This window comes from Leptodactylus fuscus, chromosome 8 (assembly GCF_031893055.1).
Source record: "Leptodactylus fuscus isolate aLepFus1 chromosome 8, aLepFus1.hap2, whole genome shotgun sequence".
In the NCBI taxonomy this organism is placed as follows: Eukaryota; Metazoa; Chordata; class Amphibia; order Anura; family Leptodactylidae; genus Leptodactylus; species Leptodactylus fuscus.
This window is the reverse complement of record NC_134272.1, coordinates 4,966,200-5,253,033: the sequence shown is the minus strand read 5'-3', so window position 1 is coordinate 5,253,033 and position 286,834 is coordinate 4,966,200. Positions and strand designations below refer to the sequence as shown.

Here is a 286,834-nt window from a genome sequence, read left to right as displayed (position 1 = left end):
AGAGAGAAACAAATGTGAATCGCTACAAAATCCGAATACGTAACTATTAATGATGTGCAATAAAAAATAGAAGGTGCAGTCTAAGAACATCATCCCCAAGTAACTTAGTGAGAGTATATATAGTCTCATCTCTGACAGGGAGGAAAAGCTTAAGGGGTGTGTAAATATACTAAAATAAGAGTTTCAGTCACGTCCTAACGTAACCTCCCTGACAGACATGCAGTGGCTTGTAAAAGTCTTCACACCCCTTGAACCTTGTCACAACCACAAACTTAAATGTATTTTCTTGTGATTGTAAGTGATTCCCAACACAATGTATCAGATAATTGTGAAGTGGAAGGAAAATGATACAAGGTTTCCAAAATTCTAATGAAATATAAATCTGAAAAGCGTGATGTGAAACCGACTAGGCCTCACCGACACTACTAGTCGCCGGACGCTGCAGGAAGTTTGTCCCTCCGGGTCGCCGTACCTCCCCACCGTTACTATGGTCGACGCACCCCTGAATCTCCGCCGCCACTTTCAGGAACCTTTATTGAGCTCTGGTGTGTGTTTTGTTCCTTCCAGTCTCGGTACCAGCCATGGCTTCCAGTGTGAGCATCTTTCTTTCCTCCTGAACGCGAACGGCCAGATTGAGAGCGCCGAGGTGAGGCCTAGTTGTGTGGCGGGGAGGGTACGGGGCAGATGTAAAGAGAGCTGGGAAGCAGCACTGGGAGGATGGATGGGAGCATCGATGTACTGCCAACCAGAGACAGGGCGCCAGCATCGGGCCAGCAGTCAGTCCTTGGGGCGGGGAGAGGGGTACGGGGCAGATGGAAGGAGAGCTGGGCACAAGTATCGGGCCAGACAGGGGTACGGGGCAGATGGAAGGAGAGCTGGGCACAAGCATCGGGCCAGACAGGGGTACGGGGCAGATGGAAGGAGAGCTGGGCACAAGCATCGGGCCAGACAGGGGTACGGCGCAGATGGAAGAGCTGGGCACAAGCATCGGGCCAATGCTGGCCCGATAACGGAATAGTACCAATACACCTGTCGGGTGAAGGCCTCAGTGGTTTGTTAGAGAACACTAGTGAACAAACAGCATCATGAAGTCCAAGGAACTCAACAGACAGTTGTGGAGAAGTGTAAAGCAGGGTTAGGTTATAAAGACATATCCCATGCTTTGAGTATCCCAAGGAGCCCTGTTCAATCCATCATCCAAAAATGGAGAAAGTAGTCTAGAACTGCAAACCTACCGAGACATGTCTGCTAAACTGATGAAGCAAGGAGAGCGCTGGTCAGAGAAGCCGCCAAGAGACTCATGGCCAATGTGGAGGAGCCGCAGAAATCCTCAAGTACAGGAGAATCTGTCCACAGGACAACTAGAAGTCACTGTGCACCCCACAAATCTGACAATCTATATGGAAGAGTGGCAAGAAGAAAACCATTGTTGTAGGAAAGACATAAGAAGTGCCGTCCAGTTTATGGCCACGAGCCATTTAGAGGACACCGCAAACATGTGGAGGAGGGTGAGAGGAGACCAAAGGGGAACTTTATGGTCTAAATGCAAAGCCCTATGTGTGGAAGTGAAACTACTCATCCCCCTGAACACCATCCACATGGCGGGGGTAGCATCAGATATTTATTGTATCATTTTCCTACCACGTCACAATTATCGGCCACTTTGTGTTGGTCTATCTTGTAAAATCTCAATAAAATACATTTAAGTTTGTGGTTGTAAGGTGACAAAATGTGACAAAGTGCAAGGAGTGTGAAGACTTTTGCAAGGCCCCGTACATGCAATCTGTAGAAGACAAATGAAGCAAAAATTTAAAATAAACCCAATTACAAATATACTTGCTACCACAAAATATTTGCATTTCAACTATAAAAAAAATTGTCTCCGGGTTTACTTAGCCTTTAAGTCATCAAAGCTGAAATTGTTACCTCCATGAAAGTGACGTCCTGTCTGTCTATGTCCAGGATATGCATGTTACCGATGATGGGCAGCGGGGCTGGTCCCGGGGGGAAATGATAGATCTTTCTTTTTGAAAAGACCATTAGAAACTTCACAAGCATCAAGATGACTGTGCCTAAAAGGAAAAGGGTCACTGATTCTGAAGCCATGGTGGAGGTCCTGGTGTGCGGAGCTGTAGCAGAATTATCTACTGTATATATTGTATTTCCACAGCTGAACTCCACCCAGTGCAAACAACTTGATTTTCATGAATTGTATAAATCCAATAGAGCTAATGCAAGACTTGCTTAGTTGGCAAGAAATACAATGACCTGGTAAATGAACACTGTAAGATTAATACTTAGTGGTCCAAAATCATTTTAACCATCTCTGTGCTGAATCCTCGCTGTCATCCTTGCAAGTTTAATACTCATCTTAGATATGACTGTGACTATCCTTGTAATTCTACCCTGACTATCCTTGTAATTGTATCCTGACTATCCTTGTAATTGTATCCTGACTATCCTTGTAATTGTATCCTATCCTTGTAATTGTATCCTGACTATCCTTGTAATTGTATCCTGACTATCCTTGGAACATGGGAAGAATATGCAAATCTGTCTCCCAAGATGTAAACAGGGAGACAGTGCCTCTGTTATGCTGCCCTCTACAGCAAGCACCCTGAACAACATGCCCGACTTCCCAGAAGCCTTTACTGCATGATGCAAGGTTATAACCTTGTCACTCATCTGACCTGTTGTCTCTGTAGCTTTTGTGCAAATGTTTGATCCTTAGTGATTTGGATGGCGGAGACCCGGCACAATGCAGCAGCACCATAACCTTGCCATGTCTGAAGCTTTATCCACCCACAGTGTCCCACATGGTCGCGGGCATTCCCGGTGTGTAGGATGTTAGCTTGTGTATCTCCTTTTTGGATTCTTTGTGATATCATGCCTGTAGCCATGTTACGTTCCACTATCCCCCACCTGGAAGCTATAATGGGATACGGCTCCTCTATTGTGCCCGATCCAATAGCCATGTGCCAGAACTATTTTACAGCTTTGCCTTAATCATGTTCTGCTAATTACATTCACCCAGCCTGTTCTTTGTCCATACACTTTACTTAAATTACCTTGTTCCTGTCATTAAAGCAGAAGCCAGTATACACAACACCTGCGTGTTTCTCTAAGCTAGCTTATACACCAACGTTATAGAATTTGGACTTCAATATGGTGATTATGTAACACCCCACTCCTACGTCCTGCTGCTATCCCAATGTTATCTTATGTGCTTTCTATCCTGGTCCTCCACCAATGTGCATTCACTATAATGTTATGTAACTGTATCACATGTGTGTCCGGTGGTAACAAACTGGCAGCGTTATCTTATATAGACTGGAACCTTCCATTCCATTAAAAAACAGATACTAAAGCCTAAATCTTTTTGGCAAACCATGTATTCAAGTAAAGCTGCTGTTCAACTTCTTCTCAAGGTCTAGACAAGTTATTCCTCAACCACTTAATTATTCCTCTTAGGGGTCTAAATGTATCCAGGTAGGAGCACCGTGACACACAAGAAGACTTGTATCTGGCTGCAACGTACCACCTGCCACTCCTGCACTAGGGCCGAGTGCCATAGAAGGCCCTGGGGGAGGCATCACTGTTGCAATTGGCCAAACAGCCCACGTCCAAACCGCAACATATCTTGTAGCGGAAGGAACTAAAGTGTTCAGTAGGAGTTTCCAAAAGGACAGAAAAATCTACCAGACCCCCTTACAAATGTCAAGAATCAAATTATGCAACACTAAATATTAGTGTGTTCAAAGACAAGGCTTCTGTGCATTGATGTAGCTATAGGGGTTGCAGCAGTCACCGTTTCAGTTGCAATCAGGCCCAGAAGCCAAGGGAACCCACAGGACATCCAATACGTACTCGGGCTTCTCTGATCTCCTTTTATGGCAGAATCATAAATGTAATATCCAGAAAGGAATACATTAAAAGTCTCATAGCAAAAATATCAGTTGGTCAGTGTTACAGTTCTGTGTATATATAAATAATATTTTTTGAACAACAGAACCTCTGGGCTGCAAGACACTGCAGCGAGGTCCACAGGCCCATATGGGTGGCTGTATGTCTGAACTAAATGTGAACAGGGTGCAACACACACTGGCCGAGGTGCGGCGCAGTACTCAATGTGAAAAACTGCAGTGACAGTGGTGTGGTGTGATACTCAGTGTGAACACGGTGCAACTAAATCCTGCCAGTGAAGCTCACTGGCCAGGTACACCAATACTGCTGAAACAAACAAGGCTGCCAAGGGTTAAACACTCACCCCAGGTCAGCAAACACACTTACCCCTGCACAGCTAGGAGTGCTCCTGCACACAGCTAGGAATTACCAAGGGGGTTTGCATGCTCCTGCACACAGCTAAGAGTCATCAAACACACATGCCCCTGCAACAGCTAGAAGCCACCACGGAGGTCTGAACATGCTCCTGCACACAGCTAGGAGTTACCAATGAAGTTTGACAGTGTAAATAAGGCTATCTCAGAGACCAAACCTGCTGCAACTCCTCAGTCTGGAACAGTCTCTACTGCTCCTAGCCCTGGTGCAGAGCTGACAGTTCAGGGTTTACAGTTCCTAACTAACAGCACCCAGATAGAAGCAGAGGAACCCCGCACAGAGGCCTAGTCTGACAACCTGCCTGCAATGCTGGAGCCTATCCCTGACTACTGTCATTAAACAAGCTTCCATGGACTTTCAGGAAAATTCAATCATTAGTCAAAGTGAGAGCCCCGGGTGGGCGTCGGCTCACACTATTTAAAGGGAAGTCCCCGCCCAATAGCGGCGGTGGTCATGACCTCACCGCTCATGCTCAGTAGGGAAGAAATGACACTTAGCTTGTGAGCGGCTCCAAAAGTCTGAGCATGCTCAGTAGGGTGAAAGCTGGACTTAGACTGACCCACAGGTGGCTGCACCAGGGCCCAGCTCTTGATACAGAACACCTGGAAATATCTTTAAAATAAAAAAAGACTCAAACCCAATGTTTGACTGGGAGCATTGGGGTGAAGACTGGCAGAATCGGGACCTTAAAGTGTAACTAAATTGTAATGAAATCGTGGCCTTAATATTGTGCGGCAGCTCCCAGACCACCGTGGAGCCGTACAAGACCTGCAGCCTGAGAAAAGTCAGGGGTGAGAGGGCTGAAAGAAAACCCAAAACATCAGGGGCTCACCGGGCCCCCAAAGAACCCCCGCTATCATTGCTACCCCAGTAGTTACACCACTGCTCCTCCTCCAAAGGACAAAGGTCGCACCAGATACTGATGGGATTTACATTTCTCTCTTCTTCATTCACAAAATTGTTTCATTGACATAATAATCTGTTAACCCTTCTATTTCTGAAAGCGTTCTTACTATGCAGCATTACCTGAACCTGCCTAAAACTTTTGCCTAGCGCTGTGTTATGTAAGATGTTATGTACAAGTGTTATATAACATGGATTTATAATATGAGTGTTGCAGGGTGACTGTGTACAGGGCTGTCCGCTATCTGCTGTTCTCTCTGCTATGTGATGCTTGTGGGTTTATGAGTTTACTTCTCGCTATCGCTTTTCATCTCCTATTATTTGGGTCGGGGAATTATCACCAAGGAGCGGGGGCTGATGGGATTGTTTACTTTGCAACATGTGAGGGCAAGTCAGCAACAATTTGTATTTGCGAAGATCACTTGACTTTGCTTAATGGGTTTTTAGGGTTCCTCGATGAGCAAGTTTTTACTCCCCTAAGTCTGGGATCGAGTAAGTTAGTGATAAAACAATTGAGTAGTTGGGATATCGGGATGTTGCATTTCGTCAGGTTTCACTATCTGGATCACCAATCACATCTATTGTGTGCAATGAGGATTTTAAGGAGGAATCCACCAACCCCATTCATCAATATGGGCCACAGATTTTGCTGCAGTTGGACGGTTTCTCTAGCCCCCACCCTTCCTGAGCAATCATTACTGTTATGTTCAGTGCCCAATATACTCATGTGGCGTTCTACTGTCAGGTGGGCAGTCTTGGGCTGGAACAAACAACTTAGAAAAGGTGGGGGCTATCGAAAATATTCTAACTGTGGAGTTGATGGAAGTGGTGAAAAGTCCTCTGTAAAGGTTGTTCTCCTGTTTGAGAGCAAGAGTAGTACTCGGGGATCGGAAGCTCCGCCTCCTGTGCACCAACTGCATCATCTAGACCTACAAAAGTGACCTACATAACACGTCGAATGTTGTTTATCAGTGTGATGTGGAGGGGGCAGCTGAATATTCTTGGGGGAGGTGATCGACTGCCTTTATTAGATGTGTTCTGAGTGCCTGATAAAGGAATGTTTGATACATTTACTGCGTTACATTTGTTGTAGATTCTGAGCCATTTATTCCCGGCCTTTGTTATCTGTGGCTTGTGTGTGTTATATTGGGTGTGTTGATTATAATTACAGAGTATTAGTATTGACGGCCGATCCATGAACCCTGATTTTTGTATTTTTCTTCCCGCCCTCCAAAAAGCCATAACTTTTATTTTATTCCGTTCACGGAGCCAAATGAGGGCTTCACTTGCAGGACAAAGTGTTCATTGAATGGTACCAATTAATATTCCATATGATTTAGGATCAGTGCACACAAAATCAGCCTTCAAAAAAAGCCTCCCAATAGAACTGTAGCTTCTTCTACTTCTTCTCTTTGCTGAATCCACTCCCGGCTCAAAAAACAGCATCAAAATCTGCAACAAAAAAATCTGAGTCTCTGTGCAATGGGTAGCCATGGATGGGATCTGCAGATGGGAGAGGGCGGCAGAGGGGCAGAGAGAAGGAGGTGTCGGGAGATAAGGAGGGCATGGGCTAATATTAGTGGTGACTCACAATGGAGCAGATCTGAGAAATGTTCGTGACTTGGAGGATGAAGGAGGTGTTGGGGCTTCATAGATAGAGAGGAATGAAAGGTTTGAGAAATCATCACCCGTAGAATAGTGATCAGTAAGACAAAGCAGAAAACCACATTACTATACAGAATAGTCTGCCGTATTATCACCGCCACTATGGGGACAGCAGGAACGTACACTCAACACACCCGAAATAATGGCACCAACTGCACATGTTCTGCTCCAGCCGATCTCATACAATGGCGGTTTGGCTTTGAGAGAACAATAGCTTTATCCCAGATAAGACAAGGCTTTATGGGCCATGTAGATAAGTAAATAACTATCAGTAACCGTGCCAAAACTCCAGCGTTATACATACAATCCTGTATAGGGAACGTACTGCACGAGTATGGCTAGTGAAATGACAGGATCACGTTCAGAAACCGGTCTGACCCCATTATAGCCAATGGGATCTAAGGGTGGAGACGGTATCGGACATTGCTGATCAGATGAATGACGTCATTGGGATTATCACGCCTGGTGACAGTGCCGATCAGATGATGGATGTCCTGTCTATGGCCGGCTTTGGTCTATAAATATAGGTATAAAATAGGTAGTGGGGCCGCCCGTTGGAGTTTGTATGTATAGCACTGGTGGGGGGTGTTGTTACGTGCCACAGACGGGTCTGGCTGCTGTGCATGGATGGGAGTAGCGCCCTTGGTTGCGGCATGGCGGGGAAACGCATGCAGGAGGAAGGAGGATGGGTGCGCGGGGGAGGCTGGGGCCGCGTAGGAGGTGATTCGCGCAGGGAGTGAGGGCGGCGCGGACGAAGTCGCGGGTAATGCTAGTTATACTGTATATATTATCACATATTGCGACAAATCCTCTTTTGCTTTTAGGGTTGCGCTCCATCTCCTCCGATCCCAGCAGAACCTATCAGGTGACCATCAGATTTAATCTCCAGTTCATTCGACCTTATTTTTGTTTCCTTTTGCATTCTGTTCCTGCCAATACAAACTCCAATCCAGAAAACAAATCCACTGGTCTCAGATCCCCGGCGGCTTCTCTTACATCCTATGCCATCCTGCACATTGCACAATGCTGTGAACTTGTGTAGAAAGCTCCAGGTGACGGCTGAGGGGGAAGGAAAAAGTCATCGATTATTAGAAAAATAATTCACTCATATTACAGTCAGATATGGTCCTTACAAAAGACACACAAGATAATCGGCTTCTCTCTAGACTTTTGCTTGACGCAGTTGACTTTTGTAAGTGACGTGATTTTTATTTTCATCGCTGTCTGGTAACAGGACGGAAGTTACAGAAAGACAAATCTGTAAATGTAAAAAGTAACAATGTAATAAGTAGTAACAAAGAAAGGCGTAATACTTCTGGGACTAAAATGTTAACAGATTACTATTACTATAGCAAACAAAGTAACTCTGTTACCATATTCCATATTACATAGTAGATAGAGGATGGATGAAGACCCCGGTCCATCAAGTCCAACCTATAACCCTACAGTGTGATCCAAAGGAAAGCAAAAAAACTCCCCATGAGGCTGATACAAAAAAAATTCCTTCTCAATTCCAAATCCATATAAAACCCTGGATCAACTTGTCTGACTATAGTCTGATCTATAAGACTCAGCACACCTCAATAGTGGCTATGTGTACATAACAGTAGTATGGAATACCTTTTGGGTGCACATCTGTGTATGGCAGGGGCCCCCTCTTACTGCTGGGCGGGGGCTGAAGGGTTCTTGTTTTCTTTTCCTCCCCCGGCCTTTTACCATGGTGCTGTCCTGATGTAACATCCACATGAATTTTCACTGGTATTGTCATCTGTTAACCCAATAGCAAATAAGGGCACCTTTGCCCAACCCTCTTTGCTCTTAAAATACAGGATCCGTACCTCCTCTCTTCCACTTGGTGGTTCCTGGAGTCAGTGTTATCCTCCGTCTCTAGTTATGGAACCATCTCCTGCTTAGTTTTAGTATTTGTTAATCTGTTCTATTTTGCAGTTGAGCTCTATGGGACAGTCCGTGCAGTACCGTGATGTCCGTGATTTTGCGGACCAGTCATTGCGGACCTTGGTCATGGCACGGCACACCACGGATAAAATATCTGGTGATGTAACAGACCGCACTGAATACAATGTGTTTGCAATTGCGGACCATTTGCAGATTAAACTTACTATTGTGTAAGACCAGGCTTATTCCCAATACTTGTGGTTTGGCGCTAAATGAACACACCCAAGAGGAGACAAACACTGCTAAGAGTTATTGCAGTTCATTTATTTTTGGCAGTAATTCAGGTAAACAGCACCAGAGAAGACATCAAGACATCATCTGCATCTTCATCATCTTCTTCTTCTTGTTACTACTGGGGCCTTACAAATTAGGTGAATTTCAATATCAATCTCGGAAATCCCAGACAAAATGTTTCTCAAGTCCAACTTTTTCATTTGGTGACATCTGTTAAAAATGAAAGGACCCCTGACAGACCCCATTATAGTCAGAGGGGTCCCCCAGGGTTCATTGCTGTCCGTCATTAGATCCTTCTGTCTGTCAGAAGAGCAGCAGATATGGAGAAGGATCTTCAGGGTCTTTAGAACAAGACTAATATGTATCTTGGGTAGAACGTCCGTTATGTCTATATGGAAAGTCTGTAGCAGCTTAAAGGAATTCTCCTGTACCCTTACGCATCAGAGAGTCCAGACTGACGGGGGTTCCTCGGTGGAGAAGGTGATTCCCATCTCCTATTCTAGGCATTTAGGTGTCACTATTTTACTATTGGACAATATCAGATACCTTTACAAACCCCATAATTTACCTATCTAGGTAGTAAACGCTTGGTTATGTTTTTTACGTCACAATTTAATAGTGAAATTCACCTAGAACATCTCCTGCACAACCCCGGTTCTCCTTATAGAAATCTACCACTGGTTTTCTAAATCTTGTCTGGGTGTTAGGTGGTGTTATCATCTATTGTAATCCTGTCTGTGATCTCAATGAGGTGACTGCTGCAAAGAAGATGGCTGCAGACTTGTCATGTGTCAGTGCAGGGGTTAGCCCTATAGCCTTACCCCACTGGAGCCCTAGGTATATGAAAAATATAGAAAAAAATGGTTTACCACAAAAATATACAGAGTATCACAATCCTAATGATCTACAGAATAAGGAGAAAGCATAAGTTATACTAAGTAGTGCATGGTGTAGAAGAAACTAGGGGGGAATTACTGTTTATCCCCTCCCCCCTAATATTATAAAAGGTTAGTTAATAAATTAGATGCACCTCAAAATGGCGCCAAGAACAACTTTAAAAAAAAATGAAAAAAATTATAAAAATAAACGCTGGAATTGCTGATTTTTTTTTTTCCATTTCCACCCAGAAAAAAAATAATAAAAGCAAAAGTAACAAAGTATGGCTCATAGAGTTATAATAAAGAGGTGACTCAGACTGATACAACGAAACGTAAAAAAAATAACACACTGTTACAATGTAACGTAAAATAAAGTGACTTCTTGGGCTGAGGATGCTTATGAGGCTTAGTAATGCACCGTCTGTGTTGCAGAATGTGGCGATTGTTCCTTTTTCAAGCACCAAATGTAATATTTTGAGAGTTTACTGTCTGGGAGTTGCACAAACTTTGTAACTTTTGGGTCTCATGGTGAAGACGACTTCTGGGGTGAGGTCCAAGTCCTCGGGGCGGACTCCCGGAGGGGGTGTGAAGGAGAATTTCTGCAGGATTCCCGTGATGAAGAGAAATACTTCCATTCTGGCCAGGCTCTCTCCAGCGCACGCTCGGCGCCCTGTGTATATACATACAGATAGTATATAGGGGTTGTCAGTGCCAAGTTGCTGCTATATAAACACAATGAAACTGAAGAGAGATATTTTATAATTGTCATGGACTTTACAGTAAATGTCTAATATACTGTATTGTTTCTATATTGTTCTGAGCTTCTTTTTCCCTATGCCGAGCTCCAAATGTTCTTCAGACCTGTCGCCACCACTAGGAGGCGCTTTTTATGTCAATCACTAAGGGCCTTTGTATGTCAGTTTAATGAGACTCTTGTGGGCTTCCTGCTCATTGTGTCCTCAGGACTCCGACTAGGGACCTGCTCCTAACACCAGGGATCAGTAGTTTAATCCTTCAAACACCACCACGGTCAATGCATGTAACTAAGGCACAAGATTCCCTCCTCAAGACGCTCAAGATGTGATCCCTGGGTGCTGAAGCCTGTACACCGCAGCTGCCTCCAGGTCTACCTTCTATATTTCTATTAGAAGTGCCAAGGGTGTAGCGTAATACAGTGCCTATCAGATCTCGAGGGGGAAGTATAATACAATGCACCATCTAGGTAGTACAAGGTATTACATAAGTGATAAGAAAATCGCAAGTCCCATTGAGGAACTGAAAATAAATAAAGATATATCATAAAACATCAATCCCCATGCCAAAATGTTTAGCAATAATGAAAAAAATTAAAACACAACACACAAATGTAATGACCGGAGCAATACAAATGGAATGATATCGTGCCTGCACTTTGCTCAGCATAAAAAAAAACTAAAAAAAACTAAATAAATAAATAAAAATACCAAGGTAGTTCTCAATAGTATCTGCAGGAAGCAGAGAGACCTGATTTTTGCACAGCAACCCATGCTAGAAAAAATCAGTCGTCTTGTTATCAAGTAACTTATTGAAGAAGGTGAAAGCAAGATAAGGAAAGCGAGAGGGCAGCTATCACTATTCTGCAATATAATACATATACTGTATATACTACATATATGATCACATGATGTCTTTGCAATGCTTTGGAGTTCTGTATCAGAAAAATTCCAATAGTTAAACATCAAAAGTTAGATAATATAAGGAGATAATGGAATATTTCATTGGATTGTAGTAGATAAGAAATACTTTAGACTTGTTGTAGCCCTTGAGTCAACACTAGACAAGTCTAGCAATACAGTCATAGGAACCTTGTGTGAATCCAAGGCTCACGGTGAAAACAATGGATGGTGTGGTCTATGTCTTAGGAGAGTGTACTCATAGGGGCCACTATATCAGTATCATCATGGAAAACAACAAATATCTTGTAGGAGTCATTGTCAGGGGGGTTTTATTCTACCTAAACATAACATTCTCACCAGTTCCAATGGGGACCATAGTAAGTTATTGCAATGGGTCTACTCACCTTTGGAGAATGCATAGAAGGCGTCTTTCTTCAAAAAGTTTCCGTCAGCATCCAAGAAGTGATTGGGGTTAAACTGGTTGGGAGTCTCCCATTGGGTTTCATCGCGAAGAACAGATGGGAAGAGCGGAATCACTGTGGTCCCCTAATAAATAATGACAGATATAATATATGATATATATGAAGTAAACTCTGCTGCGAGCAAACCCTGTTCAATGGACACTGTGTCTTGTGTATGTCAATCATTTTCAACGTAAAGGGCATGTGAGTACCAACACATGATAGACTCACAGCCGGCAGTGGCTTCATCATCCACTTAAGTGCGATATCCCCATCACTATGCCATCTCAAAGCCAACGGTGCCAAAGCTACCATCTTGGGTTCCCCCAATGGCGCCATCCCCACACTGCTAGCCTGGGGATGTCCGACATGGAAACACAGTTGGAGGGAAAGAGACAAAGCGAACGGTGTGATATTCTAGTGTCCAGCCGGGAAACTAGCCTAGCGGGGCAGCAATTGCCTTTACAATTGGTATTAGTATCTTTATAGGGTTGTCCATGATATACAAAGAAGTTGGGGGAAGGTGAATAAAACTAAAAAAGTAAAACATACTCACCTACCCTTGGTGCTCCGGGGTCTCTCACCCACAGTTTGATCCTGTTGCTCTCGATAGCTCGTGTCCGCTGAGGCAAATCAGCAAACTAAGGAAAGGAACCAGGATTCCCTTCAAATAGGGACAGCATCGGGGGACACCAGTGTGGCGGGGACAGGTGAGTATGTTTTGGAGTTTTTCAACTTATCTGGCCTCATTGTAGAAAATTGGACAATCCTTTTAAGCACGTGGCAGGGCGCCCCCCACAAAGCAGGCTAGTCCATTTCTAGGCTGTAAGTCGTATCCACCAGAGAACCATCATTGCAAAAAACATTCAGGGAATCACTCAGCTGTTTTTGATAAACCGCCACTCCATAAAAAATATGTTGCCAAGCCCTGAGCTATTAGTATACAGATCACAGTATATAATAGCACAGCCATTGATGTCGCCTCGAGGCCAAGTACTGGATGGCATTTGGTTACGGAAATATTGTAACAATTTGGAAAACGTTTTTCTGCTGTTTCTCGATATTCACCGGCAAATACACAATTACCTTTGGTATAAAATAATCTCTGAACTGGATATCGGTGGGCGTGACATGTGGCAAATACTGTAAGATACTGGCATAACGCTGGATCTCATGGACCATGGCCAAGCAGTAAGGAAGGACTTTCTGGTCATCCATTCTGGGGGGACACTCGAGGCCGATCACATTCTCTATTTCATCTTGGGCTTTTTCTGAAAAATACAAATTAAAAGGCGATTTACCCCAAAATAGCCATGCAATGCAGAAAATATCCTGCGGGAAATTTTGGGATGTGAGACCTGTCCTGTTAATGTGGCACATAAGACTTTTTGATCACTTTTATTCCATTTGCACATAGCGATCAGGAAGTAATAAACCGTCCCTGTCTAACCTATGTAGTAACAGCCAATATCCCGTTCCTAAAGCTGCAGTTGCAGGCTAAGCCTTGCAAGGACGTATACGAGGATCAGAGATGGGTCACCTATAGTCTATGGGCTGGCCGCCACTGGTTATCTTACTCTGTATATGAGGATACTTCATCATGAGCAGAACAGCCCATTGTAATGTTGTGGCCGTGGTCTCTGTCCCACCAAGCATAAGATCAAAAGCAGAAGCCAACAAATTTTTTTCTGTAAAGATTTTCTCTTTTTCATCTGTTACTTTTTCCTAGAAGACAAAGACATATAATAGTGACCTAGACTGATAAACAGGGCGGGGGGGGGGGGGGGGGGATAAAGTGCCAAACTGAGCAATAATAGCAAGAACGAGTAGAGTGATGGCCACATCTATGGGAGCGTGCTGTGAGAGGGCTGTTCAGAACGGCTGTTCCGAACAGTGTTCGCTCAGCTCTAATAGTAACAGATTCGATAAGTTTGGATAAAGACACAAGTCTATCAAGTCCAACCTAAAATCCGACCCTGCAGATCCAGACGAAGGCAAATAAAACCATAATCCGGATGACAATTGCTCCATATTATGGGAAAAAAATCCTCTGCCGCTCTAAATATGGTAAAAGGATTCATTCCAACAGACTATCCAAGAATTCTAGCTCTCAGAACCTCTAATAGTTTTGCTTTCAGGAAGGGTTCCCCGTCCCTTCTAAGTTATCAGCCATCGCAACATCTGGTACCAATGACTTTCCATAGACTCACCGTCCTTACTATAAAGAAGCGGATTACAAGGTTTATTGTATCTTCAGTTACACAATTTGTAAAGACAGTTTCTCATCAAGAAGATCCCCAAAGTATTAAACACCCCAAACACCCCTGTTGTCCATGGCCAGCACCCTGAGCTTCTGCTCCACCAATATACTCATTGTGTATGGAGTATACAGGTGCATTGCCTGATAATAAATGACAAAATCTGGTAATCCAACCCCCGGGGTATTTAGGTTACCTTAATACTGATCTAGCTAAGCGGTTTAGCTTCTCTTTCCACATAAACTGAGTATGTTGCTCGGCTGTCAAAGATTGAAATAAAGAGCTGGATATTGTCAGACACAAATATTATATCCTGCAATAAGACACAACATCCAACCCAGGAAAAATCACTGCGACCCCTTGTCTCAGAAAACAAGTAGTTGTGGCCACAATGGAGTAATAAACTCTACCGCCATCTACTGTTGTAAACCAATGGCTACAATTGTTTCCTATGACGGAGCTTATATTGTATCACTGCCAGGTAATAACGCTCCTTACCCTGTCATCTCTCTGCATGAAGGCCTCCGCGTATGTCCTGAAGGAATCTTCACATTTAACTTCTTTCGCTTCCTTGAACTGAACCTTCAGAATTTCATTGAGTTCATCGATCCGGCTCATGACAAGTGCGGGTTCTTTCATGAAATATTTGAGTATTGGGAAGACACTGTAGTACTGAAGGAGGAAAACAGAGAAGAAATCAGATAGAGGATGAGCAGAAATCGAATCCATATCACAACACTTCTGATACTTTGTATCCTAGTGAGATGAGCGAATCAGTTTGTAGCAAGCCAGGATTGTTAGGAATGTTCCAAGAAACTTTTGGGTTCACTATCCACAAGTTATTATTATATTCGAGGGTCTCTGTAGTATAATGTATAATAATTGGAGATCATTGTCACATCCCTCACCAGTCAGTGCTAACATTCAGTGACTTGAAGATTCAACTAAACATACAAAAGCCACATGGAATGAATAAAGCCCATGACAGCTACAGGAGATATATATATATATATATACAGTATATATATATATATATATATATATATATATATATATATATATTTGCAGTTGAGCATCCATATCTTTTACCTGCAGTCATGTAGATGCCAACCCCAGGGTGCATGATGGGTTTCTCAATCACTATTTTCATTGATACTTTACCTTTGCCCCATGTGTAGCAGTATAGATAATAATGTCATCCATGATGGTTATCAGCCTCTGGAACGTTGGGTTATCATAGTCAAACCGTCTTCCAAATAACATCCCATAAGTTATGTTAGGAGGAGCAAGATAGAAGACTTTATTACCAAAAGGTTTACCTACAAGTTACAAAGTAAAATAATGTTATATTGTCTGGACCATTCACTACAAGCAAATGGAGCAGAGCTATGGGCATGTGTGGTCGGCATCTACCCACGCTGGTGCTTTTGCTAATAACTCCTGCAGAGCATTGCACCTACTAGTTGCGTATGAGATATGTCTCAAAGCCTTGACAGAACACAAGTAACCAATGTGTACAGTTGTATCTGGTTGTATCAGACCCCACTCACCATTATAAGACTGAATTTTTGCACTCAGGAATTGCAGCTCCTCGATAATTCTGCCTTCAATGGGTTTCTTCCCCATCCCAAGATCTCTTAATATGGAAAGCATAAATCTTCTGCTCACCTTCCACATCTCTCCATTAGAGAAGAAAACTCCTGAAAGAGAAGGTAAAAGTACAGAAGATTTTACTCTGGAGCCTGTATTTTACAAAAGAGGCAACGTGAGTAATAGATAAGGACCAGTAAGGTGGTAATATACAGTGTGGGGTCAGTAAAGGGGGTAATATACAGTGTGGGGTCAGTAAAGGGGGTAATATACAGTGTGGGGTCAGTAAAGGGGTTACTATACTGTGTGGGGTCAATATAGGGGTTACTATACTGTGTGAGGTCAATATAGGGGTTACTATACTGTGTGAGGTCAATATAGGGGGTAATATACAGTGTGGGGTCAATATAGGGGTTACTATACTGTGTGGGGTCAATATAGGGGGTAATATACAGTGTGGGGTCAATATAGGGGTTACTATACTGTGTGAGGTCAATATAGGGGGTAATATACAGTGTGGGGTCAATATAGGGGTTACTATACTGTGTGCTAAACCAGGATCAAGGGTAACTATTATTTTGATACAAAAACAAAAGGATGTCCCCTACAAAACTAAAATGTAGCTTTTATTAAATAAAATTAAAATATTATGAAAAACTCTTGTACTCCTTATGGAAGTGAGCACCTATATATATATATACAGTCCACTATAGGACTAGAACTGTCATTGAATGATGTCTCATGCTCCTAAATAAGGATCTACCTAAACATTGTGTCAGTGTCTCTAGTTTTATTTAATTTAAGACAAGGTACAGATTTGCGTGCACAAACGGAGCTATTACATCCAGCTGACAGCCAGAGCTAAAGTGGATAACGGTGAGCTGCTATTTGTTGCAAAGCAGCAACACCAAGTGAGTTGGAATAAGCTGACACTCATAGAGAACAATGCTGCCTAGTTCGTGATAGCTGTATGCAGCACTGGTCCATTCAATACCTATTCCAACTACAGTCAGGGTAATATACAGGAGTGGCTGTACTAGTATAAAACAGCCGTCTACTCCTTAGAAAAACATTACTAGTCTCGATGGGTTTCGTATATTGCTCATCAGGAGACTATCTCAACCCTGCCTATCGGCGAACTGCGGTTTTGACCGTACACCATCATCTAGGTGTTAGAGCCCGATAGGCATTTTGAGGCTTGAGAAAGCGCACATAGTTGCGCGAAACGGCTGTTGCCTACATGCCTATATATGCTCTATTCCCTCCCTGCACTACCTGTTTTTAAGGAATATGTTACCTCAATAAAAGAAGTATTTTATGAAGATAAGCGTGAACGTGGGTGAGTGCCCTTCCTCATTCTTCTGCATTTGCTCCAATATAGGGGTTACTATACAGTGTGGGATCAATATAGGGGTTACTATACTGTGTGAGGTCAATATAGGGGTAATATACAGTGTGGGGTCAATATAGGGGTTACTATACTGTGTGGGATCAATATAGGGGTTACTATACTGTGTGGGGTCAATATAGGGGTTACTATACTGTGTGGGGTCAATATAGGGGTTACTATACTGTGTGTGGTCAATATAGGGGTTACTATACAGTGTGGGCTCAATATAGGGGTTACTATACTGTGTGGTGTCAATATAGGGGTTACTATACTGTGTGAGGTCAATATAGGGGGTAATATACAGTGTGGGGTCAATATAGGGGTTACTATACTGTGTGGTGTCAATATAGGGGTTACTATACTGTGTGGTGTCATTATAGGGGTTACTATACTGTGTGGGGTCAATATAGGGGTTACTATACTGTGTGGTGTCAATATAGGGGTTACTATACTGTGTGAGGTCAATATAGGGGTTACTATACTGTGTGGGGTCAATATAGGGGTTACTATACTGTGTGAGGTCAATATAGGGGTTACTATACTGTGTGGGATCAATATAGGGGTTACTATACAGTGTGGGGTCAATATAGGGGTTACTATACTGTGTGGTGTCAATATAGGGGTTACTATACTGTGTGGGGTCAATATAGGGGTTACTATACTGTGTGAGGTCAATATAGGGGTTACTATACTGTGTGGGATCAATATAGGGGTTACTATACTGTGTGAGGTCAATATAGGGGTTACTATACTGTGTGGGGTCAATATAGGGGTTACTATACTGTGTGGGGTCAATATAGGGGGTAATATACAGTGTGGGGTCAATATAGGGGTTACTATACTGTGTGGTGTCAATATAGGGGTTACTATACTGTGTGGGGTCAATATAGGGGGTAATATACAGTGTGGGATCAATATAGGGGTTACTATACTGTGTGGGGTCAATATAGGGGTTACTATACTGTGTGGGGTCAATATAGGGGTTACTATACTGTGTGGGGTCAATATAGGGGTTACTATACTGTGTGGGGTCAATATAGGGGTTACTATACTGTGTGAGGTCAATATAGGGGTTACTATACTGTGTGGGGTCAATATAGGGGTTACTATACTGTGTGGGGTCAATATAGGGGTTACTATACTGTGTGGGGTCAATATAGGGGTTACTATACTGTGTGAGGTCAATATAGGGGGTAATATACAGTGTGGGGTCAATATAGGGGTTACTATACTGTGTGGGGTCAATATAGGGGTTCCTATACTGTGTGGGGTCAATATAGGGGTTACTATACTGTGTGGGGTCATTATAGGGGTTACTATACTGTGTGGGATCAATATAGGGGTTACTATACAGTGTGGGATCAATATAGGGGTTCCTATACTGTGTGGGGTCAATATAGGGGTTACTATACTGTGTGGGGTCATTATAGGGGTTACTATACTGTGTGGGGTCAGTAAACATGGCGTGGTTCTACTCCACCGCCCTATTCACTATTGGTGGACTTTCACCCATTGACTCTTCCCATTCCACCCCCTAAATTGAGAGGGTCCAGGTTGGAGGGACACGATGGGGTTAATTACCATGGTTCATCTGAAAGTCATCGGCCATCCGGACTGCACCGCGACTTCCAAAATCATAGCTGGCCGAGACCAGGGCGTCCTTATTGGCTTCATACCCAACCAGAACCACTGCTTTTGTAGGGCCAAAATGGAAGGTGAAGACCGGACCGTATTTCTTTGCAAGCTGGAAAACAAGATTCAGAACATTTTATTACGTCCTCGGCTTTTATATTAGTCGATGAAAAGTATTGGAGCGCGTTGCGAGCTGCAGACCTTCCCCAATATCTTACCTTACATACCTTAGACAACCTACCATGTCTGATAAGTGCGTGGGGGAGACGGCTTGGGGTGAAATTCACTTAGTGTATGAGGGTGTAAATCCAATAGAGACCGTCAGCATTGCCCTCTATCGTCTAACATGTCATTTCTATGTTGCCAAATATTACCATTGAACTTGTTCCCTTACAACGTCCCCCAAATTATGTTATCACTGCATATAATATAAGGAACAGATATAACACCAGAAACTCTAAGAGACCTGGGTTATAGTCACAAGCCCAGTCTGCAGCAGCCCCAGGGGGATTTGGGTGCAGAAGGACCCCATGTGACAGTAGCTAGATAACAGTCAGGGTATGAGCAGCCCTCATCCATTGGCACAAGACCACACAGAAGACTAATGCAGGAATTTTGCATTGCATTTGCAGTGAGAGATGATGCTAGATACGGTATATGGAGGATTAACCCTTAATCCTCAGGAGGATAATGCACCTAAGACAAGATGCCAGCCTCCCCCTGCAGGGCCTCTTTGGGACAATCATTCAAAATTGCAGTGAAGAATGGAGAAGAGATTCCAGTATACATATCGTATCCATACATTTATACTGCAGAAGAACCATATTCCTCCTAGTCAGGCATCCTCCAAGGAAACACTGATGATCTTTCCTATAGGTGAGTTCTCAGTGTCAAAGTCCCGGGGTACCCCTATTCCCTGTGCAGCACCTCATATGTATAAATTATATAGTGTTATATGGCAAGCTATGCTACCTAGTCATTATGTGCACAGATTTATTTTAGTCATTGGGTTTCCACAGCATCCAAGGGGTTAACTACCTTGCACTTGCCGGCTATGATGTGCACTCAGCTCCTGAGTCAATGCCTTACTACGAGCAACAACTCTAACTTGTAACATCATTTAATAGCTGCCCCTCCGCTGATTCCAGCACAGTTGGATTTTTTTCTCTAGCCCCCACCATTACTGAGCAATCAGTGCTGTTAGTTTCAGCAATATGCTAATTAGACGCTCTACTGTCAGGTGGGCGGTCCTGGGCTGTCTACTACATTGCTCAGGAATGGCGGGGGCTACAGAATAAAAACCACCTATGTCAGAACCAGAAGAGCAGCGACTATTGCACCAAGTAATGATGTGAAGTTGCTTCAGGTTGTTTTTACACATCTAACATCTGCCATAAATGTACAGCATGATGTTGATAAGGGGTTAATACCAAAATGTGTACACAAAAGAAGTCCATGCCATTGTGGGATCCTACAACCATTGAAGCCGTGTATTAAAACTGCAAAAATTTTCAACAAAGAAAACAACATTTACATATAAAGCAGATTTGCAAGATGTTTATTCCATTAAATCTCATCTGTATGGAACTAAAAGCAAGAATATTACATAATATCCATCAGCTAGAATCCCGCACAACAAACATTTCCAACATCAGAGACTGAAGACAGCTTGTGACATTGGTCTAAGGATTACTTACCTCCATGAAAGATACGTCCTGTCTGTCTACGTCCAGCAGGTGCAGGTTCCCGATAATGGGCAGCGGGGTCGGTCCTGGCGGGAATTTAGCATTTGTTCTCTTTGATAAGTCCATTAGGATCTTCACAACCATCATGACAAGGGAGCATAGAAGGAAGAGGGTCACTGATTCTACAGCCATGGCGGGTCCCCTGGATTATCAGTCCCTCTTAGGTCTTCAGCAGAGTTACCCTTTAGATATCGTATCCTGAGCTTCACCCAGCACATACAGCGTTCTGCATCTGTGTCGTCCTTTTATGGGTTAAGAGTTATAGTCGTTTGATTGGTTGGCGATTACACAGACATTTGGAAAATGAACACAATTTCTCAAGGTTTCACAATTTCACATAGAAATTGCTCAATAGTAACAAAGAGTTTGTTTGGCACGGTGACTCAATGGTTAGCCCTGGAGCCTTGCTGCGCTGGAGTCCCTGGTCTGAGTCCAACCAAGGGCAACATCTGCAAGGAGTTTGTATCTTCTCCCCGTGTTTGTACGGGTTTCTTCCCACACTCCAAATACATACTGATAGGGAGCAACGTATGGACAACATCTGTAAGCGCTCTGCAGAATGTGATGGTGCTATATAAGTAAGAGGAATAAATAAGACATTGAATAAAAGCACTCAGTCATCCAAGTGCATCCTATATTATTTATTATGCTTACTTATATAGCACCATCATAGTCTTTGGTGTGTGGGAGGAAACCGGAGGAAACCCATGCAAACACAGGGAGAACATACAAACTCATGCAGATGTTGTCCTTGGCAGGATTTGAACCTAGGACTCCAGCACTGCAAGGCTGCAGTGCTAACCACTGAGCCACTGTGACCTATAATCCTCTGTTGCTCCAGAAGGTCAAAAATATCCAATATAACTTGCAATATTTTTGGTTTCAAGAAAGTCCTCCAGTCTCCAAGGAATCAACCATCACAACATCCAGTGGACAAGAGTTTGATAATTGCCTTGGTCGCCTCCTCTGATTGGGCGCTACATCAGCTACATCATTCGTATACAATGGTGTCCAATATTATACAAAAAAAAAAAACACCAAGAAGAAGTTGTTGGAATGGAATAAGTTCCTTAGTGTGAATGTAATGATGATGTATGGAAGGGGTAACAATAATAGAAGGAAAGAACAAGGTTATTGGGAGAAACTGTACAAGGGAACGGAGGCTCTAGGACCCTGATGGACTCCTCTAGTCTGGATACAAGATGAGATACAATAGGGTATGGAGGTATACAGGTTCTATATCTTGCAACATATTTGCCTACAGAGGGCTGTACATAAGTATCGCAGAGGCAGCGGAGGCGGCTGCCACAGGGCCCGGGCCATTAGGCTGTATTACCGGCGCCCGACCATTACACAATAACCAGTATATAGAGTGTACACATATGGCGGTAAGCCAAGAGAAGGTGTGAGCTGACATTACCACATCAGTGTGATCGCACCGTATTCTGTTCCTATCTGAGCGCGCCCTTCCCCATTTTTGATGTGGCTTGGTCTCGCTGACCTTGTATTAGCCTGTGCGGACTTGTACTTGAGTCTATCAGGTGTTTGCTGATCTGGGCGCAGGTTTCATCAGTCAGTCTAGGTCAGGACAGACACAGGACACTTCTCATACCTCACAGACTCCTAACAAGCCTTAAAGGGATGGATCACCAATTATTTATTTATTAAAATGGGAGAATTTTGTCCCCCTTTTTGAATGGCGCAGGGGTCAGACTCCATTCATTTCAACTGGAGTGACGAAGATATCCATGTGCTGTACTGCTTTACTTTGTGGGGCACATGGAAAAATGATTGAGGATGGGCGGAGTCAGCGGAGAAGTGGGTGGAGCTAAATTTGCAGCGACACGCATGGCCCTCTAGAACCGTTACAATTTCTCATGTGGCCCCATGGGAAAATTAATTGCCCACCCCTGGTCTATGGGGTCCATAGGTAACCGCTTTTTAAGCAGTTTAGTCTTCCATTTTTAGAGTCCCCAAGTAGACTTGAAGAACGGAAAGCCAAATGTGTGAGAATCTAGCGTAAGTTTTAGGCACCCTGAAAAGCTGCCGTTACAAAATTCAATTCACTGGGTAAAAACAAACCCCCCTTGTGCCTACAGACAAAAAAAAAAAGATAAAAGTTACAAATGTTGCAATGCAACAATGAAAAAAAAGATAAATACATGCGGCTGATACAGTAACCAGCCCGTGTAACCGGGGTAACCTCACCTTCCAGGTCTACAGATCACATAACCTTCATGATCCCCCTAAATGATCGAATTCACATTCACATTACATTATGGATCTTAGTATTAATAAACTGGAAAAACAAGCTCAGACATCTGGAACGACATTCATGAGTGTTACCTTTATTATGTGGTTACAGATAGAACAATTTTATACATATGTTACCTCCAGTATAAGACCACTTATCATACATGAATAGTACATGTCAATAGAAGAAACCTTGTAATAGATCTTATTATAGAAATCTGTTTCCTTCCCCACTTATCAGACTGAGCTTCTTTTTTTTTTTTTTTTTTTTTACATAGAAACCTATGGAGAGGGGAGGGGGAGGAGGAGGATGAGTGATCTCTTTTAACACTACTATGTCCTAATACATGACTCTACCACTGCACAGAATGGGGCAATAAATCAGTGAATGGCCTCTTCTTCCCCTTTCCATAGACTTCTGTATTTCAGTTGAGTATGGAGTTGGACTAGCTGAAGATAAGGAGAAGGATAGAAGTCTGATAACAGATTTCTTGAATAAGACATATTACAAGGTTTCTTCTATTCTCCTTTGCTAATCACTGATGAAATGTTGTTTCGTTTTTGGAGGTTACTTTAAGGCTTCTTAAATTTTGTGATTCTATTCCCCAAAATCACATCCTCTCTGAGCCGTAGCTTTTGATTTTCCCTTTAACATTGCCGTATAAGGCTTCTTTTTTGCAGGATGATCTGTAGTTTTTACACTCAATATTTTAATCATTTTTTATTCCATTTTTTAGGCAAAGTTATAAAAATAACAAATTTTCCAGTATTTTTTATCATATTTACAATATGGGATAAATAATATGTGAGTCTTATGTTGTCGCACGGGTCGTTGCAAACATTGTCATTCTGAGTATTTTATTGCTTTTTACATTTTTACATAAAATTGTATCTAAGGAGATGTTCTGATTTTGTTTATTTCATATTTATTTTTCGTTTAGTCCCTGTAGGGTGGTGGCTCATCCTATTATTCAATGATATAACAAACTACAATGCTTCCGCACCGCTGTGTATTATGATATGATAGGTCACCATTTGAAGATCAGCAGGGGTCCAACACCCGGTACCGCCACAAATCAGCTGTTTGCAGCCGTGCTCCCTTCACAGGCCATTGGACATCATGTTCATTGGTCGTATGGCCTGAGCGCAGCTTCTGAGCTGTAATACCGTTGTATGTGCTGTGCTTGGTAAGTTACAAGGAGGCTGCAGCGCTCACCCGAATGCTGCAGCCTCTACAAACAGCTGATCTGTCGGGGTCAGCAATTATTTAGCCTGGGTACCCTTTATGTATAAGTGGAATAAGTGTCCGGACAGAGAAGGAAGGGGTTAAAATTGAAGGTACACGATGCCCATATAGGTTGGAGAAGGATAGAAGGGTAGCAATATAGCTAAGGGAGGGAGACATTGTACAGGCAATATTGGACTGTATAGGGATCTAGATATCGGTTCACTTGGAGCTATGACATGGAGCTATACAATATTACTGTGAGCTCCTCCTTAACCTGCCCTCAGTTTCTCTCCTCTCCTGCAGCAGCTCTCGGAGAGATACCCCGCACCAGTTCCATTACACTGGTTGGGCTTTACAAAACTGGTTGACGGCATGTGACCACTGCAGCCAATTACCGGGATCAGTGGCCACAATACTGACAACCCCATTAACAAATGCCTGGAATCCCATGAGACAGCATGGCCATTATATACCTGACCCCCCGGGTCTACGAGAAGTATTTCATATTGAATGCATGTTATGTACAGTATAATGGAGACAGATCCTTATTGAAGATGCAATACAGATGAATACATTGTGATTGTTATACATTGTCTACACTCTGGGAGTTGCACAAACTTTGTAATTTTTGGTTCTCATGGTGAAGACGGGGACTGGAGAAATGTCTATGTCATCTGTGGTCATTCCTGGAGGGGGGGTGAAGGTGAACTTCTGCAGCATCCCTGTGATGAATAGAAATAGCTCCATCCTGGCCAGGCTCTCACCCGCGCACACCCTGCGCCCTGTGTATATAGAAGTGTAGTTAGTATCTGGGGATTGTAAATCATTACTACAGAAACACAACAGAAGCGGTTCCACCACGAGAGGCGCTACCTGTAAACCCATTGAGTTAGGTGTAAAGAGTAAGCTGCAATAACCTAGGCCAGAGGAGGGAACCCTGGCTCTCCAGCTGTTGCAAAACTACAACTCCCAGCATGCATACTGGCTCTGCTGTTCTTGGAACTCCCATGGAAGTGAATGGAGCATGATGGGAGTTGCAGTTTCACAGCAGCTGGAGAGCTGAAGGTTTCCTACCCCTGTCCTAGGCCTACTATTGTGGTTGCTGCTCTAATGATATCTGCCTTCATGGTGTGGATCTGGACAAGGCTTACCCTAGGGGACTAAGACCTGTACAAATATTTAGGGTATATTCCTCTCCACCAGCTAAAGACCCACACGTAAGAAGTTGATGGTGGATTCCTGAATTTCATCTGGATGGCAGTGAAGAAGTGATGGACACTTCTTGCTTTACAGCTTGCTGAAAAATGAAGCGTCTTGCTTGATCTGCTGATTCGGCACAATTCTTGACAAGGCTCTTATCAGCTCTACAGTGTCTGAGCGAGCAAACCCACAGCGCCTTCTATAGGGCCAGAATTTGGAGAAGATGACCCACTCAAATTCTTCTCCAAACTCTAAAGTCCAATGGAAAAGGCAGCAACATCTAGGGGGACACTATCTGAAAAAGGGGAGGATTAGGATGCGTGGCTTGTGCCACGTTAGGAGCCATTCAGTCAGAGCAGCGTCTTGTGGGTTCACCTGTCCATTGCAACAGGTTGGAACATCATAGAAGATCGGAAGAGACTGAGTTTACCCAACTGGTTATGTGCACGAAGCCTTATGGTAGATACATGTGTAGTAACAGGATCCTTGACGTAAATAATGGGTGGGATGATGTATGTTCCAATGTCCGTACTTAGAGGGACCTTATATCTATATTTCTATAGGATACAAATAGCTTTGAGGTGTGATAAGTGTTCTACCTAACCTAATCATAAAACCCTCATCCAGTGCCAGCGGTGACCTAGTAAGGTCCCACCATGGATCTACTCACCCTTAGAGAATGGATAGAAGGCGTCTTTCTTCAAAAATTTTCCATCAGCATCCAAGAAGTGATTGGGGTTAAATTGGTTGGGGGTCTCCCATTGGGTTTCGTCATAGAGAACAGATGTGAAGAGCGGGATCACTGTGGTGCCCTAATATGTAAGGACAGATATGGTAGAACCTGAGCCAGAGCTTTAGAGAAATTCTAGCTACAAGGGTGAGTCAAAAAATAAGCCTAAAATTGAGACCTATGAGAGGACTGCTACCAAGGGTGTTATCGTGGTGCATTACCATGCAGATCTGCACAACACTGCCCAAACATTGACATGGATATCCTCTCTACAGTCCTGAACTTGCCCCATCAGGCTACGGTCATATCTGCTTTTAGTGACTATTTGGGGATTCCGTCCCCCAGTCTGCTCGAAAAATGCAGAGAGAAAAGTCCAAGCGGATCCGAAGAACGGAAAACCCAATGCAAGTGTCAGTCCTACAAGGGCGAAGATTCACATCTGATGAAGAGTTGGAGACGTCGGTGCAATTGTGACTCACAGGTCAACCGAAGTTATTGTTTTAATGTGAGAATACAAAAACTTGTGGACAAAAACGTATTGAAAAGCAAGAAATGATGTAAAAAATGTATTTGCCTTTTCTAAAATTTTATTAAAATAAATTCTATAGGCAGAGTGTGGATAATATTTAACTCACCCTCATATAATAATAGATCTAGCATACAGTGCCCCTACGAAGCATACAGTGCCCCCAGCAGTATACAGAACTCAGAGTAGCATACAGTGCCCCCTAGAAGGATACCATGCCCCTACAAAGCATACAGTGCCTCCAGCAGTATACCCTGCCCCTTCGTAGCATACAGTGCCCCCTAGAAGGATACCATGCCCCTACAAAGCATACAGTGCCCCCAGCAGTATACCCTGCCCCTTCATAGCATACAGCACCCCCTAGAAGGATACCATGCCCCTTTGTAGCATACAGTGTCCCCAGCAGTATACAGAACTCAGAGTAGCATACAGTGCCCCCTAGAAGGATACCATGCCCCTACAAAGCATACAGTGCCTCCAGCAGTATACCCTGCCCCTTCGTAGCATACAGTGCCCCCAGCAGTATACAGAACTCAGAGTAGCATACAGTGCCCCCTAGAAGGATACCATGCCCCTACAAAGCATACAGTGCCCCCAGCAGTATACCCTGCCCCTTCGTAGCATACAGTGCCCCTAGAAGGATACCCTGCCCCTCATAGCTTACAGCGCCCCCAGCAGTATACAGAACTCAGAGTAGCATACAGCGCCCCTTGTCTGTGGCACTACTTCAGGAATCCAGGGCACCACGCCAATAGTCTGTCTTCTGAATCCCTGGGCCCCCTTTGGTACGAGGGTCCTGGGCAACTATCCACCTCCCCATCCCCTAATCCTTCCCCTGCTGCCAGCCCTTTACTCCCAAGAGCACGAAGGCACATAAAGATGGGGATCCCGGGGTATTCTCTGTATCAGAAGGATATGGTTGTCTTTCGATAGCCATGTCTTTCTGAGCCATTTCGGTGTCCTGTCTGATTCCCACAACCAACCCTGATCTGGCCGAATTACCTTTGGCAAAAAGTAGTCTCTGAAATGGATATCTGTGGGTGTCAAATGCGGTAAGTACTGGAAGATGCTGGCATAGCGCTGAGCTTCATGGGCGATGGCCAAGCAGTAGGGAAGGACTTTCTGGTCATCCCATCTTGGAGGACGCTCGAGGCCGATCACACTTTCAATTTCATCGTGGGCTTTTTCTGAAAAATGCAGAAATACATGTGATATGTAAGACCCGTCCTGGTCATGTGATGGTCACCCTGGTGCAGGACTCATTACAATTATCAAATCTTTACATCCATCCATTGTAATTTCATGGTGGGTAATACAATGTACAGTGACATGTTTTGGTGTTTCTGTATTAGAGGGAGCAAAAACTTTAGCGCTTGATCCTGGTCTAAGAAGTTGTAACCAAGAGCTCTGGTTCTTAGTGCAGCCTCCTCCTCTACAGTCAGGATTATAAGAAGTTCCTTGTCTATGACCGTGCACAATTGGAAGGGAACTGCCCTGTTCGATCAGGTCCTTGCCGTTCCCGGAGAATCCCTCTGCAGTCAGCCATAGGGACATACAAAGGAGTCCAACCCTGTCTGTCCAGTAGAGAAATGTCATAATGTTTGGACTGGTTATTAAGGGGTTAAAAGCAGAATTATTCGGAACCTACTCTGTAAATGAGGATATTTAGTCAAGAGCAGAATACACCACTGTATGGTCGTGGCCGTGGTCTCCGTCCCCCCAAGCATAACATCGAATGCAGAAGCCAAGAAGTTCCTTTCTGTAAAGATTTTCTCAGTTTCTTCAGTTACTTTTTCCTAAAACACGAAGACGTATAATAAAGATATTAACCAACGTGATACAAATGTGACATTTACAGACTACTAAATGGGGGTGGCGAACAAAACGCCCAATATTACTGAACAGGGGGTAGTTAGAATGGGAGCAGCGCCCATATAGTGTCCGTGTGACCTTTGCCCCCTAACGTCTTAAAGCGATAATTCCATTATATCTATCCCTCCTTGCTTTAAGCTCTTTACCCTTTCATCTTTCTGCACGAAGGCTTCCGCGTACGTCCTGAAGGAATCTTCACTTTTAACTTCCTGCGATTCCTTGAACAGAACCTTCAGAATTTCATTTAGCTTATTAATCCGGTCCACCACAAGTGCGGGTTCTTTCAAGAACGGTTTGAGTATTGGGAAGACATTGTAGTACTGAAAGAGGAAAAGATGCAATAAGTCAGACATAGGATGAGCAGGAATCGAATCCATATCACAAGGATCACATGCCAGATCCTGAATTACTATATCTTTGTGTGTGGTTGTGTGAAGAAGGTAACACCATTGGAGTCCATCTACGTGGCTGCATTGGTGGTCCGTATTGTATAGTCCTATAATACAGGACCCTAAAGACCCCGTGTGCCATTGTAGTGAGTCAGAACACTTGGCTTACTTTTGGGCATTGCCCCTTGATCATGTGACATCATCAAATTGAGCCCCCTATAACATAGGTGACCCAAAAACAACACAGCAGTAGGTCTACGACTTAAGTTTAATTGATGTGCCCTCTTCTCTGCAAACCCTATAGCCTTACCCTCACTACTCTTCCCCATCTCTAAAACTACACAACCCACCTTCCAAGAGTATTGGTCGTCCAGATCTCCCATGCTATGATCACTTTCAGATGTGGATAACTTACGTTGTAATCCTGTTGATCCATTGTAATCCAGGATTAGATTAGCATCTGAATCAATTCAATAATATTCAGCTACAATCTTTGGAGACGTAACAATGTTACAGAGAGATTCTGGCCCTGCCATCTCCAGCGGTCCCCATCCAGATCAATGGAGCGGCTCTGACCAGGTGCTCCATTCAAAACTGTTCTGCAAAACTCCCCAATTGTTGAAATTGATGAGGGTCCCAGTAGTGAGACCCCCCTGACCAGCAAGTTACCACTCATAATATAGATAGGGAGTAACTTGCTGTGGCTGGACATCCCCTTTAATGGTATACGTTACCTTTGCACCTGGAGTTCCGGTATTAATAACAATGTCATCCATGAGGGTTATCATTCTCTGAAATGTTGGGTTATCATAGTCAAAGCGTCTCCCAAATAACATCCCAAAAGTTATGTTAGGGGGAGCAAGATAGAAGACTTTCTTATCAAAAGGTTTACCTGGAAATACAAGGTGATATAATGTTACTTATTGTCCGGGTCGTACGTTACTAGCAGATAGACCATAGCTATGGCTCTGTATAGTCACTGTAGAACCATTGCAGAACATTGCACCTACCACCCTTGTGTTGGGGAAGTGTCTCAAAGATTTCACATAACATGTGTAACATTGGCACCAACGTATCTGGTTGTATCAGACACCACTCACCATTATGAGACTGAATTGCTGCATTCAGGAACTGCAGCTCCTCAATAATTCTTTCTTCAATAGGTCCCTTCCCCATCCCAAGATCTCTTAATATGGAAAGTGTAAATCTTCGGGTCACCTTCCATAATTCTCCATTGGAAAAGATCACTCCTGAAAAAGAAGAACAAATGAGTCCAGGATTGATATCTTTTGCTAGTTTCCTCCAGTCTTCCTTGGCGGTTTGGCCGACCTCAGCTTCAGCCCCTTCAAGTCACATAAAGCTTCTGCTCCAATCCAAAGTTCAATTTACGAGCTCTTAATTCAATCTATTTGTCAGGCTCTACAGAGGTCCTACAAAAACATCAAAAAGTTCATCAAATCCAGACTTCAAATAAGGAACCTTTAAACTCTTGTAGTACCCATAGCAAGGAGAGAGGTAGCGTGCCGCTCGCAGCTCAGACATTGTGGTGAGTTACTTTACAGTTACACCATGACGGGTAAGTCTCCTACTAAAAGAGGGTTTGCACTCTGGAGATGCAATGCGACCACCTGTCTGTTTGGAGTCTTTATGCCTGGTTAATGGTTGGAGTCTGGGCTTTACCCAAAAGCTGCCACCAGGAGCCTTAGTGTGAGCCTGGAGAAGCAGAACCCACTGGGATAGAAGTTTAGTGAAAGTTACGAGAGGCAACAATGTAACTGCTGTAGACTTTGCTGTACCTGAGGAGATCCTGCTAACCTCTTCTGTACTTAAAGATGATCTCGGTAAAGTACTGGTAACATTGTGACCTCATAGTGTATGCGCCATGTTCAGCCTAACTCAAGTAATCATGGATGGAGTGGGGAATGGCTGTCCTGTTCATTCCTTTGGGTATGCCAGCATTAGAGGTGGTGCAAACCATTACAAGGACACTGTATCTGGTTCTTACCAACACACCCCATCATCCTGGGACAGGAGCGACTAGTACTTCTTGCCCTGCCTGACCACTTAAAGGAACACTAAACCTAGAAATGAACGCTATACATTAACACAAAATGTAGTACAAGGCTTCCCAGTCCTGGTCCCTAATCTCAGTACTGAGATATTACAGGATAGAATGACTTGTTGGGGTTACTTACCATGATTCACCTGAAAGTCATCAGAAATAGGGATCGGACCCCGAAGTCCAAAGTCATAGTTGGCCGAGACCAGGGCGTCTTTATTGGCTTCATACCCAACCAGAACCACTGCTTTTGTAGGGCCAAAATGGAAGGTGAAGACCGGACCGTATTTCTTTGAAAGCTGGAAAACAAGATTCAGAACGTTTTATCCAAGAAATAGATTTACTCCCAACTGGATAAAATATGTGGCCACATTCATGAAACTGGAAGCCCCCACATCATTGGGAGCCGGTGACACAAGTACATATGTGTATCCCTAGTCTACAATAGTAAAACCCTTGTGTAACCCAGAGAGCCCAAATAATGCAAAGCACCCTCAGACGTTGTATCCAGTGGTCCGAGGGTACTCACCATTCTGTACATGGACCTGATTTTGATTTTCTTAAATTTTCTGAGACATTGTCTTTAATATTGTCTTTCTTATTGAATGATCAGTCCCATCCCTGGCCATGGTGGAACAGCTGACTCATTTACGTGGCCGTGCACGCGTCTCTTCATGTATCTGTGCACCTATGCTGGAATCATGAACACAGCATAGGAGGTGCAAAGCAACAGTTGTGACAATTATGCTCCAAGGTTTGCTAATTTTTTACTCCATATCTGACGTAAAACCAATAAGTGTTTTGTCCCCACTTAGAACACTTATCCCCATCCAGAGGCTCTCAGTGGCATTGGTAGACTCCCGTTTTTTGGGATTGCTGGTGATCCCAGCTGTCGGCTACCCAGTTATGTGTTTTTTTTTTGTTGAACTTTTTTTGCACCCAAAATGAATTCAAAATTAAATTCCCTTCTGCAAAATTTACTCTGGGATCGGGATCAACAACGTGCGGCCTCAGCCTTAAATCTCTTCCATATGAAGTTAACAAGACCCTCTAATACCAGCTGAAGAACATTACCCCATAACTATGGCCAAAAAGATAGTTCCAAGATAAACAAAGTGTGACATTTATTGTGTAACTGCAATGATTTTTTACCTCCGTTAGAGTCTTGTCTTGTCTTTCTATGTCCAGCATATGCATGTTACCAATGTAGGGCAGCGGGGTCGGTCCGGGTGGGAATTTATAATTGTTTCTTTTTGAGAAGCCTAATAGGATCTTCACCACCATCATGACGACGGTGCAGAGAAGGAAGAGGGTCACTGATTCTGACGCCATGGTGGGTGTCCTGATATAGCAGTATTCCACAGTCACCCTCTATATATATTGTATTTCCACAGCTGAACTCCACCCCGGCCACACAACGTTTCATTTGTTATAGGCTTCTAATGGTTAAAAGTTACAGCAAAGAAACCTCATTGGTTGGCAAAAAGCAGAGACACTTGGTAAATGAACTATTTAAGTCCATGCCTACCTGAGTCTGCCAATGCTGAGGATCAAATAATACAAAACTATTAATATTCACTGGATTTTTGGCATATGGTGAGATATTAAATGCATTGAGAAATAACTTACAGCGTTTGCAATGGGGTTGTATTGGGGGTCTATTATTGGGCCATTTAGTGCCGTAGTGGAGCGGGTGACCCTGCTTATCCTTCCTATAGCCGGTCGATGATGATGCATTATAGACTTCTCTATGTGAAGCCGTAACTCTTTGCAATGTATCATGGTCCTGACCTGATACACATTCTAAAAGGATTTATTGTCTTGTTTAACGTCGCAATGGATTTAGCTGCCGTCCTATAAGCAGACTTGGATGGGCCGTTATTGGAGCAGGTTATGATGATTATAGAGAAAATCCGTTTATTGGTAAAACATTAAAACTTCCAAGCTATTGTGGCAGAAACAACAAGCACACGATGACATGGGATCGCCAAAATTAGGGCAAGCCAATAGGAGAAATCTAACACTCTTAGGGCCCCTTCACACGACGTATACGCTCACTGCTTTGGAGCGTGTAAACGTTCCGTAGCAGCGGCGTCTAAAAGCAGATCGCATTGATTTCTATGGGAGCCGGCATACGCGCGCTTGCCATAGAAATGAATGGGCTGCTTTTTCCATTCATTTCTATGGGGAGCGCGCGTCTGCCGGCTCCCATAGAAAACAATGGGAAGTGCTTTAGACGCCGCTGCTACGGAACGTTTACACGCTCCAAAGCAGTGAGCGTATACGCCGTGTGAAGGGGCCCTTAAATGACATCAGATCACATCTTAAGTCTAACCTCTTCCGAGTCTCCAGAGGGGAAGGTTTCTCTAGTAAATAATGTTCTTTGCCAAGTCTATGACTAAGACATGGAGTATTCAGGTCAAAGCGCGTCAGCGAGGAGCGAGATCAACATGTTTATTATACCACACTAGTTTGGAAGTTTTAATGTTGCACCAATAAAGAGATATTTTTTATTCTTTACCTCCATGCTGGACTGACCTTTTCTACTTCATTGTCTGGAGCCGAACCAGCGTCTCCTTCTTCCGTGCAGGGAGGAAACACATTCATGTGGGTGACCCGGCCATTTTTGTTCTTCCCTTACCTATGATTATTTTGGTCTTCACCACTTTCATTGCTCGGTGCCTTCCCCTTGTCTGGTTGCAATATTACAGTGACCATCACCTCTGTTCCACTTCTGAGGCTCAGCATGGTAGTTTATGACTCTGTTTCCCACAATCCACCATTAGGACACACATTGTGTAGACGTCACATCTGTCTTGGTGACTCCTCCACATTAGTGTGACATTGAGCAGTAGAAGTAGCGGAAAGACTAAGGGGACTAAGCCAAGATTACCAAGATCAGGTAGGTTATGAAGAACATATCACAGTGACACTAGACCAGACCATGCCAGACCACCACAAGTGGGTACGTAGTGAGGACATCTAACTCCAAGACACTATTGACCACCTAAAAAGTGACCCAGTTGAAAAAAGTTAAAGCATGTGATGCGACCCGCAGCTCGGAGATGCACTTACAATGGTTTTACCACCTTTCATATGGCTACTCATTATAAAGCCTGTGTAACCTCATCCTCAGCTGAGAACTTTGTAACCATCAAGCTCATAAAGTCCCATAATTCCTCTGCTAGGCCGTCCTCCACCGCAGTGATTCTCCAGAAAGGACGGACAATGATTGCGTTACAGCAGCTCCGAATCCATCAGCCATATAAAACCGATACATAGAAATATATCTAAACATATAGATACAAAACCACTAAAGATACAAAGTAACTAAAACTCTTTAATAATGTTCATAACCAGGTCTGACATTCTGTATATAATCTCGCCGGATATTCATGTGAGGATGAGGCTCCACGCATCAAAAAAACCTGCCAGAAACGCATTGCAGTTTTTTCTGGCGATTTTTCCTCTGCAGACTTTCTGCCCCTTGCTATACCTATATGGTAAACCCCAGCGCTGACACTAAGGTTTTTGCAAACGTAGCATTTCTGCTGCAGATTTTTTTTCTGCATTGTGTGAATGGGATTAGTCAGAAATCCGTCCACTTTACAGGGGATGTAAAACGCAACATTTTCGCAATAGGTAGTGTAGAACAATGTCTACCTCTGCATTAGGAATGAGGGCATGTTCGGGGATGGGCACATCTGGTGCACGATGTTCTACCTCTTATAGAACAAAATAAATCTCCTGTTCAGCAGACAAAAAACCAAATGTACAAATTCTGCAGCCAAAGAAAATATCATCAGACTTTGTTGGTCTTTGTTAGACACGTTGTAGGTGCACATGATCGGATTTGGACTTTGCTGTACTCTAACAATCTGACCTTGTAACCACATAATGTGTCCTCATGGAGGGGACTGGTGGTTATATAATGAACCCTTTCCATACTTGTATATAGTTACATGGATAGATATGGCCGATATTCTAGGCCGCCCAACCATTGTGCTGGATGAGGGTCCTGCACTGGATACTATAAGTCTACACTCCGTCACTGCAACCATAATAATCCCTTGAATTCTGTGGCGTGATCACTGGGTCTGACTCTGAGCTCTTGTATTACTGAGTATATACTGTATTTATATCATGGTGTTGTGATCTGAAGGCCTCATGTTGTATTCAGGAACCGGTAGGATCTGTAATATGGCAGCCACAAAACATTATATTGATCCTATATATCAAATTTTCCAGGAGGGGGCAGAGATCGTATCACAGGAGGAGTTTCCCCCATACAGTATAATGCCCCCTTACTACCCACCAGACAAGACACCGAGAGCCCAAACACAGTCTAATGTCAGATCCCATATTTTATAATGTCCCCGGATGTCCCAGATTCCACACAGTACAATATCCCAAAGTCTCACACTGTATAAAGTCCACAGTTTCCATACACTATAATGTCTCCAGATTTCATACCATATAATGTTTCCACGTTTCACACTAAATAATGTCACTAAATTCCGTACAGTACAATATCCCCAAGTCCCACACTATATAAGATTCCACATGGTATAATATCCCCCGATTCCATACAATATAATGTTTCCACCTCCCCTATTGTATAATGTCCCCGGGTCCCACACTGTATAATGTCCCCTGGTGCCACACTGTATAATGTCCCCGGGTCCCACACTGTATAATGTCCCCGGGTCCCACACTGTATAATGTCCCCGGGTCCCATACTGTATAATGTCCCCGGGTGCCACACTGTATAATGTCCCCAGGTGCCACACTGTATAATGTCCCCGGGTCCCATACTGTATAATGTCCCCGGGTGCCATACTGTATAATGTCCCCGGGTCCCATACTGTATAATGTCCCCGGGTCCCATACTGTATAATGTCCCCGGGTCCCATACTGTATAATGTCCCCCGGTCCCATACTGTATAATGTCCCCGGGTTCCATACTGTATAATGTCCCCGGGTTCCATACTGTATAATGTCCCTGGGAGCCACACTGTATAATGTCCCTGGCTCCCATACTGTATAATGTCCCCAGGAGACACACTGTATAATGTCCCCGGGTCCCACACTGTATAATGTCCCCGGGTCCCACACTGTATAATGTCCCCGGGTCCCATACTGTATAATGTCCCCGGGTCCCATACTGTATAATGTCCCCCGGTCCCATACTGTATAATGTCTCCGGGTTCCATACTGTATAATGTCCCCGGGTTCCATACTGTATAATGTCCCTGGGAGCCACACTGTATAATGTCCCTGGCTCCCATACTGTATAATGTCCCCAGGAGGCACACTGTATAATGTCCCCGGGTCCCACACTGTATAATGTCCCCGGGTCCCATACTGTATAATGTCCCCGGGTGCCACACTGTATAATGTCCCTTGGTGCCACACTGTATAATGTCCCCGGGTCCCATACTGTATAATGTCCCCGGGTGCCACACTGTATAATGTCCCCGGGTCCCATACTGTATAATGTCCCCGGGTGCCATACTGTATAATGTCCCCGGGTCCCATACTGTATAATGTCCCCGGGTCCCATACTGTATAATGTCCCCGGGTCCCATACTGTATAATGTCCCCGGGTCCCATACTGTATAATGTCCCCGGGTGCCATACTGTATAATGTCCCCGGGTCCCATACTATATAGTGACATTGCGCCGAGCCCACACAATATGGGGCACAGAGAGCGAATATCTTAATTCTCTTGATTAAGCAGAACAATCAGATTCAGTAAGGACATCAAACTATGTTAACCATGAAGCCGCTGCATTGTATAGGTGCCTGATATGGGCCTACACTATATTGCCTTACAGAGATTCACATGACAGATACTACATGGCGGTATGCCTTGCTTCAGACAATTGTCTTTTCTATTACGGACATTTCTTCATGTCATACAGACCTGTAGGGACTCTGGATGCTGCTTTATGCTTTATGGAGTGTCCCGGGCAATATCTTAGCAGGGTACGGACAATGGCCGCTCTACTGCATGAGATCAGTCTGCCACAAACTGGCGATGAAGTCAAGGAATCTGACGCTATCGTCAGCCCGGCCAATTTAAGGTTCTTCACCCTCTGTTTCCTCGCAGACCTTCTTGTCTAATGGGGTCCTTCATCTCTGATCTACTCTAATACTAGGCCACCAAACACTGCGATATGTAAGCAATGGAGGGAACGCACTGGTTCAGGTGACCCCCTAACTTATCTATCTGCGGCGCTGAGTTTATATCATGGGTTCTGTTGACACTCCCTTTAAGGACTTAATACACAGACTTTAAGAGTCCATTACAACTGACCAAACACTCATCGGTCGTATAATTGTGTCTTACATGTAGTAAAGGAAGATGTGGGATTTGTGGCAGATTATCGCCCTGTGAAAACAGGAACGGGTTGTCCAAAATCTATAAAACTACTGCAATCCCCCTCCCAATGTTTTTCACCAGCGCAAGGTCTTTTAGCCTATTAGTAAAGGGTTAATTATCACATACAGGGGTATACAGGGGTGTACATAAAGGGGTGTATACAAAGAGGCAGTGACATCGATAAATCCATACCTCCCAATCGTCCCGGATTCTGTGGGACAGTCCTGGATTGTGGGTCCAGTCCTTTGATCCTGGTCGGTGGCAGGTATGTCCCGGATTAAGCTCATCTATATCTGGAGGGGACGCAGATGAGTTGAATACAATGGTGAATCAGGCACCATCTACGGACATCCCTTGCTTCCCCAGTGCTCTGGACCCCAGGAGCTGTTGGCGCCATGTGATGACATCACTCGCTTCATGCAGCAGGGGAGCAAGGAGAGGGGAGTATCAGTTATATTATTATGTTAAACCTTGAGGGGGCGCATTAGACTGGGGAGAGATAAAGGGGGACATTAAGCTGGTGGCAGATGAAGGGTGACATGAAACTGGGGGCAACTGGAGGACATTAAACCGTAAAGGTAGCTGGAGGAGGGCCTGTCTGCTTCTAGTTGCCCCCAGTTCAATGTCCCCCTCCAGATGCCCCAGTTTAATGTCCCCCTCTATTTGCCCCCAGTATAAACTGAGGCACGAGGAGAAGGACTTCATACTGTGGTGCAATTGTGGGGCAATATAATGTTAGGGAGACTGTAGGAAGATTATACTGTGTGGGGGCACAAATAAAAATGGGTGATAATGGGCGGAGCCAATGCAGAAGTGGGCGGAGCTAAATTTGCCATGGCGCTCATAACACACCAGACATTTTATCCCTCTTTTTGTCCTTTGAATGTTGTGAGATAGGATATAACTTCCCCCTCGCAGTCCCTGGGGGGCCGCGGATCTCCGGCGCAGCAGAAGAGCGGAGTAATCCCCCCTAAGGAAAATCCTGTGTCTACCCCTGATCACATGCAATCACCGCATATCTTACAATAACAATCTGACAGATCTGGTCTATGGCTCAGTCTGATTTATATCTGATGATTCTCTCGGCATTTTGTCACTGCCAACACAAACATGAAAAATAAACTAATTCAGTCGCATCAGATGATTCTGGAGAACCCGCAGATTCTCTTAGAAGCTTCGCCCGGAGACTTATTGACAAAGTTGTGCAATCCGATGAACAGATTAGATTAGACCGCGACAGCGTTTCAGAATGTTCCAGGGCAAAAAGATCAGAAAACACAAGAAATCTAAAAAGTCTCAATTTTAAATTTCAATTTAAAATTTCCTTTTTTACCAATTACAAAGAATTTGTGAAGTCAATCACTTGTATTTTTAGGTTTTCTATTTTGTAGATCCTTACTATAGTTTCTGTATATGGTTATGGGGGCGGCCATCTTTTCTGTGCAACTCCCCTGCTCTGTTTGCAGCGTTTAGCGATCTCCTTTACAGCACAGTCGTGGCCATAGGCAGCAATAGTCCGGAGTCAACTCCCTTGAGGTCTATGGTAGAGTCTTCTAGACATACTCAGTGCAAGGAGGGGGAGGAGACAAGCTGTGACATCATCTATTGTCAGTGATGTCATGATGGGTCAGTAGTGTTATCTATGCAGGTGTTCTCTTCTATTATAATAGCAGGGGCGTAACTACCGGGGAAGCAGCGGAGGCGGCTGCCACAGGGCCCGGGACATTAGGGGGCCGGTGACAGCCGCTACCACTGCGTTTTCTTTTTTTTAATAGGCTTTGATTGGCTGGAGTTACTCCAGCCGGTAACGGGACCTATATACTTACCGATCCTGGCAGGGGTCGGGATCGGTAAGTGACGGCGCGGGCCCCATAAGCTCTATTATACTCGGGGGTCTTTTCGGACCCCGAGTATAATGATCGGAGGCCTGGGAGAGGTAAGATAACATAAAAAACTGTGTTACTTACCTCCCCAGGCTCTGGGCAGGCTTCGGCCTACTTGCGTGACGTCATATGACCCGCGACGCAGGGCCCGGTCACATGACATCCCGGGAGATGGCTGACAGCGACGGAGAATGCAGGGGAGTCGGGAGATAGGTAAGTAACAGTAGTTTGTTATGTTTGTATCGCTCTGGGTCTCCGATTATTATACTCTGGGCTCTGAAAAGATATATATATATATATATATATATATATATATATATATACACTAGAGCATACCTCCCAACTTTTGAAGAACCGAAAGAGGGACAAAATGTGCGGCGCGCTATGCGCGCTGCGGCAAATTTAACCCCGCCTACTTTTGTGTTGACTCCGCCCACTCGTTAATTTTTCATGTGCCCGCACACAGTATAATCCTCCTACAGTCACCCGTAAATTATATGTCCCCCCTCTATCTCTCCCCCAGTTTCATATACACCCTTCATCTGCCCCCAGTTTCATGTCCCTCTTCCATCTCTGCCCCAGATTCATGTCCCTCCATCTCTGCCCCCAGATTCATGTCCTCTCCATCTCTGCCCCCAGATTCATGTCCCCCCATCTCTGCCCCCCAGATTCATGTCCCACATCTCTGCCCTCAGATTCATGTCCCTCCATCTCTGCCCCCAGATTCATGTCCCCCATCTCTGCCCCCAGATTCATGTCCCTCCATCTCTGCCCCCAGATTCATGTCCTCTCCATCTCTGCCCCCAGATTCATGTCCCCACATCTCTGCCCCCCAGATTCATGTCCCACATCTCTGCCCTCAGATTCATGTCCCTCCATCTCTGCCCCCAGATTCATGTCCCCCATCTCTGCCCCCAGATTCATGTCCCCCATCTCTGTCCCCAGATTCATGTCCCCCATCTCTGCCCCCAGTTTCATGTCCACTCCATCTCTGCCCCCAGATTCATGTCCCCCATCTCTGCCCTCAGATTAATGTCCTCTCCATCTCTGCCCCCAGATTCATGTCCCCACATCTCTGCCCCCAGATTCATGTCCCTCCATCTCTGCCCCCAGATTCATGTCCTCTCCATCTCTGCCCCAGATTCATGTCCCTCCATCTCTGCCCCCAGATTCATGTCCTCTCCATCTCTGCCCCAGATTCATGTCCCACATCTCTGCCCCCAGATTCATGTCCCTCCATCTCTGCCCCCAAATTCATGTCCTCTCCATCTCTGCCCCCAGATTCATGTCCCCCATCTCTGCCCCCAGATTCATGTCCCCCATCTCTGCCCCCAGTTTCATGTCCCCCCATCTCTGCCCCCAGATTCATGTTCCTCCATATCTGCCCCCAGATTCATGTCCCCACATCTCTGCCCCCAGATTCATGTCCCACATCTCTGCCCCCAGATTCATGTCCTCTCCATCTCTGCCCCCAGTGTCATGCCGTCCTCTCCATCTCTGCCCCCAGATTCACGTTCCACCTCCACATTAAACTTACCTTCTCCTCCGCTCCCTCGCCGCTCTCTGCCCGCCTCTCTCACTGACACATGCGGCTGAAGGAAGGAGCTGACACAGGTCAGCTCCTCGCTTCGCCGCTGCCCGCCTCTCTCCCTGACATATACAGCTGAAGCTGCTCGCGTGCTCACTTCGCCGCTGCGTGTCTCTCTCCCTGACACATGCGGCTGAAGCTGCTTGCGCGCTCGCTTCGCCTCTGCGTCTCTCTCTCGCTGACACATGCGGCTGAAGCGAGGAGCTGACCTGTGTCAGCTCCTCGCTTCACTGTTGCCGCCGGCTCCTGGCTTGTAGACGCGATGTACAAGCCAGGAGCCGGCGGCAACAGCGAAGCTGACCTGTGTCAGCTCCTCGCTTCAGCCGCATGTGTCAGCGAGAGAGAGACGCAGCAGCGAAGCGAGCACGTGAGCTGCTTCAGCTGCATGTGTCAGGGAGAGAGGCGGGCAGCGGCGAAGCGAGGAGATGACCTGTGTCAGCTCCTTCCTTCAGCCGCATATGTGTTCAACTCAGATCTGCGTCCTCTGGACGCAGATCTGAGTTGAAATCGGGACATACCTCCCTCTAACTGGGACCGCGGGACATGTCACCCAAATCGGGACTGTCCCGCGGAAATCGGGACGGTTGGGAGGTATGCTAGAGGGAGAACCCGGCTTCGCACGGGTATATTACATTTTATGTTTGTGTAGTGGCCCCATAAGAATTGTCCAGTTTTGCACTTATGTATTTTGTATGTGGTTTGTGTGTATGTCCATAAGCGTCATGTGATTGTATCTCATTTTGGATGTCAGTGAAAATCCTGTGATCAGTTGTTATGGATACCTGGAGTAAAGCTGTATCTAATCCTTCCCCGTGTAGTACTGTGTGTAGACGCAAGTATCTAATCCTTGTTGGTGTGGTACTGTGTGCAGATGCACATATCTAATCCTCAGGCGTGTGGTATTATGTGAAGAGGCGCGTATCCAATCCTCTGGTAAGTGAAACTGTGTGCAGACGTGCGTATCTAATCCTCTGGTAAGTGAAACTGTGTGCAGACGTGCGTATCTAATCCTCCGGCGTGTGGTATTATGTGAAGAGGCGCGTAGCTAATCCTCTGGTAAGTGAAACTGTGTGCAGACGTGCGTATCTAATCCTCTGGTAAGTGAAACTGTGTGCAGACGTGCATATCTAATCCTCTGGTGTGTGGTATTGTGTGCCAATTATAGTATTGTGGAGAGGGAAGGCTTAGCCATTAAGTGGGCCCTTGAGTCCCTAAAGTACAACCTCCTGGGAAAACATGGATGTGCCGCGCCAAAGAGACTAATGCCAGGAGAGAGTAATGCCAGGAGAGACTAATGCCAGGAGACAGTAATGCCAGGAGACAGTAATGCCAGGAGAGAGTAATGTGAGGAGAGAGCAATGCCAGGAGAGACTAATGCCAGGAGAGAGTAATGCCAGGAGAGAGTAATGCCAGGAGAGAGTAATGCTAGGAGAGAGTAATGCCAGGAGAGACTAATGCCAGGAGAGAGTAATGCCAGGAGAGAGTAATGCCAGGAGAGAGTAATGCCAGGAGAGACTAATGCCAGGAGAGAGTAATGCCAGGAGAGAGTAATGCCAGGAGAGACTAATGCCAGGAGACAGTAATGCCAGGAGACAGTAATGCCAGGAGAGAGTAATGCCAGGAGAGAGTAATGCTAGGAGAGAGTAATGCCAGGAGAGAGTAATGCTAAGAGAGAGTAATGCCAGGAGAGACTAATGCCAGGAGACAGTAATGCCAGGAGACAGTAATGCCAGGAGAGAGTAATGTGAGGAGAGAGCAATGCCAGGAGAGAGTAATGCCAGGAGAGAGTAATGCCAGGAGAGAGTAACGCCAGGAGAGAGTAATGCCAGGAGAGACTAATGCCAGGAGAGAGTAATGCTAGGAGAGAGTAATGCCAGGAGAGAGTAATGCTAGGAGAGAGTAATGCCAGGAGAGACTAATGCCAGGAGACAGTAATGCCAGGAGACAGTAATGCCAGGAGAGAGTAATGTGAGGAGAGAGCAATGCCAGGAGAGAGTAATGCCAGGAGAGACTAATGCCAGGAGACAGTAATGCCAGGAGACAGTAATGCCAGGAGAGAGTAATGTGAGGAGAGAGCAATGCCAGGAGAGACTAATGCCAGGAGAGAGTAATGCCAGGAGAGACTAATGCCAGGAGAGAGTAATGCCAGGAGAGAGTAATGCTAGGAGAGAGTAATGCCAGGAGAGACTAATGCCAGGAGAGAGTAATGCCAGGAGAGAGTAATGCCAGGAGAGACTAATGCCAGGAGACAGTAATGCCAGGAGACAGTAATGCCAGGAGAGAGTAATGCGAGGAGAGAGCAATGCCAGGAGAGAGTAATGCCAGGAGAGAGTAATGCCAGGAGAGAGTAATGCCAGGAGAGACTAATGCCAGGAGACAGTAATGCCAGGAGAGAGTAATGCTAGGAGAGAGTAATGCCAGGAGAGACTAATGCCAGGAGAGAGTAATGCCAGGAGAGAGTAATGCTAGGAGACAGTAATGCCAGGAGAGAGTAATGCCAGGAGAGAGTAATGCTAGGAGAGAGTAATGCCAGGAGAGACTAATGCCAGGAGAGAGTAATGCCAGGAGAGAGTAATGCTAGGAGACAGTAATGCCAGGAGAGAGTAATGCCAGGAGAGAGTAATGCTAGGAGAGAGTAATGCCAGGAGAGACTAATGCCAGGAGACAGTAATGCCAGGAGACAGTAATGCCAGGAGAGAGTAATGTGAGGAGAGAGCAATGCCAGGAGAGAGTAATGCCCAGGAGAGAGTAATGCTAGGAGAGAGTAATGCCAGGAGAGAGTAATGCCAGGAGAGACTAATGCCAGGAGAGAGTAATGCCAGGAGAGAGTAATGCCAGGAGAGACTAATGCCAGGAGAGAGTAATGCCCAGGAGAGAGTAATGACAGGAAAGACTAATGCCAGGAGAGAGTAATGCCAGGAGAGAGTAATGCCAGGAGACAGTAATGCCAGGAGACAGTAATGCCAGGAGAGAGTAATGTGAGGAGAGAGCAATGCCAGGAGAGACTAATGCCAGGAGAGAGTAATGCCAGGAGAGACTAATGCCAGGAGAGAGTAATGCTAGGAGAGAGTAATGCCAGGAGAGACTAATGCCAGGAGAGAGTAATGCCAGGAGAGAGTAATGCTAGGAGAGAGTAATGCCAGGAGAGAGTAATGCCAGGAGAGAGTAATGCTAGGAGAGAGTAATGCCAGGAGAGACTAATGCCAGGAGACAGTAATGCCAGGAGACAGTAATGCCAGGAGAGAGTAATATGAGGAGAGAGCAATGCCAGGAGAGAGTAATGCCAGGAGAGAGTAATGCCAGGAGAGAGTAACGCCAGGAGAGAGTAATGCCAGGAGAGACTAATGCCAGGAGAGACTAATGCCAGGAGACAGTAATGCCAGGAGACAGTAATGCCAGGAGAGAGTAATGTGAGGAGAGAGCAATGCCAGGAGAGAGTAATGCCAGGAGAGAGTAATGCCAGGAGAGACTAATGCCAGGAGAGACTAATGCCAGGAGACAGTAATGCCAGGAGACAGTAATGTGAGGAGAGAGCAATGCCAGGAGAGAGTAATGCCAGGAGAGAGTAATGCCAAGAGAGACTAATGCCCAGGAGAGAGCAATGCGAGGAGAGACTAATGCCAGGAGAGAGTAATGCCAGGAGAGAGTAATGCCAGGAGAGAGTAATGCCCAGGAGAGAGTAATGACAGGAAAGACTAATGCCAGGAGAGACTAATGCCAGGAGAGAGTAATGCCAGGAGAGACTAATGCCAGGAGACAGTAATGCCAGGAGAGAGTAATGTGAGGAGAGAGCAATGTCAGGAGAGACTAATGCCAGGAGAGAGTAATGCCAGGAGAGACAAATGCCAGGAGAGAGTAATGCTAGGAGAGAGTAATGCCAGGAGAGACTAATGCCAGGAGAGAGTAATGCCAGGAGAGAGTAATGCTAGGAGAGAGTAATGCTAGGAGAGAGTAATGCCAGGAGAGACTAATGCCAGGAGACAGTAATGCCAGGAGAGACTAATGCCAGGAGAGAGTAATGCCAGGAGAGAGTAATGCCAGGAGAGAGTAACGCCAGGAGAGAGTAATGCCAGGAGAGACTAATGCCAGGAGACAGTAATGCCAGGAGAGAGTAATGCCAGGAGAGACTAATGCCAGGAGAGAGTAATGCCAGGAGAGACTAATGCCAGGAGAGAGTAATGCCAGGAGAGAGTAATGCCAGGAGAGAGTAATGCCAGGAGAGAGTAATGCCAGGAGAGAGTAATGCCAGGAGAGACTAATGCCAGGAGAGAGTAATGCCAGGAGAGTCACCAGGTGGTTTCTGACGTTACAACATTTTAAATTTACTGTGGCACACGGGCAGGCAAGCTGCGGGGGAATGTGGGCGCCCTATCCAGGACCCATTGTGTGTGGGCTAAAAGTGTCCGCCCCTACAGGTCCACACAAGGCAGGGGGGGTATGTGACTCGAACAAGCAGGGTTTGGTTTGCCGTTTTGCCTGAAGTTACAGCTGTATTTTATTTTGCTTATTCGGTGCCTGACGTGAAGGTTTATTGATTTTTTTTCTGTTTTTCCAAATAAACCTGTTTGCACCAGATATTGTGTCCCCGTCTCTGACTGGCTGCATCCACACCATCGCTGCTGCCAAGCTACCCTCCCCATGATATGGGCAGTGCACAGTACCACTTCTCTTGTCCTGTATATACAGACACTGCACAGTACCACTTCTCTTCTCCTGTGTATATGGACAGTGCACAGTGCCACTTCTCATGTGTATATATAGACACTGCACAGTACCACTTCTCTTCTCCTGTGTATATGGACAGTGTACCCTGTACGGTGGTCTCTGCCTATTGTTTGGATAGGTCATTAGTATTTCAGCATCTTAAATCCCCTTTACCTGTGAAGTCCCAGATTCTGTATTAGGGGAGTATACGGGGCGTGACTTGTGATCATCAAGACTTTTGTGTCACTGACATACCTCATATAAAGTAAGGTCTTTTTACCAAAACGGTCTGTTGATGTCTCTTTATAGGGCGAACCAGGACAACGAGCGTCATTGTGGAAAAAAAACGGACTTGCCTGAAGATGAAGTTTAATTATTAATAGGATTGTTCTGGGTCATTCTGTACCACCCCGAGGGTAGAGCGGCCGTAATAGGGCATGTCAGGAAAGAAACCAAAGGACTTACTGATCAGATATGAAGGGGTTAAATTCTGTTACTGACCAGTTGGTATAACCCGGCCCCACCCCCACCCCAATGGTATAAATCTATGGGACACTACATCCTATTATCTACAGGAAGAGGCGACCAGAAAAACAGGAAGTGTCAGGATATTATTTGGCTTGGTGGCCAGAGTTAGAACTGCAGGATTTTTAGATTTTTTAGATTCCAAAGAACCTGCAATGTTACCAGTCAAAAAGTTTGGGTAGCTTGGCCAGGGCCAATGGTTAGGACAACTGGAGCATTACGTCTTCTCCCACAGGGCATGAGAAATCTGAAGAATTCAGGTCTGAGCCTACAAGACATATTCTACACCTCAGGGTTCAGGAGCGCAGTGAGGTTTTTATTTTTTTGGTTGCAGATACAATTTATACAACAAAACTAAACTATCAATGCAATGAAGTTCCAATTATTTTTCATCCTAAGAGACGTGAAAATGAAATTCTAAAAAATAAAAAACAAATGAAACTTAAAACTAAAATACTATGCAATGATTGAGTCTCTGAGCGGTCGCAGGTGACTATTCATTCAGCTTGGCACATGTCATGTACGGTGTAGGGACTAATGTGAATCCAATGCCGGGCTGTAGACTTAAATCCTCTCTAGAGACTCCTGGAGGAGGATAGAAGGTAAATGCTTGAAGAAGTCCAGTAAAGAATAAGAAAAGTTCCATCTTGGCCAAACTTTCCCCAGCACAAGCTCTTCTGCCTGGAAGAATGGAAGGAACGAGCAAAGTACAGAAAGCTAAGTTATTATTATTTCCTATGTGAATATATTATTCTTATTATTATATAATATTTACATTTCCCGCAACTTCATCCGCGGCGCCCCCCCACCGGCGCACTCCCTCCTGTGAACAGCTGCCCCCCCACCACGATGCTGTGCAGTATTTGCAGGTGTGGTCCGGCAACCCCCAAGCACCCTCGTGCGTGCGTGTGACCACTGTCCAGTGGTCCTTCATAGTACCGTGGGTCCCTAGACCCATTCCTCACTCTTTGGCCCCTCCCACGTGCCCTCCATTTACCCACCCCGAACCGGGACCCCCTGCTCCATATCCCACTTTGGCCCCCCCCTCTTACCGCTGCCCCCCACTCATGCCACCCATCCCCCTCCTCTCCAAACTGGCCTGCCGTGCACACCCCCATCCCGAGGGCCTCTGTCAACGCCACCCCCCCCCCCCCCCTGCGGCCTAGGTAGCAGAGCAGGAACACCTGGCGCACGCACAACATGTTTGGCAAGCGAGAGTGTGTGTGACCGTACAAAGAGGCTGCATGGTCGCAAGATGCCGGACTGTCCGGCAAACTCGATAGGCAGACTTGTCGTTGGCGACAGTGGGGAAGGCAACTCCTCCACCGCAGTGGTTGAACCGTTGAGTCCCCCGGCGTGCGCGCACTGTCAGCACAGCAGAGGGACTTCTTGCGCCCCTACAGCACAGCCACTCGCTCTGGATGGTCCGGAGCTTGCAGCGGGAGGCATGTGCTACAGCGTGTACAGCGTCCTCAGCGCCGCCCGCACAAAGCCGCGGGCCTATCTGAAAGCGGCTGAAGCAGAGCAGATGACGTCATCTCGGCTCCATTAGCCTTGCAGAATGGCGAATTCGGGGCTTGCGGTGGCGTTGTGTGGGCATTTAGCGGCTTAATAGGTAACCTATGTATCTTTCCAGGTTCCAAGGTATGTATGTTCCAAATTTGAGCCGAATCCCTGCAGCCGTTTTTGCGTGATTGAGGAACAAACCTCCAAACCCACACACTTTCACATTGATAATATTAGTAGGATTTCCGATGTGACCGCAGCCATTCCTTCAGTGTCTCTACATCTGCCTGACAAGTACATTGATTTCTGGAAGTATTTTAGCGTTTCTCGTCACTAACCTGCTGAGAAAGGCATAAACGCATCTTTACGCACAAATTTCCCATCTTCATCCAAGAAGTGATTGGGATTGAATTCATAGGGCGTCTTCCATTGAGTCTTGTCATAGAGGACAGATGTCAGTAATGGAATAACTTCGGTTCCCTATGAACAATAAATCATCAATTATCTTTTTGCTAAAGAAGTTTCTATTTCAAAACATTAAATTATTGGGCGGGGGCCGAGGACCCCACAGAAGTCACTTTCTAATAAATATTGTGCAATAACTTTGTAAATCAGTAACTTTATTGAATTGCTGCCCGTTCTCCTCTGGGCAGGTCGTGCGTGCTCATCCAGCCCCAGTGACATCCTCTATACAGGTCACATGAAAGGTCTCTACTAGAGATGAGCGAATAGTATTCGAAACATAGTTTCAAATGACTCGCTCCCATAGGAATGAATGGGATCGGGTGAACAGAAAGGGGTTAAGCGCTTGCAGCCGGTGCCAGCCACGCGCTGGCCGCTCCTATTCATTCCTATGGAGCGAGGTGTTCGAATACTATTCGCTCATCTCCAGTGTCTCTCCTCTACCATTTGCTGCTCACTCCCTGTTACTAGGGAAGGTCTGTCTTTAGAAACTAACAGGCTTAGAGACAACATAGGAAGTGGAGGGGAAGGTTTAAATCTCTTCACAGCCTCTATATACTTACATATAGATCTGCTCTGCGCTCCTTGCCTGTACACTGCACAGAGAGGAGTCTGCAGCTTCTTGCACCTCACCATGAGTGTAAGGAGAGGGTGTCTACTTCTGAATAGCTGCTGTGTTATTGCTGATGGGATGTTATTCATACACAGCAAGCAGCTTTCCTTATTGTCTTAACTTTATGAACAGAAATACATAGAGCTGACATTGCACCACAATGGGTTTATGTTCCTGCACTGGAATTGTCACGGTTTATTTTGGGACCTCATAAAACCAATGGTGAGATTTTTATGAAACTCACTTTTGGGATGTAATAACCCCGCAAATACACATCGGTCGGAGGCGCATGTGAGAGGTTCAATGGAACAATATTGGCAAACCTCTGTACTTCATGTATCACTGCATCAGTATACGGCATTTTCTTACGGTCCTCCACTGTTGGCAGATGTCCGGGCTTAATATGTGCTTTGATTTCATCATGTACCTTTTCTGTAAAATTAAAAGTTTTGTTGCTTTACAGCATCGACTAGCACCATGGCACCTGCACAAATACAAGACCCTGGTTTGCATACTGACTACTCTTATAGGGGGAATCAGTAAGAGGGGACACGCTACGGGTTCAGCAGGGATTCATAGCAAGGTCAGGCAGGTTATCAGATCATGGCAAAACTCCTGAAAATTGGAAACTATTCGGTTCTGAACCCTGGTTCACATCTGCGCTCGGTAATCCGTTCGGGGAGTCCGCATGGAAACCCCCCGAACGGACGACCGAATGCATTGGCAAGCGGTGAGCAATGAAGGCACATGGACCCCATAGACTATAATCCCTGCACAAGTCATGCAGACAGGAAAGTAGATCATGAAGTAATTTTCTGTCCGCATATTCCATGCAGACAGCACACGGAAAGCACATGGACCCCATTATAGTCTATGGGGTCCGTGTGCTTTCACTGCACACTGCTTGCCAATGCGTTCAGTAGTCCATTTGGGGGGGGTCTCCATGTGGACTCTCCGAACAGATTACCGAATGCAGATGTGAACCGGGCCTTAGGACCACTTAGATGTTGCCTTATGAGAGCTATTAATAGAATAATCATTGATCAACGATTACTCTGAATCTCCGGATACTTCATCATTAGCAGAATTCCCCAGCGGATGGTCGTAGACGTCGTCTCAGTCCCAGCAGCAAAAAGATCCAGAACTGAAGTTATCAAATTTTCTTCATCAAAATAGGTTTTGGTTTTTGTTGACTCCTGAAAACACAGAAAAAGAATATTGCAGAGATTACTCACTACATACTGTATATATATATATATATATATATATATACACACCGGTAAATAGGCCGTCAATAGCTAAACCTTACAAAAGCCCTTTAGAGAAAAATATTACAGGTTATGGACTCCAGATTGTAAGGACACGCTGATCCAGGGTTTTATACTGACTGTCAGATTGGAGTCGGGAAGGAATTTTTTCCCCTGAAATGGGGCAATTGGCAGGAGCCTTGTTGGGTTTTTTTGCCTTCCCCTGGATCAACACTGTAGGGATTGTAGGGTTATAGGTTGGACTTGACGGACTGATGTCACAGAACACAGAAGCCGAACTGACCAGGCAGAGCTACAGAGAACAGAGGAAGAACAAAGGATATTTTCCAAAGGAGTACGTAGACATGGGTGGCACTACTCACACAGAGATATACATCTGCACGGGAGACAAAGAAACGCTAATTGTGGTGGTGCTCTAAGTCAAGAACAAAGTAGCATATGAAAAAATCAATAGAAAAAATTGCTTGGCACTCACCAACAGTAGCGTAAAAAGTTGAAACTTTATTGAAGAATGTCCATACAAAGTTTTAAAAGCGGGAGGAGGCACGCTCAGCAACCGGGCGACAGCTGTTTCGTATACAAAATATACTTTTTCAAGCTCGTGCTTGAAAAAGTATATTTTGTATACGAAACAGCTGTCGCCCGGTTGCTGAGCGTGCCTCCTCCCGCTTTTAAAACTTTGTATGGACATTCTTCAATAAAGTTTCAACTTTTTACGCTACTGTTGGTGAGTGCCAAGCAATTTTTTCTATTGATTAGAACAAAGGATGTAATGAGTCGCAGCCCGGACAGGCTATTGGGGATGTTCAGTTTCTGGAAACAGGGAAGTGGAAAGTCACTGGAAAATCTGAAAATGTTGCAATCTAGTTAATTATATATTTTTGGTACAGTAAGTAATTTCGAATATAGAAGACAGGGGGGGGGTAGATGGAATATATCAGTTTATCCCTTTAAACTAGACAACTAGTTTAACATTGTTTCCTAAATGTTCTTGTATTCACTTCTATGTTGACTTCTTGTTTGGAGTTGGGTAAATGATTAAAGTGAAGTGTAACATATTGAAATAAATCTATTTGATACTTTTTGAGAACAAACATTCACCAACAGATATAGAGTATGGAGTAATAAAGTACAGGTTGGGATGGCTGTAATAGTTGTAAGAAGGGTTTATTGATTGAGTCCACGACTTACCACGTTTGGAGAGAGGCCAAGACTGATGAAGGAGTGAATACCAAGAGAGCCCAGGAACAGGGGGTAAGGCAGAAAGGGTTTCCAGTGTTAGATGTGTAATTCGGCTTCTATCGAGCACCAAAGCTTGTGATCAGTAGACCACCAATGTTTGATCTTATCTAATATAAATGCCAAGGAAGGCCCATCCTCCGACAAGACGTGTTTGGTCAATATTGAGAAAGTGGTTTTAAGTGTTACCAATTGCAAAGTAAGTGGAGGAGGCATCAAACACCAAGATCTCTCTCCTGGATGGCAAATCCAGTTTCGTAATGGGGGGAACCATCTAGAACTTCTATCTACACCATTGGTCTAGTCATATGACTGGTGAGGAATCACTGACTGACAAATTGTGCCAATATGAGGGATGCGACACTCCCGTTAAACTTACAAGGGATAGAAACATATTCACCTGTTCTTGTTTCATAAGAAAGGCATCAATGTATCCGGTGATGTCATTGGCATTGAATTCCGTTCTTCGTTCCTTTATACGTTTTAGGATAAAACTATGGAGGTCCTTTATGTTCTGCTCTACTTTCCTTTGCAGGCCAAGGAGCGATCCGATAACTGGATAATAATTATACAGCTGTGGAGAGTAACAGAATTTCTTCAGATTTAAATGACAATCAATAAAATGGAGTCTTTCGGACGTCGCAGGCAGCAACGTCACTTTTCGATATGGAGGACAAAAGTAGTAAACATGATAATGTCACGGTATTTCAAGTTTCATACTAAAGTACATAGAAACTATGCGGATTGTACTAGTGCAGATAACACACAAGATTTCTGAAACAAATTGTTTTACTAAATAAGCCCCATTAACTTTTGTTTCTTCAACAGCGGCAAATCCATAACAAAATCTGCACAATTGATGGATTTCCTACAATTCTTTGCAGATTTATTGTGGAAATTTTATCACAAAATATTACAAAGCTCCTCAGAGTTCTAGAACTTAAGCGGAACTATAAGAGATGTTACCAAATATTCTTCTTTCCATATATCGATAATTCCGTACATGGCCACCATCAGTAATATCTGAGCCCGATACAACATAGGGCATCTGAACTCCCTATTATGTTTAGATTCAACCCAATGAATATATTCACTAAAACATCACCACTACAGACAAAACGTGGGCGGAGAGAAGACTAACTGGACGTTGCACATTCACATGAATTTAAGGGCACCCTATGGATAGCTATAATCATTGGCTTCTATGTTAGCCCCTTTCTATTAATAAGTGACACCAATAAGCAGACACCCTGACTCTATACTAATGCTGCTGGATACATTGTACAAATCTTAGGCTTTTCTTACCATCACTTTGGGTGTCCCGACCAGTTTAGCATTTTCATCTAACATTCTGATTAATTTTCCAAAGATTGGATCATCGTACTCAAACCTTTTCCCAAAGATAATAGAGCAGATGACATTGGATACCGCGCTGTTCGTTAACATGTGTATATTGAATGGTTTGCCTGGAAGAAAACAGAGAATTAATGGTCAAAAATGAAAGAAAATACATAAAGTGAAAGGTGATTGGTGACCACGGGTAAGACAACGTTACTCAAAAAGTAGCAACCTCCGAGTATGAAACCAATGGTTATTACATCAGGGGTTAGGGGTTTTTTTTATACTTCCCCATCCAGTCCAGTAGAGGGCGTATTGTGCTTGATATAGACACCTGTAAATCTCTATAGCAGATGGGACATGTCTGTGCCTACAAAAACTCAGTTCATGGCCATGATGATGATAAAGTTTAGACTCGGCGAAAGATAGACAGACATGAGTTAGAAGACACAAAGTCTATGAGATATAGGTTTGTTGGTAAATGAGATATCTTACCATTGTGGGATTTAAAACTTTCTATATATGGAATTAATTCATCTTGAATTTTGGATTCCACGCCTTTTTTACCCATTCCCAAATCTCGAAGTGTAGAAAGTACGAACCTCCTCATAGATTTCCATAATTCTCCATTGGAAAAGATTATACCTGAAATGTAGTAAAATGAGGGAAATAGAAGATTATAGCGGAACCTTGGACTGAACAAGACAGGGAGGAGTGGAAGATAAAATGTTTCCATTTCAAAAGATGTTCTTATTCAGTTGTGTGACTGAAAATGTTGATCTGGAAAATGATCTAAAAATAAGAAATCACATAATAATAATATTGGAAAAGATGAAGAAGATAAGGCAAAGAAGGAGGAGGAAGAAGAAGGAGTAAAAAGGAAGATGATGGAAGAAAAAGTGAAGACAAAGGAAAAGCAAACAGAAGATGAGATGAAATAATTGAGGAAAGAAGAGAAGGAAAATAGAATGATACAATGAAGAAGAAGAAGAAGAAGAATGTCAGCGATCAGGATCATGATGGGGAAGGAGGAAAACAAAGTAAAGGAAGACAAGAAGGAAGAAGAGTAAGAAAGAAAAAGGAAGGATAATTAAGATGATGATGGAGAAGAAAGAACTCAGCGCGTGGAGAAGGAAATGATGATGATGATAGAGAAGAAAAAGTACATAAAGGAATAAGAAAGAGAAGGAACATAAAGAAGAAAGGAAGGCAGAAGACTGTACAAGATGATGAAGGTTAAGAAGAAAAAAATAACAGGGAAGGATCTGTAGAAGAAGAAGAAGAAGAAGAAGAAGACAAGGAAAAGGAAGTGGTAGATATGAAAGAAAAGAATGGGAAAGATGAAGGAAAAAGAAAGTTCAGACAGTGACTACTTCTTATGTGAATTCATTGTACAACTTATTGATAAAAATCACTGCAGATATTTAATGTATTCTTCTGACATTACCAACTGGAGGTAAGTTATAGGTCGGGTTGAGTGATCGGGATCGGGAAAGATCGGATTCCGATTTGTGATTGAGCAAATTTCACGATCGGGATCGGCAGGAAAAAAAATCGGAAATCGGATTTTAAAATCGATCCTGAAATCTCAAGATTGGCTGAACCCTCGTTATAGAGACTCTAACACCTCCCCCGAACATACTCCACTGTTACCAGCCTGTTACAGAGCACGTTACAGTGATAAGCATACCCATGTGATGTATGTTACTGGACCAGTTGGTGCACTGGGGGCGGCCTTCTGCTCCCTGATCCACTGCTCTTGCAACTCAGATCGCCACCATCTCATTCATGAGTAAGAGATAATCCTCCCACTGCTGTGACATCACCCGCCATACCTGAGCAATAACAGCAGTGCACCCAGGGCTAATGCCCCGCCTCCTGTGCACTGCCTCATTTACATAAGACGTCAACAAATCTACAAAAGTGACATAAATAAGAAAGACATGATGTCTATCCCTGTCATGTAACTTCCTATTATGGTGGATGTTGTGTATTTAAATATGGCGGCCACTAAGGAGCTGAGTAGCCCCCATGGCTGAAGGGTATTTGCTGTATTATAGCGCCATAAATACCATGTTCATTGGATATCATATCAAAGATCGGAGAACTCTTCCTCTCTCCAAAATCATCTGCCCGGGTGACGAGCGCTTCCTTCACAGCCTTGTAGCCACAAAGTATCACCACTTTCTGGGGGCCAAAGTGTAGAGTAAAGATCTCACCGTATTTCTCTGAAAGCTGCAAAATATAATAAATGTTTATTTCATGTGTTTTTCTATAAAGGCTACATTGTATTGTCAAGACACTAACAAGGAGGAGTGAAGACGTAGAGAGGAAGCCCCAAAGCCAGGAAAGTAGGTAAATCCCTTGTCCGCCATGATGGGTGTGTTTGCTCTTGCACTAAACATTGTGTGATGATAGAACCTTCCTTTTAATAGGTAGGAGAGATATTATGCCTTATATTATTATAGTTATATCTATACATTACTGTATTTATATCTATACATTACTGTATTTATATCTATACATTGCTGTATTTATAGCTATACATTGCTGTATTTATATCTATACATTGCTATATCACCACACAGTGCCCAAGCTACACGTTATATGGTCCCAATTTACATTGACATCAATAGCAACAAACTAACTGGAATGAATAGATGTCGTTACAATATTGTTCATGACCTTGGTTCACACTGTAGATTTACAGTGGCTTTTGGGGATTTTACTATTGATGATCTATCCATAGCAATATCAATCGACTGAATAGAAAGGTTGAAGAGGGATTGGGGTGCCCCCCTCCATTTTTTAACACTGACACACTGCAGTAACTATAGTTGTAACTGTGCCGGGGAGAACTGGGAAGTTCTAGCTGTTAGTTTAGTTGATAATGCTGGATAGACACAAGTCCACCATCTTGATCTAAAACCACCTGAGGAAGACACCGGCTGTCCCATGTTAGGGGAAAAATTCATTCACAGCTCCAAATATGGCGGAATCATATCCTGATACAATATAATAGCGGAATAAATTGATACATCAGTTTCCGTCCAACATTCTAATTCCAGTAACTTCTGATACTTTTACTTTTATGAAATGTATCCAGTCTCCTCTTGAACATCTACAAGTTACTGGCCATCACCCCATCATGTGGCACCCCAAACATGACTCTGGTATAACCTTGTTTCCTCTAGACATAGAGGATGTCCCCTTGTCATGTTACAGCCTTGGTGTAACAAGATTACTACGGAGTTCTCTGTACTGTCCATTTATATATTTGTCCATTGTATTCTACCCCTCCCATCCACATGGAACAATCTTCGTACTCCTGCACTCCCTTTAATTGCCTTGGTCTCCTCCTCTGCATCGGCTGTAGATCAGCTGTCTTTCCGTGGACTGACCACTGATTTGCATAGTAATCATGAGTATATATTCCTATCTTAATCCACCCCTCTCCTCTCCTTCCAGGTTGCTAAAATAAAATTTGCTGTCCATCAATATCCCCATGTCTCCTTCAGCGGCCGTTTTAGCAAGTGCATTAAAATCTAATACATAATTGTAAAACAGTTTCTATGTTCTGTGTCCAGAACTTTACATTTATCCACATTAAAGTTAATTTAGCATTCCCTTGCTCATACATCCAGCCAAACCCTTCTGGAATATTCTACCATTCTCCTCTATGTTGACTACTTTACACCTAACTCTACTGACTGAGCCACAAGCTCTATTCACTTCTATCATTAACTTTGCACAACTTAGTATCCTCAGTACCTATTCATAAACATATTAAAATGACGAGGACCCAATTCTGACCCCTGGTGTTACGGTTACCCCTACTTTAGGGTGGTTTGGTGCTTCTCAGAGATCCTGTGACCCAGACATTAGTCTGTCTCCTCTAACACAACAAAGATTCATAGAAACAGAGATAGAGAGGCTGCAGCTGCATCTCCCTCCTGTCTATCTACTATTCTCTGTAATACTTCAAGGTGATGGGGCAGAGGAGATTTTTGAGCCAGAAGCTGGGAAAAGGGGAAAATTGCACCTTGACCATATAATACATGTACTATTGACCTCCACCATGAAATCTGTCTTAGCTACCTAATCATTAATCCTGTCCAAAACACTGATGTCCCCTCATAGTCACTGATGTCCCCTCAGGGTTAATGATGTCCCCTGATGTCTTCTGATGATCACTGATGGTCAATGATGATCAATGATGATCACTGATGTCCCCTCATGGTCAATGATGTCCCCTCATGGTCACTGATGTCCCCTGATGGTCACTGATGGTCACTGATGTCCCCTGATGATCACTGATGTCCCCTGATGATCAATGATGATCACTAATGTTCCCTGATGTCTCCTGATGATCACTGATGTCCCCTGATGATCACTGATGTCCCCTGATGATCACTGATGGTCAGTGATGATCCCTGATGTCCCCTCATGGTCACTGATGTCCCCTGATGATCACTGATGTCCCCTCATGGTTACTGATGTCCCATGATGATCACTGATGTCCCCTCATGATCCCTGATGTCCCCTGATGTCCCCTGATGATCACTGATGTCCCCTCATGGTTACTGATGTCCCCTCATGATCCCTGATGTCCCCTCATGATCACTGATGTCCCCTGATGATCACTGATGATCACTGATGTCCCCTCATGGCCGCAGTTTCTCCCTATCACATTTTGGCTGTGGCTCACTATGGGGGGGGGGGGGGGGTCCTTAGCCTTAAGAGCCATCACAAGAGAACATGGTTCTATGCATCCCCTGCACGATGGCGTGTCATCAGACTTACTACCATTCATTTACCCCCAACCCAACGCCTATACTCCCAGCTAAACTATGGCGCCCTCTGTGACTAGATGGTAATACAAGATCCTACCTCCATCAGTGTTTTGTAGGGCCTATTCAGGTCTATCTGGTTGAGGTTACCAATAAAAGGGAGTGGGGTAGGTCCTGGAGGCATCTTTGCGGAGCTCTTCTTAGATCCATTTAACCAATAGATGAACAATCCAATGAAAATGGAAAAATATAGTAAAACGTCAACTCTACTCAAAAAGTAGGCAATGAAAGCCATAGTGAAGTCGTGTGAAGAGTCCGCTCTGCTCGTGTGGATGTCGTGATATTTATACACATGGACTTAACACTCCTAAATGTGTTAATCTTTACTAGGGCAGAATTAACCCATAATAAACTGATTGGCCCCCCGCCAAGCAACACAGCCGGCCGCGCTGGCTTCTAATTGTGCAACATTGTTTTTACAGATATTATATTTTACCCCATTTCACCCAAAGCATGCTCTCATTCAATAGAAGTAGTATTTGTGGTTATCTTATCTCCCAGCAGTTGTGTCGATGCCACAGTATAAAGGTCACGCCGTCATGTTAGGAGATACAATAGAGTAATATCTGGATGGTGAAGGGTGAACTTATACAGACAAGATGGTGGAAGGGATTACCCATTGTCCATTGACTTATCTGATGGCACAAGATTACTTTTTTTGGTGACCGATGTACTGGCATCCCCACCGAGGTACTGGCATCTGCCATGTTTTCTCACCTACAACAGAAGGTTCATGGCCTTTGGGTCAACTCACTCCAGTCCTGATCACTAAAGGGGCGTTCACACTACCGTCTGTGTCCGACAGGTAGTCTCTGCTCCTAGTGTCCCCTCAAAATCTGGCACGGACATTAGGAGCGGACACTAGCTGTGTCTGTGACACCTGTGATTTATTTAAATGGGCATCGGGTGCGTTCTTTTGCACTCCGTGCCCTTCCTTCACAGTCCGCATGTAAAGATGTCCGACTTCTCAAGTGGACAGAAAAACCCGACATGTAGGTGCAAAAGAACGTACCCGATCGCCATTTAAATGAATGACAAGTTTCACGGACACAGCTAGTGTCCGCTCCTAATGTCCGTGCGAGATTTTGAACGGACACTAGGAGCGGACACTACCTGTCGGACACAGACGGTAGTGTGAACGCCCCCTCAGGAAGCGATTTTTGGACCTTTTTTGGAGCAGTTTTTCAGAAAACACAAGGTGTTTTTTTTCCTCCCGGACAGTGAATGGACCTTAAAAAACCACGGTTTTTGCAAAAAAAATGCGTTGCAGTTTGCGCCTCCCATTCACTTGTATTGACTTCCTGAGGCAGAATCCGCCTCAAGAAAGGTCATGTCGCTTCTTTTTTCCGCTAGCAGCAACAAAAACGTTAGCGGAAGAACGAACGCTAGCGGTCTCCATAGACCACCATTGTGAGGGGGCAGATTATGACTTGAATTCCGCGCCATATTACACCCCCTCTGTGCCCATGTGAACTAGCCCTTATTTTTACTGCATAGTGAAAACTAAACATGTAAGACAATGGCGCAGATACAGTTTTCCTTTAATTCCACCCCATTCTGATTTCCCAGTACATTGTACTAAATGGTCACCATTATACAGCACAATTGTTCCTCCCAAAAAGAATAATCCTTCATACGGCTCTGCAAATGGAAAGATAAAAAAGTGATGTCTTTTGAAAGGTGGGGAGTGAAAAACAAAAATAAACTAGAAATGGCTGCCAAGAGAAAGGGTTAAAGGGGACGTGTCACTATGGATCCTTATACACTATTCACAGGACAGGGGATAAACGAACAGGCAACCAAAAGTCCCCCTAAGTCCTCCTGGTGAAGTGACGGGCCCCTCCATTGAGGGCCATGGGGCCACTAGTGCACTGGTACTCTATTCACAAAGAGAATTTAGGGGGACTTTCGGTCCATTAAGACACAACTCCCTTTCTGTTTTTCTCTTTTTCTGTTTTCCAGTTCTGGAAGGGGCTGAGGCTGCCATTACTACAGAATAGAGAAATGTATATACAGTAAAACATATATACTCTCTAAAGCTCTCCCTAGCAATGATCTAGCTAAGTGTTGGCCGAGATAGTCAGCATCGATTCATTGCATATTGCCCCTATATATAGCTTCCATTATTATAGATGGTGTAAAACTGGGGATACAGCAATTACAAGTGACAAATTCTATATCTGTATATAGTGACAATACACAGTGACTATAGGACAGGTCTCACCCCCAGTTAGTTGGAGCTTTGTTAGGGAGAACTTTAGAGTCTGCAGCAAATTACAATAATATTCACCAAATCCCTTCCTACATAATACATAAAAAAAAACAAGTAAAACAACATTCACACATTAACAGAAATAATGTAATTTCTCCTTTTTCTTGTTGGTCGCTCTTTAGGGAACTTGTACACTTTCTGCAGGTTCTCTCCCAGATTATACCTGATTATAGGAAACTCAGCAGTCAGATACTTTGTATTCAGATTATCATAAGGAGAACCTCTAAAAAGGACAAACCAATATTGTTGTAGTCACATTGTTGGGACTGATGGGGTATAAGAGGTACGACCCCCCACTGATCAAAAAAGAAGGCATATCCTAGATCAGGGGTAGGGAACGTACGGCTCTCCAGCTGTTGCAAAACTACAACTCCCAGCATGCATACTGGCTCTGCTGTTCTTGGAACTCCCATGGAAGTGAATGGAGCATGATGGGAGTTGTAGTTTCACAGCAGCTGGAGAGCCCAAGGTTCCCTATCCCTGCCCTAGCAATAGCCATCATATTACATAGTGGGTATGCCGCTTTAGGTAATACTGAATCATTTATATTTCCTTTGCCTTTTTTTAGATACATATTGTATTTATTTTTCAACAAGGCTTTGAAAAGCAAAACATAAATAGAAGACGCGAAGGACACAAATGGAAACCCACAAAGAGAATAACATGGTGGAGTAGAAACCCACAGGCAACAAAGTATCGGGGTCCAAAGTGGTCATGGTAACCTTCTATATATGTGGTACGCACTTATTGCAGTATATTGTGCAGCTGTCTTATGTTCAAGTCCCAGGTGCAACAATAAAAAGAAAATATAAGAAATAGTAAAAAGTGTTTTTAACCATTTCTAAATTGTTTCTCATTCTAATTATAAATAAAATACAAAATAAATATTAAGCATCGCAATATGGCTAAAAGTCCACAGATATAACGTGCCTAATATAATGCATACCTTTGAAGAGTAGAAAGAGGGACAAAATGCAGTGCGCCGCGGCAAATTTAGCTCTGCCCACTTTTATGTTGACTCCGCCCATTCTCATTCATTTTTCATGTGCCTGCACAGTATAATCCTCCTACAGTCACCCGTAAATTATATGTCCCCCCTCCATCTCTCCCCAGCTTCATATACACCCTTCATCTGCCCCTAGTTTCATGTCCCCCCCTCCATCTCTGTCCCCAGTTTCATGTCCCCTCGTCTCTGCCAGTTTCATGCCGTTCTCCCCCCCCCCCCTTCACCTGCCCCAGTGTCAGGCTGTCCCCCCCCCCCCATTTATCTGCCCCAGTGTCAAGGGCCCCCTACATTATGTTCCACCTTAATGTTTAACACAAACAAACACACTCACTTTGTAACGCTCCCCCGACGCTCTCTTCACTCTCTCACTCATACACATAGTTGTAGGCGCGATGTGACGTCATCACATTGCGGCTACAAATGCCGGAGCGCAGCGTTAAAGCAGGACCTGAGCTGTGACAGTCCTGCTTTAAACGCCTATGTATTCAGCTCATCGGTGTCCTACGGATGCCGATGAGTTGAAATCGGGACATACCTCCCACCGACCGGGACCACGGGACGGGACACCGAAATCGTGAGTGTCCCGTGGAAATCGGGATGGTTGGGAGGTATGATAATGTTATTTATCTGTACAGTGAACTCTGTATATTATTGTGTTTTGTCACCTCACTTTCTAGGAAGATAATAAATCATCACAAAGTCGTACCGGTGGCTGTGATGACAAGTTTGTAACGGTGAGTTGGAAAAAACAAAAAAGTTTCCAAAACCTTAACACCCAAACTTGGCTGCACCATTAAAGGTCTAATAGACAATCTGGATACCTGATATATAACATTACAGTCTTCACTATTTAGATAAATGTTAGATCTTTTTACAACAACGTCCCTTTAAAGGTAACACTTGCCCTGAGAGTTTCCTGAGGTTGCGCTGGCAGCCTCTATAACCTCTATAACCTCTACTCTTACATTAGACATGGCGTTAGCAAAACACCTGGCAAGGGATCTGGAGCACAGGGGAAAAAATATTTAATCTCCCAATAGTAGAAGGTTCAAAGAATGTTAGTGAAGAGATCTGTGAACTCCGGCTTGTAATTTTCCATATCACATCTCATTCTTTCTCCCTTTTTATGATTAGTTGATATGAACCATAGATAAAAGGCAAAATAATTCCGTCCTCATGTCCCGGCCATTTACTTGATAACAGTTATTGTTAGAAACAAAAAAAAATCCTCTTTAGCAGATATTATAAAAAAAATTATATCTACAAATGTAATGTTTGCACAGAACCAAAACAAGGGACATCCATTTTCCAGTAACTGGTCATACTTGGTTACACTGTTGTACTGGTCATACTTGGTTACACTGTTGTACTGGTCATACTTGGTTACACTGTTGTACTGGTCATACTTGTTTACATTGTTCTACTGGTCATACTTGGGTACACTGTTGTACTGGTCATACTTGTTTACATTGTTCTACTGGTCATACTTGGGTACACTGTTGTACTGGTCATACTTGGGTACACTGTTGTACTGGTCATACTTGGTTACATTGTTCTACTGGTCATACTTGGTTACACTGTTGTATTGTTGTACTGGTTTTACTTGGTTGCACTATTGTGGTATTGTACTTGGTTACACTGTTGTAGTGTTGTATTTGGTTGCACTATTGTAGTATTGTACTTGGTTACACTGTTGTAGTAGTGTACTTGGTTGTACTTAGTTGCACTATTGTAGCGTTATACTTGGTTGCACTATTGTAGTGTTGTACTTGGTTACACTGTTGTAGTGTTGTACTTGGTTGCACTATTGTAGTATTGTACTTGGTTACACTGTTGTAGTAGTGTACTTGGTTGTACTTGGTTGCACTATTGTAGCGTTATACTTGGTTGCACTATTGTAGTGTTGTACTTGGTTGCACTATTGTAGCGTTATACTTGGTTGCACTATTGTAGTGTTGTACTTGGTTACACTGTTGTAGTGTTGTACTTGGTTGTACTATTGTAGTGTTATACTTGGTTACACTGTTGTAGCGTTATACTTCGTTACGCTGTTGTAGTGTTGTACTTGGTTGTACTGATTCGCAACCTTGTCCTTCAGTCTGACATCCAAACCCTTAACACTTCTGGCTGCTTCCAGCTCAAAAACATCCATCAAATTCACTCTCTCTTTATCCCTGAAACTACAAATACACCACTCCACACCCTCATCATATCTTGCTTAGACTGCAGCAATGACTTCTCTGTCACATTACAGCAAATGCTTTTTCTCCTCTCCCTAAACTCTGCTGTTCACTAAATCCTCCTCTCTCCTCACTTTTCATCACCCTTTCCCCTATGGGTGTCCCTTCGCTCTCAACCAATCACCCAGCGAATACAGCTTATAATGCTAAGACTGACATAGAAGGCTGTTGACAACCTGTCCCCTCCATATATCTCTGACCTGAGCTCCTGCTGTCTACCATGCATCCCCTATACTCGCTACCACGACACAAGACTGTCCCTCACAATCACGACTTTCTAGAGTACCCTGAAGTCCCATCTCTGCTGGAAAACCTTCAATAACCACCATCCGAATAGCTGTGACTCCCACCTACTGTCCCCTTTCCCTTATAGATTGATAGCAGGCAGGGCTCTCTGTCCCTCTGTACCAGGTTGTCATGTTGTTCGTTTGTTGCACTTGTTCTTTCTTTTATTATTTAATCTTTTATAAATTTTGAAAAACACCTTTGACTATTTTTTATACATTGTATTACTGCTGCTCCTGCACTTGTTCTTAGGATGGTTTGTTGCCCTGTACAATTCTAGACTGCAATCGCTGGAGCTGTGTGAGGGCTCTTTTTTTGTGGGGTGAGTTGTAATTTTTTGTTGGTACCAATTTGTGGTATTTACAATTACTTGATCACTTATTTACCTGTACAGGACAAGTACAATGATATTTAGTCCGATTACATTCAAGGACATTTATCCATGTTGCAATGCTTAATATTTTTATTTGATAATTTCTTTATTTTATTTATATTTAGAATGGAGATGTTTTTTTTTAATCTTTTATTAGTATATTTTTTCAGCAATGTTTAAAAACACTCATTATTTTTTATATTTTTTTGCTGTTGCATGTGGGGATTTGGACCTGGTATGGTAAATAATGATAATGTAAGAACCTTTGTATACAATGTTTTTGTGCGTATGCATAATATGCAATAGAAATTACAATAAAAAAAAACATACATAGTATATGTATACAAATAAATATACTAAAATACAATGTATCCATTTGGAATGTATTTTATAAAATATTCTATCACAATTCGCACTAAAATTTAATGACTGATTTTTTAATTTTTTATAAGCAGATATTATGTAAATCTCTTTGTATATAACTGCATTATGTGACTCTTATTTTTCTACTATCTGGTTCCTTGCAAGGGCACAAGTGTAATGCACAAGAGATCCCGCTGGTCAGGAGAATGTCTGGTCTGAATAGCGGGCGTCTAGACTTGCTGAATAACTACAAACCCGACATATGGAACGATAAAAGTTTATACTAAGTCACATCTAATGAGATAAAATGAGAACTATAATAAATGTCACTCCTGGGATTGAAGGAATAACTTGGGTGTACTCAGAGCTGGCCCAGGATTTGTGTGGCCCCTTAAATGACTAAAGCAAAGTATACCCAAAATCGGCCATGGCAACCTGGTGTAGGTCTTCTGTAACTCTCTACCTTTGCATTGTAACAATCAAAAAATTGGGCAAAAACTATAATTGATTTAATTGATTTGCCCCACACCTATAATAGCCCCTTAGGCTCCATAAAGTATAATGGCTTCCATATGGCCCATGCAGGATAATGTCCCTCTTACACCACCACAATATAATGACCTCCTCGTACCCTCATATAACTCATACAGTACAGTACAGTGTTCCTGTTATGTCCCCCATATAATGGGCCGTTATGCCCCCTTATATTGCCCATTTTTGTCAGCATGTTGTATATACATTAGTGAACGCCGCAGCTCATGGTCTCCTTTTTCTCCTATTTTGGTGTTCGTCTTTTATTCCAGGTCTCATTTTGTATTCTTCGTTAGCCATGCAATGATCCATATTTGACATATATTGTGTACATCGGGGGTCAGCAACCTCCGGCACTCTAGCTGCTGTGAAACTACAACTCCCAGCATGCTCCATTCACGTCTAAGAACAGCAGAGCCAGTATGCATGCTTGGAGTTGCAGTTATACCACAGCTGGAGCGAAGGTTGCCCAACCCTGGACATATAAGCCTTGTGTTTGCTCTTGCAGGTATTATATATTTGTAATCTACAGCACTCTGGTAACAAGGGAAGAAGGTTGTGCAAGCCAATGATATAACCTTATAGCACACAATACAATATTATGGCTCCGTGCTGATTGTATTGTAGTTCTTCTCTCTATTTCCTAAAGCCTTGTACGGATTAAGCCACCTAGTTCTTATTGTTTGCCCTTGCTTAGATCTCTGGGAGTCTGGCGTCCTGTACGTTGGATTCTTCCAGGCAGCGATCTTGTTCTGCACGGATTCTGCTATTACCACGGGTATTCCTGTTACTGGCGGCCATAATGGTGATGAAATATTCTTATATACTTTGTATTTGTTCTCACGGGTGTAGCTTGAAATTTTTAGGTCCAAGCGAATGCTACAAAGCTTTAACAGTCATCACACAGCGAGTACAAAACATGCAGAAATCCAGAGTCTGCACCCCAGGAAGGGGGGGGGGGGGGTATTTCTAACCCATTTTGGATCATCCAGCCAAAATACTATCAGGCTTTCACAACACATTTTTTTCAGCATATTTGTTGGGAAAGAATCTGATTCGTAGATCAAACGTGTCCACGAGGCCTCATGTCACCCCTCATGTACCTAATGGTTATCTTTTTGGCATCCGCTGTGTTGGTATCCTGCTAAAAAAACACACACAGAATTTTTTTTACAGTGGGATTGAATGGGTAACGTATTATACTCTATGTCCGTTCAGTGGTGCATATTACTACATCGCCGGACGTACAGTGGGAAAGAAATCCAACATGTACCCCAAAGAGAGTGAGTTTGGGTCCTGCAACCATTTAGGGTCTGACTCTGGAGGTTGATGGCTTTAAGGTTCTCTGCAGGGCAGGAAAGTTCACACCAAAACTTGGCAAACATTTTTATGGCCCATATCTCCTGTGTGTAGTGTCGCCAACAATCCATAAATTCCTGGCCAGTCCATAACGAAAATACTATTCTTATCCAGATCACTGGAGTCGTCAGCAGCTTTATAGATTAGGAAATGGTGCTGGTGTCTTCCAAAGAAGAGTCTCCAAGTATCGGAGACAACCATGATACATGTCCTGGGTCTTATATCCACTGCCCTAAATCTACCAGCAAGCATCACTATGAGCTGTATCCATGTCTTCAGAACACAGATACAGTTGAACATCGTAGGAGGGTGAGAGGGAGTCCATAACTCCAGCCTGGCAGTTCATTCACATAAGTACAGGACATTTTAGGATTCTAGCTTATTACAATGACATCCTTCTCACCCCCTGCACTGGGATGTGTTCTACGTCCCCTCACTAAACTCTCCCCTCTACAATCTATTCTGAATGCAGCGGCCAGGCTCATCTATCAGGCTAGACGCTACAGCGAGGCCTCCGGTCCGTGCCGGTCACTACAGCGAGGCCTCCGGTCTGTGCCGGTCACTACAGCGAGGCCTCCGGTCTGTGCCGGTCACTACAGCGAGGCCTCCGGTCTGTGCCGGTCACTACAGCGAGGCCTCCGGTCTGTGCCGGTCACTACAGCGAGGCCTCCGGTCTGTGCCGGTCACTACAGCGAGGCCTCCGGTCTGTGCCGGTCACTACAGCGAGGCCTCCGGTCTGTGCCGGTCACTACAGCGAGGCCTCCGGTCTGTGCCGGTCACTACAGCGAGGCCTCCGGTCTGTGCCGGTCACTACAGCGAGGCCTCCGGTCTGTGCCGGTCACTACAGCGAGGCCTCCGGTCTGTGCCGGTCACTACAGCGAGGCCTCCGGTCTGTGCCGGTCACTACAGCGATGCCTCCGGTCTGTGCCGGTCACTACAGCGAGGCCTCCGGTCTGTGCCGGTCACTACAGCGAGGCCTCCGGTCTGTGCCGGTCACTACATTGGCTGCCTATTCATTATAGAATAAAATATAAAGTTCTCCCCCTCCCCCACAAGGCTCTCCATAATGCCGCACCTCCCTACATCTCCTCCCTCATCTCTGTCTACCGCCTAACACATGTTCTCCGCTCACTCAATGACCTAACACTTCCATCCTCTATTATCAGAACCTCCCCCGCTCGTATACAAGACTTCTCCCGAGCTGCACCACTTCTCTGGAATGCTCTACCCCGGACAATCAGAGTAACTCCCAATTTCTACAGTTTCAAACGCAAACTAAAGACGCATCTTATCAGACCGGCCGATCACATGTCCTAATGTAAACCCTTCCATACTATAATTAGAATCCCCAAAATCTAACCCTCCTCTGTCCCCGCTCCCACATTCCCCACATGATATGATGTCATCTCAGGATAACTTTATAGGTCCAAGCTCCATCCACATGTTACAGAACACCACTAGTGATGACTCAGACAGTTTTATGTTTGTGTAATGACAGTCACCTCTATTACAGAAGTGTCTGACCCCTGTATAAGTAATGCCGCCCCTGCTACCTCTTGTGTCACCCCCTCTACCTCATAGATTGTAAGCTCTTGCGAGCAGGGCCCTCAGTCCCATTGTGTGAAATGACTTTCTTTGTTATGTATCTTTCTGTCTGTACTTGAACCCTACAAATTGTACAGCGCTGCGGAATATGTTGGCGCTATAGAAATAAAATTCATTCATATGGCTTGTGCAGCCCCGCTGAAGGGGACATGAAACAGGGGGTGGATGAGAATTAGGTTTTTCTTCCCTTTGTGATCCAATTAATTTTGGAGGTACTATAGGGGAGCACTGTTACCAATCGGGGGAACTCTGGTGAGCATTACTACTGTTGAAAGCACCATGGGGGTATAACTACAAAGAGGGGCACTCTGGAGAGCATTATTAAAATTAGGGGCACTATATGGGAGCACTATTACCATTAGGGGCACTATGGGGGAGCACTATTACCATTAGGGGCACTATGGGGGAGCACTATTACCATTAGGGGCACTATGGGGGAGCACTATTACCATTAGGGGCACAATGGGGGAGCACTATTACTAATTGTAGCAATAGGGGTACTATTGGTGCAGACACACTGGCATTATTACTGTGTGGTAGCACTAAGCACCAAATAATAAGTGTTAATTTACTGATTGGTGGAGGTCTGACTGCTGGTACCCTAACCTAGGAGCGCTTTGCACCCCGCTATTGAATGGAGTGACTGATCTCACAGCCGCAGATAGCCAAGTGCATTATTGTGTCTGTCTCTAGCCCTCCTATTGAAATGAATGGAGCGCTGCACACTGCCCGAACAGATGCTCCAGTCAAAACTGGGATTTACAGCACCCCACATGTCATGATTGGAGGGGTCTCTGCCATCTGACTCCACTGAGAATCACCTCTTATCTTTTGGATGGGGGTAACTGCCTGTAAACAGAAAACCACTTGTTACTGTCAGGGTCACTGTAGAGGAGCACTATTACTATATACAAGCAATGCTTGTGGCTGTCATATATATACTGTATACTGTATATATGTATATGGGCAGGTGTGACCTCATCATTAGGTCCAGCCTGAGACTACAAACTTCACCACCATAGACCTGCATGACTCAGGCGCCACCTAGTGGTCAGCTTCATACTATTTAATGAACTATTGATATATTTGTGGTGTCCTTGTGGGATTCTTCAGAGATATTTCTATTTCCTGCAAAACCGCTGCGAATGTTATAAAACAATCAGCGCCTCAGCCCGAGCCCTGCACACGACCCGGCTCTCACCCGAATGACCGGGCGCATGCGCAGTGTGCATAAACACTCGGGTCACGCGGCCTGTAGAGGTGACGCATGCGCAGGAGAGGTGACCGAGCTCCTCAGCGTCCATATTGGAAGACGTTACAGGAGGCGGCCGAGTTACCCCGCAAATATGTCCACGGCCATGAACTTCGGGACGAAAAGCTTTAAACCTCGGCCTCCAGAGAAGGGCTCCTTCCCTCTGGATCACTTCGGTGAGTCTCGTGAATTCCCTGAAGAGCTGAGTGATATTAAATGGAGGCCTGTCATGTCTGGGCTGGGAGGTGTAGTAGAGCGCCCTCTAGTGTGCAGATACGATACAGCCTCCTGCGGTGTGCTCAGGCCTGGCAGGGTGCTGATAAGATAAGATAAGAAGATAAGATAAGATAGGGGCCACAAGGGGAAGAAACTGCTCAGTATGGCAAATATAGGGGACTGTCCAGGGGTATAAATAAAGGGGCGCTGGATTAGGTCTTCTGCTTCTTCGCAGCAAAACCGTTTTTTTTTATAAACCGGACACAAAGTTGCACATGAAGGACTTTGTGTCCAGTTAAAGAAAACCGGTTTTGTCGTGGAGAGGCAGAAGACGCACCCGGGCGGTCACTTTGCAAACCCGTTAAAGTGAATGGGTCCATGTCCAGTTCCTCGGGCCAGATTGCCTAAAGTGGAGACCGGACGCAGGGGTGAACCCACCCTAATTTGCACCAGAAAGGATGGCCAAATGCGCTGCCCCCATCAGATGAGATTTTTGCGGTTCTGACTACAGGCCAAATGGACGATCAGATGGATTTGACTTTTTTCGTAGTAGCCAGTGTCAAAGTGGCGACAAAAATCCAAGACATTTGTAAAGTGCACCAGATTTTCTACACATTGGGGCAAATCTATTTAGACTGACTTATCGTCCACCAATATTTAATATACGGCCTGACTCGCGCAGAGAATTGGATATTCCCAGAGAGGCTGCGGGCCCTTCATAAATCTGTCAGACGTCCCTGCACCGGAATGGAGATCTAGGTCAGGTAAGAACTGGTGGGATCTCCATAATAAGTGACGGCAGGAATCTGGTATGAGTTCTTATAAATCAGTCAGACTGGGGGGGCCCTGCCCGGATCCTGGCTGCACTCACATCTGCAGAGTATGGAATGGGGTTTGTGGTGCACATTTGGGGCAATGATAACAGCCAAATATGGGCCTCAATATCCTCCCTCTACGCCAGAAAACAGGAACAAAGTTTGTGCTGTAATAGACAGACTGATGAACTTCTAGATTGTGGCGCCATAGATGACTCGCTGAAACTAACAGTCGTACGGTATAGCCCCCCTCTGTATTTTGCAGATGTGTCAGCGCACAACACCCCGACAGATACTCCATGGGGTGAATGAAGTTCTATAAATATGATCTATACACACCCCAGGAGCATTTCCCGCTATATATCCACCATTTATATGACGCAGTTCCTTTAGTTACACCGTGCACTAGTAATGTCCATGGTGTTGACTTCGCTTTGTACTTGCAGGGGAATGTAAATCATTTAAAGAAATCTTCATGAAGTGTCTGCGGGAGAAAAACTACCAGAGCAGCCTGTGCCGGGAAGAATCAAAGGAATATCTGGAGTGTCGAATGGAAAGGTCTGTAGCAGAGAATTCTCAGGTGTCAGGACATTACAGGGGTTTCCCGGGACTCTGATATTGATGTCCTATCCATCCATATGAGATTAGGGGGGGTCCGATGACTGGCGCCCCCACCACTTGGCAGTTTGATGAGTCCGCAGCATTCAGACCAGCACTGCAGCTTCTTCACCAAGCACAGCGCTGTATTGTGTATAGTGGCTGTATTTGGTATTGCAGCTCAATGTAGTCACTTGAATGGGACTGAACTGCAAACAAGTCATGTGACAGGTGAACGTGGTATCATCGTCCGGTGAGTGGCGAGCCGGCAAGAATGGGGCCATTTACACGTACACTAAATGGCGGTTTTATTAGAGACGCTTGCTCTGTCACAAGTCTATCTTCCCTGCATTGACATTAGACACGTGACCCCAGAGCGCAGCATAAAATGTTTTCCATAGATCAGTTTCAGTGAAAATCCAATGTAGAATAGAAAAGTCCAGCACTCTGAGCAACTTTGAACAAACTTGGCCATGAACTCTAGACTGGCGCGAGCCCATGCTTCATACTTGGGTTTTCTCGAGCAACAGTGTCTAAAGTATTCTGAGAATGGTGAGATAAAAAAATCCAGCGAAAGGGGATCCTGTGGACAAAAAGAGGAAATGGTCAGAGGAGGATTTCAAGAGTCATTCTGATGAACAGGAGGTACTCATCTTTCCTTAGTATAAATGGGCTGTCTCAGCAGAAGGCCGGAGCTAGTGTCATTGGTGTCTAAGGTCTCCTGCACACCACAGTGAAATGTAGTGTCCTCCTGATAACCAGCCATGATGTCCTTATTGTGGTCAGGTTATCTTCTCATACATGTAGTGTCCTCCTGATAACCAGCCATGATGTCCTTATTGTGGTCAGGTTATCTTCTCATACATGTAGTGTCCTCCTGATAACCAGCCATGATGTCCTTATTGTGGTCGGGTTATCTTCTCATACATGTAGTGTCCCCTCCTGATAACCAGCCATGATGTCCTTATTGTGGTCAGGTTATCTTCTCATACATGTAGTGTCCCCTCCTGATAACCAGCCATGATGTCCTTATTGTGGTCAGGTTATCTTCTCATACATGTAGTGTCCCCTCCTGATAACCAGCCATGATGTCCTTATTGTGGTCGGGTTATCTTCTCATACATGTAGTGTCCCCTCCTGATAACCAGCCATGATGTCCTTATTGTGGTCGGGTTATCTTCTCATACATGTAGTGTCCTCTCCTGATAACCAGCCATGATGTCCTTATTGTGGTCAGGTTATCTTCTCATACATGTAGTGTCCTCCTGATAACCAGCCATGATGTCCTTATTGTGGTCAGGTTATCTTCTCATACATGTAGTGTCCCCTCCTGATAACCAGCCATGATGTCCTTATTGTGGTCAGGTTATCTTCTCATACATGTAGTGTCCTCCTGATAACCAGCCATGATGTCCTTATTGTGGTCAGGTTATCTTCTCATACATGTAGTGTCCTCCTGATAACCAGCCATGATGTCCTTATTGTGGTCAGGTTATCTTCTCATACATGTAGTGTCCTCCTGATAACCAGCCATGATGTCCTTATTGTGGTCGGGTTATCTTCTCATACATGTAGTGTCCCCTCCTGATAACCAGCCATGATGTCCTTATTGTGGTCAGGTTATCTTCTCATACATGTAGTGTCCCCTCCTGATAACCAGCCATGATGTCCTTATTGTGGTCAGGTTATCTTCTCATACATGTAGTGTCCTCCTGATAACCAGCCATGATGTCCTTATTGTGGTCAGGTTATCTTCTCATACATGTAGTGTCCTCCTGATAACCAGCCATGATGTCCTTATTGTGGTCGGGTTATCTTCTCATACATGTAGTGTCCTCTCCTGATAACCAGCCATGATGTCCTTATTGTGGTCAGGTTATCTTCTCATACATGTAGTGTCCTCCTGATAACCAGCCATGATGTCCTTATTGTGGTCAGGTTATCTTCTCATACATGTAGTGTCCCCTCCTGATAACCAGCCATGATGTCCTTATTGTGGTCAGGTTATCTTCTCATACATGTAGTGTCCTCCTGATAACCAGCCATGATGTCCTTATTGTGGTCAGGTTATCTTCTCATACATGTAGTGTCCACCTGATAACCAGCCATGATGTCCTTATTGTGGTCAGGTTATCTTCTCATACATGTAGTGTCCTCCTGATAACCAGCCATGATGTCCTTATTGTGGTCAGGTTATCTTCTCATACATGTAGTGTCCCCTCTTGATAACCAGCCATGATGTCCTTATTGTGGTCAGGTTATCTTCTCATACATGTAGTGTCCTCTCCTGATAACCAGCCATGATGTCCTTATTGTGGTCGGGTTATCTTCTCATACATGTAGTGTCCTCCTGATAACCAGCCATGATGTCCTTATTGTGGTCGGGTTCAGTGGCGTAACTACCATGGTAGCAGCAGTAGCAGCTGCCACAGGGCCCGGGCCATTAGGGGGCCCGGTGACAGCCGCTACCACTGCGGTTTTTTTTCAATAGGCAGTTACGGGCCCTATTCACTTGCCGATCCTGGCTGGGCCGGGATCGGCAAGTGACACTTCGGGCCCCACAAAGGCTATCATTATACTCGGGGGTCTTTGCAGAACCCCGAGTATAATGACTGGTGGATCGGGAGAGGTAATAAACATAAAAAACTGTTACTTACCTCTCCGCGATCCTGCCAGGCCTCCGTCCTACTGTTGTCTGACGTCTCTGACGTCACATGAACCCGGCATGCTTCCCGGGTCATGTGACGTCCGACGTCATTAACGAAGGACGCGAGCACAGGAGGACAGCACAGGAGCTGGGGAACAGGTAAGAAGCAACAGTGTTTTTTTTGTTTTTTTTAATGTTTTTATTCCCCGGGTGTCCGATTATTATACTCTGGGGTCTGAAAGACCCCAGAGTATAATAATTGTTTATGGGTGTCCACAGAGGGACACTATTGGGGTTAATAGTGTGTGCAGGGGCCACTATTGGGGTTAATAGTGTGTGCAGGGGCCACTATTGGGGTTAATAGTGTGTGCAGGGGCCACTATTGGGGTTAATAGTGTGTGCAGGGGTCACTATTGGGGTTAATAGTGTGTGCAGGGGCCACTATTGGGGTTAATAGTGTGTGCAGGGGCCACTATTGGGGTTAATAGTGTGTGCAGGGGCCACTATTGGGGTTAATAGTGTGTGCAGGGGCCACTATTGGGGTTAATAGTGTGTGCAGGGGCCACTATTGGGGTTAATAGTGTGTGCAGGGGCCACTATGGGGGTTAATAGTGTGTGCAGGGGACACTAGGAGGGGGTCGGTCGAGGTCTTCGGCGTCAGTTGGGATGGGGGGGGGGGGGGGCCATGTCAAAAGTTCGCCACGGGGCCCCGCCATTCCTAGTTACGCCACTGGTCAGGTTATCTTCTCATACATGTAGTGTCCTCCTGATAAGCAGCCATGATGTCCTTATTGTGGTCAGGTTATCTTCTCATACATGTAGTGTCCTCCTGATAACCAGCCATGATGTCCTTATTGTGGTCGGGTTATCTTCTCATACATGTAGTGTCCCCTCCTGATAAGCAGCCATGATGTCCTTATTGTGGTCGGGTTATCTTCTCATACATGTAGTGTCCTCTCCTGAGAACCAGCCATGATGTCCTTATTGTGGTCAGGTTATCTTCTCATACATGTAGTGTCCTCCTGATAACCAGCCATGATGTCCTTATTGTGGTCAGGTTATCTTCTCATACATGTAGTGTCCTCTCCTGATAACCAGCCATGATGTCCTTATTGTGGTCATGTTATCTTCTCATACACGTAGTGTCCTCCTGATAACCAGCCATGATGTCCTTATTGTGGTCTGGTTATCTTCTCATACATGTAGTGTCCTCCTGATAACCAGCCATGATGTCCTTATTGTGGTCAGGTTATCTTCTCATACATGTAGTGTCTTCCTGATAACCAGCCATAATGTCCTTATTGTGGTCGGGTTATCTTCTCATACATGTAGTGTCCTCCTGATAACCAGCCATGGTGTCCTTATTGTGGTCGGGTTATCTTCTCATACATGTAGTGTCCTCCTGATAACCGGCCATGATGTCCTTATTGTGGTCAGGTTATCTTCTCATACATGTAGTGTCCTCCTGATAACCGGCCATGATGTCCTTATTGTGGTCGGGTTATCTTCTCATACATGTAGTGTCCTCCTGATAACCAGCCATGATGTCCTTATTGTGGTCGGGTTATCTTCTCATACATGTAGTGTTTGATAAATGAGGCCGAGTGACTGTCAATGGTTTTAGTAGAAGTTTTTGTGCTTTTTGTTTGGTATCTCTCACATTTGTATCACTTGTTTTTCTTGTAGACAACTGATGGCAAAGGAGCCCCTGGAAAAACTTGGCTTCAAGGACCTGGAAGAGAAGTCCACAGAAGAACCAAACAGAGTATAACGTGGACATCTTATATGGACGGCTTTCTTTATTTCCTTCTGTCAGAGAAGTTTGGACTTTTCTCTGTATGCCGAGGATATTCTGAGGAGCAGGCACCGTTTTCCAAGGCTCCGTTTTATACAGTATGTTGTATATATTCTTAAGATTTCTTGATTTATTCCTTCAGTGGAGGAGGAATCTGTGATGAAGACTACACCATAAGTAATAAATAGGTTATTCATATTGGTTTTATCATCTGCGTATTCATGTCGGACAAGTAATGCTGCAAGTGGATGTGACCAGGGCTGCAGTCGGGAGACCAAGCCATTGACTCTGACTTCTCCATATTCCCACAGCCCGACTCCGAATCCTTCATTAATGGCTGATGGCCATGGTCAAACAGCCATGGGAAAAATCCTCTAATTTATTATCATAGGAATGTAAATATACAACAAACTATACGTCTCAGTAATTATATAATATTCATATTTTATGTCATATTTTAAAAATTAATCCTTTTATTTTGAACCTGGACTCGGTAACTTCACTCAAAACTGACTCCAACTTCACAAATGCAACACTGACTGCGCAGCCTTCAATGTGATTGTGCAGGAAGTCGTCCGTGTAATGGAAATGGAGGTGGCTGCAAAATGACCGGAACCGAATGTCACCAGTGCTGCAAAAAATCCCATAATATGTAGCAGAGCTGTAACGTGAAGATCTACAACTGAGCCCCTTGGGCCAAAAATAAGAAATTAAACCATATCAGGGTGCAGACTTAGAGGGTAGAGAAGCAAAATGAAGTTAGAATACTTGATTTTTTTCCTTCCCTACCTGGCAGCAGACATAGGGGAAGTTGTGCTACCCCCCCCCCCCCCCCATAGCTATTTGTTTTTGGCTTGTCAGACTCCACATACCTTACAAAAACTGCATCAAAAAATGCATCATGCAAATAAACATGTCAAAAAACCCTTTCCTAAGGACTCTGTCTGAACATAGCCTTATTGCTGCTGGTCCATCTCATCCACACCTTGCAGAAAAATATGCACAGTGGAAATGCTGCAATATCTAAAACTTTAGCGCTTTTGGAAATCGCAGCATGTCAATTGTACCTATGGAAACGTTGGCGGTTTCCCTATAAGGCTAGGTTCACATTTGTTTTTTTTGGGCCGGATTTTGACGCGGAATTCGCATCAGAATCCGGTTCAAAAAACACCTCCCATTGACATCAGTTGGAGCCGTTCACTTGCTCTTTTCGTAAGCGGTTTCTTCTTTGAGGCCTCCGCCTCAAAATCTGGTCCAAAAAACCCCATGTGAACCCGGCCTAAATGTAATGGAAGCAGAAAGTCCACAGCAGAAAACTCCAGACATTCTGTGAAAAGCGTTCGGGGAAAAACTGTGACATGTTTCTGCTGCAATTGTTCCTGCATTGCTTTTTTTTTTTGCTCTGTGTGGCCTTAGCATAAATCAATAGCCATACCAAAAAAAATAGCAATACCATGCCCCCGTGATATAAATTACAGGTATAACAGTTTTTTACTACTAGCACTTTGTGCTATTAAAAAAGAGGGGTTGAGTATCAGGAACAAACCTCCATCCAAATCCTTACCTGTAAAATCACTGTATTAGGGTAGGTAACTGTAGGTGACGCTAGAGAGCAAGTTTCTTACTTGTGCAGGAGAGTTAATTTGCATATTGTTCCGCGGTATCACTGCAGCTCTGCAAGGAGTGACCCCTGCGAGGTGAACCTGATATAGATGCCAGGACCAGCCGACATTTACTTAGTGCTTATGTTCCAAAAATATTAGATGGCTACTGATGTTACGAGCACAAGTCTTTCTAACCCCTGAGGCAGTGGAGGTTGCATCTCGTATATCAGGACGTGCAACCTCTGCCAGATCCTCCGCCTGGGGAAAATGTACATTAGCTGATAATTGGGGCAAAAAAGTATTTAGTCAGTCACCAATAGTGCAAGTTCCACCACTTAAAAAGATGAGAGGCGTCTGTAATTTACATCATAGGTTCGACCTCAACTATGAGAGACAAAATGAGAAAACAAATCCAGAAAATCACATTGTCTGATTTTGTAAGAATTTATTTTCAAATTATGGTGGAAAATAAGTATTTGGTCAGTAACAAAATTTCATCTCAATCCTTTGTTCTCTCTCCTTTGTTGGCAATGACAGAGGTCAGACGTTTTCTGTAAGTCTCCACAAGGTTGGCACACACTGTTGTTGGTATGTTGGCCCATTCCTCCATGCAGATCTCCTCTAGAGCAGTGATGTTTTGGGGCTGTCGCTTGGCAACATGGACTTTCAACTCCCTCCAAAGGTTTTCTATAGGGTTGAGATCTGGAGACTGGCTAGGCCACTCCAGGACCTTGAAATGCTTCTTACAAAGCCACTCCTTCGTTGCCCTGGCGGTGTGCTTTGGATCATTGTCACGTTGAAAGACCCAGCCACGTTTCATCTTCAACGCCCTTGCTGATGGAAGGAGGTTTGCACTCAAAATCTCACGATACATGGCCCCATTCATTCTTTCATGTACCCGGATCAGTCGTCCTGGCCCCTTTGCAGAGAAACAGCCCCAAAGCATGATGTTTCCCCCCCCATGCTTTACAGTAGGTATGGTGTTTGATGGATGCAACTCAGTATTCTTTTTCCTCCAAACACGAAAAGTTGTGTTTCTACCAAACAGTTCCAGTTTGGTTTCATCAGACCATAGGACATTCTACCAATACTCTTCTGGATCATCCAAATGCTCTCTAGCAAACTTCAGACGGGCCCGGACATGTACTGGCTTAAGCAGTGGGACACGTCTGGCACTGCAGGATCTGAGTCCCTGGCGGCGTAGTGTGTTACTGATGGTAGGCTTTGTTACATTGGTCCCAGCTCTCTGCAGTTCATTCACTAGGTCCCCCCGCGTGGTTCTGGGATTTTTGCTCACCGTTCTTGTGATCATTTTGACCCCACGGGGTGAGATTTTGCGTGGAGCCCCAGATCATCAGATTATCAGTGGTCTTGTATGAAGGTATAATAGATCTGCACTGATGCACAAGCTATAATAGATCTCTACAAGCTATAATAGATCTCCACAAGGTATAATAGATCTGCACAAGGTATAATAGATCTGCACTGATGCACAAGGTATAATAGATCTACACAAGGTATAATAGATCTGCACAAGGTATAATAGATCTGCACTGATGCACAAGGTATAATAGATCTACACAAGGTATAATAGATCTGCACTGATGCACAAGGTATAATAGATCTGCACAAGGTATAATAGATCTGCACAAGGTATAATAGATCTGCACTGATGCACAAGGTATAATAGATCTGCACAAGGTATAATAGATCTGCACAAGGTATAATAGATCTGCACTGATGCACAAGGTATAATAGATCTGCACAAGGTATAATAGACCTGCACTGATGCACAAGGTATAATAGATCTGCACAAGGTATAATAGATCTGCACAAGGTATAATAGATCTGCACTGATGCACAAGGTATAATAGATCTGCACAAGGTATAATAGACCTGCACTGATGCACAAGGTATAATAGATCTGCACAAGGTATAATAGATCTGCACTGATGCACAAGGTATAATAGATCTGCACAAGGTATAATAGATCTGCACTGATGCACCTAAAAGTTCCATTTCTTAGTCCCTTTTAGTGACTTCTATAGAAGTTTCTAAAGACATCTAGAAAGTATGTGAGTTCCACAGGTGAGGCCGCAGTGCGTCTTTGTAGCTGATTTCCTCTCTGTTACTTACAGAGATCGGACAGAGCTGCACTTTGGGTTGGGAAGGATCACAAATAGAGGAAGGAAGTTGGAATTGCAAACCAGTGTGTTAGAAACAGACGCATGAAACCTGCCTCGCCGTACGTCTGCACATATGTAAGGCCTCGTGTACAGGATTGTATGGGACTGATCCAGATATGGAATCTGCACTACTGAAGAAAATACAACTTGAGAAAAACGTCCTCGATTTGACTTTGATATATCAAACCTTCACTCTGTTAAGTCCATATCACTCGTATAGTGAAATTTAGAAGAACAACAACAATCCACTAATGACACTTGTTCCAATGTGCAATATCACGAGACCAGGAGCGAACGACTGAGCCGAGAGATTAGTGATGAAGATTCTGAAAAAGTGGTTTTAGATTTTTTGATAAGGTGGTAAAATGTAACAAACACTCGATACATTGGTATCACTGTAAGTGCACCGAGCCACAGAATAAAGGTAACCTATCAATACTGAACACTGCAAAACCCACAAGATAATGGAGCAAATGCAGCGTATGTCTAATTCCATCCTTCCCAATACATCATTCAGAATATTCATTGGTACGAGTTGTCTTGCAAAAAATAAGTCCTCTGTGAATAGAAAAATAAAACTATTATGGCTTGTGAAAGGTTGGGAGTCAAATACAAAAATTCGAGTTAGTCTAAGAACGTCCTGCAGCAATAAAGCGCTGCGAGAAAAACTGCGGAGGGAACGTATCGCGATTCTTCACCAGGGCCCTGAGCAATGTTGGAGCAGGAACAATGGGGTCGGTGAAGGTGAGTATATGAGTAAGACGTTGGTAGATCTCATCTCCAACCTACATACTGCTTGATAGTCTATAACTGTTTAATGACAGAAGTGACACAAGATGGCGACCAGGCAAAATGGATTGCTCAGAACTACACATGGAGTTACACAAAGGCTCAGGCCTTGTCCACATCTGTGGTCGGTATTCCATTCAGGGAGTCCACTTGGGGACCCCCCAAACAGAATACCGAATGCATTAAAAACAGCAGAGAAACCACAAGGACCACATAGACTTTAATAGGGTCCGTGTGTTTTCCAAGCAGACTTGCCAAACGGAATAAGGACATCATGGCTGGTTATCAGGAGGACACTACATGTATGAGAAGATAACCTGACCACAATAAGGACATCATGGCTGGTTATCAGGAGGGGACACTACATGTATGAGAAGATAACCTGACCACAATAAGGACATCATGGCTGGTTATCAGGAGGGGACACTACATGTATGAGAAGATAACCTGACCACAATAAGGACATCATGGCTGGTTATCAGGAGGGGACACTACATGTATGAGAAGATAACCTGACCACAATAAGGACATCATGGCTGGTTATCAGGAGGACACTACATGTATGAGAAGATAACCCGACCACAATAAGGACATCATGGCTGGTTATCAGGAGAGGACACTACATGTATGAGAAGATAACCCGACCACAATAAGGACATCATGGCTGGTTATCAGGACACTACATGTATGAGAAGATAACCTGACCACAATAAGGACATCATGGCTGGTTATCAGGAGGACACTACATGTATGAGAAGATAACCCGACCACAATAAGGACATCATGGCTGGTTATCAGGAGGACACTACATGTATGAGAAGATAACCCGACCACAATAAGGACATCATGGCTGGTTATCAGGAGGACACTACATGTATGAGAAGATAACCCGACCACAATAAGGACATCATGGCTGGTTATCAGGAGGACACTACATGTATGAGAAGATAACCTGACCACAATAAGGACATCATGGCTGGTTATCAGGAGGACACTACATGTATGAGAAGAGAACCCGACCACAGTAAGGACATCATGGCTGGTTATCAGGAGGACACTACGTGTATGAGAAGATACCCTGACCACAATAAGGACATCATGGCTGGTTATCAGGAGGACACTACATGTATGAGAAGATAACCCGACCACAATAAGGACATCATGGCTGGTTATCAGGAGGGGACACTACATGTATGAGAAGATAACCTGACCACAATAAGGACATCATGGCTGGTTATCAGGAGGGGACACTACATGTATGAGAAGATAACCTGACCACAATAAGGACATCATGGCTGGTTATCAGGAGGGGACACTACATGTATGAGAAGATAACCTGACCACAATAAGGACATCATGGCTGGTTATCAGGAGGGGACACTACATGTATGAGAAGATAACCTGACCACAATAAGGACATCATGGCTGGTTATCAGGAGGACACTACATGTATGAGAAGATAACCCGACCACAATAAGGACATCATGGCTGGTTATCAGGAGGACACTACATGTATGAGAAGATAACCCGACCACAATAAGGACATCATGGCTGGTTATCAGGAGGACACTACATGTATGAGAAGATAACCCGACCACAATAAGGACATCATGGCTGGTTATCAGGAGGACACTACATGTATGAGAAGATAACCCGACCACAATAAGGACATCATGGCTGGTTATCAGGAGGACACTACATGTATGAGAAGATAACCTGACCACAATAAGGACATCATGGCTGGTTATCAGGAGGACACTACATGTATGAGAAGAGAACCCGACCACAGTAAGGACATCATGGCTGGTTATCAGGAGGACACTACGTGTATGAGAAGATACCCTGACCACAATAAGGACATCATGGCTGGTTATCAGGAGGACACTACGTGTATGAGAAGATACCCTGACCACAATAAGGACATCATGGCTGGTTATCAGGAGGACACTACGTGTATGAGAAGATAACCCGACCACAATAAGGACATGATGGCTGGTTATCAGGAGGACATTACATGTATGAGAAGATAACCCGACCACAGTAAGGACATCATGGCTGGTTATCAGGAGGACACTACGTGTATGAGAAGATACCCTGACCACAATAAGGACATCATGGCTGGTTATCAGGAGGACACTACATGTATGAGAAGATAACCCCACCACAATAAGGACATCATGGCTGGTTATCAGGAAGACACTACATGTATGAGAAGATAACCTGACCACAATAAGGACATCATGGCTGGTTATCAGGTGGACACTACATGTATGAGAAGATAACCCGACCACAATAAGGACATCATGGCTGGTTATCAAGAGGGGACACTACATGTATGAGAAGATAAACTGACCACAATAAGGACATCATGGCTGGTTATCAGGAGGGGACACTACATGTATGAGAAGATAACCTGACCACAATAAGGACATCATGGCTGGTTATCAGGAGGACACTACATGTATGAGAAGATAACCCAACCACAATAAGGACATCATGGCTGGTTATCAGGAGGACACTACATGTATGAGAAGATAACCCGACCACAATAAGGACATCATGGCTGGTTATCAGGAGGACACTACATGTATGAGAAGATAACCTGACCACAATAAGGACATCATAGCTGGTTATCAGGAGGACACTACATGTATGAGAAGATAACCTGACCACAATAAGGACATCATGGCTGGTTATCAGGAGGACACTACATGTATGAGAATATAACCTGACCACAATATGGACATCATGGTTAGATATCAGGAGGGGACACTACATGTATGAGAAGATAACCTGACCACAATAAGGACATCATGGCTGGTTATCAGGACACTACATGTATGAGAAGATAACACTGACCACAATGAGGACACATAATTGGCGCAGTAAAGCGTGTGATATATTTTCGGTGATGTATACGCAGATTTGCTCAGTACTGATGTGACTATTGAGGGTTAGTCTGTACTACTGATGCTGCTGCTCCCTGATGTTCCTATTCTCCTAGGACTATGGGTATATCAGGGGGGGTGCAGCCCAGATCCCCCTAAATCTCAGCCCCACCCCCTCCCCAGGCTCAGCTCTGACTAGGAAGTCCCAAGTCCTTATATGGTGAAGCCTATGACGTCAGCCTTTGTATTGTAGTACAGGAGGGAATGCCCGGCGCGCAGCGCCCCCGGAGGACGCCAGGTGGCGCCCGGGAGCGCCTCATCTCCTCATGACTTTCTTAATATTTGGAGGAATGCGGAACCAGAATAAGTCCGAGGTTGTAGAAAAGCAGAGTCCAGTTTGAATGAGGAGAAAGGAGGAGGTGGAGGGGAGACAGTGAGCGGCGTCCACCTGCAGCCATGAGGACTACGTGAAGCCCCCCCTGCCCGAGCAGTGTCTGTGTCACTGAGGAGGAGGCTGAGGAGAGCCCAGAGAGCAGCCACAGACAGGCACCATGGCGGAAGAAAGGAACAGGAGAGCCCTGCTAGAGCTGGCCTGCAAGCCGGAGAACACGAGCTGTGCGGACTGCGGGGCTCCAGGTGAGGGGGGCGCTGATGGACTCCATGCTGATAGCGGCCCCTCAGGGCTGGGGGGGGGCTGAGACCCGAACACAGGCATGGACAGTGGGGAGGACTGCTGCTGCTGCAGAACCTCTTTAGTGGGGGGAATCTGCCGAGTAAGTCAAGTGTCATAGGCGGACGTGTGGCCATAGTTGTCTGGAAGTCATAGCTTAGTATGGAGGGAAAACATGAGAAGGTGGAGGAGGAGAAGACATAGAGGAGAAGATATAGACTGACAGGAATCACTACCTGAGGAGAAGACATAGACTGACAGGAATCATTACCTGAGGAGAAGACATAGACTGACAGGAATCATTACCTGAGGAGAAGACATAGACTGACAGGAATCATTACCTGAGGAGAAGACATAGACTGACAGGAATCACTACCTGAGGAGAAGACATAGACTGACAGGAATCACTACCTGAGGAGAAGACATAGACTGACAGGAATCATTACCTGAGGAGAAGACATAGACTGACAGGAATCATTACCTGAGGAGAAGACATAGACTGACAGGAATCATTACCTGAGGAGAAGACATAGACTGACAGGAATCATTACCTGAGGAGAAGACATAGACTGACAGGAATCATTACCTGAGGAGAAGACATAGACTGACAGGAATCATTACCTGAGGAGAAGACATAGACTGACAGGAATCACTACCTGAGGAGAAGACATAGACTGACAGGAATCACTACCTGAGGAGAAGACATAGACTGACAGGAATCACTACCTGAGGAGAAGACATAGACTGACAGGAATCATTACCTGAGGAGAAGACATAGACTGACAGGAATCACTACCTGAGGAGAAGATATAGACTGACAGGAATCACTACCTGAGGAGAAGACATAGACTGACAGGAATCACTACCTGAGGAGAAGACATAGAGGAGACATAGACTGACAGTAATCATTACCTGAGGAGAAGACATAGAGGAGACATAGACTGACAGGAATCACTACCTGAGGAGAAGACATAGACTGACAGGAATCATTACCTGAAGAGAAGACATAGACTGACAGGAATCACTACCTGAGGAGAAGACATAGAGGAGACATAGACTGACAGTAATCATTACCTGAGGAGAAGACATAGACTGACAGGAATCATTACCTGAGGAGAAGACATAGACTGACAGGAATCACTACCTGAGGAGAAGACATAGACTGACAGGAATCACTACCTGAGGAGAAGACATAGACTGACAGGAATCACTACCTGAGGAGAAGACATAGACTGACAGGAATCATTACCTGAGGAGAAGACATAGACTGACAGGAATCATTACCTGAGGAGAAGACATAGACTGACAGGAATCATTACCTGAGGAGAAGACATAGAGAAGACATAGACTGACAGGAATCATTACCTGAGGAGAAGACATAGACTGACAGGAATCATTACCTGAGGAGAAGACATAGACTGACAGGAATCACTACCTGAGGAGAAGACATAGACTGACAGGAATCACTACCTGAGGAGAAGACATAGACTGACAGGAATCATTACCTGAGGAGAAGACATAGACTGACAGGAATCACTACCTGAGGAGAAGACATAGACTGACAGGAATCACTACCTGAGGAGAAGACATAGACTGACAGGAATCACTACCTGAGGAGAAGACATAGACTGACAGGAATCACTACCTGAGGAGAAGACATAGACTGACAGGAATCACTACCTGAGGAGAAGACATAGACTGACAGGAATCATTACCTGAGGAGAAGACATAGAGAAGACATAGACTGACAGGAATCACTACCTGAGGAGAAGACATAGACTGACAGGAATCACTACCTGAGGAGAAGACATAGACTGACAGGAATCACTACCTGAGGAGAAGACATAGACTGACAGGAATCACTACCTGAGGAGAAGACATAGACTGACAGGAATCACTTCCCGAGGAGAAGACATAGACTGACAGGAATCACTACCTGAGGAGAAGACATAGACTGACAGGAATCATTACCTGAGGAGAAGACATAGAGAAGACATAGACTGACAGGAATCACTACCTGAGGAGAAGACATAGACTGACAGGAATCATTACCTGAGGAGAAGACATAGACTGACAGGAATCATTACCTGAGGAGAAGACATAGACTGACAGTAATCATTACCTGAGGAGAAGACATAGAGGAGAAGACATAGACTGACAGGAATCATTACCTGAGGAGAAGACATAGAGGAGACATAGACTGACAGGAATCACTACCTGAGGAGAAGACATAGACTGACAGGAATCATTACCTGAGGAGAAGACATAGACTGACAGGAATCATTACCTGAGGAGAAGACATAGACTGACAGGAATCATTACCTGAGGAGAAGACATAGAGAAGACATAGACTGACAGGAATCACTACCTGAGGAGAAGACATAGACTGACAGGAATCATTACCTGAGGAGAAGACATAGACTGACAGGAATCATTACCTGAGGAGAAGACATAGACTGACAGGAATCACTACCTGAGGAGAAGACATAGACTGACAGGAATCATTACCTGAGGAGAAGACATAGAGGAGACATAGACTGACAGGAATCATTACCTGAGTAGAAGACATAGACTGACAGGAATCACTATCTGAGGAGAAGACATAGAGGAGAAGACATATACTGACAGGAATCATTACCTGAGGAGAAGACATAGACTGACAGGAATCATTACCTGAGGAGAAGACATAGACTGACAGGAATCACTACCTGAGGAGAAGACATAGACTGACAGGAATCACTACCTGAGGAGAAGACATAGACTGACAGGAATCACTACCTGAGGAGAAGACATAGACTGACAGGAATCACTACCTGAGGAGAAGTCATAGACTGACAGGAATCACTACCTGAGGAGAAGACATAGAGGAGACATAGACTGACAGGAATCATTACCTGAGGAGAAGACATAGACTGACAGGAATTATTACCTGAGGGATAGTCATAGACTGACAGGAATCACTACCTGAGGATTAGTCACACACTGACAGGAATCATTACCTGAGGACTAGTCATACACTGACAGGTATCACTACCTGAGGAGAAGACATAGACTGACAGGAATCACTACCTGAGGACTAGTCATAGACTGACAGGAATTATTACCTGAGGAGAAGACATAGACTGACAGGAATCACTACCTGAGGACTAGTCACACACTGACAGGAATCGTTACCTGAGGGATAGTCATAGACTGACAGGAATCACTACCTGAGGATTAGTCATAGACTGACAGGTATCATTACCTGAGGAGAAGACATAGACTGACAGGAATCATTACCTGAGGAGAAGACATAGACTGACAGGAATCACTACCTGAGGACTAGTCATAGACTGACAGGAATCACTACCTGAGGACTAGTCATAGACTGACAGGTATCATTACCTGAGGACTAGTCATAGACTGACAGGTATCATTACCTGAGGACTAGTCATAGACTGACAGGTATCACTATCTGAGGACTAGTTATACGCTGACAGGAATCACTACCTGAGGAGAAGACATAGACTGACAGGAATCACTACCTGAGGAGAAGACATAGACTGACAGGAATTATTACCTGAGGGATAGTCATAGACTGACAGGAATCACTACCTGAGGATTAGTCACACACTGACAGGAATCATTACCTGAGGACTAGTCATACACTGACAGGTATCACTACCTGAGGACTAGTCATACACTGACAGGTATCACTACCTGAGGAGAAGACATAGACTGACAGGAATCACTACCTGAGGACTAGTCATAGACTGACAGGAATTATTACCTGAGGAGAAGACATAGACTGACAGGAATCACTACCTGAGGACTAGTCACACACTGACAGGAATCGTTACCTGAGGGATAGTCATAGACTGACAGGAATCACTACCTGAGGATTAGTCATAGACTGACAGGTATCATTACCTGAGGAGAAGACATAGACTGACAGGAATCATTACCTGAGGACTAGTCATACACTGACAGGAATCACTACCTGAGGACTAGTCATAGACTGACAGGAATCACTACCTGAGGACTAGTCATAGACTGACAGGTATCATTACCTGAGGACTAGTCATAGACTGACAGGTATCATTACCTGAGGACTAGTCATAGACTGACAGGTATCACTATCTGAGGACTAGTTATACGCTGACAGGAATCACTACCTGAGGACTAGTCATACACTGACAGGAATTATTACCTGAGGACTAGTCATAGACTGACAGGTATCATTACCTGAGGACTAGCCATAGACTGACAGGTATCACTATCTGAGGACTAGTCATAGACTGACAGGAATCACTATCTGAGGACTAGTTATACGCTGACAGGAATCACTACCTGAGGACTAGTCATAGACTGACAGGTATCATTACCTGAGGACTAGTCATACACTGACAGGAATCACTACCTGAGGACCAGGTCAGCATGTAGAGGTCATAGGTCAGCATGTATTCAGTCCTATAGTGAAGTTACAGACTGTCATGTGACTAGGAGAGGTCATAGGTCGGCAGCCTTGTACTCCTCTATACCTGCGGTCATGTCGGGGCTCGGGCCCTATAGATGTTATTGGCTCTTATATCTCTGTATCCAGGGGTGAGGGATAATCACCGGCTGTATCACTTTATGTTGAATCTGATGTAGATGAGCTCGCAAATTGGGGTTTTCTAAAGGAAGCTGTAGTGTCCCCCATTAGGTAACGTTTCATGTCCCCCCGATGTGGCTGCGCTTGGGATAGGTGTCAGTATTCTGCCGGTACAGGTGGAGATGGCCGTGCTGTTTCCATAGCAGGAGTGTCAGACATCTTTGGCTGTTCCTGTAACGCCCCCCAGCCATCACACATGGGTGCGCCCCTATATCATTATTTTACAGTTTAAGTCTAGGACTACCTGGCAACAGTGGCCACAAGTCCCATCCTACAACCAGAGATGGTCGTGTCATCCCTATAGTAAGTGAATGGAGTCTCGTTGTGACCACTGGGGGCGCTGCCACTGTGACTTCTAGTTACAGTCCTATGAAAAAGTTTGGGCACCCCTATTAATGTTAATCATTTTTAGTTCTAAATATTTTGGTGTTTATAACAGCCATTTCAGTTTGATATATCTAATAACTGATGGACACAGTAATATTTCAGGATTGAAATGAGGTTTATTGTACTAACAGAAAATGTGCAATATGCATTAAACCAAAATTTGACCGGTGCAAAAGTATGGGCACCTCAACAGAAAAGTGACATTAATATTTAGTAGATCCTCCTTTTGCCTCTAGTCGCTTCCTGTAGCTTTTAATCAGTTCCTGGATCCTGGATAAAGGTATTTTGGACAAACAATTCAAGTTCAGTTAAGTTAGATGGTCGCCGAGCATGGACAGCCCGCTTCCAATCATCCCACAGATGTTCAATGATATTCAGGTCTGGGGACTGGGATGGCCATTCCAGAACATTGTAATTGTTCCTCTGCATGAATGCCTGAGGATTTGGAGCGGTGTTTTGGATCATTGTCTTGCTGAAATATCCATCCCCGGTGTAACTTCAACTTCGTCACTGATTCTTGAACATTATTCTCAAGAATCTGCTGATACTGAGTGGAATCCATGCGACCCTCAACTTTACCAAGATTCCCGGTGCCGGCATTGGCCACACAGCCCCAAAGCATGATGGAACCTCCACCAAATTTTACAGTGGGTAGCATGTGTTTTTCTTGGAATGCTGTTTCTTTTTGGACGCCATGCATAACGCCTTTTTTTTATAACCAAACAACTCAATTTTTGTTTCCAAAATGAAGCTGGCTTGTCCAAATGTGCTTTTACATACCTAAGGGGGCTCTGTTTGTGGCGTACGTGCAGAAACAGCTTCTTTCTCATCACTCTCCCATACAGCTTCTATTTGTGCAAAGTGCGCTGTATAGTTGACCGATGCACAGTGACACCATCTGCAGCAAGATGATGCTGCAGCTCTTTGGAGGTGGTCTGTGGATTGTCCTTGACTGTTCTCACCATTCTTCTTCTCTGCCTTTCTGATATTTTTCTTGGCCTGCCACTTCTGGGCTTAACAAGAACTGTCCCTGTGGTCTTCCATTTCCTTACTATGTTCCTCACAGTGGAAACTGACAGGTTAAATCTCTGAGACAACTTTTTGTATCCTTCCCCTGAACAACTATGTTGAACAATCTTTGTTTTCAGATCATTTGAGAGTTGTTTTGAGTAGCCCATGATGCCACTCTTCAGAGGAGATTCAAATAGGAGATCAACTTGCAATTGGCCACCTTAAATACCTTTTCTTATGATTGTATACACCTGGCTATGAAGTTCAAAGCTCACTGAGGTTACAAAACCAATTTTGTGCTTCAGTAAGTCAGTAAAAAGTAGTTAGGAGAATTCAAATCAATAAAATGATAAGGGTGCCCATACTTTTGCACCGGTCAAATTTTGGTTTAATGCATATTGCACATTTTCTGTTAGTACAATAAACCTCATTTCAATCCTGAAATATTACTGTGTCCATCAGTTATTAGATATATCAAACTGAAATGGCTGTTGCAAACACCAAAATATTTAGAACAAAAAATGATTAAGATTAATAGGGGTGCCCAAACTTTTTCATAGGACTGTATATAAAGATGGAGCATTGCTGCATTATTTTGTGACAGCGCCGGGGTCACACCATAACCTAACTTTCTTACTAGTAAAGGAGTTGCAGGGTGACGCGGTGATCTTTGGTTGTTGCTGTGTAGCCAATAAGCAAAAAAATCTACATGAGAAGTTCAGTAACTTTTTCTCACAGCCTGTATTACAGTTCGGAGCTGCTTTTGTGGTACTGCAGGCTTCAGAGCTGGAATCCTCCGCTCACATTGATGCTTCTGGTGATTTGTATTCTGCCCAAACCAATGTAGGAAAAACCAAGTACATGACAGGAGCTCAACTCACTAGATGTGTCTGACAACCTGCAGAATTGTGAATACAGCTCCGACACCTTTCCTGGTTAATCCACTTTATGTTGAGGTTTCTGTTTCCCCGTTTCCAGGTATTATTTGGTGTCTTCACCTATTCTCACGTCCTTTGTTATAATACAGAGACCTGGAGAGGTTTGATAGACTAGTCACAGGCTTTGGCTGCACCCTGCAGCTTCTTGGAAGGGCATCTAATTCATTCATTGTGTCAAGTCATTTTGTAACACGTCTTGGAGGATCCTTGGTTTTATACATCTGCATACAAGGACGTAATAATGTGGCGGAAGAGAATGAGGAACATGTCAGGAAGTTTAGCCTTGTCTGCATGATGTGCAAGCCGGCGGGGGTCAATGTTAAGTGTCAATGTATCAGACCTTGTTATCAGTAAGTCGAGCTCATTGCAGTCTCCTGTTCTGCATCCCTTTTTGCAAAATCTACAAAAAATGAACACAAAGTTCTTCGTATATCATTTTTTATTTCTATAAGCAACTGCACAGACAGCTTGCTACCAAGAAGTAAGCAATTGCAGAAGACAGTCGGGGGAGAAGGGATTATGCTTGCAGGATCAGACTGCACAGGGTTTGTTTGTAGTCTGTTATCATGGAGACACCTAGGGAATTATTACAGGGGTTGTCCAGGATATAAAGTTTTCCACAAGAAGGCCAGGAAAGGTAACAAAAAAACCATACTTACCTGTCCCTGGTACTCCAGGGTCTCCTACCACAGACCGGGGTGGGAGACCTCGCCACATGTGATTGCAGTGGCCAATCAGCATCCTAAGGAAAGGACTTGGACGTCCCAGGTGATGTATATGAGTGACGTCCCGGTTCCTTTCCTATGGCTGATGATTGGCCTCAGTGGTCACGTGAAGCATTGGGGGGCTGCTGGACAGGTATATATATATATATATATATATATATATATTTGTTTTGTTTTTTTCCACCTTCCCCTTCCTTTTTTTGGATCACTGTATACCTGGACACCCCCTTTAACAATGCAGATTCCTCTTATAAGGCTAATATCCGCATTGAGCTCTATGGGAACCTAAGTTTGGTTAAAGGGTTTTTCTGGACTCAAAAAGATTTGTCATCCTGGAAACTTATCCTGTGCAAAATGAAAAATCAGTTTGGGGCTGGAAATCCACACTTCTGAATGTTGCGGCCGTGTTACTTTTGCACCAGTTTTCTGTTTCCTTTGCATTTGTTGCATTGGGATGATTTTGCTGCTGCTTTTTGCACATGTGGTGTGAAGATGATCGTTGGCACATCGTGGCTTTATCTTTGTGCCCCACAAGATGCTTTACGTGATGACTTTTCGATATTAATCTTTCGGCGTGCATTGTATGTGCGCTATGATAATGTAGCTGCTAGATACCTTCCCTATAAATATACCGCTACCAGCTGTCTCCGGTTTACAGCCGCCCTCCTTAGGAGTTGTGACAATGTTATTCCTGTTTCATGTTGACCTACTTTACTGTATAATTACTCTTGTTACATCTGAGGATGGGAATACCCGGTGTGTGATTTCTTGTTTGATTGTAGAAGCCGAGGTTAGAGGCCGTCTCCACCCACATTGAATATAGCGCAGAATTGTTTTAAGCTGGTTCCACTACTTAAAGGGACATTAAAAAATAACATTTCCCATGTGCCTGGTATTACAGTCATGTCTCTCACTCTGCTTCTATCTCTCATCTTGATATATCAGACTGGGGCCATTGCCTAGGAACCGTGTAAGTCAGGCCTCGGTCACACACTCGGTGTCACCCATAACAGCCTTTAGTGGTACCTGTATGATGACATTGCAAGGACGGTACCACTAAAATGACTCACTGGGGGAAGAGAAACTCCTATCATGATAGGCAGTCTGATCGATGGATCAGAATAACAGACTGAAAACTAATATAACAATGGATATAGGCGCAGCGCATTCTGTCTGTATCCATCATTATTCAGTGTAATGTAAAAAAAACAAGATGTTTGCTTTTCAGATATTAGATGACGCCCCGCACGCACAATTTTATCCTCCATCTAAAACAATAACAAATACTACAAAAGAAATCTTCCATCTTGTTCTACATTACAGTGATTGAGATTGGATACAGCCGGTATGTGCTCCATCTGCATCAGTCATCATATTAGTTTATCAATCCGTTGTTCTGATCCTGTCCTGGCTGATGTGAACTTCACTCTATTCCTACTAGAAACCTAGGAAATGAACTGACAATTTACTGTTTGTCCAAGAGTGTATGTGTATAGGAAATTGGGCAGGATAGTATAGTAGGGTTATTTTTGGGCTAGCTTTAATACCTTTTATTTAGAGATTGTCTATGGTTTTATAACTTGTATTTGCATTCTTTATACATGAGGAAGTGTCTGCGCTCTAATTCTTGTATTCTCTGAGCGAGAAGGATAGTATACACATTTATAGCAGTTCATATCTGTATTTTGTGACCTGATATGCGCTCAGTGACTTTGCTTTGCTGTGTAACTTCCTGTTAAAAAAAAAAGAACGACCTTTCGCCTGCACGTTTTGGCTCCGTCATCTTCTGCTTTCATACTCAGTAAATCAGTTTCCTAATGAAATTACAAGCGCTGCTGTAAAGGAGATATTCCCTAGAAAGCCTGGCTGCTTGCACCAGTGCACCTACACCAGGACGTTGCTTCTCTGATGCCTGCATCAGTGCACCTACACCAGGACGCTGCTCCTCCGATGCCTGCACCAGTGCACCCACACCGGGGATGCTGCCCCTCCTGTGCCTGCACCAGTGCACCTACACCAGGACGCTGCTCCTCCGGTACCTGCACTAGTGCACCTACACCAGGACGCTGCTCCTCCTGTGCCTGCACCAGTGCACCTACACCAGGGACGCTGCTCCTCCGGTACCTGCACTAGTGCACCTACACCAGGACGCTGCTCCTCCTGTGCCTGCATCAGTGCACCTACATCAGGGACGCTACTCCTCCGGTACCTGCACTAGTGCACCTACACCAGGACGCTGCTCCTCCTGTGCCTGCACCAGTGCACCTACACCAGGGACGCTGCTCCCCCTGTGTCTGCACCAGTGTACCTACAACAGGACGCTGCTCATCCGGTGCCTGCACCAGTGCACCTATACCAGGGACACTGATCCCCCTGTGTCTGCACCAGTGCACCTACACCAAGGATGCCGCTCCTCCTGTGCCTGCACCATCTATACCGTGTTATCCTAGGGAGATAATGTTGTACAATCCTATAAGATCCCTCCAAACCTTCAGAGACGGTTACCGAATATCTAAGTGGCTAGACTATACCCTACCCATTTATATAGACCAAATCCCCAAAATGCCCCCGAACCTAATATCTTTGAATCACAAGTAGTGCATTTAATCCCATTATTATACAGCAAAGTAAATACAGACCCAAAAAACCCAGACCAAACCCCAAAATAGAGAACCGACACCAGATCCCAAAATAAGTAAAGACCCCGAGACCCCCCCTCCCGCCCAACCTGATGCAAACAAATCCAGGTCTATGAATCAAAAATAAATTCAGAGCCCAAAATAAATACAAATCCCAACCAGATGCAAAGAAAAATCCAAATCTATAAATAATATTCAGATCACAAATAAATAGACCAGATGCAAATACAGAATAAAAAAAAACTCTGACCCCAGGCCAAACCCCAAGATAAAGATCTCTAACCAGAATCCAGAATGTGTGTGTATATATATATATATACAGTCCTATGAAAAAGTTTGGGCACCCCTATTAATCTTAATCATTTTTAGTTCTAAATATTTTGGTGTTTGCAACAGCCATTTCAGTTTCATATCTAATAAGTGATGGACACAGTAATATTTCAGGATTGAAATGAGGTTTATTGTACTAACAGAAAATGCGCACTATGCATTAAACCAAAATTTGACCGGTGCAAAAGTATGGGCACCCTTATCATTTTATTGATTTGAATACTCCTAACTACTTTTTACTGACTTACTGAAGCACAAAATTGGTTTTGTAACCTCAGTGAACTTTGAACTTCATAGCCAGGTGTATCCAATCATGAGAAAAGGTATTTAAGGTGGCCAATTGCAAGTTGTTCTACTATTTGAATCTCCTCTGAAGAGTGGCATCATGGGCTACTCAAAACAACTCTCAAATGATCTGAAAACAAAGATTGTTCAACATAGTTGTTCAGGGGAAGGATACAAAACGTTGTCTCAGAGATTTAACCTGTCAGTTTCCACTGTGAGGAACATAGTAAGGAAATGGAAGACCACAGGGACAGTTCTTGTTAAGCCCAGAAGTGGCAGGCCAAGAAAAATATCAGAAAGGCAGAGAAGAAGAATGGTGAGAACAGTCAAGGACAATCCACAGACCACCTCCAAAGAGCTGCAGCATCATCTTGCTGCAGATGGTGTCACTGTGCATCGGTCAACTATACAGCGCACTTTGCACAAATAGAAGCTGTATGGGAGAGTGATGAGAAAGAAGCCGTTTCTGCACGTACGCCACAAATAGAGTTGCCTGAGGTATGAAAAAGCACATTTGGACAAGGCAGCTTCATTTTGGAAACAAAAATTGAGTTGTTTGGTTATAAAAAAAAAAGCGTTATGCATGGCGTCCAAAAAGAAACAGCATTCCAAGAAAAACACATGCTACCCCCTGTAAAATTTGGTGGAGGTTCCATCATGCTTTGGGGCTGTGTGGCCAATGCCGGCATCGGGAATCTTGTTAAAGTTGAGGGTCGCATGGATTCCACTCAGTATCAGCAGATTCTTGAGAATAATGTTCAAGAATCAGTGACGAAGTTGAAGTTACGCCGGGGATGGATATTTCAGCAAGACAATGATCCAAAACACCGCTCCAAATCCTCAGGCATTCATGCAGAGGAACAATTACAATGTTCTGGAATGGCCATCCCAGTCCCCAGACCTGAATATCATTGAACATCTGTGGGATGATTTGAAGCGGGCTGTCCATGCTCGGCGACCATCTAACTTAACTGAACTTGAATTGTTTGTCCAAAATCCCTTCATCCAGGATCCAGGAACTGATTAAAAGCTACAGGAAGCGACTAGAGGCTGTTTTCTTTGCAAAAGGAGGATGTACTAAATATTAATGTCACTTTTCTGTTGAGGTGCCCATATTTTTGCACCGGTCAAATTTTGGTTTAATGCATATTGCACATTTTCTGTTAGTACAATAAACCTCATTTCAATCCTGAAATATTACTGTGTCCATCAGTTATTAGATATATCAAACTGAAATGGCTGCTGCAAACACCAAAATATTTAGAACTAAAAATGATTAAGATTAATAGGGGTGCCCAAACTTTTTCATAGGACTGTATATATATATATATATATATATATATATATATATATATATATATATATATATATATATTACACTGTTACCAGAAGCTCCACTAAGTACTGGATTCTGTATTGAAACTAAAGGGTGCTGCCTCAAATTCCTAGAGAGCCCCTTTATGAGTTTCTAACCCTTGATGTCCATGAACATGGAGTTATATCACATCTTACTGTCATGTACATCAATCACTTCTGTTATAAGTAACATTAGATCAGATGAGTCAGATAAGAAAGTAGTTTCACAGCATGGTGTGAACTTGTGGTGAGCCTTCAAGGGGGCCGGAAATCTCAAGAAGTTACGTTTTTACTAAAATACTATCTCTCATCAATGTATGCTGGGTGTAAACTATATATATATATATATATATATATATATATATATATATATATATATATATATATATATATATATACACATAGACAGAGCTGTGAAAACACAGCGGCCCGCAGAGCCTGACCTAAGCCCATTATTCACAGTTGCGAGGCGTTATTTGTGTCAGATTCTCACTGACTCCTTTGTCAGGGGTGAACTGCGGCCCCCTCAATTCGGGAATCGGGAGCTTATACTACTCAAATAATGATGCGAGCACCCAGTATGCTATTGCATATTCATCACATTTGCGTTCCTGCCACATGTTGCGGTCTGCTGAGGGTTTATCCCCTGTGACTTCAGTGTTTTTCATCCTTTGCATTGCAGTGACCTAATACTTTGTGCTACATTTTTTCCTGCAGTTTGTGGATGGGATTTGTTCAACTCCCATGTACTTCGCAGTGCATTAGTTCCTGCAAACACGCAACATATGGCCCCAGCCTAAAAGTGCATTCACACTATACAGTTACACTGCATTGGACATAATTGTATGCGGTTTCGATATTCTTGCTGCTGGTTTTTTTTTTTTTTTTTTTTTTTTAATACGTAACACATAAAATAAAAAACTGCACTAAAAATGGCATCAAATGTCCCCTTAATGGTTTCTGATCCTATAGTAATATAACATATTATTACAAACAGGAACAAAGTGACGCTGGGTTCACGTCTGTGCTGGGTGTCAAAGATTGCCGGACAAAAAAATCCTGTAAATTAAATTTTTTCGCCCGACGATATCAGTTTAAGGATAATGGAAACCTGACAGACCCCAATATTGTCAATGGCGTCACCGCTGTGGTCACTGACTGGCTCCAGCAGGCACAAGTCCTTGACGGGATATATAGATGAGATGTATAGACGGGATATATAGATGAGATGTATAGACGGGATATATAGATGAGATGTATAGACGGGATATATAGATGAGATGTATAGACGGGATATATAGATGAGATGTATAGACGGGATATATAGATGAGATGTATAGACCGGAGGCAGAGTTTGTACAGATTTTTAGTTGTATCATGTCAAATTGTTTTTGGCCTGAATATGATATGAAGAAGATTTAGCTCGGAGAGACTTGATCTGCCATGTGTTATATTTTACCCTGAATTTCCTATCAAGGGATTTTATATATATATTATTTAGGAATCTGCTGTATACATGTCTTAAGCAATAAGACGCCTTTGGAAACTGTCTTAGGGAGGTAACATTACTGAATAGTCTTCCCTGTGTATAATGTTCTTGAAGGGGATATGCAAAGACAAGTAAAGCTTAGTATTACATTCCCTGCCCTGGATAAGGCTTCTTACTGATACAGAATATATCCAGGTCCCCGGGGCTCTGATTCTTAGATTGCAGAGTGCAGCTGTGTGCTAAACGTTGCGTTCCTCTGCTCCTTTGCTGCTCTATGGGCCTGCAGCAGCAGTAGAGGAGTTGCTGATGTCACTGAGGGCCAGAACAGCAGTTTGGGAGGCTGAACACAGAGATTCCCGGCACCCCCTGCCAAATTCTCAGACCTGATTCTATATTAGTGATAAAGCTTACCCAGTGCACCTTTATTTTTCCCCCCCTTTTAATATGGATTTATTGCAGATTTTGCCATGAATTCACCACTCAAAATCTACTTCATCAGCCTTTTGTAGTCATGTATATATCTTTTCTTACATAGCTAATCCTCGCTTTTTACAGTTTAACCTGAAATTGAGAGTGTTCACCAATAGCAGCGGTCACAACACTTCACAGATGTGAAATGAAACAGGTTGACCGTTTTTAGAGAAGTGGATTAATCCAATGTGTATTCTCTTTTGAAACTGTTTAATAGGTTATACCTTGTACCGGCATGCACGTCAAGGCTCCTACTCCATCCATGGATCTCTTGTGTTACTGGATAGGCCCCTGCTCTGTCCATGGGTCCATTGTGTTACTGGATAGGCCCCTACTCCGTCCATGGATGTCTTGTGATACTGGATAGGCCCATGTTCTGTCCATGGGTCCCTTGTGTTACTGGATGGGCCCCTGCTCTGTCCATGGGTCCATTGTGTTACTGGATAGGCCCCTACTCCGTCCATGGATGTCTTGTGATACTGGATAGGCCCATGTTCTGTCCATGGGTCCCTTGTGTTACTGGATGGGCCCCTGTTCTGTCCATGGGTCCCTTGTGTTAATGGTTAGGTCCATGTTCTGTCCATGGGTCCCTTGTGGTACTGGATAGGCCCCTGTTCTGTCCATCGGTCTCTTGTGTTACTGGTTAGGTCCATGTTCTGTCCATGGGTCCCTTGTGGTACTGGTTAGGTCCATGTTCTGTCCATGGGTCCCTTGCGTTACTGGTTAGGTCCATGTTCTGTCCATGGGTCCATTGTGGTACTGGATAGGCCCATGTTCTGTCCATGGGTCTCTCGTGTTACTGGATAGGCCCTTGTTCTGTCCATGGGTCTCTTGTGTTGCTGGATAGGCCCTTGTTCTGTCCATGGGTCTCTTGTGTTGCTGGATAGGCCCCTGTTCTGTCCATGGATCTCTTGTGACACTGGATAGGCCCCTGTTCTGTCTATGGGTCCCTTGCGTTACTGGTTAGGTCCATGTTCTGTCCATGGGTCCATTGTGGTACTGGATAGGCCCATGTTCTGTCCATGGGTCTCTCGTGTTACTGGATAGGCCCTTGTTCTGTCCATGGGTCTCTTGTGTTGCTGGATAGGCCCCTGTTCTGTCCATGGATCTCTTGTGACACTGGATAGGCCCCTACTCCATCCATGGATCTCTTGCGTTACTGGATAGGCCCCTGTTCTGTCTATGGGTCCCTTGTGTTACTGGTTAGGTCCATGTTCTGTCTATGGGTCCCTTGTGGTACTGGATAGGCCCATGTTCTGTCCATGGGTCCTATGTGGTACAGGATGGGCCCCTGTTCTGTCCATCGGTCTCTCGTGTTCTGGATAGGCCTCTGTTATGTCCATAGGTGCCTTGTGTTACTGGATAGGCCCCTGTTCTGTCCATCGGTCTCTCATGTTCTGGATGGGCCCCTGCTCTGTTCATGGATCCCTTGTGTTACCAGATAGGCCCCTGTTCTGTCCATGGATCCCTTGTGTTACCAGATAGGCCCCTGTTCTGTCCATGGGTCCCTTGTGTTACTGGATAGACTCATATCCCTGGTTGTATTTTCTTCTGTGCCTGTTCATTCAGCACATGAGCACATACAAGACATTATGTCGCCTCTTTTAGTTAACACTTTCAGCAGCGGCGCAGAAGAAAACACAGCCTGGAGACGGCCATGTGGGTACATTACATGATCACTGCCATATGTGGTGCTATGGACGTGATTTTTGCTGCATTCCTCCTCTTCCCCTGGGGACTGTGAGCAGCGGGGTGGGGTATTTAAGTATCCATGGTGGTGTAAAGAATGGCCCATTTTACAGATTCACATAGCAGCATACATTAAGTCATTTCTGAAATTTCAGCAAAAATAGCCAACCCCTTTAAATGATAAAATTCTGACTCCTTGCAGCCACCACTTGGGGGAGTTTAATGTTTAATATGTGTTTGGTGTATAACTAGTGAACCTCTAGTGGCGGCTGCCGGTAACTACACCGTTCTCCTGTAGCATCGCATCTACCATCTGCTGGTGATTTGGTGCTCTGTATCAGGAAAAGGAGTTGAGGCCAATAAATAGTTTTCATGATGGACATTTATTTTCAGGCTCTCTAGTTAAGCTCCAGCGCCGTCTCCTTTCCCACCACCCACATCTGTGGATGCCGTACGCAGCATAATAGCGGGATTTTTAGATGGTGTAATGGGATCTTTAATGGCGATAGATATAAGCTTTCATTTTATTACTCTATAAATTAAGAACAGCTTTATGGCCGGAGCCGCGTAGCTGCGGCAGGAGCAGATCCGTTATTACGCGCTAACACTTTGTTCAAGCAGCTTTTTTTTTTTTTTTTTCTCCCATTTATTTCTCTAAATCCTCTTTGTTGTCCCTTAGGAGTATCTAAGACGAATGTAACATCTCCCTTCTATTATGCATAAAATTAAGCCGGGACCAGATTCCATAAAACATTTATGGCGTACACAAGTGGGGAACACACACACCGTGTTCTCTGGATATTAATGGTCTATTAGACATAGAATAAACCGTCATCTGTAAGGCAAAGTCTATCGTTTTATGTAGGTGCTATGAAAGGATGTAAGGCTTAAAGGGGTACTCCGAAATTCCAAAATATTCAACATTGCAATCATAGAAAGAGGGGCCCTGGATGCAGGCTAAGCATTGAGGTTCGGGTTGGGCTAATAGGGCGCATGGAAAAAGCTTTTCATCATAATACACGTCCTTTAATATCACCTCACTCATTTCTAGGGGATTTGTGGAATTAATGGTAAAACATTATCCGACCGGAGAAACGGCAAACATAGGATTGGCCCGATCTCCTTGTGGTGAAATAATAAAAGGCTTTTATTGACAAAGGGATAGATCATCGGAGCCTGCGAGACTGAAAACATACAATAGATCAAGTGCATTAGAACGAGTGTCCATATAAATACATTGTATCTCTGATTTATTAGGTGGTTATGTTCTAGGGGAGGGGTAGGCGGCCTGGATTATATCATGATATACTGTAAATTACATCTGAATCGGCCCTCATTATAGTAAGGAATTTATTATGCCATGATAGGGACATTGATGCTTCTGAACTTTATCATAGTATAGTGTCCATGGCTAGGTTGGTGGTCATATACATTGGGCTAATATATGCCAAACTCACTGAACTGAAACTCCATCCAGTGTATAAGGGAGGGTAACAACTTGACAGCAGATGTCAGGGGACGTAAGGATTAGGCTGATCAATTTCAACATGCCCAGTCATTTTGTTATTCAAGGGAGATTAGCTGCAGTGAGTTACTCCCTTCTCCCAGTCAAGGACATATGCATGCTTAGACAAGTTCATTGTCAATATGCGTGTGTAGGGGATTGTCGGATCAAGAGAGTTAGCAAGTAACAGAAGCGTTTGGCCGACAGTGATCGGAAGCGTTTACACTGGACACTGAATGAAGTTGGACTTGAAAAAAATTACTGACTCTGGCTTCAATATAAAATTACAATTTTTTATTTAATTAAATTAAATAATACATAATAATACATTGATTAACTATGCACATTGTTATGTGATCTGTGTGGGGGGTCGGACACCCTGACCCTGCGCAGATCAGCCGTTGCAGCAGGCTCCAGGTGTCAAAAGTCCAGTCCTATGCAGGTAATGCTTCCTGGGAACTGCATCGCGGCTCCTATTACTTTTGGCAGGGGTTTATATTCCTGACTTTTGCCATTGGGGAGAGTTGGGAGACCTGCACACATGATGATCAGTCAGTCCCAGCAAAGTCCACAGCTTTGGCTGAAAATCATCTAATGTGTGTGGTCAGCCGGAACATTTCAGGAGAATGGAGCTGTGGGTTATGGAGAGTCCCAAGTAGGGGAAGCTTTTGGGGAGTTGCCACTATGGCCTCTAGGGTGAATAAGGATATTGGTGCCTTTAGTGCACATCTCGCCGCAGGTTAGATTGTAGGATAAGACTTGACTTCCAGGATGTCCACACCGGTCATTTGCTGCAGTTCTACAAATGATGACGATGGCCGCCAGATCCCTCATCTATACACATCTAGTCAGACTTGACCTGCTAGTGGCCCGTGGCTGTTTGCTTCTGGAGCGCGCTGTGTGGGCAGATAACTGAATTGTGTAGCAGTCAGCGGTGTAATTAAAGTGAGAGCGGGCCGCTGCTCCCTGCCAAAGGTCAGAGCAAAGCAATTTCAAGACAAAGAGATTTAATTAAAAGCAAAACGTCTCTCTCTCAAATTGCTGGTCTCAACGAAAGACGCCGACTGTGCTGAGCATCGCCAACCCCGACTTAATAACATTTTTACGGTCTTTTAATTGCTTAACTAAGGCAGGTATGTCATCGCTAGAAAACTACAACTATGGGGATCCACAGCCCCGGATAATGCACAGAACTCCTTATGGGTATGAAGGGCGATAAGGCCCACTCCTGAACAGTATTATACCAGTATGGTCCACTCCTGAACAGTATTATACCAGTATGGTCCACTCCTGAACAGTATTATACCAGTATGGTCCACTCCTGAACAGTATTATACCAGTATGGTCCACTCCTGAACAGTATTATACCAGTATGGCCCACTCCTGAACAGTATTATACCAGTGTGGCCCACTCCTGAACAGTATTATACCAGTATGGCCCACTCCTGAACGGCATTATACCAGTATGGCCCACTCCTGAACGGCATTATACCAGTATGGCCCACTCCTGAACAGTATTATACCATTATGGTCCACTCCTGAACAGTATTATACCAGTATGGCCCACTCTTGAACAGTATTATACCAGTATGGTCCACTCCTGAACAGTATTATACCAGTATGGCCCACTCCAGAACAGTATTATACCAGTATGGCCCACTCCTGAACGGCATTATACCAGTATGGCCCACTCCTGAACAGTATTATACCAGTATGGCTCACTCCTGAACAGTATTATACCAGTATGGCCCACTCCTGAACAGTATTATACCAGTATGGCCCACTCCTGAACAGTATTATACCAGTATGGTCCACTCCAGAACAGTATTATACCAGTATGGCCCACTCCTGAATGGCATTATACCAGTATGGCCCACTCCTGAACAGTATTATACCAGTATGGTCCACTCCTGAACAGTATTATACCAGTATGGTCCACTCCTGAACAGTATTATACCAGTATGGTCCACTCCTGAACAGTATTATACCAGTATGGCCCACTCCTGAATGGCATTATACCAGTATGGCCCACTCCTGAATGGCATTATACCAGTATGGTCCACTCCTGAACAGTATTATACCAGTATGGCCCACTCCTGAACAGTATTATACCAGTATGGCCCACTCCTGAATGGCATTATACCAGTATGGCCCACTCCTGAATGGCATTATACCAGTATGGTCCACTCCTGAACAGTATTATACCAGTATGGCCCACTCCTGAATGGCATTATACCAGTATGGCCCACTCCTGAATGGCATTATACCAGTATGGTCCACTCCTGAACAGTATTATACCAGTATGGCCCACTCCTGAACAGTATTATACCAGTATGGCCCACTCCTGAATGGCATTATACCAGTATGGCCCACTCCTGAATGGCATTATACCAGTATGGTCCACTCCTGAACAGTATTATACCAGTATGGCCCACTCCTGAACAGTATTATACCAGTATGGCCCACTCCTGAACGGCATTATACCAGTATGGCCCACTCCTGAACTGAAGTAAAATAAAATTTCCTATTCTTGTTTCCCTATGTTGTCCACACCATAGGAAAACACTGCCTACAGTACAGTCTTACTGCCTGTCCCAAATCGGCTCATACCTTGGCTCCCCCCCCCCGCTCCGCCTCTTCTGTGTATTAACACAAGTCTGAGACTGTTCCAATTTGCAAAAGTTCTAAACATTTAAACTGTGAACAAAACTTTTAAATAAAGTTATAAAATCAATTCCAGTTAATGTGAAGTATTTACAGAATTGTATTCGCAGACATCTGATGACTGTCCGGGACACTTTACTTCGTTATCACCAAGGTCCACGTAAGATAATTTGCTGTAAATAATTAACAAAACCATTCCCCATGATCAGCCCCACGTCTGCGTATTAATAATGGTGCCGATTTCCATCCCTCGCCATTGTAGATTAATGGACTGCCATTGATTCAATTAAGAAGCTGGATTTAATTACCGCGCCCCATCACTGTAGGCGACGCTTCACTCTTATTAATGGACGAGCAAAAACGCGTTATTTACATATTTTAGCCCGACAATGATTTTCAACAAGATGGCAAAGTCAACAAGCTTTCGTTTTCATTAAAGCCGAGGCGAAATGCTGAGTTCACTTCCGTGTTATATGCCGTTTTGGCACGTGCGGATCTGTTAATTAAAATAGCACTTACAACTATCTTGTTGTTTAACCTTTCAGGGAAACTGAGGTGTGAACGTAGACTTAGCTGACACGCACAGATGGTGGAGAGATGGAAACAGTCAGGAAGGTTTTGTCATTGATATCTCAGGGTTATGCTACATAAACCTAGACTGATATTCCCTAATGCTATGTATCTGCACTTGGTATCCGCCGCTACGAATCTGTCTAAAGAAACAACAGATTTGTAAAAATAGACACAAATGGTTACACAGCGCATACCGTAAACTGTCTTTTTGGCGGATCCGTCAATATAATGTTGCAAATGTCAGGTTAATAAGCCCCATTGTGTCCAGGGGGGTAACAGAGAACAAACCAGCGGTGGAAAGCTGAAGCAGAGTATATGAAATATACTCTGATATATGATATCAAAAAACTGGTCACATTAGTATTTTGTTTTGCCTTTATTGGGATGATTGATGGTCCCGGGTACAGTAACACATACCAGAGACATATCTGGGTCTTACTTCTGCAATAGGGATTCCACCTTCTAGGTAAATTCTTCAGTTCTACAAATATCTGTTGTTTCTGCTTGATCCCGTTTCCTTACAAATCTCTTACGGCTCCTTCCAGTTTGCCTGAACATGAAGCGTTGTCTCTGCTTGTATCAGGTTCTGCAAAAATAACTAGTCTGGAGAAAAACAAGGTCTGAAACACCGAATTCTAATAAACTTCAATGAACAATGAAAAAGGCAGGGACACTCCTGTACCCCTAGTCCTCCAGTCTAGCAGCGTGTTCTCCGTTCCCCCTGGTGCTGACAATGGTTGGTCAGTGGGTACCGGTGCTAATGCTGCTCCCAATTATTCCACAACATCCCTTTAAACCCTCTTCTATTTTTCTAGAATCAGGTCTCCAGGTTACAGTGTGACTGTAAGATGAAATCTACATTGGTAATGTGACAAGACTGCCAGCTAAGTAGCAAACTGCGATTATGTAAGAATTCTGGAGCACTAAGCGTAGAAAGTACCCAAGTCACTGCACCAGTGAAATGCTATCAGTCTCCAGGCAGCAGCCCAGTAACGCCCAGATCTGCAGACCCAGTCCAGATGGCAGCACGCCATGACGGTATCATTACATCTGAAAGAGGTGAACATGATCCGAGCAGAATTTTTCATGATGCATCAACTTTTCTTTTAATGTGGCGTTATTCCAGTTGTGAGAAGACGTCTCACTTTCTATGGGGAAAGCCCTAAATCAAATAGGGTAGGTTTGGGAACTTTTTTTTTTTCCTATCAGTATGTCTTTGGAAGGAAATCCACTCAAAGAAACTCCGGTACTATTCCATTATCGGGCCAGCAGAGCTTATCAGCTCCAGCATCGGGACAGCAGCAGTCAGCATTGGGAATAACATCCGAGGACTGACTGCTGGCCCGATGCTTGTGCCCAGCTCTCCTTCCATCTGCCCCGTACCCCTCTCTGGCCCGCCCCAAGGACTGACTGCTGGTGCCCTGTGTCTAGGAGCCAGTACATCGATGCCCCCATGCATCCTCCCAGTGCTGCCCCCCAGCTCTTCTTACATCTGCTCCGTACCCCTTCTCCCCGCCACATGACTAGGCCTCACCTCGGCGCTCTCAATCTGGCCGTTCGCGTTCAGGAGGAAAGAAAGACACTCGCACTGGAAGCCATGACCGGTACAGAGAACGGAGAACGGAAGAAAGAAAACAGCACACACCGGAGCTCAATAAAGGGTCCTGAAAGTGGCGCCGGAGATTCAGGGACGCGCTGATCATAGTAACGGCGGGGAGCTATGGTGACCCCGAGGGATAAACTTCCTGCAGCGTCCCGGCGACTAGTAATGTCGGTCAGGCCTAGTCATGTGGCGGTAGAGGGGTACGGGGCAGATGGAAGGAGAGCTGGGCCAGATAGAGTTACGGGGCAGTTTGAAGGAGAGCTGGGCACAAGCATCGGGCCAGCAGTCAGTCCTCGGATGTCATTCCCGATGCTGACTGCTGCTGTCCCGTTGCTGGTGCTGATAAGCTCTGCTGGCCCTATAATGGAATAGTACCGAAACTCCTTGTAGATGTTGTTCCTGGCGTGATTTGAACCCAGGACTTCAGCGCTGCAGCCTTGCAGCGCTAACCATTGAACCAAAGTGTTGCCTGGTTTAGGAACTTTTTTGCTGCTTTGCCTGCCCCTATATTACTATACAGGTTATAGGGGTTCTCTAGAACACGACTGTCTTTCCACCCTGTCTGTACAATGATGGCCGCAGATATTCCATCTTCCTTATCGCGGCCTTGTGGCTGATCCTCTATCCTTTTGTCTGAATTCTCTTGTTTTAGGAGGAAGGTAAGGTAAAGTTTTTGCAGTTTTGACAATACCCTTAGATTGTCCTAGGACCTCGTATACCATATACCGTATACTATTATGCAGCCTCCTTTTAATTTTCCCATAACACAATTAGTTCATCGACCTTACAGAGAATGGGAAGCCACCGATGACTCAGCTCAGACTGATAAAGCTCCTAGACTATTCATTGCATGTATTACATTTTCCTGGAAGGCACCGCAACTGCTGGCATGATGTGTGATTCATCATATTTATTGAACCTGGAATTTGTGTTTTGTCTCGGTATGGCTGAGGACTCGCAGGGAGGGATCACTACTGATCGGCTGGCAGCTAAGCCACTGCGGTCTACAGGACTAACATAGTGGATGAGATACCTGCAGCATTTCACTTATTGCTGCAGATGTTACCCGCAGCATTCCAGGAAGTAAAGTTGTGGCCGACCTGCGGAGAAATCTACAGATGACAGAGGAACATTCTGCAGAATTTTCCCTACAGACTTTGTGTGTTGCAGTGTGATGGCCCCAGCCTATGCCTGTTGTTTTGTTAGTTTTTCTTAAACTGGCAAAATTTTTTTGAATAAATGAAGATTGATTCATCCGGTGTACAAATGTGTGCACCGAGAAAGACAAATAGGAGGCTGTAGGCTGCACCCTGAACAGGAGCATGCATGTCAAGTAGATGTATGCAAACCGATAACAGTAAGGTGACGTTGGAGACTTCGTCGCAGTGTGCGTCCAAAATTGCTGGACGAAAAAGTCCAGCGGCTTCAGTTTATGAGAATAGATGGATGGATCCCATTATAGTTAATTTCCATCGGGTTCCATATGTCAGCGTTATTGTAATGGGATGCCTGTCCATTGTTCTGATCCATCACAGGACAACAAATAGGCCGACACTAGTGTGAACGTAGCCGAGGAAGCCTGGAGGAACAACAGCAAGTAAGGAAGGAGTAGATAGATTTGTGGATGTAACCAGTGTATTCCTGGATCATCCTTCTGCACTGGCCCAGGCGTCTTGTGCCTGATATTTCATCAAATATTTTGTAGTTGTAATATTTATTGGACCTGTATAGCCTTCATCTGCACAGTCCGTGATGGCTGCCCTTCTGTCCACTGGTTTGTGCCAACTTACATTCAGCTGGTAAGAATTAGATGACTGATAGAATGGATCAGACTACACAGGATTGGTTTGTAGTCTGTACCATGGAGACACACAGGTTTGTGTAGGAGCTGTAGATATAAAATATCATTCCGATTCTAGTAATATCTTTCCTATTAATACTTCTATTCCTAATGAAGACCTTTATGGCCTCTCTATAGGCTCTGCGATGTCACAGCTTCCCCGGAATACACCTTTATATTACTGCGACCGAATTAATTATTTCCGTATTCTGATATATTGCTTTGTCGGCGGTCCGCCACTACCTCGCCATGAACGGACAGCTGACAGAGACACAGATATCGCCTCAGCTTCTCGCCATCTCTGCTGTCACTATGGGGAAGGCTTCACTGCTTCACAGCTGACTGTCCAAAACCCTCCAGGGCCCTGTCTGTGCTGTACCGGGTCAGAGGAACAAGTCAACCTCTCTGGAGCGAGAGACATGGCAAGAAAAGACTTTCTTAAAAATTGTCCGTTTTAACCCATTCAGTAAAGAAGACAAAACATATAATCCAACCACAAGAAAAAACATGTTCTTGTGATCGAAGCAAAGAAACGTCTGCCATTGTGGATATGCCGTATAACATGGAGACAGAGCAGACATTGTCCCAATACAAAGAATGGCCTACACAACTGTCCGTCCATATAGCAATGACCGAAAAACAATGACATGAAAGTGCCCACCGTGTGTTTACTGCTACAGTCTTGCTTCAATGGGTTCTGTTTTCTGTGCGGAACCCAGTGAAGTCAATAGGAGGCTTTTTTTTCTACACTGATTCTGATACAGATTCCGCGCCAGAATCAGCGCCAAAATACCCCGTGTGAATGGACTCTAAGGCTGAGGCCCCACAGCTTTTTTTTTTATTTATTGCAGATCTTGCTGAGGTTTTTTGAGCCAAAGCCAGGAGTGGATGGAGCAGAAGGGGGAAGTATAAGAACGTTCAAGATATTTCCCATTCCTTTTGTAGCCACTCCCAGTGTCGGCTCAAACGCAGCAAAATCTGCAACAAAAAAAAGCTGTGTTTCCGCAATGTGGAATTACCTGCGGAAATCTACAATCCCCATAGATTATAATGGGGTCCGCTTGCAGGAGTTTTTCTCTGCACTCTTTGGTCTAGTTCACACGGGCACAGAGGGGGCGGATTATGGCGCATAATCCACGTCATAATCTGCCCCCTCACAATGGTGGTCTATGGAGACTGCCAGGCTACTTTTTTCCGTGAGCGGCCCTTTTCTTCCACGGCTCAAAGCCTCGGGGCAGCACTCTCCAGGGTAGGCCCATTCATTTGAGCCTGCTCCGGAGGGGAAAGCCGCAACTGTCGCAAGACGTGGCAGGCGGGTTTTGACCCGAGAGTGACGCGGCTCCTCATGTCACTCTCGGTGCCAAAGCCCGCCTATACGCTCCCTGTGTGAACTTACCCTTTAAGCGGATTTGGGGACGGAATCAGCAGCCAATCGCCGGTGTGAACCTGGCCTTAGAGCTGTCTTTGTCAGCCCTATAATGGAGTTCAGTCCCTCTACTCACGTAACTAAATGCTAAAATCCTGTTCTTAGATTACATTGTATTTATGATTATATGTCAGTCCCGCATCGTTCTCAATTTCTCCATCTCCTTTCCAGCTGTTTCAGAACTACACCAACCAGCATGTTCTGACAACCTGCACCACATATATATATATATGTCTTTCCAGTGACATATGAGTTTGTCCTCTGACACCCGGTGTTCATCCTGCCCAGTCTCTGGATACAATTCGCTTTGCATGCTCGGAGAGCGTTTCCGGCCCTGACCAGTGCCCGCGCCAGCTCCCACCAGTGGGGATCACATGGATTTGTTATTGCAGCAGTGTGCTGTGAATTTAGACACCAGCCTCTATTGTTTAGTGTTTCTACATCAATAGATATTGTCAAAGAGTTTCCTGAATTGTTGCCTGGAATTGTCTGCGTTTCAACACACGTTAACCCCTTTGTGTACGGTTTCAGACGCTTCAATGGAAATTGAAAAAAGTTGTCTAATAAAAAGTCAAATAACCACTAGTTGCCAATGAATGACCCCTGCACCAGCAGTGACACGTCAGGGGTACATGCCGGTCTTTGTTTCCTTTGCTGTAGTGGTGACGTTGCTTATATTCTTGTGATTGCTGCAGCCGAGTCCTGGCACTTGTATGTATAATGCAAAGAGACCAATGGTTTGCATATGGATGTATGGCAAGTCCTTGACAGCGGGCCTTGGGTCAGAGCGCTATGGAACATGTTGGTGCTATATGGACCACAAGGTAAAGGGAGAGATGATTGTTAGCCGTCCGATCAAGAAGATGACCAAACTCCTAGATCTCCTTTATGGGAAATTCTATATTTATGACAGCTGTGTTTGCCCTGTAGTGGATACCAGTTATTTTCGGTGAGGACGGAGGTGAAGGCCGCGGCTCCTTGTATTATGGACGATGCTGTTATTTGTTACTTGAGCCTCTCGGTAACCCGGCCCTCCAGTGCACGGATAGAAATTCTTGTCGTTTTTTATGTCTGTATTAGCAGATCAATGTAAATACAATTATTGAGGCGTATTATGGATCTTCTTCCTCCAGCGCAGAAACTAAATGATGTCGGCAATTGGCTTAAGTTATAACTTGAGGCCGCGGCCGCTAAGCTAATCTGTCCATGGTATTGTTAAAAGGATTGCAGCTCTGACAATTGTTAAACTTGTTTTCCTGACCCAAATTGCTGGTATGACTTTCTCCGCTGTATACTTGGACCTGTCATGGGGCATCTTTGTAAGCAGAAATCACATTGGCTAGATTCACATTGAGAAGAACAGCGTAGTCGGCAGCCTTTAGTCTGACCACTAAAAATACCGGAGATCAGACTCTACTTTTTGCCACCGGTTCCAGAGTCCATTTTTGAGATGGAAGACCACCTAAGATCTTCTCCAAAATCCCACGTGTGAACATACCCTACAGAGGAACGTCACAGCTCTGAATTCTAAGAAATGATGATCCAGAATTGTAATAACATAGTTTATAGGCAATAGGGATAATATGGGGGCATGTAAGAAAGTCACCGCGATCCCCATAACCTCAGAATTGGATCCAGCCGTAGTCTAAGTGACTGTGGTTAGGCTGAATGCTCAGCAGGGTAAACCATCCCCATTCTCAGAATAGGTGGGGGTCTCAACGCTTACACCATCATTGATCAGATATGTATCCTATGGATAAAGGATAAATTTTGTGCCGTAATCCCTTTAATAGAGCGGCTATCAAGCATAGGGACTACTGCCCCATTCACACAGGGGTCTTGAGGAACCCAGTTCTAGTGGTGGGACACTATTCCTTATCCTCTGGGAGGGGGATATGGGCTGTTTGGGGAAAAATCCCTTTAGGACAGTCAACATAGAGAATACTTACTACCATATCAATCCCAAATTGTGGAACATTTCATATCATGCCCCACAAAATGCCAAGAGTACCCCTATTAATGAACCGTTTTTGGTCTCCTTGTAGGATAGCCCCATGAAAATTGGGACTGTTGGCAAACCTGATAGCAAAGACAAACCATTAGCTCTCGAATGAATTCTACAAGTGGACACCTTCACCAAACGCATGTCATTGAGTCCTTCGAAGAACATCAGATCAAACTTTGGAGTTCTTTACCAGCCATTTGTTAATGGATCTCTGTAACTCCCCGTCAACAGAAATACAAAATTTTTTATTGTAAGACATTTTTGGTTTGGTGGATCTTCCACCTTCCGGGTTAAAGGGTTTGTCTTCATCCTAGCGCTCAGTAGGACATTAGGACAGGCGTTGTCTTCCTCTTAAGCATCCTTTATCAGGAGACCGCACATAGGCAGTAATGGACGGCTCCCTTTATCGAGTCGCTCAGGATGTTATTTGACGACTCTAATTGTTCGGGACATGAAGGATCTTAAGCTTGTCATTCATTTTATCCTATTTGACCGCTAGATTTATTCCTTGCAGGCAAATGCTTCTTTAGAAGACTCATTTATCCCAAGCACATTAAGGGCGGAAGTTCCCGGTGACTACTCGGCTATAATATGAGCACAAGCAAATTACCTTCAGGCCCCAGATATCACTGCATCACTTTTATCTCTCCAACACTATTGACTTTTATGTCTACAAGACAATTTCACGTGTTTACTGGAGATGAATGGCCGTATTTTATAATCCTAATGTCTGAGGATCCATCATCCTTCCCCGCTTGATAGAGTCATGATCTTGACATTGCACATTGATTATGGCAAATTCCAGCTCATCGATCTTCTCGGGGATCTTGTAGATGATGCTGAGAGTTTTTCTTGGTATTTCTGGCATTTAACCCATTCAGGGGTACCAGGATACCACATTGGGTGTAGGGGACGCGCTTAGGGTTGTCTGTTTTTGACAATCCCTTTTGGTTTGAAGGATCTGAAAGTAAGAAAGTAAGACATTAATCTGACCTACCAGCATTGATCTACAGAGAGACCTGGTGGTAAGTCTTCTCCTACCGAACAAATAAATATAATACGTATATATAACATAATAATCAATCTAATTACATATGGAGTGGGGTTGAGCCAATCTTGCGATTTCAGGATCGTTTTCAAAATCCGATTTCCGATCATTTTCCAGCCGATCGCGATCGTGAAATTTGCTCAATTGCCGATTGGGATCTGATCTTTCCCGATACCGATCGCTCAAACCTAATTGTATATTATATAGACAGTGGGGTTGAGCCGATCTTGAGATTTCAAAATCCGATTTCCAATCATTTTCCAGCCGATTGTGAAATTTGCTCGATTGCCGATTGGGATCTGATCTTTCCCAATCCCGATCGCTCAACCCTGCTCATGACTAAGTGAACTTTGAAGGATGTTGTTTTAAATATGCCAATACAGTGTGATTTGGGCAAGGTTGGACCCCCTGGGTTGGCCCCCCTCAGTAATGACGTGCCCCTGTGCAGGGGCTGGAGCCTCGGCTTTCACGCTGATGCTCCTTGGCAGTCCCTTGGGTCCCCGAATACTCTCTCAGTGAGGAATGAAATAGTTTTTAGTGTAATGATGTTTTAATTCCTCTCGGATATGTGCGTAACCTGTCACAATGACTGATCCTCCTAGTGAAATGCTCTGCCTATTAATATGTCACATTACAGTCCCAGATTCATTTGCAAATCTTCACGTCTAAGGCGATCCTGCACCTTTCTTCCTTTGGTTTTCCAGTCGTGATCCTAAGTGAATTATATGGAGTTCAAAGGAAGGAAACCTTAAAGCCGGCGACTTATCAGATCTATCCTACACATTTTCCTCTCAGGGATGAAATGGCATTTTCCAGATTTTCTATGTAAAGACAAGTTAAGAGCTCATTTATTTTCTTTTATTAAACATCAAACAATCCGTCCATCTGCTGCAGGGGACGGCAGGAAATTAGCTGCAAATCTGTACAAGAATCTGTTATGTCCTACTTAAGAAGTTCTCTTGGAAAATCACACATTATAGCGGGATCATTTCTGATTTAGTGGTAGGTAATAAGAAGGATTCTACAAATGAGAAAAGAATTAAGAAGTAACAGGACAGGTGATTTGTAAGGAGACAAGTGGCTGTGGGAAAGGTTTAGGTTATGCCCAGGTTCCTTGGTGGAGGGGATTATATATGTCCCTACCCCCTTCCCCCCTTCCCACATGCTGCTCCGCTAATGTTCTGGTATAGGCTGCCGGTTTATAGTCACTCACTTTATGAGATCAGCAAATCTTTTGGTTTTTGTCATAGAAAATTAAATGGATGGTGCAAAAACCTGGGAATCCAGATCAAAGTTACAGGATTTCTTCTAGTTAGCTGGTTGTACTTTTTTACAGGAGTTGTGCGACTAATGACACTTATCCTGTGGACATTACTGGGGTCAGACTGCTGGTGCCCGGAAAGAGCTAGAGAAGGTTCATGTGAATGGAGTTCTGATGTACATGTGTGGCCAATTCTCCATTCAGTTCTATGGGGTAACCGGAGAGAACCTTCCAACAGCACCATCTAAGTGAATGGATATATGCCAGTGTGCCATGCATGTATATATGCCTGTATGTGTGCCATGTATGTATCCCATGTATGTGTGCCATGTATGTGTCCCATGTATGTGTGCCAGTGTACCTTGTATGTATCCCATGTATGTGCGCCAGTGTACCTTGTATGTATCTGTCACGGAGCAAAGGTATACGTCTTCCTCCGGAGGATATCTTGAATCAACAGGGACGCAAGAGGTCGGGAGACAACAGCAATTTATTGTAATCCACAAAGTTAGTAGCCGGTGGCGGTCACATCAACCGTAATAACAATAAGTCCACAGAAGTCACAATCCAATGATAACTTTGGTTCCTTGGTCCTGTAACTAAATCTTGGCTCTCTACAGAGCTGTGCACAGGCCGGCTAACTCATACTAACTCCAGCTACAACTATATACTAAACTGTTACACCTATATCTGTGGGTGGGAAGGGCTGAGTCACAGATCCTTCCCCCCTCACCTATACCAAGGAGAGCAGACTCCCTGTCTACTATGGACAATGCACCATCCAACATCTTCTTGGAGACACTGATCAGATTATCTCCACCCATTGTCCTCACTGGTCCTCACTAGTTAGAGGTATTTGCATACAATGTGCTAACACACTAGACCCGAATCAGCCAACTACACACTGATGTTTACAACAGGTTAGAGAATACATTCCACATGAAATATATATTACACATTGCCTATTGCCGGACTCTAACCATCCCGTGACAACCCCTCCCCCTCTCAAAACATGTGCATGACACAATTGGCCTACACAGGTAAATTGGGGAATGCACATCAGTCTCTATAGCTCATATGTCCTCCTGCCGGGATAACCCATCTGCGTTCTGGTGTTGGTTCCCTCGGCGGTACTGAATGGTAAAGTTGTAGGTTTGAAGGGCTGGCATCTGGCAGAAAATCCGGTCGATCCATGTTGGCGTCTCTCTGAGCTTGGCTTCGGGTCACTGCTCCCACAAAGTGGCACTGTAGATTTCCAACATCGTTGCCTAACAGAACATCGGCCGGCAGCCCGCTCATCACACCAATTGTGCATCGTTTTGGTCCATAACCATAGTCGAGTTCCACGGTAGCTTTAGGAATACGTCTTTGAGTACCCCCTGCCAACTTGATAGAAATGCCAGGGCCCTCCTCTAGGGCCTCGGGTCGCACAACTCGGGGGTCCGCTACCGTTAGGAAAGCTCCCGAGTCCCGGAATCCAACAACTGTTCGGCCATCCAGTAGGACCTCCTGCACGTGCTTCCGCTGAAGGTTTGCGGGATGTGTGGCGGAAGGCTGAATCCCATAGACCCCTGGAGGTGGAACAGATGTGTCATTCATGGAGTCATCTGGAAATGGGGCCAAACTTTCTGTCCTAGGAGTGGTTCCCAGGTAGTGAATAGGCCGGGATGCCACGGTGGCCCGTGCCCCCATGTTAACAGGGCAACTAGCTTGCAAATGTCCAGGCCGCCCGCACCCAAAACATCTGCGCTCTAGCATTCTTCCAGTAGGTCGTTGTCTAGGGACAGGGTTGTTCATAGCTGGAGGCCGATGGGCTGGGACAGGGGTAGAGGGGGAATTGTAATCCTGAGGCCGGGCACGAAAGGTGGTTGGCTGGCTGAAGGGTGTCTGGCGGACTGTGGTAGTTTTCCGCTCCTCTGCAAACAACCTCTTCCACTGCGGCTTGATGGTCAGGCCCTCATCTGCAAGAGAAGCAGCTTGCTCAACTGTGGCTGGGTTCCGTTCCAGCACCCACTCACGGATCTCAGCGGGGCACTGGGAAAAGAACTGTTCCTTAAGTATGACTTGGAGGATCTTATCGACTGTGACAGCCTCCTCTCCTTCTAGCCAGCGCTTGCATGCTTGCTTCAACTTGTGGGCGAACATGTGGAAGGAGCTTCCCCCATTGTAAGACAAAGAGCGGAACTGAACTCGGTAGGATTCTGGAGTGACTGCATAATACTTCTGCACCGCTCTTTTAATGGCCTCATAGTCCCGCTGATCACTAGGGTCCATGGCTCTGAGAGCTTCCGCAGCCCCATCTCGTAGGTGCCCCACCAGATACCGGACCCAATCCTTCTCTGGGACTTCCATCAGGCGGCACTGGTGTTCGAAGTCCTGAAAATATCCATCAACATCCCCAGCCGCTTCCTCAAAGGTCTTGAAGTGTTTATGGGAGACATATGGTGGTTCTCTCACTGTTGGGCTGGGGGTCGACGTTTGATTATAATTCCTCATAGTTATCTCAGCCATTCGCATTTCATGCGCCATTCTTTCCTTTTCATGCGCCATTCTCTGTTCCTCCTTCTCCGTTTCCTGAGCCCTCTGTAATGCTCTACTCCTTTGCTCTGCAGTTGCTTCTAGCCCCAGCACTGCCAATTCCTCCTCATACAAAACAACCCATCTGCTCTTTTGGGTCTGTACCTGCCACTCCTGTATCTCTCCAGTCTCCTGGGGGCAGCCCTCCTCATGGTCGCTTTGCAGGGTCATCTCCTCCAGTGCCTCGATCAGTTGCTCTTTCGTTCTTCCCTGGTAACTCAGGTTTAGTTCCCGGGCCCTTAATTTTAGACTTGCCATAGTCCAGTTCCTGTATTCTGAGGTTGTGGCTCCATTAATCGCTGGGCTGCTGTAGTCCATCTCGCTGTCCGCTGTTGATCCCACCGCTGCCAACCAGTTGTCACGGAGCAAAGGTATACGTCTTCCTCCGGAGGATATCTTGAATCAACAGGGACGCAAGAGGTCGGGAGACAACAGCAATTTATTGTAATCCACAAAGTTAGTAGCCGGTGGCGGTCACATCAACCGTAATAACAATAAGTCCACAGAAGTCACAATCCAATGATAACTTTGGTTCCTTGGTCCTGTAACTAAATCTTGGCTCTCTACAGAGCTGTGCACAGGCCGGCTAACTCATACTAACTCCAGCTACAACTATATACTAAACTGTTACACCTATATCTGTGGGTGGGAAGGGCTGAGTCACAGATCCTTCCCCCCTCACCTATACCAAGGAGAGCAGACTCCCTGTCTACTATGGACAATGCACCATCCAACATCTTCTTGGAGACACTGATCAGATTATCTCCACCCATTGTCCTCACTGGTCCTCACTAGTTAGAGGTATTTGCATACAATGTGCTAACACACTAGACCCGAATCAGCCAACTACACACTGATGTTTACAACAGGTTAGAGAATACATTCCACATGAAATATATATTACACATTGCCTATTGCCGGACTCTAACCATCCCGTGACAGTATCCCATGTATGTATCTTATGTATGTGTGCCATACATGTGTGTCCTGTATGTGTACCATACATGTGTGCCATGCAGGTGTGCCAGTGTGCCCTGTATGTGTGTCTTGTAAGTGTGCCAGTGTGCCCTGTATGTGTGCCAGTGTACTATGCATGTGTGCCCAGTATATGTGCCATGCATGCGTGCCACTGTGCCCAGTATATGTGCCCTGTATGTGTGCCAGTGTGCCCTGTATGTGTGCCAGTGTGCTATGCATGTGTTCCCAGTATATGTGCCCTGTATGTGTGCCAGTGTGCCCTGTTTTGTGCCATTGCACAAGTCACACAGAACTTTGAGACCCCTGTTATCCTTATCACTGGACATCCCAGCAGTCAGCTCCTCAGTGTTTGGTGTCATTGTTGGAAAAAAACCCTCCAGGCTAAGGTCCCCCGTAGTGAGCCGCAGCCAAAAATGCTGCAAAAAACAACCACAGCGGGAACGCATCACTTTTTTTGTTTTTTTTTGTGGAGGAGAACTCTGCAGACTTTCTGCCTCTATTCTACCTATACAGAAAACTCCAGCATTTCCGTAGCTATAAAGACGCAACAATTTTGAAATGGCAGCAGTTTCGATACAGATTTTTTTCCTGCAGTGTGTGAATGGGATTAGCCAGAATCTGGTCCACTTTGCAGAGACTCTAAAATGCAGCAATTTTTTTTGGTTTAATCTACTTGGGGCCCGGCCTTTAAGAGGTTTTTCAGCACTAAATATTCACAACAATGATCTAATCGCAGGATAGCCCCTTTAACAATCAGATGACAGTTTGTGGTATAATCCCAGGCTGGTGGCTGCTATGTGTGACCGTACTCGTAGTGTTATGGCGAGTAATTTCCAGGGATTATAGGGATTATATGATATTCCTGAGGATCTTATTACCTGCAAATGGTTATTTTAGAATCCTAAACTATTACGGTCAGCCGCCTTGACTACATTAAGGTCCATCGGCTATAGACGTCATTTCTGTTCAGGGATAGATTACATGGACTATAATTAAGTGTGACGAATCAGGATTCCAGCCAGGACCAGACGTCTTGACCTACTGCCTATCACATAAGACAGGCCATCGATGTAGCTTAAAGGAACCTGTCGCGTGGAAAATGTAGTGTAATGTGTAGGAGGTATGTTATAGAGCAAGAGGAATCGCTCTATGACTGTACATACAGAGATACCTCTCAATCACTGATAGCCCCGCCTCCTGGACTTTATTGATAGCTCCGCCTCCTGGACTTTATTGATAGCCCCGCCTCCTGGACTTCATTGATAGCCCCGCCTCCTGGACTTAATTGATAGCCCCGCCTCCTGGACTTTATTGATAGCTCTGCCTCCTGGACTTTATTGATAGCCCCGCCTCCTGGACTTTATTGATAGCCCCGCCTCCTGGACTTCTCAAAAGAACAGAGATTTCAATGGATAAATGACAGGTTATACTATCTTATATATCCATCTGCTCAGCTCCTCCAATTCTACAACCCGGAGACTGCAGATTGAACATTTTTCATACAATGTTCATACAACAAGTTCCCATGACCTATATTGATTGTGGAGTCATAAATTATCCGCATATCATCCGTTCCTCGTGTGATTTTGCTTTGTTTCTTTTGCGCTCATTACCTTCTCCTTCTGAATATATTCACATGTAGCAGAATTGTTGCAGAATTCTCTGAACGAGATTATTTTGGCAACAACCACATGGATTTGTGCAAGCCCCATTCAGATGAACGTATTACCTTTAGGCTACAGGTCACACGTAGCAAACTGCAGCTAAAAAACACTGCAGAAAAGAACGCAGACTGAAAAAAAGCAACAAAAAAAACTTGCAAGGTTTACTGTTTTTTCCACTGCATTTTATATTTTTGACTCTATGCCATATAAATCTATGGGGAAAACACATCCACACGTTGCAGCTTTTTTTTGTTTGTTGTTGTTGCGGTTTTTTGAGCCAAAGCCAGGAGTGGATTGAGCAGAAAGAAGAAGTCTAAGGGTCCATTCACACGGAATAAACATGCGCTCATTTTGGCACAATACACGTGTAAAGAATACAAGACTCTCATTGACTTCAATGACATTAGAATCTTCCTAGATATTTCCCATTCCTTTTGTAGCTATTCTTGGCTTTGGCTGAAAAAAATGCAACAAAATCTGCAACAAAAAAGCTGCGTTTCTGCAACGTGGGGCATCAGCTTTAGATTTATTAGTACTGACATTTTGTACCTGGTGCAGGGCACGACTGAGGCTCCAGGTCTTAAGTTGTACCCCTGTATTCCAGAATGGAGACCTAATAGAGTTAGGAACTTATAATGTGGCTAGTGAATGAGGATTGTGGCACAGGAAAGGAGCCAGTAACGTCTCACCTATGGGGTCTCACATATGTCCCTTCCTGTGGCCGCTGAGGCTACTGATGGCTCCAGCAGTCACATGGACATTGGTGAAGGTGCAGCGCCCACCTATATGGGGGGACGGTGGGGATATATATATATGTTTTTATGTTCCATCCTCCGCGTCCTCCACAGTGTTTTGTCCAATTCCTTGACAACCCCTTTAATCGTACCATTTAGTCAGGGCTTCTTATTATTAGTCGCTGTTCTCTGTATTGACGCACGGTCCATTTCTCGCTGGACCAGATGTCTGCCATCTATAACATATGAATATTCTGTATCCAGATCGCACCTCCTGTAATAAGACAGCTGAGACGGCTAAGGTTTGGGGTTATAGCTATGGATACCCATGTGTCCTTTGTATCTGCACCATCTGAAGACGTTCTCTAAAATGCACGGCTGTTTTATGTCTTCATTTTCTTTTTCTTGAGTGGGCGGATTCAGAATCCATATGTCCCAGAGACTGTCAGATGATTTCGTCTTTTTTTAGTTGGTTGCGGAGCAGTAACTTCAGAAGTGATATTACTGAATAAGCAAAGCTTTAAAGGGGCCCCATCTATGGGATGTCGGAGCTTTTCAGGGGTAGGGAACGTACGGCTCTCAAGCTGTTGCAAAACTACAACTCCCAGCATGCACTTGCTCTGCTGTTCTTGGAACTCCCATGGAAGTGAATGGAGCATGCTGGGAGTTGTAGTTTCACAGCAGCTGGAGAGCCGAAGGTTCCCTACCCCTGCCTAGTGCAAGGACCTGCTTGCCAAAATATACATCAGATGTGTAGACAAAGCCCTCTTATTCCATTTAGGATATACTGCCATGACTCCTTGAAAAACCTAGATCCAAGGCTACATCGATCAACCAGAATAACATCATTGTGATTTTTTCCATTTCTTGCCTTTATCCCCTTTACAATGGAATTATCATGAGTGTAATTAATGCCTATAAAACCGGATACAAATCTATAATGGCCGCCTATGTATACAGGAGATAACTAAAGCATACAATAGATCACTTCTACATCTTGAGTATAAGAACGAGCTGTATTATATTAGCATAGTGCTTAGTAAATCCTACTGTACTTTTGATCAGTGGATATGGGCCGGGTCTAAACCTTGCTTGGAAGGTGGAGATGGAAAAGAATGGCGCATCCACCATGGTATGAGATAAAGAATGTCGGCTTTATTTGCAAACTTTATACCCAACGTGTTTTGGTTGTACTGTACTTTTGAGACTTCTGTAAATTAATATGAGATCTCTGTTTGTTCCCCCCCCCCCCCCCCCTTACAGATCCAGACTGGGCTTCGTACACTATTGGGGTATTCATTTGCCTAAACTGCTCCGGAATTCACCGCAATATCCCTCAGATCAGCCGAGTGAAATCCGTCCGCCTAGACCCGTGGGACGATGTACAGATTGAAGTAGGAAAACTTTTTATTCTATGTGTATTAGAATGTTTTTCATTGCTAGAGATTGAGCTATTCTAAGGCCGGTGTATGTAAGTGGACGGATACATTGATTCAGCAGCATGAAACAATGGCATAAAAACTTTTCATGAAGATAAATTCTGCGTCCTTTCCAGGTCCTAGATCATCCCTGATATGTTGTGTGTGACAGAATTATAGATTGCACCTGTTCCAAACACAACCAGGTGCCTGCGGTGACTTGGCACATACAGCAAATGAATGACGTCTGTGCAAGCGAGAGGTGTTCAAGTGAAAAGATGTAGCAGGGAGATCAAGAAAACAACTTTCAGGCGTCTGTGCAGCCTCGTATCTTCCAGGGAAACAGTGGACTGAACACATTCAAATCCAACCTATGGGGAAGGCATTAGGGCACAGTCACGCAGTAGCCATATGCATTACATTGTCAGCAGAGCCCATGAAGTCATTGCCATTCATTCACCTGTTTTCAGTGGTCACAGTGTTACATTCCTAGCTGACATTCACTATGAAATCTCTGCTCAGTCCGTCTTGCTAGAGAAAGACTGACTGAACTCAGAGGTATTAGATTACATAGAAGTCTATGGAAAGGGGTGAGTAGTACATGATGCATACACCAGATTTTTGGCATCAATGAGCTGTTCTGCCCCATTGGTTTAGCAGTTGCAGAGGTTTTAAGACCCAGTACACCCCCATTTCTATCTAAACCTCTGTCATGTGTCACTATGACATGTCAAAGTTTTTGTAAAACAGTCATAATTTCGGCTTGCCATCCACTTGTGTGCGTTTTTTGCATTTAGCTATTCCTTCCGACTCTACCATAACATGCATACTCGGCTCAGATGTTTTTCACTGGGGAATTGGATAGAAGCTGAGGATCTGGCAATGGGTTATCCCTTATGGGAACAAAAGATTGAAATCTGAAATGCTCAATCCTTCTTTCGCCCCACATTTCCAGGTCTGGCTGACATTTATCCGGCGCGTACGGGCGCCTTACACTATATATATCCAGAGGATCAGCACAAACCTCATTATCAGTCATATCTTGAGAATTATCCGAGCTTCTATAGCCGTCTTCAGGAGCAGCTCGAGAGGTTAAGACAGTAAGCGGATCTTTTCGGAGTCTATCATTTATCCGGCCGGCTCCTTTCTCCTGATATGTTTTCACACTGAGCTGCTTAATGATAACATCTACAATGTCTGAAAGCCTCTGTGAAATCTCGACAGGCGATGACTTTTTGATGCGTTTCTCACGAAATGGTTACATGACTGATCAGACACCTCTGTCTGGCCGGCGCTATGTGCGAGGAAGAAAAGTCTTCCTTCAGTTATTTGATCATTCTTAAGACGTAGTCACAAGAGACTTTTCACGTAATGATGTCGAGTGTCTGCAGATCGGTAGCCTTCTGATGAACTGCGAAATTCATTATGGGGATATTGGGATATTATCGGGAACCAGTGTGGCGTCATAGGGTAATATTAGATAATACATTGGTATAGATGATACAGTATGGAAAAAGAGGGGTCTGAGAGATCCCTTAGACATATCAATGCTATAGCCAAGATGGCAGCACCTGGACAGCCTGCACTGCCATAGCAGGGGGATGAACCAGTAAGTAATTGGGATTTTATTTTATGCTATTATCTACCCTTAGGACATTTCTTCTTTCCATCTCAGAAAACCCCTTTAACATGTAGCACGTGTAGCCAGTCAGGACAATACATGATACGATGACCTTAGACTACTTCCTCTTCTGCCTTCTTCTTGCATGTTATGGGAAGCCGTGTTGAAATCCAACATTTTAGATCCTTCTCTCCTCCAACCGTCTTTTGAACGATTTCCCTGCTGCTCCCATACACAGCAGAATAAAATGTAACGCTAACTGAATACAGAAAACTATGCGGAGTATAATACAGCGAGCTGTCACTTATATGTGCTGTCACAGCAGAAGGCAGGTATGGGCTCAAAGGGAAGCAGTGACACACAGTAATGTCACAGTACAGAGATAATACACACAGTGATGTCACAGTACAGAGATAATACACACAGTGATGTCACAGTACAGGATAATACACACAGTGATGTCACAGTACAGGGATAATACACACAGTGATGTCACAGTACAGAGATAATACACACAGTGATGTCACAGTACAGAGATAATACACACAGTGATGTCACAGTACAGGATAATACACACAGTGATGTCACAGTACAGGGATAATACACACAGTGATGTCACAGTACAGAGATAATACACACAGTGATGTCACAGTACAGGATAATACACACAGTGATGTCACAGTACAGGATAATACACACAGTGATGTCACAGTACAGAGATAATACACACAGTGATGTCACAGTACAGGATAATACACACAGTGATGTCACAGTACAGGATAATACACACAGTGATGTCACAGTACAGGGATAATACACACAGTGATGTCACAGTACAGAGATAGTACACACAGTGATGTCACAGTACAGGATAATACACACAGTGATGTCACAGTACAGAGATAATACACACAGTGATGTCACAGTACAGAGATAATACACACAGTGATGTCACAGTACAGGATAATACACACAGTGATGTCACAGTACAGAGATAATACACACAGTGATGTCACAGTACAGGATAATACACACAGTGATGTCACAGTACAGAGATAATACACACAGTGATGTCACAGTACAGAGATAATACACACAGTGATGTCACAGTACAGGATAATACACACAGTGATGTCACAGTACAGGATAATACACACAGTGATGTCACAGTACAGAGATAATACACACAGTGATGTCACAGTACAGGGATAATACACACAGTGATGTCATAGTACAGAGATAATACACACAGTGATGTCACAGTACAGAGATAATACACACAGTGATGTCACAGTACAGGATAATACACACAGTGACGTCACAGTACAGGGATAATACACACAGTGATGTCACAGTACAGAGATAATACACACAGTGATGTCACAGTACAGAGATAATACACACAGTGATGTCACAGTACAGAGATAATACACACAGTGATGTCACAGTACAGGGATAATACACACAGTGATGTCACAGTACAGAGATAATACACACAGTGATGTCACAGTACAGGGATAATACACACAGTGATGTCACAGTACAGAGATAATACACACAGTGATGTCACAGTACAGAGATAATACACACAGTGATGTCACAGTACAGAGATAATACACACAGTGATGTCACAGTACAGGATAATACACACAGTGATGTCACAGTACAGAGATAATACACACAGTGATGTCACAGTACAGAGATAATACACACAGTGATGTCACAGTACAGGATAATACACACAGTGATGTCACAGTACAGGGATAATACACACAGTGATGTCACAGTACAGGATAATACACACAGTGATGTCACAGTACAGGGATAATACACACAGTGATGTCACAGTACAGAGATAATACACACAGTGATGTCACAGTACAGGATAATACACACAGTGATGTCACAGTACAGGATAATACACACAGTGATGTCACAGTACAGGATAATACACACAGTGATGTCACAGTACAGGATAATACACACAGTGATGTCACAGTACAGGGATAATACACACAGTGATGTCACAGTACAGAGATAATACACACAGTGATGTCACAGTACAGAGATAATACACACAGTGATGTCACAGTACAGGGATAATACACACAGTGATGTCACAGTACAGGGATAATACACACAGTGATGTCACAGTACAGGGATAATACACACAGTGATGTCACAGTACAGAGATAATACACACAAAAAGAATCACTGTGTTACGTTGTGACATCACAGGATATGAAGAAAGTAATTATAATGATGTCACATGCAGGTATTATTATGTCTCAGTACAGTAATGGGGTGCGGTCAGTTTTCCATATCCCCTTCCATCATACATACCTAGTTATTGCAGCCTCTTAGCTCTTGGCCCTTTCTAGACCTTGAGGTCAGTTTATGGTTATGCGTTACGTGTGGCTTTGGATCTCGGGTCGTTCTATAATCTGAGGTTACACTTTCTGCCCATCTCTAAGTGAAGGAGTGTAATTGTCAGGATCAGGGGCTCAACAAGGAGATGACCAAAGGATTTTATAGTTATGGGGTCAAGGTTTTGTGAAGGAGGAGGCTCCTTGTATCTGGAATAGACGCCGTCTATACATAATGATGTGATTTGTATTATGTTCTCATATCTCACTATCCTGATGGTTTTTTTTTAAATTATTATTGTGACCTTTGTTCTCCTCTTAAAGCATTAACCCCCTTTTAGGTGATCTCTGTGACAATGAACCGATCACTGTGTAACCTGCGCTGCGCCCCCTCCAAAATTCATCTGTAATCTGTGGGGGATTTGGGAGAATATGTCCATTTCCCCTACAGCACCCCCGCAGACAACATGAAACATGACACCGTGTCTATTAAATGCTATGGGCGGTATTGAGAACTTCGCTCTCCTCGGGCTTATAGATGAGGGTTCAACATGGACAATCCCAGTTTTTTACTCATGATTCGTTTATAGGATGTTTGAAAACCAATACAAGTACAAGGGATCAATTAGTATATTGTACAGCCTACTAGTATAAAATGCAGAGCCGATCCTCTAGGACCCAGGAGCGCCTGCAGTTACCAGCACCCTGCCAGATCGGGATAAAGTCACATCACGGTGCTCTGTACAAAAATCTGCAATAGAACACACTGTATTTTTGCAACGTGGGCCCTGAACCTTAGGCTGTGGCCCCACGTTGCAGAAACGCTGCTTTTTTTGTTGCAGATTTTGTTGTGGTTTTTTTTAGCCAAAGCGAAGAATGTCTACAAAAGGAATGGGAACTATATAGGAAGTTCTTATACTTCTACCTTCTGCTCAATCCACTACTGGCTCAAAAAACTGCAACAAAATCTGCAACAAAAAAGCAGCGTTTCTGCAATGTGGGGTTTTAGCCTTAAGTTGGATTTTGTCTGGCAGGAGATGGACCTGAAGTAAGGCAAGCAGTGTTTTGTAAGCTGTTGATGTCCTTTCAGGAGAGTGAACCCTAAATGCTGCTGCGAATAAGGACACAAGTTCTTGCATTGCTAGTAGGGATTGTTGTAGAGTTGTCATATTTAGATGTTTTATACATTGACAATTTCTTTCATTATATTTTTTTTTTTCAGTACATGTCTTGTCTGGGAAACAAAGTAGCACAAGCAAAGTTTGAGTCCAAAGTGCCAGCATTTTATTACAAGCCAACAACTTCTGACTGCCAGTGAGTAACTCGGTATATTCACTTGTTACTTGTCTTATGCAACGGACATTGAAAGACAGCCCCGTTCATCTGCATCTACCCCACCATGTAACCCCTCGTTCACATCTGCGTTTGTATTCAGCTCGGGGAAGTTCGCATGGGGACCCCCCTGAACAGAATACCAAACACATTTGCAAGCGGTGTACAGTGAAAGCACACAGACCCCATAGACTATAATGGGGTCCGTGTGCTTGCCGCCAGATCTCTGCAGGGAACATGCGGACAGGAAAGTATTTCACAATCTACTTTCCTGTCCGCATGATTCGTGCGGGCAGCGCGCAGCAAGCATACGGACCCCATTATAGTCTATGGGGTCCATGTGCTTTCACTGCACACCGCTTGCAAATGCATTCGGTAATCCATTCGGGGGGGGGAGGGGGGGGTCCCATGTGGACTCCCCAAACAGATTACCAAACACAGATGTGGGTTAAAAAAAACATGAGAAGCTTTTTACTGTCATGTTTTTTACTTTTCAGCAAGCAGGACGTTTCTTCCCTTACAAAAATAAAGAAATATGGCAGAAGAAAGCGACCATGGTATTGTTCACATTATAGTCAGTGGGATCGGACACAGACAGAGGGTTCCTGAGTACCATCAATGTCCTCAACGGACTGTAATAATGCTAGTGTGAACAGCCTGAGATTGTAAAATTGCTGCAGCATTGCAAGGGTTGAAACTTGCAGCTAAAAATCAGAAGCAATAATTTCCCCGCTGTGGGTGTAAAACGCCACTTTGTGCTGCAGGTTTTTAAATAACACAGGGAAAGAGGAGCTTGGAGATTTGGTTGCATTACTAGGTGCAAAATCTCTCGACACCAACCCTAACATAAACCTATAAAATGTTGTATTCTAGATTTTTAGAGTCATGTGGATGGCTGGGGGATATACGACTATAAATACCTGGTCAGCCACTCCACCAGTGAATTTGCAACAAACCTCGCCAATTTTACCAGTGATTCCCCAGGCGTAAATAGCAATTCTGTAAAGTAATACTTTGATATTCTAAGAATCCCTTATTTTAGCTACAGGTATGTTCCTAACATTGCTTTAGCCCTGCAGATCTGTCAGTGTGTACCGGCTCCTGACAAGGCAACCTGTAATATGAACAGACAAAAAGCTGCTGCACGTCTAACCTTCCGACTTCTTGATTCTCATGAACTTCTCGTCATCTCTGCATTTGCATAATATTTGCAAACAAAAAGTCATCATCAGTAGTTTGTTCTTGCCTTTGTTTTCTTTTAGCTGATTTTTTTCAGCTCGAGGGTAAAAATGCCACGTAACCGATCTTCAGGTAGATTCCGCCTTGAAAAACTCAAGGAGGCGGAAAAAACTACATGCTTTTTTTACATGTTTTTTTTTTTTTTTTTTGCAAAAACCACATAAAAAGACATTTATTTAAAGTGAAGTTTCCAGGTTCCAGGTACAATGTGCTGGAGTAAAAAGCTGCGACAAAAACAAAGCACCAAAAATTGGTTTTAAAGACCTCTGGAAATTTTTGCAGTTTCCCCTGTAGGTAACACCGCGTCTCTCCATCATGGCATGGACAATGGTCACTTTGTCACCTTATTGTATTTGCACTGGTTTATGGATCCTCCGCTGGTTTGCGAGCCAATAAGACGCCATTGATGACGTGCCTAATGTTCTGACTGAATCCGGTCTCCTTTGTGCTTGCAGAGTCCTCCGCGAGCAGTGGATCAGAGCCAAGTACGAGAGGAAAGAGTTCATCTACATCGAGAAGCAGGAGCCGTATTCTGCAGGTATGGATGCCATCAGCCTAGAGATTCTCCTAATCCTCTCGCCGCCTGGAGTGAAATAAAACCGAATGCAGCACATCACACGAGGCGCGCTGCAATCCTCCAGGATCAAACAGCGCTTTGTACATATTACAGCTCTGCTTTGTACTGTCAGGCGACTAATGCCCTTGGTTAGCACAGGACATCCATGCCAGTCACACAGATGTTTGCTTTAACTTTATTTTACGGGTATTGACCTATATTGTTTAGTTTTGCACACTTGCTTGGACGTATGCCACCTACTACTGTCACAATACTGTCCATTGCTCTGATCCTCCATCTGCATCCATCCCCATTTACTGTAATGCTTGCTTCCATCTTATTTGCTGACTTTTCCAATGTCATACCTGCAGGTCAACAAACCAGCATCAGTCAGTGAATGGGAACGGACAGTGCTCCATAGTCATCAGTGTTTCAGTCCGTTACTCTTATCCAATGGATGGATCAGAGTAACAGATTGTGATGACAGCAGTGTGAAAGCAGCCTTAAAGGGACAAATCATTTTATATCAGTTCTGTCAATGTTACATTGATCAGCTGATCTCCTCGTGCTGGAACGTACCGACACCTCTGTAAGGCTTACTCTGTGCTGTGGATTTTTCGTTTGGCTCCTGTAACTCTTTCCCTGGAGCAGCCACTACAAGTATTACATGGCACTTGCATGAATCATTGGATGAAAATGTGCAACATGCTTTACAGAGCTATATAGAGGTTGCAGAGCGAGTAGTCACGTCAGAGCCGAGTGCCAAGTGTGCCAGTGTTATGTATAGTACATGGTAGGTGTCATTGGTCAGGAGCTCCAAGTTACATCTGTAATGCCCAGGTTGGTAAAGTGGCACTCCATTTTGGCTCTTTAATGCCTATATGCCCCTAATAGGGTAATTGGATTAAGCCTTAAAGGAGATCTGTCAGCAGGAAAATTGGTATCAAACTATTAACAGTACATCTTTCCAAAGATGGCTTTCCTTTTCTGCATTGCAGCTCCATATTCATGAAAATCAGGATTTTATTCCTTTGCAGATTATCTGAAAGGGGCTTTAGGGGTGCGAGCTCTCCTTATGGGGCTTCACTCTGCCCCAACAGCCGCCCAGCCCCGTCCCCTATTGCTTGAGTGACATCTTCCACTTTATCACAATTAGGTGGCGGTTATATAGAGCAGAGAGCGAAGCCCTGGGCCCCAGGACACGCACCTAAAAGCCTTGTCAGCAAAGTTGCATAAGAAGAAAACGCTGATGTTCATGAAGATAGGGGCTGCAAAGCAAAATAAGAAAAGTATCTATGGAAAGTGTAGAAGCCGAATCTCTCTAAATATATTAAAAGCATTAGAAGACTGTAGGTAAGTACAAAAGTGAGGGTGTGTTATTCAGACATAGTGGTTAGGGTACAGTTAAATCTAAGTTTCATCGGAATAATCGTGCGAGTTTTGTTGCAGTTTTGCTGCATCTTTGTAACAGGTGACACCTTATAAAAAGCAACTGCAATAAAACCTGTTTGTTCTAAGTGCATCCAGATAAACTCTGCCTAAATCTTCTTCCCTTGCAAGTATTCTATCACTGGAGAGAGGTTTGACATGTCGTGGTGATGGCCCAGTAGTCTCTGTAGATAAGCCAACCGTCCACCATAACTACCTGCTCGCAGACGGCTGGCTTATCTACCTAGACCCCACCAATAATAGGGGTCCACATGTCAGGAAGGTTTGGGGTTGGGAAGTCCTTTCTCCTACTAATGGTCATTTTCAGTATTCACAGTATATTCTGAGACTCGTGTAGGTATTTTCGCTGATTTAATCCCATACGGCTTCCTGGTCAAAGTTCTGCAGTTTGCATGACAGGGTTATCTAATGTGGTGTCAGACTTTGGTCTATGATATGAGCTCAGGTCTAAAATCTCATCCTATTATAGAAGCGTATACATTGATCAGCCACAAGTAAGCATAAAGATCTGAGCGACTTTAACAAGGGCCAAATTGTGACGGCAAGACGGCGTGGTCTACAAGGGCAGGTCTTATGGGGTATTCCCTGTATGTAGGGTTGCTGATTTACCCTGGTAAAGTTCATTTATACACGGAGGACACGGATGTGAGTCTGTCTGATCCAGTGTCGCAGAAGAGCTACTGTAGGACAGAAATGTATCTGCAGCAGAAATTTCCGCACATAGGTCTGCATTGTCATAGTCCCCACACTACGGACATAAAGTCTATACACATAACACAGTGTGGTATCGGGACAGGAGGTGGTGGCTGCATGTAGACTCCCAGCACGATATATACCCGCAGACCCGGCCCTATACATACATTATTCATACTTTCTGCTCAATATCAATTCTATCTGCTGGTAAGCGGAAAGCACTGAGCAGGCAGAATGTATCGGGGTTAATAATTTATACATATATTTATTTGGAATGCCCTTCTTCAGCAGAACAATCTCCTTTTATGTTTTGCTGTGCATTTTCCAAACCAGCAGAGGGGATAGAATGAAATTAGTTGTAATAATTATTTATGCATGAATGGGTGCCATGGATGATAAGGACGTGGCGCTGCAAAGCTCTCTCATACTATGGTGGCATCCAATACATGTAACTGCAGGTGGAACCAGGGGAGGATTGGCAAGGGGCTGAGGATATATTAGGATGTGATGCCAATGGGTTCTGGCGTCAGCAAATAAATGACACTATGAGCTTTCAGTATATGGTCTGTTCTGTATCTGATCTTTACAGCTTTCATGATGTCCGCACACAGTTATAGGAAATTATATCCATGGAGAGAAAAATTATTGCACAAAGAAGGAATTGTGGGAATGCAATGAACCTTTGTATGTGTGAATGTAATGATATCTAGAAGAGATTACAATATTACAGAGAATGGAATGGGGACGACCTGTACAAGTTTGTTATGTTTTTACACCTTCCCTGGTCCTCCACCTATTACAGTGTTGGCCAAAAGTATTGGCACCCCTGCAGGGGTACAAGATGAGCTACGGCAGGACATGGGGCCATATAGGGTCTATATGGTATCCTGCAGGTGCCCCCTGTGTGGTGGACAAGGAAACTGTAGGAGTTGCTTGTACTCGTTGGCAGATCAAAGGATCCTCTCTAATGGTGGTCATTTGGAGCCATCCTGAGACTGTTTGCCGAGTGTGCGTATCCTCACTGGACCAGAAAGAACTGCACGCTGGTTTTGCAGCACTTCTACCTGGATGCATTATTTTTTTGTCAATAAGTGTACCTTGTTTACTTCTAGTACCTAAACCTCTGCCTCGGCCTGTTAAGTGGCCATATACATTATGACTTAATCTGTATCTCTCAGTTTCAGTGACTGTCAGATGTGTATGAGGGTGCCCTGACTCCCCTCCCACACACACACACACACACACACACACACACACACACAGATAATTGATTGATTGATTGATTGATTGTATGAAGGATTGGGCATGTTGAATTTTGCATCACTGATTTTGTCTTCATTTTGTTCCACTATATAGGAAAGCAATCACACTACTACAAGTAATAGGGCATGCTGGGCAGCCTACGTAGGGACTATGGTGGGCCGGGACCCGCTTACAGGGCAGGGGAATATTACAGGGTCGCTTTCATGGCACTGAAATATTCTGTTGCTTAATACGCTGAGTTTAGTAATTTCTCTTGATGTTTTTTTATGTTTTTATAACCTGCCATGTAAAATTTTGCCTTTTCACTTTGGTCTTAAAAATGTAATGATCCCGGGCAGAATGGCAGAAGGTCATCTAGAAACACGCCGAGCGATGAGGAGAGAGAAGATAGCACTATAATAATATTAATATGACAACATAATCTGCGGTCACAGCTTGAGGAGCTTTTCATTCCTAGAACTGTTCACCTTGACATATAAAATCAGTCAAGCACACACTTTTATTCTATTACAAACCGAAGGTTAAAAAAAAGAGAAAAAATAAAGAAATCCGCTGACCTGGCGCTCGATAAACACCGCACGGAAAACATCTTAAAATTCCATTTTGCTCAGAATAGATGTAACGCTGCGGAGGGGCCCAATTATCTTGTCAGAGGAACATGCAAATGATCTCTATCTCACCTTCATGAGGCCGATGCCGCACTGCAAACTGACTACCAGTGGGGTTAACTCTTCCGAATACACCAAAGGAAATACATGGATACTTACTGAACGATAGGCCTACAAGCAGGCGAAGACTAAGACCAGATCGTGTATTCCCAGAAGGGGTTGTGTCTTACTCTAGGTTCACACCTGTGCTTGAGTTTCCGTTCTTCGAGTCAATTTAGGGACACAAAACCCAATCCTCTAAAAAAAGTGTTTACCCACAGAACCCCGCTGCCCCCCACGGACCCCTTGGACTATAATGGTTTCCGCCGAGTCGGGAGTTGTAGTTTCACAGTAGTGCTGTTGGTTGCTGCTATAGAGTCCTTGTAGAGGGGGTAGTTTGGCCTGGTTGGGCCATCACCTTTGCTGTTGTGTAGGGGCAATCTGTCCTCTATGACATCTATATGGTCTAATAGCGCAGCGATAGGATGGTCTTACAAGGCCGTAATGTAAGTCCGCAATTGAGGGTTTTCAATTGCGGACACATTATATTCAGTGCGGCCTCTATCCGTGGTGTGGCCAGGCCGCAACCGAGATCCGCACTTTATAGAGCAGGTCCGCAAAGGCCCACTGCACGGACTCACCCATAGAACTCTATGGGTGAGTGCAGCAGGACACGGGTGCCTGCGGTGTCTATGTTGCCGATCAACAACTTGCAAACCGTAAAATGAATATGGCCGTGTAAGACCAGCCATAAACTGCTTTGCTTATCCATATAGATGACATTCTTTTGATCAGATATGGAAGACTATTAGCTCACACCATCCATAGTGAATATCATAATGTTATACAACTCCAGATCCCGTGTGACCTAAACCTCCATGACAGAGGAATATTCATGTATACAAGAGCCCCAGTATACGCTGCCGAACATAAGCAAGCTCCCCTTGTCCTCTTAGAAGGTCATTATGTTTCGATACAAGATGCCATTGATGTGCTATCTTCTTGTCTTTCACACGAGAGACAATTGCAAGTGGGCCATTGTCTTGTTACACAGTGACATGTTGTTCTCAACACGAACACAAGAACCCGAGTCACAAAGGCAATGCTGTAAATGGAAACGCAGAAACGAGGAGTTCACAAGTGACCGGCAAGAATTAGTCCTGTGTTCACTTGTTATTGTTACGTCACCGTCATGGTCGCGGTCGGTGGGCGTTCAGGCTGCTTTGTTATCGCCAGTACTGAATATTTAGTTACCAGCTGAGACTTTCTCAAACAGAAACACGGCTTACTGGTGATAGGACATTGTGTTATGTATTATTTTGTATAGTGTGCCAATTCTGAAACCCATTCAGCCCTGTCTTAGAGTAGGTTCTATCACAAAAGATTCCTCGGGGCCGGGACAGAGGACACTTGTGTTTCTGGTATTGCCGCTCCTTGTGGTGCCCTCTGTTTATCTACCCTCTAAAGTTGTTCCCGCCGCCATCTTGGAGAACTAAGCCCAGATCTTCTGTGGATGTTGCTTGCTCCAATCCGTCTGTCTCTTCATATCATCCCAGACAGACTGGAGGATGATGAGACCAGGCCTATATCTGTGGGGGCCGGATCATCACCTCCCGGACTCCTCCTGGACACCTTTTCTAATCTAAGTTTTTGTATATAACCTGTAGAAGGAATAGATTGTGTTACTTTTTCTTCGCACCACATTATAATCAGTATTGATATTTTCTGTCCTTGCACGAACGTCACTTTGTTGTCACCTCGGTCCAAAGATCTCACACGTAGTAAATCGATAAGGACCTAAAATTACAGCATTACGGCACAGCGTGAAAAAATAATAAGTGATTTGATTGTAGGGGAGGGAAGAAGAAGTGAAGTCAAGTGGAAAAGTATACAAGGAGACAAGCCGAAGAGGGCCGAGTGGCTGAGGATGAAAATAAGACAGCTCGGAGTCAGTCGTCAAGACGTTCCCCTTCATTTTTATGTGGCTGATAAAAGTCATGAATAAATTCACTCTTTGATCTGAAATTCAGATGACTCCAAGTGTAAGTACTGCTCTGCTGATAGGCGTCTTGGAGATTCCCTGCAAGGAACTTTACAGAGCGTTTATAGAAGCGAGGTTGCCTTGTCTTGTAACCATATTCCCAAATTATCAGGGACGTGTTTGGAATAGAATGAGGCGATATTCCAAGTTACCTCCAAATCTCCGGCTGCAGCTGGAAGTTACATATCACAGGGTGGCATACAGCTGCTTAAAGGGGCGCCCTACCTAAAAGACAACACTCATACAGCTGCTTAAAGGGGCGCCCTGCCTAAAAGACAACACGCATACAGCTGCTTAAAGGGGCGTCCTACCTAAAAGACAACACGCATACAGCTGCTTAAAGGGGCGCCGTACCTAAAAGACAACACGCTTACAGCTGCTTAAAGGGGCGCCCTGCCTAAAAGACAACACGCATACAGCTGCTTAAAGGGGCGTCCTACCTAAAAGACAACACGCATACAGCTGCTTAAAGGGGCGCCGTACCTAAAAGACATCACGCTTACAGCTGCTTAAAGGGGCACCCTACCTAAAAGACAACACGCATACAGCTGCTTAAAGGGGCGCCGTACCTAAAAGACATCACGCTTACAGCTGCTTAAAGGGGCACCCTACCTAAAAGACAACACGCATACAGCTGCTTAAAGGGGCGCCATACCTGAAAGACAACACGCATACAGCTGCTTAAAGGGGCACCCTACCTAAAAGACAACACGCATACAGCTACTTAAAGAGGCGCCATACCTAAAAGACAACAAGCATACAGCTGCTTAAAGGTGCGCCATACCTGAAAGACAACACGCATACAGCTGCTTAAAGGGGCGCCATACCTGAAAGACAACACACATACAGCTGCTTAAAGGAGCGCCATACCTGAAAGACAACACGCATACAGCTGTTTAAAGGGGCGCCCTACCTAAAAGACAACATGCATAAAGCTGCTTAAAGGGATTCTATCATTAAAACTCAATTTTTTTTCTCACTAACATGTCGGAATAGCCTTAAGAAAGGCTATTTGTCTCCTACCTTTAGTTGTCTTCTCCGCACTGCCGTTCGGTAGAAATCCCAGTTTTCATTGGTATGCAAATGAGTTCTCTTGCAGCACTGGGGGCAGGCCCCAGTGCTCAAACAGCACTGGGGGCATCGTCCATTCTGCGAGAGAACGCTCCAGCGCCGCCTCCATTTTCTTCAGGAACGGCCTCTTCAGACTTCTTGTCCTCAGGCCTAGGGCAAAGCCGACTGTGAATGCCCACCGGCCACAAGAAAATGGCCGCTTACACAGTATTGTAACTCATCAATATCAGATCGATGGGTTTCTAACACCTGACACCCAAACCAATTGACTGATAGTATCTGCTGCTGTACAGTGTATGGACCCTTTAGTGCATTAGCTCCATATACTGTGTAAGGGCTGTGCCAGGTTACTATAAACCAGGAACCATCTACTACTAGCTCTGTACACTGCGCTACTTCTGGCGTTGTGGCTCATGTTATCTGCTGACTGGTAGGGATGCCAGGTATTAGACCCCACCATCCTAAAGATAGGTCATCAGTATCTAAATCCTCTAAAACTTATTGAGGCCAAGGCAAGATATTGCAGAAAAGCGGGATTGTTTTAGCCTTTAAAGGATTGGGGAATATAAAGAAAGCTCTTCTACAAATCCCTTCTGTTACATCCACTCTTGAATTTGGTGCAAAAATTAGCAAATTCTGCAACAAAAATCTCAGTTTTTCCTTAACGTGTGGCTGCTGCTCCATTGGGTAGAGCGGAGTTGGTCATGTGACTGAGAGTCGGAGTGTCAGGAGACAAAGGCAGATCCTTCCAGCCTCCCTCGCTGCTCTCTGCAAATGCGGTGTGTGGGACTGAGATGGATATTGGTGATAAAGCTTCACCAGTGCAGGGGATCCAGCTTCGGGCACCTGCGATAACGGGGTCCACCAAACCATAGGGTGTTGTGTTGTGTTTATATATCAGTGGGTATTGCATTTTAATAGAATATATAGTATATTACTGACATTATGTGCTGCTTATTAGCTTTACATCTTGGTGAATTGCCAGGATTAGATAAATCCATCATGTTCAACCCATCTCCAATAGATCGACACCTTGTCTGGGTTAGAAAAGCAACCTTTCTGTGTAAAGCCTGACCTGTCTCCAGCCTAAATGCTTCCTGTCTGAAACAGAATTGGTTTCTTTATCACAAAGCTGTAGATTTACCGCTGCTGGGAACGTGAGATTGATTGACATTTCTCTTTGTGGTAAACGTCCCAGATGCGTTCCAGCAGGTTTCCTATTTTCTGTGATTCATCTCCTCTAAACTGTCTTAGTATAACAGTAAAACTGAAATCATTGTAAGCTGCGCCCTCACAGCCATCTGTCAAAACCACAAGATGCGTGTCCGGGTGGTAGAAAGCTGGCTAGCTGCACAAATGTCTGTAAAAGGATAAATGTGTGCCCATAGTGTTTGCTCAATAAGGAGGATAATGCTGTTATGGAGTCACAGGTCCGCAGGATGGAATTAGTCAGATGCACATAATACGTCAGGGACCTTGTTATGGCGGGGTGGAAGTCACTGAAACTTACTGCAGCAGCTTTACACTCAGGCTCATAGACATAGAAGCACACCCTGGGGACCCGAAATGCGTGAAAGAGTTTTCCTATCCTTCAGAACATGATCAATTGTTAAAAAATAATTGTATATTCTTCCCTTTGCTTTGAGGTGTCATTGTCTGCTGCTGCATCTTCATCATCGCAGGGTGACAGTGGATTGTAAATAGACACCTGACAGTGGCCGCCAATTCCTTCTGTTATCTATGTATACGTGTCATCCTGCCGCTAGTAATATCGCTGAGTATTAATCTTTACAGAACAGGAGGTGTAGGCCTATAGCGAGAGTCAGTGACCAAAGTGCAAAAGATTCTAGAAATGTAAAGGAAAGGCTTAACAAATGTCTATTTATTTTATTACTTCTATAGCGCCAACATGTTCTGCAACGCTGCACAGACATTGTCATCCCTCACCGTCCCAAGAGGGTGGACTATCTGGATTCTTTATTTGAGTGTAGTCAAGAAATTCCTAAAAAAAACCCCCTTATTTTAACATAAAAACAAGAGGTCATTTTATGGCGACAGACGGCCATTTAGGCTCCATGTTTTTTTATGCAGTTTTTGCAGCGATTTTCTGAGCCAAGTCCAAGAATGGCTACAAAAGGAATAAGAGATATCTAGGAATCTTCTTATACTTCTCCCTTCTGCTCAATCCACTCCTGGTTTTAGCTCAAAAAACTGAAACAAATTGTGCAACAAAAAAAGTTGCAGGGACCCCCACCATGCACAAGAATGGGAGGAGATCTTCACCCCAGTCTGGACCCGAAATGGCCAAGCCAACAGTCTCATTGATGTGAATGAAGGGGGCTCACAATTTCCCTGGGGGTTCCAGAAGTTAGACCCCCACCAGTCTGCAACTTCTCCTGTTTCTGCTTGGTAGCGGAATATGTTGTTGAGATGATGCAAGTGATGTATATCAGTACAAGAGCGATGGAGGTGACGCCGTGTCATAGTCCTCACTTTTCTTTTCCTGAAGTCAATTAATAAAATCGTCCCATCCTGTAAGAGAACAGAAGAGGGATCTGCTGGAGTGAAAGTCTCTGCCTTTGAGGCAGGATTGAATGGCAGGGCACAGCTGCACGTCGCACTATAGGAAACATTTGGAGACACTGAACTTATGTTTAGACTATTGAGAAGACATGACAGTGCCCTTGGCAGAAATTTGTCCCAGACATCTCATACCATGAAGAGGCTGCAACGACTGACCGACATCATCTGGGACCCTGGCAGCACAAACATGGAAATCATCATAACCTGACTTCTGTATGGAGGGGGCCCATTACATCCAGCTTGTGTGGAGGGGGTCTCCCACAAGAACCTCCATATATAGAGATAGATAAATAGATAGATACCAGTTATAGCAGTGTCTTGTTTAAATACTATATTAAATACTAATATAAACTGATCCCATATGTGTATATACTGTATAGCTCTCACAGTGTTCTCAATAATCTTGGTGTTCAGAAAATATTGACCCTTTAAAGACTTCTGCATTGACGAGGATCATTAGTCTCTGTGCGAAAAGATTCCATTGTTAAAGCCTTAAATGAGAGCGCGATAATGTGCAGGAGGCCGCTGCTAGTCAGCGCTGTCACCAGTGATGTGCCCAGGGGGCAGCCCCAAGTACGGGTGATAGATGCCGCCAATAACAGACACATACAGACTCTCTGCTTGTCATTGACGCATTCATTCAGCAATAAGTATTTTTGTTTTCCCTGGTGCAGTCCAGTGGATATTGTGAACACTGTCCATAGGCTATAGCAGCCAGGTATTGTCATTTACAGGGTGAGGATCCGCTGACACCGAGTCCTTCCTGGACTGAGAACAATCTGCCTGGTGCTCAGACGAGCAGGGTTGGCTCCCAGACCAAAGTCATCTGTAGACATGGAGGGCATCCAGCAGTCAGGGAGAAAATCCAATAGCTTTATTTAGGACACAGAAAAGTGAAAGGGTTATTCCAGTTCATTTTTATTGATGAGGTATCCTCAGGATAAAAGATCAGTGGGGGTCTGATACCTGGCACCCCCACTGATGATTTGTAGGGAGCACTGTGACGCCCCTTCTCTATATACAATGCATAACGTGTGATTCATCGTGTCCATGCAATGTAATCATATCCTGGTTCCAAATATTGCAATGTAAACAGAGAAGGGGTCACAGTGCTCACATGCAGTAGCACCTACAAACTTTGGGGGGGGGGCCCCGAGTGTCAAACCTCAACTGATCTCCTAGCATAAAGGGGTTTTCTGGACTAAAAATATTGATTACCTGTCCTAAAGATAGGTCATTAATATCAGATTGGGGGGGGGGGGGGGTCTGCCACCTCCATCATACATAGAGACTGGAGCAGGAAGCAGTTAGCTCCGTTCCAAGCGTAGTGGCAGAAACAAGACACTGCAACTTAAGATCCAAAATGGGCGCTGATCTGTAGTACCTGCTCTGGCCACTACACAGAAATCAGCGCTGTCTGTTCCCCTCCGCACTCTCAGTATTAGCTGTTTAATGGGGGTCCCGGGTGTCGGACCCCTCTGATGTGATATTAATTACCTTTTACCCAAAAATAGGGAGTGTCAGTTTAGGCGCAAGTTAAAAGATATCAAAACCAATCCATCGCATTCACATATATACTGTATACATTTCGTTATCCTCTTATATCTACCTGTACGTTATACTTATACGCCCCTTTTAACAAGCCGAAATATTAACTGAAATCGTATCCTCCTATAAACCCAACAGATTTATTCTCTCCCAAGTCAGAGCTGTTGATGAATATTCATTGTGACTCTTTGTTATTCTAATGGAAGTAGAAATAAAAGCAGCAGAATTCTTCATGTTCGTACCTAGTGAGTGCGGAGAGATCCTTTACAGGGATGCCATACTAGTCATCCTATATAGGTCTGCTGGACTCCATGCTGGTCCTGGAGCGCGACCACTTCCATGTCGGTCTATGACATCACCCAACCATTCGGGGGCAGATGACTCATCCCATGTTCTCTCTTTGTTGTGCAGAAGAGAGAATCACAAGCTGCTTCCATCTGTGTTTCCAATTATAGGTTTACTGCAGATTCTGGACATAAGCGTCAACTAGACGAGGGTTAATGACCGCAATATAGTAACCAGACCGTGCATCGGATTAGCTACATTGTATTAAAAGTGGAATTTACTTCCTATAAAGATGAATGATGGGAGGCAGAGACGTCGCCATACTGTATAATGTAATATTCAGAACATGCCAGACATTGTTCTGTGTCTGCCGAGAGATAAATCTGGGCATGTAATGAACTGCCAGAACCGTAATATATATTTATAGGGACAGTAAAAACCAAGAGCAGCTGATATTATTATGTACGGACCAATTTTATCCGAGGACACAGATTTTATAGATCTGCAATTGTTCTAAAATATACAATGCACGAACGGACAAGATGCTGGAATTACCTATAGACAGCTGTGATACAGGTAGAATATGTCCATTATAGGGGCAGTGTTTGGTGGCCATTCCAGAGGAGAACCTGTGCACAAATCTGTAGACAAATTGGCTCCGCCTCTAGTGCACTTGCCGCCTCTTTTACATATTTAGAGAGAGAGAGATTTTTTTTCCTGGATTTCCTTATCAGTTTGTGACCACAAAGGTTATGGTATGTCTCTGCTCCTATTAAAGGGATCCTATCATTAAAACTAAATTTTTTTGTCCCTAACATGTAGGAATAGCCGTAAGAAAGGCTATTCTTCTCCTATCTTAGATGTCTTCACCGCGCGCCGCTCGGTATATAATCCGATTTTCGTCGGTATGCAAATGAGTTCTCTCGCAGCACTGAGGGCGTCCCCAATGTTGCGAGAGAACTCTCCAGCGCCGCCTCCATCTTCTTCAGGAATAGGCTCTCTTCGCGTCTTATTCCGGCGCTGGCTTCAAACTACTAGGCCTTGGGCCAAGGGCTAATCCGACTGCATGCTCGCCGGCCACAAGAAAATGGCCACTTACACAGCAGTTGGCTCTGCCCGGGGCCTAGAAGTTTGAAGCCAGCGCCGGAAGAAGACACACGGAGAGCCCGTTCCTGAAGAAGATGGAGGTGGCACTGGAGAGTTCTCACGCAGCATTGGGGACGTACCCAGTGCTGTTTGAGCGCTGCGCCCCGCCCCCAGTGCTGCGAGAGAACTCATTTGCATACTGACCAAACCATATACCAAACAGTGGCGCGGAGAAGACATCTAAAGGTAGGAGAAGAATAGTCTTTCTTAAGGCTATTCCTACGTGTTAGGGACAAAAAATTGAGTTTTAATGATAGGATCCCTTTAAAGACCCTTACGGAACACTATTATTGGTTTAGAATTTAATAAAGTTTTTAAAAATCTAAAAAAACAACTAAAAAAACCTTTTCCCATTTATTGTGTAAAGAATATGCCTGGTTCCTATAAATGATAGGATATTGATTCAGCTCCCCATGGAAAAATTGGGGGTCTCATCGACCCATCACATGAACATATAATATACAATACTAGCTTTTATCCACGACTTCGTCCGCGGGACCCACCTGGAGCGGTGCGCAGGCTTGTTCCTTTGCCTTGTGTCCGTTTACCTCCTCTCCCTCCTGGCGCCCGCCACCCCCCTTTCTCCCTACCCGTTTCCCCATGTGGTCACTCCTTCCTCCTTCCCCGTGCCCCTTTGCCCCCCAGGAACGTGCCCCCTTCCCCCCCTAACCCCATGCCTCCTACTCCCGTGTTACCTACTCCGTGCCCCCTTTTTCCTCCTACCCCATGCCCCCTTCCCCCATCTTACCTACCCCGTGCCCCCCCACCCTGCGGCCTGCTGGAACTCTTTACCTCCTCTCCCTCCTGGCACCTGCCACCCCCCTTTGTCCCTACCCGCTTCCCCATGTGGTCACTCCTTCCTCGTACCCCATGCCCCCTTCCCCCGTCTTACCTACCCCGTGCTCCCTTTTTCCCCCCACCAGACCCTGCCGACCGTGTGTCCCCTTTCCCCCTACCAATCTGTGGCACCGGCCTCACCACACCCTGGGCTTCCCGTGCACCGATGTTCCGACTTGTAGTGTCCGGAGACGGCAGACGCTGCGGGACAGCTGGCTGAACCGGTGTTCCAGAGCGCTGCGCAGGCGACTCCCTGTCCGGCTGCGGCAGAGTACACAGGTGGGGCAGTGTATGGACTTGTTGCTGGCCCAGAGTAGAGGCCCTTGTGCAGGACGCTCCGGACCTCTCAGAGACACCATGTTGGTGTGGACGGCGGCCGGACGATAACTCCGCCCACATAGAGAAGCGGCACCCAATCAGGTGAGCTGCTGAAGGGGCTGGGATGATGTCATCCCAGGTCCTACAGCGTGCCAGGTCCTGCAGCGAATTGAACCGTGAGAAGCATCGGTCAGGGGTTTGAATTGCGGTGGTTTACGGGAATTCCATGTAGCCTATCGTTCAATCCGGGACCCAAGGTATGTGTGTGCAGATTTTCAGACAAATCCGTTCGTCCATGTAGGTGTGATTGAGGAACAAACATCCAAACACACATACTTTCACCTTTATAATATTAGTAGGATACTATAGTCTGACCTATAATAGGACGTGCAGCCCAGAGCCTTGTACTTTAAGGAAACCGTAAGCGAGTTCTAACTTAGTACCTGTTAAATATCATCGCAGAGAGAACATTCGCCGTTCCCCGGAGGCCGAGACACTTGATAGGAAAATGAACTGGAAGAAAATACTTGCAATGAAGATATTTATGGAAAGCATTAGCAATAATGGTCTCTTCACATTTCATTCTGCTCTTTCATTCCAAATGTGGTGCGAGCGGTCACAGAGGATTACTACCGCATCCAGTTCTGAATATTCTGATGAAAGGATAATCTGTTTGTTACGGAATTTAAGATGATTTTTTTTAACTTTTGTTGTATAGAATAAATTGGGGGGCATTGTATAAAATAACATGTTGCATAAGTAGAACATCATCGTCTTGTGTTCGGCACCTTAGAAAGAGCCAATAGTAGACTCACAGAGGAGAGCCCTGCGTTATAATAGACATCACTAATACTCAGGGGAGTAATAACCTACTAATATACCTGAAGAGCTATAGGGTTAGCACCATTTTGGCACTGATCAGGACATGGTTAATACTGGAATAAGCCTAGATTCACATAGCCGGTCTGTGTAAGTGCTGAATTTCCTGGTCTGAACAGTGTGCAGGCAGAGAACCCTATCCTATCCTACTAATATTATGTGTGAAAGTTTGTGTGTTTGGATGTTTGTTCCTCAATCACGCAAAAATGGCTGAACGGATTTGGATGACATTTGGCACATAGATAGTTTGTAACCTCGATTAACACATCGGCTACTTTTTATCCCAGTAAATGACACGGCTTCACAACTGTTATGAATTTATATTCACATACTATATTACACTGCTCTTAGCAGCAGCTGATAAAGCCAGGCCTGTTATCTCTCTGTATAAACAATCAGATAACACAGAGTCCATTGTGTACAAGCATCTGCATATTATCTGATCTGTTCCAGGCAGTGTTGACACACTGGATGGGAAAACACCTTTAATCCACATTGGCATTTTGCTACTTTTAAACATGCCGGAAAAAAGAAAATCTAATTTGTTGCAAAATTCTAAAACAACGAGAGCTATGAAGAATCCAGAAGTCACAGAGTTCTCCTCACGTGGAGCTCAAGGGGATGATCAATGCCAACAACACACTCATTATATGGCTTCGCAGCGAACTAATGAGGTGCCAGAACCATCTCAGGCACAGCGCGAGGAACGAGTTCAGCGGCAGGCCAGCTTGAGAGCTGCCGAAACACCGGAGCATGCGGATCATCGACGCCAACAACACGCTCATTATATGGTATCCCAGTGAGCTCCAAGGATGCTGGAAAAATTGTCCTTTGTACCTATGTTGTGACACACTCAGAATAGACCATGACTTTCCCAGAAAGACGAGTATCCCGGCCGATGAGTCCTCTCCTGACCCCTGTCTTTAACAACACTTGCTTCAATGGGAAAATAAAAACCCTCCACCGTTGTGAGTTCCTGCCGCACGTCCGCAGCAGACAGACGTCCCCACTTATTTAATAGACATCTGACCCTCATGAGTGAATGTTAATTACTGCCAAAAGAAGTTGCCAACAGACTATTAAAAGTTACACTGACAGTCATGAATCAGAGCGAGGCGTCCACCGGGGAGATGATGAATGAACGTCCCCGCCACCGCCGCTATTAAGTATTCAAACAAGCCTGTGATAATATCGCTCCCGACAGGCCGCCCGCCATACGCTCGCACTCTTTATTTACTTGCCAAAGTCCTTAGAAGATTTTAAATGGCTCAAGGAACACAACAATACGGCCCGGCTCTGCTGTGTGTGATAAAAGGAGCGGCGAAGACTTCTATAAGATTATCAAGACACATCCACATAAATAAGAGGACACCTAAAACCTGAGAAGTCGGCCAATCCAATGTCACAACCTACATGAGGTGTAAAGATGTTACAGATATATACAGATATATACAGATCTATACATCTCACAATTAGAGATGAGCGAACAGTGTTCTATCGAACTCATGTTCGATCGGATATTAGGCTGTTCGGCATGTTCGAATCGAATCGAACACCGCGTGGTAAAGTGCGCCATTACTCGATTCCCCTCCCACCTTCCCTGGCGCCTTTTTTGCTCCAATAACAGCGCAGGGTAGGTGGGACAGGAACTACGACACCGGTGACGCTGAAAAAAGTAGGCAAAACCCATTGGCTGCCGAAAACATGTGACCTCTAATTTAAAAGAACAGCGACGCCCAGCTTCGCGTCATTCTGAGCTTGCAATTCACCGAGGACGGAGGTTTCCGTCCAGCTAGCTAGGGCTTAGATTCTGGGTAGGCAGGGACAGGCTAGGATAGGAAGGAGAAGACAACCAACAGCTCTTATAAGAGCTAAATTCCAGGGAGAAGCTTGTCAGTGTAACGTGGCACTGACGGGCTCAATCGCCGCAACCCAGCTTTCCCAGGATCCTGAATGGAATACACTGTCAGTGTATTCCCGTATACCCGATATATACCCCGATACCCGTTCCAACGGTGTGCCCCCCCACCTTCACCCCAGAAATACCCTGCAAGTCCCCTAGCAATAGAATTGGGGCTATATACACCCACAATTTTTACTACTGGTATACAGTGCCATTGTCTGACTGGGAATTCAAAGAATATATTGGGAATACAAATACCCTCATTTCTTGCTACTGCCATATAGTGCCAGTGTCTGACTGGGAATTCAAAGAATATATTGGGGTTACGTGCACCCACAATTTTTACTACTGGTATACAGTGCCATTGTCTGACTGGGAATTCAAAGAATATATTGGGGTTATAAATACCCTCATTTCTTGCTACTGCCATATAGTGCCAGTTTCTGACTGGTAATTCAAAGAATATATTGGGGTTACGTGCACCCACAATTTTTACTACTGGTATACAGTGCCATTGTCTGACTGGGAATTCAAAGAATATATTGGGGTTATAAATACCCTCATTTCTTGCTACTGCCATATAGTGCCAGTTTCTGACTGGTAATTCAAAGAATATATGGGGGTTATGTGCACCCACAATTTTTACTACTGGTATACAGTGCCATTGTCTGACTGGGAATTCAAAGAATATATTGGGGTTACGTGCACCCACAATTTTTACTACTGGTATACAGTGCCATTGTCTGACTGGGAATTCAAAGAGTATATTGGGAATACAAATACCCTCATTTCTTGCTACTGCCATATAGTGCCAGTGTCTGACTGGTAATTCAAAGAATATATTGGGGTTACGTGCACCCACAATTTTTACTACTGGTATACAGTGCCATTGTCTGACTGGGAATTCAAAGAGTATATTGGGAATACAAATACCCTCATTTCTTGCTACTGCCATATAGTGCCAGTTTCTGACTGGGAATTCAAAGAATATATTGGGGTTACGTGCACCCACAATTTTTACTACTGGTATACAGTGCCATTGTCTGACTGGGAATTCAAAGAGTATATTCGGAATACAAATACCCTCATTTCTTGCTACTGCCATATAGTGCCAGTGTCTGACTGGTAATTCAAAGAATATATTGGGGTTACGTGCACCCACAATTTTTACTACTGGTATACAGTGCCATTGTCTGACTGGGAATTCAAAGAGTATATTCGGAATACAAATACCCTCATTTCTTGCTACTGCCATATAGTGCCAGTGTCTGACTGGTAATTCAAAGAATATATTGGGGTTACGTGCACCCACAATTTTTACTACTGGTATACAGTGCCATTGTCTGACTGGGAATTCAAAGAATATATTGGGGTTACGTGCACCCACAATTTTTACTACTGGTATACAGTGCCATTGTCTGACTGGGAATTCAAAGAATATATTGGGGTTATAAATACCCTCATTTCTTGCTACTGCCATATAGTGCCATTGTCTGACTGGGAATTCAAAGAATATATTGGGGTTACGTGCACCCACAATTTTTACTACTGGTATACAGTGCCATTGTCTGACTGGGAATTCAAAGAGTATATTGGGAATACAAATACCCTCATTTCTTGCTACTGCCATATAGTGCCAGTTTCTGACTGGTAATTCAAAGAATATATTGGGGTTACGTGCACCCACAATTTTTACTACTGGTATACAGTGCCATTGTCTGACTGGGAATTCAAAGAATATATTGGGAATACAAATACCCTCATTTCTTGCTACTGCCATATAGTGCCAGTGTCTGACTGGGAATTCAAAGAATATATTGGGGTTACGTGCACCCACAATTTTTACTACTGGTATACAGTGCCATTGTCTGACTGGGAATTCAAAGAATATATTGGGGTTATAAATACCCTCATTTCTTGCTACTGCCATATAGTGCCAGTTTCTGACTGGTAATTCAAAGAATATATTGGGGTTACGTGCACCCACAATTTTTACTACTGGTATACAGTGCCATTGTCTGACTGGGAATTCAAAGAATATATTGGGGTTATAAATACCCTCATTTCTTGCTACTGCCATATAGTGCCAGTTTCTGACTGGTAATTCAAAGAATATATTGGGGTTACGTGCACCCACAATTTTTACTACTGGTATACAGTGCCATTGTCTGACTGGGAATTCAAAGAATATATTGGGGTTATAAATACCCTCATTTCTTGCTACTGCCATATAGTGCCATTGTCTGACTGGGAATTCAAAGAATATATTGGGGTTACGTGCACCCACAATTTTTACTACTGGTATACAGTGCCATTGTCTGACTGGGAATTCAAAGAGTATATTGGGAATACAAATACCCTCATTTCTTGCTACTGCCATATAGTGCCAGTTTCTGACTGGTAATTCAAAGAATATATTGGGGTTACGTGCACCCACAATTTTTACTACTGGTATACAGTGCCAATTTCTAACTAGGAATTCAAAATGCGCAAGGCTCCCGGAAAGGGACGTGGACGAGGCCGTGGGCGAGGTCGGGGGAATGGTTCTGGGGAGCAAGGTAGCAGTGAAGCCACAGGGCGTCCCGTGCCTACTCCTGTGGGGCAGCAAGCATTGCGCCACTCCACAGTGCCAGGGTTGCTTGCCACATTAACTAAACTGCAGGGTACAAACCTTAGTAGGCCCGAGAACCAGGAACAGGTCTTGCAATGGCTGTCAGAGAACGCTTACAGCACATTGTCCAGCAGCCAGTCAGACTCTGCCTCCTCTCCTCCTATTACCCAACAGTCTTGTCTTCCTTCCTCCCAAAATTCCGAAGCTTTACAGAACAATAACCCAAACTGTCCCTGCTCCCCAGAGCTGTTCTCTGCTCCTTTCATTGTCCCTCAACCTGCCTCTCCACGTCACGATTCCACGAACCTAACAGAGGAGCATCTGTGTCCAGATGCTCAAACACTAGAGTCTCCTCCATCTCCGTTCGATTTGGTGGTGGATGACCAGCAACCCACCCTCATCGACGATGATGTGACGCAGTTGCCGTCAGGGCATCCAGTTGACCGGCGCATTGTGCGGGAGGAGGAGATGAGACAGGAGTTGGAAGAGGAAGTGGTGGATGATGAGGACACTGACCCGACCTGGACAGGGGGGATGTCAAGCGGGGAAAGTAGTGTGGATGTTGAGGCAGGTGCAGCACCAAAAAGGGTAGCTAGAGGCAGAGGCAGAGGTCAGCAGCTTAGGCGAAGCCAGGCCACACCCGGAATCTCCCAAGATGTTCCAGTTCGTACCCAGCCCCGAAAAACTCCCACCTCGAGGGCACGTTTCTCGAAGGTGTGGAGTTTTTTCAAGGAATGCGCCGAGGACAGATATAGTGTTGTCTGCACAATTTGCCTCTCGAAATTGATTAGGGGCTCTGAGAAGAGCAACCTGTCCACCACTTCAATGCGCCGTCATTTGGAATCCAAGCACTGGAATCAGTGGCAGGCAGCAACGGCAGGACAAAGGCCGCCTGCCGTTCACGCCACTGCCACTGCCTCTGCCACTGCCTCTGCCACTGCTGACTGTGCTGGCGATGCACTCCAGAGGACGAGCCAGGACACCACTTCATCTGCCTCCGCCACTTTGTTGACTTCTACCTCATCCTCCCCTGGTCCTGTCTTATCTCCTTCTCCTGCACCATCAAAGGCACCATCAGGCGTTTCTTTACAACAACCCACCATCTCTCAGACATTGGAGCGGCGGCAGAAATACACTGCTAACCACCCACACGCGCAAGCCTTGAACGCCAACATCGCTAAACTGCTGGCCCAGGAGATGTTGGCGTTCCGGCTTGTTGAAACTCCCGCCTTCCTGGACCTGATGGCAACTGCGGCACCTCGCTATGCCGTCCCTAGCCGTCACTACTTCTCCCGGTGTGCCGTCCCCGCCTTGCACCAGCACGTGTCACTCAACATCAGGCGGGCCCTTAGTTCCGCGCTTTGCACAAAGGTCCACTTGACCACCGACGCGTGGACAAGTGCATGCGGACAGGGACGCTACATTTCACTGACGGCACACTGGGTGAATGTAGTTGAGGCTGGGACTGCTTCCCAAACTGGCCCGGTGTACCTCGTCTCCCCGCCTAACATTCCTGGCAGGGACACGAGAAGAACACCCCCCTCCTCCTCCTCCTCTACCGCCTCCGCCACCGCCTCCTCCTCCGCCACCGCCTCCTCCTCCGCTGTTAGATTGACCCCAGCTACGAGTTGGAAACGTTGCAGCACTGGCGTTGGTAGACGTCAGCAGGCTGTGCTGAAGCTGATCAGCTTGGGGGACAGACAGCACACTGCCTCCGAGGTGAGGGATGCCCTCCTCGATGAGACGGCAATATGGTTTGAGCCGCTGCACCTGGGCCCAGGCATGGTCGTTTGTGATAACGGCCGGAACCTGGTAGCAGCTCTGGAGCTTGCCGGACTCCATGTTCCATGCCTGGCCCACGTCTTCAACCTAGTGGTGCAACGTTTCCTAAAGAGCTACCCCAATGTTCCAGAGCTACTGGTGAAAGTGCGGCGCATGTGCGCCCACTTTCGCAAGTCGACAGTAGCCGCTGCTAGCTTAAAATCTCTCCAGCAACGCCTGCATGTGCCACAACACCGGCTTTTGTGCGACGTCCCCACACGCTGGAACTCAACGTTTCAGATGTTGAATAGAGTGGTTGAGCAGCAGAGACCTTTGATGGAATACCAGCTACAAAACCCTAGGGTGCCACAAAGTCAGCTGCCTCAGTTTCACATCCATGAGTGGCCATGGATGAGAGACCTTTGTGACATCCTACGGGTCTTTGAGGAGTCCACAAGGAGGGTGAGCTCTGAGGATGCGATGGTGAGCCTTACAATCCCGCTCTTGTGTGTTCTGAGAGAATCCCTGATTGACATCAGGGATAACTCAGATCACACAGAGGAGTTAGGGATAGCATCCGATCCGTCACAGCTGGAGAGTAGGTCCACACATCTGTCCGCTTCACTGCGTTTAATGGAGGAGGAGGAGGAGGAGGAGGAGGAAGAAGAGTTGTCCGATGATGTGATGGTGATACAGGAGGCTTCCGGGCAACTTCGAATCGTCCCATTGTTGCAGCGCGGATGGGTAGACATGGAGGATGAGGAGGAAATGGAGATTGAACTTTCCGGTGGGGCCAGAGGAGTCATGCCAACTAACACTGTGGCAGACATGGCTGAGTTCATGTTGGGGTGCTTTACAACCGACAAGCGTATTGTCAAAATCATGGAGGACAACCAGTACTGGATCTTTGCTATCCTTGACCCCCGGTATAAAAACAACATCTCGTCTTTTATTCCGGTAGAGGGGAGGGCCAATCGCATCAATGCTTGCCACAGGCAATTGGTGCAGAATATGATGGAGATGTTTCCAGCATGTGACGTTGGCGGCAGGGAGGGCAGTTCCTCCAGTAGGCAACCAAGTTCTCACCGGTCCACACAAACGAGGGGCACACTGTCTAAGGTCTGGGACACCTTGATGGCACCCCCTCGCCAAAGTGCCGCCACGGAGGGTCCTAGTGTCACCAGGCGTGAGAAGTATAGGCGCATGTTGCGGGAATACCTTTCCGACCACAGCCCTGTCCTCTCCGACCCCTCTGCGCCCTACACGTATTGGGTGTCGAAGTTGGACCTGTGGCTTGAACTTGCCCTATATGCCTTGGAGGTGCTGTCCTGTCCTGCCGCCAGCGTCCTATCTGAGAGGGTGTTCAGTGCAGCCGGTGGCATCATCACTGACAAGCGCACCCGTCTGTCAGCTGAGAGTGCCGACCGGCTCACTTTGATAAAAATGAACCACCACTGGGTAGAGCCGTCATTTTTGTGCCCACCTGTGTAAAGCACCCCAACATGAAACTCCATGTCTGTACTCAACCTCTCCAATTCCTCCGCATCCTCATACTCATCCACCATAAGCGTTGCACAATTCTGCTAATACTAGGCTCCCTCCACCCTGATTTCCCCCAACTCTGCTGGTTAGAGGCTCCCTCCACCCTGATTTCCACCAACTCTGCTGGTTAGAGCCTCCCTCCACCATGAATTTGCCCAAACTGGGCTGTTTAGAGGCTCCCTCCACCATGAATTGGTCCAAACTGGGTTTTTTAGAGGCTCCCTCCACCATTAATTGGTCCAAACTGGGCTGGTTAGAGGCTCCCTCCACCATGAATTGGTCCAAACTGGGCTGGTTAGAGGCTCCCTCCACCATGAATTTGCCCAAACTGGGCTGTTTAGAGGCTCCCTCCACCATGAATTTGCCCAAACTGGGCTGTTTAGAGGCTCCCTCCACCATGAATTGGTCCAAACTGGGCTGGTTAGAGGCTCCCTCCACCATTAATTGGTCCAAACTGGGCTGTTTAGAGGCTCCCTCCACCATGAATTGGTCCAAACTGGGCTGGTTAGAGGCTCCCTCCACCATTAATTGGTCCAAACTGGGCTGGTTAGAGGCTCCCTCCACCATGAATTTGCCCAAACTGGGCTGTTTAGAGGCTCCCTCCACCATGAATTTGCCCAAACTGGGCTGTTTAGAGGCTCCCTCCACCATGAATTGGTCCAAACTGGGTTTTTTAGAGGCTCCCTCCACCATGAATTGGTCCAAACTGGGCTGGTTAGAGGCTCCCTCCACCATTAATTGGTCCAAACTGGGGTGGTTAGAGGCTCCCTCCACCATTAATTGGTCCAAACTGGGCTGGTTAGAGGCTCCCTCCACCATTAATTGGTCCAAACTGGGCTGGTTAGAGGCTCCCTCCACCATTAATTGGTCCAAACTGGGCTGGTTAGAGGCTCCCTCCACCATTAATTGGTCCAAACTGGGCTGGTTAGAGGCTCCCTCCACCATTAATTGGTCCAAACTGGGCTGGTTAGAGGCTCCCTCCACCATTAATTGGTCCAAACTGGGCTGGTTAGAGGCTCCCTCCACCATGAATTGGTCCAAACTGGGTTTTTTAGAGGCTCCCTCCACCATGAGTTGGTCCAAACTGGGCTGGTTAGAGGCTCCCTCCACCATTAATTGGTCCAAACTGGGCTGTTTAGAGGCTCCCTCCACCATTAATTGGTCCAAACTGGGCTGTTTAGAGGCTCCCTCCACCATGAATTGGTCCAAACTGGGTTTTTTAGAGGCTCCCTCCACCATGAATTTGCCCAAACTGGGCTGTTTAGAGGCTCCCTCCACCATTAATTGGTCCAAACTGGGCTGGTTAGAGGCTTCCTCCACCATGAATTTGCCCAAACTGGGCTGTTTAGAGGCTCCCTCCACCATGAATTGGTCCAAACTGGGTTTTTTAGAGGCTCCCTCCACCATGAATTTGCCCAAACTGGGCTGTTTAGAGGCTCCCTCCACCATGAATTGGTCCAAACTGGGCTGGTTAGAGGCTCCCTCCACCATGAATTGGTCCAAACTGGGCTGGTTAGAGGCTCCCTCCACCATTAATTGGTCCAAACTGGGCTGGTTAGAGGCTCCCTCCACCATGAATTGGTCCAAACTGGGTTTTTTAGAGGCTCCCTCCACCATTAATTGGTCCAAACTGGGCTGGTTAGAGGCTCCCTCCACCATGAATTGGTCCAAACTGGGCTGGTTAGAGGCTCCCTCCACCATGAATTTGCCCAAACTGGGCTGTTTAGAGGCTCCCTCCACCATTAATTGGTCCAAACTGGGCTGGTTAGAGGCTCCCTCCACCATGAATTTGCCCAAACTGGGCTGTTTAGAGGCTCCCTCCACCATGAATTGGTCCAAACTGGGTTTTTTAGAGGCTCCCTCCACCATGAATTGGTCCAAACTGGGCTGGTTAGAGGCTCCCTCCACCATGAATTGGTCCAAACTGGGCTGGTTAGAGGCTCCCTCCACCATGAATTTCCCAAAACTTGGCTGTTTAGAGGCTCCCTCCACCATGAATTGGTCCAAACTGGGCTGGTTAGAGGCTCCCTCCACCATTAATTGGTCCAAACTGGGCTGGTTAGAGGCTCCCTCCACCATGAATTGGTCCAAACTGGGGTTTTTAGAGGCTCCCTCCACCATGAATTTGCCCAAACTGGGGTGTTTAGAGGCTCCCTCCACCATGAATTTGCCCAAACTCTGCTGGTTAGAGGCTCAATCCACCCTGATTTTCAAAACAAATGTTGGTGCCAACCTCAACTTACTACAAGGGCCAAATTCACTGCTGGTGACAAGCTCTCCTCACTGCAAGTGCCAAATACACATGTTTCAAGGTGTTTTCCTACTGTCAGAGAGGTGGTATTGAGTGTGTAAAGTGTGTAGTTGTTAGGCTGTGATGTTGGGGTAATAGAGGGTCTTTGGTGTGTTAGATGCCCCCAGACATGCTTCCTCTGCTGTCCCAGTGTCATTCCAGAGGTGTTGGCATCATTTCCTGGGGTGTCATAGTGGACTTGGTGACCCTCCAGACACGGATTTGGGTTTCCCCCTTAACGAGTATCTGTTCCCCATAGACTATAATGGGGTTCGAAACCCGTTCGAACACACGAACATTGAGCGGCTGTTCGAATCGAATTTCGAACCTCGAACATTTTAGTGTTCGCTCATCTCTACTCACAATGATAGCTTGTTGCAATGTGAGATCTTATTCCACAATACAACTAAAGCCATAGACTCGGCTCCGTCTGTACATGTATACAATTCTCCTTTAATTTGTTTATCTGATACATTTTTGGTCTAATGTGACATTACTTGAGATGTTTCGCTATTTCTCGCCCATTTTTCCTCTGGATACAGGAACTATGTAAACAGTCGGCCTCTAGGCTAAGTATAAGTGACATATATTACGCTATTAAGGGACACTTTGTGATCTCTTCTACTCAGAGCCATCATTTCTGTTTGTTCCTGTTTTCCTGCCTTGTGAATGCAGAGCGCTATGGAATTGTTTGACACTAAGCAAGTAAATAATAATACCCAATTGCAGGCATCTGGTGCTCGGGCTGTCAGTCAAGCTGCCGCCGCCTGAGGCAAGCGGAGAGATGGTGCCTTGTATGACTGAGCGATAACTTCAGAAATGAAATGATTGCCTGGTGTGAGCTAATTCCATCCAATATTGTGTATGAGAGATTAGACACGCAGGAAGGCCGGCAGTGAGCATGTTCTAGAATTCTATTCATGCCCTTTTCTGTAGGGGAGGGGTTGTCTGTATGTTTGTAGGCCCCAATTGTTCCCTATGCAGGCTGAGGGCGGTCTTAAAGAGGACCTGTCGCTTCTTCTGTTTTCATAGAGGCCGGTGTATTGCATGTTGGTGGTTATGACCCCTGCGCCAGTGGAGGATTTGCTTAATTCATGACCAGGTTGTGCCACAGATGATTTAGGCACATTCACCCGGCCCCGGCATCCTTGTACTCATTGCTGGGGCAGATTTTGTCATCACGTAGGCCACAAAAGTGACGCATATGATAGTGGATACGGTCGGGTGACGGCCTCGTCCACTTTATGACTGGTGCAAAACTGGGATTTGTGAAAGAACAGATAGGCAAGTCATCTATAGAAAGCCTAAAACTAGCCCTGTCTGCCGTCTGTAACAATGTAGAGGAACGGTCAGGCTGACACCTTTGATGCCGCTTATTTTACTGTGTAAAGTGATTGAATTTTCTGTACATTAACACAATAAAATAAATGAAATGTGTTGGGGCCACACGGTGGCTCAGTGGTTAGCACTGCAGCCTTGCAGCGCTGGAGTCCTGGTGTTCAAATCCCGCCAAGGGCATAAAACCATCTGCAAGGAGTTTGTATGTTCTCCCCGTGTTTGCATGGATTTCCATCCCATATTCCAAAGACATCCAAAGATAGGGGAAAAAAAATGTACATTGTGAGCTCTATGTGGGGCTCACAATCTACATTTAACAAAAAATAAATAAATAAATGAAATGTGTCAAGAGAATAACAATCCATATTATAGAGCGATAATATTGCACAGTTTTAGGCTTCCATGTGTTCCTGCGAATCAGTGTTTCTTCAGGCTCTGCACGTATCAGTTCTCTTCCCCCTCTGGCAGCTGATAATATAGTCCCTCCTTACTTTGGATCCATGCAAACAACCAATTGCAGATAAAGGTATGGACCCATTCATTTTTTGGACCCATAGACATGTCTCCCGTTTTTACAGCCTTGTGTCCAAGCTATAGAAGTAGACCACAAATTATGAAGCATAACCTACATTTGCAACACAGACAAGTGTAGGGTATTCTTCAAGTCTTTTTGCAGATCTGCGATGATCCACCGATGCAGTGCGGACATGTTTTTTTGTGGATTGCAAATCAATATTTGCAGGCAATAAAAACCACGACAGCAAGCCTTAGCTGGCAGGAGTCTTTTCAGCTTTACACCCATACTAAGGCAGAGGTTTGCTCATCTCCTGTCAAGAACACAGAAAGCTATCTCTATTGGGTGTAGATGAGTGACTGAGCATGTGTGTCCACCAGCAGGAAGCTCAGCAGGTGGGCACTGCCCATGGAGCTCCGACACTGCCCACCTCGGATCGGAGTCATGGCCCCTTTGGCTACTCCTGCCTGACACTGCTCGCTTGACATTAAAGAGTCTAGTTAGCATATCAGGCAGCAAAACTAACTGCACTCATTGCTCAGGAACGGTGGGGGCGAGAGAAAAATTTCAGCTGTGCTGGAATCAATGCAGAGGCCGCTATTAAAGGGTGGAAAGAACTGAAGTTGGTGGAGGTGGTGAATGGATGCAGGAACTGGTTGCAAAAACAATGAAGAAGTAACTACCATGGATCTCTACCTGTGTAATACAGTATAGCCTAGTGATCGGCCGATACCACATATGACCCATTGCAGCACCTGTACGAGGTCTTGTCTATTTTGCAGGGTGACTGCTCAGCAGATTACAGAGGAGAATGGTCTCAGTGTGTTCACCAAGTGTTTCCATCCTACCAGGCTCCATAATCCCCACTCATGTGTCGGACATGTTTGATGGGTTAACAGAACCTGGTGGTATAAAGTAGGTCAGGTCGTCATGACTAAATGTGAATGGAGGGGCCGCACAACGTAAGAGGAGAGCTTAGCTTCAGAAGGTAAAATATTGATGATCTGCTCTGCGCTCGCTGGCGGCACGTGGCAGCTGCTAAGTGATGCTGCTGAGAATGAGGACGATTGTGACATTGACATTAAAACCTAAAGCACCGAACCAAAGATCATGAAAATTAACCCTTCAATGCCCAATGGCTTGCCACCAACTATTATCTCTATCAAGGAACCGCGAGAACTCTTCTTCTTCCTCAAGTGTTGGTGCCAGTGATATTAGGAGATACCCGCACAGCAGAGCGCTTTACATGGATTGTGTATGATGTAGGCAGAATCCCACTATGTGCCACCACATAGTGCCCCTGTATGGCACCAACATATAGAGTAATTCTCCACCAGAGCCAGTGCTTATAGAATAGTAAAGCTCAGTACATATGGCATCCCATGGGTAGTAATGGGTACACACTATGTGCCATGGTGTAGCCTCTCTGTGTGATACAGTATTATGGGGAGATTCTCCTACAGAAATAATGGGGAAAATTTATTAAGATTGGTGTATCCTTCGCCTTGACTGGTGCGAGGTGCGCTTCGGTTATCGGGTGGCTCTGGACTTTTATAAAATCTGCATATGCCGTGTGCCAGAATGGGAATCTACACCAGTCAGGATTTATTAGGATTAGTTAGGATTATGTCTAATGTTACATGTTGGATATCTTTATCGATCTTCGTGACCGAACCAAGGACATCACATGAAAGGCATCAAAAGTACTTGTGATGTCCTTGGTTCTTCAAAGTGTCACCAAGGAGAATAGTCAGAGAACGAGGATTACGTAAATTTTGACCATTGAAAGAAGTAGAAAATATTGAGCAATAAAAATTATGAAGTTATTATCTCCTCCGGACTGCTCCGTAGTATGGTCCAGCCAGCATGTAGTGTCCTCCTGATAACCAGCCATGATGTCCTTATTGTGGTCGGGTTATCTTCTCATACATGTAGTGTCCTCCTGATAACCAGCCATGATGTCCTTATTGTGGTCGGGTTATCTTCTCATACATGTAGTGTCCTCCTGATAACCAGCCATGATGTCCTTATTGTGGTCGGGTTATCTTCTCATACATGTAGCGTCCTCCTGATAACCAGCCATGATGTCCTTATTGTGGTCGGGTTATCTTCTCATACATGTAGCGTCCTCCTGATAACCAGCCATGATGTCCTTATTGTGGTCGGGTTATCTTCTCATACATGTAGCGTCCTCCTGATAACCAGCCATGATGTCCTTATTGTGGTCGGGTTATCTTCTCATACATGTAGTGTCCTCCTGATAACCAGCCATGATGTCCTTATTGTGGTCGGGTTATCTTCTCATACATGTAGTATCCTCCTGATAACCAGCCATGATGTCCTTATTGTGGTCAGGTTATCTTCTCATACATGTAGCGTCCTCCTGATAACCAGCCATGATGTCCTTATTGTGGTCAGGTTATCTTCTCATACATGTAGTGTCCTCCTGATAACCAGCCATGATGTCCTTATTGTGGTCGGGTTATCTTCTCATACATGTAGTGTCCTCCTGATAACCAGCCATGATGTCCTTATTGTGGTCAGGTTATCTTCTCATACATGTAGCGTCCTCCTGATAACCAGCCATGATGTCCTTATTGTGGTCAGGTTATCTTCTCATACATGTAGTGTCCTCCTGATAACCAGCCATGATGTCCTTATTGTGGTCAGGTGAGATAACAATGCTTACCCGATTATTCCTGCCGGACCATTGAGATTTATTATTGTGTTATAGCTTACGCCTTCTGGAACCTCCTCTGGTATTCTAGTGGACCAGTCCAACCCTGGGGTAATGATCCCCAATCCCCTAAATATATGCCACGAGTATTGATAGTTGAAATACCCCTTTAAGGCCAATACTAATTTGGAATAATGGATTGTCACTTCATTGGCCCATTGAGACATTGACAGAATAGTTACTTCTAATACCACCCCTTATAGAAAGCCTATAATTGGGAATGGGAGGAGAGGTCTCACATCTGACCAGAGCCGATGTTCTCGTCTAGGCTCACAACGTGATCATTATCTGCTCCGCCATTTGACAAAGTGATTTATGAGTCAGGCTGCTTTGTCTGTAAATAAACTCAACAGGGATCGCTGCCGCTCCACGTGTAAAGCAAAGCGTGACGAGATCCAATATACGGAGCTGCATCTGCTCTTTTATCATGATTTAGAGGAACAGCCTACAAGTGTCTGTATATACGGTATATACCACGTCAGGATGAGCCGGGTCTGATCATCAAAGATTCCTCATTACTCCTTACAATGAACCAATGAAGAAAGCCATCCATTTTATGTTAGATTTTAGTTCATGTCTGGATTAAAGGAATTTACTTATTGCATTTTTGTCATACAAAAAACCACACCTAATCCATTAGATTTACTGTGTACGCCTTTCCCTTCTCCTTAAAGGGTTTGTCTTATCATAGGCCTATTTGATATGGCAGCCGATCGCTATCGATCAGGATCCTGACATCAGCTCTTGCTGTGGCCTGCTCATTTTCCCTGCAGTGGCCACTACAGGACAGATGTAGTATTACATGCTACCATTCATATGAATGGCCAACCAGATCTGGCTGTGTATTGTGTGGATGTCCAGACTGAGTGAGTGACACTATGGAGGAAATAAAGAAAAATATGGATGGCTTATCCTTCGCTATGTGTGTTACATTGTTTCCGTAGCTCCATTCTTCTCAGGAACAGCATAGAACTGCATTGCTCGGCTGTTCCTGTAAGTCCCACCTTAGGGGTCAGAACGGTTACCAGTTACCATGTCAGCAGGGATTTGCCAAAATAAGAATAATCCTATAATGACTCTTATTTCACACTGTATGTCGGTGGTAACGTGCGGTGCGACTCCTTCTTTCTATAATGATTGTACAGCACACACAGGGTTAAGCAGATAAGGACGGGCGCTCTGGTAATGTGTCTATGGGGTTGAACAAGAGCTGCCGCTGTCTGATGTGTTCAGATAGTTAAGAAGCTGCGGCGAATCTTGTCATGGAAAGGAATTGATCATTTGATTAATATCCTGTCTGGGGGTATCGATCGGTGAGGTCATCCATTCTGAATTATTCATCCTTCATTCCCCCGCTACTGTAAATCACTGAGGCTGAGTCACTCCTTTAAAGCCTCTTTTAATCATACGGAGCCAACCTAAAGGCCAGGCCTAAGGAGAGGCGAGCCGGGAAGGGAAAAGGGTTTTTTTTTATTTTCTTTAAAATTTAAGGGTCTGCAGATTCCTAGTTTATAAGTAATGACCTCCTGGTGGACTAATAATCATCACATTATTGAACCGCTCGATTAGTCTCTAGCGAGGGGTCCTTGGTACTGACGTCAATGTAAATCGTGTGGTCTGGGGAGAACTATACAGTCCGCAATTACTTATGGATACCATGGAGGAAGAACAGGTGGCTGTCAGGCCAAGTCTGTAATGATAGGGACGGATTACAAGAGACGCCTATCATCATGGACAGAAAATGGACGCTAATGGATCCATTAAAAAACAGAGAGTAAAAACAAAAAGTTTTTTTCTTTTTTTTTTTTTGGGGGGGGGGGGGAGGGTTGTTCTGCTTTCTGAGCATGCCCTGACTGCCCCTTACCATCCAACATACGTCCATTAGCCATAACACGTAACATTCGTCATCAGTCCGTTATTTCCAATGGAGCCAGAAGTCCTGCGCCCCGTGATATTATCTCCACCAAAATATCGGACCTGTGACAAAATCGGTCACTGACAATAGAACAAATCAATGGGGTTTTTTAATGGACGCCATTATCAGAGGGGAACAGAAGCCGAAGGCTACATTCACATCTACATCAGAGTCTCCTGAAATTAGCAAATGGAAAACATCCTGCACAAGCAACTTTTTTTTTTTTTTTTTTTTTCCCTATCAGTATGTCTTTGTAGAATGGGAGGAAATCCGCACAAACACGGGGAGAACATACAAACTCCTTGCAGATATTGTTCCTGGCAGGAGTCGAACCCAGGACTCCAGTGCTGCAAGGCTACAGTGCTAACCACTGAGCCACCGTGTTGCCCCTGCGAACGTTTTTTTTTCCTGCTCTTTTGGTTTCAACACAATGGACACCTGTTGGACTCCATTACAGTCAGTGGGGTCTTTAGGGCTCCGTATAGGTCCACTATGTTAGCAGTCCATTGTTCTGGTCCTCCGACATGCCAGAAGAATAGGCAGCCAGACGCTAGTGTGAACAAAAATCATTTCGTCATTGTGCTCCGTCACTTCATTCGCTTATGCGTTTTCATGTATGTTCATAAAATGTCGTGATCCTGAAGACTCGGTCTCCGGTTGGACAGTGTCAGAGCTTGGAGTCACAACCCCTTGTCTGTTCCTGCCTGACGCCACCCACTTGACGGTTAAGAGCTTATCTGGCAGCAAAATGAATTGCACTGATTGCCCAGGAACGGTGGGGGCATCCTGCCTTTTTATTGATGCTTTAATACCGTATGTTATATAAGTATAAAAAAAGACATCTATCCCCACTAGAATACATGGCAGAGTATGCATGTTATTAGAATACAACAAGGAGTTGGCAAATACCACTGGCAAATGCAGCTTTTTGGATCCTTTCAGGCCTAGTAGACATAGGGGTCAGGACATATGTGCAGGTTTTGTCGCTGCAGTATTTGAAGCCAAAACCAGATGTGAACATAGAGCAGACAAGGCATTAAACAAACCTGAATGTGTCCTTACCCCTAGACCCCATGGAACAATGAGAACGTGACATCGTCCTCGGATATTTTTATGTATCTGATTCTCATCACATTGGAAACTTTGGCTTTTATCTTGTTCCAAGTCTTCCTGCCGCTGGAGGATAAGCGGCTCCGACAGTGTCTGGCAGCCGCCTATCCCTGCTGAAATAAACCTGCTCAGCTACTAATCCAGCCATGCGTGTTTATGGAGCCGGCTTCTGGCTTCCTACCTGACACAAGGGGCCGCTTTTATGGTTTGTAGGGCCCGAGCGGCCGCGTTACTCGCCTCTCTGTACATTACAGCAATTATTCACAGCTTGTTTATGTAAATTCAGCCGAGCCGGTGATGGCAGATGTGTCTGTACAATGTGAGGACGCTAGTAAAATTAGTGGTCCTGGTAATGGTGGTCCGTGCTACGGCACATTGCTTTAGTTCATTGTGAAGAAATAGATGAAGCGTCTGAATGGCAAGACCCCCCCGGGCCATACAGAGACCCCCGTAATACTGTAAACCTCTGCTGGCCTGGTTAGAGATCTCACTTCTACTATTCATTATTGCATTATTTGTCCTATCCTAGGGGTCCTAGCAGCAGATCCCCATGTGATTTTGGGCTGGCCCTATTAACCCTTTAATATAACTTCTGTGCAGTGTTCCTATTTGATCCCCTTTTTGCACACAGCCTGGACCCACCACTATATAGGTGTTCTATTATATTCCTCATTTTACAGTCTCTGCAGGGTAAGCCGACATATCAAGGACTTATCAAGGATAACCTACGGGTCAGGGGAGGATTTCAGGGTTTTTTATGACCTTGTATTTGCATTCACCTCCGTCAGAAAGTTCTCGGGCGCTCCACAATACACATGTCAGTCTCATGTCTTACCATCCTCCTTTCCGCTTCACGTGTATGATCTTATGTCCGTGGCTCCCTCGGCCCTCATTACCCCGCTCCGTTGCACACACATACCCTCCTGTTGTTCGCCCGACCCCGCCGAGATCTTTAAGCTCCTGAATCTTCCGACCTCCTCATGCAATTTGCATTGCAGTATAAATCATGTACTTCATGCTTTAATTAACATGAATTAATATTAATAGCGTTCCCGTCACCCTCCGTGTCATGGGGAGCGATTTTAATGTCATGATTTCCGCTCTTTAATCTGCGGCCTCTTATTGGAATGACGGAAGTTTCGGCAGGTAGCGGAACAGTTGTCAATCGGAGAACAGAACGTCTCCTATAATAAGGCGGCGATAACAGCGCAAGTGTGCCGTAGCCAGGGGCGCCCAATTAAAAGTCTTATCTAAAGCCGTCCAATTAACATAAAGCCAGACTGCAGAGGATATAATTCACTTACCGCATGGCAATAGGAAATCATTGGATTATACGTGGAGGGGCGAACAACTAGGTCACATGATCTCTGTAGACGGATATGCAAATGTGAAATCTTCATACACCTGCAAAGGTCATATCAGGTCGACATCGGACCCCTAGTGCTCACCCCTAGAAAACCACAGACAAGGGGCGAGAACCCTGACACGGATGTCTGCAGAGAGGGATTTTATGGTTCGGCTCCTATCCCAAGACATGTCACAAGTCACGCATTGACTTATAGGGAGCGACCGTCCGAAATGTGACGAAAGGCGACCCCGGACCCCTCCTGACCCATGACCTCTGTACCTTCCTTCATACCAGTGTGCACCTAGTTGTTTTTATGGAAGCCCCGACCTAGAAAGTATATGGAAATTAATGGTAATTTGGCTTTGTCTGTGCGGACATTGACTTTCTGGTGCTTGCCATACTTGCACTCACTTTTAACTAGGACAAGAAACGTAGCCAGAACTTATCCGGACAGGATGTGCCCGGCCAGACGCCATCAATGTAAGGGAGAGAATGGTGCAAAAAAGGCAAAAATCGGCACCATCCGATAGCAAGAGCAGATTATAGGGAGACGAAGATTGCAATGAAAAACACTCCAGAAAAAGCGCAATGCCTTATCGCTGTGTGTTGTTTCTGCAGCGGTTTTTAGCTGCATTTTGCTTTGTGGAGTCTTCTGGGATTTATGATATATTTGTTATTATTGACTGGTCCTTAGGCTAGGTCCTCCATTTGTGATCATTGGTATCCGACTCTCAGGACCCCGCAGGTCTGCGGACTGAAAAGGCTTCGGTGCTCTGCATTCCCTTTGCCAATGACCTCACACGATACAGCAGCGGCTCAGCCCCATCCAAGTGAATAAGGTTCAGCTTCAATACCAATCTCAGTCTGTACAATATATATAAAGTGAAGAGACCACATCGCTCACCTGGATGATGCGGCCTCTTGAACCTCCATTGATCCATATTGATGACCTATCCTAACGATGGGCCATCAATATGTAAGTCGTGGCAATCCCTTTAAGGCTAAAGTCCTACATTGCAGAATGCAGCAGAATGCATTGTGGGTTTTTTTTTTCCTGCAGTGGTTTTTGCTGAATTTTTTGGCACTGAGCTCATACTGAGCTCAGGGATATTGACAAGGCTGAATGTTTCCAGTGCGCCCAGTTTTTGCTACTACAGACTGTCTGAGCGAGATACCCGGGTAAGTTCACATGCATCAGATTTATTACAGAGATTTCAGTGAGTGACATCTGAATGGGGTTGTCTTTGTATATTTGGATTTCTTCAGGCTACCTTCACATGAGTGCAACAGTCACTGAAATTTTGGCATCCAATCTGTTGCATGTGAATATACAGTAGAAGTAAATTGCCAAGTCCCCACACAAGCGTTGGCGCTCCAGGGCAGCATTTAGTAGGTTATCTCATTGGATAAGATAAAACAAATGTGGCGGATTCTGGCCGCTCATAGGAAGCATCTTATTATAAATCCAACCAGATCCATTTTATGTTCCTGAGCAGCTTTAACTATCGGAGTGACCAAATAATCATTTATTTATCAGCTGAATAAAAATCCAATTAATTAATATAAAGAGCCACGATGATATCTCCTGGGCGCTCTCACTAGCCGTGATATTGACTGGTAGGCAGGTGAAGACGTCGCTCTGTATTCCAGACAGGGCGAGATGGGCACCAGGATCCTCGGCGGTGTCATCAACCTGCCGCTATAAATCTGCCGCCCAGAGGCTGCCAGGTCCTGCAGAGCTTCTGCTGCTCTTGTGTTCGGTGCCAGCTCTCATGGGCAAGCTTGGAAGCCTGTATTACACTAAGGGCTGTGCTGGGTGCCAATACCTTGTACGTAACACAGCGATTTGTAAGAAAAGGGAATAGGAAGCCTGTTAAAGAAGTATGAAAATTGGTAAATAGCTTGTGGGACTGGGGCCCAGTAGCGATCGTTGCCACTATTACTCCATAGGTACACCCCAACCCCATTGCTGCCAAATAAGATCCTGGTTTAGTCAGCCACACTTTTCAGTATAGTTAAGGTTGCGATCCCCTATGTATAAGGTTTGGGCTATACAGTGACCAGAGATTGCAGTGTCACGAGTAGTGATATCAAGTAAGTCATGGTGCCGCGGTCAAAGTCACCGTGTAGCCCTGGCACAATTGTGAAACAGTATGTCAAAAACATATGGGCATGTGAAACGTTTTTGGCAGGTTGGCTAATACCTGGTGTAAATTGTGTAAATTGAAATTAAGGCTGCATGCACGTGGATGCATTATTGTATGTGTGGAGCAATAACACCCATCATGCAACGGAAGACCATCATGTCGCCCTGCGACTCCTTCACTGATATTAGAGATTGCTGCAACAGTGACTTCTACTGTTATATGCTCGGTTTTCATTGGAATGGAACAGACCATCGGATGCCCCATGGATGGCACACACGGACGTGCGCATGGAACATTCATATATCCAGGATTGGAAAAACTCAGATCCTGAAGGTTAACCCTTTAGATTCAGCAGTCCATAGTGACTCTGGCATTTAAGTGGGCTTCCTCGGCCAAGCATTGGCATGCAGCATCGACATTTGCCATTACCTTGCACCTGAAACTTACTGAACCTCTTAGCATATATTAGGCTGTGCCTATGAGATATATGTACCAGAAAATGGTGCTATTATACCCTACACCTTGTCCTGCAGATAACAAGATACATAGATACATAGACTGCAGATAACAAGATACATAGACTGACATAGACTGCAAAATAAGAAAGTTAACTTGGTCCTTAGGGGCCATTACAGGCTGGCCATAGGAAGTGAAAGCCAGTAGTCATCGGCCAGCGGATGCAAAACTACAACTCCTAGCATGCAAAGCCAGCTTGCATCTATCAGGGCATGCTGGGAGTTGTAGTGTTACCTCGGCAGGACGAGCTCTGCGTTAAACAGTTTGATTGATTCTGGTTTTATTTGCTTAATGCTAAAAAGTGCGGAGCGGAGTAATAAGAGCTCGACATAAATCATCTTCTGACTCTGTCCTTTTGCCAAGACTCTTAGGAGTTGAGCAGCGCATCCACGTCAGGAGTGATTGATCTGGAGATGGAAAAGCTGATCTTTTCTCTTTTTTTCTTGCAGGTTACCGAGAAGGATTACTATGGAAGAGGGGACGTGACAACGGGCAGTTTCTCAGCAGGAAGTTTGTACTTTCAGAAAGGGAAGGCGCGCTGAAATACTTTAATAAAAACGATGTGAGTAGATCTGTAGGCTTCATCTCTAAAGGGGTCTTCCAGTTCCAGCACATGGCTATCTTACTGATCAGTGGGGGTCCCGATCTCGAAAATCAAATAATCAGATTTTGCAAGTGTTTTATGCGTTTGGTCATACAGGACATGTGAATGGGGAACTCCGGAGATGGCTGAGTAACCAGAGGGTAAAAAATACTAGCAAAATATGATTGTCTTATGTGTATGCAGGGACAGCACATGACTCAAGGGGTCAAAGAATACCAAAGTCACGTCAGTCCCTGCACTGGGTTCCTTTACAATCCTAATATATAACATATAACCTATGTAAGGATGTGCCACAAAAATGTTGCTCTCATTTAGGCTGGGGTCACATGAGACCGACCTACTGCTGAAATGTCCATCATGGAAATTCAGCTGTGTGTTTTCCCGTAAGAATTGGCCGCAGATCTGCTTTCAGTCTTGCGTGCCTTGCATTACATAGATTTAATCTATAGAGCAGAGGTCAGCAACCTTCAGCGATCCAGCTGCTGTGAAACTACAACTCCCAGCATGCTCTGTACACGTCCATGGGAGCTCTAAGAACAGCAGAGCAATGTACATTGCTGGGAGTTGTAGTATCACAACAGCTAGAATGGCAGTGGTAGCTGAACCCCAAGCATAAACTGGGATGTTGTGGGGTGCAAACATGCAGCACGAGTATACTTTATATGGCATCACATGGATGAGATTTGGTGAAATCTTACCCACTATGTCGCTGATATACACTGCAGTAAATTAGCTACCAAAGAATCTGCATCGGTGAGTATATCCTGTGTAATGCAATATATAATGGACTCCATCATCCTTGGAGCCAGTGGTTTCCTGCAGCAATGGCAGATGATGATGTAACGTTGTCACTCACATGCAAGTCACAGGGGTAACAGGCAAAAGGCAACAACAAATGGTCCAATAAGCACTGAAGTAACTGAAACAGAGTAAAAAAGGGGCAAAAGCTCCCTGACAAGGGGCACATGTAATACATTAATATTAAGGCCCCACCATAGCTGGCACCAGGTAAGGACCTTAAAGGGAATGCGGCAGGAGACAAGATTTGTAGATGTTTGGGCTGATCTAAAAAATAATCTGAATTATCTGCCAATCCCTTGCACCACTCCAACTATAGATGATATGAGAGGCGTGGTGTGTAATATTACAGTTCAGTATTATGTAGTGTTGTGTATGTGATCGGAGAGAGTGCCCATGTCTATCTCAGCAGGTCCGTCCTACACGATGCCCGAGCTTATGTAGATGTTTATAGAGCACATAAATCTGCTCACAGACACTTGGCAGGCCGCTCCGTGAGCTAATGGCTGGCAGCCACCGAGCTTAGGTACCGTGCCATATCTGTACTCTATAAATCTCACCTGTTTACCAGGCTCTACCCCCTCCTCATATTCAGTGGGATTGGCCGGCTATCTCATGTCCGTAGCGTCCAGCAGACTGTCCTCTGTCACACTGATGGATCTCAATGGTTACTGTTCTATCCAGTACGGGGGTGTCCGGCGACTGCTCACCCCAATATTTTCAGAACAGTAACATGTCCATTTTGCCAACGTGAAATAAGTCTATGGTGGAAACCGGCACATTTAGGATGTGTGTCACAAGGACAGGGCAGGGGCTATAACGGGGCATGTTCCTTCCTTTATATGTTCCTAGAACAGGCTTAGGTAACCTTCGGCTCTCCAGCTGTTGTTAAACTACAACTCCCAGCATGCATACTGGCTCTGCTGTTCTTGGAACTCCCATAGAAGTGAATGAGGCATGTTGGGAGTTGTAGTTTCACAGCAGCTGGAGAGCCAGAGGTTGCTGATCCCTGTCCTAGAAGGTGAATCTGCAGCTACGTAGCACTAACCTATGTGTCATGTGCCATAAAAGTCCCACACGTTACCCTCCCTGCCAATCTGATGATCCAGAGGACTTACTCAGCACCCCAGGTTTATTAGGAGTAGTGCTGAGCAGATTAGGGGCCCATTATGTGCATATGGAGTGGGGTAGCTTTGGTCCTCTACAACCAGAGCGTGGGGTTTGCTATAGGAGACTTGTCCTATAAAGATTTATTGCACCAGAACGAATGATATTTTCTGCACCGCTCCTCGGACATCTTTATAGACTGCAGAACCATGAATGTGACAGTCTGATGACGTCGGTGCAGTATATGTAGAAGTCTCTAGAAGCTTTACTTCCCCTTCTGTCCTCTGATACAATGACAAAGGCTCATTGTTACTACATTAGTACTAACAGCACAGTGTCATGGGCTGGGGCACCTGAAGGACCTGCGTGTGATCAGCGGCGCCTTGTAGTGCGGTGCACAGACACCATAGACAGCGGTGAGGTCTCTGCCAATCACCAGACTGATGGCATGCATGTAGTGGCAGCACCATATAGGCCATACGTGTATATAGACAGCATGTAGCCGTGTATTACTAATAGTATAGATAACACTCCCAGCGTATTATATGGCTCATCACACTCCGCTATTACATGAGGATATCACTTCATCTTTACAGTCCTAGATGAGAATTTGATCGGCATTCGGCCGCCTCTTACTGAATTTTATTTATCTGAATGTGTTTTCCAGGCCAGAGAGCCCAAAGCAATTATAAAGATTGAGCATCTAAACGCCACGTTCCAGCCGGCCAAAATAGGGAACCCGAACGGCCTGCAGATCACATACCTACGGGACAACAGCACTAGGAATATCTTTGTGTACCACGAGGATGGCAAGGTGAGTGACCCCCGAGAGGACGGCTGTGGGGTAATAGAATAAAAGAGCTGAAAATAACAGCAAGAGGCAGGAAAGTCAGCAAGTGTATGAGAGGAGCGAAACACCGTACAGATTGTAGGAAGGAAGCGGCAAGAGATTCTCTTATACAGGGGGACAGATTTATTACCGTATTACCTATGCTTCATGGGGATAAAAAGGTTGTACCTTTTTTTACAACGTTTTAAATCGTAGATCAGTTATTGACCTGATACCCCAGCCCTGCAGATAGATAGGTTACTGTAACCAGACCCCAGTATATCACCCCAGCCCTGCAGATAGATAGGTTACTGTCACCAGAACCAGCATATCACCCCAGCCCTGCAGATAGATAGGTTACTGTCACCAGAACCAGCATATCACCCCAGCCCTGCAGATAGATAGGTTACTGTCACCAGACCCAGCATATCCCCCCAGCCCTGCAGATAGATAGGTTACTGTCACCAGAACCAGCATATCACCCCAGCCCTGCAGATAGATAGGTTACTGTCACCAGAACCAGCATATCACCCCAGCCCTGCAGATAGATAGGTTACTGTCACCAGTACCAGCATATCACCCCAGCCCTGCAGATAGATAGGTTACTGTCACCAGAACCAGCATATCACCCCAGCCCTGCAGATAGATAGGTTACTGTCACCAGACCCAGCATATCACCCCAGCCCTGCAGATAGATAGGTTACTGTCACCAGAACCTGCATATCACCCCAGCCCTGCAGATAGATAGGTTACTGTCACCAGAACCAGCATATCACCCCAGCCCTGCAGATAGATAGGTTACTGTCACCAGACCCAGCATATCACCCCAGCCCTGCAGATAGATAGGTTACTGTCACCAGAACCAGCATATCACCCCAGCCCTGCAGATAGATAGGTTACTGTCACCAGACCCAGCATATCACCCCAGCCCTGCAGATAGATAGGTTACTGTCACCAGACCCAGCATATCACCCCAGCCCTGCAGATAGATAGGTTACTGTCACCAGAACCAGCATATCACCCCAGCCCTGCAGATAGATAGGTTACTGTCACCAGACCCAGCATATCACCTCAGCCCTGCGGATAGATAGGTTACTGTCACCAGACCCAGCATATCACCCCAGCCCTACAGATAGATAGGTTACTATCACCAGAACCAGCATATCACCTCAGCCCTGCGGATAGATAGGTTACTGTCACCAGACCCAGCATATCACCCCAGCCCTGCAGATAGATAGGTTACTGTCACCAGACCCAGCATATCACCCCAGCCCTGCAGATAGATAGGTTACTGTCACCAGACCCAGCATATCACCCCAGCCCTGCAGATAGATAGGTTACTGTCACCAGACCCAGCATATCACCCCAGCCCTGCAGATAGATAGGTTACTGTCACCAGATCCAGCATATCACCCCAGCCCTGCAGATAGATAGGTTACTGTCACCAGAACCAGCATATCACCTCAGCCCTGCGGATAGATAGGTTACTGTCACCAGACCCAGCATATCACCCCAGCCCTGCAGATAGATAGGTTACTGTCACCAGACCCAGCATGTCACCCCAGCCCTGCAGATAGATATATTGGTGTCATCTGAATAAAACAATGTTTTTCTCTTGTAAATCGCTGTAATTGCCGTTTTGTTGCTCTTTGCACAACCCCCTCATTTGCAGCGATATTTCAACAACAGAGGAAGCAATGCACTTGGGGAAAACACTGTTTGATTCAGGTAACCTATCTATCTGCAGGGCTCCCTTTAAGCAGTCGGTGTTTCAGTAATCCATGTAGGACTACAATTCCCAGCACGGCCTACTAGCTGAGACTTGTTTGATTGCAGATTCGTCTTCAAGAACAAAATGTGGTTTTGTATCCTAGAAGTATCTGCGATGGGTTACACTATAAGAATCTCCTTTGTAATTTCCTGCTGTGTAGAACATGTCTGTGCAGCTGTCAGAGGGCAGAAGTCAGGAGACATTAGTAATGGACCTTGATGCCTTTTGCCCTTCCATATCACTTGTAATCGGCATAACAAATCACAGGCGATCCATCGGGCACCTGTCTGGGGTGTAGCCATTGGGAGTTGGCTTGTTGCTATAACAGCTCCCAAATGACAAAGCTCCTGTCCTCAGGCCTGGCACACTGCTGCCACCTACCGGTCATAGGGAGGAACCTCATGAAAGTTATTTTTACCATGTAAATGCTGTTTATTGTCCTGGAAATTTACATGATGTGTTTCTTTTACAGGAAATTGTTGATTGGTTCAATGCTATCCGTGCAGCACGGTTTCACTACTTACAAGTGGCGTATCCCATCGCAATGGATTTTGATGTAAGTTTATCATTTTATCTTGGTGAGTGGCACCCTAATAGTGAATATACATATCATTCTCTGCCAGCATGGAGCAGAATGGGACTAAAACATTTGTGGTATATCCTATGTATATGCCATAAAGGCAGGGGTGTAACGTGACGAAGTACAGTCACACCAGGGAGCGTTACACAGCTTTCCAACTCAAAACATACCTCTATCCCAGGGGTAGGGAACGTACGGCTCTCCAGCTGTTGCAAAACTACAACTCCCAGCATGCATACTGGCTCTGCTGTTCTTGGAACTCCTATGGAAGTGAATGGAGCATGCTGGGAGTTGTAGTTTCACAGCAGCTGGAGAGCCCAAGGTTCCCTATCCCTGCTCTATCCCAATGAATAGGAGGTGGAAAAGTGCTCGTCTTTTTTGCCGCCTTCCATTCATTTTAAAGGGTTTAGCAAGGTGCCGTTTGCCTAAAGAGAGGTCATTACACTGACTACCATTGAAATGAATGGGAGAGTTGGAAGCATTTATGATGCAGATTTTGTTACAGATCCATCTGCAAACACTCGCGCCCTCCCCCCCACACACACACACAGACACTCCATGTGAACATACTCTTAGGGAGCCCATAAGGTGTCTCTTTCCCATATGATGGGACTACTATACATAATACATTATAGCTGGGGGCCTGATGCAGATTTTGCACTGGGACCCAGGAACTGCATAAAGATCAGACAGGGAACCCCCTGCTTGGCTGGTTGGGGAACTTTTTGTTTCTAAACATCCCTCATGTTCATTTCCTGTGCAGCATTCACTAGAACAGCAAGGCAGGCCGATCAAGATGATTCATTTATCAGAGTTTGCAAAATTGCAGCGATCAAGTATAAAGGGCTGTAGATCCCGTCTGTATGGAGGGGGCCTGGACTGTAATAATCTCATTTCACTGTCCAGTCATCCCCATTCATTTCTTCTGCACCAGAAGCGAATATTTCTCCAATATGGCCGCCACCCAAAAATAAATAATAAATAGCTACAAGATTTAGACACCGAGAACACATGACATATCTTCTAGAAATGTCAGACATGATCCCAGTGTTATATACATGAGGTCAGGCTGATAACAGGGTCCAGAGTCCAGATCTGCAGGCCCGGCAGTGCTATGTGATATACAGTGCACCTAATATAGATTGTCCAGGCCCAACCCTGAGCACATAGGACTGCAGGGATCTGGAGGGAGAACAGACAGGCCCTAGTCAGGGGCGTTATAAAATCTGTAATGAGACTCCCACCTGTCACATGCTGTGTATACTACTTCTGGACCCCTAAAGTACCAGGACCCCAGTAGTGATTGTGACCTCTGCACCCACTATAGCCATGTCCGTGACCCCTGTCATATTCATCTCCCTGGTCCTGGTGTTGTAAGACCACCACAATACTGGAATACCTATTCTGCATTGTTCAGTTCCTCTGTTATTTCTCCTGGAAATGTTTGTACAGTATTAATCCCCTTGGGAGGACCCCTGTCAGCGCTGACTGTGTTCAAGGACATACGGTTTGATGAGCGGAGAGGTATTGCCCAAATGTCAATTTATTTCAATTTTTCCAAGAGGAATAACAGATGAACTGTACAAATCAGGTGCGCAAAGCCATTATATTACAGAAATATGAATATTATGTGGATGCGCCAGGTCTTCTTTGTGGGATATAAAATATACACAGAGCTTGTCCTGTGACTTGTTCCCGATGTCGCCCCTTCCGCTTTCTGCCGATTACTTGCTCTTGTGATATCGTCTTATTTGTGATTTATTCTATTTTTTCCTGCCAGTTGGTGCCAAAGCTGACAAGGAACTTTCTCAAAGAGGGATATATGGAAAAGACAGGCCCAAAGGTAAGAGAGACACGAAGTGATGGGGAAACGTAACCGAATCGGTGCCAGGGAACGTCTTGAGCTTGTCCAGGGCTCAGAATCCACATGTCATTATATAGAGGTGACTGGTGACCCGACTGGATGTCATACACAAGAGCCCCACTATTTCTTTGCATCAGTTTTGACTCCTCTTTCCCCTGTGAATCTTATAATTAAGTTACCGCAGAGACTCGATACTATCCGTATGCTATATATCTGTATCCAGTGGCCAGGTGTTTTGGGGGAAGGAGTACAATGTGCAAAGTACAATGCAGAAGAATCGTGTTTTTGCTGGTTGTGTTCCTTTAAGACCAAAGGTGAATGGTGCTACTAAACTGGCCCCAAAGATCCCACTGAATACTCTGATATGATATATTGTGCCCATGATCCATAATGACTACTCTCCTATACCTGTCTGTGTTCTCAGCATACAGAAGGCTTTAAGAAGAGATGGTTCACCTTGGACGACAGGAGATTAATGTACTTCAAAGACCCAATGGTAAGAATGTGTAATGGAGTGATGTGAGATAGATGGAACAATCCGAGATTAGACCTGAATTAACCTTCATTACAGTAGAGCGAGCTGTACGCTGTGTTCTTGTAGTCACTGTATATACTCCTGTACCGCTGGATATACAACACAGAACAAATGCAGATGATTCCATTATACCTGGTCTCTGTGTAGTCGTCACTCCTGGCTTTGCTTTACATTCTCTGACCGCACTGATTGAGCAGAGGCGTAGCTTTAGGGGATGCAGGGATAGGTGCGGGCCCAGCGCTCCCCTCATAGGTATACTGGTATTAGTGGTCATGCTGAGCTCTGTTGTCCCCTCCAGGATGCATTTGCCAGAGGAGAAGTGTTTATTGGAAGCACCGAAAATAACTATAAAGTAGAAGAAGGCCTTCCTCCATCCACACAAGGGAACCACTGGCAGTACGGCGTCACCATTACTACCCCCGACAGGAAGTTCCTGTTTACCTGTGAGAGTGACACCGACCGCACAGAGTGGATCTCCGCCTTCCAGAAAGTTCTCAATAAGCCTATGCTTCCCCAGGAGTACGCAGGTGAGACCCCGGCCTCGGGGAACAAACCCTAAGCATCGACGCAGGTTATAGCAAGTCTATGGCAATGAAAGGGTGAATGATGGATACAGAGTTAATCCTGGAGGGTCAGGGGGCCAATGGACATGGTTGGGGGCAGGAAATGCCTCATTTTATCTTTTTCTCGTTAAAGGGGTTGTCCAGGAAGTACTGTATTTGGGCAGGAGGGGAAACATAAAAAAAGTTATACTCATATGCCCCGACACTCCGGTGTCCCCCGCTGCTGTCCACCACGTGACCGCTGAGACCAGTCAGTGGCCTGGGTAAAGGAACCAGTAAAGTAGGTGAGTAACTTCACCGAATCCTTGTCTGTGACCGCTGACGCTACTGATTGTTCTCAGTGGTCACGTGCGACGAGGACTTTCACTGGCACAAGTGCTGGATCGGACAACGGCGGCGGGGGTCACCAGATCATCGGGGACAAGTGAGTATGTTTTGGGGGTTTTTTGCAATGTTTCACCTTCCCCCAAGCCTCATGCCCAATTACTGCAGATCCTGGACAATCCCTTTAACAGGGATTTACAAAAATTTGGCCAGGAATCTGTATAAGTACAATCCATAGACAAGGAGCGCCCACTAGTGCCAGATAATGGCAGACAGAATTTTAACATTAAATCGACCTTGTCTGGGATTTACAAAAGTTTGGCCGGGAACGAGAAAATAAATAAAACCTAGAATTCTCTTTTTAACCCCTTAAAGGGAGTCTGTCAGCAGGAAAATATCGGTATCGGTAGGTTGTAGAGCGGCCTCACTGATCTAATACTAAACCTATCCGTGCTTGGCTCCCTCTAGTGGCAGACACTGAGAATTACATCATGTAACTTGCCAGCTTTGCCTAATCTCGTGTCTTTCTTTTAGTGGAAGCTCATTTCAAGCATAAACCATAGTGCAAGACGATTCCCACAACTGTTTACACAAATGCACAAGGTTTTACAGCAGATGGAAAGCGAATCCACGACGTGGAAAATGGAAAAAACCCAACGATAATTGTGATTATAATGGCAAAGAGCTGAGTAGATTCCCACTTTCCACTACAGATGTTCAGCCCAGGACTGAGCATGTCAGCATAATGTCTGTCTTACTGTCTCGTGCCATACTGTGTGTCCGCCGCGGCCAGGTCACTAGACTGGAGGAGATGAGCGATGGCGTCTAGGCCGGTGACTCGCTGATCATTCCTTCGTGTCCATCTTCCGCTTTCATCGTCTTCTTACGATTGGGCCTCGGAGCTGCACTTTTTAATGAAATGTACTGATCTTATCCCCCCGAGCTGGAAACCCTTTGGATATCCCAAGATGGATTCCCACCTCCCGAAGGCTTCACCTGCCCATAGCATGAGACTTGCAGCGTGGTGACCTGAGGGTCCGGAGCCCCTCGCTTGTGTGTAATGACTACAGGGGGACGTCACCTCTGACCCTCATTTAGGCACAACAGGCTTTTTACTCTCCTGCTCCGGTTTTATATCCCCTTAGAGGTTCCAGCTCCGTTCACGGATCCTATTGTCTCGTCCTTTTGTGCACAATGGTGCGTTATCAGGAGTCGGTGGTGGAAACCTTCAAGGAGCCCTAAAGCACTTACGGCGTTCTGTGGAAGGCTGACCCCCTACGTTTTAGGAGACGGTGGAGATTGTAGCTCATAAACCGCCATCAAAGCCACCTTCAGACTTACTGTGAAATGTGCCGTAGAATTGCCCCCGCATGCTGGTGCGGTACGACAAGACCGAGAACACGTTGGCATTTTTGTCAGATCCAAGGAGTGGAAAGCTGCATGAAGGGTTAATGTAGCAGGTGACGAGTATCTGAATGTCCATCTTCTAACCTCGTGTCATATTTAGGGCCGATAGTTTGTGCGGATTACTACTTTAATACATCCTTATAGCATGCAGCGCTCCAGAAGTAAATAATATAAATCTGGGTTTCTCCACTTACCACCAGGGGGTGCTCACGAGCTCACTGCGTACTGTTTTATCATTGAGTTCAATGTCTCCTTAGTATGCAGTGAGCTCCCCCTAGTGGCGACTGCGGGTAACCTGGATTTCTCTATCAGAATTTAATAGCCCAGCACAGACGTTGCATCGAGTCATTTCTGGGGTCTTCTTCCCACAGCACAATACAAAAAAAACCTCCCTTCATTAACCCATTATCTGCTGAGGGCAGTTCAGAGGGGCCCGGCAGTAATGTCATGAAGCCTTTGGGGCAATATCTGTGGCTCAGTCACTTATTTATCCCAGGACTTAGAATTTTAGATTTTGGATTTGGGGGAAAAAAAAGGAAATTCTTCGTTTTGTATTGAAATTCTTTCCATGTCGTTAGCCTGATTAATTTACCTGCATATATTAGCATATTAATGAGCTGCTTTTCACCAGGTAACACATTGACCAGGGAGCGGGCATTGAACATTTTTGCTAAAAATCACATCAATTCACCCCGTACAAGTAACGTCTAGTTGTAGCAGATTCCGAGACGTCATGGTGATTTGCATAATTGATTCAGATTGTATAATTGCTGGTTATTAGAAATGATTATGGGTCGGGTTATTCTGGACCAGACGTGACCGGGATGTCACTGCTGGCTGTGTCTCTTGTATGGCGAACGCTCACCTCATCACAGCGCCTCCATCTGGACGCCATCTTTATGGGGTGTTTGCAGGTCTTGTTAGGGCTGGGCAATTAATTGAAAAATAACCAAAACCGGAAAACCAACGTGATTTCTATTCAGGCTGCATACGTCTGGACTGGAACTGTTCTCATTATAATGGAGGTCCCTTCAGACCCCAGAGTATAGTGAGCGGAGGCTCAGGGCAGGCGAGGAAACATAAAATCCAGAGTTACTCACCTCCCCCGGGCTCCAGTCCTGGCCCTCGGACTCTTTCGGCCTCCTGTGTGATGTCACGGACTGCTGAGGCCTATAATCGGTCCCTGATGTCAATCAGAAGGCCACAACAGGCTTCGCTCACCTCCCCTGATCATAATGTGAAGGTCCGGAGACCCCAGAGTATGATGATAGCAGGACCAATGTTCAATGAAAGCGCCAGGCGAACCTCAGGAGACAAATCTTGTGAGGTTGCCCAATACGTACTTGCCTCTTGTAGACTCACTGGTGCCCCACAAATATAGCATAGTAGATCACGAGGTTGGATCATAATGAGGGGCAATTGCTTGCCATTGGGTCTTGGGCTACCCCAATTTCACTTTATTATAATCTGCCCCGGTGGGCGAAGCGCTAAAAATCTGAAATAATCACTAATCGTAATGGAGGTAATTTGTTCAATTAATTGCAAATGCTGAGCCCTAGATCTTGTGTAGATCTATGTGTCTTCATGGTTACAGACTATAAACCCTCTGACACCCCCCACTCATCAGCTGTCTGTAGAGACCTCAGCATCGGGACACGGGCTGCAGCATAGCGCCCTCTATTGTATTGTGGCTAGATTTGGTATTGCAGCCCAGACCTTGAATGGAACTGAGTTACGAACAGGCCGTGTGACTGATGAATATGTCTAACACCTTGTGCGCCCGTCAGACCCCGCCAATCTGGTATCAATTCCCAAACCTAAGGATAAAGCATCAATGTTTAAGTGTCTGACTACTCTCCTTACAGACAGTCACACATATCAGACTATATACAAGGCGGTCAGAAATCCTGGAGACGCATAGATCGGCCTATGAGCTGCGTACACTAAGCACTGACAGCATTGAGGCCCAAGTCTTAGCCGTAGTCTCTAGTCCGAGCTGAGGAGGTGTCACTATATAGTAGCTTTGTACAGCGCTGCGGACTATGCTGGTGCTATATAAAGAAATAATAATAATTTGGGCCTCGTTTACTATCACCGATACAATAAAGGGAATAAATGTGAAGGGAAATGTAAGGCTGCAGAGTAGAGCAGTGTATTCTGGGATATTACTATATACTGTATGTATACATGGGCCGTGTAGGCTGACACTTTCCGAGGCTCATAGGGGCACATACTTCTAATGTCAGACACAAGGTGACATGAGCCGCTGTATCGTGTCTGCTGTGATACACGTCGCCCTCCATGTCTCCTCTTAAAGTGACCTCCAGTTATAAACAACTGATAAATGAAGATGTAGGTGACAATAAGGAAATCCGTAACAGATCTTATTAATGGTATAGAAGGAGTTTTCTTCTCTGCTTTTCAGGCAGTTACTGCCTATTAGTCTGTGAAGAGGGGAGGGGGATAGAAAAGACACTCAAATAATGGCTGCTGCTACACTCTGCTACTCCATACGCTTGTAACACTGCTAGGTTGTAGATACGAGGCTGCTAGTGCACAGGAACTCAATAAACCAGTGGAAACAAACAGGAGAACGGCTTAGTGGAGAAGGAAACTGCAGAATAAGATCTATTACAGGGTGTCTGATAGTTAAAGGGGTTGTCCAAGATAAACTCTAAATGGCCTCAGTGGTCATGAGTGGCAGGGACTTCTATCAAAACGAGAGCCCCGAAGCAGCAGGTCCAAGACAGTGCAGTACTCCAGACAGTTCAGTGTGTGTGGGGGGGGTTTCCTGGCCTCTTTGCAAAAAAACAAACTGTTATCCTGGACAACCCCTTTAAATGTACAATCCATCTATGAAAGGTTATCATTGTAACTGTGGCACAGTCTGAGCAGCTTCTGCCCCCTGTAGTCTCTTCTCTTATCTCTGCCCCCCCCCCATAGTCTCTTCTCTTATCTCTGTCCCCCTGTAGTTTCTTCTCCTATCTCTTCCCCCTCCATAGTCTCTTCTCTTATCCCTGCCCCCCCCCTGTAGTCTCTTCTCTTATCTCTGCCCGCCTGTAGTCTCTTATCTCTGCCCCCTGCAGTCTCTTCTCTCTGCCCCCCCCCCCCGTAGTCTCTTCTCTTATCTCTGCCCCCCCTGCAGTCTCTTCTCCTATCTCTTCCCCCTCCATAGTCTCTATTCTTGTCTCTGCCCCCCCCCTGTAGTCTCTTCTCATATCTCTGCCCCCCCCCCCAATAGTCTCTTCTCTCTGCCCCCCCCCTGTAGTCTCTTCTCTTATCTCTGCCCGCCTGTAGTCTCTTCTCTTATCTCTGCCCCCTGCAGTCTCTTCTCTCTGCCCCCCCCCCCCGTAGTCTCTTCTCTTATCTCTGCCCCCCTGCAGTCTCTTCTCCTATCTCTTCCCCCTCCATAGTCTCTATTCTTGTCTCTGCCCCCCCCCCTGTAGTCTCTTCTCATATCTCTGCCCCCCCCCCCCAATAGTCTCTTCTCCCATCTCTGCCCCCTGTAGTCTCTTCTCCTATCTCTGCCCTCTCTCTGTGAATGCTGCTCTTTTTTTATACCCCATTTACTAAACTAACATTCCACTATCTGGTCCATGTGAACGCGCCCATAGGGGTGAGCAGCAGCGGGCAGGGGAATGAGCGGTGTTGCGGTTTTACTTTGAGGCTGTCCGTCCGTCCGTCCGTCCGTCTGTCTTGTATATAGCATGTTTATACCTTGGACTATGACATATGATTTGGGCTCCGTGTCTGTAAATTCGGATTCATTTTGCTGTAAACATTCTGGTGGTCACCAATAGTGGTACTAAATGTGATTCTGATCAATAAATTATTACACTAAACCTGTCACCGAGTCCCTGCTGGGTCTGATCAATGTCATCTGCAGCCTCGGTCATACTGTAAGGATTGCTGACGGAGGAGCCATATGGCGGCCCATGGAGGACTTACAGGTCCATAATAATAGTCAGGAGTAGCCGACCCTAAAAGAGTTCATGTTGCTCAACATCTGACCTAGGTGCTGTTTGTTGACTTGTAGTCTCTGACAAGGACCTGCATTGTGGCTGCCATGGTGGACACATCACCCTATAAAGCATATAGTCCTATTCCAAGGCGATGGCAGATTATTAGGATACCGATCGCCAGGGGTTTGATCTGTGAGATCCTGAGCCGTTCTGAGACTTCAGGGGCAGCAGCCGCGATTCTGCCCTATAGCCCGGCACAGCAGGACGCCCAGGCCCATGCACTTGGATGGACTTTTACCTTGTACATAGGGGGGCCAAGCACTGATAAAGGACCAATCTCAGGATCAGTAAAGGCCTCAGAGAACAAGACACCGCCAAACACAACAGTAGATATCACAACCATTATACAAATGACACGCTCGGCTCTGCTGCATCTTATACACCGAGGCTGCTCTGCAGGTAAGTAAACAGCGGCAAAACCTGCAGACACAAAGGCCCAAGTTACAAGAATGAAGGAGGTTTTATTACCTACGTATATGTATGAGAAATCTATGTAAAGATACCTATTAGATGTCACCTATAAAACTGGCACAGCGAACAATCTCATCACCTGATTTATTCACTTACCTGGACAACAGGACGACAACTCATTGTATCAGATCTCATGGATGCACATAAAACATGACGACAAGTTGTCAATCCCAACAACACAAGGAAATCCTTAAAGGGATTCTACCATTAAAACTTTTTTTTTTTTTTTTTTGTGGATAAGACGTCGGAGTAGCCTTTAGAAAGTCTATTCGTCTCTTACCTTTAGACGTGGTCTCTGCTGCGCCGTTCCTTAGAAATACCGGTTTTTATTGGTATGCAAATGAGTTCTTTTGCAGTGATGGGGGCATCTCCAACGCCGCCTCCTTCTTCGTTCGCATCATCATCTTCAGTGTCTAAATCCAGCGCAGGCTTGCAACTTCTAGGCGTCAGGCCTTGAGCAGAGCAGACTGTGCAGGCGCACAGGCCACGGGAAAATGGCCGCTTGTACAGTATTGTTAGCGGCCATTTTCCCGTGGTCTGTGCAGTCTGCTCTGCTCAAGGCCTGAGGCCTAGAAGTTACGAGCCTGGAAAAAGACATTGAAGATGACGCTGCAGTCGAAGAAGGAGGTGGCGCTGGAGACAATTCCCTGGCAGTGGTGGGGACGCCCTCATCTCTGCAAGGGAACTCATTTGCATACCGGTAAAAAACGGTATTTCTAAGGAACAGAGCAGCGGAGACCACGTCTAAAGTTAAGAGACGCATAGCCTTTCTAAAGACTATTCCCACGTCTTATCCACAGAAAAATAAATAAATAAAAGGTTTTAATGATAGAATCCCTTTAAATTGAAGATGTCAGGCAATTCCTGCTGCCCTATCCAAGAGCAAGACATAAGAGGGAGAGGAGCTGAGCTGTGTGATATATAGGGGTATAGGATAGAGGAGAGAAGTTGAGCTGTGTGATATATAGGGTTATAGGATAGAGGAGAGAAGCTGAGCTGTGTGATATATAGGGGTATATGATAGAGGAGAGAAGCTGAGCTGTGTGATATATAGGGGTATAGGATAGAGGAGAGAAGCTGAGCTGTGTGATATATAGGGGTATAGGATAGAGGAGAGAAGCTGAGCTGTGTGATATATAGGGGTATAGGATAGAAGAGAGAAGCTGAGCTGTGTGACATATAGGGGTAGAGGATAGAAGCTGAGCTGTGTGATATATAGGGGTATAGGATAGAGGAGAGAAGCTGAGCTGTGTGATATATAGGGGTATAGGATAGAGGAGAGAAGCTGAGCTGTGTGATATATAGGGTTATAGGATAGAGGAGAGACGCTGAGCTGTGTGACATAGGGGTATAGGATAGAGGAGAGAAGCTGAGCTGTGTGATATATAGGGGTATATGATAGAGGAGAGAAGCTGAGCTGTGTGATATATAGGGGTATAGGATAGAGGAGAGAAGCTGAGCTGTGTGATATATAGGGGTATAGGATAGAGGAGAGAAGCTGAGCTGTGTGATATATAGGGGTATAGGATAGAGGAGAGAAGCTGAGCTGTGTGATATATAGGGGTATAGGATAGAGGAGAGAAGCTGAGCTGTGTGATATATACTGTATATATATATATATAGGGGTATATGATTTGGAGCAGGTATATGTGGGTTAAAAGACAAGTAAATCCTGACCGGACTCCTAGTACAGACAGTGAGTCCTGACTCCGCCCACGCACAGTGATTGGCAGCCTTCATACACTGATACGGGGAGAGCTGTCAATCACTGTGTGGGCGGGGTCAGGACTCGCTGGCTCTTCTATGAGTCCTCTGCTCCATTGCTGAGCTTCTTCCCCTCTCTCATTTCCTGCTCCACTATAGACGCTGTAGATTTAGGAGGATTCTCTCTCGTCCTCTGAGCTCACCATCGCGCTCTCTCATTGTGACTCTGAGCCTGTCTGTTTGATACCTGAAGATTCCAATGATCATTAGCGCTAGTCAATCCGAAGCACTTCCGCGCCTTGTACAGATCACGAGCGCGAATCATAGACCTGCGTAGAGAACAGAAGAGACAAGCGGCGGCGCCCAGAAGGTACATTGTATGATTTATTCCATAGCACTGCATTCGTCCGTTCCACCGACACTTCTCTGCTTTTATAAATAAAATGACAGTTTTGGTGCCGCCGTGACCTCCGGGTCTTGTACTGAGGGGGGAGAATGTACAAAATCACCGTCTCCCTAATAAATATTGCATATGAAAAGAAAGTCCACTGGAATTAAATACATGGCAAGTGCTGTTTATATTGGCGGTGCCGCTAACAAACAAGACAATCACACGGTGGGGGGAGTCGTCCCAAATGTTCAGGATACTAGGTAGAATGCTTGTCATCATGGTAACACTTGGGGCTTGGCTGTGACATTAAGCTATGGAGCGGTGACAACGGGGGGAGGGGGGGCTGATAGGTTGATCTGCTTTGGCTGTCACATTGTAAGAAAACCATGTGCTTGCTTGGCATTCATAGAAAGAATATAAAATCTATATAGCAGAGCTGGGAGGGGTCGCCCACATTCACTCTATTCACTATATTCTTTTCAGCTAAACCCCCCCCCGTGACAGAATTTATTGAGAGCAAACACTTAATTCTTCCATCATCGGGACAAGAGCTCAGCACAAGCCGCTCACAAATGACTCTTCAGAGACTCGGATCATGGAATGAAGTCTTTAGGGCTCCGCTTTTTATTGTTCTGATTCATGCAGCTCCTAACCAAATATTCTCTCTCGCTCAATCTAACTCGATGGGACTGCTGTCCTCCTGCCCGTCCTCCACGTCCTCGTCCTCCTCCCCGGCTCCCATTAGGCTGTTTAACAGGTTACCTTGGGAAGAAGGAAGAATAAATCAATGAAGACACAACGTTATCCATAGACCTATATACGTTGCAGGTACGTGCCGGGGCTGGAGGAAATGGGGCAGTGATTTGGGGAATGCAAAGTTAAATCATGACAACCCCAATTTATAGGTGCTCCTCAGCCCCTCCCCCACCCCCATGCACTGCACCTCTGTTCATACCCGGCCTTCTTTAAGGAATTGTCCAAGTCCCCATACTTTATAGGATACAGGATAGATCATCAGTATCTGATCAGTGGGGTTCATTAGCTCTGTATACACAGTCTCTGACATCCAGACAAACTGATGTGTGCGGGGTCCGGGTGTGGATATGTTATCGATATCCAAAACACATGAGGTCCTGGACAACCCCTTTAAGTGTCAGATATGGGACACAGGGCCCCCCGCCCCAACCAAGCACAAGAACAGATTCTGGAACAAACCTTTAACAATTGTGTACAGGAGCCTTTAAGTGGCGAAATAACCAAAACCAAATCTTTTCACTCACCTAATAATCCCCCATAGGAAGACGACTGTTTAGGAGGAACGCCGAAGAAAATCTGTCCTATTCTGTCCAAATACTGCGAGAGAGAAGGAAAGCAAAAGCTGTAACACATTGTGTAATAGGAGGTGTATGGCGGCACGTGCGTGACTAAGACTAGATGGCGCCATGTGCTCAGGGTACGTCGCTACGGTATATTGCACCGATGACTGATAATAGAGAAGGGCACAGAATATGACGTCAAGGTCCCTGTAATCCGAGGCTCAGTCAGTGGATTATATCCCACATATAGGACGGCCATAAACACAAAGGAAAACCTACGAAATAATACCGAGAACAGTCCTGGGTCAGACGACAGAGAACTGGAAGGAATTGCCCTGCACGGAGAAAAGCGTCTTGTCATGTTATAGTAACACGCCAAGCAAAACACAAAAAACATTCTGCCCCGTGTGGAGCCGCCGATGCCCATCAGATCTGCCCCCGCCAAACAGAAACTTGGGTAATTCTTCTTAGCCGATGACTATAACTTGTGAGCAAACTCAGCTCGTAGGCAAAGGCCGCCATGAGCGCCCAGGAATCTGCACAGGATAGAACGCGCTACTTCAGGATGGTCGGCAGTGATGTCAGGTCACTAACACATGAACGCTGCAGTCAGGAGATGTCAATCACTGCAGCCAATAACCCGCTATAATCCTCACGTCAATGGGGGCAAAAACATGGAAGACTGCAAGTCGCCCTCTATATTACTGTGGTCGTCTCCACCTACCTCATTATACATTGGATCTCTTTTTAATGATGGCTGATACTGTTCACACAATACTGTAAATACGGTTAATTTCCCACTGGAAATAAAGGAAAAATAATAATCACCATTAACCAATTATATAAGTGACACCAGCAGAGACATCAGTGACATCAGCAGAGACACCAGTGACATCAGCAGAGACATCAGTGACATCAGGTTAGAGGAGACCTCACATGCCGAGGTGACAACCTGCAATATATGACCTGCCCTTTATCGCCTCCACATCTACCCCATAATAACTGCCCATAGACAGGACGCCGAGCCCCGTCTCTTGACGGGAAATCCATGGCAGTTCCTGACAACCCTAAATCTGGTGTGTAATAATCCTTAAAGGGATTCTACCATTAAAACCTTTTTTTTTTGTGGATAAGATGTCAGAATAACCTTTAGAAAGGCTATTCATCTCTTACCTTTAGACGTGGTCTCTGCTGCGCCGTTCCTTAGAAATACCGTTTTTTTTTACCGCTATGCAAATGAGTTCTCTTGCAGCGATGAGGGCGTCCCCATCGCTGCCAGAGAATTGTCTCCAAGCACCGCCTCCTTCTGCGTCCGCTGCGTCATGTTCAATATCTTCTTCCGGTGCAGGCTCGTAACTTCTAGCAGAGCAGAGCAGACTGCGCAGGCGTACAGGTCATGGGAAAATAGCCGCTTGCACAGTATTGTTAGTGGCCATTTTCCCGTGGCCTGTGCGCCTGCGTAGTCTGCTCTGCTCTGCTAGAAGTTACGAGCCTGCATCGGAAGAAGACATTGAACATGACGCGGCAGACGAAGCAGGAGGCGGCGCTGGAGACACTTCTCTGGCAGTGGTGGGGACGCCCTCATCGCTGCAAGAGAACTCATTTGAATACCGGTAAAAAACGGTATTTCTAAGGAACGGCGCAGCGGAGACCACGTCTAAAGGTAAGAGATGAATAGCCTTTCTAAAGGTTATTCTGACATCTTATCCACAAAAAAAAATAAGTTTTAATGGTAGAATCCCTTTAAATAAAAATCACACTAAGGCACTAAGGGTATGTTCACACAGAGTCTTTTGGCAATGGATTTTGACGCGGAATCTGCCAAAAACGGCTCCCATTGACTTGTATGGTTGCCGCTCACTTCTTTCAGTATCCGCCTTCCAATGAAAGATGCAATATCAGACAAAACCCATGGACATGGAGGGCGCTGTTCCTACCAAATAATCAACTTTACAAATCGGCTTCTGGCAATTGAGACAAAGTGAGACCTTACCCCTCTACAGCCAGTAGTAGAAACCAAATGAAGTTTAAAAGGGGCTGTACGAACGGAGGCCCCCTCTCTATTGACGGATGCTTCTCTGTGTAGGTTGTGAAAACCACTGAAGCACTTGTTTTATTTTTTAAACAAAGGAATCTGCAATTAATAAAAAAAAAATACAGAAAGTTAATAAAACAAAATAGAAAACACTAAAATAGATCAGGACCCGGGCGCTGTTGGTTGCTACAGGTCAGGCCCCGGGCGCTGTTGGTTGCTACAGGTCAGGACCCGGGTGCCGTTTTCTGCTATAGGTCAGGACCCGGGCGCTGTTGGTTGCTACAGGTCAGGCCCCGGATGCCGTTTTCTGCTACAGGTCAGGCCCCGGATGCTGTTTTCTGCTATAGGTCAGGCCCCGGATGCCGTTTTCTGCTACAGGTCAGGCCCCGGATGCCGTTTTCTGCTACAGGTCAGGCCCCGGGCACCGTTTTCTGCTACAGGTCAGGCCCCGGGCACCGTTTGTTGCTACAGGTCAGGCCCCGCATGCCGTTTTCTGCTATAGATCAGGCCCCGGGCGCCGTTTGCTGCTATAGGTCAGGCCCCGGATGCCGTTTTCTGCTACAGGTCAGGCCCCGGATGCCGTTTTCTGCTATAGGTCAGGCCCCGGGTGCCATTTGTTGCTAAAGGTCAGGCCCCGGATGCCGTTTTCTGCTATAGGTCAGGCCCCGGGCACCGTTTGTTGCTACAGGTCAGGCCCCGGATGCCGTTTTCTGCTATAGGTCAGGACCCGGGCACCGTTTGTTGCTACAGGTCAGGACCCGGATGCCGTTTTCTGCTATAGGTCAGGCCCCGGGCGCCGTTTGTTGCTACAGGTCAGGCCCCGGATGCCGTTTTCTGCTATAGGTCAGGCCCCGGGCGCCGTTTGCTGCTATAGGTCAGGCCCCGGATGCCGTTTTTTGCTATAGGTCAGGCCCCGGGCGCTGTTTGTTGCTATAGGTCAGGCCCCAGGCGCCGTTTGCTGCTATAGGTCAGGCCCCGGGCACCGTTTGCTGCTATAGGTCAGGCCCCGGGTGCCGTTTGGTGCTATAGGTCAGGCCCCGGGCGCCGTTTGCTGCTATAGGTCAGGCCCCGGGCGCCGTTTGCTGCTATAGGTCAGGCCCCGGGCACCGTTTGCTGCTATAGGTCAGGCCCCGGGTGCCGTTTGGTGCTATAGGTCAGGCCCCGGGCGCCGTTTGTTGCTATAGGTCAGGCCCCGGGCGCCGTTTGCTGCTATAGGTCAGGCCCCGGGCGCCGTTTGCTGCTATAGGTCAGGCCCCGGGCACCGTTTGCTGCTATAGGTCAGACCCCGGGTGCCGTTTGGTGCTATAGGTCAGGCCCCGGGTGCCATTTGCTGCCATACATTATCCACAATTATGGGTTTGGATAATATTCGGACCCAATCATTTCTATCGTCTCACACGCATTCAGCGTTTTTACAGGTATGTGTCCAGGCCATAGAAAAAAGAAAAAAAAAAAGCCGCCAATAGACCTGTCCTACACCCGTCCGTCCATTTATTCCAGTATATGGGTCAGTGAAATTCCCGGACAGCGCAGATACCAACCCACGTGCCATCTGTTCTCCCTGACCCGCACACAGTGGTGTATATAACTATATATAGACGGACTTACTGCAATACAGCCTGGGCCACAAACATGTCCACCTCGCTCCGGTAGCCTCGAGTGGAGGAATATTCTACTAACATATTGGCGCAGCCTTCCCCGTCAGACGAGTGCAGGAAGTGGTAGCGAGACTCATAGTAGTTTTGCTCTGAAAAAGAAGACGATTTATTATCCCTTGGCTGCTCCTGACATCGCCGGGGGGTGGCGAATACCCCGGAGCCCTCACGGACACGTCTGCCGGGTAACTTACCTTTCCACAGTGTAATAGCCAGCAACTGGTGCAGCTTTGGGTGACCTAATTTTCCGGATCCTCCAGTCGACCACTTAAGGGCTCGGGATACAAAAGCCACTCGCTCAGGAGAGTTCTGATCCATCAGACTGAACAACTTGGCCAGATTTTCTGCAGAAACAAAGTTATACAGGATGAAACGTTCCCTGCAAATGAAGAGACATCAAAGGTAGAAAATAAGTTAGTATTCAAATCCTATCAAACTTTATAGAGACAGACAGACGGACGGACAGAATACAAGTATTCCAAGTTACAGTCTTAAAGGGTTATACAAGAGTTAAAGTAGGTTTTTCAGCTCTTAATGCAGATTTGAAACTAATGACCTATTGACAGGAAATGTCATCAGTATCTTATCTGTGAGGGTCTGACACCCTGCCCCTTCACAGATCAGCTGATCCGGCAGGCCCCAGGCCACTCCTATACAAGTAATAGGAGCAGATCTGCAGCCCCATGTACTGTATGGCGGTGGTGCATAGACACAGACTGCATCCACTTCAGCAACATCTGATGCCTAAAGACTGCTGGAACAGATGATCTGTGCAGGGATCGGGTGTCAGACCCCCACAGATCAGATACTGACAACCCATCCCGGCAATAGGTCATCAGTATGAAATGTGTATTATTGGCCACAATGCCCATTTCATTATTGTTGGCCTATCCATATCATAGATTATCAATACCAGATTGAGGTTCAACATGTGGCTCCCTTGCTGATCAGCTGTACTGGTCACTGCAGTGCCAATCACAGTGCTGGAAACAGCTGATCAATGAGGGTGCCTGGCTTTCACCAATCAGATAATAAAGACATATTCACACAGGAGGACGTCCTGCCAACAAGCCATTTATCCTACATAAAAACCATAGAATACCGTGAGATTATTTCACATCTCTGTGGAGTTCTGACCTGGAACATCGGGGGCTGCTGTGCTGATAAGAGATCAATGTCCGCGACTCACCTAACAACTCATCCGTCACTTTCGCTTCTGACTTTTCTAGTGATTCCAGCACAAGCATGGACAGATCCGCCGCGCTATTTTGCTTCAAGGGAAAGAAAAACATGAAAATTATAAATCAACAAATAAATAAATGTATCTGAGGCCGAGGCCACACTCTGAGCTTTTACAATCTCCTGCAAACTGGGAAGAAGGACGGGAGATTTGTCAGATGGATCCTCCTGCCTGAAATCTGGTTGGAGACTTGGACTTCAGGCAAAGTGATCCATTATACTGGGGATCCCTGCAGATCTATTGCCCTATACCAGGAGTAGGGAACGTACGGCACTCCAGCTGTTGCAAAACTACAACTCAGTTGTAGTTTCACAGCAGCTGGAGAGCCGAAGGTTCCCTATCCCTGCCCTATACTGTATGGAATAGAGGACAAGGGAGGCAGAGACTCCAAACACTCAGAGTCCGGGTCTCCTGACTGGGTGCGGGCGATATACAGACGGTGTCCTCCTTGTGCAGGATAAATCCTAGATTACACCAGTGTGACCCCGACACATGGAGGACATGTTCTTACCTGACCATGGCTGAAGAACAGAAGAGCCCCGGAATACATTAACTCTCTGGCTTCTGCATGTTTGTTCTGAGACATATACCTGAAAGAGAGGAGAGATATCAGCTGAGAGCGAGTGATCCCTGTGCCTTGTACAGACTGAGCAGATACGGGCGGGATCTACCCAATACTCGCTGCACAAGGAACCCAAATGGAGAGTCATTTATACAACCACAAGATGGGTCACATCAAAGCGGCCAATGAAGCCGGTCATGTAGTAATACCTGAGTGTGGGGTCTCTGGTTGGGACGACACAGTCACTGTCTGGGTCACTATAACTTACAGGACGACGACGGCGCAGCCTGAAGTGTCCCCAGGATTAAGAGAAGGACCCCAATAAAACAATCAAGGGTCTCCCAATAATCCAGATTGCAGATTATCAGAGATGGACACAACACTGTAGACTTATGGATGTCCCTGCACACCCCAGAATATGGGGCGCCCCCCCCCCCCCCATACATCTCTGCACATTGGGCTCCGTCCAGCCCTGACATGTACACGCTGCCATTACTCACATTCAGGTCGTCTGACAAGTCACATCCACAAACAAGACAAACCAGTTTAATGAAGCCACAAGGCCCAAAAGTGACAGCAATAACGAGACCGCGCCAGGGATGACACCTCAATACAGTAAACGGGGTGTTCACCTAGGAGGGAAGCGGTCACTGCCCTCGGCTTCCTTCACTACACCCCTGAATACGAGGTACTGCAGCAGCTGAGGCAGCAAGGCCTGGCGGATATCAATCAGGTCTGGTTAGTGCGTTGGGGGATCGGTCCGCCTTAGCTGGTCAGCTGTATATTACAGGCGCCATCTTTATAGTCACTTATTACATGGGAGACCAGAGGGCAGCTGGAAAGAAAGACGCAAATAATAAGAGGCCGGAGCCCGTCAGTCAGTCTAGGAATGAATTAAGACTGGAGTAAGAGTCGCCAGTCTTCATAGACTCTCCCGATCCTGCGGATCTCTCCAGGTTCTTTACATGCTGCCTGCCTATCATCTCCTGGGCGGAGCCTGACAGCAGGTCACATGATCAGTGACAGCCCCGCCCCCATTCACAAAAAGAAAAACAGGAAGTAAGAAGTATTCCCACCTTCCCCATCACAGACACCCCCCAAATACATCACCCCATTGTCCCAGCTCCGGCGCCCCTGACCACATCAGAAGCCACAGCTGGCCGGCAGGAGACGCGATATTACATGGCGGCCGTATACATAACACATGGTGAGGCGGAGCCGCCAGCACTGGGGTGCAGGGGGCCCCTTTATGACACTCAGACCTTGGCCCCCGACTCCGGGTCACCTGATGGGAGTCACATCCTAATCTTACAATGGCTGCAGCGGCTCAGGGCATGCTGGGAGTTGTAGTTGCTGCCCCCTGCAGTCCCCTATACACAGCTGGAGGTCCTCGGGCCCCTGATATCAGATCCTCCAGGGCCCGGCTCCAGGAAGGACCAGCCCCATAGCAACTAGAAACCGCTGACCAATCAGCGGCGAGCAAGTCTCACAACCTCCAGCCGCCAAGGGGTTAATAGACAATCCACGACAGACGGACACGCGGCGCAGCCAATCCGCTGACAGAGCTCACCAAGCTCCGCCCACCACCTAAGCAACCACCGCGCCGCCAGCCAATCAGCCGTCACTTCAGGAAAGGGCCTTGGAAAGCTCTGGAACGTTGTAGTGAAAGGAAGAACCGGAGAGGCAAGCCCCGCCCCCCGCCGTACCTGAAGAATAACGTGCGGTACATCTGGTGCGCCTCGTAGTAGTCTCCCTTCTCCACGCTGGCCCGCAGCTTCCCCTCCACGCGCTGGACCCCTCCTCGGTTGCGGGCGCTGCCTTTGGAGCCCTCCTGCTCCGCCATTGCAGCAGCCATCATAGGGACGGCACAGAGACGTCACCTGAGCTGCGCACAACGACGCGCACGCACTGGAGGCTGCCTGACGTACGGAAGCCGAGGGCAGTCAGAAGGCGAAGCCGCCGGGAGCGCACGTGACTCAGGTGCCGCCTCTGGTTGGCTGCTGCGCTCGTGCTAGAATAACGCCGCCGTCCTGTTCACAGTGGTGCGGTTCCTGGCACTGAGGGGGAAGCGGCTTGTTTAACCTCTTCAGTGCTTGTGAGACGGGAAAGAGCCGCAAAGTGACTGTCCTGCTGCAAAACCTTCCCTATAATGGCGTCCTGCCCCGAAACCTTCATTGTGACTGACCAAAAGGAAAACGCTGATCTGAAGTGCGTTAAAAAATAACTTTTAATCAAAAATAAAATAACTTGTGACAAAAATAGAACGGAAAAGGAAAATTTAAAACAAAAATCACCCCATAAATAACCTCTGAGGCGTTTCGCGACTGCAGCGTTTCGCAAAGAGACTCTCTAGTCACGAAACGCGTCAACGTCTTTATTTAGATTCTCCTTTTCCGATGTTTTTGGCACGTTTTATTTTTGAATCATTAAAAGTGATTTTTTGTTGCACTAAAGATGGCGTCCGGCTTCTTCCGATTTTGTTTCGGTCTGTTCTGCCGCTCCTTTCCGGTCCAGGAGTTGTCCACGCGCCCTGAAGAAATCGCCGTCCAGCGAGCGCAGTTTTTGTCTACAGGCGAGCCACGGACAGGCTTTTCTTTCAGTGTCACCTTGTCATGTGACAGTCACATAAAGTCCAGATCTGTTTTAGTCACACCTGGTGCGTTTTTTACTTCTTTTTTCGCCTGCCACTTTATCTGGGGCCTGGTAGGTTTTTTAAAATCCTTTTTTATACAAAAAAAAAAAAACAATTTTATCCTGCAAAATGAAAACAAAATAGAAAATTCTGCCAAGTGTGCGGGTTTTTTTTTTTTTTTATTGGACAAACTGTGAAAAATGTCAATTATTTCTCTGTTCTGTTTTTTTAAGGCCTCGTTCCCACCATGTAACGTGGCACTCGTTCTGGGACGGTAAACCCGCGACAGAGTCAGCGCTTCGAAACTGAATCCCATGGACTTCAATGGATTCCGTCTTAGGGCTAGTTCACACGTAAAAACCTCCTGGCTTATTTTGGTCCTGAAAAAAACCGCTTCCTAATTAGGAAGCTTTTTTTTGACATTGCCAAGCTTTTTTTGGAGCTTTTTTTTTGTAAAAACCGCTTCCAAAAAAAGCCAGGCTGTTTTCCCCTCCCATATGAGTGAATGGGCTGAAAAAACCGCTAGCGGTTTTTAGCAAAAAATCTGCTTTGCTTATTTTTGCAAAACAACGCGCGGAAAAAAACCGCACGGTTTTTGCCTCCCATTCACTTCTATTGCTTTCTTCAGGCGGAAAACGCCTGAAGAAAGGTCATGTCGCTTCTTTTTTTCTGCTAGCTGAAAAATAACTAGCAGAAAAAAAAAGCTAGCGGAAAAAAAAAGCTAGCTGTTCACATAGGGCTCCATTGTAAAGGGGCTGATTTTGAAGCGAAATCCGCTGTCAAAAAACTCCCCTTTGCCCACGTGTGAACTAGCCCTTATGCATTGAACTCAATGGGAGGATTTTTAACCCTTTAACCCATTGATTTCAATGTGTTACATGTGTTAAACAGAACCTATTGAAGTCAATGGGATTCTGTTTCGAGGCGCTGACTCTGACGCGGGTTTACTATCCCAGAACGAGCGCCGCGTTACATGGTGTGCACGGGCCCTTATGTGGGGGAATCACAGTTTGGGGTCAGCAGCTGCGGAGCGAGAACCTGCAATGTGGGCGCAGTATTGGCAAGCAAGCGGGGGAGGGGTTTGTTTCACTTGTTTTGTTTTTTTTGCCTATTTGTTTTTTTATATATTGGGCCCCTCAATAAGACATTTTATCTTTTTCTTTCTGTTCGTGCTTCCCGGCACTTGGAGCTGATAACTCATCACATCATCTCCAGAACATTCTGAGCCCTCATTTAAAATATTGATTTATCCTGGACAATCCCTTTAAGGCTCAGTTCACACCCTACAGAGACTCCACTGGAAACTGGCAGAGAGTAAACTCCTGTACGGACACATATGCAGATTTTGCAGTTTGGAGTCTTTGGCTACGTATCCCATTTTCCTCCCAGTTCACACTAATCTTTCCTGATAAGCGCAGTTCTATCAGTAACCAGGCCTTGTGCGCCTTTATTTTATCTCCTTCACTAACACCGGGGCTCACGTCATTGTTATCCTGTGCTGTGGAGATTTCCTCGTGCGCTCAGGACGTGACCAGGACAAGAAATCGTTTTAGTTTTGTCTTTGTCTAGAATTGCGACCGAAATAACAATTTCTTAGTAATCAATTCAGAAAACCAGATCATTCCAAAAGCTTCACGAAGGCAGAGTTCACACCAACATGGAATTCCGTTATGACTGTGTCCATTAAAAAAACCAAAAACCAGCCACCTATCATAAAAGACACTCTCTGATGTTAATGTGTCAGGGTTTGTTTTTGTTTTTTTAACTGATCCACGGACACACCAGCATTAGTGTTGATTCGAATATCTCAGTCCCATAGAAATGAATGGGAGCGGGCAGAATGGAAGGGGTTAAGTGCCGGCCAGCGAGCGGTCGCTTCCATTCATTCCTATGAAGCAAGGTATTCGAAACTAGAGTTACAAATACTATTCGCTCATCTCTAACTAGCGCCATCAGTGTCCAGATTTTGTTTTGGTTTTTTGTTTCTGCTTTCTGAGCATGTGCAGAGAAAATGGATACAAAATAACACACCGTAACTGATCGCTGTCCCATAGTCTGCAATGTTAAAAAAACAAACCAAAATGTAACAGACACTTGCTATTTGTTCTTATCCTAACGGACAACAAAGTTCTGCATGGAAGAGATTTTGTCCACTGTTAAAAAAAACCAAAACCGGACTTCAGACAGATGGGGTGACGGACACAATATAAAATCCCATTGAAATGAATGGAAATTTTAACGGATTTCTGACAGTTCAGTGAGAACTAAAATCTTGTACCAGACAATCGCTACGGACCCTGCTGACAGTCAACAATGGTAGTGGGCTCGTTCACACGGGGGGCGGATTTTGGGGCAAAATCCACCACCTTGCCCCCGTGTGAATTAGCCCTTACTTTTTCTTGTGTGTATTGTGGACATCACAGGGGGACATTTGGGGATGTCCCTGAACAGAAAACTAAACAGGATCAGGGACAGAAACCTTGAACCGAATTGAAGCATTGGTGTGAACCCAGCTGTAGTAATATTTCATTAGGTTACCAGCAGGGGGCAGCATTACTCTATCCAGGATAAGTGACCTCAAGGAGACGCCATCAATATAGGAAGTTGGTAATTTTTCAGATACCACAGCGCAACTTCTTTTGTTGCGGATTTTTCTGTGGGTTTTTGTTTTTTTTAGCCTAACCTGGGAGTGGCCACAAAAGGAATAAGAAATCTATAGACTTTCTTCTACTTCTACCCTCTGCTCAATCCACTCCTGGATTTGGCTCAAAAAACTGCAACAAAAAAAAAAAAAAGCTGCGCTTCAGCCAAAGGGTATGTTCACATGGCAGCATTTGAGGCTGCCTTCTACTGTCCAGCCCTGCCATAGGTCTCCCTGTGTGATTGGAGATACAATCGGGGTGTCACAGGTCAGACCTCAGGCTGCATTTTTTACAGCGATTCAGCCTTGGAAACTGCTTTAAGATTGAGAAAGATTCGCTGAAGAAATATTCTATATTCTAAAACAAACATGTATGCTCTACCCCATCCAAGCATGCAGGTTTATGATGGTGGTGGGAGGGATGACTTAAAGGGGTTGCCCTGATACAGACACTCCGCAGGATCGGGTATAAGTGACCCCCCCCCCCCCCCCCCCCAGCAATGACACCTATTCCCCATTCTGTGGAGTCTGTCCCGGGACAAGCCCTTCAGTCACATTCAGGATCTGCAGCCGGATACTAAATAACAGGGCGCGGATTACAGAAAACTAGTCCACTCTTTATTTCCCTTTCCAAATATTACATGCACTCAAAAAGTAAACTCTTTATTTAAAACATTTCAATACAGCAAAGCAAAAAAAAAAAAAAAAAAAAAAAACTGAAAAAACAAAAACTGCTGAAAAAGCCTTTACAAAAATACATTGCACAGTCCTAGGCGGAATCTTAAAAAATAAATTAGATATTTTTTTTTAATTATTATTTTTTCTTACGGAAAAACCAAGACTCTCCCCGCCCCCCCCCCAGGGCCCCTCTCGCCCCCCAGGGCCCATGTATAAGGTTCTCTCTGTACATTCTGGACTCTTATGCAATATATATAGAAACTCTATTCAAACAGCCAGTCAGCGGAGTCCTGCGGGTCGGCCTCGGCGCCAAAGATCTGCAACGGACCTCAAAAGCGGAGGCCACGGGGATCTTATAAAAAAGGGCTCTGGAAATATTTACAGAAAAATACGACATTTAGTTTTGGCTTTTCAAAATAATTTAAAATATACAAATAAAAGGGGACGAGAAATCGGACATGGCCGGGGGCGACGGCGCCTCAACCCAAATCCTCGAGGTCTGTTCCATCAATGTCCAAATATGATTTTGGCAAAAAGGGGGATCAAGATGGCTAACGTGACGCTAAGGTCGCCCGAAAATCCGTCCCCTTTAGTGAAACTTTGAACCCTTTTTCGGCTGGTGTCAGGCGGCTGCGGTAAAGCCACATTTTAGTGTCCGTCTGGATATCCACGAGGCTCCAAACCCCCCCAGGACTCCAGATCGCGCCAATAGAACCATCCGGGTCCACAATATGGACACTAAAATGCGGCCACGTTACAGCCGTGTTTTCAGGAAAGATGGGGGACCACTAATACACCCATAGAGGTCATCTGTCTTAATCTGTCACATAGGGCGATATTCTCTACTCCTCTTAATGGAGCAGAACTAGAAAAACATGGCTGCTCCCTCTCCCCAGAAACAGCGCCACATCGCTCGATGGTCAGGTCTGGTATTGCAGCTGAACTCTATTAAAGTAAATGAGTCTGAACCGGCCTTAGAAGAAACCTGCCATGTCTTACCAAATCCTTACAACCCCTTTAACTCCCGCCAAGCCTACAGGTCATTCAGGACTCCGGAAAGCTGCGGCCATATCTGCCATCACCCAGCTTTCCCATACATAACTCCATATTGAACTGTGGTTTTCTTTTTAAAGACAGGACATGCCAGGAGGAGTAACAGAGTACAAGGGCAGTCTCCAGGGAATATGGTGTTGTGGAGAAGCTTTGGTTACTTCGTCCATACACCAGGGATGACACGAGGATTGTCCGCAGATTTTGGGTCAGACAACTCTACTAGAACCCGCTGACTCTGCTACATGCATGTGATGTAGTGTGGGCCGGATCTCCTATAGATTCTCTGACACCATTCGGGGATCTCCATAGATCGAGGATCTGGTTTCCCGCTAACGGGCCTTTCCATCCTGAGTAGTAGCATGCGGCATCTCATCGAGCTTTGGGGGGGGGGGAGGGGAAGCGTTGTGGCGAGGACTAAGTGCATATGGTACGGACCAGGATGGCAGGAACGTCCTTGGTTTTGGCCTGGTGGATCCTCTGCGGTGCGACGAGCTCCCACCCTTCTGTCTGATATATTCCAGTGTTCCAGGTTTTCAGTATTTACAACATTGAAAGTTTTTTTTTGTTTTTATGTGAATAGCTTTATTGGGATTATTTTAGGGGCGTTCCATGAGCTCGGAAACGATAGAGACAAGTATAGTTGGAATGGCCCCAGTTGGAGAGGATTCGCAGCTCCACAATCTGGAAAGACTTCCGGTTTTCTTCCTGCAAGATAAAGGAGGGAAAAAAAAAAAATTATAGAAGGAAAGAAAAATTGTGCGACACAAAGTAGAACATTGTATATAATGTGAACAGGGGGAAGAGAGTGATAGAGGGGCTTATACAGGGGCGCACGGATCAGGGAGGAGGTCACTGCACCCCTGGACAGACCGAGGATACCAAGTGGTGACGTCCTGAAGAGGAAGCGCAGTATTAGGAAAGAGACGGGTGAGAAGGCCAAGGGTCACAAAGAGGTTAGGAAACCATTGGCTCAAACAGAACAGAAAGGGTTAATCTTAAATGAACGGGTCCCTGCAGTACATCAGGTGGCCAGGAGCGGCGCCGTGTAGCATAAGTTTCTGGAGGAGCCGTCACATCCCCGACACGCAGCAGCTTTTCTTCGGAATCTACAATGTATCATCCCTGTTATTCCAACTAGAACGAATACATTGACAAGTGGGTGTGACCGGTCTGATTGTCCCCGCCTGTAGGGACCCCAGCACAGGCGCCATTCCTACTATGTCTCTCCCAGGCCTGTCATTGTTTACAGTCGCCATAATCTGAACTTGCGCCATTTCTGGGGATGTGGCACTAACACATTGCGGGAGGAATGAGGCCCAATTTACCGTGACTTGGAATATTTGCAGAGGTTCCCCCTCTTCATTGTACATGGACTGGACCAGTAAGACGCCGTCTTCTTGATATTCGTTTTCCAAGCCCTTTCAAGCAGAGAAACACGTCAGCGTCAGAGAATCCACCACTGAGAGGCGACAAATACGTACAACACCTCACTTACATAGACCGTGAAATCCTTGGGCGCGCTTGTGATGTTACCGGTTGGGGACAGAGACTTTGGGATGTGCTCCAATGAGAACGCCGTGGGGAAGATCTCCATGGACAGTCGCACCACCAAGTATCCTTGAGCTCCTTTAAAGGCCCAGCAGTTCCCTGGGTACATGTCAGGCTGAAACGGGAAGACGTACACAACTATTAGGGCTGCGCTCGGCCTGACGGCGACTCTACGAAGTGTTTACAGCAGATTTACTGCCGGCCGGAGCTAATCATTGACATTCTGCAGAGGAAATCATAGTAAGTCCACATTCCAGCTATTATATATACTGTATAAACACACCGTATATACACACATGCACATTCTGGAGATGTTTGGAGCACTTGGAATTCTTTTCAGGGGTTGCAAGAAATGCAAAGAATACAAAAAAAACCTCAGACTGCTTAAAGAAACAGCGCCACTCCTTACTGATGGGCAGTGACTGGTACTGCAGCTCAGCCCTAGTTATATTGCAATGAGATTTGTTTGGCTGCACTCGGTATAAACACAAGCTTTACCATCACATGTTGGTTTTTGAGTACTAGGAGGTTCCAATGTGAGAACAGTGACATGTTACGGGGATATTCCCATCAGATAGTTATGGCTTCTCCACAGGACCCCACAAGTTCTGTGACTAGAGCAGGGCTGCACATATTCAGCTCGCTCCATTTATGCCTATGAGAGTTCTGAAATCCGCCAATGAAGTTTATTTAGCCGTTTCCACAACCTCAACAGAATGGAAAAGGGAAACCTGTGCGACCACCATGGCCACCTCTCCATCCATAGTGAGCACACAGAGGGGACGGCCAAGGTAGGACTGGGATGTGCGAGACATTTACAGCGTATTCTGTAGATTTATCCACAATGTCCAATGTGATGGGTAACAGTCTCACCTGAATCACCACCCGGGGGGACTGAGACAAGTACCACAAAGGAATCCCGAACAAGCTGACCAGCGCCGTCTTTGTCTCATAAGTCTCAGAGCAGCGAGTCCCCAGAATGCTTCCACCTAGAAAGGACAGCAACACATCGGCAGGTTAGTGGGATATAGAGAGATAACAGGAGAGGACAGAAGGATCAGTCAGACGTGGGAGATTCTAACGGTGAAAGTGGAAAGACTGCTTTATCTTATAGGGTCCCATCACAGCCTTCAGTTGGTGACAGTCACCTATCTATCTGCAGGGCTGGGGTGATATGCTGTGTACTGGTGACAGTAACCTATCTATCTGCAGGACTGGGGTGATATGCTGGGTCTGGTGACAGTAACCTATCTATCTGCAGGGCTGGGGTGATATGCTGGGTCTAGTGACAGTAACCTATCTATCTGCAGGACTGGGGTGATATGCTGGTCCTGGTGACAGTAACCTATCTATCTGCAGGACTGGGGTGATATGCTGGGTCTGGTGACAGTAACCTATCTATCTGCAGGGCTGGGGTGATATGCTGGTACTGGTGGCAGTAACCTATCTATCTGCAGGGCGGGGGTGATATGCTGGTTCTGGTGACAGTAACCTATCTATCTGCAGGGCTGGGTGATATGCTGGTTCTGGTGACAGTAACCTATCTATCTGCAGGGCTGGGGTGATATACTGGTTCTGGTGACAGTAACCTATCTATCTGCAGGGCTGGGGGGATATGCTGGTTCTGGTGACAGTAACCTATCTATCTGCAGGGCTGGGGTGATATGCTGGTACTGGTGACAGTAACCTATCTATCTGCAGGGCTGGGGTGATATGCTGGTTCTGGTGACAGTAACCTATCTATCTGCAGGGCTGGGGTGATATGCTGGTACTGGTGACAGTAACCTATCTATCTGCAGGGCTGGGGTGATATGCTGGGTCTGGTGACAGTAACCTATCTATCTGCAGGGCTGGGGTGATATGCTGGTTCTGGTGACTATAACCTATCTATCTGCAGGGCTGGGGTGATATGCTGGTTCTGGTGACAGTAACCTCTCTATCTGCAGGACTGGGGTGATATGCTGGGTCTGGTGACAGTAACCTATCTATCTGCAGGGCTGGGGTGATATGCTGGGTCTGGTGACAGTAACCTAACTATCTGCAGGGCTGGGGGGATATGCTGGGTCTGGTGACAGTAACCTAACTATCTGCAGGGTTGGGTGATATGCTGGTTCTGGTGACAGTAACCTATCTATCTGCAGGGCGGGGGGGATATACTGGTTCTGGTGACAGTAACCTATCTATCTGCAGGACTGGGGTGATATTCTGGTTCTGGTGACAGTAACCTATCTATCTGCAGGGCTGGGGTGATATGCTGGTTCTGGTGACAGTAACCTATCTATCTGCAGGGCTGGGGTGATATGTTGGTTCTGGTGACAGTAACCTATCTATCTGCAGGGCTGGGGAGATACGCTGGGTCTGGTGACAGTAACCTATCTATCTGCAGGGCTGGGGTGATAGGATCCCTTTAAAGGGAGTCTATCCCCAGAACATACCTATCATTGGATCCCATTTTTTTCTGACTAACACTCAGGAATAGCCTTAAGAAAGACTATTCTTCTCCTACGTTTAGATGTCTTCTCCGCGCTGCCGTTCGGTAGGTTTTCTTCAGTATGTAAATGAGTTCTCTCAGCATTCGGGGCATCCCCAGTTCTGCGAGAGAACTCTCCAGCACCGCCTCCATCTTCTTTAGGAACAGTCACTCTGCACGTCTTCTTCCGGTGCTGGGTTCAAACTTCTAGGCCTCGAGCAGAGCCAACTGCGCATGCTGGGGCCACAAGAAAATGGCCGCTTATACAGTAAGCTGGTGTAAGCAGCCATTTTCTTGCGCAGTCGGTTCTGCCCAGGCCTAGAAGATTGAAACCCAGGACAGAAGACAACGCAGGGAGAGGCCGTTCCAGAAGAAGATGGAGGCGGCGCTGGAGAGTTCTCTGGCAGCATTGGAGACGCCCCCAGTGCTGTGAGAGAACTCATTTGCATACTGACGAAAACTTGGATTTCTACCGAATGGTGGCGGAGAGAAGACATCTAGAGGTCGGAGAAGAAGAGACTTTATGGATATTCCTACGTGTTAATCAGAAAAAAAAGGGAATCCAATGATAGGATCGCTTTTAAAGCAACAAATGTAGAACTTTATGGTCTAAAAATATAAAATTTATTATAAAGTAACAGAGAGACCTCGCCCTGGAATCTTTACTTTGATCATCAAAGATGAGGAAAACAAAAACCTAAACATAAAAAACAAAACCCCAAAACACTCTCTCCTTCCTTGAGCTTTCTTCATCTTGTTTTCTCTCCTTTGTCTAAACTTCCTGAATCTGATTTGTAGGACAGAAATGTTCTTACTGCTATGAAAGGAATAGACAAAGTAAAAGCCAAGTCACCTCCAGATTCCAAGGCGAAGTCCACCATGCCGGTGCGGTCTTGTGCGTAGAGCTTCAGCGCGTTATTCACAATGACACGCGCTTCCTGCAAACAAGGACGAAATAACAGAATAATCTCCATGTTTATGGGAAGAGATCTGCAATGTAAAGTGTTCACTGATCTGTCCAGATGTCGGGCGCGGCCTCCGCCTGGTAATACTGGGACAGAGTAAGTGAAGACTGGTGTGTGGAGATAGAGCGAGACATTATACAACTAATATGGAGCCCTAAAGCCTCGTGTATAGGACAGTGTATGTCAAATCTATGACACAGATGCCGCACCAATCTTCCATGTAGATGTCGTAGTCACAGGGCACAATGTTCTCATGGGAGGGAATCGCTGGAGACTTTCAGTAACAGAAAATCTAAAAGTTTTCAGACGTAAATGCACAAACCCAACCAAATGCCCACAATGTCTGACAGTCAGTGAATACAGGACAGACGACACACCAATCTATGTGTCATCCATGGTGTTCACAGACCCATACATTCAAATGAATTGTCAGAGCGATGCAGAGACCTGCTCCGTAATTTGTGGCCCAGACAGACCGCTGCATGTGCTACTGTGTATGGGCCCAGTGAATTACTATAGGGGTCTGTACGTTCATGTGCACGAGTCCTAAAGCTACAGAAAAGCAACAGACGCGTTCCAAGATGAGCCGAGGCGATCCAGCACCAATGAAAGAAGGGGCTGAAGAGTTTCCGAAGTGTCAGAACATAGTAGTGGTCTCCTACCTGCTCGGTGATCCCGGCTATCCCTCCTCTCACTGTCTCTTCCATCATTTGTGAGGTTGGCACTTTCCCCGTAATGGAGACTTGATGTGTGATGTTCTTCAGCAGACGGAGCTCCAGTTCCTGTAGTCTGGCGCTGAAGTCTTCGTTGCTGACATAGTTGGCAGAAAGCCACTGCAGTAAGGCCTCGGGCAGGCTTGCTTGGCTTCCAAACATCCTTTGGACAGATTCTCTCACCCTGGCATCCACCTAATGAGGAGAGACGACCATTGTAGGTGAACAGCTTACAGTAATATGGCGGTGTTGTGCCCGCTCCTGTGTACGGCCAGGTCACGTACAGATCACAAGCCCCTACCTTCTGAAGTACGCAGTCTGGGAGATCACAGCTCGACCTTACAGTCTGTTCTTTAAGGAATTCGGCTTTATACGCTTTAAACTCTCGCTCCAAACTTTCAATTCTTTGTCGTAAAAGATTCTGTTCTTGTAAGCCAACGTCACTGCACATAAGAAGGGAGCGGGGGAGGGAAAAACCTTCAGCAGGTAGAATCATAGAATTGTATCTAAGGCTTAAAAATGGCCGGTCAGGTTCAGGCTGCGGAACCAGATTTCTGCCTAGAAACCACGTGAACGGACCTAGTAATTCCTTTATTCCCCATTAATGCAGAACACAGAATCTGGTGCATAACAGGAGTTGAAATTCATGTGTAAAATCTGCAGTGAGAACAAGCCCTTAGAACCAAGGAGCAAGAAAAATAAAATAAATTTGCAAAAAGCTTGCCTTGCATTTGTCTGCGCTCGTTTCCGGTCTTCCTCGATGGCCTAAAAAGTTGAAGTACAATGGTCAGTACGTATCGTCCCCTATAAATCCATCATTTATCAGGATATCAGGGTGCGGCCAGGGTAAATACCTCCGATAGCTTGCCTAGTAGAGCCTCTAAGTGTAAGAGTCGGGCTTCGTGATTCCTACTGATAGAGTGATCTTCCTAGGAGGAGGGAAAAGAATGAAGGATTATACCCTGTACCCTTGTGTAGCTTCAAACACCATGACCTTGCATTTTAAGCCCCACCCCTTCCAATAAGCCCCACCTACTCGTTGGACAAGGTGCAGAATCGGTTAGTGTGTAACACATGAAAAGGCGTTGTCCCACTAAGCGCGGTTATCCTATACCCACAGGTAAGTGTCACCCTTGAGGAGGTCCCCAGAGATCAGCTATAGGACTGCCCCGCCACTAATTTAATCACGTGTCAAAGTAAACCCCACAGAAAGGATCCTCTGGCTGCAGCAATGCAATATTCTGCAACTAAGATAATTGGGATGTTGTGCCCTATCCATATGAAGAGCAGATACCTTCTGAAGATGGAAAACCCCTTTAACTAAAGGTTCTTCTAAACATGCCAAACTATACTGACAGCCTGCCGAAAGAGAAGAGCCCTCACCGCTGACGTGTCCTGCTCACTGGGCTTCATTTTACCAAGGTGCTCGCTGAGGAGACCAGAAATTAAAGCGGACATGTGACCCTGGTCGTTCATGTGACCGATCTGCTTCTGCATATCCACCACCAGCAGCTTGAGTTTGTTGTAGTCCTCCGCGTGGTGATTCTGATGGGTCGCTATTAAGCCAAATCTCCTCTCCAGTTCTTTCATTCTGACGTCAAACTGCAGCCCGGATTCCTGAAACGAGTTCAGTTTGTTAGATGAGGCCAGGTGTCTCCCAAAAGTCAATTCCTCATTACATATGGATGTGGGATTTAGGAGGAGCCGTCCCCTTAGGCCACACACTATGATGGCATTGCCTGAAGACTTCAATGTCGCAATGCGGCGTCACACAGACCGCCTGTCAATGGAGATGCTCGTAAGTCGCAGGTGATTTGCTCACCATAGACTTCAATGTAAGTGATGTGTGACAGCCCTGAATTTTTTTTTTTTTTTTTTACTATGGGGGCACTCTACTGCATTGTGGGCACTATGGGGGCTGTTATGCTGTATTTTCTTAGAACTAATCCATTACAATAGTGTCCACAGGGTAACTGTTGGTGCCGTCTGTACGAGCCGTGTGTCCTGTCCGGGCAGCAGGTGGAGCATGGAGGGAAAGCGCCGAAAAGTTATCAGAGCTTTTCCCAATTACTAAGAAAGCAACTTCAGACTAAGACGCAGGGACTTCATAGTAAGGGATTTCTTTGCGAAAAAGTGTTTCTTATAGTCTGAAGATACAGCAAGTGGCTTAGAAGCAGATTCCGCCCAACATCTCACAGAGCCATCACTACACGAGTCCTGTATAAGCCGCAGACTTTGTACAACTGTAATAAAATCCATGCTATGCCTATGAGGTTTGTCACTGGAGATGAGATCTTACCTCCTTGTCAGTGCTGGGTATAGAAATGTCAGGCAGTGGCTTCAGGCCGGGGATCGGATCTTCCCTTGTTTGTTCTGTGAGTGTATTAGATCCGCTGAATAAGGGTAGCATGGCAAGCAAGGTGTCAAAGCCCCAAAGCCAGAGACCTAAAAGACAGACAAATGTTCTTATAGTCAGAATTCACATGAGGGGGAACAATTACACCGTCCCTTTAAATATACCTATTATAAACCTGCCCCATAACCCTTCTCATTTAGTCATGTAACTGCTATAACATGACCCTCTTACCACAGGACATGGGATAGCCAAAGGCGTATGCATCATATGTAGGCCCATGTGTCTGCTATAGAACCCTTAGAGAAGAGGAGCCCGGGGCTTGTTACATGCTTGCGGCAACAAACATGTTCACAACAGGGGTTTTTATGCTGTCCAGATCATCCGCACATTTATCATTCATGCCTGAAAGCTGGTGTATATAATGCCTGGAATTTATGGCAGCTGGTTTAGATTTCAGTGCAAGCACATAACCCCAGGGAGGCGACTAACGGCCCAGGGGAGGTGGGTAATGGCTGAGGGGAGGCCACCAATGGCCCAGGGGAGGCCAGCAACGGCCCAGCTCGAGCACCTTCTCAAATCAGTCGCCTCCTCCCTCGCAGGGGATATGAGGACCGGTAAAGTATCGGTCATACATATCCCCCTAGGAGTTATCTTTTTGTGTCATTACAGCAGCCCACACAGATTATTTGTTGGTGTTTCCATAGACAGAACAGCTGCAAGTCCAGCTGTGATGACAAATATAAAACCACAATGTGAACAGTCGCCAGATGACTGAAAAAAAGAGACCGCACTTACCCAGGAGCAGAAGTAAAGGGATCAGGAGGAGCAACGCTTTGGAAATTTTGGGAAGGCATCTAGAAATAAAAGTAAAGGCATTTATCCCAATGCAGAGACTACAGGTGATATCCGGGTTATGCTTCCTGCAGGGCCTGACACCAGATTATCTGAATTCTTGTTTTATACCCCTTCCCCTTTCACCCTGCACTTGGCACAAGGTCCACAACGTATCTTTAAATAGAACTACAAGTGAATACTAACACAGATGGAAGCCGTAAATCTCACATTATTATAAAATCCTCACCTAGTTAGCAAAAATACATTCAACAAGGAAACCAGGGTAGTAAGTTGGTACCAGCCGGTGCCCAGCCACCAAAACATTCCAGATGCCGCCTTTCCTGTAAGGGAGAGATGAAGGATTAGATACAGATTGCACAAAGTGTAAACAGGAGTGAAAGCCGAGCGCTCGTGCAGATGGATCCGCTGTGATAAATGGAAGCATGCAAGAAGACCTTGTGCACCCCGATACCGGGCCCAGGACAGGGCGCACATGGACAGCATTGGTGTGATACAACAGGACGAGCAGTGACCAATGCCAGGACGTCGTACAAGAGGAAGACATTTACAAAAGAGAGGACTATGCATCTTATCAAAACAAAAAGATCCGCACAATGACAAGAAAAGCAAGAAAGTGAAGGAATGCAGAGACCTTTCCAATGCGCAAAATCAAAATAATAACCTGGTGATACAATGGCCAACCAAAGAAACGACAACACCTTCCTGGATACAAACCATCCAGCAGCTCCAGCACTGCGCACCGCTTGCATTAAAAAGTAACCTAAAAACAGAGGAGACAGTCTTTACAAGGTTGTCATATGCAGTGTACAGCGCTGTGATATAGGTTAGTGTTATAACAGAGGGTACAGACGCAGGAGCCGAGTGGTTAAAGGAAAAAGATTTGCAAAGAGGTAAAGAAAGATCCGAAACACCAAACATTGTGAGAACCCCCTTTATGGTGCAGGATCCCCTAGAACAGACTTGGGAATAGACGGGGCAATTGCTAATGGTCCAAATAGGCTCTGCCAGGAGAAGGGCGATTTGTGGCCTCTGCGCCGGGCGAGAACGGAATCGAGGACTGAAAATAAGCGGGGCGTGCATCTAATACGACATGTCTGCCATGTTCGGGCGAGGTGGGAACACGCCTTCTAAAGGGGAACCAAATGGAAAGTTAAATTCCAAGTTCTTTTAAAGGAATCACATTGGCCTCTGATCGGCCACTTAAGCAATGCCCCAATATATTCTCAAGTGCCATTCTAGGTGACCCTACGAGCCATCCCCTGACGCATGCACTACAATCTACAGCACACGTGTGTTAGGAGCATGCACTTCTCTACTACATACGTTCCTGGGAACAATGGCGCCCATAAACAGGCGGGAGGGTCTGAGCAGACCGACATGTAACAAAGGCAGTATAACCAGTAGCCAAACGCCTGCTCATTCCGGGTTTAGGAGTCCAGTGGGCGGCCCTACACAGATAACTGGTGATGAATGTTTAGGACCGCCCACTGGACTCCTAAGAATGAGCAGGGGTTAAGAGAAATAAAATGACAAGTAATACTGAATCTGTTCTCAGAAACCAATCTGCTCAGCTTCTCTTCCATCTGTACCATACTCGAGACAGGAGACATTTTTCGAGGTGATGCTTCCCCTTTAAGGCTTTCAGGACGCCTACTATTTGGGGCATCCGAGTGGACGGCACCTTGTTGGGGCAGGTCTGGAGGGCGAGACGCCGGATCTGATACATTCCAGGAATAATCGCGCACATAAGACATGTGCCAGCAGGCTGAGGGCGACAGGACACGCACCCAAAAAATTCTCACCCATCTACACAAAATGCTTTATTGGACACCGCTCAACCTACAGATAAGCGGGGGAGTCTGTGTGAGGTTTATTATCTGCAGATGTGAAATACAACAAGTCCCTCCGACTAGGCTGGTGTGATAAGACTGCGCCATCCAAGGGGCAAACAAGTAAAGACTCCGGTATTGGGGCTGAGTATCTGTGGCAGACGCCTGCTCTATGCTGACAGAAACGCACAGACTTGGCAGAGGAGGGTAATTTAGGAAAGAGCTCTAGACGGGACAAGATGGGGCGAGTCTGGTTCGGTCATTGTGCCAATGTGGACAGTGGGTGTTAGTGAGGAAAACGGCAAAAAAGTAAAATGTGCAAAATGAACCTGTGTAAGAAAAGAGGTGCCACAAGGACCCCGTCACCCTTGTAGCCCGTGAGGACTGCGTGTGGACAGTGGTGTGATTCTCATGTTGTTTCCTCCCTTTACAGTCATCACCTGTTGGTTATCACAAGAATCGGTTAATACAGATGTAGAATCGCCAACCTAAGGCGTCACCAGACACGTGGCTGAAGCTCCGCCATCTTGTGTCCTAATAGTCCCAGGATATTGCAGAGGAGACAGAGAATAGCACCGAGTCTGATCAGCAATATCACAAGGCCACCGGAGCACCAGCCACTGTATGGCGTACCCCCCCAAATAAGCCTAATACAGCTCATCCCTATATCCATGGTGTTTGAGAAGCTGAAACATGGGGGGGTGGTGTCTCACACAAGTGCCCCAGTAATGTTACCCCATACCACACGCTCTCACATACAGCTGCCTGGATCTGTATACTGGGGAGCGCTCACATCTGACTTTGTAGGTCAACCATGAAAAGGGATCTGCTGTAACCACCTGTTGAGAAAGTAAAGCCCCCTACCAATCTGATAATCACCCCATACATAGATCAGCTATATTCTGTATCACAGACTCATAAAACCCATTTCTGGATTCTTTAGGGTTGACCATTAATATCGGTCTCTTGAAGTCAGACCTTCCTTCTGCTGATCTGGGGGGAGGGGGGATCCGAAGGTCCAGAGAACCCCTTTAATGGCTTAGTAAACCTTTGCTTGAGAGTTAAGACGAACAGAGGATCCTGCAGAAATCCCATCTGCTACAGACAGTGGAGTCCGCCATCTTCTATTATGGATCTCACTGGGGAATAGGGGCATGCGAAAAACCCCTAACGAATTCCATGCACCCCAAGAACTATCTCTGGGCTGCCCCCTCCACGACAGGAGGGTCAGTGTTATCTACCCTGTGTGAGGAGTGACGGACGTGAAGTGTTATCTACCCTGTGTGGAGGCCACCAAGGACGATCATACTTACAAAGAGTTTCTCCGTTCCGATGGAGATGTCCGTCCTCGGTCTGATAGTCTTTCACGTTCATACTTCCACAGAAATTCGAGTGAGCTGGAACATACACACACACACGGACAGAGTGAAAAATAAAAAGCGTCTAGGTCTGGATTTGCATGACACCTAGGAAACCGAAATGTCGGCTACGCCATGGATAGGATTTGCTTAGTGCTGCCACTTATCAGCTCGATTAACATGTCCTGCGCAAGATGGACACTTACAGGGGTTGTGCAGTGAAGGACAAAAGGATACGAGTCAGATCACAGGGCGGGGGAATCAGGAGAATGGGGTCTGAGAAGGTGGCACTCCGTATACTGCCATGGGGGTGCAGACGCTAACATGTGACAGACGTGAAAGGTGCGCTGATGATAGAGGTGGCTGGAGCTTCATTCTATCGATTACTGGAGGACGCAGCAGTCAGATCCCCGGGGAACTGATATTTATCCCCATCCTGTAAATAGGCCATAAGTGTCTATAACATCACAATCCCTTTAAATTAACAAAAGTTGTCAAAAGATCCCACGAAATCGCTGAAATAAAGGATCAGAAGTTCTCCGTAAGTGCTGCACCAGGATCTCCTTGGTAGCTAAGAACAGACTCAAGGAACAAAGATGGCCGATCGCATGATTTCAGTGATTGGTGGAGATCTCAGACCCCTTTAGATATGGATGATCAGGAGATCAGTACCCCACCACCACACCAGTCGTCCGCTTCTGCCACTTGCTGCTCTTAGTTAAGACCTAAGGACAGGTCATCAATATCCAGGAGTTGAAAAAAACCCTTTAAACAAGGATTAAAGGGGTTGCCCAAGATATTTTAAAAACTGTTTTTTTTTTTTTTTTTATTGGCAGGAAACCTTATAACGAAATAACCTATACTCAGCGTCTGAACGTCTCAACGCTCCAGCTCTGCCAGTCCAGTCCTCGCCATCTGGAAGCCACGAAACCGACTGTGACTGATCGCAGCGGTCAAGACAAAATTCAATAGAGGACAGAACCGGCGGCCCGGGCGCAGTGGGCATTCAGAAGGAGAGCACGGCTGGTGAATATTTTATAAGGTTTCTACGTGAAGCTAAAAATCCCACATAAAAGACACAGCGGAAAATAAAAGAAATTCAGAATGACATGATTGAGGGACAGAAGATTTCCAAGAATGCAAATAAGTTTATATTCAGCGATATGCAAAGAGATGAAGCTGAAAATCAGTGCGGTAATAAAGAACGCCAGCGGCCGGGATCACCGACATACTGAACACTGCAGACACAAACAAAGCCCACTTTCCAATTGCCCTAAGCCAGGTGATTGAGAGGTCACACGGTGCAGGGGTGTCACCATATTTAGGTACCTTTCATCTTATAACCAAGCTTCTGTGTGACCATGTGAAAGAGACTGATGAGCAGAGCCGTCATGGAGGACAAGGCTCTTCTGAGCAGCACCGCTGCCTTGTGCACGGACTGAGGACGTTCTCCTAACAAGAAAAATCACCAGTCTGAACACTACATAGGACAAGTCATTTATGCTGGCCAATAAATCATCACTGTTGGTGCCGCGGACGCTATACAAGCTGTATGGGGACCGTAGAATCGCGTTACACATTGTGCACCTCCATACGGATCATCGCTGGGCCGTCTATGATCAGTGGCTTTAGGAGGCCGTTGGCAGGATCGATAGTACAACCAAAGTCTAGAAACTTTTCTGACAACTAATGCTACAGGAAAACAGAGCAGGAACCATAGAAAGTCATACCTAGAGCCCGCACAGTCCTCCAAAGGTTAAGGGAACCTGTGAGGCTGATTCAGGACACTAAACAACCTGGCAGGTCCTTATGGACTGGGGGGGGGGGAATCGGTGTCCAAATCACCCCGTCTCTCCTCTCTGGAGCTCCCGGTGCCTGCGCAGCTCTTCAGTGAAGCCAAGAACCTAGATCCCAGCTTCATTGTGCGTGTACCTGTGGTCCAACATATGCACTGAAGCCTCAGAGCAATATAAAGGTTTTTTTTTTTTATGGTGGGATTTGGAATACCTCCAGTACCGTGTGTGTTTTGATGTCCCAAATTGCCCTTACAGGTTCCCTTCTTTAAGAGACCCCAATCCCCCCATTACATAGGTCCGTTCTTTTAAATTGTACCAGCCCCTTAAACGACACCGAGCCCTGTATAATGATCAAATAATACAAGAGAGAGGAAGACGGCTGCGCATTCACAGGATGGACTTGGCTGGCACATAAAACACAATGGAAATGCACAAAAGTCATTAAACCCTTCGTTTGTTTTCATGGACTTTGGAAACTCCCGAATACCTCTAATAAAATGTGACCTCCTACTCAGAGAGGACACAGCCCGCAGGACATGATTTTGCATGTGGCTTCTGTAAAGAACGGCCGAACGTTTGACTAGTCAAAAACTCTGCAGCGAAAACAAGACAATCAATGCAAGAGCGGCTACATGAGGACGAGAGCAGAAATCTTACTGGACTTGTAGCTGCGGTCCCGGGAGTAGACTTTAGTAGAGGTGGTGCAGGAGGACGCGGCGGATGCACGAGGTGCGGAGTAAGCGGTGAGGACGTCGCTCCGTTCAGACAGCATGCTGCAGTCATTGCAGGTGTAGCCGTTTACGAGGGAGGTCTGAGTTTCTGTGGTGAGAACGTCGCCATTGCCCATAATCACTGTAGTGTCTGTGGCTGGGGGAAAAGGTTTTTTTTTAAAAAAAATGAGAGGGGCAAGACACGCAAGAAAACTACTTTCCCTTGCCGGGTGTACAGCAGGACTGAGGCCATGTAACCTACTTACCTTTAGGATCGTCATCATCCAGACCTATAAAGAAGAGAAGAGGGGAAAAAAAATAAAATTAAAAAAATTCAGTAGGTACCTAAAAAACACAAGGAGATCGGGTATCAACGTTACATAAAAAGAGGAAAAATTATATGGCAAAGGACGGCCAGAAGCGTGCTGAACGGGGTTGCTAAGCAATCGTGATTAACAGAAAGGGAGCTGTGAAGAATCGCAGCGGTACCAGCGCCGCGCCAATGCTGAAACGTTCCCTTGTGCCTGACAAAATAACTATTCTCTATGGAGGAAAAGCAGCTACAGCCTTGTCTTTCTGCAGGAATCGCGCCCGTCCCCGCTGTAGAACGGTTGACTGAACTGGACGGAAACAGAAGTGGAAGTATAAAAGCCATCAGACTGGTCTAGAAGAAAAGTGGTCAAGAAAATATGAAGCAGCGAAGTCATGGAGTCCGGACTAAGGCCTGAGGCCTCCAGAAGACTTCATATTCCTCCTCCGTGTAACCTCTAATCCTCACAAGTCCCCCCCCGCACTATAGCACTTAATAACCTACATATGAGCAGCTTCTCCCCCCTGTTGAGGCCCATTCACAGCAGATATGAAGGAGTTTCATGCTCAGAATTCCTCTCCACTTTCTGCCGCTCCGGCTGTCACTCACTGACTCCGTTCTATCCAGAGTCTCAGGCTGCGGGTTCGGAGTCGACCTCCCCCTGAATACAATAGCCGGCAGAGTCATGGTGGAATGAGTCCGTGATCTTCAAAACCAGCACCAAATGCCACCACGTGAACACACTATTACGGTCTCCATTCTCTTTCCCTTATAGATTGCAAGCTCTCGTAGTCAGAGGCTTCTCTCCACTTGTACAAGATACTCAGAGTCTTGTATTGTGTCTAAACCTTTTTTATATGGTACTTTAATATAATAATTGACTCTCGGGGATCAAGACACCCAGGAGATATACAAAGGTCTCTTTCAGGTTGCTACAAGACACTGCTGTAGCCCAAGGCTGGCCAACCAGCAGGGTACATAAGGGGTGATGTGCACCAAGAAAGTTTGTGGTAATGAAGTCATTAGGATGCCAGAACTGGATCTGGGGTTAGAGAAGTAAAAAAAAAAAAAAAAAAAAAAAAAAAAAAAAAAACAAAAAACTTACCGTATTTTTCGGACTATAAGACGCACTTTTCCCCCCCCCCAAATTTCGGAGGAAAATGAGGGTGCGTCTTATAGTCTGAATGTGGAGTGGGTTTGCGGCACGGCCGCGCTACTGTCACCGCTGGTTTTCTTCAGCGGCAGTAGCGCGGCAATCTGCAGGCCCCGGCAGCTAAGACAGTCCCCGTCAAATGCTGTAATAGACCGGCGGATGCCGGGGAGTGTCTTAGCTGCCGGGGCCTGCAGATTGCCGCGCTACTGCCACCGCTGGTTTTCTTCAGCGGCAGGAGTGTGACAATCTGCAGGCCCCGGCAGCTAAGACACTCCCCGGCATCCGCCGGTCTATTACAGCAGATGCCGGGGACTGTCTTAGCTGCCGGGGCCTGCAGATTGCCGCGCTACTGCCACCGCTGGTTTTCTTCAGCGGCAGGAGTGTGACAATCTGCAGGCCCCGGCAGCTAAGACACTCCCCGGCATCCGCCGGTCTATTACAGCAGATGCCGGGGACTGTCTTAGCTGCCGGGGCCTGCAGATTGCCGCGCTACTGCCGCTGAAGAAAACCAGCGGTGACAGTAGCACGGCCATGCTGTAAATCCGCTCCTCCTCCGCAGGTCCTGGCAGTCAGTTAGCCCCGGGGCCGGTCCCCACCGGCCCCATACCTTTAGTGATGCAGGCCGGCTCCTGCACGGCGAGGCCGCAGGAGCCGACCTGTTCAGATGACAGCCGGGAGCTAATGAAGGCTCCCAGGCCTGTCATAGATATATATTACTATCGCGGCTGGTCTATGACCCTCCGCGATAGTAATGTATAGAATCTCCCATAGACGGCAATACACCTGTATTGCCGTCTATGGGACTTGCAATCAAATGATTGCAGGTTCAAGCCCCCTAGGCGGGGGATATTAAAATAGTAAAAAAAAAAAAAAAAAAAAAAAAAAACACTTAAAAATTTTTTAATAAAAAATAAAATAAATAAAAGTTCACCTCCTTTCCCTAGAATACATATAAAAGTATAACATTACTGTGAAACATATACATTAGGTATCCCTGTGTCTGAAAATGCCCGGTCTACTAATAGTTTTATGTACAGTGAACGTCAAAATCAAAAGTGCTAAACTGCCGGGTTTTTCTCTCCGTTTTGCCTCTGAATTAAATAAAAGGTGATCTAAGCAATAAACATTTCCCAAAATGGTATAACTAAAAAGTACACCTGGCCCCACAAAAAAAATGCCCTATACATCCCCGTACAGCTGCAGGGTCACCTGTCAATGTGGCCTTGCAGCTGTTCCAAAACTACAACTCCCATATATTAAATATTTTACCATTTTTTGCCTGAAAATTTTTTTTCCCTATTTTTCTCCTCTAAAACCTGGGTGCGTCTTATAGTCCGAAAAATACGGAAAAATACCTTTAGGATACGTCGTCAGTATCAGATCAACAGCAGTCTGACCGTTGGGACCCTGGCCGATCAGATATTCTGATCGGCCACTGTACAGGGATGAGTGATATCTGTGCTGACGTATTGCAGCTCCAATACAAGTGAAACATGGCAGAGAACTTTTAACTCAGCATAGGGCGGTCTCTGTCTTCTGCCCAAGAAACTGGACAGGAGATGGAAACCGGCAGTCATTTTTCAAACCCATTCATTTGATTGGGTGTGCAAAGTGTCTGCCCATGAGCGTTTTATGGTCTCTGCAGCAAAACGCGAAGACCATAAAGCGCTCACAGGCACACACGGTCTGCCGGGTTTCCATCTCCTGAAAGCAGAGACCGGGGTGCAGATGTGAAGCCGCCCACAGCCGAGCACAGAGCAGAGCTATCTGTTTTTGTATAGGTGATAGTATGACCAGCTGAACGGAACGGGCCCGGGTGTCTGATCCCTGACAAACTGATGACTTATTACTATAGGTTTACGCCAATTATAGGAAACTGTCATTACTGATAAATGGCCTGTGTAAGTGTGCATAGGATCACCTGACAAACAAGCAAATCCTTTTTTTTGTAGGGTGATCACTTTTTTTCTGCGACAAGAATGTGGACAGCGCAATAGGTGGTAGGTGGACAACAAAGGCAAACTACACGGCCAGTGGAAGAATTGGTCATCAAGGATTTCTCCTACAAGTTTGGATGGGCGGGTTATATTATGTTCAGGACCCCACTGACAGAAAGGGTCTCATTCTGGCAGACATTGTGTCCATGCATTACATGATTGGCCACAGTGCAATGCCACCTTTTCCCTGCAGGGGGCACTGAAGAAATCTAGGCCTGGTAACAGTCGATTACAATTGGTCTGGATTATTTTACCCCTAATGATCGCACCTGATCAATGCAAAATGCTTAAAGTCATCCTGCCATCAGGAAAAACAGTATCAGACTAATGCCAGGACCTTATAGCGCAGCTTCTACACTTTCACACATTCTTATTCTGCATTGCAGCTCTATGTTCATGAAAGTTTGGATGCAATTATGCAAATTAGATGAAAAGGGCTTTACAGATGTGTCCTCTTCCCTTGACATAATCCCCAGGTCCGTCCTCCATTGCCTGAGCGACGTCTCCCGCTTTGTCACACTTGGTTATCTGCAGCTCTTTCCAGCTAAGTTACATAAGAGAACACAAACTTATTTTCATGAGAATGGAGCAATAAATAATCAGACATATCTGAGAAGTGTAGAAGCCGCCCTAGCAGGTACTGGCATTAGCTTGATACAGATTTTCTTGCTGACAGACTCTGTACATCTACAAATGAAACAAAATCAAGAGGGAGATCTTTTGCGCTTACCCCATAGGTGTCCCACTTCTGTCTGCTCCCGTATAGACGACTCATCTAAGACTGTAGACAATGTGGAGGTATCTGTGACATGTGTGCTGAAGCTGCTCTGGAAGGACGCATTGCCAGCTCCTCGTCTGGACACGCGGCGGCTGCTGGAGGAGGACTGGATGCTGCTATTGTGCCTGTCTTTACCAGACCTGAAGACAAACATTGGGGCAATTTACTTTTTAAGAAAGTATATGGGGACGCCTCGGCCGATTATAAAGCTAATGCTACCATGACATCTGTAGCTGACCAAAGGTTGCCAGGTCGCCCTGCGAAGCATTCACTAGTCAATGGAGTTGTATTGCAATCCCTAGTGTGCAGAGGAGATGCGTTGCGACCCCCAGTGTACAACAGCTGCACCTTCTAGTCACAAAAATATTGAGCAGGGGGCAACTAGGACTTTCGGCACAGTTAGGGGTTGCAAAGCAATTCTATTCACTAACCTTAGTGAAGGACTAACAAGACGTCACAGCCAAGGTATCTACCGAGGCCAGAAAATTAGCTGCAATCAACTCCAGCCTGACCGGCGTAGGTTTAAGTTCTTGTGTCCAGGACCTCCCAAGATGTGCCAGGACTATGAAGAGGCTGCGGCCTGGAGGAGGAAAGTCTACTCTTAAAAAGGGCTGTTGGGAGTCGTAATTTACTTACCTGGTCCTGGGGATGGTGGTAATGTAATTCACAATCATGTTGTGCCCTGGGTGTGTGTGTGTGGGGGGGGTAATCTGCTTGTAAAGGCTGCAATACCAGTAATATATAAAGGAATGGTTCACATGAAGGTTAAGCTCACATCTACGGTGGAATTTCCTTCGGAGACTCCACCACAGATTCCACCTGCATGGAGGACTGTTCTTGGCCTCTTTCAGGTCTTCATGCAGACCCAAATGACAGAAAACCAAGAGCTAGTGTAAATCTAACATAACATTCAATGCTAAACACCCAGTGTTTATCTTATCATAGTTCTATCTTATCTCCATCTTATCACTATGGCATAAACCTGTAAGCAATCTGCTCTAATCTTGGTATTTATAAGGCCCAAAGCATTGCATTCTCAGTGCGAGCTGGAAATAAAAATACACAAGACTAAAGCTACTGCAGTCACGTAAGAGAAGGTCGAGGTCTTTTCTGACAACTGGCACCTTTCTATTGCAGCTGAACTATAAATCTACACCTTCGGATCAGCAGAGGGTGCAGGTTTATGTACACAGGGAGATAAGCTGTGGCCGGGCACATCTGCCAGCTATCAATGGCCAGGGGAACAAAGGTTTGAGTATGGTGAAATCCCAGTGCACATCAGGGAAAGGCGTGCTGCCCTAATACACAGAGGAGTGTCAGACGGTCCCACTGAAATGGGGGAGAACCCAAAGGAGACCTCAGGCATCAGTATAAGAGCCTGCTACAGTTGTACCCGCGGCCTGCACGGCAGGTAGATGCGTCTTATTTACATCGAGTCATTGTAGTCATCTATCAGGACAGGAGAGATCTCGGCGGCCCAGACATTTTGCACAGAAATGATCTCCACTGGATCCAATGGTAACAAATTCTTATCTGCGAGATGTTTGGGCAGACGTATGAAGATGGAGGTTTTCAATGCTGCAGGGCCTCCAATTAGGCGCTCCCTCCACCAGGCCAGCTGCATTTCGCTATGTTAGGTCTTAAGAGTCAGCAAGAAAACAAAGGAATGGATATAAACTATATTGTGAATTGGGGGTCAGTAACCTTCGGCTCTCCAGCTGTTGTCAAACTACAACTCCCAGCATGCATACTGGCTCTGCTGTTCTTGGAACGCCCATGGAAGTGAATGGAGCATGCTGGGAGTTGTAGTGCCGAGGGTTGCGAACCCCTGATGTAGATGGAGCCCCATGGAAGACGTTACACGTTCAGCTATAGTTAATGGACATCATGTAGAATAGATCTGCATCCACCATTAGACGACTTACCTGTTAATTGACCTCTCGTTGGAAATCCCTCCAGAATAAGAGACTGTAGAGCTGAGGCTGCCGTTCAGGAGATCATCAGAAAAGCTGGTTGCCGTGTTGGCTAAACGCAGACTACGCCGCGACATTCTCGGAGAATCAAATACAGGATCCAATTTATGTAAGTTCTCAAAGTCCAGCGCAGCCGAAGAATAACTGGAGCTACAAGAGTGAGGAAGACGTTACTCTCCGTACCAGAAAACCAAAACAGAGTAAAACGTGAGCTTTACAAGGAGTCTTATATTTATCTCTATGAACCAAGACTTGTACATAAGCCGCGATAATCGAAGATGTCACCGGGGTCAGAAAACTGACAGACCTCGGTCAGCGCCATATCTATCACCCATATTGCAGCGCAGTCCCATTCACATGAAAGGGATTGAGCTGCAGTACCAGGCACAACCTATGGGCAAGAGTGGCGCTCTAAGAAATAGGTGACAGTTGGTTAACAAGTGGTAATAAAGCAGAGCGGAGGTCTCCAGGCGTCCGATAATGAGCATGACCTACTAGGCGGACTGCGCATTGAGAGGTGACAAACCGCGACCTAAATTTACAGACTTACAATTCCTTTTACAAGAAGATAGTTATAAAAAAAAAAATTGGGTCAGAGAACAAGGCGCACAAAAGAAAAATGGAAGCAGCTCCTCATTTGATGTATTTTTCTGCCAAGGCGTCGGAGAAGGGGCGGACGTTCTTGTAATGTATTTTATTAATCTATCAAACTTCCTTTTATTTCGGAAACCGGCGGTGAAGTTCCCATTAACAATTCTCTATCATTGCCAGGAGACTTTGTCCATCCATCTGTACTCAATGTCGTACATAGAGCGGACGCATTTACCAAGATGGCGGTCACATCATATGGCCGTATCTCTGGTTATGTTTCGGGTATGATGAGAGATGAGATTCTGAGATGACCGCACCTATGGAAGCCTCAGACGTCACACACTGTAGTAGCCGAGGGCTTATTAACAATATCTGCCGAATAGGATGGCGCCGTACGAGTATACCATATATAAGGTAAGGACTAGGGATTGCGTGTGTAGAACATCTTACAACCTGCAGACCCATCTCCCGATTCTTTAGCCCTGGACTTTTTTGTTATCTGTAAGTCGAACCCCTATCCAGCTGAAATCCTTGAGAACAGCAGCGCCCTCCGAAACACTTGAGGCCTGGCTAAGACATCTCCAAGATGAAGAGCCGGCCGTCTGCATCAATGGCCCGATTATACAGACAAGAGGCAATGACGTTTGCCAACAAGGCCGTAACATGCGGCAAGTGACAGCTGCCAAACACTGGTGGAGGAGAACAAGCGGGCAGTGTGAGGCCGGGCACCTAATGGCGTCCTATGATAGTGTGTGCACAGATCCTCATACAGGAGCTAGGACAGTCACTGAGCCATTATAACCCCACATATATATATATAACCCCACGCAGATTATTCTACACAACAAGAGTCACATTTATAGTGGAGAACGTCTAAAATTGGACAAAAAACAAAGTTCTACAAGTGAGATTTCTCCCTCTGTGGCAGGGAAGAATTTAGGAGGGTGTAGTGTAAAGTGACAAAGCTCAACCATCAAAACCTAAAATACTGCGGGGTCACTGGACACGTCGGGAACGCTCAGGACGTCCATACAGCGGTAGTACAGCCATAACTAAGCTCCCGCCTTCAGTTATTTTCTCTTGTATTAGGGCATGTTCACACAACGGAATATGCAGCTGATTTTAAAGGGATCCTATCATTAAAACTTTTTTTCTTTCTCCCTAGCACATAGGAATAGCCTTAAGAAAGTATATTCTTCTCCTACCTTTCGTTGTCTTCTCCGTGCCACTGTTTGGTATATAATCTGGTTTTCGACGGTATACAAATGAGTTCTCTCGCAGCACTGGGGGCGGTCCTCAGCGCTCAAACAGCACTGGGGGCGTCCCCAATGCTGCAAAAGAACTCTCCAGCGCCGCCTCCATCTTCGCCTGGAATGGCCCCTCTCCACATCTTCTTTTGTCCTGGGTTTCAATCTTCTAGGCCTTGGGCAGAGCCGACTGCGTATGTCTGGGCCACAAGTAAATGGCCGCTTACACCAGCTGTGTAAGCGGCCATTTTTCTTGTGGCCGTGGGCATGCGCAATCGGCTCTTCCCAGGGCTTAGAAGTTTGAAGCCAGTGCCGGAAGAAGACGCGTGAAGAGGCCGTTCCTGAAGAGGATGGAGGCGGAGCTGGAGAGTTCTTTCGCAGCATTGGGGACGCCCCCAGTGCTGCGAGAGAACTCATTTGCATACCGGCAAAAACTGGATGATATACCAAACAGTGGTGTGGAGAAGACATGTAAAGGTTACATAGGGCTGGAATTTGGAGAGGAATACGATGCGGAGGCATCTGGTGAATCAGTCCTATGATACTTTTATTATATGCACGGCCTCACTTTATTAACCCCGTGGTATATGAGGTTTGTGTGTGCAGGTCCCACGGGCCAGTTTTTGGAAGCCTCGAATTCCTCTCCATATTCCGCCCATAATATCAGGACCTTCATTCAGATAAACCCAAAAGCAAGAGAAATTTCTGCAACAAGTTGTCACATGTGAATTCAATCTTAGGTCTTAAAAGTGTTTCCCAGGATGTTTTTATCAATGACCAAGCTTTCAGATCAGCAGGGCTCTAACACCAGGGACCCCCTACAGATCAGCTGTCAGACCCCCATGAGCCCATACTGATCACCTCCCCTAAGGATAGGTCATGACTAGAGCAGATGTTTAATATACACTCTCATTATACAAGACTTATGTGCACGAGAACATCCCAGAGCCTGCGTAATAAAGCAGAAGAAAAATCTGACAACTTTCCTTTGACATAAATCTAAAGCTAAAAAGTGTTTACAATGTGTCAGGACGGAGAGAAGCGAGAGCGGAACCATTAGGAAACCTTTAGCACAGATGCCGAGCATAGTAAACATGTCTGTTCTGTGTTTATGCCGACATACTATCGCTGGGTGGGGATAGACGGAGCGTCCAAGGCCAAAATACTCAACATCTGACTCATCTGCTGCAGAGACGTTGGCTGGGGATGAACTACCGATGCCATGTTACCAGCCCGATGCCATGTTACCAGCTCGGAGATGGGGGAACGCAGCCGACAAACCATTCACGTACCCGGCCCAGAGCTCACAAAGCAAAGACTGCCCTGATCTCAACATCGTCCAGTCTGTCTGGGGTGACATGAAGAGACAGACTGATTGGAGCAAGCGACATCCACAGAAGATCTGGGCTTAGTCTTCCAAGATGGCGGCGGCGGGAACAACCTCCCTGCCCAGTACTGCCTGCAAGTACAGAGAAGAAGGCAAAGGGCAAAGGTCACCCCGAATACTGACGGGATTTACATTTCTCTTTCCTTCATTCTATAACATGCTGACTGCAGACTAGACTGTATTTTCATGGTGACCGCTTCCCTTTCATTCTTATTTTGTTTTCCACGCCAGCCTAAAACTTTTGCACAGTACTATAGTTCCCCTACCAACTTGGAACAAGCATAATAACTAGATGTCATCTACACAAGACATTTCAGATCTGAGTGACCCACCACCATATTAATCTTTACCCAGTTTTATTGCAGCCACAAGTACAATATGGCACCGACAGCACTTTGGTAAATTTATGCAAACATTGGGAATTTCACGTTCTGCACAGAGCCGCCGCCCGTCACTGACCGGACACTCTCATTTCACGGCACCAGCTGTTGTCAGTGCCCGATCGTCACCTTCTGCATGGACGATTATAGCGCGGCTTATGTACATTGTCTGGACGGCCTAATCCCAGGCACCCTCGCTCTAAGCACAGGGCGACAGATGTCACTCTCAGAGAGTTCACGGTGCAATGAGAGGCTGAGCAGAGTCTCACCTTAGAGCATAGGTGTACCCAGTGTTTTCGGGAACACACTGGGGAGGAGCATACGTGTGAAGATGGGAATAATCCATTCTCAGGGAGTCAGATCATGCTGCAGCAAGTAAAAGTGCAAAAGATATAAAAACCAGCATTACAGAGAGTCATAAGACATAGCAATAAGCTGGCCGGACTGGACACATGCACAGCAGGGACGGGGATACTGGGCGCACGCTGTGTATGGGAACACTAAATATTAGATGTTACACATGTTGTGGGATGAGGGACAAGATCCAAATCACAGAGATAACCCAGCAGCATCCGGATACAAGTGGAGGGAGACCCAGGTGACGGCCATTGTCCTAATGTTTATGGTACCGGACAGATAAGTGGCGCCTAGTGCCAGACCGCCATGACGCAGGGAGCCCACATCTCTAGGCAGCGTTTGAGATGGGAAATCCGGCCAGCGTACACACCATTAGTTACAAGCCCCGATTTCTCCGTGAGCACTGGGTCTTAAAAAGGGTCATTCGTTTCTTTGGGCCACGGCACCACGTGGCAAAAAACGCAGCGTTTTACTGTACCCAGGCTACTGAGACACTGAGGGCCAAGAGCGGGGCAGTATAGTTATATATGAGGCTAGGGCTCTCTGCCCCCTGGCATTATACTGTCCCCCATAGCAATGAAAGTTTGTCCCACGTCTAACACTTGGTCTTCCTTTTATATAGTGGGAATGCACAAAAGACAACAGGAGCTTCTACAAGGAAGAAATGTCAGGGGTCAGGGTCCTATGGGAAGCTCTTGTAATTCTGATGAGACCCTCCCCATCACCTCCACCTTTACAGACAGGACCCAAATACTATCAAGTGACTTAAAAGCAACAGTGCAAGCTCCAGACAGGCTAAAAGCAGTTATTGGGGCAGAGTCCACCCGGCCCTATAAATACAAGGATCAGCCAAAGACAAAACAAAAATCAGGACTGAAAAAGGAAGGACCCAGAAGATAAGATGACTGCAGGGGAGCCGACGGCGAAACAGTCTCCCCAAGGCATGAAGGGGACACACCCATGCGAGCCCAGCCTGAGTCATCGCCGCCGTCGCCTCCCGAACACTTCCCAACACAGACACTTTCAAAAGAAAACAAGGAACATGAATATTTAATACATTAGCATGAAATCTCAGAAAATGTCTCGTGTGTATCCAGAGCTGTCAGCTACAGGGTCAGATCGTGTACACACATGCTGCAATGGAGTCACGCTATGCATCATGGGAAATAGTCCGGGCTCGTCTGGGGACCATGTAAATAGATCAGAGTATTAATACGGTCATTGTCTATATATACAGCATAGTAATTCTGAGCAGCTGGATGGGGCGGTGGGTGAGGGCACTCGAGAATAGTCCCCTGGGCAGAACCAGATGCAGAGGATGGACAGGACCCAACTTACTGAGGTCAGGGCGCTAGTGCGGAGCCAACATACTGAGGTCAGGGCGCTAGTGCGGAGCCACACAGGAGCCAACATACTGAGGTCAGGGCGCTAGTGCGGAGCCAACATACTAAGGTCAGGGCCCTAGTGCAGAGCCACACAGGAGCCAACATACTGAGGTCAGGGTGCTAGTGCGGAGCCACACAGAAGCCAACATACTGAGGTCAGGGCCTAGTGCGGAGCCGCACAGAAGCCAACATACTGAGGTCAGGGCGCTAGTGCGGAGCCACACAGGAGCCAACATACTGAGGTCAGGGCGCTAGTGCGGAGCCACACAGAAGCCAACATACTGAGGTCAGGGCGCTAGTGCGGAGCCACACAGGAGCCAACATACTGAGGTCAGGGCGCTAGTGCGGAGCCACACAGGAGCCAACATACTGAGGTCAGGGCGCTAGTGCGGAGCCACACAGGCGCCAACATACTGAGGTCAGGGCGCTAGTGCGGAGCCGCACAGGCGCCAACATACTGAGGTCAGGGCGCTAGTGCGGGGCCACACAGGAGCCAACATACTGAGGTCAGGGCGCTAGTATGGAGCCGCACAGGAGCCAACATACTGAGGTCAGGGTGCTAGTGCGGAGCCACACAGGACCCAACATACTGAGGTCAGGGGCCTAGTGCGGGGCCACACATGAGCCAACATACTGAGGTCAGGGGCCTAGTGCGGGGCCACACATGAGCCAACATACTGAGGTCAGGGCCCTAGTATGGAGCCGCACAGGAGCCATCGTACTGAGGTCAGGGCCCTAGTGAAGAGCCACACAGGAGCCATCGTACTGAGGTCAGGGCCTAGTATAGAGCCACACAGGACCCAACGTACTGAGGTCAGGGGCCTAGTGCGGGGCCACACAGGAGCCATCGTACTGAGGTCAGGGTGCTAGTGCAGAGTCACACAGGAGCCAACATACTGAGGTCAGGGTGCTAGTGCGGAGCCACACAGGAGCCAACATACTGAGGTGAGGGCTCTAGTGCGGGGCCACACATGAGCCAACATACTGAGGTCAGGGCCCTAGTGCGGAGCCACACAGGAGCCAACATACTGAGGTCAGGGCCCTAGTATGGAGCCGCACAGGAGCCAACATACTGAGGTCAGGGCCCTAGTATGGAGCCGCACAGGAGCCAACATACTGAGGTCAGGGGCCTAGGGCGGGGCCACACATGAGCCAACATACTGAGGTCAGGGTGCTAGTGCAGAGTCACACAGGAGCCAACATACTGAGGTCAGGGCGCTAGTATGGAGCCGCACAGGAGCCAACGTACTGAGGTCAGGGCCCTAGTGAAGAGCCACACAGGAGCCAACATACTGAGGTCAGGGCGCTAGTATGGAGCCGCACAGGAGCCATCGTACTGAGGTCAGGGCCCTAGTGAAGAGCCACACAGGAGCCAACATACTGAGGTCAGGGCGCTAGTATGGAGCCGCACAGGAGCCAACGTACTGAGGTCAGGGCGCTAGTATGGAGCCGCACAGGAGCCAACGTACTGAGGTCAGGGCGCTAGTGCGGGGCCACACAGGAGCCAACGTACTGAGGTCAGGGCGCTAGTGCAGAGTCACACAGGAGCCAACATACTGAGGTCAGGGCGCTAGTGCGGGGCCACACAGGAGCCAACATACTGAGGTCAGGGCCCTAGTATGGAGCCGCACAGGAGCCAACATACTGAGGTGAGGGCTCTAGTGCGGAGCTACACAGGAGCCAACGTACTGAGGTCAGGGCCCTGGGGCTGCCATGTTGGGAGCCTTTTATAGACTAGGGGCTGATCAACAACCTTGGCCCATACCTGTGACTCTTCGCTGCTTAAAAATACATACATATACATACATACATACATATATACATACATACATATATACACACACACTTATTAAATATTAGTGGATGGGTCTAAACACAAAACCTGTCTTGTTACCCATAGCAACCAAGCTCAGGGAATGTTTCACTTGTGAAGGCGACAGTTTCTATTCGTGTATATTTAGACACTGTAGACATGTCATAGTGAACTGACACAATTTACACTGTTTTTGCAGGAAAGAAAAAAAAAAAACAAAAAAAAACAAGCAAACTAGATCTGAGTCTCCTTTTAGGATAAGGCCACACACTGCAGAAACGCAGCTAAAATCCGCTGTGGAAAGCGACACCTTTGATGCATTCTTTCCCCGTGTGTTTTACCATTTTCCGCATGTAGTTCTTCAATGAGACGTCCCCGACTTTGCCACTCACCGTGCAGTTTACTGGACCAACAATGTGAATGAGAGATCATTGAACCTCATCTACACATTGCAGAGGCTACGGGGTTAAGGAATGTGGAAGATCTGCATTGTCAGAAATTGCAGCGTGTTCCTTTTAGCTGCGGCATCTGAACTAAACTGAGTAAAAACTTGTTTCCGCTGCTCTTTTTTAGCTGCGTTTAACCATGCGTGGCCAGATCAGAGATTAGTGGACAGATCTTTTACTGGAGTATTGGACAAAAATTTCGACTTCTTTAACAATCGACGAATGATGCCATCGTCTGTGACTGGGATGTCTAGTGACTTACCTTACTGTACCCGGCAGATTCTTCATTGTGGACTTGGGGTTCGGCCAAATTCCAACCCCCAGGTCACATGATCAGAACCTCCCTAATGCCCAATTCGCTCTGCCCCTTCTCTCCCCATCTCACAGGTAATTGACCTGTTTTTTGGGGGGCTGGCTTTAAAGTCAACCAGTCTCTAAGGCACAAGTCAATTACCTGTGAGATCAGGAGAAGAGGGACGGGGGAAACAGAAAGGCAAGTTCAATGCCAGGGCCACACGACTCCCATCCCTCCACCAAAGATTGTAGTGTCACCTTGCGCCTCTATAACTCATATTAGTGAATGGAGTCGCAACATGCTCACCTTTTTTTTTTGCATCGGTCACAACATTCATAATGTGACTCCATTCATTAACATGAGTTCTAGAGACGTAAGGTGACGCAGTGATCTTTGGTCAGACGGCGGTAGGTATTATTGTATGTATTATTGTATATTATTGTCAGCTCACTTCACCTCTTTCTTCTCTCCCCTGCAAGGAAGTTTTTACACCCAACACAGCAGTCACCACCCTCATCTTTGGCCATAAGCCATCACACTATCAACATGTCAGACATTACATAAAACAAGCGCACATGACCACGGACACTACGCTATGTAGAACTAAACACATGCACTCCTACTTACACGCGTGTATGCGTTTCCCTGGATACACAAGAATTTATATCTGAAAACAAGACCAAGCCCCAGCAGCTGCGGAAGCCATTACTACGTGCGGTGACCGGATCACACGCTCCTCGTGGTGAAGGGCGAGGAGACTCAGACTTTCCATAACTGCACAGAATGGCAGCTCCGCACTTGGCTACCAAGCGTTAGGGTACACAGCGTGGCCAACAGCACAGAAAGAGTTAACAAGGGCAGGAGATTTCAAGAACTAGGCCACCGGGGAGAGTAAATGTACCCAGCAGGGGATCTGCTCAGCGAAAACAGGGGACAGCACATACAAGACCATAGCAAGTGTGCGGGACATCTGCAGAGCTGTATGGTGACACATGTCAGGACACAAGGACCCCATTATACAGCCAGACATACAACCGCCTGGTAGTGAACGCTCACATGGTGCAGTTGATCAGTGTTAATACAAAGCAGTATTGGGGGAAAAAAAAACTGCATGCATTTTATTAGTTTTGCAGCTGAAACATTTATTTCCAGTTTCATGTAAAGTCATTTTTTTTTTTTTTTCTTACAACGGTTTTGTTTCTGTTTAAGCTGCACCGTGTAAACGTGCCCAGACACACCTGTATGTATGTATCAGCAGGGTGGGTACTAAAGCAGGTATGTCCAGGTCACGTGCAACAGGCCATAGAAACTTGGGCTGAGTTCACACAATTTATAGCCTTGCATCAAATCACTTTTCCCTGTTTAAGATGATGGATGACAGCCACATGTGAACACAGCCTAAGAAGTTTACTTTGATGTCTATACAAATTATAGGGACATTACGTGATAAGAGAGCGGGTCTGCCTAAATGGGAGAAGACTTAATGGGTCAGAAATCTGCACCTTATATTAGAATTACAAGGCATCATGCCGTCACGTGACAGAAGATCACAAAGTTGCACGAATAATGAGGTGACCTGTAACGTCCCAGAAAAATACAACCCAGCTGGATTTCCGCGTGACTGCATTCACCATCATTAGTTGTGCCCGGCACCCGGCCAAAAGTGGATGCGCTGCCCGAGTCTGCCCAAAACTTCAGAGCGACACGGCCAATAAATACACAAATGTGCAAATAGACATTTCTCCTGGCAACTGGTGGCCTCGGATGTATTAGACAAGCACAGCATACATAGCACTCGGCACGTGCACGTCACCCACTGTTACAACGTTTCACACTTCCAAATATTCCAAAGTCAGATCATCTGGAAGACGCCCCTTTAATAATAAAGAAAAAAAAGTGTCCATGTGGGAAGTCTTGGAGAGCTGTCAGTGCTGTAGGTTACACCTGCACAGTCCGTTATGCCAATTTGCCCAGTGGCATATTTCGGCCATGTCCTCCCCCCTCCCGAGGATCTTCATGCGATCCGCCATAAGCCAGCGCTATCTATACAAACACATTTCTACAAACTGTCAGCTGACGCTTCTGGATACACAAGATAACACCATGCACATGTCTGTCCACAAAAATCGCACAACATGAGGCTCTCCCCAGCCCAGACCCCAAACATGCCCCCCGGGATCCTTCTCAGGCCTCTTTAGGAGGATGCACTGAAGCTTTTAAGGGGCAGAGGTGGCATAGCAACAATCAGCGCCCATCCAACTATTTATAACTGAAGGAATTGACACAAGCACAGCAGTGAATGGAGAAGCAGTAAGCGCAGAAGCAAACCTAGGTCTCCCGGCTCCTGAAGCCGCTGAGCAGGGTCATCTCCTTGTGCTTGTGCCCGCAGCTATGTGGCAGCTCCTTCCATCTCCAGCTGGGGCTGCTCGCAGAAGGGGAAGTTTGGAAGTTGTCAGGGTTTGCTATTCCACACTGCTGCAAGATCCCAAAATGGCTTCCCTGCCTCAACAAAGCCTGAAGGATCAGCCTGGTGTGAACGCCCCCCTCCACGGCTCAGCTGTCCATCTCGGCCTTGCTTCAAAACTATTGGAGGACTGGAAAACAAGTCAGCCCAGAAGATTAGCTTAACCATTCACATGCCGAGCGCTGTCACTTCCACAAATATTCTGGCAAGAGAGGTTTATAGAGTAGAGCAGGTATACAGAATATTATAGATCTGTCATCCTGATTTGTAACATTTATTCTTTTGATATTGTGATTTGGAATATTTATCTTTAGATTCTACATTGTATCTTTATTTTATTTCCTTATTTATAATATTAATTATGCAGTTCTTACTTCCAAACCGTATCGTACAATCATTCCACAGACTTAAATTGCTCATGAATCTTGGACTTGTCTTCATTCAGTCCAAGCTTACTGGTGATTCCCCAGGGTGACAAGTTACTCAGGGACCGCCATGGTCAGTGATCTCTTAAAGAGTCAGAGTCCCCACTTATAACACTTATCCCCACCACATGCACAAAGAATAAGGGTCATTAGTGGGACCAAACTGTTGGCAGCTAGGGATAACACGGTGGCTGAGTGGTTAGCACTGTGGCCTTGCAGCGCTGGAGTCCTGGGTTCAAATCCCACCAGGAACAACATCTACAGGGGTTTTGTATGTTCTCCCCGTGTTTGTGTGGATTTCCTCCCATTCTACTAAGACATACTGATAGGGGAAAAAAAAAAAAAAAAAAAAAAGTACATTGTGATCTTATAAAGGGCTCATAATTACGTTATATATGAAAAAAAAAAAAAAAAAAGTCCTTGGCTATCCTGCTGTGAAGTACAGTAGCCCTGTGACGGATTTACACAAACCACATTCCCAAAAAAGAAAAAAAATAATTTGCTAAGTGGCTTTATACACGCAGCACCCCGTATCTGCAGATTTCGACATGCAGCCAACGTCAGACACCAGCTGGTTTTTTTTGCCAGGTAGACGCATTAGTTCATCTCTTATTAGAAGAACGACCTGTCATTGGAACAAACCACCAACTCTGACTCCTTGCTTTTTCCACACCCTGACCGACTCCTTCACAAAGAGCCATAGTCAGACAGAAGCCACAGAACTCCTCTAATTTATGAAATACTCAGTGGAAATAAATCTGTAACAAATTGTATAATATTACTAAAAATAAGTTACAAAAAACTCCAACTCCCATCAGATATCAACTGTAATATGAAGAAGAACCCAACAGCAGGTGCTCAGCGTCTCCATAGCAGGTGCCCAGTGACTCTACGGCGCCACCACAGGAGGAAAATATATTATATAAATGTACTGAAATCAGAGGGTTAGTCTAAGACCAAATATCTGACAGTCCTGCGCACATATACTGCATGGCGGGTCCTCTATTATAGATACAGATCACAGCAAAGGGACATCCGGACACAAGTTACAAAGCAAAACCATAGGCAGTTTACCATGCAAGTGTATACAGGAGGACACATTAAAACCACGCACTTCACATACACAAGACCATAAGTACAGAACAGTCCTCGAGAGCGCTTCACATACCCCACTACCCATAAAGGTCCAGTCTTTGTAGTCACTCCAGTCACTAGGTGAGGGAAAGACGGCCCTAATAACTCAGTAGTACCTGGAGGGGATTAGAAAGTCTTCTGAGCGACTTCAAATACAATCAGCATCTACAGGACCCAGCCAGAAACCTTACAAATAACCAGACGGGTCTTGTATGATCCATAAACTATAGCAGGAGAATGATGTAGATATCAGTTCTATTGCACTCCGTACCAGAATAGTCCAGCACACCCACCCCCCATTATCAGAGGCGCTCACCATCTCGGTTATGTCAGGCACAACACTGAGGCTAAAGACGAGGGAAACCCCGAAGGACGAGAATCTACAAACTGTAGAGGGGTTACCCAGATAGGAACTGAACAAGAATAAAGAATAGACAGATATTACAGAGTCTTACGGTCAATGCTCCAAGGTGAGGCTGAAGTCGGGAGAAAGAAGAAACCTCAAGACCAAGAGAACGACAGAGACACAAACGCTCCAAGTAAGTGGTCACTGGAGGCGCCAAAAGTGCAGGAATAGATAAAAGGAAGACTATGAGAAATCAGCCGCTCACAGACAGGAATGTACCGGCCCAGAGAACTGACAGGAAGAGAAGAAATATTCCTGCTGGTACCTGGGAAAGCTGGGTGACAAGCAATATTACTGCCTCCAGTACTGCCCACAAAGGGGTCGTCTCCAGGCTTCCCTAAAGCTCTGAAAGTCTAATCTGATTAATTATACAAAGGTACAACTGCAGAACTAGGTACAAGAGCCATTCAGTAGCTTGGAAAAGACGGGTAGAGACCAACATGACCCCATTCTATGGATTACCAGATACTCTAGATTATCAAAGGGAAAAAAAGTTCAGGTCAAGTTAAAAAGAATTAGACATCACCATTCTATGAAATCTAGCGCCACACCCGTCCACAGGTTGTGTCTGGTACTGCAGTTTGTCTCCATTCACTGAGCTTAAGTACCATCCATAACCTGTAGTCAGACGTGGCGCTGCTTATTAAAGTAGTCCTATCCTTCCAACCCTGCACAACTTCTTTAACTTGCTTCTTGAAGACGCTTTGGACTGCACATCTATTACTAGTACTGGCTCGTTTCTTTCCACAAGAACACAAAACGAATGACATAAAAACTAACATTTATGAGTCTTGGACTATTTTCAGGAAAGAAAGTTTCACTGCCTTGTAAATGCAAAGCCCCGGCTCCCCCCGCAAAGATCGAGGAAACTCTGAGTAACACATAAGAAAAGGAAAGAAAATGTTCCTTCGGTACCAAGCCTAATACAATGGCGGCCGTGCCATTTACGGACGAGGGTGGATTTCTCTGCATTCTGCCTTTTCTATGGTTTCCATGGTGTACTAATCACCTGCCAGTAGGAGCTGCCGTAGGGATTTCCACAATGCCGCACTTTGTGTTTCATTTCTGTTTTTGTAGCTTTTTCTATTCAATGTCGAGTATAAAACGTTTCTCTGTACAAGGCGACGCCGCGGGGGTCACCTATACCGCGAGCACACCCACAATAGGGACAACACCTACGGTATGTTTTACAAGCGTCGTACAGAAAAGGGAAGAGGATGAGAGTTATAAGGGGCTCGTATAACCAGTAGGCGGGCGCAGATACAAGGAAACCACAAAAAGATGGTCAGGTCATATCCAGATCTCGCAGCAGATATAACCCCGACACCGCAGAGAGTATATAGAAGACAGAAATCGGATTCCTTCTGCTGCAGGTGAACTGGGGTTCAGTAACAGGGATTGTGCTATATATTAGTTGTGCAGCCTTAAAGGGGTTGTCCAGGAATCTTTATTTAGGGCTGCTCAGGGCCACTTCTGACATCTGTACAAGACGCAGAGGGAGAAGCAGATCTGCGCCCTGTATAGTCCTCAGGTCCCGCTCCTCCAACTCCACTTCAATGGTGGCTCAGCTGCAGTTACAACACTCAGCCACTTTACAGGGAATGGAGCCAGTGTGCACTACATCAGACACGGCCCAACAGCTGATCCATGTAGGCGGCCACCTGGTGGTCCCCTCTGATCACATAAGTATGGCCTTTACTCAAAAAAAAAAAAAAAAAAAAAAAAAAAGATTCCTGGACAGAAACTGAAAAGAGGTCTTCTTCCCCACAATACGTCTGATCACTGACCAGCAGCTTTTGGGCTCCGGTTTGAAGGTCCGTGTTTTATTAATGATCAATGAGGTTTAAACTGCTCAGATAATGGGAAATCCCTATTATTGACCCCATAAACCTTACATTAAAGGGGATTTTAAAGTTAAAAACAGGAGCATCATCCTACAACTCTGGTCCCTGCAGAAGGGATAGATCATCAATATTAGATTCTTGGAATTCTAACGCCCAGCACTGCCGACAGGGGCGTCCTGACCAGTTCAGTTATTGTAGCGGCTACATGCCGTACAGCAGATCTGACCATTCAAGTGAATGGGAGAAATCTATATGTAGTACCAGGCACAGCCACTATAGACTGTATGGCGCTGTGGATGGTAAAGTTGTCACCATGCCAATCTGAACACCATGACCCCATGAAGATGCAAGGGGAGCAGTGTAGGCCATCAGACCCCTACTCATGTGATAGGTCAGGACATCAGTAAGAGATTCCTACTAAATAACCCTTTCACCCCTGGCACAGTCTTAGGCTGCAGTCACACGCTGCGGGTTTTGATAGTTTTTTTTCAACTGACAGAAGAAACTCGGGAAATAAATTTAAACTTATAAATCACAACTAAAACAGCTGCAGATATTTCCAATAACTATGAGTAACTGCGCCGTGTGAATGTACCCTAAGGTGCCGCTCACACTTCACAAACGGATTTTGAGGCAAATTCAGTCCAAAAATCAGGAACCCGGGGGGTTCTGGGGCTGAATCAGACGCAAAATCCAAGGCACGAGCAGCGAGGAGGAATTTTCTTTTTTTTCTCCTGCATTCTGCTCGAGCCAACGTCTCCCATCGACATCAAGCAAGTTCTGGACAGAATTCCTCTGTGTGAATACGCCTGTGGGGTCACCGCCGGCCCTCGGCTGGCCTGTGGGGGTCGCCGCCCGCCCTCGGCTGGCCTGTGGGGGTCGCCGCCCGCCCTCGGCTGGCCTGTGGGGGTCGCCGCCCGCCCTCGGCTGGCCTGTGGGGGTCGCCGCCCGCCCTCGGCTGGCCTGTGGGGGTCGCCGCCCGCCCTCGGCTGGCCTGTGGGGGTCGCCGCCCGCCCTCGGCTGGCCTGTGGGGGTCGCCGCCCGCCCTCGGCTGGCCTGTGGGGGTCGCCGCCCGCCCTCGGCTGGCCTGTGGGGGTCGCCGCCCGCCCTCGGCTGGCCTGTGGGGGTCGCCGCCCGCCCTCGGCTGGCCTGTGGGGGTCGCCGCCCGCCCTCGGCTGGCCTGTGGGGGTCGCCGCCCGCCCTCGGCTGGCCTGTGGGGGTCGCCGCCCGCCCTCGGCTGGCCTGTGGGGGTCGCCGCCCGCCCTCGGCTGGCCTGTGGGGGTCGCCGCCCGCCCTCGGCTGGCCTGTGGGGGTCGCCGCCCGCCCTCGGCTGGCCTGTGGGGGTCGCCGCCCGCCCTCGGCTGGCCTGTGGGGGTCGCCGCCCGCCCTCGGCTGGCCTGTGGGGGTCGCCGCCCGCCCTCGGCTGGCCTGTGGGGGTCGCCGCCCGCCCTCGGCTGGCCTGTGGGGGTCGCCGCCCGCCCTCGGCTGGCCTGTGGGGGTCGCCGCCCGCCCTCGGCTGGCCTGTGGGGGTCGCCGCCCGCCCTCGGCTGGCCTGTGGGGGTCGCCGCCCGCCCTCGGCTGGCCTGTGGGGGTCGCCGCCCGCCCTCGGCTGGCCTGTGGGGGTCGCCGCCCGCCCTCGGCTGGCCTGTGGGGGTCGCCGCCCGCCCTCGGCTGGCCTGTGGGGGTCGCCGCCCGCCCTCGGCTGGCCTGTGGGGGTCGCCGCCCGCCCTCGGCTGGCCTGTGGGGGTCGCCGCCCGCCCTCGGCTGGCCTGTGGGGGTCGCCGCCCGCCCTCGGCTGGCCTGTGGGGGTCGCCGCCCGCCCTCGGCTGGCCTGTGGGGGTCGCCGCCCGCCCTCGGCTGGCCTGTGGGGGTCGCCGCCCGCCCTCGGCTGGCCTGTGGGGGTCGCCGCCCGCCCTCGGCTGGCCTGTGGGGGTCGCCGCCCGCCCTCGGCTGGCCTGTGGGGGTCGCCGCCCGCCCTCGGCTGGCCTGTGGGGGTCGCCGCCCGCCCTCGGCTGGCCTGTGGGGGTCGCCGCCCGCCCTCGGCTGGCCTGTGGGGGTCGCCGCCCGCCCTCGGCTGGCCTGTGGGGGTCGCCGCCCGCCCTCGGCTGGCCTGTGGGGGTCGCCGCCCGCCCTCGGCTGGCCTGTGGGGGTCGCCGCCCGCCCTCGGCTGGCCTGTGGGGGTCGCCGCCCGCCCTCGGCTGGCCTGTGGGGTCGCCGCCCGCCCTCGGCTGGCCTGTGGGGTCGCCGCCGGCCCTCGGCTCGCCTGTGGGGTCGCTGCTGGCCCTCGGCTCGCCTGTGGGGTCGCCGCCGGCCCTCAGCCACCTGGCTTCGATGCTTCTCTGTGGTCTCTATACCAGGCAGGTGACACAGATACTGCAATGTCCACCAGCAGCCCCTCCTTGTACCTCAGCACACCCTGGAGACAGACCACCGTTATGGAGTGTCCCTTTAAGGAGCTTCCCTAGTGAATGAGTCCCAGCTCCCTGCACAGACAATAACCTATGGCGCCATGCTCACCCTATAGACCGCCATAGCGCACATTACTACGTGTTACCTCTCCTCAGCCGCCGCTCCGGCCCGCCACACGGACACACTCACCGTTACTACCCGCCTTCAGCTTCACCTACGTCACTACGCTGGGCGGGGCTTTCTCGCGTATAAGCAGGGGCCGCCCTTGTCATAGGGAACGATGACGTCATCGCGGCGCCTGAGTGGTCACGTGATTCCGTTCCCACTCGTGATCTCACTTGCGGTTTGCTTGGTTCATGGTCACACGAGAGAGAGAAAAGTTGTTGTTTTTTTTTTTTTGTTTTTTTTTTTAAATAAATGGCCGGACTGTTCTGTGTTATTTATTGGGGGGGGGGGGGGGGGAGGGTTGGGGGAGATACACTTCTATTGTGTAGTGAAAGGCTATCCCTTTAATAGGTCACTAGTCACTTAAAGGGGCCATACCCCATCAAATACAGAGATGTATCATCATGCCAGGAATGTTTACTGAGGGCCCTTGTAAATGTGCAGGTACCAATGCAGGGCCTGTGTAGTGTGCACTCACTATTCTTACTGAGTGCACACTTACATGTAGTAGATACTGCTATGGAGGTAGTTACTGTGTATGAACAAGGCCTTCATGTATATACATGCTTTACATAGACAGTGGGGTGTCAGGGGCCACTAGAGAGGTAACTTGAAATTCTTGGGCTCCAAAGCAAAATCTTTAAGGGGCCCCTCAGTTACCATGTGCTATCTATAATAGCATAGACACAAAGAGGGACAAAATGTGGGCGGGCCCAGACAAATTTAGCTCCATCCACTTCTAATTTGACTGCCCATTCCCAGCCATTTCTCATTGGGCACACCCTGCACCCCACATCTCTCCCTTCACAGTACACCCAAGCACCCCCATAGTACACCCATGCACCCCACACACCCCCTACACACAATACATTCATGCACCCCCATAGTACACCCATGCACCCCACATCTCCCCTACACACAATACACCCAAGCACCCCCATAGTACACCCATGCACCCCACATCTCCCCTACACACAATACACCCATGCACCCCACATCCCCCTACACACAATACACCCATGCACCCCCATAGTACACCCATGCACCCCACATCCCCCTACACACAATACACCCATGCACCCCCATACTACACCCATGCACCCCACATCCCCCCTACACACAATACACCCATGCACCCCACATTTCACCCCCTCACACACAGTACACCCATGCACCGCACATCCCCCCACAGTACACCCTGAACCCCACATCTTCCCCTCACACACTGTCCACCATGCATCCCACATCCCCCTCCCTCAGTACCTTAGACCACACATCTCTCCATCTCTTCCTGCACTGCACAGGATACAAAGACACTAGAGATGAGCAAACACTAATCAAAACTCCAGTTTCGAATACCACGCACCCATAGGAATGAATGGACGCAGCCGGCACACAGGGGGTTAAGCAGCCGCCCGCCAGCAAAGTCTGCCTGCCTGCTGCTCCCATTCATTCCTATGGGTGCGTGCTATTCGAAACGGCTGTTTCGAAGTGTTCGCTCATCTCTAAAAGACACGCCTACCTAATCACGTGACCGTCTGATGTCACACGGGTCCTTCTGATTACAGTAGTCACACTTTCCCCCGATCACCGCCTGCTCTTATCCCAGTTACACACTCTTATCTGTTATAAGAACGTGTGGTGATCGGGGGGAAGTTTGTTAATAAGTCAAACACTTCAGGGGCAGAGCGGGACATCCGGTAAGCTGTGCAGGACAGGAGTCTAAAATCGGGAATGTCCCATGGAATGCGGGACGGTTGGGAGATCTGATACTAGAGGTGTCTTGTTATGTTTGGAAGAAGACTTTGGCCCCCACTGCTTTGTATATCACTAGGATAACCTGGAGGAATCTGCCCCCGAATCCGTGGTAGACTGTGTTCCGAATCTGATTTCCATTGAAAGCAATAGATTGCAGAGATCGCAACAAAAAAAATCAGCGTCCTGCTCAATCTTGCCACGGATTCCATTGCTCCTTGCTAATGAGGCAAATTCATCTGGGCCTCATCACCAGAATGTGGATGCAGTGCGATCCTGCAGACAAATACAGCGACAGAAAATGAAGAGGAATTTCTCTTTATTTTCCGCTGTGTGAACTTCACCTTAACATTGACCACTGTGACATCCATTTGCTGACAGATCCCATTCGTTTTCATTGAGTTCATCAGTGTCAGTCATTTTGTGGGCGCGCTGTTCTTGCAATCAGGCTTACCAGGTTCTTATAGTATAAGTGTGAAGAGTCTTTCTTGTAGAGACAGTCCCAGTAGTTCCTTATGCAGTCCCATTCACGAGCGGTTGTGTTAGACGTTAGGCGCTGCTGATTGTTTCCTATCACCTTGTTACCTTAGTAGTGGGTGGTGTTTGTTTCCTTGTCGTAAGGCTTGCAGACTAACCAGTCTTGTTTCCTGACAGCTCTCCTGCACCCAGCACTGAGTCCCCGGGGTCTTCTTACAATGACATTAGCCATGGAGACGCTGTGTCTTGTTGTGTGCTTCCTCATGTCCACCATTGAAGCAGTGGACCAGCTTCCTTCTGGGGTTGATCGGGGTAAGTCTGCAATAACTAAAAGTGATTTTTTTTTTTAAGGAAATGTATCACCAGGACAGACGCAGACATAGTGGTGACAGAGCAACTCTTATCAGTCATCTCATTCTTGAAAAGTCAGTTTTGCCTGAGTCAGTGACATACCCTGAGGCTCCAACGAAACTTTCAATTTCGTCCTTAAGGCCGGGCACCCATGTGGCAGAAACACTGTGGCAAAAGCCGCCACGTTTTACAGTTCCTGCAAGGTGGATGGGATTCTTGCAGAAAAGTAGGTGCAGCGGAAATTCTGCAATTTCCAAAACCATCGTGTTATTGGGAATCGCAGCATGTCGGTTATACCTACGGAAACACCAGAAGTTATAGGTATAATGGAAACAGAAAGTCCACGGAGGAAAACTCTATGGACTGTGAAAGTGCTGCGGGAAAAACCACAAGGTGTTTCTGCCATGCATTTTCCCGCTACGTGGGGCCTTGGCCTTAAGGGTATGTTCACACACCTGAATTGGTTGCTATATTTGAAGCAGATTCCAGTTCCAAATTCTGCTTGAAGAAGCTTTCCATCAATGGGCCTCACTATCTGCTGCTGCTAAATGCTGCGCAGCTACGCCCTGTGCAGGTCTGATGATGTCACACTGCCCCCATCTGACACCAGCCTCCTTCACTTCTGGGTGCAGTGTGACATCATCAGACATGCACAGGGCGCAGCTGAGCAGCATTTAGCAGCAGCAGATAGTGAAGCCCATTGATGGAGGGCCATGCCCCTAAAGCCCCTTTTCTACTCATTCACATAGATAGTTATAACAGGACGATTTTTCCAAAAATGGAGCTGCAGTCCTGAATAAGGAATTCCTCATTGTAAACTGTGCTGACAGCCCTACAAGGTCCTGGGATTAGTTTGTATCTCATTTTTGTGCTGTCAGATTCCCTTAGACATGCCTTGTGCTGCCACTCCGGGTACTGAGCACTGAATAGATATGGCCTTATCCCCCGACACTTCCTTGTTTGTCAGACTGTACAGGAGACATAACAGGTTGTCGGTACATTCCTGTTCATTGCGTCCGTCCGGGATCTGGCAGATCTTAGATTTCACAGGATAACCAAAAGGTCCTTTGTAGCAGCGACTTCAGCAAGGGCAAGGCCGCCCAACCAGTCCTTCGAGGTATTACGTCAGGCAGACTGCTTGTGGTTTTATTCTCATTATTGGATTGTTAATTTTTTTTCTGCAGTTTTATTGTCTGGAATCTAGAAAGAAAACAAAATCTGAATTTCTTTGTCTTGAAGGATTCTAGTCTTGGCCTAGATGCAACATGAAGTGGGTCAAAAAGTCAAGTTATAATCTGTTAGATCGGCATATGCAAAGCTACCTTAACTGGTCACAGGAGACGGAGCAGCTTCATCTAGTCCTGCAGTCATTGCACTAAATCAGGCGTCAGCCTCAAGCCCTAGCTGACTGCCGGCCACATGGTGTGGTTTAGTGCAATGACTGTGTGACTAGATGAAGCCCCTCTTCCCCGTGATTCCTGCCACTTTAAAATTTTAGAAGCTTATAACTTGACTTTTCAGTGACGGTGCCATAGCAAAGGTTAATACTTGATGCTACCCCTGCTGGGTCCAGTTTAGGTTCCCTTTAAAGGGGTTGTGCCATTATGGACATATCCCCTATCCACAGGACGGAGTGTCTGATACCTGTCTGATCGCCCAAATGCAGGGTCCTCCAGTAATCAGGAAGATCAAGGACCCTATGTCCCCCTGAAGCCTCCTTGTTTGGCCTTATTGTTAGGACACGGGTGTCTGGAGCAGCTGTCTGACATCGCTCTGGTATGTGTGAGAGCAGCGACAGCCATCACAACAGCTGCTGGTCTATGAGGAGCTTGTCTGTGTCTTAGGAAGCCTGGCTGGATAAAGAAGTGATTGTGAAGATAGTTAATAGTGAACAGACAGACGTCCACGTGTAAAGGCCGAGATATATGATGTCCTCCAGGGCTGTCACTTAGATCGGTGAAACATTGATGGGTAATTTTGCTGGTCACTGACTTAAAGGGATGTTGATCACCTGTCCTTAGGATCAGTCATCAATATCAGATTGGAGCAGGTCTGATAATCGGGACCCTTGTTGATCAGCCGTAAGCAGATCACCATGTTCTATATGTAATGGTTGTATGGAGTGACTGCAGTAAATCAGCGCTGAATGGAAAATACAGCAATACAGCTCCATCCTTCCATCTCTGTTCTCCAGCTCCGTCCTTCCATCCCTGTTCTCCAGCTCTGTCCTTCCATCTCTGTTCTCCAGCTCCGTCCTTCCATCTCTGTTCTCCAGCTCTGTCCTTCCATCTTTGTTCTCCAGCTCCGTCCTTCCATCTCTGTTCTCCAGCTCCGTCCTTCTCTGTTATCCAGCTCTGTCCTTCCATCTCTGTTCTCCAGCTCTGTCCTTCCATCTTTGTTCTCCAGCTCCGTCCTTCCATCTCTGTTCTCCAGCTCCGTCCTTCTCTGTTATCCAGCTCCGTCCTTCCATCTCTGTTCTCCAGCTCCGTCCTTCCATCTCTGTTCTCCAGCTCCGTCCTTCCATCTTTGTTCTCTAGCTCCGTCCTTCCATCTCTGTTCTCCAGCTCCGTCCTTCCATCTCTGTTCTCCAGCTCCGTCCTTCCATCTCTGTTCTCCAGCTCCGTCCTTCCATCTTTGTTCTCTAGCTCCGTCCTTCCATCTCTGTTCTCCAGCTCCGTCCTTCCATCTCTGTTCTCTAGCTCCGTCCTTCCATCTTTGTTCTCTAGCTCCGTCCTTCCATCTCTGTTCTCCAGCTCCGTCCTTTCATCTTTGTTCTCCAGCTCCGTCCTTCCATCTCTGTTCTCCAGCTCCGTCCTTCCATCTCTGTTCTCCAGCTCCGTCCTTTCATCTTTGTTCTCCAGCTCCGTCCTTCCATCTCTGTTCTCCAGCTCCGTCCTTCCATCTCTGTTCTCCAGCTCCGTCCTTTCATCTTTGTTCTCCAGCTCCGTCCTTCCATCTCTGTTCTCCAGCTCCGTCCTTCCATCTCTGTTCTCCAGCTCCGTCCTTCCATCTTTGTTCTCCAGCTCTGTCCTTCCATCTCTGTTCTCCAGCTCCGTCCTTCCATCTCTGTTATCCAGCTCCGTCCTTCCATCTCTGTTCTCCAGCTCCGTCCTTCCATCTCTGTTCTCTAGCTCCGTCCTTCCATCTTTGTTCTCTAGCTCCGTCCTTCCATCTCTGTTCTCCAGCTCCGTCCTTCCATCTCTGTTCTCCAGCTCCGTCCTTCCATCTCTGTTCTCCAGCTCCGTCCTTCCATCTTTGTTCTCTAGCTCCGTCCTTCCATCTCTGTTCTCCAGCTCCGTCCTTCCATCTCTGTTCTCTAGCTCCGTCCTTCCATCTTTGTTCTCTAGCTCCGTCCTTCCATCTCTGTTCTCCAGCTCCGTCCTTTCATCTTTGTTCTCCAGCTCCGTCCTTCCATCTCTGTTCTCCAGCTCCGTCCTTCCATCTCTGTTCTCCAGCTCCGTCCTTTCATCTTTGTTCTCCAGCTCCGTCCTTCCATCTCTGTTCTCCAGCTCCGTCCTTCCATCTCTGTTCTCCAGCTCCGTCCTTTCATCTTTGTTCTCCAGCTCCGTCCTTCCATCTCTGTTCTCCAGCTCCGTCCTTCCATCTCTGTTCTCCAGCTCCGTCCTTCTATCTCTGTTCCATCTCTGTTACCTTATGTGCTCAGATTGAACTTGGTGGGTTGTCCAGCAGTCCTTGGATATTGGGGTCCTCCAGAATGAGAAGAACTTGTGTCTGCTGTTTGTTAAGGATCCTGAACAGTGAGTCTTATATACTTAGCATTCCTTAATATGGTTACGGATAATGGGTTTTGTAAACCAGACAATAACTTTATGGGGTTATGCCCAGAGGCGAGAACGTGAGGACCTGTGTATGAGCCAGATCGTAGCCAGGCTGGATTACACGTGACTGGTGCTGGATGGGATCACTAGAGATAGCTATATACGACTGCCCCATTGAAGTGAATGGGAACGCTGCCACCACCTGTCATGTCCATACTCAGTCTGGCTGTGGTCTGGCTGAATGCTCCATGGGGGAAGAGGACCCCCTATACTCAGGACTGCTGGGGGTCTCAGTGGACTGCTGCTGATCAGGTATTTATCCTGTAAGCTATGGATAGAGGATAAATACTTTCTATGGCATAGCCGCTGTAAGTTACTTTCATACCTAGGTCCACCAAGCCATCTGTGTGATATATGCAGCAGAAATTCATCATGTCAGCAAGTATATGAGCAGCAGCCATAGTACGACTATCATTAGTGGGGACAGTATGAGAACTGCAGTGGCGGCCATATTGATTCTCCATCTTCTTCTGCACTATGGAGCCATGTATGGCTTATCTGATAATCATACAATGGATGTCCATGGTGGTGCAGGTGATGACAGCCAAATCTTCAGCGTGATCTTTCTTTATCTTTATTTCAGGAACGTACTGTGAAACCTGCTTAGCCACTGTGCAAGGTACGTACTGTCATTGTCACCTCATGTACCGCCATGTATGAGCTGACGCCATATGTGACTTTTATGGCCTTGACTGACATGTCTTTCAGAGCTGAAGAAAACAGTCAAGGTGAATGGAGGAGAGCTTAGTCAGGCAAAGATCAAAGCCGGAACGAGCAAGGTGTGCGAGAGTCTGACGCCTGAAGAGGGGAGTTTAGCAGAGGCGAGGGCGGCCTGTAAACATTTACTAGGTAAGTGGTTATTATAGGTATGGACTACAAACCACAGGTGAAAGTGGAGGAACCAGTATATAATCCATATCATACAAGACCAGCGACCTCTGCAGTGATTGTGGTTGGATGTGTAGGGTGGACACAAAAATAATGTAAGAACATCTAGGGAACTACTGTACAGAACATATGTACGTATACAGCACATGTACAGTATATAGACAGCACATATACAGCATATGTACAGCATATAGACAGCACATATACAGCACATATACAGCATATAGACAGCACATGTACAGCACATGTACAGCATATAGACAGCACATAGACAGCACGTATACAGCATATACACAGCACATGTACAGCATATAGACAGCACATATACAGCATATAGACAGCACATAGCGTATGCACATATACAGCACATATACAGCATATAGACAGCACATATACAGCACATATACAGCATATAGACAGCACATATACAGCACATATACAGCATATAGACAGCACATATACAGCACATATACAGCACATATACAGCACATATACAGCATATAGACAGCACATATACAGCATATAGACAGCATATAGACAGCACATAGACAGCACATGTACAGCATATACACAGCACATGTACAGCATATAGACAGCACATAGACAGCACGTATACAGCATATAGACAGCACATAGACAGCACGTATACAGCATATACACAGCACATGTACAGCATATAGACAGCACATAGACAGCACGTATACAGCATATAGACAGCACATAGACAGCACGTATACAGCATATACACAGCACATGTACAGCATATAGACAGCACATAGACAGCATATAGACAGCACATAGCGTATGCACATATACAGCACATATACAGCATATAGACAGCACATATACAGCATATAGACAGCACATATACAGCATATATACAGCATATAGACAGCACATATACAGCATATAGACAGCACATATACAGCATATAGACAGCACATATACAGCATATAGACAGCACATATACAGCATATACAGTCCATGGGAAGGCAGCAACTCCAAACATTATAGATGACTGCACAGTATTTGGTCCTGGAAATACAGCCATAATACAATCCATATTTCATGGACTTTATGGTCATTAGAGGTCGGCTTTAAGATTTCCGCTGAAAAAGTAAAGTTAGACATAAACTGTATACACCAGAACAGAGCTTAGGCGGACCACTACAATAGCGGACACATACAGAGCCCGACGGACCCCATTAACTATCATGTGATCCATAGGGTGTCCATTCTCTAAAACTGAAACCGCCAGACAATAAAGTAGACCTTGTAGGACTTTTTGTCCTGAGATTTTGGAGACGGAGACTCCAACGCAAACCTGTACGTGGCCTTACATGAGGTTAATAGTGATACTTAGGAAAGGTCATCAATCTCAGATGAGTGGGGGTCTGACAATGAGGAACCCACTGATGAAAATAATTTCACGACCCTTCTCTTATCACTAAGTCTTTATTTTTGGGTCCACCACAGAAGTCTATGGAGATAAATTCGAAGAAGCTTTCCGGACAGGGAATGAAGACTCGCTGGAGGCCAATATATGTTATATTCATACCCGAGCGTGCATGGGGGTGAAGAGGAAAGCCTTTCAGGTAAGTGAACCTCTCTGACTACTGACGGGGCTTCCAGAATCCTCACCTGACAACTGTCTTATAGCTGCAGGCTCAGTATTGGTGGATATTAGAACTAGATACAATGTACAGTGAATGTGGAATATCTTTCTTTGCTTCCCTTATCTTGTACTAGTGTTACATTATATCCAGTCCTACAGGGGCCGTACACATTACATTCATTCTATTCAGGCAGGGCGGGCTGACTACCGAATGGTTAAAGGGGGTCTCCTAACCAGGGGGGCAGATATAGGGGAAGATAAGGATCAGGCGTGTTGGATTTCTACCAGCTCGGCCCTTTTTTGTATGGGAGGGGTGAACTGCCACCAGAGGTGTTCACTTGTTTCTTGATCCTCTCTAAGCTGAGCATGCAGGTATATGGGCGAGAGAGGGTTGGAGAAATAGCTGTTGGACAACATGTAACTCTAGGGCAGCAGGTTTGCTCCTTGGGGGGGGGGGGGAATTGGTGGGAAGGATTTCCTAAAGCAATCAGTATCAGTAGTAGATTTCTGTAGCTGCTAGGGAACATGCCGTGGCGAATATTGGAATAGTTGCAAAATCTTTCCTGATGAGTCACAAGTTAATGCTGAAATGGGTAGAAACTAACTGACAACAAGGATCTGGTGAATGGAGAGAGTTATGTCGTCCGACAGGTCACACCACTCTGTATTAGAGATGAGCGAGTAGTGAAATATTCGAGATTCGTTTCGAGTAGAGCCTCAATATTCGACTACTCGATCGAATATCGAATCCCATTATAGTCTATGGGAAAAAATGGTCGCTTCAGGGGAAACCACTATTCGGCTAAAGGAGAGTCACCAAGTCCAAGAGTAGGAGGAGGAGAGTGGCAGGAGGAGCGCTGTGCAGTTAAAGCGCACGGACCCCATAGACTATAACGGGTCCATGCACTTTAACTGCACAGCGCTTGCAGTTGCACTGATATTCCTATACGGATCCTTGCGGACAGTGTATAGCATTCGGCCAATCAACGTTGATTCTGCTGAAGGCTTGTCTTTGAGGAGGCAGAGTCTAAGATTGGACCACAGCAATCTCCATTGTGGTCCGATCTTAGACTCCGCCTCGTCGCAGATAAGCTTCCGGCAGAACCAGCGTTGATTGGCCGAATGTTGTACACTGTATTTGTGTATTTGTCCAATCAATGCTGGTTCTGAATCAAATCTTTACGGCGAATAGGAGTAGTATTCGAACGAGTACAAGTATTTGGAATACCGTAGTAGGCTATCGAATACCGACTTGATCGAATACACCTCGCTCATCTCTACTCTGTATCATTAGCATATATGAGCTGACACTACGCTCTATAGCCGAGCTCTAGCTAGTCCTTAGGGATAGTTCTATAAAGTTTTAGTTATAATACCTGGCACCAGTATTCACAGAACTGTGACCAGTCACTCAGTCCATCTAAACCAGCTCTTTATAAAAGGCTCTAGCAGGTGATGACTAGAGCCCCCTATAGGTGAGAGCTCCCCAATAGGTGAGAGCCCCCTATAGGCGAGAGCCCCCCATAGGTGAGAGCCCCCCATAGGTGAGAGCCCCCCATAGGTGAGAGCCCCCTATAGGTGAGAGCCGTCCATCATTACAACAGAAGGGCCAATTAGCGGCAATCACTATCAGTAATCTGTAAAGAGAACAGAAAGTGATGGGATTAGCCGTCTGTAATGTCTGTGACGTCTCCGCGTAATCCCATCTCTCTCAGCTTTCAGTTCCAGTTTACTTTATACGCGATTAATACCTGATGAAGGGAATTATCTTCACCGTAGCAGCAGGAATGAAAGTGCTGCTCAGTGTCAGACATGTCATAGACAGGCACCATACGTGTCCATGGACATCCCCTAATACTGATGTGACCTAACCCCAATTCCTTTCTTTGATATATTGCAAACCTCTGCTCTGAGGTGTAAAGATCTGGTCCGGTCTGTGTTGTGGGAATCCAGATCTGTCCTATGATGAAGACTACAATACCTGATGGAGCCCATCCCTGCTAGATAGGACAGGTGAATGGGCTCCTTCAGGCGTCGCTTCTTGGGAGAATCTGGTACTGACCCAAGCAGGTGGCAATGCCATGTACAGAAACCCTTCTAAACAAGAAATATTTGCAAATTTACCCAAATAATATTGACCTAAAGGCCCCCGCGCAGATCTCAAAGGTTACAGCTGCAGAGGTGCAGGAAAAGCAACATGGTGGACATTTTAGGACTGAACAGATGAGGGTTTTTTAGCACCACTCCCTCGCCCCCCAACATCACCTCACTTTCTGGCAACTGCTCTGAATAGGAGGAACCTTTTTTATCATTTCAGGACCAGAAGCAGACATTTGAAGACGGGACCATTGAGGATTTCATAAAGAAACACGGAGACCGCGTCCGACGTTCCAAGCCAATGGCTGCACTTAGTGAAAGTCTCCAAACCGAGAAGGATGAACTGTAGGAATAAGCGGAGTCACGACTTATAAATGTCACCTGTTAGACCTGTACTGTACATAGGTTATCAGATTTTATAAAGCTTAGGTGGGGGATCTGTTTTCATGGACACAATACATTTCAGTGCATGGAGACGACATCGGACATGACCACGGATTTAAACCAATCCCATATAAACACTGCAGAAACCCCCCACAGTGCAAAGTGTCTTGTTTGCTGCAGATTTTGCACACTCAGCATGTCAATGACTGAATTTGGCCACAGATTTTAACCTTTACAACGCAATGGCTGCACCCCGGCCGAGCTGTACAGAAACGGCAAATTGCAGCTTTTTTTTGCCGCAGGGATTGTCTGAGAGTATAATAAACGTATCTGCAGGAGATGTCATAAAATATCAAACCAACAATTACCCACCTGCCACATCCTCTCCACTGACACTCCGGTGGCCCCTGGCAGTCTTTGTTTACTTTACATACATGTGACTACCGTGACCAATCACAGGCCTTAGTGGTCGTAGTCTGTAGTGGCTACCATGACTGCTGAGGCTATGTATGTATGGTGCAAATCCAACAGAGATTCGGCACGCCCTGCATTGGTTTATTTTCCCTATGGACAACCACAAGAGATTTGTATACCAGTCAGTAATGGCATATACCTAGAATGAAGGGGTTAAGTGTAGCACTCCCTTGGGATATCCTTTGTCTTCACCCAATGCAGCGCCGTACATAGGCCGCAGCCTGGTCCTACTCATCAGACTCTATAGAAATATAATCCCCTGAATAAAGGCTTTTAGGAGCAAAAACCGCCATACAGACAAGGCCTCATGTACACATCTGAGGGTGCAGGCCGAGGGGGGCCGATTTCTTAAAGGTTCATGCGAGTGTCCTCTGTGCTTCATTCACTCCTATGGGCGGTTCCTTCCTGTTTAGATTTGATATGATGGTGGAGAATAAGACCTGTTATATAATTATCAGATCCAAATGGAGCATTGGGCCCCGCTCAGACACTACACAGGGTCATGGGCATGTTGTCCAAGTCTATATGACTTATTAAGTACACAATTAACCATTTGTATGACCATGCCATGTCTGTCACTTCTCCAGGAATAGGGATCAGCCAGCCCCATCCTTGGAATCAATCGGGGACCCTAATGGACCATTTCCACTCTGTACAAGCCATAAAGTTGTATCATGGGACATCTCCTTTAAGTCTCTTGAAATATTTGGATAATATTAGGCTGTAGATGTGGTTTCATACAGTAAACCGAAGCAGATGTGGTTTCTGAGAATCCAGTTGTTTTTGTTACTATAAAATATTTCCCTGTAATAGGAGAAGTGCTGGTTATATTGTAAAATCCTACTAAAAAAGGAGATGTTACCCCCTGACATGGAGGGATCGGAGCCGGGTAGAAATGGTTTAGACGGTACAGATAAGTTATAGAAGCAATGTGATAGTCAGGACTTTCTGGAAACATTTGAGTGGTGCAAAGGGAGGTTTTGGCTAATCCCTGATAATTAAGAGCTCCGACAATAATGCGTCCCCGGCTGTAATCGGTGAGGAAACCTGGTAAAGGGTGTTGAACTTCACTGCAGCGCCCCCACAGGGGAAACAAAGCATTACACAGTGTCCATTCAATTCCATGGGATGTATGTGTAACGCAGGACAGGAGGGGTCCTCCATAGTGAGACATGCTCTGTGACAGCGATACACTCTGTCCAGGGTTCTCATCCCACTCTATGGAAAGGAGTCTACCAATTCCCACATCACATTAAGGGCCCTTTCCCATGAAGTTAAAAAGACTCCCATTTATTTCAACGTGTAGCGCGCGTAAGACGGCACCCATTGAACTTAATGGGATTCTGTTTTGAAGCGCTCACTCTGACACGCATTTACGTGTCAGATTGAGCACCACGCTACTTCGTGCGAACGGGCCCTTAAATTAATTTTCCCAATGATGATCTATCCCCCGGCAGGTCACAATCCGAACCCAACACAGATCATCAAGTAATAGGAGCAGCACCGCAGCCCTGTCCGCTGCATTGGGAAACTGCAACCCCATGCCTATTACTTGTATAAGCACCACCATAGCAAAGGGCTACTACAACAGATCGTGTGCAGGGGACGGGTGTCGGGTCCCAATATAGGTGAGTGATCACTATAAAAATGTAATCAGGGGCTGGACAACCCCTTTAAATAGATATAGCTTTGTTGTTTCACAATGCAAAGTGGATGTAGATATAGTCAGCTTTTGATCTTTATGCACCCTGGGGTGTGTCTGTACCAACTGAAACACAATGGCAATGGCCCCTTATTACTAAATAAAATGTGATTTAGGGTATGGTAGACTCCCTTTACCTTGAGCGACAACACTGCATGATTCCTTTAAGAGTTTGTTGAGTTTATGAGGTTTTGGTGCCAAATCTGCTTATATAAAAACAAAAGCCCATCATCCGTATACAAGACCAGCAATGTAATACTGTCTGATCTCCATACAAGTCCTGTGACGCCACCTATGGGCAATGCTGAATGTCTTAGGAAAAGAAAATCTTCAGCTTATTAAATACATAGATTCAGAGATTCATAAGAAAACCTGTTTCTCCGGAGCTTACAGCAGCCTCTGCCACTGACATATAGCTGGATTTATAGCTCGTGTTTTTATTGTATATCCCCGGTTGTCAGATATCTCTGGAACCTAGTTGGAATGATTTCATTGAACGGGAGGCCTAATAAAAAGCAGCGCCATAGGGCAGGTTTATTCAGGTGGTAGCCACCAGTGGCATATAACACAACAGTCAGCCATGTTGGCGTTGGACATTTAGGTCACCGTCATTCTGCATAGGGAGATCTATTTTGCATCCTCGTCATCCCAATAGAGGCACTTTGGATATTCACAGCATAAAAGGTTAGTTTTTTTTACATGACAATAAATACATATATAAAAGAATATTCTGGACACATAAAACAGATGACATGGGGGACAGGTGACAATTACGTAGATTCACCGCCTTGATGCATCTGGATATGTTGGAGGAGCTGATCACAATAGACCGGGGTCCTGTGCTTGTGCTTCACGGCTTCAATTTCTTGTATTAATACTGATGGGTAGATGACACTCGCCTGCTGGAGAACATCTGCAAGACACGGAGCGGACACTGAAAACAGGATCATGGTCTAGGTCAGGGGTAGGGAACGTACGGCTCTCCAGCTGTTGCAAAACTACAACTCCCAGCATGCATACTTGCTCTTCTGTTCTTGGAAATCCCATGGTAGTGAATGGAGCATGCTGGGAGTTGTAGTTTCACAGCAGCTGGAGAGCCAAAGGTTCCCTACCCCTGGTCTAGGTAATGGGCTGAAAAAAATTTATCAGGTGCCTGATGCTGCCCCATCTAACAACAGGGTGTGACAGGGTGATATGAATATATGTGATATATATCTGTGTTATATAGGGTTTTATTATTTTGAGCAGGGTTCCTGAGTAAAAAGCAGAATAAAACCCTGCATACACAGTTACTGACAGTTCTCTTGTATCAGTGTATACACAGAAGGTTGTCAATCACTGTCTGGCTGGGGTAGTCAGGACTCGCACTGTCTCTGTAGGAGTCCTGGTGGGATTTACTCCGCTTTTTATTCTCCTACAAGTCATACACCCTACATATGACGGGCTCCGCTTTCTCTAGCATATTGCGCTCTCAGACAGGGCAGTAGAAATCACCTGATAGATGCTGAAAGCCAAGAACAACCTATATATTAGATGAAACTGGTCACAAAATATCACTGCACCCTCTACATGGTGATTACAGAAGGATCTAGAATTTACTGAGATAATTTCACAAAAGCCTGACAAAAGGACGGGACAGTCCGAGTCTCAGAATGAAAAGTTTGTGTCCAGAGAAGCCAATCATGTGGAGAGATCTTAATGTGTCCTATAAATAGAGAGCGAGCGCACCTCAATACATCACACAGACAGGCTGGCGGATGGCGCTCATTTGAATTTTGGTAAGCTGCTGCCACCTAGAGCCACTTATCTGTTACTGCATACAGTGTGTAACAAACGTAGTATACTGGGCATAGACACTGTACGTGTATATGAAAATATATATATTCTATAGATATAGATGAGATGTGATGTCACTGCATGGCAAAATCCCCCTCTGTTGTATTCATAGGATTCCATTGGCCATGTCTAGTAACCGATAACATTGACAGCTACAGATCTCAGCAAAGCTTAATAGTCCAATATGGTGCAGGCAGGACCACCCCGGGCTGCTGCAGCCACCTCATACTACAGATGAAGCTACAAGGAGCGAGTATTATGTACTATAGTCCGTCTTTGGCACTTAGCAGGTTAAGAGACACAGTTACTCCATTTTGTGACATGTCCTAGTTGCCATGATCGATTGTCTGTATCTGACAAGGTGCCCAGATAATAGGTCTATTTTTTCCCCTTTAAGCACCCCATCACATTATGCCACAATGATTTATGGATGTAAATAGAGCCAGAGCGGTCCGTACATCATCCGCGGCAGCGCAGACAAGCAGCAATTTGTACAACAGATTAACATGGACCTGTCATCCGTCATCAAACTGGCTGGCGTCTCTCAGACATCAAATGATGGTGCTAAAAACAGAAAGTGCTGGATAAGGGAGAAGTGTCGTACTCAGTGGGGGTATCACTGCTCATACTCCAATAATAAAAGAACAGGGGTCCCTTGTAACTGGTTGGCAAGCCCCACGCCAACCATGTCTATGGAAGGGTCAGAGACAAGTGAACGACAATATTCAGATATTTCCATCAGTTCCCAAGAGTAGAACAGAGCCGCAGATGCCTGCACAAGCGAGTGCAAGGAACACCTGTTCTTGTATTAAGTGTTTGTACAAGTGGTCGACTCCCATCATCACTAGCGCTGAGATGCAATGCCACTTATAAAATATGGACTGGTTGTTTTCCTCGTGCAGGATAACTCCATAAGATATCACAGATTAGACAATAGACTCACCTAGTACTGTAGCCTGGAGAGCAGTATCAGAATCATCGAGATGCACAAGGAGACAGCGGTATAGGAATTCCAGATGACCCCGATACGTCGTCCTCTCGTAGCGGTCGTCGATGAACTTAAACCATAGAGCCAGTGTTTTAGCCGCCGTGATCCGCACTTCATCGGAAGCATCATCGAGACGCTTCACAAGTTCTGTTAAGACAAGTTTATGGGTTAGGTAGGATTCCATGATAGGATTGCAGAGACTTTGACTTACCTTATCCTATGTATTTGTATATGTAGTTGACTACTGTGTACTTGGCAATGTCTCATATGTAATAGTTCTAGTCCATGTTCTTAATACAGAATAATATACAAAGAATAAATAAACACCAAAAGTCAAGTGACTTTGTAGATACGATGTATTACTTATCTTGTACTGGTCCTGTATTATAGTTCAAAGCAACATTAAAAGGGGTTAGCCGGATCCTTAGGATAAGCCATCTATACTAAGTCTGCGTGGATCCGACACCCAGGCCCCCCACAGATCAGCTATCAGGGCACCATGGCTCCTGGTAATGTGGACATGCAGGGAGCCACACTGCTCACTCCCGGTACAAAGTGTAGCAGCGGGCTTAGATACTTCAATGGTGCTGCTGTACCTAAACCTGCCAATACACTTTACATGTTGAGAGCCATGCTTCTGACTCTCCATACAAACACTACTGGGAGATACCAATCCCAGCACCATCAATCCGATGTCTAAGAACAGTCCATCAAGGGCTGGAGAACCTCTTATCCTCCACAACATCCTCTAGGCCTGATTCGTGCAGGGCCTGGGTGTCAGATCACATATTGATGGCCTACCCCGACAAGGTCTGCTGACTGACTGATGCATTTGAGGTTGGACAACACATTTAATAATGACCTTGGTAACAATTTTCAATGTCAACCATCAGTACTGCAGCATGAGCGTATGGCCTTAAAGAGGACCTTTCACCGATTTGGGCACAGGCAGTTCTATATACTGCTGGAAAGCCGATAGTGAGCTGAATTCAGCACACTGTCAGCTTTCTAGCAATATATAGAACTGCCTGTGCCCAAATCGGTGAAAGGTCCTCTTTAAGAGGTGCATAAACTGCTCTATGGATTGCACTGCAGAGTCCTTGGCAAATCTGCATGTATCACAAGAGCTTTTTCTGGATTTTGCTGTGGATTTTACCACCCTATACTGAAATGGACAAAATCCATTCTGAAAATCCAGAAACAATTGACCTGCGGTGGGACTTTGTTTTCTCCCCCCAGTGTGTAGATTTGCAAAGAAGTTTCACTTTGCTTTAATAAGCTGCAGATTTTATGCCTGCAAATTTGCATTGGACAAATAGCTAGTGCATCAATTACATGTGAATATGCCCCAAATACAGGCTGCAAATCAGGATCAGTACAACATAAGGCAATTGTGTGAAAGTGAACAGCTGCCTCCTTACACAACACTAAAAACAGACAAAAATATACCGGGGTAAATCTTGTTCAGTTTATCTGGATCATAGTGTTGTCCGCAGATTCCCAGGAGAGTCTTGATAATACGACAGGACACAAGCCGGCTTGTCTTTGAATCTTCTTCCAGAGTAGCGAGAACCTGGGGCATCAGAACCTCCTGTACCCGGAGAATCTGCAAGTTACAGAAGGGAGGGAGGGGTGTCAGGAAATGCAGACTGTCAGTAAAACAAATGGGTTAAAGTAAAGCACAAAGGCTATCATTGCCAAGGCCTGTTTGGGCCTGGAAGGGGTTATCCGTTTGCTCAGATTGATGGCCTCTCCTCCTGATGGGGCATCAAAATTACACCCACAGGGGTCGGACACCCAGGATCCCCACAGATCATGGGATCAGTGTTGTCACTTTGAAGTCTATGGGGCAGCGCTAGAGAACCTGACTCATCACTACAGTTTGTACAGTGAGCGAGTAGTGCCGTTCTCCAAGCTGTCTCGGTACCGGCTGATCTGCTGGGGAGCTGCTAAGAATAGGCCATCCATCTAAAAAAACCAAATAACCCCTTCAATGATGCACTTTTTTATTTCAGCAATCATAATTGCAGTTTTCATGCAAATGACCATAGGAGGCTTTTCCATGTAGGAAAAATGTATTTTTGGCAGTGTTTGGGGTACATAAAAATTACTTTGCATTCATAGCACTTTTTTTTTTTTAAAGTGCAAATATTGCAAAGGTTTCCCTGCTGCGAGTCCAAAGCAATGCCTTGGGTATGGGTCATCAGTATTACAATCCCAGAAAACCGCTTTAAGGGTCGGGCGACACACGGTGAATCACAGCAAAAAACAACATTGCAGAAAAATTTACATTTTTCATTTTGCCTCCCTCCAAATACCCCTCTGGGGAAAATACAGGGTTTCTGTAGATTACAATAACCTGCTGTGTATTCTGCAGCGATTTTTCCTGCAATGTGTGGTAGAGATTAAACAACATTTCATTTCCTTTGCGTAAGCGCCGCGTTGTCCAGTCCAAAGGGGTTTTCTAGGTTTTATCCACTGATGGCCTATACTTGGGATAGGTCATGAATTGATCAGCGGGGGGGCTGACACCTGGGACACCACGGAGCAGCAGTTGCGGGGGAAGGGCAGGTGACATTATGTCCTCAGTCACATATTAGCTGCATGTACTTTACCTCTTCACGTGAAAGGACCTCACTCTGTAACAGAATCCAGAGACAGGAGACGGCGATGGTCCGGATGGCTCCTGCGGTCCTCCCCGCCTGCCACTTCAGGTTAGGAACCAGAATGTCCCCAATGACAGTTTCAGAGTAAAGATGGAACTGCCTGGTAATGAAACGTGCATAGGTTTAGATGGGACGCAAAACAGGATAGAAAAACCCAAAGCTACAAATCTAATCATAAAAAGATAAATCCAGGAGTTGTCCTCTTGTAGGAAATCTTTTATCGGAGCCTTAACAATGCCGTTACTGAGCTAGCAACAAACCCAAATCCCTTCCCCTATTCCTACTGCTGTGTGTAAGCCTATGAGCACGGCCCCTGTCCATCTTGTGATGCTTATCCATCTATTTTTCTGTCGATGGCGTTGCCTGCTGCAGGTTCAGTTTATATAACTGTGTTATGTTATTCTGTAATAGTGTCCAGTAGGGGGCGCCTCAACACAAATTATAGCAGACTTAAAGAATGTAGTGAAATACCAAAATATCTAGGAGAAAAGACATAAATGTAATCCATAATATCACAGTTACCGGCTATTACAATAAGGACATACTGTATAGTGTATTACACAGTCACACACATCAGAGGCACACAGGCGGGATTTTAGGGCCCTTCATGCTGCTGAACGGGTGCTACGGGCTCTGCAAACTTACAATGTACTGAAACCCAATCTGACTCCCTGGCACTGCGGCCCCAAGTCAGGTAACCCCAGTCAGTAAGGTGTCTGGTGTGACCACTGCGTAGATAAGAGGTCTCACTGGTAGCTTTGAAATCTCTTCTGTACGTTAATATTACTCCAGAACTTGGATGGGTGACCTAGCCTTACATCAAAGGAGCTGCAGTGAACCGGAACCAGCACAGCGCCATACACTGTGCAGAGGCCAAGATAGGTACTGCAAGCTCAGTCCCATTGTCATACTATGTTCTATTTAATAAGGAAAAGTTAATGTTGTTATTTCATGTATCTTGGGATAGTGAACGCTGACAATGCACATAATGTAACTTAAATTGCCCACTCTATACACCCGAAATACAGCTGGAAGAGTTGTATTCTATTCCTAGCATACAGAAAGGTTGTCAGTAAATTTGCGAGCACCAACTGATAATAAAAGGGTCCATCTGTACTCATTGGCATCATCCTATTATAACACCCAATGCAATGTACATAGAGGAGGAACCTGCGGCCGATCCTCCCTATTTAGCTGCATTGGTTATCGGCAGTACATCTCTGGTCACACAGGGTGCTGTGCTACCGATTGTCTTGTACGGTGCAGGAGCAGAACCATGACATGGGCCAGTTACTAGCGTTCCTATGAACACTTGTTCCAGACGACTGAGCCATGTAATAGACTCCTTTTCCGTATTTTAGGTCTCAAGTTTGCAAGCCAAGGGTGTTGGTCCTTCCTCTCCCCCAGAGCTGCAGCGGCGGTGGCCTGTGCATTGTTTCTCATTTCTGTGTAGGACAGAACAATACGCCTTTCAAGCATTCCTGTCTGAGACACTATGAGAAGAGCCCAAATTCTATGAATGAGCGCTCATTGTTTTGTAGGGCGAGAGGGATTGGGAATCTCGACAAACCCTTTGGAGTTGACGGTTTCATTGGCTTTCAGCAGGAGTTTGGACAACATGGTGAAGAGTTTCAGTCGCATCTGAGGCTCTTTGTCTTGTTGAAGGCAGGTCTGCAAAACCGGCATCAAGAGATCGAGACGCTCTCCAAGGACAGGGCCTGGAAAAATACACCAAGTCAAGTAAACCGGTATCATTATCAACAGCAAGGTGCAATAATCCCAGTGCTACACGTTCTACACCCACAGAGACAGCACCCCCTATCTGATCATAGAGGAATTAATACATTACTGGACGCTCAATAAAAGGCTACTAGGATTATGTCAGTGACATTAAAGGGGTTTTCTGGGACTTATCCTTAGTATAGCTCAGGTGGTTGAAGCGGCCGCAGTCTTTGGGCAAGTGCTGATCCTCTTCAGGGAATACCAAGCTCAGTGCCGTATATATTGTATGGGCTTTGCTTGTTATTGCAGTGTCATTGGCACAGAGGAGATAACTAATCTGTGGGGGTCTCAAGTGTCAGACCCCAATGGATCAGATATATAGGATTTATCCTAAGGATAGGTCATCAATAGGCAAGTCATAGAAACCGTCTGCAATGAATAATTGATGGCATATTGCTAGGACAAATCATTGTGCAAGTAAACTGCAATGCAAAATGCAACCTCCGGCAAGGGAACAGGGCAAGCTGCCATTCCTTGCACCACCGAGTATCAGCGAACCTTCATTCATTCATTGGATTGATGCAAATCAGATAGATAAGACCTGCACCGATCAAAGTGACGGCATATTTTATCGACATGTCATCACGTTATAAGATGGGAGTAGTCCATATAAAGAGGCAGACACAAGCGTCCGATTCCAGGATTCCCATCTCCTCTGCTTGTTGAACATGTACTCTGGTCCATCTGTGATGGAGATAGGCATGTAGCGCGCTTGAATATCTTCAGACACCCCACAGACCTTGAAAGGAGCGGCAGGACGCATGTGAGGCACAAGACACGAAGCACCTCACCCTAAGGTCGCCGCTTCCAAATCATATGCCTGAGCTCAATTCACAGGCTCCGCCGTAACCAGAGGCACAAAACACTTTCGTGTCCTTAATAAAGACTTGACCTTGGGACATAATCTAAGGAATATTGCAAAATAAGTCTTCCTATTAAGTAAAAAAAAATTAAAAATCCAGGCCAACACCTAAAAACAAAGCGGGGCCTGAAGATTCAGGGCAGGAATGTCAGGGGAGAAAATTTATTTTCATGAGACAAAGAACAAGGAGTTGGGACAAATACACGTTAATTAGTGAAATTAATCTTTGTCTTTTGTCCGCGGGGTAACAATTACCGCACGGCGTGCCAGGGAGAGCGGTATCTGCCCCCAGGGCCAAACGGGCCGAGCATTCCTGAGACACCACAACTTATAAGGATGCGGAGCGGGACAAAGGGAATACTGTGCTGTACTGGAAATCACTGCATGGAGTCCAAAGGCAAGTCGTATAGAGCGGGGAGATGTGCAGGGTAACGGCGTGGTTTAGCACGCACACGGGAACGCTATACAAAGTCTATGGGACTGTGGGAGGTGGGTGAGTGATGTACTGGGCCCGCTCTCATGTGAATTGGGCACTAGTGCACATATCCCAATCAGGCACACAATACCAGTTACCCCTTACCCAGTGGTTAGGGGAGAATTTACTGGAATATCCCCCGAGCGAAGGTTGAAGGGTTGTTCAGTTTAGAAAACCCATTTTCATGTAGACAGGAATGAAATGCTGGAAAAAAAAAAATCTGCATCATTTCCACAGCGGCAAAAACATACAAAATGGCGCCAATTCTGATGCGGAAATCTTAACAAAAATGCTGCACTCTACAAAAAGTCACTCTGCAAATAGGAATTAGAAACCTCTTACCGTTTTGCGTACGCAGCTCCAATGCAGACCTATGCATCCCTATACTACAGACTTCGCATAATCTTGGTGTAGTCTGGCCCTGAAGTCGCACCCCCTTGACATTTGCCCCTTACGTTTCGAAAACCTCACAGAGGTACGTAATTCTTCCCAGAGCTCTTACCAGATTCAGAGACGAGGACCTCAAATTGTAGCCGCTCTATGGAATAGCTGGTCCAGTGCTCGTGACCTCTGGACGCCCAAAGCATCAACGCTTCCGTGTGCCGCCTGTACAGCCCCTGGCGTCCGGTCACACCTTGTACCTCAGCTAGTGACAACATTACACCTTGAACCTGCAAAGAAGGACATGGCCATGAATAAGAGCCTTGGCACATTGTATAACCCCAGATTATTATGCAAGGACTCCAAATATATCAAAGGCAAGTGTGGGATACGTCCAAGTGACCCCCGTACAAAAATCCACATGAAGACAAATCTGCACGGAAATTTTCCAATGCCTATGAACAAGGTTGTAGAAGCCGCATTCCCCTACGTAGGATGGGGTTCTATGCTCTTATATGTTGGATTTCACATGGATTTTTGTAAAGCAAAGGAACACAAATGGATATTCTTTGCACAATAATCACAACATGAGTAGCTGAGAAAATTGATTGAAATAAATTAAATTATAAAGGACAAGATGGGAACCTCCCCCCCCCAAAAAAAAAAAAACTAAAAAACTAAACTAATAATTTTCCAGCAGGAGATGTGAATGAGGTTACTGAAGGGTGTTTGGGGACGGTGTTCTTGCAAGCTGTGAAGTCTGATTCTGCAGCAGAACATTACATTGCTGACGCTGCGTCTGCTTTTCAATGGTCCGACAAGGGAAGATTGATTTAGCGCTGGTGGTGGATTCAGAGGATATACATTACATATCTGATCTTATGTCTGCGGATCACAACTTTATGGTCCCTGAATAAGAACAGCATGTACAGCAGAAATGTATTAAAGGGGCTTATCGGAGTCAGAGGTCTCGGCTGTCATAAAATGTAAGTAAATCTGTGTGTGCAGAGGATGAGATGTCAGAGGAGACGGGGCATTGTCATCAGCATGGACAGCAAGATATTACAGGTCATATAGTGTTAGGGTCCGCTCAGGAGTCTCAACCCTCGGCCAGTATACAAAGAGCATTACATAGTCTGCCCATTGATTTATATGGCCATGCAATGCTCAGCTTCCCCTGTGGTGGCGCTGCAGGAAAATCCTCTGTAAGACATACTAAGACACATCACTGTATGTACTATCCCTGTACTGTGACATCACTGTGTGTATTATCTCTGTACTGTGACATCACTGTGTGTATTATCTCTGTACTGTGACATCACTGTGTGTATTATCCCTGTACTGTGACATCACTGTGTGTATTATCTCTGTACTGTGACATCACTGTGTGTATTATCTCTGTACTGTGACATCACTGTGTGTATTATCCCTGTACTGTGACATCACTGTGTGTATTATCTCTGTACTGTGACATCACTGTGTGTATTATCCCTGTACTGTGACATCACTGTGTGTATTATCCTGTACTGTGACATCACTGTGTGTATTATCCTGTACTGTGACATCACTGTGTGTATTATCCTGTACTGTGACATCACTGTGTGTATTATCCCTGTACTGTGACATCACTGTGTGTATTATCCCTGTACTGTGACATCACTGTGTGTATTATCCCTGTACTATGACATCACTGTGTGTATTATCCTGTACTGTGACATCACTGTGTGTATTATCTCTGTACTGTGACATCACTGTGTGTATTATCCCTGTACTGTGACATCACTGTGTGTATTATCCCTGTACTGTGACATCACTGTGTGTATTATCCCTGTACTGTGACATCACTGTGTGTATTATCCCTGTACTATGACATCACTGTGTGTATTATCCTGTACTGTGACATCACTGTGTGTATTATCCTGTACTGTGACATCACTGTGTGTATTATCCTGTACTGTGACATCACTGTGTGTATTATCCTGTACTGTGACATCACTGTGTGTATTATCCTGTACTGTGACATCACTGTGTGTATTATCCTGTACTGTGACATCACTGTGTGTATTATCCTGTACTGTGACATCACTGTGTGTATTATCCTGTACTGTGACATCACTGTGTGTATTATCCTGTACTGTGACATCACTGTGTGTATTATCCTGTACTGTGACATCACTGTGTGTATTATCTCTGTACTGTGACATCACTGTGTGTATTATCCTGTACTGTGACATCACTGTGTGTATTATCCTGTACTGTCCTGCACTTCTTTCTGCAGCCGATGACATTACAGAGCCTTATAGTTACTTCTTTAGCTCCTGCACAAATCCTTATAATTCCTATTTCCTCTTAGACACATCTTGGATATTTTCCTCAGTATAGCCGGCCATATCACAATGTCTATTGGCTGAAGCTATCACATATAATATATTTCGTGTATATAGGGGCCTCTGGACTCTCTCCCACTGGAAAATGTCGGTGAGAAAAGTCTGATCCCTCTGGTCTTGGGGAGATAAAACACAGTTACAGATGTCTGGCGGAGTTCTTCCCCCCCTTCATGAGAGATAGTGTACGGCTGACAGCTCTCTAATACGTATCGCCAGTCTAATATATATATGTTGGCGGCCATAACACCAACCACTGGGTTATTACTCTACCAGAGCTGTCTTTGCTGTTTCTCCTGTTTGCTGTATCAGTGACCAGCAGGGGGCAGTAAATGCGTGTACAGTTGTCTATGCTGTTTTTATGGCTGCTATATACGGTATTAACAATGGACAGAGTTGAGCGGGAACATTACCTTCTCGTACAGGGTTTCTGAGGCCGGGCTGGCGAGTATGGTTACCAGGACCTTCATGCACTGCAGGCTGACTTCTGCACAGTACTGCTGGTATATAGCGATCATGGCCTGTATACAGCACAGTAGCTGCTCCAGGTACAGCACCTGTCAATAGAAGACATAATAGAGGAGCCATTGTTAGGAAGCTTAGATGAGAAATATAGATATTGTAACCCATCGGTGAGCCCAACTCGATTAAAGAATAAATGATCCTTCTCAGTCGTCACATGCCGCGCATACCGCTCGCATGGCCAAAGATGGACGCTTGAGATTAGTCTGCAGCACCGCCGCCGCGCACTTACCTGCACCTCCGATCATTAGACATGATATAAACCGTCACGGCGTAAGGTTACATATAGGAACCGACAGACCGTCTTCCCTAAAACACTTTAGATGCATCAACGTTGGGGCAGATTTCTATAAGGCAGAGCAGTTTTTGGTTTTTTTGCAGTAAGACAGGGGTGTAGGACACAAGGCCCAAAAAATGATTTGTTGTGAGCATGTACATGTATACAGCCTGGACAACAACTAATGGTTTCACACTGAAAATTATTGACCAAGCCTTAGAATGGATCATTCATTTAAGATGGGGGAGGGGCAGGATACATATTTTAGATTAGGCCGCCCAGAAGCACATTACTTTGCCCTCTTCTGTGCCTGCACCCAACACCTAAGGATTTATTTCCCTGCCATTTCCATGGAGCCGATCACAGCTCGCACCACTTGGCATGGCGAGTAGGTTATCAGACACGAGACGCCATGTAGATTAGCCGGTGGCTGTGAAGTCAGAGCGAGGTCTCCCCTACCTATGTTCTCCGGTTACATAGGTTTAGGGTATGGAGTCGCTGACGCTCACGTTACACCAGCGCAGCTGCCGCTTCCCTGGGGTTTGTGTGATCTTATTAAAGTCGTTGCATAGCAAATGCATTAACAAGGTCTGCTGTAATCTCACTTTCCTGAACATAAAACCACCCTAAAAAAAAATGAAACAGACTAATAGCGGACAAAGGGTAAAATCACCGCCTTCAGATAAGTTTGTAGAAACTGCATTAACGATACTAGAGCAACATCCGCCGGACCTGCAAACATCACCGTGTACAGCCGATACCTCCGAGGCCACAACTAGATTTATTACAACAGTTACCTGGTGAGAGTTTGGCGCATGTTTTTTTGCACTATAAAATGTTGCAGAGGGTTGTCGAGCTAGGGCAGGGCATCTTGGCCCTACACATTTACTATAACACACCAGAAAAATGGTGCGAGTTATATCTCAGCCCTTGACTAGAGGAGACTTCATTTATCATGCACTGCACCTGCGGAGCATCTTAATAAGGCGAAGCTGTCTGCCCTAATAAACTCCACTGCATACTATCTATCTATCTATATATATATACATACATACATACATACACCATGCACCGCTGTCCACAACTGGACCGTGAACCTTGCCCAGTAATATTACTATGAGCATCCTTTCCTTGCACAGTTATGTCACTACTGGTCACTATAACCCGTGACCTCATCATGGACCACAACTGGCCCCCATTATTTGCACAGTGACATATCTAGCGATCACATACTGTGCAGGGTGATGTCACTATTGCTTGCAGTCAGCTGCCGTACCATGCACAGTAATGCTAACATACCTTGCAAACGGATTGTACCATTTGTCACAAACAACCACCGTACTTTTGCACATGAACATGGAGATTGTGGTTACTTGGAGCGGTTATGGCAGTCACGACACTACTGAAATTGTAGTCCAATCTCCAGGCAGAATGCTATAGAGCAGATTTGCAGGATCAGCCTTCATGGATGTTCATTACGCCCTCCCATCCTCCAGGTGTGCAAGTCTGAGCCCTACACCTGGGAACCTCCATTGCAAGGGCCTCTCGAGATCACAGCGCCCGGTGTGGCCGATGACATGGGGTGCTGACACTACATCATTCCTAATTGATCATTTCATTTCCCTGACATGACTGGGTTAGTTCATGCTGCCAGCCTGGATTAAGCTGTGTGTATAGACAGTCTATCAACAGCCCCATATTGAAAGAGCTCGCCCTATTCCTTAAAAAAAGCCTTCAATGTCCGGCCCTTCAGTAGGGGGCTGTTTGCTTTTTCATAGCAATACAATATATACACAAAAATACTCGGCTCATTATCCCCCAATACATCAACACATTGGAGATTGCTAAAATTACCACTGGCTGCTAAACAATAGGACACATTGAGATTTGCTCTTTAGATGGGGGATGATTAACCTGTAAGGATTCTTCTGGAACAAAATCCTTGTGAGAAGCTACAATAAGAAAAAATGGCTTTCAGATGTATATTACATGGAAGGAATCCTGTCGCTGACGGCCGCTTCTTACTACAATGAGATACTATGAAGCTTTACAGGCTGAGAATACTGGGACGCTGTTATTAATTGAGAACTTCTCCCTAGGACATGTCATCAACGTCAGATCAGCAGGCGTCAGACACCCAGGATCCCCGCTGATCAGCTGTCTGACTGCAGTCTACGGGTGTGCGCTGTGGCCTTTTCACTGAATACCAAGCACTGCACCGTACACTGTAGTAGCGGCGGAGGTTGGGGTCACAGGTTAGACTGTATTGATTATCACCCCCTTCTTACAGAAATCAATATACAATGTTTAAAGGGATCCTATCATTGGATACACTTTCCCCCCCCTCCTCGATAACACGTAGGAATAGCCTTAAGAAAGGCTATTCTTCGCCTAACTTTAGATGTCTTCTCCGCGCCGCCGTTTGGGAGAAATCCGGTGGTCTCCAACCTGTGGCTCTCCAGCTTTTGCAAAACTACAACTCTCAGCATGCTTGACCACAAGCTAGAGACCCCTGAAGTACATTATTTATGCAGCTGTCATTGGCAATGCCTCCTGTCAAATGCAACTGTTGGCTGTGGGCCTGTGTAGCTTGACTCAAGGTGATCATATGATCTCTCTCTCTGCAGCGCTCATATTAAAAAAGGGTTGTCTGCAATGGGAAAATCACCCAAAACACAGGAGGAGTCAGCTAAGTGTGCAAATAAGTCTCTGCTAGGCTTTAGACTATGATGTAGCTGACCTGCACTTATGTGGAGTAGAGCTAAAAAAACAGCGGGTATAGATGATAACACTTAGCAGCCATATTGGCGACTGGGTAGGGATTCCATAAAGGTTTTGTAGACCTCAGCTGACTCCATCACATTTGTTTCCATAAACTGGTCTCACAGTGTGGAGCAATGCAATGCATGCAATGAAAATACCTTGTGGCCCTCCAAGGCTTTGCTCTCCATTTCTTACCTTCTCAGACCCCTGACAGATCTCACTTTTGGAAATGACATCAGCGATACGATGCAAATGTGGCTTTAGCACCTCGCAGGAACTTCCCCGAATAAATGCTGCCAAGACCGTGAGGTGTGAAGATAGGGGAGACTTCTGAAGAGCCGGCAAAATCAGCTTGAGGAAAACTTCGGGATTCACGAAGGAGCCGATTAATTCTGCAGCTTGTATGCTCTGAAACAAGAGGTAAGAGAACAGGCTCACAAGCAGGTCTACGAAAAAAGGGAACCGGTCGGCAAAAATAAAAAAAATAAGATGACATTATCATTCCCATTGTGTACAAGTGGATTTGAGGCAGGCAATAAGGAGTCAATTTTACCAATCCAAATCTGGGTCATGTGTACATTGGCACGACTGGCAGGGTAAATAATGTTACACGTCTGTGTCAACACCACAGTCCAAAAGTCGGGTTCTGGCGCGGGGAAAACATCCGGCCGTGCAGGGTCACTTATAACCTGTATTAAGGCTCTGCTGTACTGAATACAATGACTGGTGTACATCACAGAATCTGCCAAAGTGCAAGATATGTTCACACAATGTCACACTGTCAGCCCCCCAGATAACATGCAGGGTGCCATAGTACCCCTTCAATCCCTGGAACCCTATGCAATGCCACCCTGCTACCTGGACCATCGTACAGTATACAGCTGTTAGCATCTGTAACTAGTACATGGATTGCAAGGGGACCCTTAAATCCCATTCAGAGCGTACACAGCACCCCCATCTATTAGGTGTAAGTGGCTTGGGTTGAAATAACTAATCCTTATAGAACAGGGAACCCAATACCAAATAATTTAGGCACTGGGGGTGATCGCTGGTAAAGACATGTCCTGGGAATGCTGCGCATAGTTTTACGAGCCGTCACCGCGCTCAGTTATAGATCTAACACCTGCAATCCCTAATAAAAGAAAACCTCGGCCTTTATAGTGGAAATCCGCTGACATCACAGAGAATCCCTCCTCACCTGGAAGATTTCTCAGAAAGTCACAAGATATATACAGAATCGCCAATCAAACCCCTTTTTCATCAAAATTACGTCCCGAACATGATATTCTATGTACAATGGACACAAAAGGCAGCAGTGTGAATGGTGGCGATTGGATCGAGGACGAAATGCAGGAAATGGAGATCCCTTAATAATGGCAGCCGTCATCTCTGTCATCACAGTCCTCCATCTTGTCACCTAAAGACTATGGACAAAGTAAGAGTCTGAAATATTTCAGCGATGACAGAGATGGTCTGGCCCCAAACTGATTTTATATAATGATGACCTACTCACAGGATATGTGGGGGGTCAGACACCCAGACCCTATACAGATCAGCTAATCCAGCAGCGTCAGGACGCTAAAAGCTATAGCAGAACATGAGGTGCACGTGCAGGCTTTGCTTGTTCTGTATATACAGGTATATATAAATAAATATGTATATAGGTTCATTTCACACCACAATCCGGAGGTCAGACACGATTTCGCAAGGCAGCCTGGATTTTTAACAGAAGATATTATACAGGTGATAAAAAAAATAAATAAATCAGGTCTGAAAAATATGTCAGAGAAGGTTTTATATGGCTCCTTGTGGAATTTTTCCTCTTGATGGGTCTTCCCACCCTGGAGACATGTTGTAGTTCACTGCACAGTTCGCTCCCCACTAGTCATAACATGGTAGATCCGAGCAATGGGCCAAAATAGTAAATCATAGGAACGGACATTGTGCAAGGCCTTGCAAAACAAGCTGTCCTGTAAAGCTGTTGGATTAGGGTTGAACCGCAAGTTTCCAGGTTGCTCCCCCCCCCCCCCCCCCGGGTGACAGCACAAGTCGCTCCGGCCCCCTCCTTTTCCATGTGCGGAGGTGACTCAGGCTCAGAACCTGCCTAGAAACCTGAGGTTTGATATAAAAATACAACCCGTGGAAGTCTTAGAGCACTCTCTGGATAACACCTTTAATAGCCATTTTTAAGTACACAGGCTTTTTTTGCTTCCATACAGCCCTCTTAGCATCTCTCCTATTCTCTTACACGGGTGGCAGGCTCTTAACAAAATCAGTCTCCTTCCCCCTCTGGCAGCTGACAGCACAGTCCCTTCATACCTCCCTTACAGATGCGGTCTTCTCAGTTACACCTCCATACTACTGCAGAGGTTCTGCTGGTTCATGGACAAGCACAGAAGAAAGCCAATTCTATTGGCAACTGAGATCTGGATGTGGGAAGAGTGACCCTCTATTTCTGTACTGTAGATTTTTTGCTAATTTTTGATGCAGAATCCGCACTAAAAATCTGCAACAAAACCATCATATATGACAATAGCTAAGCATGCTACACTGATGAACGCAACATGGGGAGACCGTACATTGTGCAAACCACTAACTCACCTTGTGAACGACTTTCTCCTCTTCATCCTGACATGACAGGTATAAGGTGCTCAGTAACAGCTCCATGTGCTGAGTGCTATGATCTTCTGCATGAAGCAGTAAGACTACAAGGAGCTGCGCAGCTTTAATCCGAGTCCCAGCTACCCAGTCCGTTATGTCGTGACTAACGGCGGGAAGAATTTTCGAGAGATTCCTGAAGATTAGCTCACGACATCCCAAGCCGGGTCTCTGCACTGAAATGGAAATGTTTATTTATGAAACAAACAGAACAGAGGTGTCAAATTCAGTAAAATCCCTTAGATATGACATGAGCAGGACTTATTAGAGAAGCAAATAGAGCAGGAGCCTTTCACATCCTACACAAGTGTCAGAAAAGTAAAGTTATCGGAGTTGAGCAGATGATGGGTACTGAAAACAAGCAAAATACCATGGCAGTGCATCTCATGGCTTCTCCAATGATGTCCTGGTAAGGCTTCACCAATGGCGACATCCTCAATAAAAACTACTTTGATTATTTCTGCAAATTAGTTGCATAAAGTCATGGGGACGGAGTGTTCGCTCTACATGTTAAGGTAACTCTGCTCCTCCACTGTATTGAGCCAGCCCAGCCACTCTGATGGCCCCGGCCAATTCAGTTATTCAGCAGGGCCCAGTCAATGTGGATTAGTGTGCAGCGAAGCCAGGAGTCCTGCATACGCACCAGAGTGATGGCAGCGTCTCCAGCACGTACAATGAAGTACTCTTAGTGTCAGTGCGCATATGTCCAAGTTGGCTGGGTGCTGCTGAAACACAGGTAAGGCTTGTTTAGTGGACATCAGAGACTGTGTGGGCTCCATACAATGGAGCAGAAAACTGGAGGCAAGCTTAACCTGACTTTACTCACTTGATCTCCACCCTGTGACTTTAGGCAACTAATTTGCACAAATAGAAATCAATGGAGAAGTTATGAGATGCACGGCTTGGATTGGGTATGCAAGAATCTGCTGACAGTTCACTTTAGAAGGAACCTGTCAGCTGGCTCGGGACCACTAGGCCTCTAAGCAGCTGGGGCGTAGGGTCCCAAACTGCTGTAACACATGAGAGACATGCAAACTGCTTGTAGTGAAGCAGTGGTCAGTGCCCATGTGCCCGACATAAAGGTGAAATGTTGCCCTCCCTCTAAATATTACCCTACACCATCCTCTATTTAGGAGAAGATGCTTTTACAATGGCTGCAGGCAGAAAATGGAGCAGCCGCCCCTCGGATTCATGGTAAAGTGGTGGTTACCATAATAGTAATAGCAAAGCATCCTTTACTCAGAGAACTGTGGCACTGACATCTCTCTATATAGATAACTGCAATATATTCTGCTAATGAAAACTCACCTCCAGCTGGATACAGGGTGGGACACGGAGCACTGAAATCCATCTTATCTTTCAGATCATCTTCGTTTTCTCTTTCCCACTGTAAACCAACTTTTTGCCAATAATTAAGAGCGGTCTGTCTGAATTTGAGAAAAAAATGAAATAAAAAATGAAATAAAATAAATATACACACACATACTATGGATATAAGTATTAGTGCTAAATGTTTCCAAAATGTGGCAGAATAAATATGAATGGGGCTTAAACAGTAAAACTGATAGATAGATAGATAGATAGATAGATAGATAGATAGATAGATAGATAGATAGGAAATAGATAGATAGGAGATAGATAGATAGAAAATAGATAGATAGGAGATAGATAGATAGAAAATAGATAGATAGGAGATAGATAGATAGATAGATAGGAGATAGATAGATAGATAGATAGATAGATAGATAGATAGATAGATAGATAGATAGGAGATAGATAGATAGATAGGAGATAGATAGATAGATAGGAGATAGATAGATAGGAGATAGATAGATAGAGAGATAGATAGATAGAGAGATAGATAGGAGATAGATAGATAGATAAGAGATAGATAGATAGATAGATAGATAGATAGATAGATAGATAGATAGGAAATAGATAGATAGATAGGAGATAGATAGATAGGAGATAGATAGATAGATAGATAGATAGATAGATAGATAGATAGATAGGAGATAGATAGGAGATAGATAGGAGATAGATAGATAGATAGATAGATAGATAGATAGATAGATAGATAGGAGATAGATAGATAGGAGATAGATAGATAGAAAATAGATAGATAGGAGATAGATAGATAGAAAATAGATAGATAGGAGATAGATAGATAGGAGATAGATAGATAGATAGGAGATAGATAGATAGATAGATAGATAGATAGATAGATAGATAGGAGATAGATAGATAGATAGATAGATAGATAGATAGATAGATAGGAGATAGATAGATAGAGAGATAGATAGATAGATAGAGAGATAGATAGATAGGAGATAGATAGATAGATAAGAGATAGATAGATAGATAGATAGATAGATAGATAGATAGATAGATAGATAGGAAATAGATAGATAGATAGGAGATAGATAGATAGGAGATAGATAGATAGATAGATAGATAGATAGATAGATAGATAGATAGATAGATACTTCAATAAACATTGAAGGACTTACTTGATATCAGGGAACTCATCTGTAGTGCTGCTCAGCAGGAGTGGGATCAGTTTATGGAAGTAGGAATATCGATCCCTGAGCTCCAGAAGCCAGCTCCCAACTACAACAGTCACCGCTTGGCGAACCTGCAAAATAAAGCAGAAGACGGCGCCACTTCAGGACATGAATATATTACAGATTTCTGGCCATCTATAATGTGCTATAACCATACACCGAGGTACAGAACAAAAGATACAGCAATGAATAGGTAAAAATCCAAAGAGGTACAAGAGGTACAAGCTGGCAGTGCAAAACAGATGATAACATGTTATTGTGCACAGTTTTTGGCAAGTCTGACCAAGCAGATACTAATGCATTTGCCAACCTGGGTTTCCATGTAGAAGTCAGTGGTTAAAGGATGCCTGGCATCAGGTTAGTGCTCTGAAGACAAACCAGGACATGAAGTCACATGATCACAAAACAATGGGCAATATCAAAGAAGGCCCCAAATAACAGGGTGTTAAGTCAGGTGATGTTACTGAATGGACTGGTCATTTGTTCCATCTTTTGCCAAGGTGCATGTCACCCTGCAGCAGAGGGATGGGGCGGCTGGTAGACACCCTGCACAATGACCCCCATCAGCAGCTGCCCTGACACATCTAATGATCAGGAAGTCAATGCTTATTTAGACTCCTATACCCAAATTAGTAGGGATTCCCCAACAACAGATTTTTTTTTAATAGGGAGTTCCACAAAATGACAGGCTTTTGAAACCCTGTTCGAATGTAAATGGTGGGTCCATGTGCACCCCATGTGTCTGGATATTTCCTGTGGTCACGCCCCAGCCCTCCCCCAAAACCTCTGCTCATACAGCATTCTCTGACAAGGGGAACATCCATGAAAAGTCCCTTTAACATTTGAGTGCTGCATATGACATAGGTCATTATTCCTTCCAGATAGGAGTACGGTTAATAGAAAGTAATTGCCCCCAATTAACAGTCGACGCGTTGATTACTAAATAACAGCTTGTTTTGACTGAAAAACTTAATGATGAAATTGTTGGATGGGAGTGAAAGGTATTTGCTGGCATGTGACGCTTGTTATGCCAACCAGCCTACTGAAGAGCTTCCTTTTTGGCAAGCGTCGCCTCTGCCCACTCGCTACAAGGGGACCAATCTAATGATTGAGAAATCTGTGACAACAGACCCATCGTAACCTTTACAAGATGTGTGGGGAAGGAATGTGGAGCATGGCTGTACAATCGCTGCATATAAGCATACTACAGAGCCCTGAGCTACAAGGCTCACACTCAAAGAGGTATCGGGTACAAGATAGCCCCCCAAACCAAAAAAAGTGCAGTGTGATGGCCTTTAATATTAGTAATACATCCAGACTGACTGATGCTTTCCTTCCATAGAGCAATGAGCCAACCAGCATTTTTCCTGGTTAATTGGTCCACAGGCGATCTCCTAATAAAGGGAATGGGCTTCTTCAGGGAGTCTATCATCATCCTCCTTTGGGTTTATATATGCAACAAAGTCAGTGCTGGTTCTAGCCCCAGGTTGTGTAACTGGAACCAGCACCCGGCCCTTGAATGGATTCCATCACTTCTCTCCTTTCCCGTGTGAACAGCTAGGTACCTGTATTATGGGAGCTTTCTGAATACATCCTTGTAATAATACAGCCAGTCCTCATAGTACAGGTAAACACGGTGAACACGGGAGAGGAGGGAGGGGGCAGAGCGGCCTGGGGCTGGTTTCGATCACATAACCTGGGAAAGAGCCGGCCCATCACCCTTGGGTTTGCCAAATACAAAATCCCACAAGAACTGCTGACAGACTCCCTGGAGAACAACTCCTTGAAATATTTCTGGTGAACCACTAGTGAGTTCGCAGGGCTGTTTTTCCTATTCAGGGTTCCAAGGTCCAATACAAGAAGTCCTCTGTGTGAATGGAGTTGTAATGCACACACAGGACCCCTCCATTCCCTTTTATGGCACTGACATATATAGCCAAGTGTTCCTTCAGTCCTACAGAAGTGAATGGGATGGAGTACCTTTATGTGCATTACCCCACTATTCACACAGGAGACACTGGGACCCCAATTCTTTTTAATGTAGATTGTGAGCCCCAAATAGGGATATAGGATATAGGGATCACAATGGACATTTTTTTCCCTATCAGTAGGTCTTTGTAGAATGAGAGGAAATCCACACAAACATGGGGAGAACATACAAACTCCTTGTAGATGTTGTTCCTGGCAGGATTTGAACCCAGGACTCCAGCGTTGTAAGGCTGCAGTGCTAACCACTGAGCCACCGCGTTTCCCCACTGGGACCCTAATTCTTGTGACTGCTGGAACTCATACATTTAATCACCTACCCTGTGCATAGGAGAGGAACACTGTTTATGAGTTGACCCCCTTAAAGGGAGTATCAGGTACATAATGACTTCCAAACCAAGGTTTGTGACCGTTAGGTTATGTCTCTGCTGGTCTGAAAGGCCTGCTAAGGGCCGGTTCACACCTGCGCCCGGTCTCCGCTTTGCAGGATTCCATCTTCTGCCCGAGAAACTGGACAGGAGATGGAAACCCGTCAAGTCAGTTTTCAAACCCATTCACTTGCCCGTGAGCGTCTAGTGCTTCTCTGCGGCGAAACCGTTTTTTTTTTAACCGGACACAAAGTCCTGCAGGTCCAACTTTGTGTCCGGTTAGAAAAAAACGTTTTCGCCGCGGAGAGTCAGGAGACGCTCACGGCCGTTCACTTTGCAAACCCATTCAAGTGGGATGGAAAACCGACTGCCGGGTTTCCGTCTCCTGCCCAGTTTCTCAGGCAGAAGACGGAAACCCGCAAAGCGGAGACCGGGCGCAGGTGTGAACCCGCCCTAATTGTTTAAGAAATATTTGGACTGTATCCCTTTAAGATGTATTTCACAGATATTACCCACCTGAGGTGAATCATCAAAAAGTCTCTGGGCTAAGTGAGAGAGAACATCATCCATAGGCTGTGCATTGCCATACTGTATAACAGCTCCTGTCGCCTGGATGACAGCTATACGGACCTTAGAGTGCTGGTGGGAGATCGTCTGCATCAGAGGTTTAATGAGAGATTCCGACTGCATGTGGAAATGTTCTGAAAAATAATATCAGCGAGAAATTAAAAAATAAAAAAAAGATTTTATTACTCCAATGCATAAAGAATAAACAAAAGAAGTCACTTCAAAAGTCTTGAATAAAAATCTTCCACCATCTTGTGTCTAAAGTTATGGCTACCCTATGTCGTCTGATCCTGCCGTCACGGTGCATCTCCTCTGTCGAGCGCTTCTTGCTTACGTAAATTCGGTAGGTCAGCAGAACATAAGAGGCGCAGGTATAGGACTGTAAGATCAGTCTACAAAACCATATTATTTTATACTAACCATGACTATACAGAAATGTCTGCTCTATACCCGTCTGCACCAGGGCCGTGGAATCAATCGGGATCAACTTTAAGACTCGGGGAAAAAAAAGGTTACAGATTCCGGCCTCAAAATAAAATGATTGTTTTACAATTTTTAATACTGTTTAATAATTAGATGCAGAAATTGTTCTACATTTACTATATCAGGAAGTCAGGCACTGACATTGCAATGAATTAGGGGATCTTTACGGCTTCTGACAGACCTTGGTCATCAGCCACTTATAACAGAGTCCGTCCTGCCAACTCCACAGCCCTGGTCTACACAGTCTAAAGCAGGGGTAGGGAACGTTCGGCTCTCCAGCTGTTACAAAACTACAACTCCCAGCATGCATACTGGCTCTGCTGTTCTTGGAACTCCGATGGAAGTGAATGGAGCATGTTGGGAGTTGTAGTTTCACAGCAACTGGAGAGCCAAAGGTTCCCTATCCCTGGTCTAAAGGGATCAGCAAAGAGGACTAAACGTGGCCTCAGTTGTGGCCATCCCTTCCCCCCCAGTACTCATCTGTCATAAGACTCTTGGAATTCTTTTTGAAACAGGATTGAAGGGGAAGTCATGCGCATGCTCGGCCATACTCTCGTCACTTCTGCAGGATGTCTGGAATAGCCATCTAAGTCAGTGCATGGAAGTTTATGAAGCAGTTTTCACATAGGGCACTCAGGTAGTCCTTTCGACATGATTTCTGGGGGTCCCAGCAGTTAGACCTCCACCCATCACACATTTAAGCCCTATCCTGTGAGTAGTGAAGAAGTGATAATACCCCTTTTACAGGAAATCTATCATTGGCTATAGTGATTTCTTACTAAACATATATCTGCATGGCCTTTATTCCAGGCATACCTTTCATTCATTGATCGGAACCGGCGGTTTTTGAATTAGACTGCTTTTATTGATATGCTGACTATCCAGCCATCCCTGGCTCTCACCTCCGCCTCCTCCTTTACACATATCACACAAGCGGTGCCCGGGGAACACAATAAAGACTTCCGGTGCTACGTGCTGGATAATTTGCATATCAATAAAAGTAGTCTAATTCAAAAACACTGGCGATGAATGAAGGTTTGCCTGGAATAGCCTTTCTACAGTCTATGCAGATATATGCTTAGTAAATCATCACTATAACCAATGATAGACTCCCTTTCAATGACAAAAGACATTCTGGGTCACAATTTCATTTTTCCACTGCATAGTGTCCTATAACTGTTTCATCTCAACTTGACTCATGTACTATACATATAACTTGTCCTCCACTGAAGAAAATACTTCATATAGTCCTTTGCCATCCAAGTTATAACTGATCAACCCAGCAGTGTTCGGTCTCGTGACCTTCTAGTATGATTTTGGCTTTGGTACCTAGTCTAAGGCCTCACGCACACGACCAAGCGTTGCAGCCCAAGGCTCATCTGACTTGTTTTGCGATGCTCCAATCCATTCCAATATTTATAAAGCAGGTGCTATAAAATATCAGAACTGAACCAAACGTCAACAGAGCCTCGAGTTGCACAAGCAGTCACATGCACGAGGCCTGCAACAAGTGCTGAAAAATAACACATACTTTACAAAAATACCATGCAGTGGAAATGGGGCATTGGACACGTGACTGCTGCCATGTTTACTCTTACCCTTCCAGTCTGTCACCCCAGTTCCTAGAATCTGTTAATAGCCCAGCCTTCACCGATTTTGGCACAGTTGTCATTTTTTTCTCTAGCCCCCACCATTCACGAACAATCACTGTGATTCAGAGGTCAGAATTACACCCCTTACCCGACAGTACAGTGTCTATATAGTATACTAAGAACCAAAACTAACAGCACTGTATTCAGTGCTGTTAGTTTTGGTTCTTAGTATACTATATAGGCTCTGTACTGTCGGGCAAGGGGTGTAATTCTGACCTAACGGTGGGGGCAAGAGAAAACATTCCAACCAGAACTGATGCAAAGAACTGGACTTGGCAGAGGGGTGAAGGGCCCTCGTTAGTGACAGATATGGCGCTGGTGGCCACCACGTATTTGTCCATGGACAGGACACGTCTATGGGCTGTACCATTCAGGACAGGGGAAGATCTATTTATTAATTAGGTTAGTGAGAGGTGCCGCACCTTCATATAACGTGCAAGATTTTGGTTTGTAAGGTTCTTTACGGGGTATAAAGCCTTGGGTATTGTGCAGATCATATTTTTTTGGTTACAAGTTGTAGTACGATTTCTTTATGTTCCTGGTATTATCTGAGACCCATATACAGTCTGATTGGGGGAGGGGGTATTTATATATATATATATATATTATTATACTTATGCCCCCCTGTATACCCAGCTCCATGTCTATTACCTGGCACGCTCCGGGCGTAGTTGGCAGCGCACTTGCAGCTTTCCTTCTTCACATCAGGGAAGGGGTCCACTATGGTCCTCTGCAGGATCCGCACCATTTCGTCCAGGTAGGGGCCCAGCTTCTTACCACTGACTTCCACCAGGAGGGTGAGCAGCTCGGCCAGGCCCAGTCTCAGCTCCTCAGAAGGCTCCATGATGTCAGGCTGGCCCAGGCGCTGGGTGATGGCGGGCACTAGGTATGGCAGCGCCTCCTCCGGCCTGGGCACGCTGCTCACACAGTAGGTCAGGGTCTGGATGGCGATCTCCCTGCACTTCTCCATCGGGTCGCACAGGCACCTGAGCAGCGGCTTCAGCAGCTCCCCGAAGACTTCCTGCAGGGCCCCGCTGGAGAGGCGCTGGTCCTCGGCTTCCTTCTGGATGGAGGCCAGGGCCCGCTTCCTGGTGCTCTTATTGCCGTCACACAGGCAGTTGAGGTGCCGGGCCACGGCCTGAGACACTTCACTAGCCGCACGCTGCTCACCGACCGCCGCCATCTTTGTCACCCCTGGTAACCAAGCGCTTCTTCCTGCACAACCAAGCAACGGCGCATTCAAGTGCGCGAAACTTTATCAACAAGCGACGCGAAGTCAACAACACGGAACACGGCGTGTCACAGTTGCTAGGCAACCGCTCCTCGGACCAATAATAACGAGACGCAGCAACCAATCACCAATTAAAGGTTTACCCCTAGCAACCAATCACGACCTGAAAGATTATGGGCCTGTGACGTAACAATCCCCCAAATACAGCACTGGAGGTAACAGGTCATAGTTCACATGTGGCTTCAATGGAACATTCAACATGTTTGTGACTTGCCTGGTCATGTGACTGGCCGCCATGTTGTATGCGGTGCCATCAGCTTTCAAAGGACTGAAAAACGGACAGAATGTGCGTCACGCTACACGCACCGCGGCGAATACACGTATAGTATATAAGCTCCACCCACTGCGGCTTCCAACATTCCCATCAATGTCTCTTTGTGCCCCCCAGACAGTATAACACCCCCCATAATGGCCCTGACAGTATTACACCCACCTCTAATTGCCCCCACAGCAAAGTCCTCATCTATTACCCCCACTGTATACAGTACTCGTCCAGTTTACCCCACTGTATACAGCACTCGTCCAGTTTACCCCACTGTATACAGTACTCGTCCAGTTTACCCCACTGTATACAGTACTCGTCCCGTTTACCCCACTGTATACAGTACTCGTCCCGTTTACCCCACTGTATACAGTACTCGTCCCGTTTACCCCACTGTATACAGTATTCGTCCCGTTTACCCCACTGTATACAGTACTCGTCCCGTTTACCCCACTGTATACAGTACTCGTCCCGTTTACCCCACTGTATACAGTACTCGTCCCGTTTACCCCACTGTATACAGTACTCGTCCCGTTTACCCCACTGTATACAGTACTCGTCCCGTTTACCCCACTGTATACAGTATTCGTCCCGTTTACCCCACTGTATACAGTACTCGTCCCGTTTACCCCACTGTATACAGTACTCGTCCCGTTTACCCCACTGTATACAGTACTCGTCCCGTTTACCCCACTGTATACAGTACTCGTCCCGTTTACCCCACTGTATACAGTACTCGTCCCGTTTACCCCACTGTATACAGTATTCGTCCAGTTTACCCCACTGTATACAGTACTCGTCCCGTTTACCCCACTGTATACAGTATTCGTCCCGTTTACCCCACTGTATACAGTACTTGTCCCGTTTACCCCACTGTATACAGTACTCGTCCAGTTTACCCCACTGTATACAGTACTCGTCCAGTTTACCCCACTGTATACAGTACTCGTCCAGTTTACCCCACTGTATACAGTACTCGTCCAGTTTACCCCACTGTATACAGCACTCGTCCAGTTTACCCCACTGTATACAGTACTTGGCCTGTTTACCCCACTGTATACAGTACTAGTCCCGTTTACCCCACTGTATACAGTATTCGTCCAGTTTACCCCACTGTATACAGTACTCGTCCCGTTTACCCCACTGTATACAGTACTCGTCCCGATTACCCCACTGTATACAGTACTCGTCCCGATTACCCCACTGTATACAGTACTCATCCAGTTTACCCCACTGTATACAGTACTCGTCCAGTTTACCCCACTGTATACAGTACTTGTCCAGTTTACCCCACTGTATACAGTACTTGGCCCGTTTACCCCACTGTATACAGTACTCGTCCCGTTTACCCCACTGTATACAGTACTTGTCCCGTTTACCCCACTGTATACAGTACTCGTCCAGTTTACCCCACTGTATACAGTATTCGTCCAGTTTACCCCACTGTATACAGTACTCGTCCCGTTTACCCCACTGTATACAGTACTCGTCCAGTTTACCCCACTGTATACAGTACTCGTCCCGTTTACCCCACTGTATACAGTATTCGTCCAGTTTACCCCACTGTATACAGTACTTGGCCTGTTTACCCCACTGTATACAGTACTCGTCCCGTTTACCCCACTGTATACAGTACTTGGCCTGTTTACCCCACTGTATACAGTACTAGTCCCGTTTACCCCACTGTATACAGTATTCGTCCAGTTTACCCCACTGTATACAGTACTCGTCCCGTTTACCCCACTGTATACAGTACTCGTCCCGTTTACCCCACTGTATACAGTACTCGTCCAGTTTACCCCACTGTATACAGTACTCATCCCGTTTACCCCACTGTATACAGTACTCGTCCAGTTTACCCCACTGTATACAGTATTCGTCCAGTTTACCCCACTGTATACAGTACTCGTCCCGTTTACCCCACTGTATACAGTACTCGTCCAGTTTACCCCACTGTATACAGTACTCGTCCCGTTTACCCCACTGTATACAGTATTCGTCCAGTTTACCCCACTGTATACAGTACTTGGCCTGTTTACCCCACTGTATACAGTACTCGTCCCGTTTACCCCACTGTATACAGTACTTGGCCTGTTTACCCCACTGTATACAGTACTAGTCCCGTTTACCCCACTGTATACAGTATTCGTCCAGTTTACCCCACTGTATACAGTACTCGTCCCGTTTACCCCACTGTATACAGTACTCGTCCCGTTTACCCCACTGTATACAGTACTCGTCCAGTTTACCCCACTGTATACAGTACTCATCCCGTTTACCCCACTGTATACAGTACTCGTCCAGTTTACCCCACTGTATACAGTATTCGTCCCGATTACCCCACTGTATACAGTACTCGTCCAGTTTACCCCACTGTATACAGTACTCGTCCCGATTACCCCACTGTATACAGTACTCGTCCCGATTACCCCACTGTATACAGTACTCGTCCAGTTTACCCCACTGTATACAATACTTGGCCCGTTTACCCCACTGTATACAGTACTTGGCCTGTTTACCCCACTGTATACAGTACTTGTCCAGTTTACCCCACTGTATACAGTACTCGTCCCGTTTACCCCACTGTATACAGTACTCGTCCAGTTTACCCCACTGTATACAGTATTCGTCCAGTTTACCCCACTGTATACAGTACTCGTCCCGTTTACCCCACTGTATACAGTACTCGTCCAGTTTACCCCACTGTATACAGTACTCGTCCCGTTTACCCCACTGTATACAGTATTCGTCCAGTTTACCCCACTGTATACAGTACTTGGCCTGTTTACCCCACTGTATACAGTACTCGTCCCGTTTACCCCACTGTATACAGTACTTGGCCTGTTTACCCCACTGTATACAGTACTAGTCCCGTTTACCCCACTGTATACAGTATTCGTCCAGTTTACCCCACTGTATACAGTACTCGTCCCGTTTACCCCACTGTATACAGTACTCGTCCCGATTACCCCACTGTATACAGTACTTGTCCAGTTTACCCCACTGTATACAGTACTCGTCCCGATTACCCCACTGTATACAGTACTCGTCCCGATTACCCCACTGTATACAGTACTCGTCCCGATTACCCCACTGTATACAGTACTCGTCCCGATTACCCCACTGTATACAGTACTCGTCCAGTTTACCCCACTGTATACAATACTTGGCCCGTTTACCCCACTGTATACAGTACTTGGCCTGTTTACCCCACTGTATACAGTACTTGTCCAGTTTACCCCACTGTATACAGTACTCGTCCCGTTTACCCCACTGTATACAGTACTCGTCCAGTTTACCCCACTGTATACAGTATTCGTCCAGTTTACCCAACTGTATACAGTACTCGTCCCGTTTACCCCACTGTACACAGTACTCGTCCAGTTTACCCCACTGTATACAGTATTCGTCCAGTTTACCCCACTGTATACAGTACTCGTCCCGTTTACCCCACTGTATACAGTACTCGTCCAGTTTACCCCACTGTATACAGTACTCGTCCCGTTTACCCCACTGTATACAGTATTCGTCCAGTTTACCCCACTGTATACAGTACTTGGCCTGTTTACCCCACTGTATACAGTACTCGTCCCGTTTACCCCACTGTATACAGTACTTGGCCTGTTTACCCCACTGTATACAGTACTAGTCCCGTTTACCCCACTGTATACAGTATTCGTCCAGTTTACCCCACTGTATACAGTACTCGTCCCGTTTACCCCACTGTATACAGTACTCGTCCCGATTACCCCACTGTATACAGTACTCGTCCCGATTACCCCACTGTATACAGTACTCATCCAGTTTACCCCACTGTATACAGTACTCGTCCAGTTTACCCCACTGTATACAGTACTTGTCCAGTTTACCCCACTGTATACAGTACTTGGCCCAATTACCCCACTGTATACAGTACTCGTCCCGTTTACCCCACTGTATACAGTACTTGTCCCGTTTACCCCACTGTATACAGTACTCGTCCAGTTTACCCCACTGTATACAGTATTCGTCCAGTTTACCCCACTGTATACAGTACTCGTCCCGTTTACCCCACTGTATACAGTACTCGTCCAGTTTACCCCACTGTATACAGTACTCGTCCCGTTTACCCCACTGTATACAGTATTCGTCCAGTTTACCCCACTGTATACAGTACTTGGCCTGTTTACCCCACTGTATACAGTACTCGTCCCGTTTACCCCACTGTATACAGTACTTGGCCTGTTTACCCCACTGTATACAGTACTAGTCCCGTTTACCCCACTGTATACAGTATTCGTCCAGTTTACCCCACTGTATACAGTACTCGTCCCGTTTACCCCACTGTATACAGTACTCGTCCCGTTTACCCCACTGTATACAGTACTCGTCCAGTTTACCCCACTGTATACAGTACTCATCCCGTTTACCCCACTGTATACAGTACTCGTCCAGTTTACCCCACTGTATACAGTATTCGTCCAGTTTACCCCACTGTATACAGTACTTGGCCTGTTTACCCCACTGTATACAGTACTCGTCCCGTTTACCCCACTGTATACAGTACTTGGCCTGTTTACCCCACTGTATACAGTACTCGTCCCGTTTACCCCACTGTATACAGTATTCGTCCAGTTTACCCCACTGTATACAGTACTTGGCCTGTTTACCCCACTGTATACAGTACTCGGCCCGTTTACCCCACTGTATACAGTACTCGGCCCGTTTACCCCACTGTATACAGTACTCGTCCCGTTTACCCCACTGTATACAGTACTCGTCCCGTTTACCCCACTGTATACAGTACTCGTCCCGTTTACCCCACTGTATACAGTACTCGTCCCGATTACCCCACTGTATACAGTACTCGTCCAGTTTACCCCACTGTATACAGTACTTGGCCTGTTTACCCCACTGTATACAGTACTTGTCCAGTTTACCCCACTGTATACAGTACTCATCCCGTTTACCCCACTGTATACAGTACTCGTCCCGTTTACCACACTGTATACAGTACTCGTCCAGTTTACCCCACTGTATACAGTATTCGTCCAGTTTACCCCACTGTATACAGTACTCGTCCCGTTTACCCCACTGTACACAGTACTCGTCCAGTTTACCCCGCTGTATACAGTATTCGTCCAGTTTACCCCACTGTATACAGTACTCGTCCCGTTTACCCCACTGTATACAGTACTCGTCCAGTTTACCCCACTGTATACAGTACTCGTCCCGTTTACCCCACTGTATACAGTATTCGTCCAGTTTACCCCACTGTATACAGTACTCGTCCAGTTTACCCCACTGTATACAGTACTTGTCCAGTTTACCCCACTGTATACAGTACTTGGCCCATTTACCCCACTGTATACAGTACTCGTCCCGTTTACCCCACTGTATACAGTACTTGTCCCGTTTACCCCACTGTATACAGTACTCGTCCAGTTTACCCCACTGTATACAGTATTCATCCAGTTTACCCCACTGTATACAGTACTCGTCCCGTTTACCCCACTGTATACAGTACTCGTCCAGTTTACCCCACTGTATACAGTACTCGTCCCGTTTACCCCACTGTATACAGTATTCGTCCAGTTTACCCCACTGTATACAGTACTTGGCCTGTTTACCCCACTGTATACAGTACTCGTCCCGTTTACCCCACTGTATACAGTACTTGGCCTGTTTACCCCACTGTATACAGTACTAGTCCCGTTTACCCCACTGTATACAGTATTCGTCCAGTTTACCCCACTGTATACAGTACTCGTCCCGTTTACCCCACTGTATACAGTACTCGTCCCGTTTACCCCACTGTATACAGTACTCGTCCAGTTTACCCCACTGTATACAGTACTCATCCCGTTTACCCCACTGTATACAGTACTCGTCCAGTTTACCCCACTGTATACAGTATTCGTCCAGTTTACCCCACTGTATACAGTACTTGGCCTGTTTACCCCACTGTATACAGTACTCGTCCCGTTTACCCCACTGTATACAGTACTTGGCCTGTTTACCCCACTGTATACAGTACTCGTCCCGTTTACCCCACTGTATACAGTATTCGTCCAGTTTACCCCACTGTATACAGTACTCGGCCCGTTTACCCCACTGTATACAGTACTCGGCCCGTTTACCCCACTGTATACAGTACTCGTCCCGTTTACCCCACTGTATACAGTACTCGTCCCGTTTACCCCACTGTATACAGTACTCGTCCCGTTTACCCCACTGTATACAGTACTCGTCCCGTTTACCCCACTGTATACAGTACTCGTCCCGTTTACCCCACTGTATACAGTACTCGGCCCGTTTACCCCACTGTATACAGTACTCGGCCCGTTTACCCCACTGTATACAGTACTTGTCCAGTTTACCCCACTGTATACAGTACTCGTCCAGTTTACCCCACTGTATACAGTACTTGGCCCGTTTACCCCACTGTATACAGTACTCGGCCCGTTTACCCCACTGTATACAGTACTCGTCCCGTTTACCCCACTGTATACAGTACTCATCCCGTTTACCCCACTGTATACAGTACTCGGCCCGTTTACCCCACTGTATACAGTACTCGACCCGTTTACCCCACTGTATACAGTACTCGGCCCGTTTACCCCACTGTATACAGTACTCGGCCCGTTTACCCCACTGTATACAGTACTCGGCCCGTTTACCCCACTGTATACAGTACTCGGCCCGTTTACCCCACTGTATACAGTACTTGTCCAGTTTACCCCACTGTATACAGTACTCGTCCCGATTACCCCACTGTATACAGTACTCGTCCCGATTACCCCACTGTATACAGTACTCGTCCCGATTACCCCACTGTATACAGTACTCGTCCCGATTTCCCCACTGTATACAGTACTCGTCCAGTTTACCCCACTGTATACAATACTTGGCCCGTTTACCCCACTGTATACAGTACTTGGCCTGTTTACCCCACTGTATACAGTACTTGTCCAGTTTACCCCACTGTATACAGTACTCGTCCCGTTTACCCCACTGTATACAGTACTCGTCCCGTTTACCCCACTGTATACAGTACTCGTCCCGTTTACCCCACTGTATACAGTACTCGTCCAGTTTACCCCACTGTATACAGTACTCGTCCCGTTTACCCCACTGTATACAGTACTCGTCCAGTTTACCCCACTGTATACAGTACTCGTCCCGTTTACCCCACTGTATACAGTATTCGTCCAGTTTACCCCACTGTATACAGTACTTGGCCTGTTTACCCCACTGTATACAGTACTCGTCCCGTTTACCCCACTGTATACAGTACTTGGCCTGTTTACCCCACTGTATACAGTACTTGTCCAGTTTACCCCACTGTATACAGTACTCGTCCCGATTACCCCACTGTATACAGTACTCGTCCCGATTACCCCACTGTATACAGTACTCGTCCCGATTACCCCACTGTATACAGTACTCGTCCAGTTTACCCCACTGTATACAATACTTGGCCCGTTTACCCCACTGTATACAGTACTTGGCCTGTTTACCCCACTGTATACAGTACTTGTCCAGTTTACCCCACTGTATACAGTACTCATCCCGTTTACCCCACTGTATACAGTACTCGTCCCGTTTACCCCACTGTATACAGTACTCGTCCAGTTTACCCCACTGTATACAGTATTCGTCCAGTTTACCCCACTGTATAGAGTACTCATCCCGTTTACCCCACTGTATACAGTACTCGTCCAGTTTACCCCACTGTATAGAGTATTCGTCCAGTTTACCCCACTGTATACAGTACTCGTCCCGTTTACCCCACTGTATACAGTACTCATCCAGTTTACCCCACTGTATACAGTACTCGTCCCGTTTACCCCACTGTATACAGTATTCGTCCAGTTTACCCCACTGTATACAGTACTTGGCCTGTTTACCCCACTGTATACAGTACTCGTCCCGTTTACCCCACTGTATACAGTACTTGGCCTGTTTACCCCACTGTATACAGTTCTCGTCCCGTTTACCCCACTGTATACAGTATTCGTCCAGTTTACCCCACTGTATACAGTACTCGTCCCGTTTACCCCACTGTATACAGTACTCGTCCCGATTACCCCACTGTATACAGTACTCGTCCCGATTACCCCACTGTATACAGTACTCATCCAGTTTACCCCACTGTATACAGTACTCGTCCAGTTTACCCCACTGTATACAGTACTTGTCCAGTTTACCCCACTGTATACAGTACTTGGCCCGTTTACCCCACTGTATACAGTACTCGTCCCGTTTACCCCACTGTATACAGTACTTGTCCCGTTTACCCCACTGTATACAGTACTCGTCCAGTTTACCCCACTGTATACAGTATTCGTCCAGTTTACCCCACTGTATACAGTACTCGTCCCGTTTACCCCACTGTATACAGTACTCGTCCAGTTTACCCCACTGTATACAGTACTCGTCCAGTTTACCCCACTGTATACAGTACTCGTCCCGTTTACCCCACTGTATACAGTACTCGTCCAGTTTACCCCACTGTATACAGTACTTTGGCCCGTTTACCCCACTGTATACAGTACTCGGCCCGTTTACCCCACTGTATACAGTACTCGTCCCGTTTACCCCACTGTATACAGTACTCATCCCGTTTACCCCACTGTATACAGTACTCGGCCCGTTTACCCCACTGTATACAGTACTCGTCCCGTTTACCCCACTGTATACAGTATTCGTCCAGTTTACCCCACTGTATACAGTACTTGGCCTGTTTACCCCACTGTATACAGTACTCGTCCCGTTTACCCCACTGTATACAGTACTTGGCCTGTTTACCCCACTGTATACAGTACTAGTCCCGTTTACCCCACTGTATACAGTACTTGGCCTGTTTACCCCACTGTATACAGTACTCGTCCCGTTTACCCCACTGTATACAGTACTTGGCCTGTTTACCCCACTGTATACAGTACTAGTCCCGTTTACCCCACTGTATACGGTATTCGTCCAGTTTACCCCACTGTATACAGTACTTGGCCTGTTTACCCCACTGTATACAGTACTCGTCCCGTTTACCCCACTGTATACAGTACTCGGCCCGTTTACCCCACTGTATACAGTACTCGTCCCGTTTACCCCACTGTATACAGTACTCGTCCCGTTTACCCCACTGTATACAGTACTCGTCCCGTTTACCCCACTGTATACAGTACTCGGCCCGTTTACCCCACTGTATACAGTACTCGGCCCGTTTACCCCACTGTATACAGTACTTGGCCCGTTTACCCCACTGTATACAGTACTTGTCCAGTTTACCCCACTGTATACAGTACTTGGCCCGTTTACCCCACTGTATACAGTACTCGTCCCGTTTACCTCACTGTATACAGTACTCGGCCCGTTTACCCCACTGTATACAGTACTCGGCCCGTTTACCCCACTGTATACAGTACTTGTCCAGTTTACCCCACTGTATACAGTACTTGTCCAGTTTACCCCACTGTATACAGTACTTGGCCCGTTTACCCCACTGTATACAGTACTCGTCCCGTTTACCCCACTGTATACAGTACTTGGCCTGTTTACCCCACTGTATACAGTACTCGGCCCGTTTACCCCACTGTATACAGTACTCGGCCCGTTTACCCCACTGTATACAGTACTCGGCCCGTTTACCCCACTGTATACAGTACTCATCCCGTTTACCCCACTGTATACAGTACTCGGCCCGTTTACCCCACTGTATACAGTACTCGTCCCGTTTACCCCACTGTATACAGTACTCGGCCCGTTTACCCCACTGTATACAGTACTTGTCCCGTTTACCCCACTGTATACAGTACTCGTCCCATTTACCCCACTGTATACAGTACTAGTCCCGTTTACCCCACTGTATACAGTACTAGTCCCGTTTACCCCACTGTATACAGTACTTGGCCTGTTTACCCCACTGTATACAGTACTTGTCCCGTTTACCCCACTGTATACAGTACTTGTCCCGTTTACCCCACTGTATACAGTACTTGTCCCATTTACCCCACTGTATACAGTACTCGTCCCTTTTACCCCACTGTATACAGTATTCGTATAGTTTACCCCACTTTATACAGTACTTGGCCTATTTACCTCACTGTATACAGTACTCGTCCAGTTTACCCCACTGTATACAGTACTTGTCCCATTTACCCCACTGTATACAGTACTTGTCCCGTTTACCCCACTGTATACAGTATTTGTCCAGTTTACCCCACTGTATACAGTACTCGTCCCGTTTACCCCACTGTATACAGTACTCGTCCCATTTACCCCACTGTATACAGTACTAGTCCCGTTTACCCCACTGTATACAGTACTAGTCCCGTTTACCCCACTGTATACAGTACTTGGCCTGTTTACCCAACTGTATACAGTACTTGTCCCGTTTACCCCACTGTATACAGTACTTGTCCCGTTTACCCCACTGTATACAGTACTTGTCCCATTTACCCCACTGTATACAGTACTCGTCCCTTTTACCCCACTGTATACAGTATTCGTATAGTTTACCCCACTTTATACAGTACTTGGCCTATTTACCTCACTGTATACAGTACTCGTCCAGTTTACCCCACTGTATACAGTACTTGTCCCATTTACCCCACTGTATACAGTACTTGTCCCGTTTACCCCACTGTATACAGTACTTGTCCCGTTTACCCCACTGTATACAGTACTTGGCCTGTTTACCCCACTGTATACAGTACTTGTCCCGTTTACCCCACTGTATACAGTACTTGTCCCGTTTACCCCACTGTATACAGTACTTGGCCTGTTTACCCCACTGTATACAGTACTTGTCCCGTTTACCCCACTGTATACAGTACTTGTCCCGTTTACCCCACTGTATACAGTTCCCCTTCAGTTTCCCCCACAGTATACAGTCTACATCCAGTTGCCCCCACAATATACAGTCCCTGTCCAGTTGCTTCCACTGTATACAGTTCCCCTCCAGTTGCCCCCACAGTATACAATCCCTGCCCAAGTGCCCCCACAATATAAAGTTCTCTCTCCAGTTGCCCCCACAGTATACAATTCTGTCTCCAGTTGCCCCACAGTATAATGGATCAAGCAGACATAAAACCCTTGCCTCACCCCTTTCTGCTGCTGAAGTGACATAAGTGATGCCATTACATTGCGCCTAGAGCGACCCACATCATCCATACAAGAGTGACCCTTGGATTTCTGCCATGTTTTGCAGCTTACACCAGTCTCTGTGGCTGCCGGGGATGCAGAAATTCAATTTGCAGTTAAATATGCGCCATCATTTATACGAGGTTATACTGTATATAGGAGCTTTCTGGTAGATTCTGAGGCGTGCAATCCCTGCACTGGTCTTAATATTAGAGCACCTCTCATGTCCTCTATCACTGGCGATAGTATATACTACAGGAAAGCTGAGGGTGCAATTAATTCAGCACCCCGCCATCTTCCCAGCGGTATATATCACTGCCAATGTTAAGGGCCTCCTTAAAGGGGTTATCCAGTTTCTAATATTGATGGCCTATCCTTACAGACCCGGGACCCCACAGATCTGTTGTTTGGGGACAGCGCGGCTCCAGCTACTGCTTACATGATGACTCTCTATACAGTTGTTAGCAGTGGGTTTTGGTGATCCTGCACTGTTCCATAGACTTCAATGCAAGAAGATGCGCACTGAACTACAAAAAATAAAAAATACACCGAATGTGATGAAAAAAATCCTCAATGAAAAATTGTTGTTTGTAGCACATTTTAGATTTCACTTTTGCCTAAAATTGGATTCTATATATTGGGTTGTATGGAGTCTGTCACAGCTGTAATAAATAAGCGAGCTCTTGGAAGTCATTTTGGACTGCTGTCCATTCTGTTTTCTGGAGGGGCCTGGCCAGTCCTCCTTGGAATCGCACACCCAATTGCTGCCTGTCCCCAACAAAAATTAAAGGGGTTATCCAGTTATATAATATATTGGCCAAATAACATGATGTAGTAATGCAAAACACTGTGTACTATACATCTTGTTTATATCTGGCACTGTTCATCTGATTTATTTTCAGATCATTAACCACAACTTTGATGTTTCGTTTACAAGTTCACTACCCCTCCCTGTGAGCATTTCAACCAGCAAAAGAAACGTCACCGTGACATGTGACCGTCTTACCCCTTATAGCCAGTCATGGGAGTAATTTATTGCCTTGGTCAGATTAGCGGAGGAGAGCGATGCTTCACATACTAAAGCAGTGAGACACATAATAATAGTGATAACAGAGATAATAGTGATACAGTAGTGATAATAGTGACAGCAGTGACAATAGTCATACAGCAGTGACAGCCTCGGTGACAGTAGTGATACTGTAGTAATAGCCTCAGTGACAGCAGGGATAATAGTGATACAGTAGTGACAGCAGTGATACCCGTGACAATAGTGATACAGCAGTGACAGCCTCGGTGACAGCAGTGATAATAGTGATACAGTAGTGACAGCAGCGATAATAGTGACAGCCTTGGTGACAGCAGTGATAATAGTGATAGAGTATTGACAGCAGTGACAGCCTCCGTGACAGCAGTGACAATAGTGACAGTCTCGGTGACAGCAGTGACAATAGTGATACAGTAGTGACAGCAGTGACAGCCTCAGTGATAATAGTGACAGCCTCAGTGACAGCCTCGGTGACAGCAGTGACAACAGTGATAGTAGTGATACAGCAGTGACAGCCTTAGTGACAGCAGTGACAGCCTCAGTGATAATAGTGACAGCACTGGTAATAGTGACAGCCTCAGTGATAATAGTGACAGCAGTGACAGTCTCAGTGACAGCAGTGATAATAGTGACAGCAGTGACAGTCTCGGTGACAGCAGTGACAGCCTCAGTGACAGCAGTGACAGCCTTGGTGATAATAGTGACAGCAGTGATAATAGTGACAGCAGTGACAGCGTCAGTGACAGCCTCGGTGATAGTAGTGACAGCCTCAGTGACAGCAGTGACAGCCTCAGTGATAATAGTGACAGCCTCAGTGATAATAGTGACAGCCTCAGTGACAGCAGTGACAGCCTCAGTGATAATAGTGACAGCAGTGATAATAGTGACAGCAGTGACAGCCTCAGTGATAATAGTGACAGCAGTGACAGCCCCAGTGACAGCCTCGGTGATAATAGTGACAGCAGTGACAGCCTCAGTGATAATAGTGACAGCCTCAGTGACAGCAGTGGTAATAGTGACAGCAGTGATAATAGTGACAGCCTCAGTGACAGTCTCGGTGATAATAGTGACAGCCTCAGTGATAATAGTGATAGCACTGGTAATAGTGACAGCCTCAGTGACAGCAGTGACAGTCTCAGTGATAATAGTGACAGCAGTGACAGCCTCAGTGACAGCAGTGACAATAGTGATACAGCAGTGTCAGCCCCAGTGACAGTCTCGGTGATAATAGTGACAGCAGTGACAGCAGTGATAATAGTGACAGTCTCAGTGACAGCCTCAGTGACAGCAGTGACAGCCGTGATAGTAGTGATACAGCAGTGACAGCCTCAGTGACAGCAGCCTCGGTGATAATAGTGACAGCAGTGATAATAGTGACAGCCTCAGTGACAGCCTCAGTGATAATAGTGATAGTGACAGCCTCAGTGACAGCAGTCTCGGTGATAATAGTGACAGCAGTGATAATAGTGACAGCCTCAGTGACAGCCTCAGTGACAGCAGTCTCGGTGATAATAGTGACAGTCACAGTGACAGCCTCAGTGACAGCAGTCTCGGTGATAATAGTGACAGCAGTGACAGCCTCAGTGACAGCAGTCTCGGTGATAATAGTGACAGTCTCAGTGACAGCCTCAGTGACAGCAGTCTCGGTGATAATAGTGACAGCAGTGACAGCCTCAGTGACAGCAGTCTCGGTGATAATAGTGACAGCAGTGACAGCCTCAGTGACAGCAGTCTCGGTGATAATAGTGACAGCAGTGATAATAGTGACAGCCTCAGTGACAGTCTCGGTGATAATAGTGACAGCAGTGACAGCCTCAGTGACAGCAGTCTCGGTGATAATAGTGACAGTCACAGTGACAGCCTCAGTGACAGCAGTCTCGGTGATAATAGTGACAGCAGTGACAGCCTCAGTGACAGCAGTCTCGGTGATAATAGTGACAGCCTCAGTGACAGCAGTCTCGGTGATAATAGTGACAGTCACAGTGACAGCCTCAGTGACAGCAGTCTCGGTGATAATAGTGACAGCAGTGACAGCCTCAGTGACAGCAGTCTCGGTGATAATAGTGACAGCCTCAGTGACAGCAGTCTCGGTGATAATAGTGACAGTCTCAGTGACAGCCTCAGTGACAGCAGTCTCGGTGATAATAGTGACAGTCACAGTGACAGCCTCAGTGACAGCAGTCTCGGTGATAATAGTGACAGCAGTGACAGCCTCAGTGACAGCAGTCTCGGTGATAATAGTGACAGCAGTGACAGCCTCAGTGACAGCAGTCTCGGTGATAATAGTGACAGTCACAGTGACAG

The 286,834-nt window shown here is 45.8% G+C and overlaps 9 protein-coding genes across 14 annotated transcripts in view; 2 read left to right on the top strand and 7 right to left on the bottom strand.

The window, feature by feature from the left end:
- Positions 1-2,106, bottom strand: part of LOC142216954 (cytochrome P450 2W1-like) — an 8,888-nt gene extending 6,782 nt beyond the window's left edge. The window contains exon 1 of the mRNA XM_075285081.1: positions 1,927-2,106. Within this exon, the coding sequence (XP_075141182.1) occupies positions 1,927-2,106 (180 nt within the window). The remainder of the gene's footprint in view (positions 1-1,926) is intronic.
- Positions 2,107-9,105: 6,999 nt separating this feature from the next.
- Positions 9,106-20,904, bottom strand: LOC142216973 (cytochrome P450 2W1-like). Its single transcript, XM_075285111.1, has 9 exons — positions 20,658-20,904; positions 18,910-19,072; positions 15,899-16,048; positions 15,510-15,667; positions 14,847-15,020; positions 13,668-13,815; positions 13,177-13,361; positions 12,034-12,175; positions 9,106-10,644 (listed from the first exon to the last, which is right to left on the bottom strand). The coding sequence occupies exons 1-9, from the start codon at positions 20,835-20,837 to the stop codon at positions 10,457-10,459; spliced, it is 1,488 nt and encodes a 495-aa protein (XP_075141212.1). The 5' UTR covers positions 20,838-20,904; the 3' UTR covers positions 9,106-10,456.
- Positions 20,905-24,759: 3,855 nt separating this feature from the next.
- Positions 24,760-32,294, bottom strand: LOC142216974 (cytochrome P450 2W1-like). The gene is made up of 9 exons (XM_075285112.1): positions 32,115-32,294; positions 31,099-31,261; positions 30,004-30,153; positions 29,638-29,795; positions 28,661-28,834; positions 28,291-28,438; positions 27,645-27,829; positions 26,057-26,198; positions 24,760-24,968 (listed from the first exon to the last, which is right to left on the bottom strand). The coding sequence occupies exons 1-9, from the start codon at positions 32,292-32,294 to the stop codon at positions 24,781-24,783; spliced, it is 1,488 nt and encodes a 495-aa protein (XP_075141213.1). The 3' UTR covers positions 24,760-24,780.
- A 14,247-nt stretch (positions 32,295-46,541) lies between these two features.
- LOC142216972 (cytochrome P450 2K1-like) lies at positions 46,542-57,582 on the bottom strand. Its single transcript, XM_075285110.1, has 9 exons — positions 57,365-57,582; positions 54,547-54,709; positions 52,970-53,119; positions 52,442-52,602; positions 51,537-51,710; positions 49,684-49,825; positions 48,874-49,061; positions 47,893-48,034; positions 46,542-46,729 (listed from the first exon to the last, which is right to left on the bottom strand). Exons 1-9 carry the CDS (start codon positions 57,557-57,559, stop codon positions 46,542-46,544), a joined length of 1,503 nt encoding a protein of 500 aa, XP_075141211.1. The 5' UTR covers positions 57,560-57,582.
- A 10,953-nt stretch (positions 57,583-68,535) lies between these two features.
- Positions 68,536-74,878, top strand: COX19 (cytochrome c oxidase assembly factor COX19). Its single transcript, XM_075285757.1, has 3 exons — positions 68,536-68,786; positions 70,088-70,199; positions 74,572-74,878. Exons 1-3 carry the CDS (start codon positions 68,564-68,566, stop codon positions 74,654-74,656), a joined length of 420 nt encoding a protein of 139 aa, XP_075141858.1. The 5' UTR covers positions 68,536-68,563; the 3' UTR covers positions 74,657-74,878.
- A 7,627-nt stretch (positions 74,879-82,505) lies between these two features.
- Positions 82,506-177,215, top strand: ADAP1 (ArfGAP with dual PH domains 1). The gene is made up of 11 exons (XM_075285085.1): positions 82,506-82,783; positions 119,911-120,041; positions 125,275-125,366; positions 127,079-127,161; positions 164,121-164,233; positions 166,848-166,994; positions 169,253-169,336; positions 171,141-171,203; positions 171,649-171,720; positions 172,058-172,286; positions 173,181-177,215. The coding sequence occupies exons 1-11, from the start codon at positions 82,699-82,701 to the stop codon at positions 173,207-173,209; spliced, it is 1,128 nt and encodes a 375-aa protein (XP_075141186.1). The 5' UTR covers positions 82,506-82,698; the 3' UTR covers positions 173,210-177,215.
- A 3,401-nt stretch (positions 177,216-180,616) lies between these two features.
- Positions 180,617-189,363, bottom strand: GET4 (guided entry of tail-anchored proteins factor 4). The gene is made up of 9 exons (XM_075285091.1): positions 189,156-189,363; positions 187,399-187,477; positions 186,837-186,918; positions 185,842-185,991; positions 185,601-185,739; positions 183,951-184,091; positions 182,682-182,757; positions 181,922-181,994; positions 180,617-181,403 (listed from the first exon to the last, which is right to left on the bottom strand). Exons 1-9 carry the CDS (start codon positions 189,305-189,307, stop codon positions 181,312-181,314), a joined length of 984 nt encoding a protein of 327 aa, XP_075141192.1. The 5' UTR covers positions 189,308-189,363; the 3' UTR covers positions 180,617-181,311.
- Positions 189,364-195,008: 5,645 nt separating this feature from the next.
- Positions 195,009-225,683, bottom strand: SUN1 (Sad1 and UNC84 domain containing 1). 6 transcript variants are annotated; one of them, XM_075285067.1, is made up of 23 exons: positions 225,494-225,683; positions 219,139-219,235; positions 215,217-215,414; positions 213,244-213,431; positions 209,320-209,343; positions 209,001-209,210; positions 207,877-207,999; positions 206,503-206,586; positions 205,519-205,629; positions 204,022-204,120; positions 203,587-203,680; positions 203,301-203,359; positions 202,449-202,594; positions 201,533-201,766; positions 201,004-201,078; positions 200,874-200,914; positions 200,451-200,592; positions 200,099-200,344; positions 199,325-199,409; positions 196,875-196,990; positions 195,949-196,116; positions 195,779-195,871; positions 195,009-195,158 (listed from the first exon to the last, which is right to left on the bottom strand). In XM_075285067.1, the coding sequence occupies exons 2-23, from the start codon at positions 219,213-219,215 to the stop codon at positions 195,045-195,047; spliced, it is 2,727 nt and encodes a 908-aa protein (XP_075141168.1). In that variant the 5' UTR covers positions 219,216-219,235; positions 225,494-225,683; the 3' UTR covers positions 195,009-195,044. The 6 variants fall into 6 exon arrangements, with proteins under 6 accessions (XP_075141168.1, XP_075141169.1, XP_075141170.1 ...); XM_075285068.1 differs by lacking the exon at positions 205,519-205,629; XM_075285069.1 differs by lacking the exon at positions 207,877-207,999.
- A 20,455-nt stretch (positions 225,684-246,138) lies between these two features.
- Positions 246,139-271,999, bottom strand: DNAAF5 (dynein axonemal assembly factor 5). Its single transcript, XM_075285073.1, has 13 exons — positions 271,460-271,999; positions 268,623-268,807; positions 265,699-265,823; positions 264,497-264,615; positions 263,132-263,364; positions 260,726-260,938; positions 257,382-257,525; positions 254,706-254,874; positions 252,655-252,802; positions 251,034-251,184; positions 249,868-250,024; positions 248,374-248,565; positions 246,139-246,507 (listed from the first exon to the last, which is right to left on the bottom strand). The coding sequence occupies exons 1-13, from the start codon at positions 271,989-271,991 to the stop codon at positions 246,365-246,367; spliced, it is 2,511 nt and encodes an 836-aa protein (XP_075141174.1). The 5' UTR covers positions 271,992-271,999; the 3' UTR covers positions 246,139-246,364.
- Positions 272,000-286,834: the final 14,835 nt, after the last annotated feature.

Excerpts from the sequence above, each read along its gene's own strand:
- ADAP1 (XM_075285085.1), top strand. The coding sequence starts at position 82,699 with ATGGCGGAAGAAAGGAACAGGAGAGCCCTGCTAGAGCTGGCCTGCAAG. Across the intron at positions 82,784-119,910 it reads TGCGGACTGCGGGGCTCCAG|ATCCAGACTGGGCTTCGTAC; the intron begins GTGAGGGGGGCG and ends CCCCCCTTACAG. Across the intron at positions 171,204-171,648 it reads TGGAAAAGACAGGCCCAAAG|CATACAGAAGGCTTTAAGAA; the intron begins GTAAGAGAGACA and ends CTGTGTTCTCAG.
- GET4 (XM_075285091.1), bottom strand. The coding sequence starts at position 189,307 with ATGATGGCTGCTGCAATGGCGGAGCAGGAGGGCTCCAAAGGCAGCGCC. Across the intron at positions 185,992-186,836 it reads AGTGACGGATGAGTTGTTAG|AAAATCTGGCCAAGTTGTTC; the intron begins GTGAGTCGCGGA and ends TTGTTTCTGCAG. Across the intron at positions 184,092-185,600 it reads GTGGCCCAGGCTGTATTGCA|ATTCCTTTGTTTAAAAAATA; the intron begins GTAAGTCCGTCT and ends TATTAATTGCAG.
- LOC142216973 (XM_075285111.1), bottom strand. The coding sequence starts at position 20,837 with ATGGCTGTAGAATCAGTGACCCTCTTCCTTCTATGCTCCCTTGTCATG. Across the intron at positions 16,049-18,909 it reads TGACTTTCAGATGAACCATG|GAGTTTTCTTCTCTAATGGA; the intron begins GTAATTAACCCC and ends CTTCTCTTTCAG. Across the intron at positions 15,021-15,509 it reads CTGCTACACATGGGGCAAAG|TACTACAGTGTCTTCCCAAT; the intron begins GTAAAGTATCAA and ends TTCCTCCTTCAG.
- LOC142216972 (XM_075285110.1), bottom strand. The coding sequence starts at position 57,559 with ATGGCTTTCATTGCCTACTTTTTGAGTAGAGTTGACGTTTTACTATAT. Across the intron at positions 53,120-54,546 it reads TATGATATCCAATGAACATG|GTATAATCTTTTCCAATGGA; the intron begins GTATTTATGGCG and ends ACTACATTTCAG. Across the intron at positions 48,035-48,873 it reads GGGGTTATTACATCCCAAAA|GGAACCGAAGTTATTCCATT; the intron begins GTGAGTTTCATA and ends TATTGTTCATAG.
- COX19 (XM_075285757.1), top strand. The coding sequence starts at position 68,564 with ATGACCGGGCGCATGCGCAGTGTGCATAAACACTCGGGTCACGCGGCC. Across the intron at positions 68,787-70,087 it reads CTTCCCTCTGGATCACTTCG|GGGAATGTAAATCATTTAAA; the intron begins GTGAGTCTCGTG and ends TTGTACTTGCAG. Across the intron at positions 70,200-74,571 it reads CTGGAGTGTCGAATGGAAAG|ACAACTGATGGCAAAGGAGC; the intron begins GTCTGTAGCAGA and ends TTTTTCTTGTAG.
- LOC142216974 (XM_075285112.1), bottom strand. The coding sequence starts at position 32,294 with ATGGCGTCAGAATCAGTGACCCTCTTCCTTCTCTGCACCGTCGTCATG. Across the intron at positions 30,154-31,098 it reads TGACTTTCAGGTGAATCATG|GAGTGATCTTTTCCAATGGA; the intron begins GTAAGTAACCCC and ends CTTCTTTTTCAG. Across the intron at positions 27,830-28,290 it reads TAAATATCCTCATTTACAGA|AAAAAGCCCACGATGAAATT; the intron begins GTAGGTTCCGAA and ends TGCATTTTTCAG.
- SUN1 (XM_075285067.1), bottom strand. The coding sequence starts at position 219,215 with ATGGATTATTCCCATCTTCACACGTATGCTCCTCCCCAGTGTGTTCCC. Across the intron at positions 213,432-215,216 it reads AACGAGAGGTCAATTAACAG|GTCTGGTAAAGACAGGCACA; the intron begins GTAAGTCGTCTA and ends GTTTGTCTTCAG. Across the intron at positions 200,593-200,873 it reads CGAGCGCAGACAAATGCAAG|TGACGTTGGCTTACAAGAAC; the intron begins GCAAGCTTTTTG and ends TCTTATGTGCAG.
- DNAAF5 (XM_075285073.1), bottom strand. The coding sequence starts at position 271,991 with ATGGCGGCGGTCGGTGAGCAGCGTGCGGCTAGTGAAGTGTCTCAGGCC. Across the intron at positions 257,526-260,725 it reads TCTGTCAGGGGTCTGAGAAG|GTGCTGTACCTGGAGCAGCT; the intron begins GTAAGAAATGGA and ends TTCTATTGACAG. Across the intron at positions 250,025-251,033 it reads AGGTCCTTTCACGTGAAGAG|ATTCTCCGGGTACAGGAGGT; the intron begins GTAAAGTACATG and ends TGTAACTTGCAG.